This window comes from Melanostigma gelatinosum (genome assembly GCF_949748355.1).
Source record: "Melanostigma gelatinosum genome assembly, chromosome: 10".
Classification (NCBI taxonomy): Eukaryota; Metazoa; Chordata; class Actinopteri; order Perciformes; family Zoarcidae; genus Melanostigma; species Melanostigma gelatinosum.
Genome location: NC_136643.1, coordinates 23,627,744 through 23,895,243, shown reverse-complemented (window position 1 = coordinate 23,895,243; position 267,500 = coordinate 23,627,744). Strand labels below are relative to the sequence as shown.

Below are 267,500 nucleotides of genomic sequence, written 5' to 3'. Positions count from 1 at the left end.
TCTCCTCCATCTCTTCGCTCTCTCACAAACTGTCAGAGTTTTAGCGAGCTGCGCGTCGACGCAGCAGTTTCCTGTAACCTTGTGAGGGTTACATAAAATGCCCATTGAAGCCTAAACAATCCTCCCATTGCTCTGCTCATGCAGGCGTCTCAGCTGGCTGCTGAGATGCTCCTCCTGCCCAGCTCACGGTATTTAAATAGACTGCTCGAATACATTTATATCAATAAGTTGATCAGTGCCTCAGCCTTGGTATTGGAAACCTAAACTCGTCAATGAGTTCATCATCAGATTAAACTGAAAATGTTTTCACACAAACACAAACGGCCTCTGGTTTCCTGTTCTTGTTTGTTTATTTATTTTATGTCTATTAATAGAGTGCCGCGTCCTTTCTAATGGCAATAAAGAGCGGGTTGTTCTGGGAGCGTGTCAGGCTGATGCGGAACGGGAGGCTGTGATTGGTCTCTGTTGTGTGAACAGAAACAATAAAGACGTGTATTTAAAGCTTGAAGAGCCCTCGTCCTCTTTATATTACAGCATTCAGAGAACATGCACAGAGCTGTGACACAACTCTGTGTCCTGAAGTGTGCTGAATGGGAACAGATCGGCCCGTTCGTCCTCTGGTGACGCTATACGTGTGTGCTGTCGGTGATCTCCTCACGACTTCCACCACACGTAGATCCTGTACTTGATTTAAACATCGTATTTAAAGCTCACAACCCAAAGTCAATGAATAAATGGCTGATGTAAGCGTAGAAAGGATCATTTTATAGTTAAAATGAAAAACGAAAGTGGCGAATAAACTATTATTATATCGTACCAAATCAACCATAGTCAAACGGTAAAACTAAAAAGGATACTGAAAATTAGAATTAGATGCTGAAATGACAAATGGATATTGTGAAATGACAATTTTAAATGAAAATGTAAAAACTAAAAGCTGAAACGTTGAAGCTTAAAGGAATGGACAATGGACATAAAAATATTAAAGAAAATCAGAAAATGAAATGAACGATTAACATATAAAGTTAATGTTGATACATTTAAATTTATATTTTTGACCTAAATTACTCACCACGAAAAATCTTATTTAAAAAAAAACCATGAAGCCACAAACAACTACATTAAATGATCAGATAAGAGTGCTTATGATGTTTGATGAATGAAGCCAAATGGCTGTCATCAGTATCTATAACCTGCATGGTCTCCACACACGAATGTAAAAGGCAGACCACCTGACCAGCCGGTCTGTGGGCGGCGGGAACTTACCGCTCCCCCTGTCTCCCTCCACTCTTGGGATTGACCAGGACCAGGAGCGGGTGAGTCCCTGGGAGAGGGCTGATCTGGAGACAGGAAGGAAAAACAGCCTCAGGCATCTGCTATCCAGCTTTTTGCGTGGTCACCTCAACAACGGGCAGGATGGACGGCCGCTGGACATACCTGCAGTGGTTGTCCGTCTCCAGGGGAGAATTTGAAAGTCTGATTGATGTCATCAGGGCTGGTGCTGGGTGGCGACTCGCCCTCCCCACGCTTCACCACAGAATGACGGTCCTGAGGAAGGAGGAAGGCTGTTATCGGTACGAAGATGTGCACTCAAACATATTTCGATTTATGAAACTTCCTGCATGAGCTTTACAAATCAGATGACAATTCAAATATTCTGCAGGTGCATGGGCCTTGTATTAATGTAGGAAACGCCCACTACGAATATGGATAACATGCATGTAAATCGGCTTGTCAATGAGGTATTTGTGGGGAAAATTGAGACGTCAGACCACAGAACCGTAAATAGAATCATCACTGAGTGTGAAATTGAGGCAGGTGTTTGGTAAAACAAATGGGTATGACATGACTTGATGGAGGAAATCTGTTGAATTGAGACTATTTACAGCAACTTTCCACTTGTCAACATGTTTTAACGTTGCTCAGAACGTGGCAAACATTTTTTAATCGCCGTTGTTATTCTGTGTACAGTCCGGATCGTACCGAGCTCTCAGAAGAATAGCTGAAAAGTGGATGGAACCCATGTGGAGAGCAGAGGGGAAAAAAGCAACCTCACCAAGACCACGGGGCAGATGTACGAGGGCAACAGCGTGTGGTCCCTCAAGGCTCCTCCATCGCACTCCGGCTTCACATTAGATGCACACTTATTATGGAGCTACGGAGGAGAGCAGAGGCAGAAACATAAGAACTGTGGGCGTGAATCCATCTGTGAGACTCAGTACATCAGAACACGAACAGTGTGAAACGCTTCACTTCTGGAGGATGTTGATTCTCAAAGGTGCACACCGATTATTGGACAGTGGCAGTCGAAAAAAGTTAGTATTTCTATGCAGAATCATTTTCATGCTGAAATGACAACTCCAAGTCAGCGGTGACATCTAGTGGATTTAAAGAGCAATGCGGAGTAACAGGTATCGAGGTGTGTCGAGTCATAAGAGGTGTTCACACACTACATCACGGGGACAAAAGGCTGATCCATACAAAGTAAAACAATAGAGTTCAGGGGCAACATGTGGGCTTTGGTTTATTTTAAGGTAAAACTAGAGGGAATTAATATACACTCAGATGCCACTTTATTCGGTACACCTGGCTGTAATATGTGCTCCGTCATGTTCCGTTTCTATTGAAACTGTTTCAAAGGTGTTGATTAAACGGTCTGATCATTTTGGAGGCTGTAGTTTGTTTTTAGAGGTGTTTCTGTTGGACATAATAATAGAAACACGTGTCACTAACACCTCAACCATAACAGCTGTAAAAAAAAACAACCAACGTTTTAAAATGTTTGTATTAGACTGCAGTCGTAAACACGAGACTTTATGACGGCCATAACTCACTGTGTTAACTTTCATAAACACTTGTAAAACACGAAGCACTTAAAGTAGGATGAACCATAAGAAATACTCCAATAACTCACAGACGACGGCTCCTACAATGTTTTTCTGTGGTTAATACTGAATATGTCCGCTGCAGATTAAAGTGTAACCTGGTCAGATTCATCTGTGTCTACATAAGATGCAGCAACTCACAGTGGTCTGACACCAGACGCAGTGCAGGCCGGTCAGGCCCTGGTAACACTTGATGCTTCTGTGACAGCGGTCGCACTTGGTGGGAGAGTTGCCCTCCATCCAAACATGCTGCATAGCCTGAAAAGGAGTCAAATAAAACAATCTGTGTTCAAAGTTCTTTAGCATTTATGATAAATACAAATATGTATGAACAGAACATAAAGCATGTGCATTCAGTTCAATAGAAACGAAGTCAATTAGCCCAATCAATAGAGGAATAAATCACTAAATCGAAACAAAATCAGGTCAAAGCTACAACACAGAGGATAGTGACTTGATTAGAAGCCCGTGATCCTCGGCGCCCAATTAAACAGGCCCGTGAGCCGGTGGGAGTCTGCTCAACAGATGGGTCAGTGTTGGCGTCTCGGTACCCCGCAGCATCACTTCCTGTTATCACCGCCGCGGCGTTTCATGCAGCAGAATGAACCCTTTCACGCCTCCGTACTCACGTTGGTGTGTCTTCGTGACTTGGCGTAGGTGCTGATGCAGGCAGCGATGTCTTTGGACACACAGCGTTCGTGCACGGTGTACTTGCATACTGTGGGAAGACAACAGTTTGTGAACCACAGTCTGTATTAAACGTTATATTAAACGCCTTACACGTATTGGTCCTGTGTCATCTCAACTACGAAACAAGGCTTGCAGGGGATTCAATAAAACAATGTTTACCACATTAGAGATAATTTCAATACGCGATGTTCGACTGTGCGTTCTACTGTGACAACAACACCAGCCTTCCAGAACTGCTCCCCTGCAGAATTCAATCACGAGCGAAATGACACGCGGCGACATTGTTAATGTTCTTTTAATGACTGTGAGGACTTTTAAACCAACGTTGACTCAGAGGCACTCGGGCACAACACATTTGAGTCAGACGCAGGTGGGAGTAAAGGGGGAGAAAGAAAGAACAGCAGGCGATGGAGGAGGAACAGACAAAGAGATGACGGCAGAGTTAGAGAAGGACAGGAAGTCAGACAAGAAGAGATGCGAGCAGCCAGAGGGACTCACATGAGCAGCAGAGGCCCTGCTTGCGAACCCCCAGCAGCATGGTGTGGCAGTAGTTACAGTAGGCGGGTTTGTTGAAGTGCTTCAGACGCCACACATGCTGCCCGTCTTCCTGTACATTCTAGGAGGAGACAACAAGGGACGGATGAAGAAGTCAAAACTGTCCTTTCCGTGGCTCGTCGATGGCGGACTCTCAAATGAACAATAACCCGACCCGGCATGCACTTTATCCGTGCACTATAAACACTTATTAACAGTTAACGACAGTGTGGTACGTACCGTTTCCATGCCCAGCAGCACCAGTAGAGGGATGGTGGTGAGGCCTCCTCTGATCCACTCCTCCAGCGTGACTGTCCCGTCTCTGTCGTAATCGATCTCTTCCATCATTTCCTTCAGTATCTAAAGTGACAGAGGCAGATATCGTCCTTAAAACCAAAGACTGGAGATACAAAGTCAGTTACCGGCCTACGACTCACTACGGATGAAAATAGGACTCTTAAGATGATCAAAAATGGTTTTCAACAACATTCCATGAGGCTTTTTATTAGGTAAAAACAAACAGACTCGATACAAGGAGACAGATAGAAATTATCTTCAGGTTTTATCCGGTGCAATAATAATAATAATAACTTCTTGGTTGCTGCGGCAGCTCGATTGCATTTTCACAAGAAGAGTTTCATGAATTCTTTAAAAAGTGGATGAACAGGATCTGGCATTTTGTTTTAACCTGCGTTTTACATACATCCTGGTTATTGTACTCAGCTCAGGGTCCGCTATGAGAGTATAACATTCTTTATTTATGAAATGTGTAAAAAGTTCAGTTTCACCATTTTTGTTATGAATTTTGTTGCCAAATGCCAATAATAGACTTTTGAACGTAGTGATCGTTTTTCAAGAGAGAGCTGTCCTCTCACAGGCCGGTTGTTTTTTCTACCTTTGTGGAACTCAGATCCACTCGCTGGATGCCACTCCAGGTTTCAGTTGGCATTAGGTTCGAGTACATGATGATGAAACCGTCACAGAGGGGCCTGTTCACGCTTTTGCCTCAGACTTTATAGAACTGGAGAGTGTGTTTGCTCACCGGTCGCAGTTCTGTTGAATCCCACTCCAGATACTCTGCCACGTGCACCATCTGATTGATGATGCGATCCAGCTCCTATGAAACGAGAGATGCACAAAGAGAACATATAGCATTACTTCCTGCTAAAAATAATCAACTCTCATACATTTCAAACATAGATGGCAGGCAAAAGAAATGCTATGAGTCAACATTAAAGCCAGCGTTCGGTAAAGTAACGTCTGAGACTTTGGATCAGGCAGCAACCACCGGGTCTGAAAAGTGGACCTGCATTCTCTCTAGTGTCCACCAGGGGGCGACTCCTCTGGTTGTATAGAAGTCTATGAGAAGATGACTCTACTTCTCTCTTGATTTATTACCTCAGTAAACATTGTAAACATGAGTTTATGTCTCAATCTCTAGTTTCAAGTCTTCTTCAATACAGCATGATGTTCATTTAGTACATTATGGTCCATTTAGAGTCAAACAGACCATAAAGCAGGGGATGCTTTAGGGCGGGGCTACACGGTGATTGACAGGTCACTACCATGGCGTTGTCCGGTCTGGGACTTGTCCGTGTTTTCATCTTACAAATTTAACAGTGCATTTTCCCTTCATATAAGTTAATTGTAACATTGTGGTCATCTATAAATGTCTTATTTAGCATTCGGTTGTATTTAGCTCCCTCTCGAGTCACTTCTGGTTGCAAAAGAAACAGAAGGAAATGTCCAAACGTCGAAATAAAGGCTTCAAACGTAAGGATGTAAGACGTCATGGTGACTACGTCCACTTCTTATAGTCTATGCTAAAAACTAATAATACACATTAATGAGCGCCCCTGTTGCTGTCTGACATACAGCCTGTGCTCTGGATGCACTCAAAGAGAGGTGTACCAATTAGGAAGAGACTCAGAATGACCACAAAGAAACACAGAACGACTACGAAAAGAAAAAAGAGACTACAAAGAGATCAAAACAATCACAAAGCGACTACAAAGAGACACAAAACAACGACAAAAAACTCAAAATGACTCAAAAAAGACATGAAACAACTACAAAGAGATGCAAAAACACAATAGAAAGAGACTAAACAGCTATAAGGTCTGGGGGGCCCATTGTCTCATCATACGCCCATGTCCATGCAGTTCCCTACACTGCACAACATATTCACAGAAGAAAATGTCGGCTCATGTGAGCACTTCAGCACGTGGCTGAATACTAAACTGAACAGCCAGTTACAAATGATCTCATGTAAACACGACTGCTGTCACCCAGTGCTCAGGAGAGAGAGACAAGACACCGAGAGAAAGATGAAGAGAGGAGGGGGGGGGGGAGAGAGAGAGAGAGAGACACAGAAAAATACAGAAGCGAGAGGAGACACTCACCGAGCTGTCCAGAACCCCGTTGCCGTCTGTGTCGTACAGCCGGAACATGACTAGAGGGAATCGAGAGAACAGAGATCCTGTGACGACTCAGACACCGTCGGGTAACTGGTGACTGTAACATTTTGTTCTTGGACTCTCTCCAAATGGCCACAGGGTTAAAGAAGTGGAGCGTGCTACTTCTGTAGTGACGCAGGGGTACCAGTGAACAGAGATCAGCCTCGTCACTGTGCACCAATATAGCATTACAGTGAAGAAGTCAAGTGGGCACGGCATAACAAGCATGCCACTGCCCTGTGTGGGTACCTCAGGACCCGGGGAAGGAGGGAACAGCCTCGTTACTCTTGCTGATAACCTGAGCTGACATGAAACCAGCGGTATAAGTGCCAGGGCACATACACACAGACATCCCCCCCCCCCAGAGGAGCTGACCCTCCATCTGCGTCCCCCGTCCCCATCCACGTCACTCACACTCCAGCTTGTCCTCCGGCGTCCCCCTCTCCAGCAGGGAAAGGTAGCAGACGATGTCCTTGAGAAAAACCACCTGGGGCGACGGCAGGGGGGGGCCTTTCTGGGGCGACGGGCTCCTCCGCAGTGACAAATGCTTCTCCGAGTGGCTCCTGTCTGTTGATGCACAACACAAAGTGTTCAACGCTATACTCACGCCGCTCCTTCTGCTCCGTTCTATGGTGGAAATGAATGGATGACGAATGAAGCAGAAGCGCCAGTAGATTACACATGAAAGTATGAGTTAGAGAACTCTGATCCCAGTGCAGCAGGAGAACAGCTCGACAAAAGCAGGATTCACAGAGCAGACAGAGACGCCACATGTACTGCTGAGCAAAATAACACGGCGTCATGTGACGGTATAAACAATCGGACAAGTCATGACAGGATTAGCAGCAATAGACAACTGTTAAAGTCGAATAAACACCGTTTTAATACTTTTTGCATGCTGTTATCTTTACTTGTGCTGCTTTTAAAAAGGGATCAAACATGAGGAGATACTTTATGCATAGATGTCCTCACTTGACCGTGCAAACATGGACCTTTTTTTTTAAATTTTTAAATATATTTTTTTAAATCTGATATATTTCACTAATCATTGGCAGAAAGCCCAATAAGTAAATGTTTCCTGGGGACAGCAAGAGTCCACATGATACGTTTCTTCATTTAAGACTCTCATAGGTTTGAATGTAACAATATTTTGTGGCACATCATACAAAAATATGACAACATACATCACAGAGTTAAAAAATTCACGTCAACATTCACTATATTCTCGAATAAAATATTCATTTACTTGCAGTCAACCTCACCTGGGGAAAGTTTGGGGGACACTGGCGACCTGGCGGGACCAGCGTTGGGGGTCAGGGCATTGCTGCTCCCCTCTGAGGTTTTGACCTGGGTGCAGGGTGATCGGTGGGGCCCCCCAGGCGTATGGGCCCCCGTCCCTGAACGCTGCGAGGAGGAGCGAGAGGAGCAAGGGGAGGTGGCGGCCGCCGAGCCCGCCGTGCCGGAGAGCTCCGGTGTGTGCCGGCCCATTGCAGACAGGATGCTTTTCCCATTCATCCCTGGGGGACAACATAGAAGAGGCAGAGAGAGACAAAGACAAGGACAGATGAGGATGCTACATGCACAGAGAGTGGAGGCGGAAGTAGCGACATTAAGAAATACGATACACTGTAAAACATGACGACAATGGAAAACAGACTCGGGATGCAGACAGGGAGCAGATAAAATGACGACACCGCGTTAAAACCTTCCACAAACAGCATTCACAAGCCTTCCACTGACCCACAGGCAAAATACCATGAACTCACATGGACACAGCCAGAGCACAACAACAACAACAACAACAACAAAAGGAGGGGAGCAGGAGGTGATGGCCAGCAGGGCCCTTGTCCCATTGAGATGACATCACCCCGATGACCCGGGCTGCTCGGCCGGCTCCAGTACCTGTAATGGGGGCACAGGCCACTTCGGTCTGAATAGAGATGCCTGCGTCAATGGAGCGGGCTTCTGCGGGCCAGTCATTGTTTTGAGGGGGAGGAACAGAAAGACAGCAGCAGACGCAGCAAGAATGAGTGCAGAAAGAAAAACGCAAAATACCACCAAGTATATTTGTCTTAAATATCTCATAACACCGAATATAAGACACAACCACCCAACAAGTAACATTTCTATGATGTGTAGGGACTCGTTTTTAGACAATGCATCTTAAATATCTCGTTGAATGAAATGAAATACAACTTTTGAGCATTCGACTCTTCATGACACTGGAGCACAGTTTACATCTTTGGAAAATAAGATCAAAAAACTAAAGTGACAGTTAAAGAGAGGTTTAAATTGACTCTTTTTCATTTTAAGCTGGTATTAAAGTTTGGTAAAACATGGTGCAACCCATCCATAGTATCTGAGAGCAGACAATGGCTGCAGACAATGGCTCTATTTTGGATCTTTTGTCAAGAGCAGAAAGCGAATGTCTCAATGCACCATCAGTGGACAGAATAGATGCATCTATATTAGGGAGCAGGACACAGAAAGCATCACATTACATATATGCATTGAGGCAGCATAACTGGTGTCAATATTGTTCATTTTATCTCCTTCATCTGACTTCAGGCCCACTGGGGGGGAAAAAATAAGTCTTCATCGCAACGGTCATTAAAAACAGTCATCTGAAGATACTGAAGGATTCCATCAGTCCAGAATCCAGCTCCATCCAGACCGACTCATGGCGTGCTATCAACGATTGGCCACCAGGTGGCAGTGCAGGCTGTGCGAGTACTGCAGCAGCAGCAGAATCCACACCAAAGTCCTTCACTCAGTTTTGTCCTTGTCAGATATGATGATGATACACAGCATGTCACAGCTCATGAAATACTTGCTTTTTATCATTACTTATGCACTTAGGAAATCCACTGGGAGCACAGCTGAGCAGAGCAAGCCCCGTCTGCCATAAGAATATCCAGATGTATGATCATATGATTAGTTCTTCAGATTTTAGGCACAATTTATAGGTAACATAAAGGAACACTTCACCCAGAACAATGACCATTTGCATATCAGTGACTCACCCAGTGTGACAGGTCTCAACGGTGAACACAGAATCCAGAAGCTAAACGGGGGAAAGGACATTGAAACATGCTCACACTACTTCAGTAGAATTCAAGTCCAAATGTATTGGATTGTGCTGCATGTTTTAGCCATTTTATGATTCTCTTCCCACAGTGGAGTTTGGCGAGAAAAACAAAGTTTTCTTCAAGACATCAAGGTGAGTAATAGATATAGAAATGGTCATTTTAAGGGTGAAATATTCCCTTGACGTGGACACAACTGCTAATTAAACTACCACGGTAGTAAGTAATCGTCGCTGTAATGAAAATAATAACAGCTGTAGCACTAAAACTGACTGTGAAAGTAGCTTTTCTTTGCTTTCAAGGAACCACCACAGGGCACCATTCAGTTTTGAAGACGCCCTGAAGAATTGCAGGATGAGGCAGCAGCAAAGGAAAGATGCATTTACTGCCATTTCTGCAATTATTAGATAAACCTTACTGAAGACAGAGACGAATGGCACAGAGAGTGGAAGCTGGGACGTCACAAACTGAGCTCTGCGAGGTCTCTGAACATTTAGCCGCTCTACACTTGCTTTCACGAGCATTTTACCACAGAAATAGATTTCTAATTCAACAGTCCATCTGTCTCCTCGGCTGCTCGGCAGTGAGGAGCAGCCCGACGGGCCGACTCCGGCCCACGCTGCTCTCACACGGACGGACGCGGTTTACACCTGGAGCACACGATGGGAAGGTTTCCGTCTTCTGCTGCGGTCAGTGAAGTCCGTGAATACTTCGGCCTGTGCGTTTCTGTTCCTCTGTATGTTTGTTTTACATTTGTGCTGCAAAGAAATGCATGAAATGTCCACTCACTTGGAAAGAGACGAGGTGGCATGATTAAAGTCCATGTGATCATCTCTTGTGTTAAGAAGTAAATACAAAGAAAACCTAAAAAAACCCACATATGATGAAGGCTCAACTGCTCAAATGCTTTCATCCTGAGCTCCACATGGATATCCTGGGCGAGGCATGCTTTTAAGATGTCCTACATTGAGCTGCTGTCTTTGTGGAGATTTGGATTATTTGAAATCATTTTCAGGAAAGAACAGCCTGACGTTTTCAGTTCAGAACAGACCGTCCAATGAGTCTGTGAACGATGTGATCAGCGGTGTAAAAGCCTTACCCAGTAAGCTTGTTCCTGCACGGGACGGATCGGGAGAGCATCCTCCCGTCTTGCTCTTGAAGGAGGTGAAGAGGTGCTGACACAGCTCCTCCGGGATGTCATTCTCCAGGTAAGTGGCCATGAAGAGCTGGAAGCCCTGATAATCAATGGGCTGCACGGGGGGGGGGGGGGGGGGGGGGATGGAGAGAACATAGAGGTTAAACACAAGTACTGAGGTACGCTTATGAGTGAAGTTTACACCATCCACGGACAGACGGATTCAACTGTTACGACGACGACAAATGTGATGGACTTCGATTCAAGTTGCCCTGAAATGAAGGTCTGCAGCCTTGATTGACAGCCAACTCGAAAAGACATACTGACGAGTCAAACAACGATAACTTGGCCTTGACGTTGACCTTAAAACTGAAAAGGTCAGACCAGTCGACTGACCACCACAGAAAGCATCACTGTAAGGGTTAACAAGGGACGACTGGAGGTGCTGGAAGCTGCATCCAGATAAAACCTCTGGCGGTCTGATGGCTTAAAAAAGAAAAGAGTGAAGAGAAGGGTAGCGGCAGGGCAACAGACCATCTGCAGCGGGTGATGCGGGGTGATGTCGTGTTAGTGGACACAGTGTGCATGCAGTCTGCCGACACAGACACCACACAGCATGCAGAGCCCGCGCGGCTGAGGCTTACTTGGTTGAGAACATCTTGCTTCTGTTTTTTACGGTTGGGACGAGGGAGGAGGAGAGGGAGGAAGGAAATGAGGAAAGAGTGAGGGTAGAAGAAGAGCAGGGGTTAGCTACAATGCGTCTCTGGTGGTGGGTCGGGTTGCGGGCCGGACTGACCGCTCCTCACTCCTGCAGGGACTGTTCGGGTCTCACTGTGCTGCAGTCACTCAGACAAAGCCTGCAGCTATCCGGTTGTACAAATCAACCACTTAAAAGGTCTTCCGAGGCGATCTTGACCACACGATGAAGTCAAATTAAAGGTGATTAATGAAACAAGCATGAGTGCAATCATGGGATTATTATGAGACGCTGGGCACAGACATGCAAGAGGCCCATCCTACAGGAGCAAGACACGCAGACTTCATGGTCGTTTAGCCTCTTTCTGTTGTTGTTTTGTGTCCGTTTGTAGTTTTGCATGTTTTCGAAGTTGTTCTGTGTTTCATTTTGGTCATTTATCCTCTTTTCATAGCCGCCGTGTGTCTCTTTGTGGTTGTTTTGTGTCTCTTTGCAGCTGTTTTGAATCTCGTTGTGGTTGTTTTGTATCTCTTTGTGGTTGTTTTGTGTCTCTTTGTGGTTGTTTTGTGTCTCTTTGTGGTTGTTTTGTGTCTCTTTGTGGTTGTTTTGAATCTCATTGCGGTTGTTTTGTATCTCTTTGTGGTTGTTTTGTATCTCTTTGTGGTTGTTTTGTATCTCTTTGTGGTTGTTTTGTGTCTCTTTGCAGCTGTTTTGAATCTCGTTGTGGTTGTTTTGTATCTCTTTGTGGTTGTTTTGTATCTCTTTGCAGCTGTTTTGAATCTCGTTGTGGTTGTTTTGTATCTCTTTGTGGTTGTTTTGTGTCTCTTTGTGGTTGTTTTGTATCTCTTTGCAGCTGTTTTGAATCTCGTTGTGGTTGTTTTGTATCTCTTTGTGGTTGTTTTGTGTCTCTTTGTGGTTGTTTTGTGTCTCTTTGCAGCTGTTTTGAATCTCGTTGTGGTTGTTTTGTATCTCTTTTTGGTTGTTTTGTGTCTCTTTGTGGTTGTTTTGTGTCTCTTTGTGGTTGTTTTGTATCTCTTTGTGGTTGTTTTGTATCTCTTTGTGGTTGTTTTGTATCTCTTTGTGGTTGTTTTGTATCTCTTTGTGGTTGTTTTGTGTCTCTTTGTGGTTGTTTTGTATCTCTTTGTGGTTGTTTTGTGTCTCTTTGTGGTTGTTTTGTGTGTCTCTTTGTGGTTGTTTTGTATCTCTTTGTGGTTGTTTTGTATCTCTTTGTGGTTGTTTTGTGTGTCTCTTTGTGGTTGTTTTGTGTCTCTTTGTGGTTGTTTTGTATCTCTTTGTGGTTGTTTTGTGTCTCTTTGTATTCTTTTTGTGTTACTTTGTGGTCATTTTGAGTCTCTCCCTCATTGGCACATGTCTCTTTGAATACAATTTTGTGGGTAAAGGTCAGGGGGGGGGGCCTGTGCCCAAAACAATGTAATTCAAATCATCAATCACAGAGTATCCGCCTGCTTTGTCAAATGCAACTAATGACATTAATGTTGGCTGGATTTAATTTAGGTCCAGATCCAGATCCTGGTATTGTGCGTGTCGGCTCACTGACGTCACTTATTCATTGTCGAAGCTCAACAGCAGCACGTCGGACAGAAGATCGCAATCAGCAGGCGCTCTGTTGCACTTTCGCTAGACAATAAAAACAAAAGTGAAGTAAATGCAGCCTGCCGCTTGCTTATCATGGTGGACGGAGAAACACACAGAACAGTACAGTAACAATATTGTTTCATCCTTTCTCTTCATTGTATTAAAACAAATCGCTCATTTTCTGTACATCGAGAAGCACGGCAGCGTAAGAGAAATACTACACTACACATTATGTACTATAATGAAATGATGCATTTGTGGAATTCTCGTCCCTCTGGGAAACCCACGATAATTTTCCCCGTCAACGCTGCCAATCTGTAAATACCTCCCAGGGCAGCTATGACACATTTACATGGTTCATTTATTAATCTTTCTTTTGGCAGGGCTGTCAGAGAGGCGGTAAAAAGGTAGGATCCTGTCTAGATCCCAGATCACTGATTTTCACATATCCATGTTTGTTTTTAGGTTTATCTGTGTTTAATATTATTTATATATTATGTGTTTGAATGGCATGTTTCTCCCCTCATGATAAACGTTTCCGGCTCTTATATCACACAGTAAAACACAAAGCAACCGTGTAAACATGCTTTTAAACTGCCTTATATTGACAGCTTTTTTATGTGACAATAACTTAAGATGTTTTTTTATGTGACATCATAAATTATGCAGCAAAAACAAAGTGCAGCTAAATGGGCAGAGATAATTCATCACGTCTGAAGGAGTCTAACTGCTGTGGAGGGAAACCCTGTGGGTGTAACGCACAGCCGCTGTCCCTCATCAGTCATGATGCTGCTGCCGTTTGTTGGCTGGTCTGTTCAATAAAGAAAAACCCAACACCGACAGCTAAAAGTGTCAATCATTGTTTTTTTGTTTGTTTCTTTTTTAAATCATTCAGAAAAGGCAGAGCCACACATTGGCTTAAAAAAAAGGAGCTAAATGAAGCATGAAATAGAGTTCATACTCTTCTTCTGTCTCGAGTAGATTCCACTACAGCTGGCACCAGGGGACTGATGAGTCACTGGAGCTACGCACACGCACACACACACACACACACACACACACACACACAGTGGTCATCGTGGCGCCAGGTGATAGTCTCGGTAAGACCACATGAACATTAAGTCTGGTTCATGTGGCGCCCGAAGTCCCGGCGGGCAATTAGTCATGTCATCACAAACAGGTGGTGAAGAAGAATGAAGAGGAAGAGAGGGGGAAATGTAATACATAGATGAAAAGGAGGCCGAGATGCCAGGAGAAGGAAGAAATGAATCATGGGATATGATAAGGGTCATTGTTATAAAATGCATATGCATGTAGGTGCCAATACTGTGCGGGAGGAGTCGGATGTGAAAGCAGAGATGTCTGAACACCGTCATCAATCTGACACATGAAATTAGCCCATATGAATACATCCTCAGAACACTGTTCTTGTCCGACGGTCATGTCGTTACTTGCTCGAGAGTTATTGGAAATCAACAAACCTGCAACACATCTTGCTCTGTAATCAGATGAAACACGTTATTTCAGAAAAATAAGAGAAATGCCAGCCTGCAGGCTGAAACTACGGCATGTCAACGGGTTTGATGGAGATTCTGTATATACAGTTAGAATGATTGTAGACGGAACATGAGGATTTAATAGAATCTAATTAATTAACAAAGAAACACGATAAACCGATAAACGGAAGTGACCATATTTGGAATGCAGCGGAGTGCCGGCAGCAACCTGTCAATCACAATAAGCCCCGCCCTAAAGCATCCCCTGCTTTATGGTCTGGTTGACTCTAAATGGACCATAATGTACTAAATGAACATCATGCTGTATTGAAGAAGACTTGAAACTAGAGATTGAGACATAAACTCATGTTTACAATGTTTACTGAGGTAATAAATCAAGAGAGAAGTAGAGTCATCTTCTCATAGACTTCTATACAATCAGAGGAGTCGCCCCCTGCTGGTCAGTAGAGAGAATGCAGATTTTAAGAAACTTCCGCATTGGCTTCACTCGGCAGAACCGGAGGTTGCCGCCTGGTAATAACAAGTACAACAAGCGGTAAGTCCACTAAGGGCTATTAGCTACCCTGTCACACTTGTTACGTATCGTTGTACACGTTTTTGTATTGCAAAAAGTAGTGCAAGGACGGCTACATGCACATAATTGTTTTTTATGTGTCAAAAACAAATGTGTTTAATCAAAGTCCAAGTAAGTCTACGTGAGGAGGCGAAGGAAACAAGATATTTTACTAAACCTAACCAAGTAGTTTTGCTGCATAAATACTGAAAGTAATTGAGAATGCAGCAACAGCAAAAGCACAACAAGCCGTTAAAACATTACAACGTTGATATACATGTTTGAAGAAATGTTGAAACGCGCTTTTGGTTCAGAATCGTCAAATTCAACATATCCGTAGTTTGCAGAAATGTACTTAAAACCAACAAGAGAAAATATACAATACATGTAACTGAATGTCAAGCTCAAAGTCTCAAAATTACTGCCAATCAAAATCCAAAACGATGGTAAAAATGGTCTTTGAATGTAAATAGTATTTTCATCAAGTATCAAAACTTGCCCACAGGCTGCTGCCAAAGGGTCAAACTGCTCGTGGCTCGCTGGCTGACAAAAACACCTTTACAAAAAAAAACAAAAGTGAGTCAGCAAAGTTGATTGATCTGCTCTCAACACATCCCTTGAATATTTCACGCAGGATCAGGTCGTGCACAGAAGAAAAACAGAAAATGGGTCAACTGGCAGTTAATCATTTCGTCTGCAAGCGCTCGGCATGAGCGGAGGGTAATGTGTTGGAGACGGGGAACGAGGAGAGAGTTCAGAGTGAAAACTGAAAAAAATGAATTAGGGACACACCGTCTAAAGTCCAGATGACGGCATTCAAAATAAAGAGTCACTACAGTCTAACAGCACAGCTGGGAGCTGATCTGCTGACGTCAGGCGCCAAAGTTGATGCTGAGGGTGTGTCTCCAGCACAGCTTTCCTCCAGGGGGGGAAGATGACTCAGCGTATCTGGTGATTGATATCACACTGAATCAGAGGAACCTAACCAACCATCCGATAACGTCACACCGTGTGTGTGTGTGTGTGTGCAGAGAGACAAAATATCAAAGCGACAGAAAAGACAAAAGCATGTGAAGGATAATGGAGAGGAGTGGTGCAGACACACCTGCTCTGGATTGTACTTGGAAAGGACTCCTTCACCGTGGAACTCCTCCAGCACATCCTTCAGCTTCTTTGTGGAGTCTGAGTGAGGAGAGAAAAAACGTGTCACCACATTTACTGCAATGCATTTTGCTTTGATCCACTCCTGGCGAACCTCACAGCAGAGCATTGTGAAGCACAGAGTGCACGCCGTCTTTATAATCACAGTGGAAATGTTCCTCTGGATAACAAAACAAACATGCTGCATCTCATTAACGGATGTCCTGATAAATACTCATCTGTACCAGGAAGTGCTGCATCACTGGAGATGCGCCTGTGAGTCACCCTGTTAGCGAAAAGTAAAACGGGGACATGGTGTCTTTCTCACTTGCTAATCCCATATCCATGTACATGCACACACACAGAACACACACTGCACCGTCCTCCTACGAGCATCTGTCAAACAACTACAGGGGACAAAGTGTGCACGGAGAAGATCTCAACGCACACTTAAGCAGGCGAACGCTCAAGACCTGATTTCACCAAACACCAAGCTCTCATAATCAACTCGGGGACGAGACTGCACTTCATTATTTGTAGTGCTCGGCAGCTTTGCGAGCCTGTAATGCTTTCCTATTTATGTCCTGCATCAGATGTCCACAGTGACGGACAGAGAGAGAGAGAGACAAAGAGAGAGAGCGAGAGAGCGAGAGAGCGAGCGAGAGAGCGAGAGCGAGAGCGAGAGCGAGAGCGAGAGAGAGAGACTACTGTTTTACAAAACAGAGCCCCAATATTTGACCATTTATTTTGTCCCATCAACAGTCCAAAGCACAAAAGTATGAAGTTTACTGTCATCTCTCACACAGAAAACCATCACATCCTGACATTTGAGGAGAAAAAAAGATCTTGAAATGATAAATGAATTACAGAAATGGTTGTGATCGATTGATGAACGAATTGTTTCAGTTCTATTTGATTATATGGCTTATTAATGACACCAGGCCTTTAGCTCGATCCTATTGCTCCCTCGTATATTTCTGTCTCCAGAGACCAACACAGCCAGTGTCCTTTAAGTCCCTGATTGATTGGCTGGTGATACACGGACCTTCCCGTCTTTCCACTCCTCACCATCAATACAAACGAGACCTTCCCGGCCTGCAGGGGCCTTCCCAGTGTGCACATTTATCATGTTTCCATTATAGTCTCCACTGCAACCTGGCTCATAAACCAGAAACCCTGCTCCACCACGGCGACAGCAACATGAATGAGGAGAGGATCTGGGACCAGAATATTTCCGTGTCCTCTCCTGGAGAAGCCTCCCCTCGTCGCTGTGAGCGTCTCAATGCTCGCAACGTGGCGAGCAGCAGAAGCTCAGTGACGAAAAACTAAGCTACCGGTACGTATTGTTTCCAGTTAGTCTTGTTTGTCTGCATGATCACAGAAACACGACTGAACCGGGTTTTCATAAAACTTGCTGACAGGGTGAAGCATGGGTCAACAATTGTTGCTGTCATTCGGATCTTTAATAGCTCGAGCCTTCTTTCCCAAACAATATGAATTCATGCACGAGGTAACAACATCATTTGCAGAATGCAACATCCTGCACGCTTAAAATGACCCCACATAGAGTGTAGATCTATACACACTCATAAAGATGTACGAAGACGAAGTCAGGATTCATCATTTTGGTAACTTACTCTATTTATGTTACAATCCCGTGTGACCTGTTGTGGTTTCACCTCATCCGGGTCTGAATGACTTCACGTGATCGTGTAATGCCTCAACTGAACAGCTCGCGTGAGAGAGTACTACTCTACTGTTCAACAGCACAGACACTCCTTTGACTAACAAATGTGGTTGTGAGAGGGCAGAGGCTCATCCGGCAGGCTAATTAATGCCAAAAAAATAAAACACGAAAGAACGACATGATGCCAAATGTCCCGCCTGAAATCCTGCTGCTGTTGTTTTACAATGCTATCATATATGCATGTAGAACATGGGAAATGATACGCTTATAATGTAGAGGACTAAAGACACATCTGGAACAAGACATTTCAAAAATGAGGAAGTAAAAAAAAAAAAAAGCCTGTCAAAGAAAAATGGCAAAGCTAAATATTCACAATTTGAATTATCAATGTATGTGTTCAGTAGTACTTCATAAGTGCTATTAGTGCCATTTGCATGCACACACACACACACACACTCACAGAAGCACACACCACCCCCCAGATTCAGACACGTGGGTACTCACACTCGCTGTATTGCTGCAGCTGGGTGAACTCAGCTGGGCTCAGACAAACCCAGCTCCCGTCTCCCATGATGCCTGGAGGGGGGGGGGGGGGGGGGGGGGGGCTCTGTCTCTGGGAGTGCGTCGGTCTTATGAGTGCCACTCGGGGGGGATTGATGGTTATCCTTGGGTCAGGTTGCGTAACAAGGCTGAGGCGAAGAGGTTTTGGGGAGTCATCTCTGCCTCTGTAGAGTTGAACCGACTGAGGCCGCTTGAGAAGAGGAGGAGGCAGAACAAATGCTGATGATGTTCAATCGAGCAGGATTTTTCAAGTGTTTAGGTCGAGGTGCTCCGAGTTTTGAATTTGTCACTGTGATCGCCAAATATACAAAAAGAAAAAAGAAAAGAGGATGCGTTGCGATTGTGTGGCACAGTCAAGAACTACTCCTCGTCTCTCAGCAGGTCTGCAACAAAAGACGCCTTCTCTGACCTGCAGAGAGAGAGAGAGAGACGCAGAACAGGGGACAGAAAACAGATTATTTTCTGGACTGAATATAAAATATGAAATGTATTAAAAGCAACAGTCATAACGTAAAAAAAATCTCACATCTCCAAGTAATTTTAAAGACGGAGACAGAGGTCGGAGAAGGTGGACGTGCTAGAAGATGGAGGATGGAAAGAAGCGGCGAGGATGACGGCAAACAGAGATTTACAGCAGAACGCGAGGAGGAGAGAGATGAAGCGCGGGAGCTCCGAGGAGCAGCTTGGACTCTCCTGGACAGAATTCATAGCTTTCACTCCAGAGCACGATATTTGTATCGTAACGTCAAAACACATTTCATTTCTGCAACTGAAACAACACACAAAGTGGAAAACACAGGGATTTATTATCAGCACAGAGGGCATCCTCCCGCTCTCTCTTTTTTTCAAACATATTTGCCTTCTTCTATTCCAGAAAATGTAAATGGAACGTAGATTTTGTTGACAATCATTTGTTCAATGAGCCTGTTAAATCTTTGTTTTATATGCACACAGCACCGCACACAGTGAGATCTGGCCTCTGCATTTAACTCGTCTTAGCATTAGGAGCAGTGAGCAGCCACCCGGGGAGCAGTTTGGGGGTTCGGTGCCTTGCTCAAGAGCACCTCGGTAGAGACCAGGAGGGAAACTGACACCTCTCCAGCTACTAGTCCACGCTCCGGGTGACGAACTCAAATTCACCAAGGGAATAAAAAAATGGCTCTTTTTCAGTTTTCAGTTTGGTTCTTTCTGCAGTAAATAAAAAAGAAAATGCTTCTTTTAGCTGATAGCGACTGCTCAGGAAACATTAAAACGCTGATAATAAAGTTTACTTACAATATTCAAAATAATTAAAAGCCCAAAAACAAACAAAGAACAAACCTAACCTAACCATCAGCTACATATGTTTGCATTGGAGAGACACAGAAAGGATGATACGGTAGACATGCACACCACAACACCACAACAGGGATGAACTGGCGTCACAAAACAGATCTCGATGGAATAAAAACATCTTCAAACAAGGTTTTTTATTGTTTTACTCCGTTTCTTATCGTAAAGAAATCAACAGCAAACAACAGTGTGTTCAAGCTCTCTGTCGATACTTCCTGACTTCCAGGCTCGTCTGTGGTTTCAGTTGAACCTGCGGTTGCATAGCAACCGGCTGGCACGGTTCCAGAACAGTTTAACTGACAGTCGGGCTTTTCCATCCGAATGTGGTGCAGATGTGATGCCTTCGCCTGCCGGCAATTTTTATTCTTTTCGTCTTTTCAGCCGTTGTTTATGGTCACGAGCTTCATTTGCATCATGATATGAACATATATTTTAGATATTTTCAGCATTTTCACAACTTATAACAAGATGTAAAGATTTGAATCATCTGGTTCATTGATAGTTTGATAGATGATATTGTGGGTACATTTTATTCCCCAACATAAAATGGTAAATGCTGTTTCAACGCCTCACGGAGTAAATAATCAAATAATCATTTAATTATTTAATTATCAATTTGTTTATTTATTTAGTGGCCTAAAAGTAGTCAAATTTAAATATTTAGCATTTGAAGAAAAAAGTTACATGGTTACAAGGTTTTTATTTGTCATTGTAGGACAGGGTTGCACAACGAAATCTAGTTTGTAGTCCCAATTTAATACATAGAATAGAAAACAAACACAGAATGTCAGCCAGGTTTCTGAAAGGTGCTCCATACGATATTCAAGCATCAATATAGCAGCAAACAACCATTTGTAATGGAAAGTGGAGTAATGTCGTCAGAATGAAGTCGCTCGCCTTGCTTCTCAGTGCTTTGCTTACAAACGGCCGAGTTTGCCATTTAGTGCATGTTATGTTAGCACTGTTAGCTTCTAGGAGAAAACTACTTGGTTAGCTTTGGGAGAAGATCGTGGTTAAGTAGGCTCCTTTACGGAAGCTACGTATTAACTTCACGTGCATAAAATTGTGAAAATGAAAGTGGCATCCATCTTTGCAACTAATTCTTCCCCTAGAAAGTGAATTAACATTTTTGCCAAAATAGCAAAGTACTTATTTAAAGACCCAGTGTGTAAGATTTAGAGGCATCTAATGTCATCAGATTGCCACCAACTAAATACCCCTCGGCTCACCCCTCCCTTTCCAAGCGTGTTGGAGAACCAAGGCAACCCTCAGGTGGTCCTCCTGTGCTCCGTCCTCCTGGCTGCTTTGGCTCAGCCACCAGAGAAGTTCTCCAAAAAAAATCTATGTGTCTATGTGTCTATGTGTGCTTGTGTCTATGTGTGTTTGTGTCAATGTGTCTATGTGTGTTTGTGTCAATGTGTCTGTGTGTCCATGTGTGTTTGTGTCAATGTGTCCATGTGTGTTTGTGTCAATGTGTCTATGTGTGTTTGTGTCAATGTGTCTATGTGTGTTTGTGTCAATGTGTCTGTGTGTCCATGTGTGTTTGTGTCAATGTGTCCATGTGTGTTTGTGTCAATGTGTCTATGTGTGTTTGTGTCAATGTGTCTGTGTGTCCATGTGTGTTTGTGTCAATATGTCTATGTGTGTTTGTGTCCATGTGTGTTTGTGTCAATGTGTCCATGTGTGTTTGTGTCAATGTGTCTATGTGTGTTTGTGTCAATGTGTGTTTGTGTCAATGTGTCCATGTGTGTTTGTGTCAATATGTCTATGTGTGTTTGTGTCAATGTGTGTTTGTGTCAATGTGTCTATGTGTGTTTGTGTCAATGTGTCTATGTGTGTTTGTGTCAATGTGTGTTTGTGTCAATGTGTCTATGTGTGTTTGTGTCAATGTGTCTATGTGTGTTTGTGTCAATGTGTCTATGTGTGTTTGTGTCTGTGTGTCAATGTGTGCTTGTGTCTATATGTGCTTGTGTCTATGTGTGCTTGTGTCTATGTGTGTTTGTGTCTATGTGTGTGTGTCTATGTGTGTGTGTTTGTGTCAACGTGTGCTTGTGTCCATGTGTGTTTGTGTCTATGTGTGTGTGTCAATGTGTGTGTTTGTGTCTGTATGTGCGTGTTTATGTCTATGTGTGCATGCCTGTGTGTGTGTTGTGTGTGTGTTTGTGTCTATGTGTGCATGTCTGTGTGTGTGTGTGTGTTTGTGTCTGTGTGCATGTCTGTGTGTGTGTTTGTGTCTATGTGTGCATGTCTATGTGTGTGTGTGTTTGTGTCTATGTGTGCATGTCTATGTGTGTGTGTGTGTGACGTGCAACGTTGACGCTTTAGTGTAAAAAACTTGACGCAAAATGCCAAACAGGATGCTTCTAAAAGACATTCCCCCGAGTAGCGTGTCGAGCAGGATGCTGTGGGCTAGGCAGGCCCCTCGCTACAGGAAGAGAGTGTCGGAGTCCTGATAGCAGCAGCGAAGCTCTCGACACAGACTCACTTCTCTCACTCAGCGAGGCCACGTCTGCTGCAGGAAGCCATAGGACTGTGTGACCATATGATTAGATGAACACCAGCAGCAGCTGTTCTGCGTCAAAGAAATCTGTCATTTTCAGCAACGAGATGATCGCCATGATCCGTGCACTTGCTAAATTTAGACCCGCCGCTATCGCTGGGCCGGGAGCTTACCCAGCAACTCTCGAAACCCAAGATTCAACCTCCAATTTGCACCTGCATCATGTGGCGGCCCCAACTCCAAATTCTACAAAGAAAATGTCTTTTATGAAAGACTGAAACAGTCAAATTATTATACCTCTAAGAGCTCAGATGCACACTACACTTCATGAGGCCCTTGTGCTTTAATTGTGCCTCAAAGTAAGAGTAATCGTGTCTCAGATGTGAAAGTTTCAAATGGGGAAGTGTACCCGATTCACACCCATAACAGAAAGCGCTACCATTTCACAGACTTTCGATACCGCCTGGTGAAAGACGACAAGTTGAAGGTTGCGCCAACTGAAATGTGGTGAAGTCAGAAAATGAACGGGAATCTCACACAGGACTGGAGTACACTAATTGTCTCATGGGAAGCCCAGACTACTTTTGCAAAGGTGCACCCATAGACTGTGTATAAGAAGTGGGCGTAGTCATCGTGGACTGATATTTCGAAGCTTCGAGTTCGGCGTCGCCATCTTGGATTACGGCCGTCATGTTTTTTTTGCAGCCAATGAACGGAAGTTACCATATTTGGAATGCGGAGGAGTGACGTATACGGCGTTTACGTCTCTGGTTGCGGCAGCGATCTGTCAATCACAGTAGCCCCGCCCTAAAGCATACCCTGCTTTATGGTCTATTTGACTCAAAATGGACCATAATGTACTAAATGAACATCATGCTGTATTGAAGAAGACTTGAAACTAGAGATTGAGACATAAACTCATGTTTACAATGTTTACTGAGGTAATAAATCAAGAGAGAAGTAGAGTCATTTTCTCATAGACTTCTATACGACCAGAGGAGTCGCCCCCTGCTGGACACTAGAGAGAATGCACATTTTAAGACAATTCCGCACCGGCTTCACATGGTAGAACCGGAGGTTGCCGCCTGGGTACACCCTATTTTTCTACCAAGCCAATCAGACCAGAATGGGCTTTTTTGGGAGCGGGGCTGAAAGAGACAGGTGCTAAAACTGAGCATTTCAGACAGACTGAACACTGGTATATTCAGACAGACAGTGTGAGTAAAATAATGTGTTTTATGAACATTAAAAGCATGTAAACATGTTCAAGCAGAAACCCAAACTACAAACTGAAAATGAGCACAACACAGCATGTTCCCTTTAAGTGTCTGTGCATGCAGTATGTGGCGTTGCACACCAGTAGCTCGTTTCTGCTTTGCATTTTCCTGTGACCTAAATGTGTGTGTGTGTCTGTGTGTGTGTGTGTGTGTGTGTGTGTGTGTGTGCCTGAAATCTTCACATTCAGAGCTTTCTGTAGAATGAGAAAATTAAACGGCTCAAGTGCCTCAGAGCCCAGAGGTTTTAAGTCTTCCACGCTTTGAGACCAAAAGAGCGCCAGTTCTTCAGTATTCTACTCGCCAGAGCACTTCAATCACCTGCATCCTACGGCAGGTTTCCTCTGCTTTGTTCAGACCAATTAGCGCCTGTAACGGCTCATTAGGTTCTCTGTAGCGTTCGAGGGTGCTTGAGAAAATAAAGAAAGGCCATTAAGAGTTGTGATATGATGAATAACGTTAAACCATTTTCAATGGCAAGTAAACGTGAGACAAAATGTGTTCACGTTTCTTTTTGTACCACTCTATGATCGGCATAAACTGTGGGTTACTTGGCTGAGTTGGCTCGGTCTGCAAGAGTTGCAGATTGAAGGAGAGTGTGACTAAAAGGGGTCAGTAATTCAACCAGAGAGTCCCTCGAACACTGATTTCCCAGTGGGAGAGCCCTGAGCTCTCATAGACTTAGTGGATCAAAGTCTGTGCGTGGAACTGGGTCCATCTTAAATAACTCCTGCATCCAAAGCAACCGCTGCACTGCTCCCTTTACAACTTCCATTATATTAGAAGAAGTACAGCGTTCGGAGCCCAAATTGGCTCTTCATCAAGTATTAATTACTGTGCAGCTTTTTTTAAGCCTCAGCAGCTGAACAAAAACAAATGTGAGTATGTTTTGCACACTGGGGGATTAGGAGACGGTCCTCCCAGGATCAGTCATTACAACAAGTGCCCCGAAATGACATGTGTTTATGTGACAAAGCCCCTCGAGTTATGATGATGGGAGGAAGGAAAAAACAAAAAGGAAAGTCAGCTGATGCCGTTATAAATCTGGCCAGAAGCCTCATTCAGTGGAAAACATTTCTCAAAGTGGAGTACTGTTTGAGGTTTTGCTTTCCTTCTGTGTGAGGTTTTCGGTGGGGGGCATCAAAGAGGCCAAAGATATGGCTCAAGACTCATTTAGTGGCTGATATTGTTGAAGAGAATGAACTGCACGGGGGCACGGTTAACCTTTGGGGCTTCAGATGAGCTTCATCTTTACCCATAAAAGGAGTGCTCCTGATGCCTTGTCAAGTCTTGACAGGACACACGTACTGTACAGACAATCGCACACAATCTTCACCTCTCTCCCCCGTTATCGCAGCTCACCGTTTCCACTTGGTGATTTGTTTTATTAAAATGTGATTTTCTCTGCCACAATCTTTCCACTTCAAGACAATGAATCATGTCAGTTTTCACCTCAGCTGGCAGCAGAGGCCGGTACGTCAGATGTTCCTCAGCGTCGTTAGTCACCTATTGAAGTTCTACCACTCAGTTGTTTGCCAACAGCAGGCGCACATTGTCAAAGTAACGAGTAGCTGTAGCTAACACCTACAGTGCGCTGAGAGCACACATTCAAACCGTCTGAGAAGGTTGTGGATCGATCTTCGCGATTAGCTCTGCTGGCTCACGTCGGGCCGCGGCTTTCTGTGCTCTCACCTAGACCAGGAGTATTTATGGAAGGCCTGGGTGGCATGGCAACGAGGGGATTGTGTCTAAAACGCAGAGGGGAATGGAAAGGCCGAGGTGTACACAACAGCTGATTGCACTGTGTTTAAAGGGGAATGACAACCAATTTAATACAGTAGATTTATACGCTCTATTAAACATGAATGTGTGCGGATTACAAGCAACTCCTTCCCGAAGTCTGAATCCAAGGAACCAAAGCATCTTCCCTCTGCAATAGTACAATACAGCAGAATACATTGATACCTTGAATGATTTCAGATCCCCTCCAGACATGTTTTAAGACAAATGGAACCACTCTGCGTCTGATTAAAAGTTAAATTAGTAACATGTTTACATGCTTTAAGGATCAAGAACACTTTATTTTCCCCATGTCTGTCTGAATATACCTGTCCTGTATGTATTCACCCTCTGTCCGAAACGCTGCGTGTCAAAGGTCAGCACCCACTGGAAGTGTGTCTGGCTTTGTGTCGGGTAGACGGACACAACTCTCTCACAGTTCTCTCACCGTGCTCTGCTCAGCCTTGGCCTCAGTATGCTTTAAATAAGAGGCGTGTTACATTGTCAAACAGCATCTAAGGCTCACTCTCCAATGGTGGAATCCGACCATTTTTTCCGAAACAGACGACCAAAGAATCGCGCCCACTCCGTGCATGGTTGCAGAGGTCTTGAAGTAAAGTTGATCCTCGAACATTATATGTTGCTGTTTCACAACTGAATCTCATCACTGGTCAGCGACTGGAGGACATTCATTGGGAAACAGCAGCCTCATGTCGCTGTTGTCACCCATAACAGTGGCTGACTAACTTAGTGCATTAAAGAATGGATAATATTAGATGTGAAGATTTTATACAGATCTCTTGTAAAGATCACGTGGTTTTGGGACCTAAACTTCCTTGAAAGCCATCACAAATACGCCGACCCAGACTTTACATTCCAGTGAAGGCATGTAATGCCACTGCAGGTCTGTGAGTATGGGACAGACAGGAGCACTGCAGTAGGTCTGGTGTGCAGACTGTATTGGATTAGGAAGGTTAGACCTGTGGCTGCCCAATGGCCTTTTTTTTCAGATACCATATTGGCCCAAATTGATCCCGTTACTTAAAGATAGTGTTGTATTACGAGTTGGTTTTTGACTCAAAACTTGTGAATTTATATCCGTCTAGTTAGTATATCAGCCTCAAATATTCCCAGTAAGACCAGTTAAACCTCCTGACTAGTTCTCTGTTGGCTTTTAGTCGCTGGGTTTTCCTGCCGCAGAAAAAACAAGTAAAGTATCTCTTCAAGCCTTCACTGCCAACACTGACGAGACAGGGTCAATTAGAAATACTGCCATGTTGTCATGAAATGGAACAAAAATGAAAATAGATCTTCTTCATGTGGTCCTAAAACTGACTTGAGCTTGCCAGGAGAGTGTGAGAGCATGTCAGAAACGGAATGAAGGAGCTGCTACCGATTCCGTTTAACGGCGTAAACATGTAAAATAGAGACTGGTAGGCAAACGGATCAATGACTTCATTTGAATGCACTTTTTTTATTGGCTATCAAGTCGATGATTAAAATGCTTTTGTACCAGTGTTCAAAGATTTATGTCACTTTGTTGGTTTTTCCTTTTATTAAAAGCAGCTGCATATTGCGATGTGAACGGGTCGCCCGTGATTAATCCACAGAGAACCCGAAGCTTCCTTCAGCGTGTCCCAGAGTGTCACGTACAATCGGAGCTTGCCCGATATCGGACAGAATTGTCAACTCAGTTTCCATCGTCCGTCTGACATTTCCTCCTCTAACCGATTCCTGTTGGGGGGGTAATTTACCTGATCGATCCGTAGAGACCAACGTATCCGGCTGAATCAAAGGGCACTTTAAGTCTGACAGCTTGATTGGCTCGATTGCTTTTTAACCATCAAAAACGCCGTTTTATTTCACAATGACAGACCAATTAGTAGGTAGAGTGCGTGGATTCAACAGTGAGGTCGCAGGTCGATGAACACATGCGACTAGAGCAGAGTCATTTGTCGCGGTAACGATTGCCAACGGTAACCTTTCTCGCTGAACACAACAGTCAGACGTTCGTGGCTTTTTGTCCAGTGCGACAGCGGCATTCATGGCAGCGGTGATCAGAAAAAGCTTTGTGAGAAACCCACTGCACACGACCTGCTCGGTACCAAACAGCAGACGGACACATAGCTGGTGAACATAGCAGAGCATTTAGCAGCTAAAGAGATATTGGACTTATATTTACATTCAGCACAAAACTCGGCCTGTTTATAAGGCCAACGGCTCAGCAACACATCATTGTTTGTGTGCAGCCTTTCTGTGGGTTTTTTTGCTGATAATAATGACTCAGAACACCCAGAACGTTAAAGATGAATGTACGAAACAGCTCTATTATTTAGTTTACAGTGATTTATGGGTTTTTTTTGATTTAAAGGTTTTAAATATGCCTTTCCTCGATCAGTGTTTCTTACCTAACAAGCTTAAAGTTGCAAAAGAGGGGCTGGTGTCTCATAATCAGGGTTATCTTCTATTTGGGTCAGTGCGGAAATGATGAAAGGAATCAATGTAAGTGGGCCTGTGCATGCTCTCGTCCTAATCGCACAGATCTCAGACAGGCGATTGTTCACCTCTTAACCCATGTGACGAAGGACTGTCCGATGGCACACGGATCATCTCCCCACAGACCTCCGCTGACCCACCAGCTGGCCTCAGAGAGAGACACACGGTCACACACTGTACGCACAAGTGCTGATATTCTTTGACGGGACTCGGGACGTGAGCTGCATGTCACAGCGCCGCTGCACGATCCTCTTCCCATCACCCCGCTATCCATCCTCTGTCTTTTCTCCTCCCTGTTCAGCGTCTGCCTCTCTCTCTCTCTCTCTCTCTGCTGAGCCTCTCCTCCCGACTCTCTCAGCTCTGCCCTCGTTGTTCTCGCAGCCGAGACTCGGGGCAGAGATTCCCCTAATGTTTTATCAGCGACCGAGTGGATGCTGTCAAGGCATAAATAACCATTGCGTTCGGTGATTGCTTGATGAGATGTAATTAGGCGCACAGCCCTGCAGATTAATCAGGAGAAGTCTGGAGCTAAAGCACCGCTCTCAAGGAGGCATTAAGACGAGCAACATACTCAAAAACCCAATACTGTGTAATTATAGACTCAACAATGAAGTGAAAGCGATAGAATTATACTTCACAGTAGAATAGATCAGCCTTTCAGTACGTCACACACAAGATTAAAAACAATAACCTGAAATATAGATGCAAATCATTGGTCAATTACTTAAAATATGCTGGTTGAAAATTTGTAATAAACACCTGATTATGAGAGAAGTTTTACATAAAGAGTTATGCCCTTCTCCAAAGGTGGAAACATGTTACAGTATATTGTCAGCCTTACAAAAACAAAGACTTTTGATTGATTGTTTTTATTCCCAGGAAAGAGTGACCCTGAGCCTGACAGGTGATGTTTGAAGCCAAACTGATCGGACTACAGTACAGATGTGACATTGAATTGCTCCGTTGAGGTAGAATGAGTCCCAGACGTCTTGCCACCCAAACACACGTCTCATCCAGCGCCGCTCTAACCCCCTCAACCAACTTACATGACGCCCACAGAAACCTCCGCTCAAAACATGTCTGGTTCAGACACGGTCGATAAGAAATAAATGAAAAAAAGTTGGAGTGAGAAAAACACACACATGGACACACAAAGCAAAAAAACACAGAGAAAAGAAAAGGGAATTCTGCAGTCAAGAGAGAAAAGACAGATCATCGTCATGGGACCAAGAGAAGGAGACAGAAATGGCACAACAGGAGGAGTAAGCAGAGAGAAGTCTTCCCTACCTCTGGCCATTGCTGCTCCCACTAGTCCACGGAACGTCCCTCTCTGGTCGTTTGCTGAACACCCAGCCGGTCAGTCAGTGGGCTCCGGGATGCGAGTGTCTGGTTCCCAGTGAGCAGTCAGCGGCAGCCGAGTCGTCCTCTCTGCTCCACACAAACACTCGGCTTACATGCAGCACGACAGCAGAGGCACTGGAGCCTCGGCAGGGACAGCAGCAACATCCCTCCCATCCACCCTGAATTAATGAAGCCTTTTTCCTCCCTCTGATGCCCTCCCTCTCTCCTCTCTCTCTCTCTCTCTCTGCCTCTCTCTCTCTCTCTCTCTCTGCCTCTCTCTGCCTCTCTCTCTCTCTGCCTCTCTCTCTCTCTGCCTCGCTCTCTCTCTCTGCCTCTCTCTCTCTCTGCCTCTCTCTCTCTCTGCCTCGCTCTCTCTCTCTGCCTCTCTCTCTCTCTCTCTCTGCCTCTCTCTCTCTCTCTCTCTCTCTCTCTCTGCCTCTCTCTGCCTCTCTCTCTCTGCCTCTCTCTCTCTGCCTCTCTCTCTGTGTTCAGTTTCCTCTAGCTCTCTTCCCTCTCTCTCTCTCTCTCTCTGATCAACAGCTATGAGTGGCTGGTTTTTTCCTCCATTCATCCTTCTGCAGGATTAAATCCGTCTTTCCTCTCTTTGTTTTTCTTTGTCTACAGTGAATAACAAATCAGTGAACAGGAAAATTCATCTTTATATAACTGTGTGTACATACATTTATATATGTTTCAGTAGTACATCTCAGTTTACCCTAGAGTAACTGTTTTTTTATTTTGCAATTACAAAAATATATATATATAAATAGTATAATATTAATGAATTAATACTATATTAATTTCCAACGGCTGCTTCTCTGTAGTGACTGTTATGACAATAAAGACCTGGAAACTTGAACAATCATGACTGAAGCGCTAAATGATTTTTCTTCTTACATTTTTAACCAAAATTTTAAATAAAACATCATTCTCTCTAATGTGCCAAACATTGTCCATCTCTTCGAGAGTTTGTTGCATCTCACACGTGCTCCATACAAACGTGAACTTATTGACGGAATCGTATTTAATGTAGCCATCTTGGAACGCATCAGAGACGTCAGAAACCTCCCGTGGAAAGTTCCCCATGATTATCCTTCACCAACTAGCGATGGTGGGAGCCTTACAGCAGTCCTATGAGAGGAATATATATTTTGTTATGTGCACGCTAAGACCAAGGAGAGGACATTTCGGCTTTTGCTTAAAAAAATGTGACTGGTCTGACTATTGTGGGCATGCCTTTAATTAATTCATTCATTCATTCATTCATTCATTCATTCATTCATTCATTAATTAATTAGAGTAAGCCCAATGCATGTCAGCTAATAATTCAGAATGTAACAGGAAAAGAAGACCAAAATCAAACTGAAATAGGAAGAATTTCAGACTGTCAGAACAATATCAAATTCAACATTTATTTGGGGGGAAACTGACATTGCCATGGAAGCAGGAAACTACGTCAGAGCAGGTCAAAGAAAAACTGAACCGAGCTCCCTCAAACTCCGCCTCCACTTTCAGATTTTTCATTTTTCATCTCTTCTCTTCTGCAGTAGTTGTCTCACCATTACCATGACAGTATCTCTCTCTCTTCCCCTCTCACACACACACACACACACACATCCTGCACACGATGTCACACAGACTCTAAATGTGTCACTGCAATGAGTCGGCCTGTTGTTGTGCTGCTGGCTATTTCTGCAGTGAAGTCATTGATGAGCAAAGCCTGCAGCCATCTATTTACCTCCCATTCTCACAACACACACACACATTTTATCTTTTCATGTCTAGGTGTTGTGTTGCTTCATTTCACAGAATCCTGCGTTGCTTCCTGCTGCTGGAGCTAAAAGAGGCTGATCCCCAGAGAGACGAGAGGAGCGTGCCTTTCTCTTTTCTTTCGTTCTCACATTTCCATCTTTCTGTCGTCTGGATGTCACACAGCGTCGTTGTCAGTTTCAGTCCATAAAATGTCTGTGTTGCTTTTCAGTCACGCGTGAAGCAGCAAAGAGAGGTGGGGTTGTCAAAAACAGAAGCAAAGAACTGAGGCTTTACTGTAAAGCCACAATCCAAAGATGGGGAGAATCGTAACGACAGGAACTCTGTGGCAGGACGAGCGAAAAGAAAAGAAGAAACCTACGGGACACGAGCTAATCTTAATTGGCGATCCTGCTGCCTTGGTTGTCCAAAGTAGCCCGGAGGAATGTGATCGTGTCGGAGGAGAAAAACACAAAATCGCTCCAAGTTTCTACCACTTTCCAAAGAATGTCAAACATTCACTGATAACCTGCAAGCGGCGGGCCGTTGCTGAGATTCTGAGACAATCAGAGGGGGGGGGGGGGGGGGGGGGGGGGGGGGGGTTGCGCCTGTTGAATGTCAGAGATGATGATGTAACTCAGGGGTGTAAATGTAGACAGCGGAGGCTGAACGAGCAACTAAGAGCGATTCACTGGTTCCATCGACAAAAGGCCGATGGGATCGTTCCATTGGCTTCATCAGCTCTGTGGCAAACAAAAATCTACGACACACGTTTTGTTCAGCGAGACAATCGTCACAAATGAACACACTTCTCTGGTTTTAGAATCGTGAATGTAATCGTTAGAAAGCTAGTTGGGCTGCAAACAAACTCACGGTCGCATGAGCGCGAGTATGAAGCGAGGCTGCAAAGGTGGACTAGATTTCAGCAACCGCCTTGTTAAGACAAGAAAAAGCGTCAACATTGACTCACAGGGTGGGGTGTTTATAGACGTATTTTATTTTACGTTAGTATCTCTTAAACTTGTGTTAACCACAGCCCTTAATTCAAGCATCTCAACCGGAAACCTTCCCGTTACGCACCAGCTCGGATCAGGAACTCAGTTACAAGTCTCCTTAAAAATATCTCGTGAAGGATTTTTCTTCATGCTAACCCTGTACTAAGTACTAATTGTTTCAAATCGGGAATATTCGAATAATCGCACCGAACAGGTTTTCCAGTTTAGGAAGAGCTGCATTTTCAAACCACTCGCAATGTGGAACGTGTGACGTGTGAACCACAAACACTCAAACTGACCTGAAAGATCTACATTCCCATAAAAACGAAGGATTCTTCTCCAGTCACCTCTTTTATTGCCTTGTACGCACACATGTATGAATAAGATAACCATGAGAAATGTCTTGATCAATTAATCAAAAAGGCACCGCAGACGTTCTTTGTTTTTCTATAAGCAATCACAGTAATTATGTTCAATGAATCAGACAATCCACAGAAAATGTAGTTGTATCCCTGTGTTTATGGTCTTGATCGGTCGTGATATAAAAGAAATATTCCTCTTTGTCCGATTGTGAGACCAGACCAAGTAAAAACTCGATTCCAAGAAGAGAAGGAGACCTTTTAAAAGCTGGTCTTGAGACCAAGACCGATCTCGAGTACAAACCTCTACAGTTCCCGTTTGACAGTTGTTTCCTTCCACCCATCAAACCTGAAGTGTGTGGGCGTGCCGCGTGGGCTCGGACACAGGTGCCGTAAAAACCGTCCGAGTGGTGCGACGTTGGTTTCATCATAGGAAGAAACGGCAGTTGCAACGTCAAAAAACGCGTCACACAGAGCAAACGCGGTGACACTCGGAGTGGTTTGTGAGTCGATCTTTAAATGCGCCGCTCGGGCTGAAGTCAGCAGGTCACAAGTTAGTCCGTTTCACGTGACACCTGCTACGAGAGAGAGGAAAGAAATCTATCGACAGAAACGCTGCTTCTTTGTGCTCTGGAGGTCCTCTGTGACCTTCGTGGTTGGGTTCGGGGCTCCTCTGTTGTTTCACTTCCTGTAAACTTCACGTTTCCTCTTCGTTATCACAGAACAGCGTTGTTGATACGTCACCACCACACGTTTCACCATCAGCATTTTAGTTTGTTTACAGTTTGTTTCCATGTGCACAATGAATCAAACGGTCCACCCACGCAGACACACGCACACACGAACAGGAAGTGGGAAGTAGTAATAAATGGACCGACGCAGCTGCAGCGAACAGGGACAACAACAAGACCCCCCTTCTTTCCATTCAGCCGTTTTCTTCTCCCAGTAACATGACTCATCTCTTTATCCTCAATCTCAATTTTTTTTGTACGGCGGCCTTGACATCGGGCCTTCATTCCTCCATCAGCTGGCAGTCATTTCTGAGAAACGCGCGGAGGACAACTCAACGGGCCTCACACAAGGTGAGCTCAGCAAAGCATCCAGCTTTCTGTATATTTTGCAGAAGAGGCAACCTTTGAGTTGAGAGTTAAACACTCTACTGAAAATAAGACTGTGGTTTTGTGGCGACAAAAGAACAGCCAAGAATAACAACAAGACTGCATATTAAAGTCGTAATTCGTTAGATTTTAGTGCAGTTTAACTCTACAGGACAACTGTTGCATCTGCCGAACAGACTGGCATTATTTTAATAAAGGAGTCAGTTAATAAGACTTACTCCTGCAACAGCATGAGAAGTTACGTTTGATAAAAGGCAAAAAAAGGCTCTTGTAGACCTCTAAAAATGGGCTTTGATGTCATGAAAAGCTTAAGGATTATAAAGGAATAGAAACCATGGACAACATTTAAGAGGACATGAGAAGAACTGCTGTAATGTCTGCAGCCAATCCAGATACATCACAGCAGCCAATGATGGGATTTATATTTGGCACATTGAGCAGCCTGCACTTCCTCTGGGGAGAGGAGGCATACCGGTGATTAACGCTGAGCTCACTCTGAGCTCCCGCTGTGTCCACGCTACCAACTTTGATACACGGAGAAGAAAAGAATCTATTGGATTGATGAAAAGCCAGTGTGATTGCATTCTATATTCTGAAGAGGATTGCCAATATTGCTCAGCCTCTCGAAGTAAAGTCACAGAAATTCTGATTTAAAATCCACTCTGGGACACGGTTTCTTTTTTCCTTTTGATCTCATGGGAAGGCTTATAAATAGCACGACATTTTAAGGATATTCCATGTGCCACGATAACGCATGTTAAGGTTTTTGCATTTTACGCCACTTTACCGTGAAATGGCTCTAGTTTTAGGCAACAAAAACACTTGTTGGGGCTTCAACAAGTACTTAAACGAGGTTACAATTTAAAGACCAATTATATAAAGACGTATTACATCCTGCCGTCGGGGTGTGACTGCATACAGGAGTACGATGTAAATTTAGCTTCAGCTGACGGATAGTACGGAGGTCACGATGCAGAATAATAGCTCGTGCTGGGCTTCTTTTAAATAGGTTTCCGAGATCTCACCAATTAACTTGATGAACACAATGTCATCAGCACGAATAGGAACGACACAGATACAATCCCTGTTTTTATAAAGCAGAATAAGACAAAATATTGTCTCTAAAGATATTTGATACTGTTTATCACTTTGGTTGATGTTTTGTGTGTTCGCTACTGCCGAGTTGCCATCGCAGTATTTGTGCAGACGTCACTGGTTGACCAACGTTTTTACTTTGGTGCAAGCCGGCTGTATTGATCTCTAGTTAACCAAATCAAGAGAACAACACATCAGCACTGGTTACGCATAATCCGTTTTAAAATGTCACTTTTTAAACAGGCAGGATCAATATCTAAAGCAGCAACATGATTATCCATCCGTCACTTTTACAGCCTTCTGCAGCCCCGAAAGGCCTTCATGTCATCCTCGAGTCCTTCCCTTGAGGGGAGGATGGCGATAGCGGCATCGTAAAGGTCAGCTTCTGGGCCGAAGGCTACGCTGGTGAAAGCACCCGACATACAAATATCAGGCATTCAAAATCACCCTGAAACCTTTGCTGATGGTCACATCCTGCACTCTCCATCTCAAGACCGTCGTCACAAGAAAACAAGACATTTTAAGGCAAATAAAGATGTTACAATTATCTTTCATGATGTGAATACACACCGTGAAAGGGTTCGAGTTAACTTCGCACTACAGCTGTTCACATTGGCCTCATCCTGCTGACCTCAGCTTCTCAAGCAGCCTTTCAATTATTTAAAGATTCACTTCAATTATTCAATCTTTAATTCTAAAGAAAATGCATGAATTGGATTTAAAATATTCAAATGCATTAGTCCACCAGAGATCTTGATGCTCAAATATGCAATTCATACATTAATAACAGCAAGGTCTGAACTAAAGGAAGGTGACGCGGAAGTCGTAGCGAGTCTGGTTTAATAAGAGTTTTTACTTCGTAGTTGTAGCAATACCACAGTGTAGTTCGAGCCTCTGGCGGTACATTGCTTCAATAATTGCAGATGTTGTTCTGCTACGTGGTCTATTATTTCTCTCCAAGTCTTTTTTTATTTAACTTGGTGGCATTTAAAAGGCACACTCACACACACTCATATTCCCTGCAGACCTTTCATAAGATGTTCGACATTTTTGAGTTGCACCCGAGCTAATTGTAATTCAGACAGAATTGTTGGTCACTCCCGAGAAAGGCAGAGTAATATAAAAGGTGGGAGATTCAACCGTTTCATCAAACTGTAGAGCTGAGAGAAGTTGATGTTCCTCGCCTACAAAATACACCTTTCTTCACCTCCCCCCTCTCAGAGGGTGTGAAGACAGGCGCTGCATGTTCCCTCCAATGTGAAAATGAAGTGAGATGAGCATGCCAGCAGAGGTTTGAGCTTTTATCTGCGACATCAGCAGACCGTGAACATCTGGGCAGACGGCGCCGCCGGCAGCAGGGTGGCAGAGAGACCGCTGCTCCGAAATGGAAATGTCACAAAGACCTTTGTGTTCGCAACAATTTGACGTTCAAATCAGTCAATGTGACTTTTTTTACGATCCACATTACAGTACAGTCACCCACATCCACGCAGGGAATGCTTGGAAGGAGTCCTGCTCAGCCTCTGTAGGACCCCGTTTGGAGTCATTGTTGTATTACTGAACATCTTCTGCTATACCCAACCGATGGAGGGTTCATGACCTAGCAACGTCCCCTTTCTCTGCAAATATCTTTTGGTTAATCTAGAATAATTACTTTCTCCAGACATAAGAATGAGATTGATGCCAACCCAAACATTAGTCCTCGCATCAGAGGAGCACAAGCTGCGTCGTGAGAGGAAGAAAAGAAGGCCGGATGGGCATTTAGTGAATTACTGAATCCCCAGCTGAATGGTCACGTGATCATGTGATCATCCTGGATCATATTCTTTCATTTCCGCTGCCGATCGTGGACGTATTCCAGCTGCTGGGAGTAAACACGCCGATGTGCTGTTCTCCACTCGCTGTGCTCCGAATGTGATTAGCATGCTTTCCTGTGCAAGCCCCACTGTGGAAGTCTAGATAACCAATTAGAGAAGGGAAGGCAACTCGAACGGAAATATCCCCAAAAAAGCTGAAGGGCTGAAAAAAGAAGAAATAAACAGCACTGTGGATCAGTGGTGAAAGAGGACAAACAGAGCTAATCCAGTGTTTGTTTTACACCGGCGCTGCTACTTTGGTTTCTTTCCTCTCTTCAGTGGCTGCGCTGCTGACTTTCATTAAAAAACGCCTCTCTGTGAAGAGCCACATGCGGTTCAATCAGAGCGATTTAGAGTCGAGCTGAAACCGTTTCCTGAGGAACTCGAGTAATTCAAGTAAAATAAATGTTCAAATTATTTTCAGGGAAGCTTCAGTTGATCGTGAGTTTATTTTAGAGCAGATGAGTTCATGGAACATTTTTCATCGTCTCCAAAAGAGCCGGCGCTCAGGCTCAGGCTGTCCGCCTCAGAAAACAAGAGCGCTATAAGAGCCAAGCCTCTGCACAGCTCACGCGTGATATTGAATTGTCAGTTACAGAGATTGCAGTCACTGGCCCCGTAGAAGTCTCAGCTACAGTACGAGGGGTTTGCATTTTGTTCATGATATAAAACTGTTGCCACGTCACAGACTCAGAGTTCAACACCAGCCGGAGACTCCCTTTAGTTCGTTTGTAGTGTAACGACTTGAAAAGTGACTGAAATAAACTCGCAAGGACAGCAGACAACGGGGGAGAACTTGGGATCCCTGTCATTGGGTTCCCGTTATTGCTTTTCCACAACTGAATTTGGCGCGCCATAGCGTGCTGCCTACACACCATAGGAATGGGAAGACTTGACTGCTGCAAAGTGGTCCCACAGGATCGCTGTGTCTCAGCAGTTTTTAATTAAAACCCTCCATTTGTGCCACCTGTCAGCTGCCTGGGAGAGGAAATACAACGGCAAACTTACTGTATCCGTCCCTGCCGGCTAAGCGCTACTGTTTCACAACACTGAACACTCAAATAGCCCTTTTTTAAAATCAGGTACTGAAAGTTGTAAAATGGTGGCTAGGAAGCGAGGTTATAGGAAACGCTACTGCGTTTGCTCTGTAGCCCCATGGAAGCAGAAAGATCACCGGATGATCCAGATCATTGGAATACTCGACAGTCAAGTCTTTTTTTTTGTGTGTCGTGCGTAATTGTCATAGGAGTGAACGAGGCGCCGCCTCAAACATCCATGACTGTGATGCTTCGAGCTCATACTAAAAGTATGCCAACGATGACAATGCCGAAATGCAAATGTTTAGCCAGGACAATGTTTACCACGCTCACCATTTGAATTTAGCGTAGTAGTATTTAAATAATATGCTAATTAGCACTAACACAATGTGAGGATAGGAACGCTATTAGTTTAGCATACCCACATTCGACCAGGACAGGTCACAGTGTTAAACTAAATAATTAAATTGTACATAACTGACAATCATGACTTTGCATTTTGATCCAATTTAAGCTCCAAGCTTCATTCTGTCCACCATGTTTGCCTCTCAGAATGTTGTGCCACACTTTATTACAGGCCTGCTGAGAGACATTTGTCAGTGTACTCATCCCTGCAGGAGTGGCGCCGTTTCTCTGGTCGTTTACCGACGACCGGTCCTGCACACGGCACCGCGTGGCCTTGTTATCTTCCCTGCAGGCAAACAGCAGCGCTACACGGGAGCCGTGTTCTCCTCTTGTTCATTCTCAGGCTCCTCACCGGCTCAGTCATGGTAGAGTGATGCTACACTGTACACGATCTGATTATTTAATGCCTTTATCCAATTTGCAAAAGAACTCAACCGTTACGGATTCATCATCATTCATTTGAAGTAAAAACTACATAGAACTGTGTAAAAAGTACATCTTTTTAAAATGATTCAAACACATCCTTCATTGAGGCAGCGCGATGCAGCAGAGCAACCATCTGTCACTCAAAGCGTCCTCGCCCTCATGGATGCATAACGTCACGCCTTAATAACACAGACCGTATAAAAGAAGTGGATCGTCATCGTGACGTCACCCATTAGTTAGTGGACGGCCGTTTTGAAGCCTCGAGTTCAGCGATTTCACCGTCGCCATCTTGGAACACGGCAGTCATTTTCTCATAGACTTCTATACAGTCGGACTTCCGTTTGTGCCGGCGGAGTCGTCGAAGTCGTTCGTCGTGCAGTTTCAGAATGATTGGAGGCAAAAGGGCCTCTTCTAAAAAGAAGGCAGGTCAGTCTTGATATCGCCAGCCTCGAGCGGTTTGTACTAAACTCAGCTTTTAAAAAAAAAGGAGGACGACCTGAACCGCCGGAAGGAAACTACAAAAACGGATATTATCCTGCATTACGAGAGGCACATCTGCTGAGACATTAAAGCCAGGAGGGATCCGACCATCGAAAGACTTTTTCTCACAAGACGGAAAATCTCCAGCATGCGTCAAAGACATTCTGCTTCTCTTCAAGTCCGACTGCAGGCCCAGGGGTCTGCCATCTATCTGCCTCTCCTGGTGCCTCCTCAGCTCAAAACACAGCACACTTTGACTGGGATCTCAATTAATGTGACGCAACCGGGCTCTCTAAACAAACCCCACTGTGCTGCTTAAGAGCAACATTCAGTTTATATTTCCAAGAATAGATGCGGCGGCTGCCGTGTAATAAAAAGCTGGTGACGTTTAAGCAAAGCTCAGATGCAGTTACGTAAAAACAAGAGGGAACTGGAGGAGCTCAGACGAACGGTTCAGGGAAAATACAGCAGTTCATCCGATATGTCCGTTTTCCGCTCCGCCAGGGCTATCAATAGACCTCGCTTTGGGAACCTCTGATTCCATCATGGGCTTGTTATGATGTTTTGTCAATTTCCCTTCAAAGAGAATGCTACAGAAAGCTTATTTCCAAAAACATACACAGATTGAACTGGAAGGACTGACGGGGCAGCCAAGGTCTCCTGGTTCAAACCTCATTTCCTGGGGATTGTCCCTCGTCTCTGTCCCAGGGTCTTCCATTTGGACAACAGTCAGGATTTTAAAAACAGACGTCAGGAGTCAAATCCCCCCCAAACTTCCACCATCCAAATTTATTTTGAAGAACCACCAAAAAGCTTGATGATTATAAATATTTGGATTATTATTTTTTTGGTACATTATTTATTAAACTTACTAAACTTGTTCTCACTGTGTGTAAATACAGTTTCAAAGGCTCATCTCCACTTTCCCGCTTGCAATTAAAGTCTAAATTAAACGAACTCATTTTTTTGGCCACTTTGGGGCAGCGCAGCAAGCTGTTGACTCAACAATGACAACTCACTCGCTTAGCTACACACCCAGCGACCAGCACCAACATTAGCATTCATGTAACGTCATCTTTAAGCCCAATATTCACTTTATTTTTGCTCTGTTTTTGGTCTCCACCATGAGCTCCTGGGTTGAGCTTTAGTTGCTGAATTTCTCTTTCTCTTTGGTGCTGAGCAGGTAGTGTAGAGTGCATTTATCTGAGCTCGTTTCTTCTCTCTGAAAACAGCAGCGTGTTGCAACAGGAAACGTGCTTAATGAGAGAAGGTCATGCAAAACATTCTCAGTCCCGACTAAAGAAACATTGCTCGGTCAGCGGCATGACTTAGTGCAGCCTAAAAGAAGCCGAAATGATACCGAGAGCACGGCCCGTGTTGTATTACACAGAGCATGCCCTTGTCCAGGCAGCGATGATGATGATGTTGCCTCCCTGTCACTGTGGCGTTCTCATTTCTCTGTACCAAATGTTGAAGGGTGAGAGGAGGGAGGAGGGCGTTACGCAATGCAAGACGTGACAGGCTGAGATGCAGAGTCTGTTGTGGCAACCCAGAGATGAAACAGTGGCAGGCCTCATCGGTAGTTCCGCAGCATACGTCTTGACTGCCATCGTTCCCATCCACCGCCGGTGCAGACCGAGTTCACTGCCTGGTCAGGTCAAAAACGTGCGACAGCCTCCCCCTCGTGTACATTTGAAATTTGGTTTCACACAGGAGTTCATCTTCGTCTGTGCTGCTGCGTGAAATAAACTGGACAAATAAAAATAAGAAGGTGAAAACAGTCACTGTGATGCCCAAGCTATTTGTTTGAGTGGGGTTTTTTTTCCTTCATGGGCTGAAGCGAACAGAAGGTGTTTTACTGCTGTTCGCTCGTCTCTTCATTAGAATGCAGCACCAGGCTGCAGCTGCACGCAGCGCGGAGAGAGAGGAATGATGAAACCGGTGCTAAAAATAGCTGCCTCCCAGGATCCCCCCTCATACGCACTGTAAACACTCAGAAAGCCAGCGACAGGCAGCACCAGGCAAGGTCTGCCTGCCTCTGTGCCTCTCTCTGTGTGTGTGTGTGTGTGGGGGGGGGGGGGGGGGGGGGGACACGTCGCAGTCCTCACACCCCCCCCCCCCCCCCAGTCATAAACCAGTGTTTGGTTTGGCAGGCATGCATCATCGAGCTGCTGTACAATTAAAGCCATCTGTGGGTTTCTGTGTGACATGTTTTCACAAAAACATGTCAGGGGGGACTTTGCCGCCTCACAGCGATCACCTTGATGAATCAGCTCCAAATGGCCGTCTGGTATAAATCTGCATTATGCAAGCGTGACAACAGGACAGTCGCCTTCGTCACAATGTCAGTTATTACACGACAGGGTGCCCCACTTTTTACACACTGGAAGCAAACACTGTCAAATTCTGTGCACACATACAGCCAAGGTCCTGCTAATCTGAGAGTCAACGAGGCTGCATCATGAAATAAACTGGAGACTCTCTTACGTCATCCACTTTATAGCCAACTAGCGTTAAAAAGGTGCAACGAATCGGTGCACACGTGATCTATCCTGCGGTTGCAGCTAACATTACGCGAATCAAATGGCCTCGACTGTCCTCAGACTCCAGGCTGGTTGGGGCGTCGCCATTCGATGCAAATTAAATCAGGGCGACGACGTCAGCAATGCAAACAACCTCAAAGCCCCACACAACAACGACAGCAGCAGCAGCATCTACACTGCTCGTGACTGCGGACGACAACACGTGCACCGAAGCCTGGAGACGACAGAGGAACCCCTGGAGATATAAACTGTATGTTTGAGCCAGATGAGCTTTTAACAGTCTGAACCAAAACAACTAAATACCGCAGAGCAGCTCTTTCAACCAAACGATCGATGCTGGTTTGTTTGCGATCATGATTTCGAGCAGTGAGGCCACTGCTCAATGAGAGCAGTACACCTGACCTATGGAAAGGGCCGTCAACACAACAACCGTCATGTCTTTCAGGTGGGAAGAAACTCTTTGTAACGTAGGTCAACATGTCACAGGACTACCGACCGGTTGGCCTTGCTCCCTGCAGATGTCCGGCCTTCGAAGCAGCCGTTACTGCTGTAGGCGGTAAGCTGGTTAGTCATGCTAACGTGTGCAGCTTACAGTAGCGCTGACAACACTCCTTGCACATTTGCTCTTGCGTTTTCTGGTTTTCACCCCTCTCCGCCATCTTGAATCTCCTTAATCTCTATTCACACACTTTAGCATGTGGAGAAGCTTGACAGGCAGAAAATGGCCAATTTAATAATAAAAACACTCACCTGCACCAAACACAGCATCCCTCCCAGTTCCATTCATACTTAATGCAACTTGTATTTGTCCTTCTCACTTGCTAACGGCACTAATAATCATCCAATCGTCAGTGGGCTGGGTTGGATTGGAGGCTTGTTGTAGTTATTGACATGCATGAGTAGATGGTAAGATCACCAACCTTGCACACGGCTGGTGCAGCCACACCTCTGGTGCAGCCACACCTCTGGTGCAGCCACACCTCTGGTGCAGCCACACAGGTGATTCCACTCAACCTGCCTGATGAGACTTCTTCTCGGGGCCGTGTGGGCGTGTTTCACTGTCATCTCTCCAATCTGCAAGAACTCATGCGGCGATGTGCAGGCCATCTATTCGGGGTTTTTCTGTACCTTTTAAAGCTAAATTTCATTGATGGAGCTAAATATCTTTTCACCACCAACTAGTCCAATTAACTGGAAAAACCCCAAAACATGTTTGGGTCTACCTTGAAGTTCATGTTCATGAGTCTATAAATGGGACTCGTCCGGAGTTAAACTTTAAACTGGCAATAAAAAGCTGAGTTATGGGGCCGTCCGTCATTGAAGATAAACACAAAGTCAGCTGCCGTCCAAAAAGATTTCAACATCCCTCCCATCCAGTCGTCCCGTTCCACGTTCATGTAACCTAAGAGGATTGTCTCTTGCCTCTCTTGTGTGCAGGGCCGCGTGTCTGTGCAGTAATACTGCCTTCATGTTCTCAGATCAGAGATCATGGGGAAACTGAGCGAGACGGGTTTCCATGGCAATACTGTTTATTTTTCTCCCCAGCTCTGACGTCACATCGGGCTCCCTGGTAAACCTTTAGCAACCGCTTCAACAGAATAATCACCTTGAAGTTGCTTATGTGCGATGGAATTTATTCAAACGAAACACAAAAAGATATGTTTTTACGTCAATTTCTTTTCTTTTTTTTTACATTATGAGATTAAAACCAAACCAGGTAGGAAACAGACTAACGGCTGCTCTTAAATGACTCTGTTCCTTCAGTGGTGCACTTCAATCAGCTTGCAGAGGTTATTTGGGTGCATAAACTAAGCCGTACCCTAGTTTGAGACTCTGTGTACAATCCTGCCATCTTGTGGCTTCCAGTCAAACTTGTCGGTTGTTTGTGAATCGAACAGACGGACGATAAGAACAACACATCAAACACACGGCAGAAAATGAACCGCACTCAAAAGCCTTGTTGTTGTGACATTGAGTCAAGTTATTAAAATGATCTACTTCATGGGTTCGTTTGTTTCTCATCTGGGTCTTTGGAGCTTTACCTTTATTCTGAAAACAGCTAATTATTAGGAATCATTATTGTTAGTATATTATCATATCTGACATTATACATATATTACTTACTTTAAAATTATAATATATTACCAGAAATATTTAAAATGAAACACATGGATGAAATGAATGTGTACAGGTTGACGTAAAGTGTATTATTGTAATTATTTGAATTATATTGTAATTGTTTGGATATGCATGCTTTCTCCATTTTAAAGTCAATTTGTAAATTGTTTACATGTGAATTGTGCAAATATGTGAGTTTTTAAATCTTTTTCTTCTCTTGCCATTGTGCTTCTGTTTTGGTGCTGTGCCATCGCACCCTGACACCCGGGTGTTACAGCAGCACAAGAGACGGACCGAAGGGGTATGAAGAGACGTATTAGCATCGTAAAAATAATGTACGATATTTAATGACTGCCAATCCTGCCATACACTATCCTTCTATTGATAGCTAGCAATGAGAATAAGAAATGACAGATGATATGGAGGGAACAGATGCACAGAAGGAAAGAACTCGTCATAACATCGTTTTTTGGTTCCACCACGACAGGGTGCTTTCATCCTCAGGTCCAAATTAACCTCCCAGCAGGTCCGTGTGTGTGTGTGTGCGTGTGTGTGTGTGTGTGTGTGTGCGTGTGTGTGTGTGTGTGTGTGTGTGTGTGTGTCTGGTGTGTGGAGGAGGCAGTGAGAGTATTTGCCAAATGAGGGTGTGGGCAGGGAGCCACATCACAGGAACACGACCCCTCTGCAGTGGGTCTCCTCGGAGGACGAGAGGGTGACAAGAGGCCGAAAGCAGATTCCTCTCAGTCGTTATCTCTCTCTGGATGAGAGGCTCAACCTCCTGGATCTGATGAGGCTGGTTCAGCTGCATGCACTCCAGATTTTAGTACTTTTGTGTAATTTTGTAAAGGAATGGTATGTACCGGTAAACGTCATGTCTTGGAGTAAAGAGCCAAACCAAACAGTCAACAACTATTCTTATAACTGACTTTCTCGGATTGATGATCAAAGTTCTATTTGTGAGAAAGAGACTTTATGAAACACCGGCTACAGTCTCAGATGAGCCTCTGACCACAAACAATATTGTTACATTGATCATAGTGTTTTAGTGCCGATCAAAGAGCTTGTACGTGACGCTGGAGTGGAACTCGTGGCTCTTTTCATCCCAAATCAGCTCCAGGTGAAACTGTGTGCTTCCAACAGGCCTTTCATCAGCTGTCTGCACTGCATCATCGTCGTATTAGAATAACAACAATAAACATAGATATCAATGTGTTCAATTGATAACTGTCACTTTATTGAACAATCCATTTTGCCGGGAGACATTTCTAGGAAATGTGTGGATATTACTCCGATAAAAAGCTGTTATAAAGGACAATGCTGCAGACAAAGATGTATCTGCTTTCTCTCTGCTATTTTTATCCCTGCCGTAGATTTTGTAGAATGTATTTGACCCTCTGTCTTATGTCCCTATCTCTCCTCCCCACGCGCTCTCTCTTACTGCATTAGAGTAAGTCAGTCTCTCTTCTCCCATCTCCCCCTTCTTGCCATACAAGGTAACTCTTGCAGCCAGAAACAGCATTCTTGTCCCGGGATTAACTTAGTTCCTTTTTAGCTGCTGAGACGAAGTTATAAATAACTAAACTGGAGGGAACGGGACACGCTTTGAGGACTCTGTAACATGTTACCGGAGGATTTTGTTCATGCAACTTAAAAAAGAATCGGAAAACATCTGCATGATAGAGATGACACTATGTATTGGAAGACGAAACATGAGCTAAATCCTGCAGCCATAAATCGATAAATCTGTTTTTTTTGGACTGTTTTGGAAAGTATGGAAGGTTTCTCTGAGCTCACCTTAAATCTCTGTTTACCACTCGACCTGTTTGAAATATTACAACTAGTTTGGAAGCCGATTGTGATCCAGTACGCAACATTCAAAAGTAAATCAAACAGCCGCGGACCAAAAGTACACAGAACTATCTGGTCTGCACCTCCAAACATCCTCCACTAGAGGGTGCACACTGGCTCCCTGTGATGTGTGTGCCCCCTCTGAATCTGCCTCACTTTGTTTCCTCCCCATCGCCCACTAAAAGCATCACGGGTTGCAGTAAACAAAGAGGCTTTAGGGGTGAATAACTGCAGCTGGGGGGGGGGGGCATGCTGGCTGGACTCCCTTTGTGCCGTCGGGGGTCACGGCGTTGTTCCAGTGAGCCGAGCGTCAGCACTAACAGCAGCTGGCGAGCTCCAGGCTCTTACTGGCAAATCTCACTGAGTCATCAGCAAACGGCACCTCTTTGTCCGCAGGTTTAGCTGAGCTCTGTGACCTCCCTCCTGCATCAGCTGAGAGTCACAGGACCGTCTGGACCGAGGCTCGGGCCACACCACAGCAGCATAAAGACTACGCGCACCTGCATTCGTGACAGCTTTTATTGTGGAAATCTTGGCGTTTACCTGTATTCATCATATTTATGGAACGGTCAAATATCCAAACACTACTCGCCAACAAAGAGCCCCTTTTTCTGCCTACATGTATGCTCTTTGTTTGAGTTTAATACAACTAAACATCTTGTTAATGGGTCTCAGCTAAAATGATATTTAAGCATGTGAATGTATCTCATCCATGTTGATCATATTTTAAATTGTTTCTGCACAGCTCCTGACGACACAGTCTGTGTAAAAGTTAAATTAACTGGAGGAATTTCAGGCACAACTTGAGTGTGATCTTCTAAATGCCCGATTCCAGAAAACGATTCGTTGATCTAATTAAATTGTCTCTTCTGCAGCTGATACTGAGGATGGTGCAGCAGAGTCGTCCCTCCACCACGGCTCATTATTCTGTATTTATATCAGCCATCAAAAAGCATGAGTCAGCACTAAAAATGGACGATTGGTTCATCCACAAAAAAAATGAATCAACAACTATGTTGAGAAATACATTTTTTCAAGCACATTATGACATTTGATATCCAGCTTCTGAAACGTGAGGATTTGCTGCATTTTCTTGTCTGACGTCATCGTATTCTCTGGGTTTTGGACTGTTGGTCAAAAGAAGCAAAGACGTAACTTAGCACAAGGATCTTCTGATGTTTTATAGGACAAACGAATAATTGGCAGATTTGTCAATAATGCAAAAGAATCATTTGCTGCAGCCCTAGAAACAAGTATACGTCTCCCCATTGCTCTTGCTGTGGCAGGAATCCTTTAGCTTTTTGAAGATTTGTTACACTTATAATTGTAATAATATACCACAACCAGTACTGCCTTTGTGTATTGATGTGTTGTAGGTGAGATATAATTGTGTTCAATTCATTACAACATAATTTTCTCCCTGGAAGGACAGTTGTTCAGATCACACTAAAGCATAACAGACCTGGTGTTTCTACTTAAAGTTAGTTATATCATTTGAGACCAGAAATGTTGCAGCCGTTTAACTTCAATATTGATATAAATTAAGGGGTTAACTAAATATTTGAAACACCTCTCTGTGTAACAAACTACATTCTCCAAAATGGCCATAAAGCCGACTCAACACCCCATTTAAACACGACATGTACACAATAAACTGATCTGCATATAAATATGTTTTATTATTTTATATTTAGTCATATGAGACTGCATTACTTTAGCTTAGTTGTACCGAATAATCTGCTAGATTTAAATTCCCCTCATTGATAATTACGTGTTTTATCATAATTTCTTTTTAAATTAGATTTCTATGGATAAGAGAAGATTTGAAGATAACTTTGCACAAACACCAACAAAGATAAGGGTCAAACACATTTATTGCAATGCATGACATCACATTACAAGATACTTTAACTGGTTTCATTTACAGCTCCAGGATTATTCTGATGGAGCCCACAGTGGATTTCAGAGCTCCCCACTGAGCGTGGTGTCGGTACTCCCCTTTTTCCAGCAGGTACTGGCGACCGCAGAAGTTGGGATGTTCGAAGAAGATCCAGGAGCCCTCCAGGACCTTGCAGGACTGGACTTCCTGTCCGAGCCATTTCTCCTGGATGTACTTTGTGTTTTCTGTCAACTCCAAAGACTGACCGACAAAGTTTGGCCGGTCGAACAGCCTCAGCTTGTACGCCTCTTTGGCCTGAAACCAAAAACAGCCAAAGAAATGATTCACGAGGAAGAAAGTGTGTTTAGAGGTTCTTGTTTTTTGGTTTGTATTGGCACTTACGTTCCTGATGATCCTGCAGGATCTGACACAGTCATTGAAGCCCATCCAGCGGCGGTAGTCATTGTACTCCCCGGGACCGATGACATACTGGTAGCCGGTGTAGTTGTTGCGCTCGTACAGAACCCACCAGCCCGCTTCTACCTTGACCGAGTTGCATCGGTGGACGAAGCCCTGCAGGTCAGCCGAGTCCCCTTTGCAGTCGTAGGACTTTCCCCGGAAGTCCCGGTCCTCGTAAAACACAATCTGGAAAGAACAGACCGGATTATGGACCGCATCTGGGTTTAAACGTGTTTCTCATTGACTGTGTTACTTGCACCAAACTCAGAAAATGATTAGCTCCTGCAGCTAAAACCACACATTTACATTGCTGTCCTTACATTCGCCATCTGTAGCTCTTAAAAACACCAGCTGCTGTAAACGCAGTACTCTTTATACATGGCAGAGACAATACTACCAAATGCTTGGTTAGCAGTGCATGTACTGGTTATTACAATCCAAATATTCATCTAGAGTCTGCCCATTGTTCTGACACACTGAATTGCCTTTCCACACACAACGCTTGTTTGGCAGTGCCAAGTATCTAAACCTCGGTCTCTGCTCGATCCAAACTGATCCGGACCGCTGCAATAAATGTTTTTTTCCAATTTCATGTAAAGCTTTAATGTAAGCTGTGAACTTTGAGGCGCTATACATATAAAGTGTATCATTATTATCCTTTTTTTTATATAATTATCCGGTCAAAATATGCAATATTATTACTCAGAAGTCATAGAATTATGAGGAAAAATCCACAGTTCATTAACATAATGATATTAAACTGCAGTGGTGAAACCTGCAGACGCTGGTAACATAAACGAATTATGTTTTATTTAACGTATTGGAACAAAAATAAATGTTTTCTTGAAGAATTAAACAAAAGAACCCAAAACAACACAGTAGACATATGTGTTTTGTGTAGTGTAGCATGTGCTTGTGACAGAACTTGTGTTTTGTACTATTTTATTTAAAAATGTATTTGGCAAGACTGCATGATGATGATTGATTCAGTGCACAAAATGTACATCTCAAACTATATATTTCTGCTGTTGATGTACTTTAGTAGATGAGCATTTACATAAACGCAATAAACACTATCTAGGGTTAAAAATATTTAAGTTTTAAAATCGCTGGGATAAATTCATAAATTGATTTATCCTTGAATATTTGCACTGTAATAAATGCAAAACCACTTGTTTGGGCGACCAAAAATATGCCAACAATATGTTATAGTATTCCTTAAGAATAGTTAAATTACATATAATGAGCAAGTAAACAATTATCAGATTATTGAGTAAAGGTCATTTTTATTATATTATATGTTAAATTTGCAACAATGTGTTTAACTAATACAGATATAAGACATAATACACGTTTCTGTTGTGGATGAATAATAACTTAAACCATATTTTTGACCTGAATTATGACCTTGTGAAGTACTCTCTGAATCAGGATCTGTGCAGAACTGTTTGTGGCTCACAGGCAACATGTTGATGTGAAAATGTCTTTAACTATCAACGTCTAATGTTTTGTAAAGTTTTTGCAAAATATTCATATTGCACAACACGTGTCCCTGCCGATGTTATGATCTCACACCAATCTGTCTTGGGATGTAGACTGTGTTGAACAATACTGGTGGACACGAGAATACGACACTCAAGGCTGTTCAGGTGTCATGTAACGTAACACGAAAGAACACAGACGTCACCGTTTTGGGTAATAAATACTTTTATTAATTTGAGTGCAACACTCAGGGTTCTGGGGAGGAGCACAGATGTTCAAATGGGAGATGCAGGTGGGAGACTGAAGAGTTCTCGAATCTTCTGGAACTCTAAATTTCATGAGGGTTCTGGAAATAACTCTGGAAGTATTTGGGATTTTGGTTTGGGGCTTTGGAATCTTGTGAGGGTCCTAGAACTCAATGTTCTGGAGCTAGATTTCTCTGAAGGACTCTCGAACTTTGGTGTCTTTAGCAATCACAAAACTCTCTTAGGGGCATGGTCACCGCTGTTCTAGAACTCTGTGATCCTGCGGAAGGATCCCACAGCAGGGGAGGTGGCGCCCCAGTCTGTGTAGTTGTGGTACTCGCCACGTTCCAGGAAGTACTGGTGTCCGTGGTAGTTGGGCTGCTCGTAGAGGACCCACGCGCCATCCGTGACCACAGAGGAGTGGACTTCCTGGAACTTGAAGGCCTCGTAAACCGACGCGCAATCCTCAGCGCACTGACCTGCGAAATCCTTCTTTTCGTAGAACCTGATCTTCCAGGACTTTCCATATACCTTGAAAGAGTCAGTGAAGTAGAGTTGGGGAAATCACGTTAGTGTTTGGTATCTCAATCATTTGAACTATCTCTGTGTCCTCTTTCACTTGGCTCACACCTACAAACAGGTTTCTTGGCTGTTTTCCTAGTTTCCTCAAATAATTGAAGTGGAAAGCACCCTGCTGCCAAATCATGAGCCTTTTATCTCTCCTTTTTCTCTGTTGGCCTTTGACTGATTACTGCTTGGTTGGTGCACCCTGTGGTATTTGACTGCAGCTGGGCACTCTCCTGCAAAACATTAACCCACAAATGTTGTCAAATCAAGTTGTGTCCTTGGTTTTACGTAAACTACTACCCATTTCGACTTGTGTTTTACTCAATCTACTGCTGTATGTGGTAAATGTATCCCTGCTCAATACAACTGATGCATAAACAATATGATCACCTGAATAGGACAATCGCTACTAAATGATGACTTTCAAAGCTGTGACCTGTTTGTTATCTACTTGTTGAGCTTACATTTTTGATCGAGCGACATGACTTGATGCTGTCATTGAATCCCATCCACTGTTGGGGATCACGGTACTCCCCGGGGCTCAGGATGTACTGGTTGCCAGTGTAGTTGGGACGCTCGTACAGCACCCAGCAGCCACTCTCCACCTTAATGGAGTTGCAACGGCCGAAGTAGGAGCGCAGGTCGGGACAGTCGGTGCTGCACTCATGGCGTCGGCCTTCGAACTTCTTATCCTCAAAGAATGCAATCTGGATGGAAGGAAACGGACCGATCCTGGTAAACTATCATCCCAGCATTGTAAGAAATACAACAACGGCATATTGTTGTGCCTGGCTGCCATTTAAATGACAACAAACTTGACAGAAATCAGCTTACGTGCAATTACTGCCCGAAATGCAGAATGTGCAGACGAGGGGGAACTATTGTGATCTAAATGAGCTTGATTTGCATATCAGCAAAACGGTTTGGTCAAGTTTGATTTCCCTTTGTCCACATGTGATGGCCTCATATCAAAGTACTGATTAAGGCCAACAGCCATCCTAATGATGCCGGTGTGTATCGTTTCCGTTGCGTTCATTGTTATTTGGTCAACATCAGAAGACTTTTTTTTATGGGATGGGAAATTATTTGGTAGATTGTTGTCATTTTGCCTTCTTGCAGGATGAGATTATATCATCATGATGGTGAATGCAGTCTTTCATTCTTGGACGACGGTTGCCGGTAATAAACCGTGAAACCGTCTTACCTTCTTATTCCATGATTACACACTTAAGCGTCTTGTGACCAGTTGGTTAAATAAGTAGTTGATTGTCAGTTAAGCATTGCATGCGGAATTCTAGATTCTTAAAACAGATTTCATTAAACCCAACACCTTGCTCCACCCCAACAGTGACTTTTTTTAAAGGACACGAGTTTAATCCCACCTGAAGCTGCAGTGTCGTCTGCTCAAGGGTTAACTCGCAGCAGCGAAAGCTCAGGTGTAACTAACAACATTAACGATGACCTCGTTCGGCGGATTGCAGCCATGTATTGATATGATAAATGACACCTGTGTTGGAAATGTCCAAACGTCTGCAGTGAGAAGGTTTTATTTAAGAGCTGAATGAAGCCGATGTTTTATTTGTTTTTACTGCCGCAGCAGAAGACAACAGGATGCAGAGTAAGAGAAGAAGTCCTGATTTGAACCTGGGATGTTGTGGTTTAATGAACCATGACCTCATTAAGCCTTTTGTTGTTGCATTATACAGTAATGGCGCCATTTAAAAAAAAGAAATAACTTAAGGCTTCACAGGATTAGCTGGATATTATGATCTGAAGAAATATCTAAATAAGCAGTTTGTAAGCAGTTTTTGGTTAGTAATGAAAAGAAAACATTGAATTGCATTTAGGTACAATGCATGTCGGCTCACCGTCACACTGTCACGGCTTACTGGGACACCTGATCAGAATAGAACCATCGTTCACGTTTATTCGTCACACCTGTGGTTTTCCTGCTTTAACAAGTCAAAATGTGATAAAAGTGATTTAAAGTAATTTACTCATACCAACCTTTGTAAGCTGTTCTATGTACTGAGTCTTTCTAAATACATCATTTGTAGCCCAGTAGAGCTAGATGTATTCAATCACTATGGTTTTCATGCCCCACTGGTATTAAAATAAACAAACACAGATATCACTGAGATGAAAAAATTACTTTTCTTGGCATCCAGGTAAGAGTTAATATTAAGGGACCTTAAAATAAACTCATAGCCATTTGAAATGAGTCGTCCCTATTCTTAAGACAACCGCGGTCTGAACGAGTGCCACATTCAAACGAAGCATGCCAAATCCATTCAGACAGACAGACTCCTGCCTTGTGTCTTCCACCCATTTCCCTCTCCCTTTGTTCTGGATCAGGATGGCACAAATGAAATTGACAGCGATCGCAGAGCTGCTTATTCATCAGCTTCCAGATCATTTGAATGACAAAACCCTGTTACGGCGCGTATAAAGTATAAAAGCCGCCTGGTATAAAAGCCACAGGTTGTTGGACAGATTCCCACGAACACAGATCATCAAACATGGGCAAGGTTTGTAGGGAGTAGAGCAGAAAACAAGCACTTTTCAGTTCAGGAGGAATGTAAACAAGTGGGGAAAGATAATAGAGAAGGACATGAAAGAATCTAAGCTTACTGAAGTAAAAGGAAAAGTCAAAAGAGACAAATTCAGGCCCATTCCAAATCAGTTCGTTCTGTTTTTCTTTTCCACAGATCACCTTCTACGAGGAGAAGAACTTCCAGGGTCGCTCCTATGAGTGCATGAGCGACTGCTCCGACATGACCTCCTACCTGAGCAAGTGCCAGTCCTGCAGGGTGGAGAGCGGCTGCTTCGTGATCTACGACCGCACCAACTACACGGGGAGCCAGTACTTCCTCAGGAGGGGCGAGTACGCCGACCACATGACTTTTGGCATGAGTGACTCCATCCGATCCTGCCGTTTGATTCCTCAGGTATCGAAGGATTTTGAGAAAGATAAACTAGTAATCTTTAATGTCTAAGTAACATTATATTGATTCAAAATAGTCAAATAAGTTGCTATTGGTATTTATTTCCTCTTTGTGCTCATCCACAGCACAGAGGCTCTTACAGGATGAAGATCTACGAGAGGGAGAGCTTCCAGGGTCAGAGTCACGAGCTGATGGAGGACTGTGACAACATCCAGGACCGCTACCGCATGAACGAGTGCCAGTCCTGCAACGTGATGGACGGCCACTGGCTGATGTACGAGCAGCCCCAGTACAGAGGCAAGATGATGTACATGAGGCCCGGAGAGTACAGGAGCTTCAGGGACATGGGATTCAGCGGCATGAGGCTCAGCTCCGTCAGGCGTATAATGGATGCCTGTTGAAGCAGAGAAAAATAAATGTGTTGAATAAAATGAAAGAGGAATCAAACGTCATCGTGTTGTCTTGTGTGAAATAGAAGGTGTGTGTTTGAGGGTGAAATCTGCATAAGCTAGCGCATCATATTCATCCAGCTTAGTCACACATTCTATGACAGTATTAAATATACTCCAAATTACACACCTGCTAAATAGCATGCCATATATATGTAAATACAGGAAATATAAAGATGCATATTGTTTTATGAGGTTTTGTACAAAGCAAATCGTTTATTTGACAACAAAAATCTTCTTCCTGATGATGATAAATCTTTTCATGTTGTATTTTCATACACTAAAAAACTCAAGTCACATGTCCGCTACTAGAAATCCATGTTGTTACTTCGTTAATTATTCTTCATTATGTACACAATATTTGCTCATAATGCATTTAGCATTCTGAAAAGTCACGTTATAGAATCCACAATGTGTAATATTTTAACTCTAGTCGTCCAAACAGAAGAGCAGGAGTCTTAAAAACATCGGACCTCAGATTTTAGTTTAGTTACTGATAAAAGCTAATCATCAGTTCTTGTACTTATGTACTTCAGTCTCTTCTTTTCTTTCTGCCTGTGATGATGTCACCCATAATATTACATTTTATCAATAATATGTAATGACCGTCACTCTTTACAACAAACAACACACACATTCAGACTGCATCATGTCCAATACTTTAAGTATAGATTTAAAAATCATAGTGGAAACATATTACTTGCTGATTCCTTCAAAATATTATCTTCAATGTTGTCGGATAAAATGTGACATCCTACAGAGAGGGTATGTGTTAACACTTGTATATTATTACTGAATTAATATTAATATTTTACTGGTGTATTATTTAAAATAACCGTTAAATAATAGAAAGCATACAGTGTAAAGACACAATAAAAGTCCTGCATTGTAAATGCAAAAGTATGTAAGTATGATGAGGAAATTGTATTACTTTTATTTTTATAAAACCGGAGTTACAAGGTGCTTTACAGCTGCTGAGAAAATACAGAACCATAAAACAGTTGATTGTTAAACAATCATACATTATATCATTGAATCATGATAACTGATGTGTTCATGTGTAGCATTGTACTGTTGTATCTGGTTGATGTGGAGCTCGTAAACAAATGTATACACTTATTGTTGTTTCATTAATAAAAATGTGTCTTTATGGGAAAAAATACAACATTTCCCTCTGAAATATAATGGAGCAGAAGTCTAAATTAGCAAAAAATTGAAATACACAAGTTTGTACTTTACACTACTGTCCTCACAGACCCAAGAACACACAAAGAGTCCGAGCAGATACGTGTGCTGCTGTCACTCGACAGTTGGCACTGCACCAGATGCATACAGTCTAGAATAATATCCATTTACAGACTCATTTAACAAACATCATAGCCCCCTGTATGCTACGCTGCTGAGTAAGATATTCAAAACAATGGCTCCATAGATCATTTCGCTATCATGACGGGTATAAAAGTGACACCGCGTTTGGCTGAGCAAAGTACCCGTGCAATCAGGGATAGGACCGAACACCAAAATGGGCAAAGTAAGAGTTCATTTTTACATAACATGGGTTGACAAATATTTGAACATAGCATTTAAAATAGTTTTAAAATGTGCCGTTTGTCTTTCAGATCATCTTCTACGAGGACAAGAACTTCCAGGGTCGCTCCTATGAGACCAGCAGCGACTGCGCTGAGCTGACTTCTTATCTGAGCCGCTGCAACTCCTGCAGGGTGGAGAGCGGCTGCTTCATGGTCTACGAACGTCCAAACTACACGGGCCACCAGATGCTGGCGAGGAGGGGCGAGTACCCCGACAACCAGCGCCTGATGGGAATGACCATGAGCGACTGCATCCGTTCCAGCCGCATGATCCCCACGGTATGAAGCTCTGTGTTGAACAATGAGGTTGAAGATGGAAATCAACTTTCCAAAATAGCACAAAGTGATCTTTTGTATCTCTCTCTCATGTGTCATTTTACAGCACAGAGGTCCATTCAGGATGAGGATCTACGAGAGGGAGAACTTCAGAGGCCAGATGAATGAGGTGATGGACGACTGCGACTCCATCCTGGATCGCCTCCGCATGTCCGACTGCCAGTCTGCCAACGTGATGGACGGCCACTGGCTGATGTACGAGCAGCCCCAGTACAGAGGCAGGATGCTCTACCTGAGGCCCGGCGAGTACAGGAGCATGAGAGACATGGGAACGGGTCCCATGGACATGAGGATCGGATCCATGCGGCGTATCATGGACTCCTGTTAAAGAACAGAACGGGCTCGAGACGTGAAATTGCAATCAACTAAGTATTAACACAGATTTACTATTATTATTGCGTTAAGGGAGGAAATTTGGGCACAAAATTTGATAAAAAAATTGCATGAATTATCATCAATTGTTCTGGTACGTCACAGGACAGTTTGGGCTGTAGTGAATGCTGCTGTTCTAATAACTGTATCCCACAGCCAGGTCTTCAGAGACTTCTTCTTCTACCTATGAAATGTGTTATGTCATATATGATGCACCTGACATTAAAAATGAATTTCAAAGGATGAAAGTGGAAGCTGTTTGACTGTGCATGATGTTCTACACGTTTCCTGAAATCACTGCAATAGATACATAACAAAATATGGTTTATTTCAAAATTAAAGAACAAAAAGAAGTACGGCAAGTAGTGTTCGACCAGCATATCACTATTTAGTCTTAAAGAGTTGAAATCACATGATCACTTGTAGTATAAACTAGAAAACTCCGCAGGAAATTTTGACAGTGTGGCTGCTACTGCCCGAAGAAGTCGCAATATATATATATATATATATACACGCCGATATTACCGGTAGTAACTAAGCATGTATTTTCAAGGTACACCACATGCTCTGTGTGTTTCACTGTGAGAGAGATGTAGAGAATACAATGGTTGTATTGCCTTGTTTAATTGCCATTGCAACAGGAAATGAATCAATGAATGACTGAAAGAATGGTTTTTGGAATGTATTGTCAATGTATCATACATAACTACACCCAACCCACTTACAAGTAACCACAAATTCATACAAGGCAGGACCTGAGTGCAGTGTACACATTTTAACAGAAAGAAAATACAAAAACAACTGAGCTAATTCTGAGCTTAATGTTAAGATACAGTTACTCCAAGGGGCTTTTATTTTGAAAGGGTGGGACTGGTTGGGCGAGAGGAGACATAATCGTAATGGACCTGGTGTTAGAGGCAGACTGATTAAGAAACGTTACAGTAAACAGTGATTTTGAACAAAACTCCTGCCTCCTTTTAACAAAAAGCAAGAGTCTGAGTGCCAAAGTATGGGTACCATGAGAAAGATAAGACTCTGCCGAACGCGGTGATGTGGTTTTTATGTTTGTGGTGTTAAAAATGCGAGCTCTAGAGCGATATACAAAACTGGTACCGTCTGCTTTCTTTGAGAGATGAGTGGTCAGGTTTAACATGGAGTCTAATGGAGCAGTTGGTTGGCGTTCATGTCGCTCTGCGGCTCTTTGAGCCAAATGTGTAAGTCTGTTGGATTCCAATGACATCTGCGTGCGACCGACACAACATTTCCAAGCTTTTTGGCCAAAAATGGTGAATAAAGAGTAAAAATTGTGGGACCTGGAGCAATTTCTTTGGAAAAATCACAGAATATTTTCCTGCTCCGCTCCACTCTGACAGTTATGTCATCACTCTAGCGCTGAACATTCCGTGTAATACACACCCATTATAAAATCTGAAACAGACCCAGAATGTTCCTGAAACTTAATCTGTGACATCATGAAAACTGTGCTAGCCATCAAAATGTCCATTTGGCTCAATAAAGTGCAGCGTTTTGTCTACGTTTTAAACTTTGAATCATGTTTCTACCTTGAAGTATGGCTCGTCAATATGGGCCCAAAGTTAAGTTTTTTTTTTTGCTTTCTTCACGCCGAAAGGGCAACGGTCATGTTAGGTAACGATGTTAATTTGTGGCATTGCGAGTGTACATATGGTCTTTTTTATTTCATATACTTTCAATTACGGTTTTATTTTTTTTACTTTTTTCTATTCATCTGTACTTATTTCTGTCTATATGTTGCTGCGATACTCACATTTACCTCTCTGGGAACCAATAAATGATTATATCTTGTTTTTACTGACATCATGTTGTCTCATTTGCTGCTGTAACACTGCACACTTCCCACTGTGAGGCTAATAAAGGATTATCTTATCTTAACGGCTTATCTTATTGTCATATTTCCTTTGCTGTTCCACAGCTAAACAGCCCACAGCAAATAATCCTAACCCACCAGTCCATATTTGATTTATGATCGCAAGTGTCAACTATTGACATCAAACACATGTTCTACTACAGTGGTTCTCAACCTTTTTTCAGTGATGTACCCCTGTGAAATATGTTTTCAGCCAAGTACCCCCTAACCAGTGTCAGATTTATTAAACTGTCAACACTGGAGATTGCATTGTTTAGGATAATGAAATTGAATAGCCTACTGAATATACGATTCAGTTTATGAATTTACACTTATTTTTCAAGGATTTTTGAATGGATGCTAATTTTAAATATATTTTAAAAACATCTCACATACCCCCAGGAGTGCCTTCACGTACCCCCATGGCCAAACGTACCCCCGATTGAGAACCACTGTTCTACTATGTGTCAGACTAACATAAGTTGCCAATAGCTGGTTCAAAGTTGGTAAAATATCTAGATTTAGCTCTAAAGTTCTAAATGACAAAAAGGCATGATTTTCAAAATGACCCATCGTATAAATGTTTCATAATCGTTTTATAATATATAACATATTAAATATAACGAAATATATCCACTGTATGTCACCATATATGCTCTTATTCAGAATGTTGAAGTCAAATCATCATAAACCGAATAATTATATAACATTCAACTCGCATTTATTATTTGATATATTTAATACAATTTATATTGAATTGTATTTGTGAGAAAATACTTCCAATCATTTGGTAAGTAAAATACGTTGAGTACACTGAAATATAGAGCTGGGTGTCATAATACAGTTGGAAGCTTCTCTTTATATGTCAGACAACAATACTGCACGTGTACAGTACACGCATTTCCACCAGAGTGGCACAGTAGTGGATAATAACCCTTTAGCATCCTGCTGCTCAGTAGGCTTCTATGGCATGCTGCTGGCTCAGGGGTTTGCACAATAGAAGCCCGACATACTTTTTTCACATTGAGCAAGTATAAAAGTAACGGTTAGCACCGACAGGAGAACACAGCAGCCACAGCTCAGTCCTGAGGACCAACCCAAAATTAATCATGACCATGGGCAAGGTAGGTATTTAGGAAAGATCCACCCATTACAAAAAAATCCCTTCAATCTCTATTCACTCATTATTGCAGAGTCATTAAAAAAAAGCCTCTCGGAGCTCCCTGAAAATGGTGCTAATGAAGCATCGGTGTGCTTTCAGATCATCTTCTACGAGGACAGGAACTTCCAGGGTCGCCAGTATGAGACCAGCAGCGATTGCCCTGAGCTGACCTCCTTCCTGAGCAGGTGTCACTCCTGCAGGGTGGAGAGCGGCTGCTTCATGGTCTACGACCGCCCCAACTACATGGGGAGCCAGTACTTCATGAGGAGGGGCGAGTACGCCGACTACATGAGCATGATGGGCATGAGGGACTGCATCAGGTCTTGCCGTACCATCCCCATGGTACAGTAGGGTTTTCATTCTCTAGATTGTAAAACCTCCAGATATCTTTGAATGTTTTTTTGCTGATCTTTTTTTTTTTTTACCCTTAAATGTTTTCTCTACAGCACAGAGGATCCTACAAGATGAAGATCTACGAGAGGGAGAACTTCGGTGGTCAGAGTCACGAGCTGATGGAGGACTGCGACAACATCCAGGACCGCTACCGCATGAACGAGTGCCAGTCCTGCAACGTGATGGACGGCCACTGGCTGATGTACGAGCAGCCCCACTACAGAGGCAAGCAGATGTACATGAGGCCCGGAGAGTACAAGAGCTTCAGGGACATGGGCATGAGCGGCATGAGGTTCATGAGCATGAAGCGCATCACTGATTCCTGCAACTAAATTTTCACTGAATTCCATGAAATAAAATCTTTCTACTCTGCTATCTAGACTTGTTTCACTGATTGTTTTGAGAACCGGGCAGTAACAGAGGGGATGTCAACGGGAAGGGATGGGCATCAATGGGTGTCAATGATCATGAGGCACATCCCTATATGTGGCAAACTTTCATGCATGTAAGACCTGCATAACAATGGAAAATAAAGATTATATTTCTACAATTTCTTTCACGAGTCTTGTTATTAAATATTGCACATTTGCAATTTGATGGTATTCAATTCAAATGTATTTCGTTTTGCTTCAAATTCCCTCACAGATAATGTTTGCATTCAGATGACAAATAATCCTACAGTGAATAGCGTCTTCCAGAAAATGTAGAGACAAGTGCTTAGTCCGTTCGAGCAGGTTAATAGGATCACATCATATCCCATGTCAACCTTTATATTGGCTATAACTGCTTTAAATTTGTTCTTCTTGACGCTTAAACTTTTTCTGATGAGAAAATGGTTTAGCAGAAGCTGCGATCTACTAACGTCATAATACATTGTCAGTTTACTCGGTATTGGCAGGAATACAGTTATATATTATCTGCTGTGGAGTTATCGCCGTTTGGACTCCAAAGACAGACCAGACATTCATAACAAAAAGCCATGTAAACCATTGACTTGCATTATAGGAATAGCAGGATGTTTTTTGAGGTTGAGCAACACTTGGGCCAAAAGGTCAGGATACAGTAACTCAGCCTCGGCTGCAACAAGGGGGGCACTTCACCCTTTGCGGGTGCAGTTCCTTTTTGTCCTATTTGTGCGGCCGCAAAATCCGCACAATCATTTTGTGAATCCTTGCCAGACAGATTAAGAAGAGAGTAAAGCTAATTTCCTGGGCTTTAGAGGAACTAGAATCAGAGTGTAGAGGTGGAGGCTGGGGTGAAGGTGGGGTTGATTAAATGATGCTTTCTGTGAGTAGTTAGTTGCAAAGATCTCTGATACTTATTTTAGTTTACAAATCTGACTGATGCATGGTTGAGTGTTGTTAGTTCATTAAAAACTGGCTGTGGTTGAGCTGATGTTCAGCTTCTTTTTTTATACTTAAATATTTTATTAAGGTTTTTTTTTGTTGCAAAGAAAAACAAATCCCAAACAAGTAAGAAATAATACTAGCAATTCATGCACCTGGCAAAAAGGCCAGGAGGAAATACATTTGAACAAATAGTTCAATTAAACAAAAACAAAAACAAAATACATCAAAACAACCATGCAGCATGCCAGCTGATGTTCAGTTTCATTGTTCTGGGCAGCAGTTTGTTACCTTTGAAGTATATGAAGCTAAAGTATTTTTAAACGACAACTCCTCACACAATAAATTATGCCTTTACTGACATGTTTGTAGTTTGACTCCCTGAAAATGAACAGTAATAACTTGAGAAATGGTTCTGCTCAACTTAGCAAAAGCTGAAAAGAAGCCAACAAGTAATGAGACAGAAAATGAATCATAGACACGAGCTACAAGATGAAAACTAATCCAAAAATGAAGCTGCTTTTTGTGGCTAGCTGTTCATATAAATGACCCTACCTATAGTACATCAGTCATGCCTGGTCAAAAAAACTCTATGTGTGGAAATGTTATGTTTGAATCGTGCTAGTATGAGTCAGAGGTCCAATATTTGTGAAAGTTGAACAGAAGTCGCTGTCTTATATGTGTTCATGGTGTGGAGGGGTGAAGTGTTGCCCATCATGTGGTCACATCAACACTGAGAGTTCAGTTCTATCATTTCAATTACTTCTTTCTGTTGTGGAAAGAAACGTTCAAAGAATTATCAATTGGCGAATTTTCGCCTCCCGTTTACTTCCATTCTACGCGAGCGTATGGGCGAATACAACATTCAACTTTACAGCCTCAATCTCTAGCAAACACGTGTGTGTGCTTAAATCCCGCTTGGCACAAAAAAAAGTCGCGTCAGCAGGAGATGGTCCTAATGGCCCCGATGAAATGATAGGAAGATCTCCAGGATTTCAGCTTTGAACAGACCACCGTAATAATAATAAAAAGGGTGCATTGGATATGCATGCAGAATAATGAGCATGTCGAGTGAGTGTAGCAGCACGTTTTCAGCTGTCTGCCTAAACTGGTTACATGTCAGTGTCAACGCCGGTGCCTCAGAAATGTCAATTACTTTCCCAATAAAAATTGTATTATCTAATGGTTCCGTATTTAATTCATTGTATTCTCTAATAAATAAATAAATACACATGTGTGTATTAAGATATTGAGAATTTTAGGTATTTCGGATTCGTTTTTCAAGTTCTTTATTCACTATGCAAATAAACCCAGTGATAATAATCCCATAACCACAATCATGTCACTCTAAATTGTTTTTTTTCTCAAATCATTTTACTTTGCCATCACCAGTTGAAGGGCAGCGTGTGATATTAGATCATAGTTTATATTACCAGCCTTCAGGGTCGACTATCATGACTTCAGAAGACGATAAAAAAGATCCGGTCAGGATTTAGTTTTAGGACCCGTTTTGTCTGCTGAATGTTCAGCTGATGTAAAATGTAAACTTGTTGGCTTCTAATGTTTTAGGGGAATTAAAAAGTGAGATCAAGCCACAATTGAAGTAATTTTGTCTTTTGACTGGCCTATTAATAGAATTCCAGCAACACATTTTAAACTGTACATTTGCAAACGCCTAAACCATTTTTGAAAGAAAGATGCTCTGTTCTTGCAAAAGGAAAATTCTGTTTAGAGGTTGTGACCATGTTGGTATATTGGTAAGCAAGTGAAAACTATAGGCATCTATAGTAGGTTGCTGGGTCAGGACTTTGAACAATGGAGAGGCACACTGTCTTTGTTTCTGGCCAGGTATAAATGTAACTTGTTCAGACAGGCAGAGTATCAGTTCAAACGCCGTTCTCTGGGAGACCTGGAAAACCACCAAAATCAACATGGGCAAGGTAAGAAAATAAATAGAATTAAATAATAATAAAAAATATTAAATGAATGTTAGTTTGCCTACAAATATGTAAATTAAGATCATCATGTCATTATGTATTTATAACTTTTGTCTATAAAACCCTTTAATATGTTTTCAGATCACCTTCTACGAGGAGAAGAACTTCCAGGGTCGCTCCTATGAGTGCATGAGCGACTGCTCCGACATGACCTCCTACCTGAACAGGTGTCACTCCTGCAGGGTGGAGAGCGGCTGCTTCATGGTCTACGACCGCCCCAACTACATGGGGAGCCAGTACTTCATGAGGAGGGGCGAGTACGCCGACCACATGAGCATGATGGGCATGAGGGACTGCATCAGGTCTTGCCGTATGATCCCCATGGTAGGTTTAAAACAGACCTTAAAAGTTGATCCTTGAGTGATACCTTTTTATCTCTGAAATAATCAATATTTTTCTCTTGTTTCTTCAAAACAGCACAGAGGTCAGTTCAGGATGAAGATCTACGAGAGGGAGAACTTCGGTGGTCAGAGTCACGAGCTGATGGACGACTGTGACCACATCATGGACCGTTACCGCATGAACGAGTGCCAGTCCTGCAACGTGATGGACGGCCACTGGCTGATGTACGAGCAGCCCCAGTACAGAGGCAAGCAGATGTACATGAGGCCCGGAGAGTACAGGAGCTTCAGGGACATGGGCATGAGCGGCATGAGGTTCATGAGCATGAGGCGCATCATGGATTCCTACTACTAAATGTTCACGAAATGTTTCCAAATGCAAATTAAATGAATCATTTCTGCACTTCTTTTTGTCAAGCTTATTGCCCAACTGTCACAACACTGCACTACAGATAATCACAGGTTTGACAATGAAATCAAAATAAACAAGTGAGGCATCTAAATTGTCAAATTGTAGATGACAAGTTAACTAATGGTAGCCACTTAAGAAAGCTAATGTTGGCTAAGGTTTGTTGTTGATGCCTCTTAGCATAAAATTACTTCTCTATTCATGCATTGTTTTTTTAAATATCAGTAGTCAGTTTAAACAGCTACGACTCCAAACGACCTCTTTGGTCAGAAAACGTCTAACCACTGAGCCTACAATTTGTTTTCGGGCACTGCTAGCAGCAAGTACAAGCCTAAGATTACCATGAAGTGACCTAAAACAGTTAACAGTTGAAGTCAGTTCATTCAAATTAAGGTTAAATGTTCGACTAATTCCGCGATTATGGTGCAGTGTTTTGTTCTGCAATGATGAAGCATTGAGATTCGCTGTGTCGTCAGCTCTGATGTCCGACCTCGACTGGCTCCTTCTCCGTACGAATGTTGGCTGAGGCACATGTGGGTATTAAAGTATTTAGATTCATATCTGCTGTACTAAACTGATGGAAAATACAAGCTTCCCATTTGGAATAATTATAATAGATGGCCATAACAACACCTTTAGTATTATTAAAATATTCAGGACACGAGTGTTTCTCCAGTATTTTGAAGGAACACTGCGGATATTACCAACAACAGCTTTTGCTGCTTTGTATGTCAAAGCACATTGTAAACTCTGTTTTTAAAGGTGCCATATAAATAAAGTCATTCAGTGTGGCTTTGTAGCACAAAGGCAGTAAAATGCCTGTGCCAAAGCACACTGTATATAATCCATCGGGCTTAATAATAATAATCTTCAACCGCCAGAAAGTTTGCCGCGCTTCTCCTCACACAGCGTTGCCAACACCTGCGCAAAAAATACATCAAAACATGCGGCCTGATCGGAAATAGTGTGCTATGTATTTTCTAGACAGATTAGCCCAGTGGTTTTCCCGAAAATGGCGTGAAGAGAGCTAAAAATAACACTTAACTTTGGGCTATTGACTGGCGATATATTAACGTAGAACAATGATTTGAAGTTTAAAACGTTGACAAAACGCTGGACTTTATTGAGCCAAATGGGCATTTTGATAGCTAGCACAGTTTTCATGATGTCACAGATTAAGTTTCAGAAACATTTTGGGTCCATTTCAGATTTTATAATGGGTGTGTATTACACGGAATGTTCAGCGCTAGTGTAAGAAATTTGAGTAAAAAACTGTAGTTAGTAGATATAATAAAAGTGTTTAATAATTCATAATTAATAATTCATAGTTAGTCATAATCATAAGGGTTTTGAGCATGCATAATTAAGATAAACATAAACATAAACATGCAGAAGCATGAAACTTCTGCCAAGTTGCAGAAGTATAACTTTCATTTTGAAGGATTATTATAGAAGGGTTTAAAACGTAACTGAAAGTCATTGAATGTGATGATGAACTCAGAGCCAGACAAGTGAATACGCTCCTGGAGGATAGCCAATAGGAATCGGGATAAACGGAGGAGGAGGTGTTTCGAACAGATGTGGGAGGTTTAATTTAAAAGACTTTTTCCCTCGCTCTCTCTCTGTGCCATGGCCCTCGGACGACAGACGTGTTTTCACCGGAGGAGCCGAGCGAGGTTTTTGCAAATGGGGTTTTATTGATTTAATATGTCATTAGGAGTATGTACTCCAATGTATTACTGTAAATGTACTTACATCAGTGGAATTAAATTCCTTATAATTGTAAATCAGTTTCGGTAGCGTTATTATTGCAGTGTGTCGACGGCACAAGGAAGCCGGCCACATGGCTCCGGCCTCCTCTTTGTTATGAGGTAAAAATACTACCTTAACAAATTTGGCAACCACGAAGGGACAGTCTTACCGGCCTCGCTGTGTGTGCTGAAAGCGGCGTTGGTCAAGCAAACATCCCGGGCCCACAATATCGGTAGGCAGAGCCGTTTCATGAAATCTGTGAGGTAGTTTCTAGGAATCTTAGGGGAATCTCTGCTTGGCTAAGCGCTGCTAACGGCTAACGCTCCGTTGCCGGTGGGTACGTTCCAGGAGGAGGCCACGTTCCACTGAGGTAAGTACGATTTGCTGGCTGAAGTATGATGAACTTAAGGGATTAGTCAAGAGTATAAGGATCCTAAGAATTAATTAAAGGCAGACAGCGCTGTGTAAGTAAATCACCACATTGGAATCAAACAAGCTGTGGAACGGGCGAACTGCTTTGCTCATGCTGGGAGCCTCCTTCGGCCCAACATAAGTATTGTTAGGCCTGCAGATAGCTAGTTCAAAAAGCAGTTATGTAGCGAGGCGAACTGAGATATTGTGGCTTTGAGGGGCTTAGGGGTGCAATCCTTTGTGGGCTTAGTCCACGAGTGTCGGGTCTCGTCGCATAAGCTGCTTAGAGAGCTAGGCTAGCGGGAGTTAGCTTCTGAGGCCGCAGGCTCCAGGAAAGACACTCTTGCTCGCTTTGGCCGTGGATAATTAGTGGGTCATGTGGATGATTCGGAAGACGTAGAATAAAGGCTTTTGGTGAAACTAGACAGACTGAGCAGAGTGGTTGTGGCGCTGGCAGTGAATAACTCGCGTTTCATATACGTAACGATGAACTCAGGTCTGGATGAGCCATTAACCTGTTAACCGGAGGTTTAAGGTATAATAAAACCGGACAATAAGTCCAATAATACGTGTGACTAGTCTGTGTTTTAGCAGCGTGGAAATACGTTTAAAATGATGAATAACATTGCATGAACTGAAACCGCGCTGGAGGAGCTAACGCTAGCTACGTGTAGCTCCGGTGTTGCGGTACTCTGTATGTAAAATAAGTGCTTATAAAATAAAATAACGGCTGGAGTGAGAGAGGAGACAGAAGGCGTATGAGTGGAATTAAAGTGTGGGATTTTGGTGATACTTGTGTGTGCGTATGCTTTATTAGAAGCTCCGGTTTTGTCGTTAGCATAGCGGTTAGCATATCCGTAACCACAGGACAACTTCCGGTTCGGTTTCAGGGTAACTTCCGGTTCGGCGAAGTGTTTAGAATCTGTACATTTTTCAGAGATTCATTGTCTAAGAGCTGTGAGCTTATATCCTGACCTTAGTTTTAATTAAGCATTATAACTTTAGTCATTGACTTTGGTTTTAATTCAGCATTTTAACAAAGATTAATGGTTTCAGTTGTTCTTCAATTCTTGAACTTAATTGTGACTCATTATTGTGCAGACCAGAGTGTAAGTGCAGTTCAACAGTTTGACTTGCATTGGTATTTCTGATTGAATATCTTTGAACACAGTTATTGATTTTAAAGTTGAATTTAATATTTAATTGATTAATTATTCATTGTTTTTTAATTTCATTTTACTTCCAATTTTAAACCTTTCGAATTCTGATTTGGAACTGGATTGTGATTGTGATTCTGATTTAGATGTTGAGTTTGATTTCGGAATTCTAGCTTCAATTTTGGATTCGAGATTCCTTCACATATCCAGTATTGACTAATTTTGGTACACTTACTATTTTACATAGTTCCTAAGAATCAATTTTGACACGGACGGCGCAACATATTTGAGAGATCGTTGACCTCTCTTACACTACAGACGTATGCTAACATTTACTGCTGAACTTTTGGCAGTTCTGTGTTTGTTTTAGTCAAGGTGCGTGGTTGAGTGGGTCCAGATCTGGGAAGTGGAGCAGCGGATCCCAGTTTTGGAGTCAGCGGCCACACGCCATACAGCACAGAGGGTGAGTTGACTTTGATTCATGTGATGACAAGCGTGCACATTTAATACACACATTTGAATACTCCTAGGCTGCATACTGTTTACATTAAAGAAGCAGAGTAAGGAAGTAGGAGAACTGGTAAGAAGACTAAAATGTGAAGTAACAGAAGTAGAACGCATCAGAAAAGATTTGCAACAGCAGATAGAGGAAAGACGAGCAGAAAGTAAAGAAGACGAGGATATAAAGAGAATGCAGCTGCGACTGCTGAAACTGCAAGTAGCAGAGGTCGACAGAGAAATCAGTAGAAAACATCTGGCCAAGAAACAGATGGCCGTAGCCAAGGCTCAGGCCTCACAACAGCCCCAATATCCAGCTGCACCCCCGACCTCATACCAACCAAATCCAGCAGTACCAGCCCACACAGTGGTGTACTACCAACCTCCACCACATTATAGAGGCAGAGGACGTGCACGAGCATCTAACAGAGGGAGAGGTAACTACAGAGGAGGTTATGAAAGACCTGTAGGTAGAGGGAAGTGCTACGTATGTGGGAGAGAGGGTCATTGGGTGAGAGATTGCCCACATAAAAGGAGAGGAAGACAGATCAGTGCAGCACCACAACATGCTCCGTTCCCACCACAACATCAGCAGTACCTACGACCAGGTCCATCTGGACCTCCTCCCGTGAGACATCAACAGATGCCCATGCTGTCACCAGGACCATGGGGGGGTTCAGTGTATAGCCAAGATACATAGATGATTGCCATGTGATCCCTTACAGCAGAGATATCGAGGTGAAGGGGGGATATGGTAAGGTGTCAAACATTTTTTGTAGATCCACATTTAGAATAGTTTTCAGTAAAGGTGCTACTCACAATTTTTGAGATTTAATAACGTCATGATAAACCACAACTAGACTTGCTAACTCTAGAAATTGAGAAATATACGGGAGCTCTAACTAACATGAGCCGAGTGTTGTTTTCTCAGGTGACAAACGCAGAAGCAGCAGCTGACGAAAGGAAGCAGGCTGACGTGTCACCAGGCAGTCTGGTGTGGATAAGAGTCCATGAGCGCAGGTGAAGTGAACCAAGGTGGACCGGTCCATGGGAGGTAGTATTGGCAACCTCACATGCAGTAAAGGTGAAAGGTAAAACTGGAGCAACTTGGCACCACCTCACTCACTGTGCAGCAGCGAAGGTAACGAGTAAGACACTCGCAGAGACAGGATTGAACATCAGACCGGAAAATTTGAAGCCAAAGACACCTCAAAAGAGGGGTTAGACAGTACTGAAGATGACGTTTTTCCCCACAGTTTAAGCGAGGGCGTCCAGTAGGAGACTCTAGGTTCAGTGGGTTATGGAAGTCTGTAATTATTTTATTCCTGAGTTCAGTAGTTTACCTCTTAGTATGTGGAATTAACCACAGACAGGAACCAGATCACATGCATGACTACATCAGGATTCGACATTTAGCCTCAGTAGCTAATCAAACCGATCTCAGACCACGTAGAGAGGCTTCTCTGACGACACTCACCTATGAAAATGTAACTCTCACTCTTATGTTCAAAGAAGGTACAACATCAACGGTCCAGTTCGACTTCTGTGAAGTAGTTTCCTGTCCCAGGTATGAACACGCCTGCGGGTGGATGACCAAAACCGTGTGCATCATAACTGACGAGTGTGGGCCTGCCACACATAAGTATGGGAAGCTGTTATCATATTATGCCTGTGATGTGTACAAAGGGGGTGGGTAGATGTAATCCTTTAAGACTTACCTAAATTGACTGACTGAGGACTTTACGTAATACAGGGAAAGGCTACTGATAGTCCTGCCCCACAAGGGCTCATTAGGATTATTGTTAAGCCTGTAAAAAGACCAGGTTCGACATACGACTGACGCAGAGAATGAGGTAAGGGGTGGAAACTGGAATGGCAGATGGGAATTTATGGTGGGTACAATAGACGGCTTCAAGTCAGTAGTACAGATTGTATTGTGTGTTCAGGACCTAGCAACCCCTAGCAACACCAGTTCCTTCAAGATTCAGACTCATAAGTCCTGAATTTAGTTGTATTTTAACTCTGTTTACTGATGACACGTTACCCCTCCATCACACTTGTCAGAGGCTACACTGAGATTACCCACCTGTATAATATAATACCCCACCTCTGTTCAAGGTTACAGAGGGTCCATTTGATTGTATAGTCTCAGATACAGCTATGGGGCCCAATGTGGGTAGTAGTATTGCAAATTATTGCAAATTGTAGCAACAGTCACAACGCTAGCGACTATCTATATAACAGTGTGTTAAGACAGACAGCACCTAGAGCTGATTTATGGTGATGGTGTGGAGGAAGAACCATACATCCAATCCTGCCTAAAGATTGGACAGGTGCGTTGGTGCAACTTGTATTGTCATTCTATATCCTGCCTGTCACTGATGCAACTTATAGAGAACTCATCTCTCCACGCCCACATGCTAACAGAAGATCCAAAAGAGATGCCGGTGGCCCGAAGGGAGCCTTTGATGACCAAGTGTACATAAGCTGTCATAAGACTGCCAAGGGGGGTGTCTAATGACTTTCAAGCCAGAAATCAAATAGCAGCAGATTTAGAATCTGTTTTCTCTCAGAGGGTGATGATTAATAAAAATGTCGATTGGATCAACTACATTTACCATAACCAACAGCGTTTAGTAAACTTCACCAGTGACGCCATATCAGGACTGCATGCACAGCTGGCGAAGACTAGTTTAATGACCTTGCAGAACAGAATGGCATTAGATATGATTTAGCAGAGAAAAGTGGCGTGTGCCAGATGTTTGGGTCTGCGTGCTGTACTTTCATTCCAAATAACACAGCTCCTGATGGATCGGTGACCAGGGCTCTGGAGGGACTGACAGCACTCAGCCAAGAGCTAGCAGACAACTCTGGTGTCACGAATCCATTCACCGACTGGTTGGGAAGTATGCTTGGCCAGTGAAAACATACATTTTTGGCAATCGTAATTATTCTGTGTGCTGTCGTCATAGGCCTCCGAGTTGTCTGTGGATGGGGGTTCCCCTGCATCCGTGGACCTCTACAGGGGTTTATTGCTCCACCGATGAGCCAGACACCAGTCCAGGCAACCAGTTATGTGACGAGGATGAGGACGAATTGGAGCTTCTGATGGCCACAGTCTAGATGAGGCCACCAGCGGTGCCATAGCGGAACTTCACAAGCGGTTCCTGACCATCCTCTCGGAGATCCTGAAGGACCTGATAAAGGCCCAGATGGACTTCTAAAACATCCAGTGAGATGTTGGAAATTTGGGAAATAGACGGATTGTTTCGGATGAGTATTTGGAGATTAAATTTTTGTTTAATTGGGTTATAAAGGGATTTTAAGGTGTAAAGATTAAGAAATGTAATTTTGTCGTGTAAAAGAACAGTCAAGGCTTCTCAGTATGTGTTCTCTAGCCTACAGGCTGTATCCTGATCCTGCCAGCCCCAAGACATGGAAGGCAGTGACTTTCAACGCACTCTATCTTGAAACGAACTGAACAGAAATACTTGAAATGATATCTGTGTGCATGGATTGTTTGCCTCTGTTTAGATAGATAGGAAGCCTCTCCCTGGATTGAGTAGGGGGGAGGTCTCCAGGGACATTGAGTAAATAACTACATTTGAATAACCAAATACATTTGAATAACAAACTACATTTGAGTAGCTAACTCACAGTGAACTGTGAGTTAGGGGGGAATTGTAAGAAATTTGAGTAAAAAACTGTAGTTAGTAGATATAATAAAAGTGTTTAATAATTCATAATTAATAATTCATAGTTAGTCATAATCATAAGGGTTTTGAGCATGCATAATTAAGATAAACATAAACATAAACATGCAGAAGCATGAAACTTCTGCCAAGTTGCAGAAGTATAACTTTCATTTTGAAGGATTATTATAGAAGGGTTTAAAACGTAACTGAAAGTCATTGAATGTGATGATGAACTCAGAGCCAGACAAGTGAATACGCTCCTGGAGGATAGCCAATAGGAATCGGGATAAACGGAGGAGGAGGTGTTTCGAACAGATGTGGGAGGTTTAATTTAAAAGACTTTTTCCCTCGCTCTCTCTCTGTGCCATGGCCCTCGGACGACAGACGTGTTTTCACCGGAGGAGCCGAGCGAGGTTTTTGCAAATGGGGTTTTATTGATTTAATATGTCATTAGGAGTATGTACTCCAATGTATTACTGTAAATGTACTTACATCAGTGGAATTAAATTCCTTATAATTGTAAATCAGTTTCGGTAGCGTTATTATTGCAGTGTGTCGACGGCACAAGGAAGCCGGCCACATGGCTCCGGCCTCCTCTTTGTTATGAGGTAAAAATACTACCTTAACACTAGAGTGATGACATAACTGTCAGAGTGGAGCAGAGCAGGAAAAGTATTCTGTGATTTTTACGAACAAGTTGCTCCAGCTCCCACAATGTTTACTCTTTATTCACAATTTTTGGCCAAAAAGCTTGGAAATGTTGTGCTGGTCGCACGCAGATGTCATTGGAATCCAACAGACTTACACATTTGGCTCAAAGAGCCGCAGAGTGACATGAACTCCAACAAACTGCTCCATTATACTCCATGTTAAACCTGACCACTCATTTCTCAAAGAAAGCAGACGGTACCAGTTTTGTATATCGCTGTAGAGCTCACATTTTTAACACCACAAACATAAAAACCACATCAACCGCATTCGGCAGAGTCTTATCTCTCTCATGCTACCAATATTTTGTCACTCAGACTCTTGCTTTTTGTTAAAAGGAGGCAGGAGTTTTGTTCAAAATCAGTTTACTTTAACGTTTTTTAATCAGTCTGCCTGTCCAACCAGGTGCGTCCTCACCATGGCAACCAGTTACACACATACACGCACGCTCTCTCTCTCCGTCTGTCTACACACTGACACACAAACACACACATACACGCACACGCATGACTTGGAGATATTCAGTCAAAGGCATTGTTAGACCTCTGTTATTTAAAAACCTCTGTGTGTCAAACATTATGATTATGTCACCTCTCCCCCTCTCTCGCCCACCCAGTCCAACCCTTTCAAAATAAAAGCCCCACAGAGTAACTGTATCTTATTCCTTAATGACAAGCCGCGACCCAAAGAGAGTATCATAGGATTTTACTTTCACAACTTGAACATTGAATGTACTGCTCTGCAATGTCTTTCCTCCTCTTAGCACTCTCTGTCATTGTGCAGCTCACTTGGTCAGAATGCATTTTTATTGGCTGAACTGCATCACGTGATGTGATTCACTACCCATCAGCCTCTGCTGGCTGTTAAGTTTCATTTCACGATAGCCCACTGACCAATCACAGCACACTGCACCTAGCGGGAAAGCTACAGATGAACACTGAGCGGCATGTAATGCTGACGTCATTATAGGCCGGCTAGCAGGCGCTGACACGTCAAAGAATACAACCAACATGTCAAACTAAAGATCTGATTGGTTGAACACGATGACCATCAACAATATCGTCCCCATTTACTTTAATCTGCACTGGCTGCAGGTGCGAGTCTGCAGGCCTCTGCCTCTGTTCTTACCTAGAGACACAGAGGTGAGATCTGATTGGATAAAAGCTCTACTTAAAACAGGCTGCACTAGAAGCAGAGCAACTGAGGAAGACAGTAGCTGTGCAATGAGAAAATAAGATAATGGGAAAAATATTTTTATAAATTACAATACATGTTGTGTATTTAAGAAAAATTATTAAATTATGAAATAGATTTTTGATTTAATTTTTTATATATATAGCTTTGTGATTCTGTTTAGGCCAGCAGAGAAGGCCTTGCCACTGTGATTATGTCACCTCTCCCCCTCTCCCGCCTCTCCCCCTCTCCCGCCCACCCAGTCCCACCCTTTCAAAATAAAAGCCCCACAGAGTAACTGTATCTTAACATTAAGCTCAGAATGAGGTTCATGTCAACAAATGTGAAGTTCAAGTCTTTCCATCACAAATACAGAAATGTAATTTTCAAAGGTATGTATCTCAAACAAAGATGTATATCTCCAGTACAGAAATGACGGGAGCCATTTGTGGACTGTCCATCACGAACACAAGATTCAATCCAAGAGTATAAATCTAAAATGCAGAAAAGAGAGAAGCGATATCTCAATTAAACCTCAACGATACAACCGGCAATATTGGTGTGTATATATATTGCGACGTCTCCGGGCAGTAGCAGCTGAATTTTCTAATTATTATTATTATTATAAAACAAGACAATGTAACATATGATATTCATTTAAATTTATTTAAATTTGTGAATACTAAACAGTGCCTCATGGGATAGTTGACGTCTCCAATAATATCAGAATCATGCAAACATAATGTTTAAACTAAAATTCACACTTTTAGCTGATTCTCAATAACAAAACACGTATCCAAGCATATTCATACTTAAATTCACACTTACTGTATTTATTAAATCTTTGAATAAGTTTGATTACTTAGCATATTTTCCTTACTGTTTATTACTGACTTACTTATTTGTAATACTTGTTTTTATACATTGTTTTTCACTGTCTCTTGTTTGGGCGATCCACTATGCTGCTGTAATCCTGTAAATTTCCCAACTGTGGGACTAATAAAGGGAAAGATGTGTTTGGGACTGACTTCCGAGAACAAGAATGTTAACAAACAATGGCTTCAGAAGCGTTGTGTTTGATAATCTTGAGATTGTAAAAGCTATAAAAAATGAAAGACAACATAACTGACCTATTTTTCAAAGTTCCACTGAGCAACACCAACATCATCCCTCTTTACCGTGTTATCAGTTCTGTGCTCCTATTGGTCAACGTGGCAACACGTGGAATCTTTTTGTCAGGACCTCGTGAAGCATCACAGATGCAGTGTCAGTTGTCATGGACTACAAGGCACCCAGCCCCTGAAAAATGCACAAAACCTCTGTATTCTGTTGGCTTCCATAGTAAGTTGCTGAGTAATGGGGTTCTGAGGGGGAGGGGTCACTGATTCTTTACCATGGTCAGGTATAAAAGGAAAGGGTTAAACCAGATAGGCAAGCAGGTCAGCAACAGCACATCTACAGCAACCATGAGCAACACCGACATGAACATGAGGGGCAAGGTAATGTTTTAAAATGTTTTTGTAATAAGCAAAAATGACTGTCACCATATTCACCTCACTGCTTTATTTCTAAACATTACAATTCACTTGTTTTCAGATCACCTTCTACGAGGAGAAGAACTTCCAGGGTCGCTCCTATGAGTGCATGAACGACTGCTCCGACATGTCCTCCTACCTGAACAGGTGTCACTCCTGCAGGGTGGAGAGCGGCTGCTTCATGGTCTACGACCGCCCCAACTACATGGGGAGCCAGTACTTCATGAGGAGGGGCGAGTACGCCGACCACATGAGCATGATGGGCATGAGGGACTGCATCAGGTCTTGCCGTATGATCCCCATGGTAGGTTTAAAACAGACCTTAAAAGTTGATCCTTGAGTGATACCTTTTTATCTCTGAAATAATCAATATTTTTCTCTTGTTTCTACAAAACAGCACAGAGGTCAGTTCAGGATGAAGATCTACGAGAGGGAGAACTTCGGTGGTCAGAGTCACGAGCTGATGGACGACTGTGACCACATCATGGACCGTTACCGCATGAACGAGTGCCAGTCCTGCAACGTGATGGACGGCCACTGGCTGATGTACGAGCAGCCCCAGTACAGAGGCAAGCAGATGTACATGAGGCCCGGAGAGTACAGGAGCTTCAGGGACATGGGCATGAGCGGCATGAGGTTCATGAGCATGAGGCGCATCATGGATTCCTACTACTAAATGTTCACGAAATGTTTCCAAATGCAAATTAAATGAATCATTTCTGCACTTCTTTTTGTCAAGCTTATTGCCCAACTGTCACAACACTGCACTACAGATAATCACAGGTTTGACAATGAAATCAAAATAAACAAGTGAGGCATCTAAATTGTCATATTGTAGATGAGAAGTTAACTAATGGTAGCCACTTAAGAAAGCTAATGTTGGCTAAGGTTTGTTGTTTATGCCTCTTAGCATAAAATTACTTCTCTATTCATGCCTTGTTTTTTTAAATATCAATGGTCAGTTTAAACAGCTACGACTCCAAACGACCTCTTTGGTAAGAAAACGTCCAACCACTGAGCCTAAAATTTGTTTTCGGGCACTGCTAGCGGCAAGTACAAGCCTAATGCTGCGTTCACACCGGTCGCGTTGATTTTTTGACACACTGCAAAAAAGCGTCCAACGCACTGCACAATCGCGTCCAACGCGCCGCCGGTCGTGTTCACATCAAACGCCGCAAAATCTCGTAGCGCCGGAGAGGGGGCGTGGTTTATCGTCCTGGAAGCCGTTCACCTGGCCGCCATTTATTTCCGCTGTCAACCGTGAAAGGAATAAGGACAATTGCTGCTTTGTACGTGTTGTGGAAGTCCCTCAAACATCGGAATGCCAAACGCCGTCATGTCTGGTTCATAATATTGTTCAGAGGAGCTCCGTGGATTGTATCGAGCTGTATTCACTGTGTCTAGCAAGCCACCGGTCGCTGTTTACTACAGCTGTAGGAACACAAAATAAACTGATTTGGCTGTGATTCAACGGCAATAAACCGACAAAAAGGGACTCCGAAATAACTACGTAATGATGCCGATTTGTACTTGTCTTCTCCGACAAAAAGGGACTCCGAAATAACGACGTAATGATGCCGATTTGTAGGTTACTGGTCTTCTCAATGTAGCTCTGATGGATCGGTGCTAGGCTATGCTAACATCGTAGCAGCTCCACCAGCACTCAATAACGTCACGTAGACGTAAATACGGCAGCGTCTATTCATTGTTTGTACCGTATGGTTTACACACACACACACACACATGCATACACATAGTTTGGTCCGGTCTCTGTTGATATGAGGTATCGTAGAGCTCTGGGTGAACACAGACGGCTACAGGATTTATTTCCTGATTCAACAACGGCAGGAAGCCAGTGATGACAGGGGGAGCAACTCAACGCTGATAGGCTATCGCGCCACAGCGGCACGCGATTATGTCGCTGAAGTTGAAAAATTTCAACTCGCGCATTGGCGATTTTGCGGCGTCCAACGCGTCCACCGCACTGCAACACGTCCAACGCGCCGCGCCATCGCAAAATCGCGGCGCGCCAGTCTCATCGCGTCTGTGCATAGACTTTGTATGTAATCTCGACGCGCGTCAAAAAATCAACGCGACCCGTGTGAACACGGCATAAGATTACCATGAAGTGACCTAAAACAGTTAACAGTTGAAGTCAGTTCATTCAAATTAAGGTTAAATGTTCGACTAATTCCGCTATTATGGTGCAGTGTTTTGTTCTGCAATGATGAAGCATTGAGATTTGCTTTGTCGTCAGCACAACACCTTTAGTATTATTAAAATATTCAGGACACTAGTGTTTCTACAGTATTTTGAAGGAACACTGCGGATATTATCAACAACAGCTTTGCGTGTTTGCGTGTATGGTGACCAATGCAGTAAAACTGCCTGTGCCAAAGCACACTGTATATAATCCATCGGGCTTAATAATAATCATCTTCAACCGCCAGAAAGTTTGCCGCGCTTCTCCTCACACAGCGTTGCCAACACCTGCGCAAAAAATACATCAAAACGTGCGGCTGATCGGAAATTGTGTGCTATGTATTATCTAGACAGATTAGCCCAGCGGTTTTCCCGAAAATCGCGAAAAACTGAGCAAAATTTCTCCATTCACTTGAATGGGGTTTTGCCGTGAAGAGAGTTAAAAATAACACTTAACTTTGGGCTATTGACTCGCGATATATTAACGTAGAACAATGATTTGAAGTTTAAAACGTTGACAAAACGCTGGACTTTATTGAGCCAAATGGGCATTTTGATAGCTAGCACAGTTTTCATGATGTCACAGATTAAGTTTCAGAAACATTTTGGGTCCATTTCACATTTTATAATGGGTGTGTATTACACGGAATGTTCAGCGCTAGAGTGATGACATAACTGACCAAAGAGGTCGTTTGGAGTCGTAGCTGTTTAAACTGACGATTGATATTTAAAAAAACAATGCATGAATAGAGAAGTAATTTTATGCTAGGAGGCATAAACAACAAACCTTAGCCAACATTAGCTTTCTTAAGTGGCTACCATTAGTTAACTTGTCATCTACAATATGACAATTTAGATGCCTCACTTGTTTATTTTGATTTCATTGTCAAACCTGTGATTATCTGTAGTGCAGTGTTGTGACAGTTGGGCAATAAGCTTGACAAAAAGAAGTGCAGAAATGATTCATTTAATTTGCATTCGGAAACATTTCGTGAACATTTAGTAGTAGGAATCCATGATGCGCCTCATGCTCATGAACCTCATGCCGCTCATGCCCATGTCCCTGAAGCTCCTGTACTCTCCGGGCCTCATGTACATCTGCTTGCCTCTGTACTGGGGCTGCTCATACATCAGCCAGTGGCCGTCCATCACGTTGCAGGACTGGCACTCGTTCATGCGGTAACGGTCCATGATGTGGTCACAGTCGTCCATCAGCTCGTGACTCTGACCACCGAAGTTCTCCCTCTCGTAGATCTTCATCCTGAACTGACCTCTGTGCTGTTTTGAAGAAACAAGAGAAAAATATTGATTATTTCAGAGATAAAAAGGTATCACTCAGGGATCAACTTTTAAGGTCTGTTTTAAACCTACCATGGGGATCATACGGCAAGACCTGATGCAGTCCCTCATGCCCATCATGCTCATGTGGTCGGCGTACTCGCCCCTCCTCATGAAGTACTGGCTCCCCATGTAGTTGGGGCGGTCGTAGACCATGAAGCAGCCGCTCTCCACCCTGCAGGAGTGACACCTGTTCAGGTAGGAGGACATGTCGGAGCAGTCGTTCATGCACTCATAGGAGCGACCCTGGAAGTTCTTCTCCTCGTAGAAGGTGATCTGAAAACAAGTGAATTGTAATGTTTAGAAATAAAGCAGTGAGGTGAATATGGTGACAGTCATTTTTGCTGATTACAAAAACATTTTTAAACATTACCTTGCCCCTCATGTTCATGTCGGTGTTGCTCATGGTTGCTGTAGATGTGCTGTTGCTGACCTGCTTGCCTATCTGGTTTAACCCTTTCCTTTTATACCTGACCAAGGTAAAGAATCAGTGACCCCTCCCCCTCAGAACCCCATTACTCAGCAACTTACTATGGAAGCCAACAGAATACAGAGGTTTTGTGCATTTTTCAGGGGCTGGGTGCCTTGTAGTCCATGACAACTGACACTGCATCTGTGATGCGTCACGAGGTCCTGACAAAAAGATTCCACGTGTTGCCACGTTGACCAATAGGAGCACAGAACTGATAACACGGTAAAGAGGGATGATGTTGGTGTTGCTCAGTGGAACTTTGAAAAATAGGTCAGTTATGTTGTCTTTCATTTTTTATAGCTTTTACAATCTCAAGATTATCAAACAACGCTTCTGACGCCATTGTTTGTTCACATTCTTGTTCTCGGAAGTCAGTCCCAAACACATCTTTCCCTTTATTAGTCCCACAGTTGGGAAATTTACAGGATTACAGCAGCATAGTGGATCGCCCAAACAAGAGACAGTAAAAAACAATGTATCAAAACAAGTATTACAAATAAGTAAATCAGTAATAAACAGTAAGGAAAATATACTAAGTAATCAAACTTATTCAAAGATTTAATAAATACAGTAAGTGTGAATTTAAGTATGAATGTGCTTGGATACGTGTTTTGATTTTGAGAATCAGCTAAAAGTGTGAATTTTAGTTTAAACATTATGTTTGCATGATTCTGATATTATTGGAGACGTCAACTATCCCATGAGGCACTGTTTAGTGTTCACAAATTTAAACAAATTTAAATGAATATCATATGTTACATTGTCTTGTTTTATAATAATAATAATAATTAGAAAATTCAGCTGCTACTGCCCGGAGACGTCGCAATATATATACACACCAATATTGCCGGTTGTATCGTTGAGGTTTAATTGAGATATTGCTTCTCTCTTTTCTGCATTTTAGATTTATACTCTTGGATTGAATCTTGTGTTCGTGATGGACAGTCCACAAATGGCTCCCGTCATTTCTGTACTGGAGATATACATCTTTGTTTGAGATACATACCTTTGAAAATTACATTTCTGTATTTGTGATGGAAAGACTTGAACTTAACATTTGTTAACATGAACCTCATTCTGAGCTTAATGTTAAGATACAGTTACTCTGTGGGGCTTTTATTTTGAAGCTAAAATAAAACTAAAATTCACACTTTTAGCTGATTCTCAAAAACAAAACACGTATCCAAGCATATTCATACTTAAATTCACACTTACTGTATTTATTAAATCTTTGAATAAGTTTGATTACTTAGCATATTTTCCTTACTGTTTATTACTGACTTACTTATTTGTAATACTTGTTTTTATACATTGTTTTTCACTGTCTCTTGTTTGGGCGATCCACTATGCTGCTGTAATCCTGTAAATTTCCCAACTGTGGGACTAATAAAGGGAAAGATGTGTTTGGGACTGACTTCCGAGAACAAGAATGTGAACAAACAATGGCGTCAGAAGCGTTGTGTTTGATAATCTTGAGATTGTAAAAGCTATAAAAAATGAAAGACAACATAACTGACCTATTTTTCAAAGTTCCACTGAGCAACACCAACATCATCCCTCTTTACCGTGTTATCAGTTCTGTGCTCCTATTGGTCAACGTGGCAACACGTGGAATCTTTTTGTCAGGACCTCGTGAAGCATCACAGATGCAGTGTCAGTTGTCATGGACTACAAGGCACCCAGCCCCTGAAAAATGCACAAAACCTCTGTATTCTGTTGGCTTCCATAGTAAGTTGCTGAGTAATGGGGTTCTGAGGGGGAGGGGTCACTGATTCTTTACCATGGTCAGGTATAAAAGGAAAGGGTTAAACCAGATAGGCAAGCAGGTCAGCAACAGCACATCTACAGCAACCATGAGCAACACCGACATGAACATGAGGGGCAAGGTAATGTTTTAAAATGTTTTTGTAATAAGCAAAAATGACTGTCACCATATTCACCTCACTGCTTTATTTCTAAACATTACAATTCACTTGTTTTCAGATCACCTTCTACGAGGAGAAGAACTTCCAGGGTCGCTCCTATGAGTGCATGAGCGACTGCTCCGACATGTCCTCCTACCTGAACAGGTGTCACTCCTGCAGGGTGGAGAGCGGCTGCTTCATGGTCTACGACCGCCCCAACTACATGGGGAGCCAGTACTTCATGAGGAGGGGCGAGTACGCCGACCACATGAGCATGATGGGCATGAGGGACTGCATCAGGTCTTGCCGTATGATCCCCATGGTAGGTTTAAAACAGACCTTAAAAGTTGATCCTTGAGTGATACCTTTTTATCTCTGAAATAATCAATATTTTTCTCTTGTTTCTACAAAACAGCACAGAGGTCAGTTCAGGATGAAGATCTACGAGAGGGAGAACTTCGGTGGTCAGAGTCACGAGCTGATGGACGACTGTGACCACATCATGGACCGTTACCGCATGAACGAGTGCCAGTCCTGCAACGTGATGGACGGCCACTGGCTGATGTACGAGCAGCCCCAGTACAGAGGCAAGCAGATGTACATGAGGCCCGGAGAGTACAGGAGCTTCAGGGACATGGGCATGAGCGGCATGAGGTTCATGAGCATGAGGCGCATCATGGATTCCTACTACTAAATGTTCACGAAATGTTTCCAAATGCAAATTAAATGAATCATTTCTGCACTTCTTTTTGTCAAGCTTATTGCCCAACTGTCACAACACTGCACTACAGATAATCACAGGTTTGACAATGAAATCAAAATAAACAAGTGAGGCATCTAAATTGTCATATTGTAGATGAGAAGTTAACTAATGGTAGCCACTTAAGAAAGCTAATGTTGGCTAAGGTTTGTTGTTTATGCCTCTTAGCATAAAATTACTTCTCTATTCATGCCTTGTTTTTTTAAATATCAATGGTCAGTTTAAACAGCTACGACTCCAAACGACCTCTTTGGTAAGAAAACGTCCAACCACTGAGCCTAAAATTTGTTTTCGGGCACTGCTAGCGGCAAGTACAAGCCTAATGCTGCGTTCACACCGGTCGCGTTGATTTTTTGACACACTGCAAAAAAGCGTCCAACGCACTGCACAATCGCGTCCAACGCGCCGCCGGTCGTGTTCACATCAAACGCCGCAAAATCTCGTAGCGCCGGAGAGGGGGCGTGGTTTATCGTCCTGGAAGCCGTTCACCTGGCCGCCATTTATTTCCGCTGTCAACCGTGAAAGGAATAAGGACAATTGCTGCTTTGTACGTGTTGTGGAAGTCCCTCAAACATCGGAATGCCAAACGCCGTCATGTCTGGTTCATAATATTGTTCAGAGGAGCTCCGTGGATTGTATCGAGCTGTATTCACTGTGTCTAGCAAGCCACCGGTCGCTGTTTACTACAGCTGTAGGAACACAAAATAAACTGATTTGGCTGTGATTCAACGGCAATAAACCGACAAAAAGGGACTCCGAAATAACTACGTAATGATGCCGATTTGTACTTGTCTTCTCCGACAAAAAGGGACTCCGAAATAACGACGTAATGATGCCGATTTGTAGGTTACTGGTCTTCTCAATGTAGCTCTGATGGATCGGTGCTAGGCTATGCTAACATCGTAGCAGCTCCACCAGCACTCAATAACGTCACGTAGACGTAAATACGGCAGCGTCTATTCATTGTTTGTACCGTATGGTTTACACACACACACACACACATGCATACACATAGTTTGGTCCGGTCTCTGTTGATATGAGGTATCGTAGAGCTCTGGGTGAACACAGACGGCTACAGGATTTATTTCCTGATTCAACAACGGCAGGAAGCCAGTGATGACAGGGGGAGCAACTCAACGCTGATAGGCTATCGCGCCACAGCGGCACGCGATTATGTCGCTGAAGTTGAAAAATTTCAACTCGCGCATTGGCGATTTTGCGGCGTCCAACGCGTCCACCGCACTGCAACACGTCCAACGCGCCGCGCCATCGCAAAATCGCGGCGCGCCAGTCTCATCGCGTCTGTGCATAGACTTTGTATGTAATCTCGACGCGCGTCAAAAAATCAACGCGACCCGTGTGAACACGGCATAAGATTACCATGAAGTGACCTAAAACAGTTAACAGTTGAAGTCAGTTCATTCAAATTAAGGTTAAATGTTCGACTAATTCCGCTATTATGGTGCAGTGTTTTGTTCTGCAATGATGAAGCATTGAGATTTGCTTTGTCGTCAGCACAACACCTTTAGTATTATTAAAATATTCAGGACACTAGTGTTTCTACAGTATTTTGAAGGAACACTGCGGATATTATCAACAACAGCTTTGCGTGTTTGCGTGTATGGTGACCAATGCAGTAAAACTGCCTGTGCCAAAGCACACTGTATATAATCCATCGGGCTTAATAATAATCATCTTCAACCGCCAGAAAGTTTGCCGCGCTTCTCCTCACACAGCGTTGCCAACACCTGCGCAAAAAATACATCAAAACGTGCGGCTGATCGGAAATTGTGTGCTATGTATTATCTAGACAGATTAGCCCAGCGGTTTTCCCGAAAATCGCGAAAAACTGAGCAAAATTTCTCCATTCACTTGAATGGGGTTTTGCCGTGAAGAGAGTTAAAAATAACACTTAACTTTGGGCTATTGACTCGCGATATATTAACGTAGAACAATGATTTGAAGTTTAAAACGTTGACAAAACGCTGGACTTTATTGAGCCAAATGGGCATTTTGATAGCTAGCACAGTTTTCATGATGTCACAGATTAAGTTTCAGAAACATTTTGGGTCCATTTCACATTTTATAATGGGTGTGTATTACACGGAATGTTCAGCGCTAGAGTGATGACATAACTGACCAAAGAGGTCGTTTGGAGTCGTAGCTGTTTAAACTGACGATTGATATTTAAAAAAACAATGCATGAATAGAGAAGTAATTTTATGCTAGGAGGCATAAACAACAAACCTTAGCCAACATTAGCTTTCTTAAGTGGCTACCATTAGTTAACTTGTCATCTACAATATGACAATTTAGATGCCTCACTTGTTTATTTTGATTTCATTGTCAAACCTGTGATTATCTGTAGTGCAGTGTTGTGACAGTTGGGCAATAAGCTTGACAAAAAGAAGTGCAGAAATGATTCATTTAATTTGCATTCGGAAACATTTCGTGAACATTTAGTAGTAGGAATCCATGATGCGCCTCATGCTCATGAACCTCATGCCGCTCATGCCCATGTCCCTGAAGCTCCTGTACTCTCCGGGCCTCATGTACATCTGCTTGCCTCTGTACTGGGGCTGCTCATACATCAGCCAGTGGCCGTCCATCACGTTGCAGGACTGGCACTCGTTCATGCGGTAACGGTCCATGATGTGGTCACAGTCGTCCATCAGCTCGTGACTCTGACCACCGAAGTTCTCCCTCTCGTAGATCTTCATCCTGAACTGACCTCTGTGCTGTTTTGAAGAAACAAGAGAAAAATATTGATTATTTCAGAGATAAAAAGGTATCACTCAGGGATCAACTTTTAAGGTCTGTTTTAAACCTACCATGGGGATCATACGGCAAGACCTGATGCAGTCCCTCATGCCCATCATGCTCATGTGGTCGGCGTACTCGCCCCTCCTCATGAAGTACTGGCTCCCCATGTAGTTGGGGCGGTCGTAGACCATGAAGCAGCCGCTCTCCACCCTGCAGGAGTGACACCTGTTCAGGTAGGAGGACATGTCGGAGCAGTCGTTCATGCACTCATAGGAGCGACCCTGGAAGTTCTTCTCCTCGTAGAAGGTGATCTGAAAACAAGTGAATTGTAATGTTTAGAAATAAAGCAGTGAGGTGAATATGGTGACAGTCATTTTTGCTGATTACAAAAACATTTTTAAACATTACCTTGCCCCTCATGTTCATGTCGGTGTTGCTCATGGTTGCTGTAGATGTGCTGTTGCTGACCTGCTTGCCTATCTGGTTTAACCCTTTCCTTTTATACCTGACCAAGGTAAAGAATCAGTGACCCCTCCCCCTCAGAACCCCATTACTCAGCAACTTACTATGGAAGCCAACAGAATACAGAGGTTTTGTGCATTTTTCAGGGGCTGGGTGCCTTGTAGTCCATGACAACTGACACTGCATCTGTGATGCGTCACGAGGTCCTGACAAAAAGATTCCACGTGTTGCCACGTTGACCAATAGGAGCACAGAACTGATAACACGGTAAAGAGGGATGATGTTGGTGTTGCTCAGTGGAACTTTGAAAAATAGGTCAGTTATGTTGTCTTTCATTTTTTATAGCTTTTACAATCTCAAGATTATCAAACAACGCTTCTGACGCCATTGTTTGTTCACATTCTTGTTCTCGGAAGTCAGTCCCAAACACATCTTTCCCTTTATTAGTCCCACAGTTGGGAAATTTACAGGATTACAGCAGCATAGTGGATCGCCCAAACAAGAGACAGTAAAAAACAATGTATCAAAACAAGTATTACAAATAAGTAAATCAGTAATAAACAGTAAGGAAAATATACTAAGTAATCAAACTTATTCAAAGATTTAATAAATACAGTAAGTGTGAATTTAAGTATGAATGTGCTTGGATACGTGTTTTGATTTTGAGAATCAGCTAAAAGTGTGAATTTTAGTTTAAACATTATGTTTGCATGATTCTGATATTATTGGAGACGTCAACTATCCCATGAGGCACTGTTTAGTGTTCACAAATTTAAACAAATTTAAATGAATATCATATGTTACATTGTCTTGTTTTATAATAATAATAATAATTAGAAAATTCAGCTGCTACTGCCCGGAGACGTCGCAATATATATACACACCAATATTGCCGGTTGTATCGTTGAGGTTTAATTGAGATATTGCTTCTCTCTTTTCTGCATTTTAGATTTATACTCTTGGATTGAATCTTGTGTTCGTGATGGACAGTCCACAAATGGCTCCCGTCATTTCTGTACTGGAGATATACATCTTTGTTTGAGATACATACCTTTGAAAATTACATTTCTGTATTTGTGATGGAAAGACTTGAACTTAACATTTGTTAACATGAACCTCATTCTGAGCTTAATGTTAAGATACAGTTACTCTGTGGGGCTTTTATTTTGAAGCTAAAATAAAACTAAAATTCACACTTTTAGCTGATTCTCAAAAACAAAACACGTATCCAAGCATATTCATACTTAAATTCACACTTACTGTATTTATTAAATCTTTGAATAAGTTTGATTACTTAGCATATTTTCCTTACTGTTTATTACTGACTTACTTATTTGTAATACTTGTTTTTATACATTGTTTTTCACTGTCTCTTGTTTGGGCGATCCACTATGCTGCTGTAATCCTGTAAATTTCCCAACTGTGGGACTAATAAAGGGAAAGATGTGTTTGGGACTGACTTCCGAGAACAAGAATGTGAACAAACAATGGCGTCAGAAGCGTTGTGTTTGATAATCTTGAGATTGTAAAAGCTATAAAAAATGAAAGACAACATAACTGACCTATTTTTCAAAGTTCCACTGAGCAACACCAACATCATCCCTCTTTACCGTGTTATCAGTTCTGTGCTCCTATTGGTCAACGTGGCAACACGTGGAATCTTTTTGTCAGGACCTCGTGAAGCATCACAGATGCAGTGTCAGTTGTCATGGACTACAAGGCACCCAGCCCCTGAAAAATGCACAAAACCTCTGTATTCTGTTGGCTTCCATAGTAAGTTGCTGAGTAATGGGGTTCTGAGGGGGAGGGGTCACTGATTCTTTACCATGGTCAGGTATAAAAGGAAAGGGTTAAACCAGATAGGCAAGCAGGTCAGCAACAGCACATCTACAGCAACCATGAGCAACACCGACATGAACATGAGGGGCAAGGTAATGTTTTAAAATGTTTTTGTAATAAGCAAAAATGACTGTCACCATATTCACCTCACTGCTTTATTTCTAAACATTACAATTCACTTGTTTTCAGATCACCTTCTACGAGGAGAAGAACTTCCAGGGTCGCTCCTATGAGTGCATGAACGACTGCTCCGACATGTCCTCCTACCTGAACAGGTGTCACTCCTGCAGGGTGGAGAGCGGCTGCTTCATGGTCTACGACCGCCCCAACTACATGGGGAGCCAGTACTTCATGAGGAGGGGCGAGTACGCCGACCACATGAGCATGATGGGCATGAGGGACTGCATCAGGTCTTGCCGTATGATCCCCATGGTAGGTTTAAAACAGACCTTAAAAGTTGATCCTTGAGTGATACCTTTTTATCTCTGAAATAATCAATATTTTTCTCTTGTTTCTACAAAACAGCACAGAGGTCAGTTCAGGATGAAGATCTACGAGAGGGAGAACTTCGGTGGTCAGAGTCACGAGCTGATGGACGACTGTGACCACATCATGGACCGTTACCGCATGAACGAGTGCCAGTCCTGCAACGTGATGGACGGCCACTGGCTGATGTACGAGCAGCCCCAGTACAGAGGCAAGCAGATGTACATGAGGCCCGGAGAGTACAGGAGCTTCAGGGACATGGGCATGAGCGGCATGAGGTTCATGAGCATGAGGCGCATCATGGATTCCTACTACTAAATGTTCACGAAATGTTTCCAAATGCAAATTAAATGAATCATTTCTGCACTTCTTTTTGTCAAGCTTATTGCCCAACTGTCACAACACTGCACTACAGATAATCACAGGTTTGACAATGAAATCAAAATAAACAAGTGAGGCATCTAAATTGTCAAATTGTAGATGACAAGTTAACTAATGGTAGCCACTTAAGAAAGCTAATGTTGGCTAAGGTTTGTTGTTTATGCCCCCTAGCATAAAATTACTTCTCTATTCATGCATTGTTTTTTTAAATATCAGTAGTCAGTTTAAACAGCTACGACTCCAAACGACCTCTTTGGTCAGAAAACGTCCAACCACTGAGCCTACAATTTGTTTTCGGGCACTGCTAGCAGCAAGTACAAGCCTAAGATTACCATGAAGTGACCTAAAACATTTCCGCGATTATGGTGCAGTGTTTTGTTCTGCAATGATGAAGCATTGAGATTCGCTGTGTCGTCAGCTCTGATGTCCGACCTCGACTGGCTCCTTCTCCGTACGAATGTTGGCTGAGGCACATGTGGGTATTAAAGTATTTAGATTCATATCTGCTGTACTAAACTGATGGAAAATACAAGCTTCCCATTTGGAATAATTATAATAGATGGCCATAACAACACCTTTAGTATTATTAAAATATTCAGGACACTAGTGTTTCTCCAGTATTTTGAAGGAACACTGCGGATATTATCAACAACAGCTTTTGCTGCTTTGTCTGTCAAAGCACATTGTAAACTCTGTTTTTAAAGGTGCCATATAAATAAAGTCATTCAGTGTGGCTTTGTAGCACAAAGGCAGTAAACTGCCTGTGCCAAAGCACACTGTATATAATCCATTGGGCTTAATAATAATAATCTTCAACCGGCAGAAAGTTTGCCGCGCTTCTCCTCACACAGCGTTGCCAACACCTGCGCAAAAAATACATCAAAACATGCGGCCTGATCGGAAATAGTGTGCTATGTATTTTCTAGACAGATTAGCCCAGTGGTTTTCCCGAAAATGGCGTGAAGAGAGCTAAAAATAACACTTAACTTTGGGCTATTGACTGGTGATATATTAACGTAGAACAATGATTTGAAGTTTAAAACGTTGACAAAACGCTGGACTTTATTGAGCCAAATGGGCATTTTGATAGCTAGCACAGTTTTCATGATGTCACAGATTAAGTTTCAGAAACATTTTGGGTCCATTTCAGATTTTATAATGGGTGTGTATTACACGGAATGTTCAGCGCTAGAGTGATGACATAACTGTCAGAGTGGAGCAGAGCAGGAAAAGTATTCTGTGATTTTTACGAACAAGTTGCTCCAGCTCCCACAATGTTTACTCTTTATTCACAATTTTTGGCCAAAAAGCTTGGAAATGTTGTGCTGGTCGCATGCAGATGTCATTGGAATCCAACAGACTTACACATTTGGCTCAAAGAGCCGCAGAGCGACATGAACTCCAACAAACTGCTCCATTAGACTCCATGTTAAACCTGACCACTCATCTCTCAAAGAAAGCAGACGGTACCAGTTTTGTATATCGCTGTAGAGCTCACATTTTTAACACCACAAACATAAAAACCACATCACCGCATTCGGCAGAGTCTTATCTCTCTCATGCTACCAATATTTTGTCACTCAGACTCTTGCTTTTTGTTAAAAGGAGGCAGGAGTTTTGTTCAAAATCAGTTTACTTTAACGTTTTTTAATCAGTCTGCCTGTCCAACCAGGTGCGTCCTCACCATGGCAACCAGTTACACACATACACGCACGCTCTCTCTCTCCGTCTGTCTACACACTGACACACAAACACACACGCACACGCATGACTTGGAGATATTCAGTCAAAGGCATTGTTAGACCTCTGTTAATTAAAAACCTCTGTGTGTCAAACATTATGATTATGTCACCTCTCCCCCTCTCTCGCCCACCAAGTCCAACGCTTTCAAAATAAAAGCCCCAGAGAGTAACTATCTTATTCCTTAATGACAAGCCGCAACCCAAAGAGAGTATCATAGGATTTTACTTTCACAAGTTGAACATTGAATGTACTGCTCTGCAATGTCTTTCCTCCTCTTAGCACTCTCTGTCATGGTGCAGCTCACTTGGTCAGAATGCATTTTTATTGGCTGAACTGCATCACGTGATGTGATTCACTACCCATCAGCCTCTGCTGGCTGTTAAGTTTCATTTCACGATAGCCCACTGACCAATCACAGCACACTGCACCTAGCGGGAAAGCTACAGATGAACACTGAGCGGCATGTAAAGCTGACGTCATTATAGGCCGGCTAGCAGGCGCTGACACGTCAAAGAATACGCCCAACATGTCAAACTAAAGATCTGATTGGTTGAACACTATGACAATCAACAATATCGTCCCCATTTACTTTAATCTGCACTGGCTGCAGGTGAGAGTCTGCAGGCCTCTGGCTCTGTTCTTACCTAGAGACAGAGAGGTGAGATCTGATTGGATAGAAGCTCTACTTAAAACAAGCTGCACTGGAAGCAGAGCAACTGAGGAAGACAGTAGCTGTGCAATGAGAAAATAAGATAATGGGAAAAATATTTTTATAAATTACAATACATGTTGTGTATTTAAGAAAAATTATTAAATTATGAAATAGATTTTTGATTTAATTTTTTATATATATAGCTTTGTGATTCTGTTTAGGCCAGCAGAGAAGGCCTTTCAGGCCCTGACGGCCCGCCACTGTGATTATGTTGTGATTAAGTTTGATTACTTAGCATATTTTCCTTACTGTTTATTACTGACTTACTTATTTGTAATACTTGTTTTTATACATTGTTTTTCACTGTCTCTTGTTTGGGCGATCCACTATGCTGCTGTAATCCTGTAAATTTCCAAACTGTGGGACTAATAAAGGGAAAGATGTGTTTGGGACTGACTTCCGAGAACAAGAATGTTAACAAACAATGGCTTCAGAAGCGTTGTGTTTGATAATCTTGAGATTGTAAAAGCTATAAAAAATGAAAGACAACATAACTGACCTATTTTTCAAAGTTCCACTGAGCAACACCAACATCATCCCTCTTTACCGTGTTATCAGTTCTGTGCTCCTATTGGTCAACGTGGCAACACGTGGAATCTTTTTGTCAGGACCTCGTGAAGCATCACAGATGCAGTGTCAGTTGTCATGGACTACAAGGCACCCAGCCCCTGAAAAATGCACAAAACCTCTGTATTCTGTTGGCTTCCATAGTAAGTTGCTGAGTAATGGGGTTCTGAGGGGGAGGGGTCACTGATTCTTTACCTTGGTCAGGTATAAAAGGAAAGGGTTAAACCAGATAGGCAAGCAGGTCAGCAACAGCACATCTACAGCAACCATGAGCAACACCGACATGAACATGAGGGGCAAGGTAATGTTTAAAAATGTTTTTGTAATCAGCAAAAATGACTGTCACCATATTCACCTCACTGCTTTATTTCTAAACATTACAATTCACTTGTTTTCAGATCATCTTCTACGAGGAGAAGAACTTCCAGGGTCGCTCCTATGAGTGCATGAACGACTGCTCCGACATGTCCTCCTACCTGAACAGGTGTCACTCCTGCAGGGTGGAGAGCGGCTGCTTCATGGTCTACGACCGCACCAACTACATGGGGAGCCAGTACTTCATGAGGAGGGGCGAGTACGCCGACCACATGAGCATGATGGGCATGAGGGACTGCATCAGGTCTTGCCGTATGATCCCCATGGTAGGTTTAAAACAGACTTTAAAAGTTGATCCTTGAGTGATACCTTTTTAGCTCTGAAATAATCAATATTTTTCTCTTGTTTCTTCAAAACAGCACAGAGGTCAGTTCAGGATGAAGATCTACGAGAGGGAGAACTTCGGTGGTCAGAGTCACGAGCTGATGGACGACTGCGACAACATGATGGACCGTTACCGCATGAACGAGTGCCAGTCCTGCAACGTGATGGACGGCCACTGGCTGATGTACGAGCAGCCCCAGTACAGAGGCAAGCAGATGTACATGAGGCCCGGAGAGTACAGGAGCTTCAGGGACATGGGCATGAGCGGCATGAGGTTCATGAGCATGAGGCGCATCATGGATTCCTACTACTAAATGTTCACGAAATCAAATGCCATTGAATAAATAATGTCTGGACTCTAACAACTGCCTAACTGCTTCATTGAATTATTACAACAAAAAATATATACGGTGTCATTAAATCTGATATATTTTAACATTTTAGACACCAAGTAGATTTTCACCTGATGTTTTTAATATGATGAGAAATTTAGCTTTTCATTTCATTGTTAAATGGAACAATGAAATCAATATTAGGCTTATACATTTTCAAAGCATTTTCCAACAGTTGTACATTATATGCATTACATAAACACTTTACAGGAATTTTACCATTGAAAAGTAAGGAAAATGTAAAAGTTCTAGTAATGCTGAAGTTCAAAACCAAACTTGAGCTAGAGACCATCTTGTGACGGCATCACACCACAATGCACCTGCCCCGTATCAGCAGATGATTAGAAAGACAAACTTAAAAAAATCACAATCAAAAATACTGGAGGAAATTTGCTTTGTAAGTGAGCATGAGATATTTTATTACGCCTAACAAATATGGGAAATGTCACCCCTTTAGCAGGGACTAGTTGCTGGAGAAGCTGGAGAAGCTTCTATCAACCAGCCTCCCCTCCGTCCTTTTATCAACCAGCCTCTCCTCCGGCCTTTTATCAACCAGCCTCCCCTCCGTCCTTCTCGCAACCAGCCTCCTCTCCGTCCTTCTAGCAACCAGCCTCCCCTCCATCCTTCTTGCAACTAGCCTCCCCTCCGGCCTTCTATCAACCAGCCTCCCCTCCGTCCTTCTAGCAACCAGCCTCCCCTCCATCGTTCTTGCAACCAGCCTCCCCTCCGGCCTTCTATCAACCAGCCTCCCCTCCGGCCTTCTATCAACCAGCATCCCCTCCGTCCTTCTATCAACCAGCCTCCCCTCCGGCCTTCTTGCAACCAGCCTCCCCTCCGTCCTTCTATCAACCAGCCTCCCCTCCGTCCTTCTAGCAACCAGCCTCCCCTCCGTCCTTCTATCAACCAGCCTCCCCTCCGTCCTTCTATCAACCAGCCTCCCCTCCGTCCTTCTAGCAACCAGCCTCCCCTCCGTCCTTCTATCAACCAGCCTCCCCTCCGTCCTTCTCGCAACCAGCCTCCCCTCCGTCCTTCTAGCAACCAGCCTCCCCTCCGTCCTTCTATCAACCAGCCTCCCCTCCGGCCTTCTTGCAACCAGCCTCCCCTCGGTCCTTCTCGCAACCAGCCACCCCTCCGGCCTTCTAGCAACCAGCCTCCCCTCCGTCCTTCTATCAACCAGCCTCCCCTCCGGCCTTCTATCAACCAGCCTACCCTCCGGCCTTCTAGCAACCAGCCTCCCCTCCGTCCTTCTATCAACCAGCCTCTCCTCCGGCCTTCTAGCAACGAGCCACCCCTCCGGCCTTCTATCAACCAGCCTCCCCTCCGTCCTTCTATCAACCAGACTCCCCTCCGTCCTTCTAGCAACCAGCCTCCCCTCCATCCTTCTCGCAACCAGCGTCCCCTCCGTCCTTCTAGCAACCAGCCTCCCCTCCGGCCTTCTAGCAACCAGCCTTCATTGCCAACATCCAGAGCGGTCCTTCCCCTACTACCTGCACTCCCAGCTGTTACAAGCACATTCATTAATTAGCTAAATAACCTGCTAATGGGTGTTGCTGATGAATAAAACATCCGAGTGGCAATTGCGGTCAACCACTGACGTAGCTAATGGTAGCCACTTGAGCTAGCTAATGTTTGTTGTTAATGTCACATAGTAACAATTTTATGTCATGAAATAACACTTAACGTTGTTATGCTTGTTGGTTTTACTCACGACTCCCAAGAACCACTTTGGTAAAACACATCCAATCACTGAGCTAAAAATTCTGTTTCGTACACCGTTAACAGCAAGATTACATTACCTTTATCTACAATTTAGGTCAGTCCACTTCAATTTTGGTTAATTGTTAGATGGATTCAGCAATTATGATGCAGTGTTCTGTCGCTCTGCGCTTCTGTTGGTCAACGACACGGAATGCGTTGTAGAACTGGTCGAACTCCCAGAGACAGTGCAAAGTAATTCTGACATGGCCGTCTTTTTTGTCGGAACATTATAAGTTTGCATCGGTTGTTGTTAACTATTATACACTTCACGGGGTAAAAATATCAGCTGTTGTGTCGAACGCTGATTTCTGTGTAACCCGGTCAAAAGGGTGACATTTCTAAAGTCTTCGAGGGGCCAGTCATGTGATTATGCAACACAGTAACACAGGCCTGTACGCTGCTCTATACCATGTTGCTGGGTCAGGGGTTTAAACAATAGGGGGCCACTGAATCTGTAGGGTTTGGTCGGCTATAAAAGCAAGGGTTAAACCAAACAGGACAGCAGTGCAGCAGTAGCAACAGCAGCAGCTCATCTACAACTATGACCACCACTGACATGAGCATGGGCAAGGTAAGCACCTGGATCATTTCAGACATTAATCACAAATATTGCACTTTAAACAGAAGACTTATGTCCAATTATGTCCATGCATTTACTGACAACCCAAATTATAAACTAATCCCTTGTTTTCAGATCACCTTCTACGAGGAGAAGAACTTCCAGGGTCGCTCCTATGAGTGCATGAGCGACTGCTCCGACATGACCTCCTACCTGAACAGGTGTCACTCCTGCAGGGTGGAGAGCGGCTGCTTCATGGTCTACGACCGCACCAACTACATGGGGAGCCAGTACTTCATGAGGAGGGGCGAGTACGCCGACTACATGAGCATGATGGGCATGAGTGGTGGCATCAAGTCTTGCCGTATGATCCCCATGGTAGGTTTAAAACAGCATCCGTCATGATTCTACTTCGGGTTACAACCCCCACAAAACTTGATGTTAATATATATATATTTTTAAATCTCTCCAAAACAGCACAGAGGTCAGTTCAGGATGAAGATCTACGAGAGGGAGAACTTCGGTGGTCAGAGTCACGAGCTGATGGACGACTGCGACAACATGATGGACCGTTACCGCATGAACGAGTGCCAGTCCTGCAACGTGATGGACGGCCACTGGCTGATGTACGAGCAGCCCCAGTACAGAGGCAAGCAGATGTACATGAGGCCCGGAGAGTACAGGAGCTTCAGGGACATGGGCATGAGCGGCATGAGGTTCATGAGCATGAAGCGCATCACTGACATGTGCTAGACATTTTCATTTTGAAATAAAATATGAAAGATAAAACAAAAAATTGAGCTTGTTTTTCTTCCTGTTTTACTAATGAGAATCCAAATATAAAGAGGTATTCAAACCAAGCATGTTCACAACTTAACAGAAAATAACGTATCACTCTAACAGACATGAAAAGAAATTTAAATACAAAAATAAATGTTGATTTCACAGACACAACACATTGTAAAACCATACTTCATCAGATAAACATTGAAGAATAAAGAAATATATATTTCATTCTGCATACATATATTCTGCGACAGAAACAACAAACATTTGTTTAGAAAATCACAATTAAGCAAATCAGAATAAGATTTCAGAAGCATCTGAAATATTTTTAGTCTGAGTAACATGTTATGAAGCTGTACAAACGGTGTATTATGTATATTCTTTCTATATATGAGATACAACATTTGTGAGATTCTGGGAGATCCTATCCACTTTGTTTTGTAGGTATTCATGAAGTTTTCAGCCCTGGAACAGTTTGAGTGAGGCTCTTATTCAATATTCCCTATATTTATTATTCATCATCATTATTGTATTATTTTATTTTCATTCATTTAACCTGGTCAAAGTCTCATTGTGAGTGAAATCTCTTTTGAAGACAGACTCGGCCAAGACGACACCATAAAATACAATAAAAACAACAGTTTACATGATATAAAGAGTATGAACAACAGCCAGTTAAGAGTCTCTCACGATAATCAAGTACAAACAATACATTTCAATGTACAGTATAGTTCACTATTTACTCTGTGTCTGTCTTGGTAGTGATGTATAAATATGACAACACATATTGCACTCAAATTACGCCACCATGTAATATACAAAGTACATTGTATGTAAATGATGCATGCATTGCACAAAGGTCAACTACTGTAATTATGTAAGCAGCTGACAACAACAAGCATTAGTTAGTTGTGTACAAATAATTCCAATTATAAAACGAGCAGATAACATGATTATAAAACAAATAATGATGGTAAATCAGTGATTACCTGCATCCTTCATAGAGATCATGCACACATTTCAAAATAGCTTCAGCACCTTTTGTGTGAGCACTTGAGATCATCGACGTTTCAGGTTACATTACTGTTTGAAAAAGTGTTTTGTGTCAGTCCAGCATAAACAATTGTAGAAACAGAATAAATCCACACTATACCTTAAAGATGATTCAGACTTTCAACCCCCCCGGGTATGTTACTTGTAAATAAAATAAAAGAAGAGTTCAATCATTCTAATCGTCAAAGTAATCACACATTTAACCGACAGATACAGAAGCCGTTTGATCTAGATTGATAAAGCCTGTGAGAGGATGCATAATAACCCGTTCCCATCAGCATTCACGAACAGAGGGTCCAACATCGCATGCTGCTGACTCATGACTTCTACACAATGGTGCCATTGAGTGTTTGGATGCCACGTTAGGTATAAAAAAGGCTTCAATCCGGGATAGGATTGCTATAGCATCACTCAATGTAACAGCCACCATGCACGACAGGGTGAGTGTTTCGTGGATATTCTACTACAACTATTGCTCTTGTAAAGTTTTTGCTTTGCTGTATTTATATGTTGTACATTACTGTGCAAAGAAAGGCATCCTTCTTTTGGCGCTGCTACCTCACTAAGATAATTATTCCATAACGATAGCTGTTTACATCAGGCTTGATATCGGTGCCCGTCTGTCCCAATGTGTGATACTCAACTTGGGGTGGCTGCTCTGTTGGATTCTAGATCATCTTCTACGAGGACAAGAACTTCCAGGGTCGCTCCTATGAGACCAGCAGCGACTGCGCTGACATGGCCTCCCACCTGAGCAGGTGTCACTCCTGCAAGGTGGAGAGCGGCTGCTTCATGGTCTACGACCGCACCAACTACATGGGTCAGCAGTACTTCCTGAAGAGGGGCGAGTACTCCGACTACCAGCGCATGATGGGTTTCGGTGACTGCATCAGGTCCTGTCGTAACATCCCCATGGTACGACGATCAGGGAATTCTGCATCCCTCAAATTACTTCTAATTGGAAGTTTCCTTCAAAATGACTCATCGCTATGTATTTACTTTTAACAGCACAAAGGGTCCTACAAAGTGAGGATTTACGAGAGGGAGAACTTCGGCGGTCAGATGAATGAGCTGAACGACGACTGCGACAACATCCAGGACCGTTACCGCATGTCCGACTGCCAGTCCTGCAACGTGATGGACGGCCACTGGCTGATGTACGAGCAGCCCCAGTACAGAGGCAAGCAGATGTACATGAGGCCCGGAGAGTACAAGAGCTTCAAGGAGATGGGATACGATGGAATGAGATTCAGCTCCATTCGACGCATCACTGACTCCTGTTAACTTTACAAATTGATGTGTTAAACAAAACTCAAAAATTAAAGAATGTCCATACATAACGCGGTTTATGTCATCTTCATTGTTGGTACTTTATAAATTAGATTTTTGTGTGTGTTGCATCATTTGAATGCAACGGTTGAAAATAAAAAGATATCTATAGTTCATTGATTGCCTCTGATATCCTCCATATCCATCATTTACAACCTCATATCACCAAAAGAAGTTCTTGCACATTCATAATTATCATTCACAATGTATAATGGTTTATCAGAAGACATAAAGGAAAATGCATCTATTCCTATTCTGTACATTGAAGTTATTGTATAGGTACCAAGAAATGCATTTAAAAAAAATAATGATTCAGTAAAAAAAAAAGATTCGTTTGCAGTAGTACTAGTAAAAAAAAGTTATTTCTGATTCTGTAGTTCAAGATTTAAGAATAAATTAAAAATATTTTAAATAGTAGCTTTGAGTATAATAGGTAAGTTTAGAGAAGTTAGGTCATTTTTCACATAAAAAATCAAATACTGTGTGCTGATACTAATATTAATAGTATTTGGTTGATTCAGATGTTAAAGGCACAATCTATGTGCAGCACATATTCTCCAGAAAAGTACGTCGCTATAAACGTGGTTAACTTTGTGAATTTAAACAAAACCACCGTATGGAGAACACGTCACATCACTAACGTCACTTCAAGATAGCTCAAACAACACTTTGGGACACGAACACCTGTCTCCTGAGTGAAAGTCCTGTGTTTGTTTGACCCACGTGCCCTGGGTGGTGTTTCACTTTTTTGGTCTTTGTACTATGTCATCACGCAGCAGTTTCTGAAAGCATCAAATACTGACGCGGGTGGGTTTACATGGTAGTTGCTTGAAAGCCTGCCGTGTCTCATACAGACGCTAAAAAAGATGTCTTGTGCGTCGGTATCAGACGCTGAGGGTCTTGTGTTCGATGCCCTAGGATTGAGACTGGGTCCTCAGTCTGTTTCTCTCTCTCTCACAATCATCGTCTGCTCTTCTGGTTTTGCCCTCACTGCATTGCATTGCACCCACTGCTGATTTACAGACTACAGATTGTGTTGTTATTGTCTCAATTCCAAATAGTAAGTGACTATAAATCGTGTGGGCTCTCCTTCTTTGTTCAGCTCTCTGAGCCTGGGCTGTGATGATAACAATGAGTCACAAATGCTACTTTGTTGCATTCACACCTGTGTTTTTTAAAATATCAGATATCTAATATGTCCAAGATGCATAAAGTGTGTGAGTGAAACTCAGCCTGTATTACTCCAGACTCATCAGGTTATGATATGTATGTATTCTTTTTATTTTAATAACAGAGAGACAATAGGGATGTGTGTTTTTTGCATATTGCTACATAAGTGAGAGGACATCTTGCACCTGTGACCAACAGGTACATGTGGTTACCAACATTTGTCAATGCAAGACTGTTGTGTGTTCTCAATTATCAATTGGTTTTACAAACTTCATCTATTTCATTTGAAGTAAAGCAGACTCAAGTGGTTATTTAAACAAACTTTAGAGTTGTTTTTTTGTAAAGGGATGAACCCCCAAATTCATTTGTATGCATCATTTGAAGTTGTGATAAAATTATTAGTTTTATTATTATTACTATTATAACAAAAGAATGTGATCAATTGTATGCCATGTTTGAAAAGACAACGGCATGTTTGTTTTAATGTATTAAATTTCCACTATTTATGAGAATGAAACATATACATACACCTGTACATTATTTGAAGTTTGTGTTTAAAAATAAATAAAAGACTGTTAGAAAAAGGTCAGCTGGTTTTGTTCGCTCCAGTATTCAAAAAATGGCATTCATTATCATCCATCACTCATGGGATTCAAATAGAATACATCATGAGGTACTATTATTCTAATCATGAAGTGGTAGATTGGGTAGAACAAATAAAATGAACAGTAAACATATTCCAAAATAAACTAATTCTAAATAAACTAAATAAATAGTACATGTTTGATAAGCGGTGGACATAAGATTCTCCCACTTTCTATAACTTAAATATTGTACGTAAACACGTAAATGATCATCCTAATATAAAAAACAAAACATCAACAGCTATTCACGACAAGATACTTTCATTTTGAAATATTATGAAAACAACAACATATTTCCTGGTGGATCATAGTGACTGTTATAAGGTTTCATCTCAGAAATCAAATAAATATGTCATGTGGCTCTCATGTTCTGTTTTTTCGATATAAAAGCCAACATTCATAAGTATTAATTCATTCAGCATGTCTGTTTGTTTTTTACAGTTTATTCTGCTCCAGGAACTTGTGCATTTGTTCACTGCTAACAATACAGTTTTTTGGGGGAGGAAAAGAATCCTCTGGTGTATTTTATATTACCCATGAAAAACATTAGACCAGAGGCGACATATTTAATGAGCCCTTCAAAGAAAAGTACAGCATGTTTTTTGGAAAACACGTCCTCTGTTCAGCAACGCAGACAATGCAATGCGGGGGGGCCTCCTCTCACAAATGCAACCACCGCAAATCACGATCAAGGGCACTTTGAATTGAACTGTACACGGGGGCCTCTGCACCGTGTTGCTCTGTCAGGAATTTGAACAATGGGGTCATGTATCGTTTGGCCGCGAGGTCAGGTATAAAAGCAACGGGGGACATCGAGAAAAGTGTGCAGTACCTTAGAGCCAAAACAGTAGTAACTGTAGCCATGACCATGGGCAAGGTGTGTACAGCTTTTAGTCTGATTAAGGTTGACGATGTATTAAAAAGAAAGTACTTTATACAATCTGTACACTGTCATCATTGTGGTTTCTTGTTTGTTCTAGATCATCTTCTACGAGGACAGGAACTTCCAGGGTCGTTCCTATGAGACCAGCAGCGACTGCGCTGACATGTCCTCCTACCTGAACAGGTGTCACTCCTGCAAGGTGGAGAGCGGCTGCTTCATGGTCTACGACCGCACCAACTACATGGGGAACCAGTACTTTGTCAGGAGGGGAGAGTACTCCGACTACCAGCGCATGGGCATGAGTGACTGTATCAGGTCTTGCCGCATGATCCCCATGGTACTGTAACTCATTTCCTGTTTATTTGATATTACACATGAGATTACATTGAACCGAATTACGTCTTTTGAAGGAGGATTTCAGTGACTCATTTTCACTTCAATTTACAGCACAGAGGTCAGTTCAGGATGAAGATCTACGAGAGGGAGAACTTCGGTGGTCAGAGTCACGAGCTGATGGACGACTGTGACAACATGATGGACCGTTACCGCATGAACGAGTGCCAGTCCTGCAACGTGATGGACGGCCACTGGCTGATGTACGAGCAGCCCCAGTACAGAGGCAAGCAGATGTACATGAGGCCCGGAGAGTACAAGAGCTTCAGGGACATGGGCATGAGCGGCATGAAGTTCATGAGCATGAAGCGCATCATGGATTCCTGTTATTAGAGCACTAATGTACAGAAGCAAGATTTTAAATAAAATCCAGTGATTCTCTTTTAAATGAATTCCCTCCGTTACTTTTTATTGAGTGATAAAGTGATAAAGTACAACCTAAACTCATGGTAAAGAAAAAAAACGATACACCAAAAGAATATATATTTTAGTTTTTAGGTTTTATGGACTCTACATTGACCACCATCAGATGGCAACACGTATGAGTTGGTTCCTCTTGAACACTGCCCCTATTTTTAGGCCTCTGCTCGAAAATTGCATACCCATACTAAAGAGAGTGTATTTCTGCAACTACAAGGTCTATTTTAATATTTTTTTGATTGTATAATACAGGTAACACTTGTGAGATGTGCTGATATCTGTAAAATTGTGTGTATGTTACTGGTTAATAACAAATACACATGGGCAAAGCTCAAATTTAAAAAGTTTCAGGTTCGCCTGAAAAAAAGCACTTGTGTCTAAAATATTACTTGAAATAAAGCCTAAAAATTTCAATGACATAGCCACAGTCATAGCACAACCGGTTTTACAGTCTCTAAAACTGATTTGACTTCGATTGAGTGAAGCAGGCCAGCATAAACCAAGCAAAGGCATGCTAAATTATCATTTTTGGAAGCATTTGGTTGCATTGCTGTATTCAAATTTTATGCAGTATATAACTAAATATTAACTATATATTCACTTGTCTTATCACTAAGAGTGTTCAATAATCCCAATAAAGCAGTTTGACACCATTTGGAATAATTTTGAGCAGTTATGAATGTCATATCTGTCAATCATAAAAATATATGAATCATAATTTGTGTCTGTATGACTGTAAAATGGGCTCTGCCTGCTCGATTTTCACAAGAAAACACATTTTTCGATGCGGGATAGTCCAACGGGAGCCACGCTGGTGTGTTTGACAATCTCCTTGTCTTTTTACTGACTAAAAATCGGAAAATGCTGGGCGAACCCCCTTCCCAACATGGATTGGTCCAGCTCACAGTTTCGCCTGCCATTTCCTCATTCAGTCAGCCAGCGCGTTGATACCAGACACAGACACGGACCACAAGATGGGGCACACAGCTGCACCAAAATCCGCTGGAATAGATCAGTTTTTCGTCCATAAAATCATCAAAACGTAAGTTTTTTTACCCAATATTTTTTGTCGTGACCTATGGCTGATATTGGCACGTATCCCCATAACTTTTGAACGGTTTGAAAGAGTCATTTCGAAAACGATGCGCGAAGTATGTATTGTATACATACCTTTTGCAAAAGTGAATAAAAGTAAATGAACCTGTTTTCCTACATTTGATTCTCAAAGCATATCATTTTCTTGCCAATAACATTTTGTTCACCTATCACACTATTTATTATCTTATAAGATTGATCGCACACATTACTGTACTTATAATACGGTATAACTGTGAAGTAGTCGTAGTTAAGTCGTACGGAAAACATTTCAGCTTTAAGTTGCTTTTTTTCACAAAGAAATAATGAACTGGTTATGAGGCCGGTCACACTGTTGACAAGTAAAGACATATACATCTTTTGTCGTTTTTAATCTGTTCCAGCTTTTCAAAAAGGCTGACGTTCAAAACAATTGATTCACATTACTGTTTGTGTTGAGAAAGTACAAGAGCGACGCTCGCCCATTACAGACACATTGTGACACACAATGGGGAAAGTTACGCCATTTTTGTTTTGCCAGTAGTCTTTTTGTCATTCGCCAGAGTTTAATTTATAGAACAATAACCATTTTGTGGGAGTCACAAGAGTTTAGTTAACAAATAGCCCCTTTTGTAGTGGTTTTATAACAGATAATAAACTAAACTAACACGATATGTAAATGTAGAAGAGTCCAGCAGTAACTGGATGACCTTTGAGTGCAGCAAATGTATAAATATTTTAATTACTAGTAAAACATCATAGAGGTTATAAACATACTATTATATAAGATGTTTGTACCACAGTCTTTCCCAATCGTTTTCTTTTACCATACTCAAACAGACTGCACCATTGTTTCTATTTATGACAGAATATACATAATACATCTATTTATTACTTGTTTTAACACTTCATCCATCCTGAGCTGTATGTCATGATAGCTTATATCAACCCAGCTGCCAGGAAAAAAATGTCATTGTGCGTTTCTTCAAACCACGGATACGTTGAATGACAGCAAGCAATGTAGAATGTCCGGTGACAGTTATCGAAAGTTACGTGGTATGACGACTGATAAGTGAGAAAATCTATGCGCTGAATGGATCCAACAAACACAGGGCTTTCACCCAGGAGACCTCTGTTCGTGTCCTTTGTGAAACAAAGTCAAACCTAACTTGCTTATTGGGTAATGTAGTTAAGATTGTTACATATTGCCACGTAAGAACATCTGTTAAACGCAGTTATTTATACATGCCAGTTATGTTTATACGTTACGTTGTTACATTTTTACATTGCTATTTAAACACTAACTTCTTTGATCTTTTTTTGTAACCTAACTTAGTAGTTTGGTTGCATAAACCTAACCAGTCATTTTACACGGATACAAAGCAGATATGAAATGTTTTTGGTTCAGAAATGTCAACATCCAATGCCATTTTCGTGTTGCTTATATATGGACGCTATCATTAATATGAAATAAACCAACTTGCTGTAAACCAATAAAACTCATGTTTCGGGGTAGATTTGTATGTGGAACTCGTACTTTATGTCACACTTTGATAGACATCTGTTGGCTGACAATAGCTAACATGGCTGATGATCCAGTGAAAAACAGCAGCTAGTAGCAGTAACACTGAGCCACACTACACAAAGTTACCTCTACAGGTAGTGAGAAGTGAGCTGTGTATATTCCAAACTGTCGATTAGCAGCGTGGGTTAAAAGCACAGCAGCTCACTCACAACGTTAGCACGAATGAAATTCTTGTTGTTTGTCAGCTACACTCATTCTTAATTATTCACAAAGTCAGCATCAAAATCGTACTGTTTCCTCAAAATATACCTGTTCCTAAATATGCTGAAGCAAATACAGAATGTATCAGTTATTAACCATATAAAGTAAACAGCTAATAACACGCAGCGGTGCTTCGGCACCTCTTGCTAGATGCTAAGAGCTGATTTTCTTGTCTGAGCTAACAGAGGTTTCTTTTCTGAGATGAGAACATTACAAAATATGGATGGACAGAAATGCTGGAGTGGGTGATGTATTTTCGAAACCAAGTGTGGTTTTTTTTGTTGAAATTATTTCCATCCCGACAACAATCAACAAATGAAATCCTCTCTTCTGCTTGAAAAAGGCTTAGCATCACTGGGCTGGGTTTCTACGTACTCTTAGTTTCTCCAGTGTTACCGACCCGAGCTTTAATGTCTGTAACTCACGACTTTGAGCAGCAGATATAAAAAGGTAGCCATGCTAGTGACATACAAAGTTGTGTATTTAGCCAAAATGTTAGTGAAGTGTTGATATCTTTGAACAAAAAATGAATTCCTCTAATTCTTTACGCCCATTATTGTATTTCATTTTAGATTTCTTTTATTGTATTTATGTTTTTAAATGTTTTGTTTCCTCTTAAGTTTGATATTGTCTTGTAAATATTTTACTATTTTATTAGACTTTTTGAAGAGAAAATATATTTTTTTATGCAAGCAATCTTGTTACTATCAATGCTCTGTGTAGAATTGTGGTGATGGGATTGGATAAGTTATTTCAACAGCTCAGGACAAACCACAAAAAGGAAGTACGCTTGCTTGACAACACAGCTACATTATGAATTACACATTTTATTTACTGAAGTCAAATACAGAAGTCTAGCACATGTCAGTGATGCGCTTCATGCTCATGAACCTCATGCCGCTCATGCCCATGTCCCTGAAGCTCCTGTACTCTCCGGGCCTCATGTACATCTGCTTGCCTCTGTACTGGGGCTGCTCGTACATCAGCCAGTGGCCGTCCATCACGTTGCAGGACTGGCACTCGTTCATGCGGTAACGGTCCATGATGTGGTCACAGTCCTCCATCAGCTCGTGACTCTGGCCACCGAAGTTCTCCCTCTCGTAGATCTTCATCCTGAACTGGCCTCTGTGCTGTAATACAATACAGTAAAGATGTAAGTATGGCCACACATTTTAGTACTAAAAACGAAGTTTAAATGTATCAAATATGAAAGGGATGTATAGATGAGGTCTCGTACGTTGGGGATCATCCTGCAGGATCTGATGGAGTCGAACATCATTCCCATGCTCATCATGCGCTGCATATCTTGGTACTCGCCCCTCCTCATGAAGAACTGGCTCCCCATGTAGTTGGGACGCTCGTAGACCATGAAGCAGCCGCTCTCCACCCTGCAGGACTGGCACCTGCTCAGGTAGGAGGACATGTCGGAGCAGTCGCTCAGGCAGTCATAGGAGCGACCCTGGAAGTTCTTCTCCTCGTAGAAGGTGATCTGAAATGGAGAACAGAGGGAAGATTGTGTGTGAGATAGTGTTCGTATCAGCGTGTGGCTTAAATTTGTATGTATATTCCTGTGTAAACACAGGTTTTTTCGTGTCAAAACACAAGCAAACATCCCATTACCTTGCCCATGATGGTGGTTTAGGTTGTTCCTGGTGGATGGTTCAACTTGCTCTGCCAGCTCCATGACTCCAGGGCCTTTTTATACTAAACCCCAGGGGACATGATGTGTTGTTATTCAAATGTGCAAAGCTGATGAATTAGCACTATGACTTTTGCTGAACGGGGTCTATAAATGTGTAACAATGGTTCTCCATCCATACATTTCTGGCAGCCGTCATCTCCATTGTCCACTGTAAGCATGAGCTTTGTGTGGGTTCCATTCTCAGTCAGAAGGTTCTCCTCATATGGTCAGATCACCACTGATGGAAAGAATGGACAGTGGGCCACATCTGTGACAAACCTACGAGAAACCCAGAACCTGTACACATATTCAGAATAAAGAATTTAACATACTGACATTGTAACTTTGCACAAAGTTGACTGATAACAAATCCTGTGTGGTAAATTAACAGAATGCTGCTTCTTACTTAAATTGATTTTATTTAAAAGGCAATTAAGCAACATGAGATCTGCATGTATTGTGGTATGTACAAACTGCACTTATCCAAACGAATGCACATTACTTAGAAAAATAGATAAAAACAGCACTGAATGAAAATAATACTCATCACAGTATACTATTGTTTGAGAGTAGCATTGAATTCTTATTGCTAATTGTTAAAAAGGCAAGAAGATACATTTATGTGAATACCTTAAATAGATGTGAATGTACAGAATATTGTCTTCTTTCATGCACATTTTTCAATTTGTGCATAAAATGCCTGAAATTAACATTTAAAATAAAGTTTAAATATTGCAGAAAAGTTTTCACTGTTTGGCTGAAGTGGAGAAGTTGGTGAATCAATAAAAACAACCTGGAAACACACTAAATCATGACATGTGTGACATGTGTGACATAAACTGAAGAAACAGAAACATCAGCTGATATGAAGTGATGAGGCAACGTTTTTGTGAGTGGCAAGCCAGTGAGGGATCACGCACCAACATCTTTAGTTCGGAGAAAAAACATAAACCAGCAGGTGGATTGAAGTGGATGGCAACAACGTTTTCTGCAAGACTGCAGTGTGCAGGGAATTGGTCATTTCAAATAGGGAATGATTTGTAGGCCAACCTGGAAGTTAGCATCGGACTGGTTCCCTCCACAGAAACGTAAATGGGATTGTTCCATTGTATTTTGGATTATTGCAGAAGATAAGTGCCGTTGCAAACAAACGTTTCTTCCACTGACATGTTTTGCTCAGCAAGATAATCTTCACAAATGAAAACCTCTTTTAGGATTTTTGAATCGTGAATGCAATCGCTAGAGGTACAATGCTAACGCTAGGCTATAAACAAACTCCAGCAGCACTAAGCTGAAGGAGGACTAGTGTTCTCGTGAAGACGTTTAGCCGTCTCATTTACACGCTTGTTAGAAAACGTCTGTTTTAAGCAACATCAGCTTCAAAATTCATTACTGACGTAATTTATGAAGTAGACCAAAACTTCAAATTCCCTTAAACTTGTGTTTACCACAGATCTTATGTCAGGCATCTAACCAGAAACCTATTGACTTACAAGACAAATGATTTACAATTATCAATAGTTTTTGATTCCCAATAAAGTATGAGGTACTGCAATGTATGCTAATTACGTAAGGATTTAGAATAGCATATAATATTATGATACGATTTATAATTAATATTCTACGGAGTACAGCAGTGAACATAAGTGAGTTTTTAAAAATGTCTCAGAAAAAAAGATTGAACAGGTGTTGTCCACTTTGACAGGTAGTTTATTTGCTTTGGACCGGCTGCAGTACAGTTATGACAGCTCACTCCTCTTGCTGTAGTTGAGGAGTAAACACAATTAAAAAAGAGTGCCCACAGTAATCACAGAGTACGTACAGCATCTGCAAACTACACAGTTAAAAGTGTCGGCAGCCCTCTTATCGTCTTCATGAAGCTCTGTTACACTTTGACAAATCAATGACAACACATTCACAAGGGAGATTAAAAATGCAACATCTTTAATCAACAAAGTGTTTGATATTTACAGCAAGGTTTCGCTCAATGGCTAAAATTCGTTGACCCTCCTGAAGGAGCCGAGGATGGCGCAGGTGGCGCACCAGTCGCGGTACCTCCTGTACTCCCCAGGTCTCAGGAAGTACTGTCTGCCTCGGTAGTTGGGGTACTCGTAGAAGATCCAGAAGCCGTTCATAACATTACTGGAGTAGACATGGCGGTGATGGAAACGGTCGGACACACAGGGACAGTCGTCCATGAACTCCATCATGTGACCGCTGAAGTCGGGCTTCTCGTAGATGCGCAATCTGTAGGAGCCTCGATACTGTGGGACCAAAGCAAAGTCTTATGACAAATCGAGCTCAACAAGTGTGAACACAAAGGTTCAGACGGCAAGAACTCTTTGTCAAGCTAACCTGACTTTTTAAATGATCCCAGACTTTAAAGCACAAAAAAGCAATGCTTCTTACCTGTGGAATCATCCTGCACGAGCGGATACAGCTACTGAAGCCCATCCACCTCTGGTAGTCGGGGTACTCTCCCCTCCTCATGAAGTACTGGTGGCCCATGAAGTTGGGTCGCTCGTAGATCATGAAGCAGCCGCTCTCCACCCTGATGGAGTTGCAGCGGTTGAAGTAGGAGTGAAGGTCCGTGCAGTCGTTGCCGCACTCATAGCTCCGACCCTGGAAGTTCTTGTCCTCGTAAAAGATAATCTGTGGGAGGATTTTTTTTTTTAAAAGCTCCAGTGGGAATGACATGCTCCGGCTAAAAGATGATGTGAATTCGGCCCAACGTGAAACAGACTGAGAGTCAATAGAAAACCTTCGTGGTGACTTACACTGAATGTGAGCAGAGAGGAAAAACAGAACGTACCTTGCCCATGGTCTCCGTTGGAGAGATTCCCCATGTTTTCAGGGCTTTTTATACTACCTCTTGACAAACAAAGTATTGTTATTCAAATTCTCTCCGAGTTATAAATGAAGGCTACTGGCACATGTTTACCTTTTTGTTGGAGCACAACATTGGGTCAGAAATATGGATTTGTATTTGAAAAAACAAGGATAAATAATTAACGGGTTTGGTGTTTTTGACATGCCTGGACAAAGGAAAAGACTAGTACGATATCCACACGTCCAGAGGACAATGGCTGCAGAACAATATGGAACAGCCCTTTGCATTAAATATGTTGCATAACAGAGCAGGAAGGTATTCACTCTCCCTAACGCTCTACCTGAGCAGCCCCACTGTATGCTAATAAGTACGTGTACACGTGTTGTTGGTCGGGATGCAGCTGTAAGTGGACGTAAATATTTTCTTAGTTTGTTCATTGTTATAATGTACTATAAACTTGTCTTTTACCTCGTGTACAAATACCACATTTACCCCCAGATTCAGGCGTAGCACAGCATGTTTCTTCTATTAGCTGACAGTTTTGACTTAATGGACTACAATTCCCTTCATGTATCACAGCTTTTGTTGTTTGGCTTTTTTGAAGACACCCCCTTTAATATTAAAATATAACGCTGTAAAATGAGTACGTGGTCTTCATTTTTGTTCCAGATTTAGCAATTATTGACTTTTATTTTATTTCATGACATTTGTGTTCTCCATAGGTTGTTTGTTTAACTCTGTAAAATGATTTATATACATCTATCATGGAAGATTTTTGGGATACAGATGAACAACTACACGGAATATATTTATATATTTATTACATCACAATTTGGTATCTGAGGATTATCCGTGTCAAAAGAATAACTTTTAATGAACTCTATAACTATAGTATAGACTTTCTGTTTCAACTTTCACCCTGTATATAAACATACACCTGTAGTGTAGTATTAGTTATGAAAATCTTAAAATGTGTGTTTAAATGTTATCAAGTTTGTCACTGATGTTTGATATCATTGTTGAATATTATTTAGTTGTAAAAAGTGAGAGATACTCTGGTGTGCAGAAAGTACATTTCTGGGAATCAATGTTTTTCAAAGACGCTACATTTCTGTTCCTATTTCTTAACATTGAGACAATCGTAAAGTGAAAATGTATGAATCTCATAATTTATTGGTGTATTCATAAAAGCCATATTAAAGATCTAGTCGTTACATGTTATTTTACATTCATCCTATGAGTCCATTTAATTTTATTTCGCATTGGGTAAAACTATATGAGTGTTTTTTTATTATTTTCATGCTGCGCATTCACAAATGTGCGCTTCTACTATTTGTTGTATAACTTTGAAACAGCGCCTGTTTCCTGCTGTACCAGATCCAACCTGATCTTTTACTGTTCATCTCATTGCATTCGTGACATTCAGCTCACATGTTCGTGTTGGTTTCCTGTCTCACTCTGTCCTGCTAGTCTTTCTATGCTGTTTTGTGTCGAACACTAATCATATGGATGAATGCTGCCAGCCTAGAGACCAGCTAATCACAGAGTGGGAGAGCGCAACTCGTGCATTGTTTGGTATTTTAGCCTCAGCATAGAGGAGATTCAACTGCAGTGTAGAAGCTAACTAGGAGCTATGTTGGATAAATAGTTACATGACAAAATGTTGATAAAGCTTTGTAGAAATGAATCCTTATTTAGACTTTTAAGATGATGAGAACTGGCAGATACACAGACAACAAACGTGAATGTTGAATGAAGCAGTTTATTGTGCAAACAGACAGTTAAACTCAGGGAAAGATGCATTGAATTGAAGCCGGACTTCAGTTCAAGTCAGTGATTCTTCTGAGGGAGCCGACCCTCGGGCTGACGCCTCCCCAGTCGCTGTATCTCCTGTACTCTCCGGGCCTCAGGTAGTACGCCTTGCCCTTGTAGTTGGGCTGGTCGTACAGCAGCCAGTGGCCGTCCATCACGTTGCAGGAGTTGAAGTCGGACATGCTGAGGCGGTCCTGGACATTCGGGCAGTCGTCCACCACCTCGTGCATCTGGCCGGACATGTCGGAGCGCTCGTAGAGCCTCATCCTGTAGGAGCCTCGGTGCTAACAGAAAGAAACGTTGTTACTGTGTGCAGCACAATAATATCTCTCACTGGTTTATTTTAGGAACTTTCAAGTGTCTCACTACTCAGATACTTCCCTACCGACTGAAAACCAGCACTTAACAGCAAAATAATGAAAATAAAATTGGTCCATAAGGGTTATTTTTCGCAACATCTTTCAACAAAATCTCAAGCAAAGTCCTTCTGGCCTACCTGGGGGATCATACGGCAGGATCTGACACAGTCGTTCATGCCAATCATGCGCTGGTTGTCGGAGTACTCTCCTCTCCTCAGGTAGTACTGGTTGCCCATGTAGTTGGGCCTCTCATAGATCATGAAGCAGCCGCTCTCCACCCTGATGGAGTTGCATCTGTTGAAGTAGGAGTGGAGGTCGGCGCTGTCGCTGCTGCACTCGTGAGAGCGCCCCTGGAAGTTTCTGTCCTCGTAAAATATGATCTGCAAAAGCAATCATTGCATAGACGCGTAAACATTCAACACAGAGCTGCGGATGTCTCGTCGAGCAGAGGCTCGAATAAAATACAGGTGTGTAGGAAAGTCATTTTCTTTACCTTTCCCATGTTGGCATCAGACTGTATTAGCGGTCAATGCTGTACCTGAGCCAAGCCACTGCGCTTTATAAAAAAAAAATAAAGAAAGAAAGAAAGGGCGGCTGTGTGATTGCACAGCACAAAGTATTGTCATTCAAATGTTTCCCTCACAGTGATGATGGATCAGAGGGGGAGGGGCTGATGGGAACAATCTGTTTATGTATAGATGACTCTTGGTGTGTGATGAGTAATTGTTCTTTCCTCTATGTTCATCACAATCCCCCCCCCCCCACCCAGAAAAGCCACTGTACAATAGACTGAGAGACTGCACGGCATCAGCAAGATTTCATTTGAATTTATTGGGGCCGACAAATGATAATCTGTACAATATATCAACAAATTGTGTATTTTTGTTTCATCTGGAGCAGACATGCGTTACAACGTAATATCTGAGGTGGAATAAATGCTTCTGAATGTGAAGGATTTACAAACATCTCTTAATCAGCATTCACAACTCGCGCTGTGTTTTGTAAATGTCTGAGGTCCTGCTCACAACTGAATGGACTATGAAGACTCCATTTTGCAATAGTTTTATTATTTATATATTTGTATTCCATTTTGTTGTTGCTGTTTGTGCTCTTGACGCGTGGTGAGTGCTTTGCCGTAAGTCCATCCTAATATCAGGGAGTCAACCATTCTAATTCTGATTGATAATTCAAAAGCTTTTCAGTGTTTTGTACTTTCTATATAGTCTTGTAGGTCATTGTCTGAGCATGAAGCCTTTCCAAAAACCTCCATGCAGCTCTGGGATCCTCCAAAAACAGATCAACAGTCCAGGATGCGTCTGATGGAGCCGACCCTGGCGCTCCTGCCGCCCCACTCGCTGAACCTCTTGTAATCTCCAGGCTTTATCAGGTGCATCCTGCCCCGGTAGTCCGGGTGCTCATAGAAGAGCCAGTAGCCGTCGGTCACGTTGCAGGAGAAGATGTCGTTCACGTGGAAGCGGTCCTTGACGCTGGGACAGTCGTCCGCCAGGTCCATCATCTGACCTCCGAACTCAATCCGCGTGTACAGGCGCATGTTGAACGACGGCTCCTGGTTTTACACGAGAGAGAGGAATTGTTGAGTAAAGCGCTCAGAGACAATATACTTTGGGCTTATTTACAATGTAATATATGGCTGGTTGATCCGCCACTTTGGTCCAGACGGAAGTAGGTGAACAACCATTAATCGTGTTCATGGTCCCCGGAGGATTGATTTCCTTTTCCTTTATCTAACTAAAAGTAAAAGTCATCCCTGCAGCACTCTATGACGAAACAACATCAGATCTGTGTACAGTCATTACAAGACTGTTACCTTATACTCTATTTGATAATACAAACATAAATGCCATTTATTTTCCCACCATTCGAGGTTTGACCATAGACCGTATAAAAAGAAGTGGACGTAGCCTTGAGTTCGGCATTTAGACCTGGTAGAGACCTGTCAATCACTGTGTAGCCCCGCCCTAAAGCATCCCCTGCTTTATGGTCTGTGTGACTCTAAATAGACCATAATGTACGAAATCAACATCATGCTGTGTTGAAGAAGACTTGAAACTAGAGACTGAGACATAAACTCATGTTTACAATGTTTACTGAGGTAATAAATCAAGAGAGAAGTAGAGTCATTTTCTCATAGACTTCTATACAACCAGAGGAGTCGCCCCCTGGTGGACACTAGAGAGAATGCAGCTTTAACACATGAAGCATCGGCTTCACTCTTCAGAACTAGAAGTACAATAATAGTAGTGGATGGAAACATGCATACATTTACGTTTTCTGTATATACGTATACAAGTTCCCAGAAACAGGAGCTCACCATGTGGATGAGGCGACAGGAGCAGACAGAGTCGTTGGCACCCATCCAGTGATGACAGTCGGGGTACTCTCCTCTCCTCAGGCAGTACTGGTTCCCATCATAGTTGGATTTTTCATAGATCATGAAGCAGCCGCTCTCCACCCTGATGGAGTTGCAGCGTTTGAGGAGGCACGCCAGGTCCGCAGAGTCATTGCTGCACTCAATAAAACGCCCAGAGAAGTTCTTGTCCTCATAGAAGATAATCTAGACACGGAAATTATAATGGCTTTTGTTTAGAAATTGATTTTAAAAATATTGTTTCATTGATCACGCTGCAAAGACAAAGAAATATACTGTACATTTGAATGAGTAATTAACATTTTTTCTGGGTATATTCATGTTTTGAATCTACTTTCTTCTATTTTAATTTAAAAAACAAACTCAAGAATTCAAAAAAGCCTGTTGGCCTTTGTTTCCTTCACAATAAAAGCATTTCCCGTCACCACATCAGCATGAACGGTGTTCTGTCGTCCCCTTCCCTGCCCTCCTGGGAGCTGTGATGTTTACCTTCCCCATGTAGGCCCGTTGGCCCGCCATGAATGTGCCTTGTCCTGTGTGCTCCATCCAGCTCTCTGAAGACTCCCACCTGTCCCATATATAGTGCACGTGAAATGCAGACTCTGCAGGTGCCATTCATATTGTAATAGACCGGAATCTTTGGCGTTTGTGCCGCAGTGTCACCCTGCTATTTCACCTCTTTAGCTTTAAGTAGAGACCTTCGTTTCCAGATAAGCTTTTTTTTAAATTTTTTACAACTTTATTATCAGAAATATTTCAAAAGTTTAGATTTACCTCACAGTATTAAATGTCACATTACACAAGTTTGTTATCTTTTGTTTGTTTTAGTTTTTAGAGTAATGTGTTGCGAAATATAATATTCTCAGATAACAATATCATTCAAAGCTCCTATATAGTTGTTGATGAAGTCTTAAACAGCAAACATACCTATTGCATTTCATTTGTAAGATGTTTTTGAAGATGATGGTGTTGCTGAGTGTAATTCTCACGTTAGTTTCATTCGAGAATTTGTGTCTCTTTTATTTCAACAGCGTGTGAGTTCGATCTTGTGTCATCTATCATTTCAACTCTCTACCACTGCCCTCTGGTGGACAGGTCCGTGTCGGTCCGGATACATACACACACACATAAACTAACCCTGAAGGCAGAGAGAACAGTCTCACCACGAGGTGCATTTAGGAGATACTCTGGAGCTTTCGATCACGTCACATGGTCGTCATCAGCAGGTGGAAGTTTCCCAGTTGTTAGAGGAAAATAGAGGTTAAAATGTATGTACCTTGTGGTGGGATTGCCTAGGACAGGTTTCAGTATTATAATTTATTTTATTCTTTTATTACGTGTCAATGAAAAGTGGCAGACAGACTTCCCTTCAGCTCTACAATAGATAACGCTCGACTCTGTGTTATAAGTGTCAGCACTTGCAGGATTTTATTCAGGCCTCTGATGAGAGTCAGGACGTCACATCCTCATGAGAAAACATGCCCTCCCAACGCAGAGAGCAAGAACAAAACTGAATACAAGTGAGCACTGACGCCATTTTATTCAGCGTGTGAAACAAGGCAAAGAGGAGACACTTCACCAGGACCGTTCTGCTGTCTTTTAGCGATCCACGAGCCGCCTGATGGAACCCATCCTGGAGCTGCTGCCGCTCCACTCGTTGAAGCTCTTGTACTGGCCGGGCCTCAGGTAGTAGTGACGTCCCTTGTAGTTCGCCTGCTCGTACATGAGCCAGTGGCCGTCCATCACGTTGCAGGAGTTGAAGTTGGACGTGCGGAAGCGGTCCACGAGGTTGGGGCAGTTGTCGGTCAGCTCCATCATCTCACCTCCCATGTCGAAATGCTCGTACAGCCTCATCTTGTAGCCGCTGCTGTGCTGCAGAGGGTCAACAAAAATCAAGTGTTCCTGCTTTACAAACAGGTCTCAGAAGACATTTATGCTGGTCACCATGACACACTTCAGAAAACAGTCAATAACATGTGCTAATCAAAAGATATAATGTGTCAATTACTAAGAAACTGATGGGAGTGCTGGTAAAACAGTAGCTATATGTTCTATATAATACCACTTTTTTCCCAAAAGTTGAATGAGCAGTCCTTGCTACATAGATATGTTGTGTGTTTCTGCATCGTTTTACAGAAGGCCTCACCATGGGGATCATACGGCACGACCTGACGCAGTCATTCATGCCCGCCGTGCCCATGTAGTCGGAGTACTCGCCCCTCTTCATGAAGTACTGGGTTCCCATGAAGCCGGGGCGGTCGTAGATCACGAACATGCCGCTCTCCACCCGGATGGAGCGGCAGCGGTCGAACATGGAGTGCAGGTCAGTGCAGTCGCTCATGCACTCATAGTGTTGGCCTCCGAAGTGCCTGTCCTGGTAGAAGATAATCTGATGGAGCAGATTACATCACTTGTTCAACCTCAACGACTCACAGAGGCCGAGGTGCACTCGTTGGACATTTGTATGGTAAACACAAACCTTTCCCATGATGGCTGCTGCTGTTGCTCAAACTGCTTCCTGTTTGTTTTTTTGACCACCAAAGGTAGAGCCCATCTTTATAAGTGTGCCCCGTGAGAGCGTGTGTGTGTGTGTGTGTTGTTATTCAAATGGTGGCCTGGTGTCAGCAGAGACCCTACAGGAGTCTTCCCTACTCCTGTTTGTCATGTCCTCTGTTAGGGTTAACAGACATTGTGCAGCTTCTAACAAGAGCCACAGCGTGGACAGGCGCTGGAACAGTCAATGCCGAGCTCTTTCACCCAGCTGCTGTTTGTTTTAAACGCGATGGATTCGGTGTATTCATGTAGTTTATAAGAAACTTTAGAAACATAAACATGGGGGGATAGATATTAGAGTAAAGAACCATCGACAGTGTTTTATAAATATGTTCTGTACTGTAGCCTGTAACGGATGAATGGAGGGAATAGTAGCCCCATTATCGCTGTAGATGCTTTCTGTCATTCAGGCCGTAGGAATGTGACTGGCAGAGCGAAATACAAGAAAATACATAAATTATTTGAACGTCCCACGATGTGAATCTTACAATCGAGCAACGCTCATTTTAAAAAACAAATATAATCCAAAAATAGATCGAAAATTCTGGATTCTAAAGTAGGGGTGCACCGATCTGACTTCTTTCAGGCCTGATAACGATACCTGAGCTTTGGGTGTCGGCCGATACAGAGTTCCGATCTGATATCAGTGTGTCATCGATAATCACATGCCTCACAGTGGGGAAGTGACTGGGAACACTGGCTGCATCAGGCTGGACTTAAACATTGGTTTCCTAACTTTGTAAACAAAATATAAACCCGCAGGTATCAATTTACTGAGGTGTTAATTCATTTTATAAATAATTATGTAAATAGTAAATCCTGCAAGCGTGAAATTCCTCCAAAGAGGTGACATGTTCAGCTGTGCGGCCTACCAGCGTGACACACGACGTACTACTCACATGTGATCAGACGGAAACACAGAATTGAATGAGATCGTCGCCATTGTCACCGATAACCAGCTATTTGAGTCGGCATCGGATCGGTGCATCTCTCCTCGAATGCTTTTTGTTATTTTACATGAAGTGTGATGACGTGGCGCTTGTGTTCACATAGTTCAGCGTGGGAAACAGACTAGTAACAAAATAATAAGTTATACTACTGCTCTCACCGAAGATGTTTGTGCGTGTTTGATTTGTCTGCACCAGATGGCTTTTTCATGAGTTAAATCAGTCAATACCAAAATATGTATTCACAAGCACAGAGAAAATAGATTCAATAGATTCATTTATTACGGTTTTTTAATAATGATTTCCTGTTGACACGCCGGGTCAATCTCTTTCCCACTCCATTATTGTACCACATGTTTTATTAACTTTAGCATAAATAAATGTGTCTTAGAGGATTGAAAATTGAAATGCAAATAAAATCAACAGCATCGAGTGAGATTCCAGATTAAAACTCTGTGATTCTTCGGAAGGACCCGGTGGTGGCGCAGGTGGCCCCCCAGTCACTGAACTTGCGGAACTCTCCGGGCCTCATGAAGTACTGCCGGCCGCGGTAGTTGGGGTGCTCGTAGAAGGTCCAGTAGCCCTCCATGACGTTGCAGGAGTAGATGTCACGGCTGCGGAAATGATCCTGCACCGACTCGCAGTCCTCGCTGAACTCCATCATCTGACCCTGGAAGTTGGGGCGCTCGTAGATGCGCATGCGGTAGGGGCCCTCGCTGGTCTGGAGGAACACAGTGAAGTACAGCGTTAGAACAGGAAGCGCGTCAGTGCATCAGGAGCCCTCCACGTGCGTCTGAGACGTCGTAGTTTGTCCTGGATGTAGTAATGATCATCCTTCATTCTTTTGCCTGAGATTAACAATTACATTTGGAATTTAACACCTGATCATGAATCATATTTTTCTCAATTTCTTCTCCAAATTGATTTTATTTTATTCTGCAAATGAAATGGAGACAAATCATTTATCTCCAGTTAATTCCATCTAGTTTAGTATCTTGTTGAAGTTGATGGTTGTTGGGAGGATCAAATATGATTTGGACGTATTGGTCTTTACCTCATGCAGACACAAAATAAAAGAAAACAGAGTTAGGGACTTAAAAACAAACAAACATTGAAAACAAGTTGCTTCTCAGACACAAAACAGTTTTTCATGTATCCTAATAAAACATATCTAAATCATATTTCTTGAATTAACTTTAACATAGTTACTGTTTGGAGAGCTCTTACAAAACATCAGGTCTTCACACTTCACAAAAACTAAACATGTGACACAGAATGTTTGCTCACATAGGAGAAAGTACGGCAGGAGCGGACGGTGTCATTGTAGCCCATCCAGCGCTGGTAGTCCGGGTACTCTCCTCTGGTCAGGACGTACTGGTAGCCGGTGTAGTCGGGCTTCTCGTACAGAACCCAGCAGCCGCTCTCCACCTTGATGGAGTTGCAGCGGCTGAAGTGGGGGTGCACGTCAGGGCAGTCGGTGTCGCACTCATGGGAGCGACCCTGGAAGTTTCTGTCCTCATAAAATGTGATCTGAGTCCAGGAGAGAAAACAGAGGCAGTGCACAATAACAATCCTCAAACACGGGTATGACATCTTATATTTACATTGTAACCTTTGCACAGCCGGCAAGGTTTGTGCTTATTATGCCGATAAGGAACATTTTATTCTAAATATGTGTCCCTGCTGTATGAACAGGAAATTATCTAACTTAACATATTTTTTCCTGCATGCAGATTTTCTTCAACATAAAGCCAGTAAAAGAAGTCAAATACACTTTGAAGTGTGGGTGAGTTAATATCAAGTCTTACATTTTAACCATTTCATGGCAAAACAGAGATTTGCAATTACAAGTCTGACCAACATTTGCCAGCAGGTTAATGAGTATCATTGCGGACACTTACCTTACTACTCATCCTGCAAAGAGTGCTGGAGCCGGTCACCTACGGGAAATGTTGGTCTCACAAAGCAGCCCCAGAGCCCCGCTATATAAACCTCAATCAAAGGGATAGCAGATCCCACTTGAGCTGGTTTTTCAATGAGCGGGGATTTAACGCGCTGGCATCGCTGCCAACGGTCTTGATCCTGGGCACAGAGCAGAAATCCCTGAATCATCAATGCAAAAGTCCTACCAGGCAAATTACTGGCCCACTGTGCCCTCTTTGTTGATATGCACATCAGCATGGCAACGTTTAATCCGCTAATCCAGCAGCAGGTGGATTCATCTTTCCACGCAGAATGTCAGAGGTCATCACAAAACAACACGGCCTTTGTTGGAATTTGAAAGTGCGGGAGCTGAAAATCGTAATACTTGATAGAAAATGTGAATGTGTGTGTGTGTTAGAAACAGGGAAACAGTCGAGCTGTAATGTTATTCATTATTAATCATGTGGATTGGGTTGCAGCAGCTATTTATACATTTAAACACAGAGATCTTCTTAACATCTTAGTAACTACTAACTACTTTCAAACTAGCGCTTTACTAAATGAGGATGCGGCCCCAAAACTTCAAAATGTCTGTACTATGTTTGTATAAAGTTGCAGAAAATGAAAATACTTATGTAGAGTATGTGTTAGTTGTTAGTGTAGGCAAATGTTATTCGCATAACATTTTGGAATTTGAGATATTTTGGGTTGTTTTTGTAAAAATTATCAAACAGCATTCATCAGGTTTCATGTCAGATGGGTCGTCTTTTACTCTAAATGGGTATCATCATCATGTATTAGTTTACACTGAACAACAGATTATCAGCCACAACCACCAACACTTTAACCTCATTATCACAAACAACGTCTTTATCGACTGCCTCAGAACACTGAAAGTTTTAATCGATCTGCAAAGACTGACGTTTACAGACCGTCAGTGTGACAGTATCAAGTGAACACCTAAAGAGACAGCAGACGTGAGAAACTATTGTACTCAAACACTTTTTTCCTCAAGAAAGTCCATCGAGCACGAAATCTAACTGCAGGAAGGAGAGTTCAGTCGTGCAGAGACTCCAGTGAACCTTCATCGTGCTCAGCTCTCTTCTCATGACGATCACTGTTGTCCTAACAGAGAGAGAGAGACAGAGTTAGATAATCATATCTGTTTACGTCCACAGGGGGGCAGTAGAGGTCTTTCAAACGTGTTTCAAACAAACACATGAAACAAGATTCAGTCTAGATCATGCTCAGATTTCCTTTCCCTGATAAAAGACAGACATGCAGAATAAATGACTCACACTGAGGAAGGAGTGAGACGAGGAGGAAGACGACGAAGAGTTCACCGACACTCGTCCAGGCGGGGCGCTCGCCTTCATCCTCTCAGACAGCCATCGCTTCAACTTTTCACCTTTGAGAGATTTTTGACAAAACTATTGACTTCAGCTGTTTTGTGTGTGTGTTGTGTGTGTAACAGTGACTTTCCTTACTTATCATTTGATTAACTTTTATTGTCGCACACAATCTCTGCTGAGATAATTGATTTAATGTCTTAATGTCACACACACACACACACACACACAGAGAGACAAAATAAACACGTGTAGGAGTCGGCATTGTTTGGCTGTAACTTGTCACAAACACACTCACTGTGCTTCTTTGAGTGGTAAACAGCCTTGTAAGAGCCGAGCATTGCAAACGGATGGTAGGACAGGGTGAAGGGATACACGATTGTGCCCTATGATGAAAACATGTCACATTTATACACCACCGAAATTATGAAACACAAACGTGTACAATATAATGATATGTATACTGTGTCTGTTTCGTCCAAACATGAGTGTGAGACATTAGTCGGGATACTGGCACCTTGGATTGCTGGTATGAAGCAGCTGGTCTACATCTGTACAGAGCCAAGATTTCCTCCACTGGGAGGCTACTCTGAAGCAGGAAAATGCTGCAACGGTTAGCAACTGGCAAATTGGACTTTTTTTTTTGTTCGTAGGTATGTAACCTGTCTGGGACATCAGGAATTAAAGGGCCAGTGTGAAGCATTTGGGGGATCTATTAAGAGAAATGGAATATGATATTCATAACTAGGTTTTCACAAGATTAAAAATCACCTAAAACTAAGAATGGTACGTTTGCTCAGAATGAGCCTCAATATCTAGGGAGCGGGTCCTCTTTACAGAGTCCACCATGTTTCTACAGTGGCCCAGAATGGACAAACCAAACACTGGCTCGACAGAGAGCCTTTCACATGTTTAGGTCACCGTAGTTCTCCCACGGTTTTGCACTCACGTTACCACCATCTTGGACGAGTAGGAGTGAGCGGTGGGGTATTCAGTTGTCACCAAATCCTACACACTGTCCCTTTAACAAAAGCTGCATTTGTGTATTAGTGACACTGTCTCGTACCATAATTATCCCGGCAAAGGATGACAGGATCATGGCCTCCCGTTCTAAGCGATTAGGATACCGAGCACCTCCTGAGCGGCTCGTTGCTCCACTGTGGTAGAGAGGAAAGCTTCATTTAGCAACCAGTCAAGTATTTATATCTAGGGGCCCCCAGGAGATGGAGGGGCCCTTGTCCCCTTGTTCACTTTTGCCACAGACCGGCCATGAGCCCCGTGTCTAAATATAGCAACATAAGCCCGTCTGGTGCTGCTGAACATCATACATTTTTAATTTCCACTCGTCTCCCACACAGTACGACAAATCTGCTGGTTCCAACACACCTGATATTCAGAGGAATACACTCGGGTATTACTACTTTTACTCGAAAGATCAGAGTACTTCTTCCGCCTCTACGTTGGTGTAACTTGAGTCTATAAAAACAGGAGCAGCTTACATGATGTCTCCGTCAAGCACATCACGTCCCTCGTCTTTGTCCAACCACCAAAGGGCGACACCGATAGCCAGGTCATAGTGAGCCTGGAACAAATGAAGTACACAGCAACTCAATCCTCACGGAATGGTTGCAGTGGTTAGTATACAGTATAAATAATGTTTGTACAGCTCTGCCTCTGAATTCTGTGTCTTCCATCAACTGATGTTAGCAGTTAACTCGGAGTCACAGCTGTGGCGACGTGTTTTAATGCGTGTCTTTACCAGGTCATCCAGCATTGTGGAGGTCCCCTTCCCCTTTGGATCAAAAGATTTCTCTCTGAGTTTCTGCCCAATGTAATTGCCTCTGTTGCGATTAGAAATAAAAAGAATCAGTCGGCATTGTAAAATGTGCTTTTTCCAACGACCTGAGCTTTTAACATCCACTCACATGAGCGCCTCAATGTCTCTCTTCAGCTGCCTCGCCTCCATTTTGTGAATGAAATCCTTTCATGTAGCTACTACTCCTGTCAAAAACATCTAAATATTGAATTACTTCTTAAAAAGACAATATACTCTCCATTACCACGATGATGACTGGAATGAGTGACGTGGAAAAACAAGTGATGCGCAACATTAAAGTAAAAATAAGGAGTTAATTAAATGCTGCGTGGTCAGGACGTGAACCTGACACCTCGTTGGGCACACACACACACACACACACACACACACACACACACACACACACACACACACACACACACACACACACACACACACACACACACACACACACACACACACACACACACACACACACACACACACACACACACAGAGCGAGAGAGAGACCAATAAATGCAACTACACAACTGGTCAGTAAGTCCAGTCCACCTTAAGAAATACAATCTCTGTAACTAGTGGTAAAACAGCCGTGTGCAACAAATCCAAAACTGAAGAAAAGGAAAATATTTACATTTTTTAATGGGCAGACAACAATAATCAGTGGCATGTTTAAAACTAATTCCACACACACAAGCATCTGTACTCACCACACATCTGGTGGACCGTAAACGAGCCGGCATGACGCTACAGAACCTTTACGCGCGGTGAGCTGCAGTCATGCTGCTCTGAACATGGAAAGCTCTCTGAACACAAGCCGTCAACGGTGACGTGGAAGAGACTTCAGATGAACCGCCTGGAGTGAATAATGCATGACCACCAACGATCTCTGAGACCTTCACCAGCCAGACATGACTGGGAACGAGTGGTTTTAAAAACACAGACTAGTTTACATCTACAAAATATATGTAGATAAATATATATAGAAAACTATTTAAAATAAAACCAGGTTAAAATAATAAAAATAATAATAATCAGTCAGTTGAGAAGTCCACCAGAATGGATCTCTCCAACTTAGGATTGATCTTCTTCTTATTAATCTGCTTCTTCTTCTTCTTCTTCCCGTCCTTGAACACGGGAGAACTCAGAAACTCGCAGTTGGTGAATTTATCTCCACGCCTCATTTTGCTGTTTCAAAAAAAGTTAAATCAAAGAAATGGAGTTGATTAGTCGCTGCTGTTTCCTGGTGTACCGTGCATCCGGAAAGCATTCACAGCGCTTCACTTTTCCCACATTTGGTTGTTACAGCCTTTTCCAAAAAAAAAAATCATTGTCATTGTGGGATATTGTGTGTAGAATTTTGAAGGGAAAAATAGAATTGAATCCATTTTGGAATAAGGCTGTAACATAACCAAATGTGGAAAAAGTGCAGCGCTGTGAATACTTACCGGATGCACGGCACATGGATGCTGTAATAATGCTGTAATAACAGATCACAGACGAGCTGTCCTCACCTGTTGAGGGTCGGCTCTTTATAACTGACGACAGCTTTTCCTCTCCTGGTCCTCCCTCCGTTCTCACGGCCGGGCGTTCGAATGGTGTTGGTGTCGGTGAGTGTTAAGACTCTTCCTGCTGCAACACAATTAATCAGAATGAAGTCGTCTTTTAAGGCTCATTCAACAAAAGGAACTGTTTTTATATTACTGAGAGGCAAGAGAGGAAGAAATTCTGCTGATCCACTTTTTTAAAGGCAGTTCTGTGACGGCCCCAGGGCCTCTGCCGGGACTTGTGTGTGTTGTTGCGTCTGTCTTTCAGTGTCCCTGGTTCCTGGTTGGTTGGAGCGTGAGGCCATCAAGCAGATTGGAGGCAGCTGACCACTGCCTTCAGCCTATAAGACCCGCCCCATCCTGGGGGAGAGGACTTCTTCCTCCCCGACACACCTGGTGCCACGCTGGATGTTTTGGTCTCGAGATTAGTCGAACTGCCAGCATTTTCATTGCTGTTACATTTGGTAAATGATCCGAACCTTTATTAAATAAAAGTCTCTGTTTCGTTAATTTCTTGCCTGATCAGCATCGTTTGCTTTGGTTTTAGAGCCAGACCATAACGGTTCTAAATGGTTCTCTCTGCTTATGACTGAACAGGTGAAAGGGGCTTTGGCAGGATAACCTAAGTTCCTCAAATCTTTTTATTTTTTTTTATCTGTGAAACAGGTGAGAGAAAAAGACTGTTTTAGCACGATTATGTTTCCATAAAACCGGTGAAACAAAGTTTAGTGAGGATGAAGTGTTTGTTGTAATACTGATTCCAGCCACACAAGGAGGCTGCAGTGTACCGCTCCCTCGTGTTCTAGAGCCAATTAAAATACATTTGTAGCCAAAGGAAAGACATGACGGTAACGTGACATAACTCACCAACACATAATACATATAGGCCTACTTGTGTTCAGACTGCACGGTGAACTTAGTACGACAAAAACAAACACACAGCCAAGAACTTCATTCACTCATTAATTAATGACCGTTTTTGCCCTCAAGATAACTGCCGTCTAATGTCGCTGTGACTGCAGATCAACAACGAAATGAATTTCACACCAGAAGACAAACCGTCTCCGCTTCTTATCAAGGTAGACCTATAAAATAAAATAAAGACATAACGATGAATAGCACACCTGGAGAGGCTTTGGTTGTGACATCAGCAGCCTCCTCGATCACTGCCGCTCTGCCCGACGTCTCCCTCCTGGGACTAGCCAGCAGAGAGCCGGCCTCCGTGTCGGCCATGTCCAGCCACGGCGGCATCTCGTCCGTCAGCAGGTCCACTGTGCGTCTGCGTGACGCATTAGATGTCCGCGTGTCGGCTTGTGGAACATTGGTGTGTACAGGCGGGAAACTCAAGACAAACGTTTCCCTCGGGTTTCTGCTCTCTTTGGTCGTGTGCAGCGTAGATATCTTGCTATATCGTTTCAGATTCTGAGTCATCCGTGACTTTGACCCGTTGGGATGTGAATCGTAGAAATGTTGAAAGATGTCACCATTTTCACTGTCAGAATGTGAGTCAACCACTTGGAAATCATCGAACTGCTCTTTGTTTCTTTCAGGCCCATCAACGCCACGGAGAGGTGAGGCATCGCGGCGAGGACATGCTTCATCCCCGGCTTTAAATCTGATGTTGCTTCGCCTACTTTTCTTCTTCCTGTCATTTGAATGATCGACGCGCTCCTCCCTCTGAGCGGCTTTCTTCTTATAGGTTCTCTTGGTTTTTTTAGGCGTCTGAAACGCTGCTTCCGGAGTGCAGTCTTGATCCAGCGGAGCTGCGTCGCGGTTATTGCCGCAACGCAAATCCTCTTGAGGGCCTCCTGAATCCAGAGTGGCCAGCCAAGGACGCTTACAGGGGCTCGGTGTTTCCCTGACAGGGGCTCTCAAACTCTGCCTGTGTGGGTTTGATTCTGAACCGTTCAGAACGAAACCTGCATCCATGACCGTTGGACGTTGGACGGAGGATCCCGCAGAAGGCATTAAGTCCTGCGACGCACTAGTTGATGCGGTGCTATCCCTGACCACTGAGACCACAAACGTCCCCCTGCAGCTTGATTTCTGACCTCCCTCAGGGTTAGCCTTCTTCATGCCCGCATGTTCCGACTCCGGGTGCGTGACCTCATCTGCACAGAACGGGAACTCGTCGGACGGTTCTTGGGCTTTTCGTCCTTCAACTGCTCCCTCCACTTCACCGTGGACCACGTCACATTTGAACCCCCTTGACTCACTTTCATAAAAGAGCGGAGGGAAAGCGACGAACGTTTTCCGGGTGACCGAAGATGCCCTCCTGACTTTGGTCCGGGACCTCCTGCATGTGACTTTGGAACTGACTTCTTCTACTGAATCTCTCCCTGGTGGTAATTTTACACCTTTGCTGGATTTTGGAAATTTAAGTTCAGGATCCATGAAATAATCGTCCAGGTCTGGTGTGTCTTGGGACCCTGTTTTTGACTCGACATGGTCACGAGACTTTAATTGGTCCTTCGGCATTTTCTGACGCTTGACAGCTACGGACTTCATCAGTTTGGGAATGAGAGAGGGAGCAACACTCCTACTCTTTGTTTTGGTAGGCTGAAGCTCAGCCTCTGGGTCTCTAATATCATCTAATACATCCCCATCTGTCGGTAACAAAGTGCCGGTGGGAGCGGTGTTTTTGGCCTTGGTTTCCACGGTGACTATCTCAGCGGTATTGCTGAGCGTCATCTCCATCGTGGTATTCAGAAGCACAGTCTTCTCTTGTTTCTTACCGTGTTCTGGTTCGGTTTCCTTGTCTGAGCTACTTGGAAGGGGGGCGTCACCAGAAAGAGATGGCTTGGGTATTTCACACGGGCTCACAGCTGAGGAGGTTTGGCCGTTCTGAAGACAGTGGACCGACTTCATATCGATCCCGGATTGAGAGAAGATCATTGACAGCCTCGCTACGTCCTCCCTCAGGCTGCTGGACGGACGGGACGTTCCTGTCTGGGGAGCTTGTACAAACGGGCTCGACTGTGTTCTCTCAATATCTGTGAAAAATAAGTTGTGGACAATAAACAAATTACATATTGCCAAGGATCTCAGGGAAGTTAAATTAAATTCTAAAGCTCCCTACCATTGGAAAGATCAGTGGACAATCTGGGTCGGTTCTGGACACTGAAGACATTTGCAGAGATGATTTTTTCAGGCAAGTCCGCTGGTACGTCCGGTTCTGGTAACAAATGTTGTGCTATTTCTAACTGAGGAGGTAACTGATCAGTGAGACTAAAAATGGGAGTTAAGCTGGGGGAGAGGGAACAGGAAGAAAGAAATGGCAGATGTTATTCACAGCTTTCTAAAAAAACATTTCAGTATTACTCTGAATACAGTATTTGCTCACCTTCCCACTGCAAGACATTCTTTGTCGACGTCCCCAGACGAGAACTTGTCCTCAGATATTTTAGGAAGATCCTGTTGGCCATAAATAGTCACAATCACAAATTGTGTCCGGTACAGTTTGACATCAACGGTCATCGTTCAATCTTATGAATGTGTGTGAATTTAATCAGATAGCAGTGGGACCTTTAAACCCCATGTGGACCCATTGACAAGGGAATTAAAGATATAAATGTGTTCCTTGTATCAGAATCGAGATCTTGAGAGTGTCACCTCCAGTCTGTGTTTGACTATGAAGATACTCTGCTCTACCTTAAAACAAGACAAAACAAGACAAGCACTTGAGGTGCCTGTGATTTTTTCAGGTGCTGTTTGTTGTGCGTTTCACGATTTATCCTGCTGTCCTCGAGACTTCTATTGTAAAAGAGATCTTGTAACAATCCGGTTGAAAAACGTTTACATAGACCAATACTATACTTGTGTCATGGTTCACAGTTCTCGTGTCTCATCAAGATAATGCTGTACTAGTATTGTGTGTAACTTTGTTCAAACCTCCATCACAAACTCGCCACACTACAAGAGTGATTCTTAATACTTCTTCAGAGTAATCCTTACACTGTCGGGGAAAAGGTCATCCGCCATGTCGAAGCACTCCAGAGTGTTGCTACGAAGAGATTTAAAGATGAAGAGCTGGGACAGAAAGAACAACAAGATGAACAAACGTAAAATCCAACAGCACACGTTTGACACAGTCTGTGCATCGTCATCAAGGCTTTGGTTTTCACTGATGTAAGAAAACAGCAAACCAACCAGTTTCCTCTGCTTGTAATTCTTGGCGGCCAGATCGAAGCACAGAGCCTTCACTTGTTTCTGAAGGTACACGACCTCCATCTCCAGCTGCCTGCTCCTCTCCTTCTGGGCCTGCAGACCAAGAGCCAAGGCCTTGTTGTTGGTCTTCAGAGAGACCTTGAAGAAGGAGGAGGTGTCTGGTGTGGTCATGAAAGAAGAAATAAAAATCACTATCAATTCGACATGCTCTCCTCCCTCAGAAAAGCTTATTCGACAATAGTACAATTTACAGAAATATACGTTTGTGAATGACAGACTCACTGAGGATCTTGCATTTGATCTTGGATGCTGTAACGTTCGCTGAAGTCTGCTTGGAGGCCTTTAAAGTGGCCATAGACCTCCGAGGTAACATCGCTAGATGAACGTGTAGTTTGCCTAAGTGACGAAATCGATAACCTGAAAGAAAACAAACGTTAGCTTTTGTACACCACTGATTTAGAGCACACACAGCAGCATGTCACGGTAATAACGTCGGTTTTGATGGGTGGTGTGTGGCCTGCATGGGCCTAGTAGTCAAACACATTAACGTTTCTAGCAATCTCAACGTTAACTTTACTATGTTTTGGTACCAGAGCAACACTTATCCCAGTTGTAAACATAACATGTCTAACAAAGAGCGGCCGTTAGTGATTCACTTTGCTGACAACCTCGAAAAAAGTTGTGTTAACGTGTTGTCGTCCACACGTTAACTACAGACTAACTAGCACGTTACTCTCAACATTTGGACACAAAACGTACCGTTATTGAACGTTAGCCAGCGGTAGATGTTGCCTTGAGAACAAATGACATTTTTGGCGAATGTATTGGTTAAAGTAAGCTCATCATGACATTAAAACCCTAAATTCATCGCTTGAGACGCTGCTGTCTGATTCCATTTTGAACCTAAACAAAAAGTCCGCCACATTACCGCGCATGCGCTTGGGGGCGTATCGTAGAAGCTGAGCGCCAATCATGGACGTGTAAAGAGAAGCGAAAGGCCAATCAGAAACGATATGCCTCAAAAAACGTCTTCTTCTTCTTCTTCTTCTTCTTCTTCTTTTTCTTTTTCTTCTTCTTTTTTTAAGGTTTATTGGCGGTTGGCAAACAATGAATTGGTGCATTACTGCCTCCAGCTGGTACGGAGTGTGGATCAGGACGTCTAGTACTTATAGCATAAGAAATAAAATTAAAAATAAAGTGTGCTGAAGAGTAAAAATATTCACAAATAAAGCTATCAAAAATCAAGTATAAGTAAAAGTACATAGGTGTTGAAACATAATTCAAGTAAAGTACAAATTATGCATAGATGCATTAATGTTCTTATCACTTAAGTATTGTAGCCAGTAAAGGTGGGCCTATTTTATTTACTTTATATACTGCTGGGTGGCTTAATTCATAATAATGTATTATAATGTACCTGTTGATTTATATTTATTATATGTATCAACAATCTGAATCTACAAAATAACATGGTTTAAATAAATGTAAGAAATACACAAAAATGATTCTGTCTGTATATATAATATTTTTAAATATATTTTAGTTATTGTGGATTTTTACTTAGTTAGTATTCCTTACTGTTTGTTACTTATTTACTTATTTATAATACTTGTTTTGATCTCACTGCAGAACTAATAAGGGATTATCTTATTTTATAGTGTATTAATTGAGTAAAAAGTACAATATTTACCTCCAAAATATAGTGGAGTCGTATTATGAAGTAGGATACAATGGAAATACGCAACTATAAGAAGAATAGTGTCGTAGTCCATTTATGTGGTCAGATCATCATTTAAGACAATTCATATTTTGGATTAATGATTTTTACTTGCAACAGAGTCTTTTTACAGTATAGTTTTGCTACTTTTACTTCAGTAAAATATGATTCTATCACGAGAACAAAATGTTCCAATCGATTGTTCTGAGTGTGACCTCTTTTGCCTTTCTCTCAATCACAACAGTTGCTTTCAGATCATGTCTCGACTCGTCAGGTCTGCTCGTGTACCCGGGAGTCGGCTTTTTTCCCCCTTCAACTGTTTTACAGATGTTCTTCGAGCGCGGACGGCTTCATACATTGATGTCAAATTCATACAGTGAACGGGTAATTCGCATGTTTCGCTGCCACAGCAGTTTAATCACATTTCATGCGTCAACTGTTCCAAGAAAGAGGTGTTGTTGCTGCCTACCCGGCTAGTTAGCATACGAGGCTAACATTAGCTGGCTTGGCTAAATACAGATGTAACGTTTACTACTGTACATTTCAAGCTAGTCGGCTGACGTCAGCTTACACTATATTAGTTTTGTTTAGGTTTTTGGCAGTTTTTGCTAAATGCTGTAAATGTCGCAACTTCTAAACACGACGACACGTTAGCTGATTTATATATAAAGTGCAATTAAATTAGCCAGCTGATCTTACAGTTGGTAGCTAGCTTATAAACTAGTTGCTGGTTAAGTTTGACATCCGGGGGAAATATTGAAACTCTGCGTGGTCGTAATCTGTCTGCAGACTAGAAGTGATAGTGTACATCATCGTGTGTACTTTGCGATAAGGTGGAGGGCTTGGCCCTAAGCTGTCAAATGACCAGGAAACAGTCATGCTACTGCCTGTTATGGTCACATGATGAGGAGGAGAACGTGATGCTGCTACTTCTGCTTTCATATCATCTAAAATGTCATGCGTTGCAAACTCAAAGTCTGTTGCTTTCTTCAAAGGGTAAGTCTGGAGGAGATTTGAAGGGTTGTTACCGTTCTATACACAGTTAAGCTAACACGATATGTAGATTAGAGTAACGGCTCTAACTAATCGATCAGCCGGTCATACCCTGAGTTCATCTGTCGGACAGTCCAGCAATGGTGGAGGAAGAATTCGGATCCTTTACTTTAGCCTCAGTAGTGATTATTTTCTTGAGTAATTGATTTCGATTGATTCACAGTGTTTGAAGTTTTGCCCAACCAAAGAACAAATAAGTACAAGAAACATTCTCTCATTTGTGACCAACTATGAATTTGTTTTTGTATAAAAAATAGCTGATTTAAATTTTCTGTTAATCCACAAATCAGTTAATCACCTAATATTTCAGCTCTACTTGTATATAAATATACTCGTAGGTACGGTAGTAGTTTAATTTATTATATAACATATTTTAAAAGCTCTTCATATGTTCTGTGTGAAATAATCTAAATTTATAAAGTAATTAAAGTGGAGTAAAAAGAACAAATGTAGTGGAGTAGAAGTAGAAAGTAGCGTGGAAAGATAATGCTCACGTAAAGTACAAATCTATACTTAAGTACAGTACTTTAGTAAATGTACATCACATACACTGCAATACAGGGATTCAATATTCGGTAGTTCAGATTTAAATTGTAGCAGCAGAGTGGATTAAAAAAAACATGTCAAGCTAACAAAATTCATGTTGAGGGAAAAATCTGACAATGATCTAATGTTCAAAGGGTTAGAGCTCATCGTCTCTGTTACAATTTGATTAAGAAAGTCGATCCGTTACACATGCTCAAGATATCTGTTGTCACATCTCCAGCAGGACTAGCAGTGTCATGGCTGCTGATGACAAGTCCGCGTCCTCATCCTCAACGGACTGGAGCGTGGAGCCTCCGGTCTCCTCGCCCAGCAGCCCCTCCCACCTGACCCACTTCAAACCACTGACTCCGGAGCAGGATGATCCCCCCCTGCGCTCCGCGTACAGCTCCTTTGTCAACCTGTTTCGCTTCAACAACAAAGGTCAGGCCCACAATAATCTAGAGGAAGTTATGATGAAGCCCCGTTATATATCTCCAATGTTGTGTTTTGCTAAAGTGATGTACTTTTGTGATGTGTAGACAATGCATGATATAGTTCAGGGATCTTCAAAGTCTGACACGGTGATAAAACTGGATTTAGTCACTCCTGTTGTTATTCTTGGCCTTACTTCCAGTTGGGTCATAACTATACAGTCACTACAATATGGGAGATTAATTAATTAGCTGTTGGAGCTTCTTTAAGCTTATATTTGTTTACATCTTTATGTAATGTACCAATGGGTGATCAGGCCTTGAGATGACTTTGACAATGCAGAAATCTATGATTATCAAGTTCTGGAGTCGTAAGGAATCTTTTCTCTAGATTTCAAAGCATATTTCTGGACATTTATTCGCTAAAATCCTGATTTCACACTGAGTCTACAAACACGTGTCTCACGTCTGTGGAAAGATTAGTTTCACTCTGAGAAGTGGAAGCCAGATTTTAAAGTTCAGCCTAAGCTGCCTTCATATGAGCTTCAGCTGAACTTCAGAATGTATCTTTGCAAAGAAAAAGAATTGTAGCTATTTGCTCCACCTCACTTTCAAATTGCTTCATGTTTGACTTAATTTGGTAAATATAAATCTCACGTACAAAAAGACCTCTGACCTTAATGTCTAATGCTTGGAAGTGGAAAAGTAACAATGAACAATGACATTTAAACCGAATCATGTTACTAAGGGTCAAGTCAAAGGGCAGCGCTGCATTTGCTAATCTCGTTCAGGAACAGCTCAGTGACTCACAAACAGTTTGTCATCTTTATTTGGTTTTGTATCGATTCCTTTTACTTACTTCAGGATACAACTCGTAACAAACACAAATCCTTCGTTACAGTATGTTAAAACCTATCCTGAGCAATATTCTACAGCAAATTACAGAAGTCAGCAACTAACCAGAGTCTTGTGAGGTCATGTGACTGAAATTGCCTTCCAGGAAGCAGTGAAACACATGATTAGTGTGTTTGTAGTCCCACCTCTGAAGTCCTGTAACTGAACAACACTCCTCCTCTTCCTCCAGGCAGCTCACTGACATTTATGACAGAGGAGATTACAAGGAGTGCTGCTTTCTCTTTCAGTATCAAAAAGGTTTTGAAAAGATTAAAACAAAAACATTTCCATCACATTTTAAATAGCTTATTTTGTCAAAAACAATTTAATTGTTTAATATATAATTTGTAAGGAAGAAAGCTGCAGGATATTCTCCTCATTTGAGAATCCAGAACAAGCGAACGTTTTCTATTCTCTTAACTTCAGCGTTGTTGAAGAGATGCTCGATGTGGAAAAGTCTCTCAGAATTCAACAATTGGAGTTCAATGTAAAATAGGAAAAGTGGACTGCTTATAAAAACCCACCACAGAGACAAAAACCTTTGTATAACGACTGATACTTGAAGTTGTATCATGATGTATATACTGAACCTCGCTGCAGTGTTTATTTTTCTATTCAGAGATAGTTGAGCGGTGAATTCCTGTTTGGTTAGAGCAAATAAACGTAACGCTTGTGTCGGTAACATCGAAGAAACCAGCGAGCGAGCTTTTAGCAAGCAGCGCTAGCTCCAAAGGTCGCTAAATCTATCAAGAAACTCGCTGAGTCAGCAACACTGACAGCTCATCCATTCAGGACCCCCCCCCCCCCCCTCCAAAGCCACGCCCCCAAAATTATCATTATGAACCTAAACAACCAACATGGTTATTGTTTGTACTCACAGCTGTCTGCCAGATGTTCTTCTTTTTTTCTTTTGTCAAAGCATTTCATTTATTTATCTGGAGAAAAAGACAAATATAACAAAACCTGTTTCTAAAATACTTGACCCACCCAAGCTTTAAAACATATTTATCTAAGAAGTATTGAGTGAGTGAAAATTATATTAATTAAATTACAGTGAACGCATACCACATTAACTTTGTTGTTTTCTGTCTGGACTACATTTTCTTCTTCATTTCCTCTTGTGTGTGTGTGTGTGTGTGTGTGTGTGTGTGTGTGTGTGTGTGTGTAGAGGATGGACGTCCTCCTTCAACGGTTTCAGAGAAGCCAGATGTGCCGTCCCCTTCTACTCAATCAGAGAGGAGGAGCTGGTCCTCAAGTCCAACCCAGTCCCTCTACATCTCCAGGTCGCACCGAAAACAGCACCCAGACCTCCTCCGACGTACCTCGACTGCCTCCGGTAAAACACACACACACACACACGCACAAAATAGTAATTAGTCAATCTTCCAAAACAATAGCCATGACTACATTTCATACACTTAAAGTCCAGTGTAAACTATTGTGTGCCATTTTCTTCCACTGGCAAATTCACGCAGTCGTACAGATTCATATTCTGTGATTAGATCGGAGGATTCATTCAACAGGACATTTATTTTTATTCATTCTGGTTTTCTCAACGCTGTTCTGAAACATAACTTTGAGAAACCTGGACCTTTCCTCTGTCTTGCGTCACACTTTGGTTGATTATCTGTCTTCTGAAACTCTTTGTTAGTTCATTCAGAGTAATGTGTAAACTAATCAGGGGCCACTGATAACACCGTGGACCGTGTCCTCTTGTAGAGCTGCACGGTAGGACCGAAGTGAAGAGTTTTATTCATGCACTTTATCCTAAAGTTCAGTCCTCAACCACTTTAACTACACCGAACAAACAAGGTGACCGATGGAGGTGTGCGCCACCTTATTTAGTCTAAACAACACAAGCATGTGTCAAGAAACGGCGACACAACGCCTGATAACCTTCTGATCAAACAGCTCAGGACATCTAGCTGACAAAGGAAAGGAAAGAACAGCGGCACTTAACCAACACACCACATTTTATATTTTGTATCTATTTTGTATCTTTACCGCAGTATTTTATTGATGAGCCTGCAGAGGAAAAGAGCAGACTTGTGAGACAAAACAAACCAGATACGATGAGAATGATGAATGAATGTACAGGTTGTAACGTCCGCTCTCATGTCTTTTCTGATTGCAGTGGATTGGCCAGGTGAGGGCTCCTCTGCACCGTGTGGTTTCACTAAAGACACTTTTATTTTGACGTCAACACAAGACACAAACTGTTGTGTGTGTGTGTGTGTGTCTGAGTGCATGCCAGTGTGTTTTGATATTTGCATTTTTAATGAAGCGCTTCCTGTCAGTCTTTGGTTTGCTCTAATGTTTCACACTCGCGTACTAATCAAGATGAGTGGAATAATGTTTCTAATGAATGAACTGCTTTCTTCAACATGCTTTTGTTCTTTTTATTGACGTGTTGTTTTATACACATTTGCATAAGGTGTTGAAGTGCATTGTCAAATGTTTGTCACGTATGTTTAAATGCACTGTGAGGAAGAGGAATTGAATTATTATCACCTTACATGAAATGTTTTTTTTAAACAGGCATATTTGACAATGCAGCAGCGTGGATTGTACAGAATTCATTAACTTCATTTCAGTTCTGGTGCTTATTTGGAGTTCTGTGTGTTTCTGTCTACATGCGTTGTTTTAGAAGGCAGCAGGAAGTCAGATACTCCTCTCAGTAATCATGACCCTCGCACAGCTGTGCAACTCCGCACTGCACTGAAGAGGCTGAAGGAAATAATGGAGGGAAAGAGCCAGGTATTCACACACAATCCACACCTTCACACCGTCTTTGCTTCATCTCGTCGTGTCTTAAATGGATTATGTGTCGACCTGAGAACATTTTAAATGTATATATATTATATATGATGTATATAAATGTATATATGCCACGAGCTGCACCCATGCCGTTTTCTCCCTGTGGGTTAATGCCATGTGCTGTGGTTGTTGTCCGCCTGCAGGACAGCGATCTGAAGCAGTACTGGATGCCGGACAGCCAGTGTAAAGAGTGTTACGACTGCAACGAGAAGTTCACAACCTTCCGCCGCCGCCACCACTGCCGTCTGTGCGGCCAGATCTTCTGCAGCCGCTGCTGCAACCAGGAAATCCCCGGAAAGTTCATGGGCTACACGGGTAGGTGTCATAATTGCCATATTTTCAAAATAAAAGCCAAATAACACAGGCAGCTTAGATAAACTCCAGGTGCTTGTTATAATGGGCATGCCAACCAAGCATAATGTTCATTTCCATCGCTTTAATTATATCATTTCAACAGTATAATCTAAAGGGTTATTGTCCTATTTCAGTCACTGTGGGTGAATGTGTGTTATAAGGAAAATGAACCACCTTTTTATGTGGATGTCCAATCAGTGTAGATGGTAAATGTAGTCTATTGAAACAATTAACTCTTCGGGGCTGCTATATTAACCAAGAAAACAGAGTTATCCTGTGCACAGAGCTGTGCAGACGGTGCCTACATGTACCAGGATGCATTGCACGCCAGCTTCTGATGCTCAGGGTCCCCACAGGCCACATCCTCTTGCACAGCTAATGCAGCTGCAGCCCTGCTCAGTTAGCTAGTAGGCAGTACAAGCAAAGAAAACAAGGCTGTTCTGTTCTTATCGAATTCATAATAAAGGTCTGTCTCTAATGTTAGCCTGGCTCAAATAACAGCCTGCTAACCTAATGAGAATGTACAGTAGTTTTGAGAGTATCGTAACACAGTCTGATTAACTTCATCATGCAGTAAAAAACAGTAAATACACTCGTCCTTCTTTGGTCTTTCTGTGTCGTCTCTCGTACTTTGTCTCTGTGAACCCAGGAGATCTGCGGGCCTGTACGTACTGCCGGAAGATAGCACTGAGCTACGCTCACTCGGCCGACTCGTGCTCCATAGGAGAGGACCTGAGCGCCCTGTCCGACTCCACCTGCTCTGTGTGTGTGTTGGAGCCCAGCGAGCCTCGGACACCTGTGGGTGGACGTAAGTCCAGCAGGAATATCTTCCTCGAGGAAGACCTGACCTGGCAGAGGTGATCTCACACGCACGCACACACACACACACAGACACACACACACGCTGGTGCCCAAATACAATCAGAGAGAAGGCTGCACGATGCCCTCAGTGTCCGCTCTGATTTCATGCCTCATTCAGCCGCACCTGGACTGCACCTCCAGTCCCATCCCTGCCGTGTACCTACCCGTTTGTAGTGAAGACCAACCACGTTGGAGCGGGCTTTGGTTGCATGCAGGGAAACAGTCCGAAAGCCTACAACCCAAATCCTGACTGTGTATTTCACATCTTGTTTTCTGTTGCTCAGATTGGTTTCTTTGCCGTGTTGTGATTTTGCTCATGAAACGCACTGCCCTCGTTTTCCAGCCTCCTCCATCTCTGCTTGCTCATTTTCGGTCTTGATTTTCTTTTGTTTAAGACATCCGTGTGTGTGTGTGCGTGCTTTGTACATACTGTACCCTGTGCATGGTCAAGACTCATGAAACGGAATCATGTTAGGTTTGCTGTATCTGTATCAGTTAGCCCTGACTGAGAGGAATTAACAGCACAGTGAGCTGTAAAGATGCTTTGCAGCATGTGACCTGACGGACCAATCAACTGTTTGTAAGTGGTGAAGAACATCAAAGAAGTTTGAGGAAGCTTCAGTAAAGCACGAGGAGCGGTCTAATCCTCCTCTTCAAGTTACTTTTGCTTTTGCTTTTGTTAAGTGAATGTTTAAAGACCTCTTTGTTTCGAGGATAGTCGAAGAATGCATGCGTTTTATAACCTCGTGCTTGTTTGGCTTCGTTATGCAGCGCTTTTGCCTTTGTCAGTCCCGACAGCGATGCCTGAGCTTTGGGGTATCGGCCGATACCGAGTACCGATCAGATACCTGAGTTTAATAAGCTGTGTGTTTGAAGAGAGACTGGGGACATCGGGCGTAAACATTGCTTTACTAACTTTGCAAAGCACAATGTGACAAATAAACACGTGAATATACATTTACTGAATTGTTAAATTAACAGAAATCACAATTCAAGTGTAAACCCTTTTATTGCAGCAACATATTGGTCAAAACTTAAACAGGAATTCAAATTACAGTATATAAACATAGAATTGGACTGAATAGATAGGCCCCACTGTCGCAGATATCCGATCCAGCTGTTTTGAGTATCGGCCTGATATCTGATGTTGGTGCATGTCTGGTTTTGCTGCTGTGTTTTCTTTATAATCGGTGTGCTTCGTGCTTATTTTCTCTTATCAACCTGCCTCAAAGAAAATCAGTTTCCTCTCTCTCTCTCCCGGCGTAGAAAAACTCCTATTGGGATGAGAAAGAAGTGAGTCTTGCTGTTTGTTTCATTACTTTTTCACATCTGTCCGAGCTTTAGCCGTCTGTAAGTAAAAGCTTTCCAGCTCTGTAATCGAAATAGCCTTCTTGTTCAAATGCAGTGATCATAAACTAGACAGAGGAAGTGTAAAGAGAAAGTGAACGATGATGAATCTAAGTCTGTGTGTGTTCATCAGTATGATTCACCAGGAGCAGCAGAACAGTGGCCTGACCTCCAGACTGACGACGCTACAAGAAGACGTCGGCAAATCCCCCGCGAGGAAGAGGTTTGGTTCCCTCGTGAAGAACAATGTCTCCCGGCTCGATTCGGCGCACTCGAGTGAAGCCAAGCAGTGTGAACCGGTGTCTGCGTGTCTCCTCCACAGATCTGCCAGTGTGACCAACCTGTCTCTGGACCGCCCCGGGTCCTCCATGGTGCCGTCCTACGACAGCTCAGTCAGCCCGCCGACCAGCCAAGCCATGTCGGGCACCAAGAGCGGCTCCAAGCTGGACCACAGCGAGGAGGAGAGGAAGATCCTACTGGTGGCTGCTTTTAATCTTTCATTTTCAATGATTTGCATCGCCTTGTTTAACTCGTCGATGAATATTCCTTTACCACGACAACCCTAATCGCAGGTTTGATTCCTCTTTTATCCAATCCTAGAAGAGGAACAACCCGAAACGTTGGCGTTATTAAACATTACTCGTGATGACATACTGACACGCCTCATCCTGCAGGACTCCTCGCAGCTGAAGGACTTGTGGAAGAAGATCTGCCACAACAGCACAGGGATGGAGTTCCAGGACCACCGATATTGGCTGAGGACCTACCCCAACTGCATTGTGGGAAAAGAGCTTGTCAACTGGCTGCTGAGGAGCGGCACCATCTCCACCAGGTAGCATCCCACCGGACCAACGTGTTATTTTTCTGTACTGCGTCGTGTTAGGGGCCTTCGGAAGGAAGATTGATATCACTTTCATATCCGTCCATGAAATATAAAGCTGATGAGCTAACTGTTTCAAGTCTTTGTGCTAAGCTATGCTAATTGTTAGCAGTCCGTAGATTCATATTAAGAGAACAAATATTTGATTGGTGTTGGCCAAAGTGTTGCTTTCCTTTTCAGAGAATGACATCACATCCTGTCCATTATGTCTTTCTTTTTAACCAACTTAATTTTGTAAAAGGAAGTGTGTCAACCATTGTGCAACTAAAACAGGAAGAAGATCACGCTTTAGTGTCAATGTAAGTTCTTCGCAGTTACTATCCCCAGTAGTTGGTGGACAGTGGAACATGTCAGATGACACCCTACGCTCATTTGCATATTGGTGTCGCCATCAGTCATTTGCATAAAGCTTAATGCAGGTTATGCAATATGCAAATATATTTCTTGCTTTTTCCCCGATGGTCTGAATAAGTCTCTAAATTTGTCGTTATTCGGAAATAAAGTTGCTCGGAAGCTCTAAAAAGGCTTCAATCTGGCAAGAAAGTTGCCGAGTTGTTTGGTTCTGAGGAAGCGTTCCAGTTGTCTTCGTGACAGCGGCAGCAACAGTAAAGGGGTCGTTGAAAAGTTGTCTGTTGAGACTTTAAAGAACAATTGGGTTGGGGATCTTTCTTTGACTCGGCCTCTTATACATGGATAAGGAAGCTATCTCTTCTATGTCTCTCCAACATGCTTTGTCTTATTCCTCCTTTCCTGCTCCTTTTTCTTCCATGTCCATCGTGCATCACTCCGTTCTTTCCTGTGATAGATTCTTGGTTATTGAATATAAATGTGCTGTCTCTTGTGCTGTGTTTACAGATGAACTTGACCTAAATGCTCGTACATTGTGCAAACATGAGTGTCAAACTGCAGCTAGAGATTCAATGTGAAGATAACTGTTGTTTTCTATGTCTCATGCACTCCTGCTGCCATAAGCACTTCCTGTTTAAGCTGCTCTTGATCTTGTGTTTCACTGTTCAGCCCTCCGTCGATATCCTGATGCTCCTGTGTTGCAGGGCCCAGGCCATCGCCATCGGCCAGGCGTTAGTGGACGGTCGCTGGCTGGACTGTGTCACTCACCACGACCAGCTGTTCAGGGACGAGTATGCTCTCTACCGCCCCCTCCAGGTAACAGCCCGTCTGTGCACACTGTGATTTCAAATCACAGATCGTTCCAAATGTGTTTCACATTTGCCGCAACATATTTTCACAGCTCATGTGTTGGTATTGATTGATTCTACGGGGTCTTCTGATAACACCAGAGGACATATCACTTGTAGCTTCAGCGATTGTGCTGACGGCGTCTCTCTCTCTGGTCTCCAGAGTACAGAGTTCTCCGAGACGCCGTCTCCAGACAGCGACAGCGTGAACTCCGTGGAGGGACATTCAGAGCCGTCCTGGTTCAAGGACATCAAGTTTGATGACAGCGACACAGAGCAGCTCGCAGATGAGACCGAGTACGCCATGCCGAGTACGTATCGCACGTCGAACGCTTTAACAAAACCCTTTTGTTGGCTTAGAGATCAGTGCTCTTTGCACAGGTGGCTTTGGTTTGGTTTCCAGTGGTGGAAATACTCTCCTTAAGTACTGTCCTTACTAAAGTACTGTACTTACTTAAGTACTGTACTTAAGTATTTAACTGTCCTTAAGTACTGTACTTACTTAAGTACTGTCCTTAAGTACTGTACTTACTTACTTATACTTTGAGTATTATCTTTTCATGCCACTTTATAGTAACAATTCAGAGGTAAATATTGTTCTTTTTACTTCACTACATTTATCTGACAGCTTTACTTACTTTACAAATGAAGATTGATTTTTGTATATAAACATGCAAATATGTCTTGTTGTGAATTAAAGTACCCGACAGTTTGTACAAGTACAGCAGAAATAATTACTTGGTTCATCGATTCGTCGATAGACAGAAAATGAAATGGCAGCTGTTTTAATAATCTTCATTTTCAATACAAAGATGCCAAACGTTTCGTCGTTCCAGCTTCTCAGATGTGGAGATTTGCTGCTTTTCCTTTTTTATAATGTTGAGGTTTACTGTTGGTTGGACAAAACAAACATTGTGACTTTTTCAGAATATTTACAAACAAGCAGTCGCTTAATGGAGAAAATAATCAATACTTAATAGTTCAAAACCTCAGCCAACTACGCTGTCAAATCCTGCAGCTCACTCCCGTGTCTGTCTGTCCAGACTCTGCCAGCCCCAGCAAGAGAACATCTGTCAGCAGTTCCCAGTCGACGGTGGACAGCGACTCAGCGGCCTCCATCAACCTCAACATGGAGCAAAACAACGTCAACTTCCACATCAAGAAACAGTCCAAGCATCCGCATGTGCCCTCTGCAGCTGAGCAGAAAGGTACATGTTACTGAAAACACAATATCTAATGTAAATATGTCACACTTCTTCTTGTGGTTGCTGCTCATTTCCTCCTTCTCCCTCCTGTAGCTGAATTCCTTCTGTCTGAGGATGGAGGACAGAATATTGTCATCAGTGATGCCTTCATCAAAGGTAGGAACTCTGCACTTCCTTATTGACTTCATCAGACAATCATTAAATTGCCTAAATAGTTGAGCTCAACCTGCTCCTGACTTGACGTCCCTGCAGAGTCTCTGTTCAACCGGCGCGTGGAGGAGAAGGCTAGAGAGATGCTGTTTACTCCGCTGGGTTGGCACCACAGCTCTCTGGATCAGCTCCGAGAGGAGAACGGAGAGAAGAAGGCCATGGAGAGGCTGCTGTGAGTGGACGTGATGCCTCTGTTTGTGTCCAGTGGGATTATACATCGTGGTAGAAGTCCACTGACTGATGTTTGCAGAGACGAGATGTGTTCTAGTTGATTCTTGTCGTGTTGAGTGCTCTGCTCTTTGAACAGCATGTGGTTTCCACAGAGCAACTTTTTGCTAATCATAACGAAGATATTTTCCCCTCTTGTCTCACCATCTGCCTCCCTTTTGTTCAGCTCTGCCAACCACAGCCACATGATGGCGCTGCTGCAGCAGCTGCTCTACAGCGAGTCCCTGTCTCTGTCCTGGCGGGACATCATCGTGCCCGTGGTCCGGCAGGTGGTCCAGACGGTGCGGCCCGACGTTCGCAACTGTGATGACGACATGGACATCCGCCAGCTGGTCCACATCAAGAAGGTCAGACACCGTCTCGTCGACTCAGTCAAACCGTAGTCACGTGTCACTCTTTAAGAGGTTAGACGCGTTCATTTAATTGTGCATGAGGCATGAAATCAGCCGGTTAGACTGTCTGCTTCAGGTGGTTCAACTGAATCTTCATTTCAGATCTCTGGAGGCAGGAAGTTTGACTCGAAGGTGGTAAACGGCTTCGTATGCACCAAGAACGTCGCCCACAAGAAGGTAGGATCAAGTTCCCCTGTTTCACGTTCATTGTCTCTTTGAAATCAACAGTGATGTCCAGAAATTCAGGAGTATATTGGCAGTTCAAATAATACTTGTCTGACCTGTAATCAGATGAACTCCTACATCAAGAACCCCAAAATCCTGCTGCTGAAGTGCTCCATAGAGTACCTGTACAGGGAGGAGTCTAAGTTTTCCTGCATCGACCCCATCGTGCTGCAGGTCAGTAGGTCACGCTCACCACCGTTCGTAGCCTGCTTTGCGTTTGCCTCCCGTTTGCTTGAAACTAAGACCAGATTTTTCTTCGTCTCTCGCTCAGGAACGAGAGTTTTTGAAGAACTATGTGCAGCGGATAGTCGACGTCCGTCCAACCCTGGTGCTAGTGGAGAGGACCGTGTCTCGTATTGCTCAGGACATGCTGCTGGAGCACGGCATCACCCTGGTCATCAACGTCAAACCGGTCGGTGAAGTATCAGTGCTTTATAACTGATGCTTTAGCCACTGTTTGTTTATAATCAGCACATAAAACAAATATTAAAATCACCAGAAGTTAGAACAACTTCTGTACGTAGCGGTCCTGGATCACTTTTCAGTTTTCTCCTTTTTCATTTGTAGCAAGTCCTGGACAGGGTGAGTCGTATGACCCAGGGAGACCTGGTGATGTCCATGGACCAGCTCCTCACCAAACCTCGTCTGGGAACCTGCCTCAAGTTCTACATGCAGCCCTTCACCCTGGCCAACGGTGAGAGACACACCTCCACTCTACTTCTCTCACTTTAAATTGCTGTGAGATAAAAAAAACAAAAAAAACCGCCCTGTTGAGTAAACCATGCTTCCTGTTTCTGTCTCCAGATGAAGTGAAGACTCTGATGTTCTTTGAGGGCTGCCCTCTTCATCTCGGATGCTCCATCAAGCTGCGAGGAGCCTCCGAGTACGAGCTGGCCCGGGTGAAGGAGATCATAATGCTGATGGTGTGCGTGGCCTACCACTCCCAGCTGGAGATCTCTTTCCTCATGGACGAGTTCGCCATGCCGCCCAGCTTGGCCCAGAGCACCTCGTTCCCCTGCCTGCTGGAGGGCACGTCCGTGGAGGAGGAGGAGGCGGATGGGGAGACAAATGGAAGGAGCCTGGAGGAAACGGTAGTGCCCGAAGACTCGGCACCGGGAGGACGAACTGAGGAGGAAGGGCTTCCCACTGAGACGTCACCCAAAAATGGAGATATAGACACTCTCCAAGACGAGCAGTATCTCAACTCGTCCTCCCCTCCCCAAGACAGGGCGGCTGTTAACATAGAGGCACTGACCTCCACGCCATTTCCCAGTTCCATTGCACTGCCTCTGTGTGTCCCGCCTCCGTTCCTCATGGAGGAAGACCTGGAGATGGACTCGGATACTCTCATCATGGCGTCTGAGGGAGAGACGGGGGACGAGGGAAGCCTAGTGAAGGGGGATTCACACGATACGGACGACGGGGAAGGTGCCGCCACTACTCGGTCGTTCCGAGACCCCCTGCAGGACGACACGGGGATGTTTGTGACCGAGCAGGTGGATTCAACCGACGACCGCCTGAAGTCCACCTCTGCCGTCTTCAAGCAGGAGCTCAAGGACATCATCCTGTGCATTTCCCCCTTCTTCACATTTAAAGAACCATTTCTCCTCATGCCTGCTGGCATGCACTGTCCCAGCAGGGATTACTTCCCAGAGAAGGTACCTAGCTTTGTTCTCTTCTGTTTAGCCTTCACATACTGAATAAGACCTGCGACTAACGATGATTTTCTTGATTAATCAATGAATTGTTTCGTCTATAAAATGTCAGAAAATCCCAATTCCTGCAAGACTGATGTCTTTAAATGTCTTCTTTTGTCTGACCAACAGTCCAAAAACCCCAAATATTCACTTTACAGTGATGTGAAACGAGAGAAGTAGTAGATTTAGGCTTTTTAACTTAAAAGATGACTTTAACAGCTGATTTATCAGCTAATCGCTCCAGACTGTGTTATTCGGCAGAGTTTCCTTTATTCCTTCCGACTTGTACCATGCTCATCTGTGTCCTCCCTGTCTTCCAGGTCTACCTCTCTCCCCTCCTCAACAAGGACTACAAGGAGCTGGACGGACGCAGAAAGCGGCTGCTCCTTAAAGACTCCGCCCCCTCCGCTCTGGTCAGTGGACAGACCAACGGCGGCCCTCAGCCGAAGCCCATCGACGTCCTGCCCTCCCACAGTCTTACCAGCACGCGCATCATAGAGCAGCTGAGCGGCAGCCAGGGACTGGCCAAGATGCTGGCCGACTACAGGGCAAAGGGAGGCCGTATCCGACAGAGGGAGGCCGCCGACCCCTTCAGCGCCGCGACTCCCGTCAGCCTGCAGAGCAAAGCGCTGGACGCTGCGGTGAAGCCACCGGCGAGGGCCGACAGCGAAGAGGAGAAGCCAAGCAAGCTGACCGAGATGAGCTGGGTCCCCAAGGTGAGCAGTGTGGAGACCAAGATTCATTAACTGCTTAGAAGTAAACACAAACTATCATCACATTCAGTGTAACTCACCACGAGGATCATTCCCCTCATCACAACACATTTGAAAAGATTTGTTTTTTTAAATTTTGGAGCATTTCAAAACCTGCATTGTTTACACCCACGCTGACTTCACAGCAGGCTTCTGCATTTCACTTCTTCTCCTCGGAAACGAATGTCAGCTCAGGCCAATCTCCACACATCCACGACAGACCGTGTTTACAGTAACCGTCACTCTTCTGTTTACTGTTAATACCAGTGACACAAAACCTCCTAACGAGTTCAAACGGCGCAGCGTCTTCAGTTAATTGCTGTTCCACGAAGCTACAGGAATAACTATTCCTACATAGATACATATATAATTGAGGAGTGTTTGTTTTGCACCTGTCGTTTCCTCAGAGCTCTGACTGGACTTGTGTTGATCATCACGAAGCTCTGGTTGCTCTGAGTAACTGGAGCTACTTCCACCTGAGAGAAAAGAGTGCACAGGTCTTTATCTTCTGTATTATCTCCCTGCACATGCATCTCCTGCTTTACAACAGAGCATGCAATTTATGACGTTTTTTTTTTTTTTAAACCGGTAGAATTAACTCAGGAAAGGTAGTTTCTGCTAACAATATGTCTTGTTTGTGAACGTAGTTTTGCAGCATTTAGCTGCACTTTCCTGCAGGGCTTTCCTCCCTTTTAAACGCGCTCCTCCTCCTCCCCCACGCTGTCCAGTTCTTCTCCGCTCACGCTCACTCCAAACACTAAAAAGACATTGTGTGGATGTGCATGCGCGTCATCACATGTGATGTCAGGCAGCGATCGTACCGTCAGGTTGAAGCTGGCGGTCTACAGTTCTGAGTGATTGTATCGTTTTTCGCTTTTCCTTTTAATTTTGCATTTTTAACTCTGGAATTCTCCCGATGTTCCCAATGGCCAGTCCGGCCTGCCGTCCCCCAGCCCTGATTGTTCATTCATGAGGGAAACTATGAGTACGGTGTGTTTATTAATGGCCGCCCGTGGCTCTTCTTTCATCTTACTTCACTCACGTCTGTGTTTGTTGTTGTTGTCCTCAGCTGGACTGTCTGAACCCCGTCAACCACCAGCGACTGTGTGTGCTCTTCAGCAGCTCCTCATCCGAGTCCAGCAACGCGCCCAACCCCTGCGTCAGCCCATGGTAAACCCTGTTCATGTGCAGAGCATTCAGAAAGAATCTGTCCTTGTTTTGGATGACTTTGTAGCCATTTTGTTTGTTGTCAGCAGGATTGTCACAATGGACTTCTACGGCAAGAATGACCTCTCCCTCGGTGTGTTCCTGGAGCGATACTGTTTCCGGTAAGATAAAACAACAGTGAACTAAATGTGTTGTTGTGAATGTAAACAGAGAAACTTATCATGTAGCTTGTAACAGTTCTCACAGTACGTAAGGCTCCCAGTGTGCTTCATGAAGCTGTGTGTGCGTGGATGTTTACTCCAGGCCGTCTTACCATTGCCCCAGCATGTTCTGTGAGACTCCCATGGTGCACCACATCCGGCGCTTTGTGCACGGCAGTGGCTGTGTGCAGATTGTGTTGAAGGAGCTGGACTCCCCCGTGCCCGGTTATCAGCACACGATCCTCAACTACTCCTGGTGCCGCATCTGCAAACAGGTCAGTCATACTAACAGAGAAGCGATGTGAAGCATTCGGTCTGATTATCAGGCTCGACTTCTCTCTCTTACGCTCAACACGCCGCCTCTGACTGTAAGGTGACACCAGTGGTGCCGCTGTCCAACGACTCGTGGTCCATGTCTTTCGCCAAATACCTGGAGCTTCGCTTCTACGGCCACCAGTACACCCGGAGGGCCAACGCGGAGCCCTGCGGACACTCCATCCACAAAGACTACCACCAGTACTTCTCCTACAACCAGATGGTGGCTTCCTTCAGGTCGGTCAGCTGTCACCGTGTCCTCTATCCTTCATTCATACACCGCCGAATAAGACTTATTACAGGTTTAATACATGAGGTTTTAAGCATTAATATAGCAGCAAAGAACTATTTATGTAAAGATACGCTGGCGTAATCTGGAGGGAATATTATTATAAGTGGAGCTAAAGTAATTACAATGAACTCTTTAAAGTGATGACGGCATTAATGCAGGATATTTTACATTATTTGACATTGATTTACACTATTTTTAGTTGAATAAAAGCTCCTGTTGTGTTCGTGGAATCCTTGAACGAGTCTTGACACCGTTTTCCCGTCTCGCTCCTTCTCAGCTACACTCCTGTGCGTCTGTTGGAGATTTGTCTTCCTCGTCCCAAGATCTTCATCAGGAACCTGGGACCATCGAAGACCAACCTGCAGCAGGACCTGAAGGACTTCTCTCTAAAGTAAAGACGGAGCTCATCAGTCTGCATTCATCTAGACACGTCAAGCCCCGAGGCTAATAGTCTGAACTAGAGATCATCACCTGAACACATGCACCAGTCCACCGTTTCCCTCCGCTCTCTCCTCAGAGTGGCTCAGGTGTACCTGGCCATAGACGACCGCCTCACCTCCCTCAAGACCGACACCTTCAGTAAGACGCGAGAGGAGAAGATGGAGGACCTCTTTGCTCAGAAAGACGTCGGTTGTTTTTTCCTTCCCCGTGTGTCGGTATGTCTCTGGTTTTAAGTGGTCGTCATGTAGACTCATAGTGGCGCTTCTGTGTGTGTGTGTGTGTGTGTGTGTGTGTGTGTAGATGGAAGAGGCAGAGCTGCGGAGCTGTATCGAAAAGCTACAGGGGCGACTTCAGGCCTGCTGTCTGGATTCTCCTCAGCAGGTGCAGGCGGTTCTGGAGTCGCTGGTGATGAAGAAACAGAGTCTGTGTGAGATGCTGCAGTCCTGGAACAGCAGGTCAGAGCCGCTGCTGACGTCCTGCAACATCTTGCACATGAGCAAAAAGGATATTCAGTGTCACGAGAGTCACATCGGTAGTTAGTGAAGACGCCGTTACCTGTAATCAACTCCTATATGTGTGTTTGTGTCCCCCCCAGGCTGCAGGAGTTGTTCCAGCAGGAGAAAGGCAGGAAGCGTCTGTCCGTCCCTCCCAGCCCGGGCAGACCCCGACAGACCGCCGCTGACGACAGCAAGGTCGGTAACATCGTTACATTTACGTGCACTGAAGCAACCGCGTCAGCGTTTTACCAGCAACCTGATTGCGACTGTGAGGTGAAAGCTGTGAGCGCTCTCAGTACTGAGCACGTCGGTCCAAATGCTCCAACACACAAAACGTCATGTTTCACCAATACACTTCTTTTTCTAATTATTATTGGTTATTTGTAGTCCCAAACAAGTTACTGACGTTGACGTAAACACAGCTCAACTCATTTAAGTTGAATTAATGTGTTAATTTATTTATTTATTGAACAGGGTACTCTGGACTCCTCCCCCCGCAACCCCTCACCTGTGGTACAGAATGGTGACAAAGGTGAGTTTTCTGTCTCAGACCTGAATCCGTCCTGTTTTATTGTGACTGAGTGAAGAGTGATGGTGAAGCTGACTGTAGTTTATATCATAATTCATATTTATTCCACCGACAGAGGACCGTCATCTGTGCATCCTGCCCTCCACCTCCTCCTCCTTGCTGCCGTCACCAGGAGAACCTGGAGCTGAACCTTTCACTCCTGGTCCCTCCTTCACTGAGCAGGACTCAGTCAGCATCCCAGAAGGTGTGTGAGCGCACACACACACACACACACACACACACATATACATATCTCCTGTAGCTTACTGTAGCCGTATCATCTGTATACATTCTTTGTCAGATGTGTTTGACGGACACTTGCTGGGCTCCACTGACAGCCAGGTGAAGGAGAAATCCACCATGAAAGCCATCCTCGCCACCTTCCTGCCCGGCAACAGCTACAACCCCATCCCGTTCCCGTTGTGAGTGATGCTCTGTGGTGCGAGGCCAGGTTTAGTGTCTCAGAGTGCTGAAAAACTGGGAGGAAACTGAGCTGTACTCAGGCTTGTCACAGGCTTCAGCTGTTTGCCTCTGACTGTCATGTGCTCTGTTGTTGACAGCGACCCGGACAAACACTACCTGATGTACGAACACGAGCGGGTTCCCATCGCCGTGTGTGAGCGAGAGCCCAGCTCCATCATCGCCTTCGCTCTCAGGTGACACCCGCCGGCTCTCTCCGGCTCAGCTCAGAGTGCAGCTTTAACAACGTCCGTTTTGATGTCAAACATGATGTCGTTTTGTTTTTCCTCCCAGCTGTAAGGAGTACAAAACGTCTCTGGACGATCTGTCCAAGACGTCCAACGCAGGCGGAGACGAGACTCCGCAGGTCATCAGGTACCAACACACAGTGACTGAAGTACTGCGCCTTTGTTGAGTACTTTATTTCACTTTTAACTGGTCAGCTGATCGTGTCAAATGATGAACAATGAGCATGTTAAATACACAGGATGAGCTGCCCTAACTTCTGTTGTCTGTTTCCCTCTTCAGTGCCGGGGAGAGTCGGGCTAAGAGCAGCCCGGCCCGGCCCAGTGAGTCGGCCTCGTCCCAGCAGAGCCGCGCCAGCACGGAGACGGACCCCCTCAGTAAGAGTTCAGGTCAAATATCGACTTCATTCACGGAGGATTTAAGACCTCTAGATGTGGAACGATTCACTTTTATCACTGTTTCGTGCAGAGGATGCAGACCTGGCAGATAAGCAGAAGAAGCAGAACCTGAATCCACACGTTGAGCTGCGTGAGTACAGTTCTTCACCTCAGAGATCAGTGGTGGAGCAAGTACGAATACCAGCCCTTTAAAACACTGTCAGTTAAGTAAAAGTATGTACAATCAGGACTTACCTGAGCGACGTGAACCTTCGTCTGTTGTGGTCATTTGTAGAATTCTCTGATGCCAACGCCAAGTTCTACTGTCGGATCTACTACGCCGAGGAGTTCCACAAGATGCGCGAGGAGATCATGGAGAGCACCGAGGAGGAGTTCATCCGCTCGCTGTCCCACTGCGTCAACTGGCAGGCTCGGGGGGGGAAGTCCGGAGCTGTGTTCTACGCAACGGAAGGTTGTATTTATACACCTCCGATAGATGTTACCAGTTAAATGTGATTGTATGCGATGGGGTGGGTAAGTCCTTTAAAGAAAGATCGCTTTAAATGTAAAAATGGCAAAAATCAAAACTTTAGAAGAAACCAACAGCGCTACAGACGAGCTGTCTTTAAACGTGTCGTATTTGTATTTTAGTGTATTTGCTGGAGACAGGTTTGTGTTTGTGACTCTTCGCGACCCAGAATCAGAATCAGGTTTATTGCCAGGTGAGTTTTTACAAACAGGGAATGTACCTTTAGTGTTTTGGGGGAACAAGAAATACAAATAAACAGGAAGGACTGTAAAAGTCAGGAATCATGAAAACAAAGGGATTTATCATGAAAAATATCTGTATTTCAAATAAAAACAGCTGTGCAATGTTTAAACCAAAGAGCAAACGTCCACACTGTAAAGAATATGTGCAATATGCAAAGACGATAATCCAGAAATGCGCGTTTAGATTTTTTATTCTCAAACGTTGTACAAAACATACGTCAGTTTCCTCAAACTTGTCACAGAAGTCCACCCCGGAGTCGAGCATGAACTGATTAGAATGCGTGACCTCACAAAACACGTGTTCCACATTGTGGACCGACATGGATGGAAACTGTCGCTCGACTGGTTGGCGGAGGCGTAAAACCAGCAGGCTTTCATTCTAGTTTCTCTTATTTTGTATTATTGGCAACAAATCATAACCAGCAATGTGTTGGTCCATCTCTTGGAAGCGTGTTGATAACAGGAACCGTCTGCTCCTGTCACAGATGACCGGTTCATTCTGAAGCAGATGCCCAGACTGGAGGTCCAGTCCTTCCTGGACTTTGCACCGCACTACTTCACCTACATCACGGGAGCGGTGCAGCAGAAGGTACGCTCCGTGAAGAGACGCTCTGTGTTTTGACTCCAGTAGCCGAGTTTAAATGAATAACAAAACCTGTTTCTGCACCGCAGCGACCCACCGCGCTGGCCAAGATTCTGGGTGTTTACAGGATCGGTTACAAGAACTCTCAGAACAACACGGAGAAGAAGCTGGACCTGCTGGTGATGGAGAACCTCTTCTACGGACGCAAGATGGCTCAGGTGTGTATATATATATATATACACACACACAGTTTGAAAGCAGCTCAGTCCCCGACATGCAGACTGTTCATGTTTGTTAAACGTGTCCTGATCCGTGACGTCTTCCTCTGCAGGTGTTTGACCTCAAAGGTTCCCTGAGGAACCGCAACGTGAAGACGGACTCGGGGAAGGAAAGCTGCGAGGTGGTTCTGCTGGACGAGAACCTTCTGAAGTTGATCCACGACAACCCGCTGTACATCCGCTCCCACTGCAAGGCCATCCTGCGGGCCGCCATACACAGCGACGCCTACTTCCTGTCCAGCCACCTCATCATCGACTACTCGCTGCTGGTGGGGCGCGACGACGCCACCGATCAGCTGGTGGTCGGGATCATAGGTGAGAGGAGACGTCTGTCAGCACCAGGTGTTGGTTTGGATGTATTTATCTGGTGATGTCTCCTGTCCTTCTACTCTTTGCTGCAGATTATATCCGGACATTTACGTGGGACAAGAGGCTGGAGATGGTCGTCAAGTCCACCGGAATCCTGGGAGGTCAAGGTGAGTGTTAAAGGGACAGTGTGGACTCTTTAAAGTGGGGTTGTGTGAGTCTGAACGTTGTTTCCCGTCTCTGATGTCGTGTTGTCTCGTTCAGGTAAGATGCCCACCGTGGTCTCTCCGGAGCTGTACCGATCTCGCTTCTGCGAGGCCATGGACAAATACTTCCTCATGGTACCGGACCACTGGACCGGCCTGGGCGTCAACTGCTGAGCAGTGCGTACATGTACAGGAATACCGAGACACACACACACACACACACACACACACAGGTACTCACGCTCCTCAGGATGCAAGTTCAACACAAGCACACTGGACGTTGTACACGTTTGTGCGGACTAAAGCCTGTGTGTAAACCAGTACACAGCACCATTCCACAGAGGCAGTGCCGCTCTGTAGCATCATTGAGACAATTCAGATCATTTTTTATCTTTTCAATATTATCAGATTATTATTTATCCTGACGTGTTTCATGGAGGGTTTGTTTTATTCGCGCCACGAGTCTGAACTGTTTCAAGGGGACCCACTGAAAGCATTCAGTGTTTAGATTAGTTTATAAATTAAACCGTGTAATTTAATGTTTGTAAATGTACAGCGATTATGTAACTATTAAAAGATTATTAACTGTTGTCTGTGTGGGGTTTTTCGGTGTTAATGAGGAAGAAATGAATGTCAGCGATGTGAATGGCTGATCTGTGGAGTCGTGTACTTCGAGCTTCCAGTCCTGCCTGAAGATGCCGTTCCTCAAGAACCTACAGGAGAACCTACAGGAGAACCTACAGGTGACCCACGTCCTCTGCTGCCTCCAGCAGCTGCAAACAGTCAGCACGGCTCAATGCACGGCTCGGTGACTGGATCCTTTCAGGTTCACCTCACTCAACTCAGTGCACTGAAGCATGTGGACGTGTTGAAGATGATCCGCTGAAGTTCAAACCAAGCATCAGAATGTGATCCATGTGACTTCTAACATGGCGTGGTTGTTGGTGATGGGCTTCGAGTGTTTCAGAAACTGATGGGTCAGTGTTTATCTTAAACAGTATGATGCAAAAAAATGTTATCGTATGCTATGAAATAATCTTTAAAAGTCAGTGTACCATGTCATGAACATGTATATCAGTCGTAGTATATAGCATGTTGATGTTTCACACTGAAGAATGAAACTAATCGCCTGAAAGAGAAAAATAAAATAATAACTTCAAACTTTTTTTTTTAATTTTTTTTTATAATTGTACAATTTTTATAAAATAACGGGTCGCTGACAAACAGCCCTCAGCATGTCGTCCTGCACCAGCAACTGGTACGAAAATCAGACACGTGACCGGATTGTCGGGACTGGTGAAGCTCATTTCCTGTTAGAAGAATAATAATACTGGCAGACAGAAACACACTGAGCTTCTTAACACGTGTGTGCTCATCGGCCGTCTCCATTTCAATCTGACTGCAGCTACAAAGGGTTCTCAATTTAAAATAAGCTCATTAATATGCACAACTTTTAGTCTGGAGCGATGACTCCGATACACACTTCAGAATGGAGACGTCCTCTGGAGATTCGTCTTCATACAAAGCTTTACGTGCTCAACATCGACATAACGTACAAAATCAATTTCATATCAGTACCTAACGCTAACACACAACTTAAAGAGCAAGTCTGGAGATATTCTATCGTCTTATCGTCTACAAAGCCCGTGAAAAGACCAAATATTATAAAAGCCTCAGATCGCATCCTCTAAAGCGCTAAAGAGCTTCACTGTTATTAAAAACAAATCAGTGAGACATGTTAATTCATTACCAGGAACAGACATTTACCTCCGAGTGACTTTTGCTAAAAACTACGGTTCCCAGCTGCTGAAGAAACTTATTTCAGTTATTTAACCCTTTTTAAAATCAAAGTAGGTCATTTGTATTGATAAACAGATTTGCACATTGATGGTTTTGGTCTTCGGGGGTTTGTTGACGAGAAGAATACAGAATATCAGCGGAGGTCACGGAGAGCGAACAGTGGAGTGAGACGTCATTTCAACAAACAAACACCAGCCTGCGTACCGGTCCCTCGTGCAGAGTTCCCGCTCAAACTGTCATTCAACGCAACATAACCGCCCACATTACGCTCGACTCATTAAAGAATCATTTCACCCAAAATTGCAAATAATAATCATTTGGCATCTCGTGGCAGATGGTCGTGCGAGTACTTTTGGTTTGTATTCGTCCACGTTTTGAGATTTCTGCCTCCGCGCTCAATGTTTGGCGCTCATGAGTATTAAAAATGAATCAAAACTCAAAACCGATCGTCTTTACACAACAACGATGTCCTGAATGCTCCACAGACCTGAGAACACTTTGCACTGGAGACACTACAAACACACAGGCCTGCAATTCATAATCATTTTCATTATTGATGAACATGTTATTTAATCTCTGCTTTAGAAAATTACATTTATTTGAAAATAGCAACAAAATGTAAAATATATTAGTGAACATATTCAAATTGATTGTTTTTTGACCAACAGTCCAAAACCCAAAGCTTTAGTTTAATGAAGGAAAAATATTAAACTTTAAATATTAATATATTTTTAAAAACAGTTGCCGATTTATTTTATGTTGATTGACAAATCGACGAATACTTTCAGCTGGAGTACAATAAATTCTTTAAAAAGTAACGTGTGCACAGTGCGCTCCGGCGATTTTTCTAAATAACCGACAAAACATCGTCACTTCACGGTCCATTGAGTGGCTCTTCTGGAGCTTTCAATCACATCACATGAACTTCTTCAGCAGAGGGAAGTTATCCCAACTGTTATGAAATTGAGGATGGTTTTTTTTTTTCTTGCACTTAAAGGACTTTCTGTCCACGTTAGAGTTCTTTACAGCGGTTCATTTAGTCGCTCTTCTGGAGCTTTTGATCACTGAATTTGGGAAATCTTTTCTGCAAATGTACTTTATCTTTGAAGGAGTCTGAGGTGCAACTCTATAACCCACAATGTACCCGTGTTGCATGTCATCCCTCCTCTCTTTCCCCACGTTTCCTGCCTCTCGACTGTTTGTCAATTGAAGGCAAATATCTGAAAACCCGGACAAACCCGCACGGCTCAACACCACCAGGGTTCAGTTATTCAGGTGAGCTGATTCTTTAAGAACATTAATGAAAGAAGTTGAATCAACATCAAGGCACTGGACACGTTTGAGACAATGGCACATAGCTGGTAGGGAGACAAACAGAGGGGAGGAGGGGGGAGAAAGTGGTCAAGGCCTTGTGTTATTTTACATTTTAAGTGCTGGCAGTATTTGTACCATCATGTAATAGATAATAAATACCACAACGAAGTGAGGTCTTTGTGGAGAGTCTGGGCTGAGCTGCCCAGGTGGGAATTGGTCTCAGGTGTGGGTTGGGGGGGATGCATACATCTCAGCCTTCTGCACAAACCCTGTGTTCAATCAGTGGGTACATCCCTATTCCCTTATTCGATGGTTCCTCGCTCCTCTGTCCTTGAGCTAACTGTTAGCCTTTTACAACTATATTTCAATTTGAGATATAACTCGTTGGAATGATTAAGTAGCCGAAATGTTTTGAGGAAAAATGGAGATTTTTAAATATAAGACATTCTCATTGTAACTCAACTTATTTAAGAATGAATGTACAGACACAATAGCAACAGAATGCTGCTCGTAGAAATGTCTCGCATCTTTTCCTGAATCTCTCTTCGTGCAAATGAGAGAAATGATGCAACTGAGGGAATCGAGATGTACCCAGTGTGTCGTATTCTAATTATTGTGATGAATATTTAAAACTACTAAACATCTTATTCACATTCCAGCAATAGTTCATCAAAACCTAAAAGCAACATCCAAATTTGTGCTTCAGTTGTTTTAAAATAAGCAAGCTCTATGTACCTGTTCATCATTATTTCTGTGTGGAAGTCAAATATTTGGTACAACAACAAGCCTAAGATCATAAAAAAAGGTTAGAATAACACTTAGCTGTCTTAATGGCCGATTACATTTTGTACAAAGTTAAAAATGGCTTCTTCTTTTTTTAAGACAAGTCTCAGAGGCGAGTTGCTTTGCCGTGCAGAGACTAAAGTACCGAGGTCCGTTTGGATTTAATCACCCGTGAGTAGGAAGAACAAACCGTGGTGCGAGTTAACACACGCATGCAGACCCGTACCAGAACTGGTCCAGATCGGATTCTTCTTCGTGGAGCAACTCACTCAGCTGCAGTAGTCAGTCCGGGGCAGTGCGGCTGCTCCGCTCATTGTTTTTGGAAATGCGGGCACAAAGAAACGGCGCTGTAGGGCTTCCAGCCTGGTGTCACACTGGAGGGCGATTCTGTACAAGATACAGATGCTGCAAAACATCGGAGCTGTGTCACAACCGAGTCTCTACCCGTCTCCCTCAAGAGTGCACTTTACAGTCTCAAACACTGCATCGGTCCTGGAGGGGAGGAAAGGTAACATGTTCAGGTGCACAGCTCGAGGTAGGCGGGTAGGGAGTCGGTTCGGTGGGGTCAGAAGGTTTCCGAGTCCTCCGAGTCGTTCTCGGTGGTTCCCTCGCTCGAGGGTCCGGAGGGGTTCCTTGGGCTGCGTGGCCCCCGAGGGCCGGTGCCCGGGACTTTACTCCCCTGGTGGGGCAGCTGCCTCAGCAGGGAGCCTGGGGAGGGAGCCCCGGAGCTGCAAGGGGAGCAGAAAGGCATCATGGTAGCCAGAATGAGAGCCAGACAGTCAGCCACCTCTCTGCTAGGAGCGCAAGCCAGAGCAGGCGTCAGACCTGAGAGAGAGACAGAGAGAAAAAAAGAGAGGAAGGGGAGGAAGAGGGGGGGGGGGGGCAGAAAGAAAATGGAGAAAGGAGGAGAGCAGAGCGAGACGTAGACGGGGAGGAAGCAAGGAAGGCGAAGCAGAAACGGGAGCAGAAGACAAAGGAGGGACGGAGCAGCATTCCATTAGTGTTCAGCCAGCTGACAAAGTACACAGAAATGAAGGAAAGTACACATACAAGAGGGAGGGTACACAGACGAGAGGGAGGGTACACAGTCAAGAGGGAGGGTACACAGTCGAGAGGGAGGGTACACAGACGAGAGGGAAGGTACACAGACGAGAGGGAGGGTACACAGTCAAGAGGGAGGGTACACAGTCGAGAGGGAAGGTACACAGTCGAGAGGGAGGGTACACAGACGAGAGGGAAGGTACACAGACGAGAGGGAGGGTACACAGTCAAGAGGGAGGGTACACAGACGAGAGGGAAGGTACACAGACGAGAGGGAGGGTACACAGTCAAGAGGGAGGGTACACAGACGAGAGGGAAGGTACACAGACGAGAGGGAGGGTACACAGACGAGAGGGAAGGTACACAGACGAGAGGGAGGGTACACAGTCAAGAGGGAGGGTACACAGACGAGAGGGAAGGTACACAGACAAGGAGGAGGGTACACAGTCAAGAGGGAGGGTACACAGACGAGAGGGAAGGTACACAGACGAGAGGGAGGGTACACAGTCAAGAGGGAGGGTACACAGTCGAGAGGGAAGGTACACAGTCGAGAGGGAGGGTACACAGACGAGAGGGAAGGTACACAGACGAGAGGGAGGGTACACAGTCAAGAGGGAGGGTACACAGACGAGAGGGAAGGTACACAGACGAGAGGGAGGGTACACAGTCAAGAGGGAGGGTACACAGACGAGAGGGAAGGTACACAGACGAGAGGGAGGGTACACAGACGAGAGGGAAGGTACACAGACGAGAGGGAGGGTACACAGACGAGAGGGAAGGTACACAGACGAGAGGGAAGGTACACAGACGAGAGGGAGGGTACACAGTCAAGAGGGAGGGTACACAGACGAGAGGGAGGGTACACAGACGAGAGGGAAGGTACACAGTCGAGAGGGAGGGTACACAGACGAGAGGGAAGGTACACAGACGAGAGGGAGGGTACACAGTCAAGAGGGAGGGTACACAGACGAGAGGGAAGGTACACAGACGAGAGGGAGGGTACACAGACGAGAGGGAAGGGTACACAGTCAAGAGGGAGGGTACACAGTCGAGAGGGAAGGTACACAGTCGAGAGGGAGGGTACACAGACGAGAGGGAAGGTACACAGACGAGAGGGAGGGTACACAGTCAAGAGGGAGGGTACACAGACGAGAGGGAAGGTACACAGACGAGAGGGAGGGTACACAGTCAAGAGGGAGGGTACACAGACGAGAGGGAAGGTACACAGACGAGAGGGAGGGTACACAGACGAGAGGGAAGGTACACAGACGAGAGGGAGGGTACACAGTCAAGAGGGAGGGTACACAGACGAGAGGGAAGGTACACAGACAAGGAGGAGGGTACACAGTCAAGAGGGAGGGTACACAGACGAGAGGGAAGGTACACAGACGAGAGGGAGGGTACACAGTCAAGAGGGAGGGTACACAGTCGAGAGGGAAGGTACACAGTCGAGAGGGAGGGTACACAGACGAGAGGGAAGGTACACAGACGAGAGGGAGGGTACACAGTCAAGAGGGAGGGTACACAGACGAGAGGGAAGGTACACAGACGAGAGGGAGGGTACACAGTCAAGAGGGAGGGTACACAGACGAGAGGGAAGGTACACAGACGAGAGGGAGGGTACACAGACGAGAGGGAAGGTACACAGACGAGAGGGAGGGTACACAGACGAGAGGGAAGGTACACAGACGAGAGGGAAGGTACACAGACGAGAGGGAGGGTACACAGTCAAGAGGGAGGGTACACAGACGAGAGGGAAGGTACACAGACAAGGAGGAGGGTACACAGTCAAGAGGGAGGGTACACAGACGAGAGGGAAGGTACACAGTCGAGAGGAAGGGTACACAGACACCACACGGGGACAACCAAAGCTGACGTGTATCACTAAACAACAAATGATACATCCAATAAATAGCAAAGCAGCATTGTATACAGTTTAAATCAGGGTTCCCACTGTCATCCAGGAAGTAAAACTCCAGAACGTCGTCATGCCTTTTACAAGTCAGATATTTTAAAGACTTCACACGTCCACTGAGAACACTTTAAACCCTTCAAGACACTGCTTGTACTATTTTACATGTTAAAGTTAGTGTCTCTCACCAAGTTAGTGTCACAAACTCCACGATCAGTGGGAACCCCCGTTTAAAGACAGATTCATTTGCAGCGCACATGGAAAAATCATATTAAAATCGTTCATTAGTCAAGTTCATGCTGGAACGCAGGAAAACATCCATGCTGACCAATGAGCACTGCATGCAGCTAGGGCCTATAAAGTGCCTGGGGGGGGGGGGGGGGGGGGGATCAGGTTCCAGACCAGATTCACGTCCTACCGTTCTCATCCACCGTCTGAACGTTGGCTCCTCTGGACAGCAGCTCCTGGACCGCCTTCTTCAGACCGCTACGAGCCGCCAGGTGGAGAGGACTAACAGAAGATTTGATCATTATCAACAGAAAATAGGAACATTTCTTTTGCGCCTCAAATCCCTCATTTTGTGCGGAGAGTTAACTGCATAAAGAGTGAAAAAGTGCTTCTTTTCGTCAGTGACAGAGGTTTCAGATACTCACGTTTGCAGCGCTGCATTTGTGGCATGTATAAGCGCCGTGTCAGACAGCTTCTCCAGGATCAACATCACACAGTCTTCCTTTCCCTAAAGCGAGGGCGTCAGATTAAACCGAGACGAAACATTCATTCGTACTTTCTAATATTTTAATTTATGTGAGTGGAATGACGTGTGTTATGTTACTAAATTGTCTTGTTCTGATGTTGAACTGCTTCACTAACTCACATTAGCTGTGTGATCGGTGATGATGCATGAGTGCAGGGGGGTTTGGAGACATGGGAGACACTCTTATCAAGAGAAACAATAACTAAGATAGAGGGTGGAGCCCCTTGTGGCCACTTACGTTACTGCAAGCTAGATGCAGGGAGGTGTTGCCGTCTTTGTCCGTCAGACTGAGGTTGGAGCTGGTCAACAGCACCTCTGAGACACAATCAGAGACAAACATTAAAAAAAGAAATCAACAACATAGGACACCGCAGTGTTGACGGCACGAGCAAAGGAAAACATCTCTGTACCGAGAGCTCCGGCTCTGCCCTTCTCAGCCGCCATCATCAGTGCATTGCGACCCGATTGGTCCGCAGAGTCCACAGGTGCATCGTGGGACAGCAGCAGCTGGACGCAGTCAACGTGACCCGAGAACGCTGCGGCGTGAAGAGGAGTCCTGCAAGAGACAAGGAGAGGAGAGGAAGATCAGTTACTGAAGTAAAAGTACTTATACCACGCTGTGAAAATCCTGCAACACGGACTTATTATTATCAGCAAAATATACTTTAAGAATGAAGAATAAAAGTACTCATAGTGCAGTAAAATGTTCCCTTTCGGGGTTTTACGATTATATCTGATGCTTCTGGATTCATTCTACTGCTGCATTAATGTGTACGTTACATGTTAACTCCTGTTTAAGTACAGTACTTGAGTAAATGCACTTAGTTGCATTGCACCACTGCACACACGGCTGACCTGTCCTTCGCGTCTCTGCAGCCAGCGATGTCCGACCCCATGGCCTCCAGCAGCAGCGACGCACAAGGCTCGTGATCGTTCACCCTGTGAGGTTCAACACAAACGGGATCAGCGGCTGATGGTCAGGATGTGAGAAGTTAAGGAACGTTCAATGTGCTTTAGCTGCTGCTGCAGATTCTTTATCGTTTGAACTTTCTGAGCTGGAATCATAACTCTTATTTAACCAGAGTGTGACGTACACAGCACAGTGCAGAGGAGTGAACGGGTTCCCATCAATACAGCGACAACCCTTCTGCTCCAGCAGAACCTCCACACACCCCTCATGACCTGCACACACACACACACACACACACACACACACACAGTTGGAAAAGACATGTAGAAATACTCCGGAGTACAAGTCCTGTATTCAGAATCTTACAAAAGTACAAGCATCAGAATATAAAGTACACATTATGCAGAATCACCTATTTTAGAATATCATATCTTATATTAATGGATTATAATTATTGATGCATGAATGTGTTCATCACTTAAATGTTGAAGCAGGTAAAGGTAGTGCTCATCTTAACTGCTTTATAGATAGAAGGGTAGCGTCATAATATATCATGATTTATAAGTAAAAAGTAAAAAAATACGATATTTCACACAAACTGTAAAATGTAGTAGAGTAGAGGCATAAAGTAATATAATGTTGAAATACTCAAGTAAAGTACATATACATCAGAACTGCACTGAAATGGAGTACTTGTACATAGTTAGCAAATTTAAAAAAAAAAAAAGCAGAAATCCGAACAAATCGTTCAACAACGAATCGTTGATACATCATTCAGATAAAGAATAATAAAGAAGTCTGAACTGTGAACTGACCGTAGTAGCAGGCCCAGTGCAGCGGCGTGTACCCGCTGTGGTCTCTCAGCGGGGGGAGGGACGGCGGCTCCGAGCAGGCGATGCTCAGCAGCTCGCACAGCCACGAGGCGTGACCTCGGGCGGCGGCCAGGTGGATGGCGGTTCGGCCTCGAGAGTCACCGAGCAAAATCGAGGCCTCCTGCTCCAACAGACACTGGATGCACTCCTCCTGACCACACAGCAGCTGGGCGAGGAGACAAAGGGGCTTCAAGTCAGAATCGAGCTGAAGAAGCATGCTGCTGGTTTCTATTACAACAAACATTTAAAATATTCCCAGATGTGCACATGTGCATTGAAAGACATCAATTGATTCTAATCAAACATACAGTCTATAATAGCTCAGGTGGAACACTCATGTCTGCACAAAGGAAAGGAAGGAGGAGAGAGTGCTCACCCCGAGGTGCAGTGCCGTGAGGCCGTGGTTACTCGCCAGGTTCACGTTGGCTTCTCGCTCCAGCAGCAGCGACACGGCGTCCACATGACCGCCTGCCACCGCCAGCATCAGAGGAGTCCTGCAGAGGAGGACGACACATTCAAAATAATATAAAAAAAAAAAACTGGAACAGATGAGGAAAAACTTGAATGGGCCGGGAAACAACTACTCACTGTCCCCGAGAGTCGGCAGCGTCCACCAGGTCTGCACCGTCCGATTCATCCAGCAGGAGGCGCACACACGTCGTATGACCGTTCATCACTGCAGGAAGCCGGAGAGAGAGTGACAGCGACGACAAACAGAGAGACAGAAATGTTTATTAATAGTCAGTTAGATGACCAATCGGATCAGATGGTGTCACCGCTGCAGAAAGTAGGAAATAATCCGAGTGTGAGTCGTGTGTTTAATAGAAACAAATACAACACATAACCTGCTCTTGTCCACATACTTTTGGAAGATGTTCGCGCGGCAGAGAATAAACAGGAAGGAAAGGTGAGACTGAGACCGAACCCACCTGCCAGGTGGACTGGGTTGCGTCCGTACTGGGTGTCGGTGGAGCGCGGCGACGCCCCCTGGCCGAGGAGGGTGTGAACGCACTCGGCGTGGCCCCGGAGGGCGGCCAGGGCCAGAGGGGTCCTCCCCGCCTCGTCCCCCTGGTCCACCTCCCGCTCTCCCTGCAGCAGCACCTCCAGGGCCTGAGCGTGGCCGTGGTACGCCTGCAGAGACACGGACGCTTTAAACGTGTCGCGTTGGGAAACCCCCAAAACGCTTGGCACCAAAACTCAGGTATTGTATCAGTACTATTAAGACTCTGCGTGTGTGTGTGTGTGTGTGTGTGTGTGTGTGTGTGTGTGTGTGTGTGTGTGTGTGTGTGTGTGTGTGTGTGTGTGTGTGTGTGTGTGTGTGTGTGTGTGTGTGTCTCACAGCGAGGTGCAGCGGGCTCCGAGCGTTCGGAGATTCAGGGTCGTCTTGGTGACTGTCGTCTCTGTCCAGCAGCTGCCGGTCACAACGACACACAACGTAAACCCACTGACGGTCCACTCATGCATAATATATACTTTATACCTTGAATAAAACTCAATTAATGGGATCATACTTTATGCATGAGACAAGAGCAACCAGAAAACTGGAATGTCGTTTCCGAGCGTGCAGAGAAAATATGATCAGCCAAGAGGTGGAGAAAACGCCTCGAGTCAACTTACAACCATTTCCTGTGTGTGTGTGTGTGTGTGTGTGTGTGTGTGTGTGTGTGTGTACTGACCAGCTCCAGACAGTGCCTGTGTCCGTACGCTGCGGCATAGTGGACGGGACTGTAGCCCTGTTTGTCCTTCAGAGAGGCCGTGGCGCCGCTCTGAAGCAGGAACTCCAAACATCTGGAACACAGAACATCTGTAGTTGTCTTTCAAGACACCAACACAGCAAACATGCAACTGAACAGGAACACACGGCTTCATATTTCTATTTCCTACAGCTGCGAGTAAAGCCTCCATTTTAAAAAAATGATCATAAAATGATTATGAATTATCATAAAAGGAGAGATGTTTGTTTCTCTTTGGAATATTTAAATATTATAGACAAATAGAAAGAATAATAAAAAAGTTTTTATTACGTATACAACTTTTTTTATCACTTTTTGTGCGTATTTTTACTAAAAGTTGCTGAACTTTATGTCAAAATGTATTTCTTGGTGTGGACTTACAGCGCTGCTTCTTTCTCCCTCTCCGCCTGGACGCCTTCACTCTCCGGCTCCAGAGCCACACGACGCCTGTAGAGGGGGAGACAACAGGAGGGAGGGAGGGAGGAGAGACGGGTGAGATAAAAGAGGATAAAGCCGTTAACGCCCTCAAACAACAGCCTCTTCTAACGTGCTGGTAACCTACTACTGCCAACAAGTAAGTGGACAACTAAACTGTGGTGCAGCCAATCCATGACCACCACCTCAGTGTCACCATGGCAACAGGAGCCTCAGGTTTCTATATGTAGTAACAGCAGACAGACACCCAGAGAAGTGGTGTGAAGAGGTTTCAGATTTTCCACCTCCTCTCCACATCTATAACGCTAAAAAAAGAAACGGTGAAGAGCAGCCGGCCTCACCTCCGGTCCAGGTCCGAGGCAGCGGCGTAGTGCAGGGCGGAGCGCCCCCACTGGTCCGTGGCGTTGACGGCGGTGCCACAAGCAACCAGAGTCTCCAGACACGGATAGTGACGGCTGGCGGCCGCGTAGTGCAGGGGGGTTCTGGGAAATAACAGGAGGAGAGGAAACAAAGATATGTATTCAGAGGCACCAATATAAGGATGCACTTTATACCCAGTCTAACAGCTGGAGTCAGGACATACAGACTTTACTCCCCATGTGGTGGTTGAAAGGATTTCCATAAGAAGTTGGAACCTGGATGCAGAGATTTGCTCCCATTTTCCCCATTTCTTTTTATCCACATTTAATAAGCCTTGTCGGAGGGCGCTTGAGACCCAAGATTTCAATTGGCAGTGAGTGTAATTGTTGTGCATTTGATGATAACTTAATCAGAACTAATGCTAAATGAAAGAGGACACACTCATTAAGCTATCTGAAGCTTGAGAGTACAGGGCCAGACACTCAGACCGTATCTAAAATGTATGTTTTTTAACTCATCGTCTAGATTTGCTTTCTACATGAACATTTACAACCTACAAAACACCAAAGACTAATCAAAGACCCTAAAAACTAAAAACTCTAAATGGTCCCGCAACATGTTTAACATATTAGTAGCAACTGCTGACTTCAGCTATTTGTGTGTGTGTGTGTATGTATGTATGTATGTATGTATGTATGTATGTATGTATGTATGTATGTATGTATGTATGTATATATATATATATATATATATATATATATATATATATATATATATATATATATATATATACATACATACATACATATACACACACACACACACACAGCGAGAGGAAGTATCGAGCGGAAACAGAAAAAGGAACTAAATATCACAAATTATAACAGTAGTAATTATGCAGCATTAACTGGAAGTGAAGAGCGAAAACAAAACTGAGGACAGAGTGTCCTTGAGCAAATACTAATTATATTGTTCTAAAAACTTTATATAACAACAGATACATGTTGGTAACTCCCCGTCTATTAGATAAGATACGAACAGGAAATGAATCCTACAAACCAACAGGTGTGTCGAGTCGACTCTTTCATAAAATGAAGCACTGAATAGCTGACTCAAACAATTAAGAAGACACACACACACACACACACACACCCTTAACCTCCACCGACCGACACCCATTCACACACACAAAAAAGGACAACACCCAAAACTACGCTTATTTTACAGATAAGGACGCAACAAACAATTCTAACTTCTATGATGACATATTTTACATGATTACAAATGTATTTAATTCATTATCTGCTGATATGCCAGCCTCCGCTTCTCATACCTGCGTTCACATATATTACAGTCGACTATAATCTTTGTACAGAATGTTTGCACACTGCCATACTGAGATATTGTTGTTAAAACCGCGTTGTGCTCTCTTACCTGCCGCACTTATCCCTCCTGTTGTGGTCTCCACCGCTGCTCAGGAGCAGCTTGACACACTCCACATTACTGCAGAGAGAGAGAGCAATTACTACAGGAAGACCGGTCACACCATACAAACATATGGAGATCAACATAGACTTCTTTGTTACTATGACTTGAAACGTTTTCCCCGTCTACATCCATCATCTATATTTATATGTAACAGTCTTTAAGCTTTAAAACAACTAAATGTGATCCTTGATAACCCAAAGGAAGGAATAAACGTCGTACTTAGATTCCTCAACTGACTTCATTAAGAAGAAGTCAGTTGAGGAAGTTTGGATGAGTTCAGGTTGAGGCCAAAACTAAGGTGAAAGGAAACTTCCGGCTTGCCGTAGTTGTGCATGCTCAGTTTTTCTGTGCAACTTCAGGGGAGCTTACTCAAATGAAGTGGTTCATATCAGTCATTTCCAAAGACTGCTTCCATTGCCTTTTACTTAACATTAACATCTGCAGTACACCTTTACACCACCTGATCATTCGTGTTGTTCTGATAACTGTAGCCTACTTACAACATTGAATCTAATGTGAAGAGGCCAGCGTACATTCGTACTGATGAGAGGAACAAAACAAGAGCCTTTCCATCTACGTGCATTTATTAAGTCTCATTTAGAAAGTATTTAACATGTTTATATGTTTTTAATAACGCATGCATGAAACAAAGCTGTGATTTATCAAACGCGTATCTCTTAGAAATGTCTGGTTTACCTTTTACATGTTAAAGGTGATGTGGAAATGTGAGTAAAGATGATCAGAAACTCATTTATGCACAAATTTGCTCTTTTTTCATCTGGTTGAGATGATCGGAATGAACTGTGTGCGTTGTCTGATCATCTCACTGCTTGTGCACGCTGCCGAGTTCACAGATGTTGATAATAAACCCGAATGATCCTTTAAGGCGTTCTTAAGCCTTTCGTGTGTGACAGACTGCGTGGCTCACCCTCCGGCGGCAGCGGCGTGCAGGCAGGTCCTCCCCATGCTGTCAGGAGTGTCTATCTGGAAGCCTGCAGACAGGACCGAGTCGTTACACATTATGCTAAACCTCCGGCCTGAAGAGGGCAGCGCGGGGAGACGGGCAGACACCACACAGCAGCAGACAGACACCACAGAGAGGGAGAGGGAGACAGGAAGAGGAGGAGGTGGAGAGAGAGACAGGTGTCAGTGCGACAGGCGGGTGGGAAGGTGGGGTCAGGTGAGAGCGCATGATGCTGGCCATGCGTACGGGAAAACACGGAAATATCTGTAAGCTATGTTACACACACACACACACACACACACACACACACACACACACACACACACACACACACACACACACACACACACACACACACACACACACACACACACACACACACACACACACACACACACACACAGCGAGAGCGCTAAAGAGGATGTGTCTCATATAAGAAGAAGGAAGGAATCAGAGAGCGAAAGCACAAAATGTTCAGTAGCACAACCCCTTTTTTTTCGAGGGAACCCTTCAACATTTTTAGGAATTCAGGAAGAAGAAATTTAATGTGCGACGGATTTCTCATCCCAACAGCAATGGCCTCAAAACGTCCTGGAACCTTCTTACTGACAACAATGTTGGAACTACAGCAGTGTTTATGTCTGTTACATTGTTTCAATGCGGTTTACGTGCTGAATCATGAGAACAACCAGACAACAGCCAGCAGAGCGTCCATACTTTGCAGACGGGCGCTTTGGCATGTCTGCACACAAAACATCCACTCAAACCCTCGACTTTCAGACTACAGCCCCACACCGCATGCTACGCTGATGTCTTTAAAGAATAAATACATCCAAGCATCCAGCATGCTACAGTTTCTGTCTCTTTGGATAAACGTATCAGCCACATGAATGTATTGAAACATTACAAAGAACAACACGATGACGCTGTGTCGTCGTCTTGTTGCCTCATCTTCACGGTGCTTCAGATGTAAAAAGGGACTTTCGGTTCCTGATTTAGCGGCAACAAGTGAGTGCAACAAATACAAAAGCTCAGCGCCGCTCCTGCTCACAACAGTCCTGAGCCGACGGCAGCAACACTGCTGCTGCACGTGGCTCAAGCACATGTAAACGACTCCTTTGTTGTTTCAATGCAGCGACTCAGCAGAGCCACACCAGGAGTCTCGTCCTCTGCTCCACGCCGCCGGACACGAGTGGCGAGCAGGATTGTCGTCTTTCTGCCTCTACTTCACATTCGTTTCGTGTTAATCTCATTCCCCTCAGTCAGAAACCGACAAATTATACGGGATGAGTGGAAAGACTAATTATTTCATTGCCAAAAAAACCGACGAGGAAACTTTTCAGATGCAAACAAGATATCAACGACTAAGCGGACTCAACAGAATACTCTCTTCACATCAGTGAGTAAGTGGACTCAGAGAGGCCGTGTCTTCTTTCTGCAGCATTGTGACTTGAATTTGGCCCGAGCTGAATATATGCGCTTCAGGAGGAATTCACCACTGGGAGCAAGAAAAACAACCAGGCCTCCCATGAAAAAACCTACACTCCAAGATAGAAGATGTCATTTAGCAGATATGCAAATGATGATTCAAGAGCTCTCAGAAATAACTGCTATCTTTAACTCATACCGTTTAAAAGGTTATTGTTTTAGAATCGAGTCAAAAGTTTACACTCTTTGAATTTGGAGCTTCATGAAGATTATTTGTAGCGTATTCTGCTGAAACACACAAGAACTGAACACCAATCAAAGTTGAGGCAGTCCAGGCCGGAATACTGGTTTTAGTAACGATGCAAGCTGAAGTTGCAGATTTGATGAACAAACTAAATCCACTTTCTACTAGTTCACCTGAGGACAGCAGCTTCCTGCAGCAGTCAGAGTGAGCGTTCAAGGCAGCCAGGTGGAGAGGGAACATGTCGTAGACTCCTCGCCTTTGGAGGGAGATGGAAACAATAGTCTCTTTTACCAGATACCTCGTCGTTGAAATCATAACAAACGCAAACGTCTCAACGGGAGAACAAAACAAACCTCGTGCAGTCCGCTCCGCTCGTGATGAGCGTGTTGATGAGGAGTTCATGGCCGTAGCGGGCAGCGATGTGGAGAGGGGTGTTGCCGTCCTTGTCCACGCTGTCGATCTCCCCGCCTGAAGTAAAATGTTAATTTATTCATCTTATCTACGGGGAGAACGTGCGGCTTTAAGAGACGAGCATGAGGAGGTCTCACCATTCTGGATGAGCGTCTGGGAGCGAGTGAAGCGTCCGTGAACCGCCGTCATGTGAAGAGGACTCTTCCCGTCACGACTCTGAAGAAGGCGGAGGAGAAATAAAACAACAGATCTCAGATTAGAATGTGAAACATTGATTTGTGTTTGAGAAACACAAGCAACAATACTGAAGCCCCTGTGGGTGATATTCATAATCTCAATTATGGTCCTACTTCTTACACATCAGCAATTTAACAAGCTGTTGTCATGTCCACGTGCTAACCCTTAGCATGTAATTGATTAGCCGGCGTACCTGTACGTTGACATCCGCCCCGTTGTTGACCAGGAACTCCAGACAGAGCGCACCGTGTGTGGAGGCGGCGGCAAAGTGCAGCGGGGTGAAGCCCTTGTTGTTGGCCTGGCTGACGTTGGCGCCGTAATCGATGAGCTCGCTGACGACGGCGTCCTGACCGTTAAAACAGGCCACGTGGAGGGCCGTGTTCCCAAATGCATTGCTCTCATCGATCTGTTGTCAGGGCAACAAAAAAAAAAACAAGAGCCGTTATTATGCCCGAGGAAAGGTGCGTGTGTGCGTCAGTGTTCTGCGTAAAGTGTGTACATGTGCGTTTGTGGATGTAATAAGTGCTCGTTTAAAATGGAGAATGAGTTGTAACTTGAGTGAAGACATTGGGAGTCAGGACATTTAGGGAATGCAAGTCAATGTAGGTCCTCACAAGTATAGAAAGACAACCGTGTGTGTGTGTGTGTGTGTGTGTGTGTGTGTGTGTGTGTGTCCTGACCTCCACCGTCAGGTTCAGCAGGTGTTTGACCACAGCGATCTTCCCGCTGGAGGCCGCCGTGTGGAGGGGAGTGTATCCCCGTTTGTCCTTACAGCTGACCTCAGCTCCCTGACTCACCAGCAGACACGCCACATCCAAATGGCCTGCAGGGGGCGCAGCAGAGCACAGAGGCAGCAAAAGAGAGGAATCAGCTGGTATAGAAGGTGTTTATGGACTAGAAGAAACACTAAAGCGATAAACACTTGCTTTTTGTAACAGAGAGACTTATATGTATACTTTCGCAACTGATTACGAACTGCAACTTTTTTTAATACATATTAATAAATTCACCGTTAACTCTATGCAGCGTCAAAACAGTTTGTTTTATTGTTTTACTCGTTTTCCAGAGCCCATGGTGGCGTCTTTGAGTCGCTTGTTATGTTTGACAAAAAGCCCAAAACACCAAATAATTGAATTGACAATAAAATAAAAACGGATAAGCTGCAAAAATATTACAAATCTGAGAAATCTGACATTTGTTGACAATCAACTGATCCATTAATTGACTCAAAATATTAAATTGGTCACCTTTCTTTCGGCAAAAAAAAAAAAATCGTAATCGTCTTAAATTTGTACCACAAATATATATATATTATTTTTATTAGGGCCCGAGCACCGACGAATACAAAATATAAAGCTTTGTCACACCAGTTCACACACTTTAATAACTTTAAAGAGCGTTATGTTGCGTCTTGTTTCCAGCTCTAATGAATAGCGCCTTTGACTGTTAGGTGACTCAGAATGAGCAGAGAACGATCTACTTCCAGAAAATAAAGGCACGGTGTGGGACACGTCATTAATAAAATCATTAATAAAGTCTCTTACCCATGAAAGCTGCCCAGTGCAGCGCGCGGCCATCTTTCTTATCGAAGGCGTTGATGTTGGCCCCTTTAGCCAGGAGGAGGTTTACCATCTGACAGAGGGAGGGGGGATTAGTGGGGAAGATAAGACAAATGGATTTTTCATGTTTGTGTGTGTGTGGGTGATGGTCTTTATATAACAGCAATGTAAATGCATCTCATCACTTGGCTCAGTTGTTGCATAAACACTCTGGAGAGACATAGAAGAAGCCGTTCATTCAGTTCGGCTTCCGAAATCTGCCGCCTCTCATTGTTAATTTTAGACTTCAGCATATTTGTGAATGTAAGAAAAGGAGCGTTTCAAAAATGAACAACCCACTTAATAACCCCGATGACACCGCTGCAGCCGCCCACCCGTTTCCTTTAACCAAACTATCCCACCGAAATAGCACAAAGGCCGGTTACATCACAGCCCGCTCGTGTTGGTGAAGTGCACCAACACGCTGGAGAAGGGAAGCGGCTTCAGCGCTGCAGAGGATTTACTTCATTTTACAGTCAGCCAGCTAGCGTCTGCAGTACCTCGCTGTGGCCGTTGAGGGCGGCGTGGTGCAGCGCGGTGCGTCCGCCGCGGTCCGACACGTTGACGCTACTCAGCAGCGGGACGATGACCTCGGCGCAGCGCAGCGCGTTGTTGGCCGCGGCGACGTGCAGCGGCGTCTGCCAGTTCTTGTCCCGCGCGTTCACGTCGGCCGAGTGGCGGATCAACACTCGCACCGACTCCTGACGAAGAAAGAGTGGGAAGAAAGTGTGATGATCATTTGTTCACACCTCCGACCAACACGGACAGTTGATGGATTTAAAGTCACAGCTACACAGGAGGTAGAACATCTTTAAATTCTGCAATGTTTCAGAGTGAAAACTGACAGAAATCTTGAGACAACTGGAACAACTGGAAGAAAACTAAGTGAAAATGTAAATATATATTATGAAAGACATTAAAACATCAGCGACATTAGGACAGCTGCAAATAAATCCATCACCGAGAGTGTATCAATTTGAAAAATGTGAATTAATTTCCTGTCATTGTTCTTTAATCTGCAGACGAAACTAACTTAATCAGCCGGCTCAACAAAAACAGAACATTTTGCTCTTTATGAACTATTATAAATGAATTGCCGGGTTGTTGTGATTGAGTTATGAGTAAAGATAAGGACAAAAAGAGATTAATGGGGAACCTAATCAACCGTGTTTAGTGAGGCAGAGCCAACGAATACAAGACAAAGTGTTTGTGTGTCCCACTAATTCTGAGGTAACAGGAAACCTGCTATTACACTGTCAAACACACAGACTTATTACTGCTCCTATGTTTTACTACATTAAATGTCACTTTAAGGTATTTTAAATGATACTGCAATATAACAAGTATTCAACGTTATGAAGAAAGCAACAGGCTGTAAATTACTTCGGTAACTCGTGTCATATATTAACCAAAGTGTAAAATATCCAACAACGGATTGAACATTGTTTCCTCCAGAGCATACACTGCAACTTTGCTAAAACATGTAAATGAATTAATGAAGAAAGTAATGACGTCAGACAGTCTTAAACTACTTTATGTGTCCTACAAAGCAAACAAACTCGTAAAAGGCCCTGGACGTGTAGGAAACCTCCTTCACACCTCTGAAAGTCCTCCTCCAGCCATTCCAGCCATGCTGAATTACTTGTTTGGGCGCTGGGAGCGATGGAGGCTGATTAACTGCTCCGGCCAACATTCCTGCCGCCTGCTAAGGCAAAGGCATCCCGACGTGGGCTGAGAATAGTGTGCGAGCTCTTGCTGGAGAGGCAGAGGAATGATGAGCGTGCATGACGGCCTGTTTTCAGGCAAATACCACGAGGTGCAGCTCGGCTCCTCGACACCTGTGGCACAGCGAGGATCGCTCTCTTGTTGTTGTTTTGGGAAGAGGAAAGGATTTGGACTCAGTAGGGGTGTGTGTGTGTGTGTGTGTGTGTGGTCACCTCGCTCCGAGAAGCCACGGCGCGATGGAGGGGGGTGAGCCACATGTTATCTTTGGCGTTGACCCGAGCCCCTGCAGAAGCACACGGGGGGGGGGGGGCAGAAAGAGAAGTTTAACAACCAAACACTCATCGCTACGTGCGTGTTAGCAGTCGGTGGGAAACACACCGTCCTGGAAGTTTCCTCTACGAACATTTAAGAGCTTTTTAATGTCAAATAGAGTGAGAGAAAAAGAAAAGAATGCAATAACATGACTGAAGGAGTCGTGAAACAGGAACTGCTGACACATTAGAAAGCCTGTATGACTGGTGTAGCGCTCCAAGGGTTGAAACACTTTGTACTTTATGAGACTTATGATGATAAATTTAAGATCAATTTCCCTTTATTGTCAATAAATCCCATGAAGAAAACAAAAGCAGCAACAGCTGCTATCTGTGTATCAAAGCCCGATATATCGTATTCCTTTGTGCCGCTAAGCGCCATTGTTGTCCCATAAAATATGTAAATACAATAAATACATTAACACATCAATGAGACACAGTTGGCGCTGGAGGTAAGAAGTAACACCAAAGTATGGCTGACATTTTGTGCTACCTTGTCCTTCACGAGTGTCTTCATCATTTCAAGTGTCGATGGTAAAAATAAACGTTACAATGAACCGCGGCTCTGTAGTGAATTTTGCCACAAACACTCAGTATTACATCAAGTGTGTATTAATCCGAACCACATTAAATGTCAGTACTTTATGTTCCGGAGCGGTTTTTAAATGTTCACTTCCTCTGTAGGAGCCAATGGCCTTGAGGTTAAGTGCTACAGGCGGAATGGGGAAGTCAGAGAGTGTTTTGATGCTTTGGTGGAAGACGTCTCTCTCATGTCCCGCCTTTATTCCTCTGTGGTTCAATCCCTGCCATTCCTAAAATATCATTCTGTCTTTCAGAGGTACTATTGTGCAACAAACCACCACCTCCATTACTCCCAGTGCGTCCCGGGAGATTCTACTGAGTGTCTAACCACCATCCTGTCCTATCTTCATGTGCACCTACGTCACTCTCTCTCTGTTGTTAACGTAAATATACGTCTTTATACACTTGTAACTGGTATTGTTGACGTTATTCTAATTCATCAAGGTCTAGAATTTAGGCAGATTTGCATGCATTCTTCTTTTGGACACAAGACGAGCTGACAGAGAGGTGGAAGCTCAGCGAGAGGAGGAAGTAGAGGCGGTATCTTACCGGAGAGGATGAGGAGCTCTGTGATCTCGGCGTCGCCCAGGAAGGCGGCTGCATGCAGCGGGGTGCGCTTCTCTGCATCCTGAAGGGAGGAAGAGGGTCAGTGGGTGCGTGTAAAATTGGGGTTTCAAGGTTCAAGGATAATTTATTGTCGTCCTGCAACGACGGGGTTGCACGGCGAAATGCAGTTGTAGCCTTGTTCATCGATGCGTCACAAGGCAAACATGACTAAACAGAAACAGTCGTGCATTCTGTGGTTTAAGAGTGGGGCTGTGCACGTCACCAAAGCAACACTTTTAGATTCCCCAATAAGAGCTGGAGCTCCCCTGCCCCTCAGACAAAGATTAAAAGGGCAGCAGCTCCATGAAGTGGAGCACAAGCATCAGAACGTTTTTCGAGCATGTTGGGCAGCCTACAGAGCACTTTATTACTTGATCTTGTACGTCGGGCCACAAACAAATACAAGTCCACCGAACAGAGAAAGCTGTGATATCAGTTCACAGATGATGAGCTGAGGGTCAGTCACAGAGACATCAGTGTGAACGCATCCATTGTCTCTCTCAGTCAGCTCAAGACCTGACGTGGGAGTCCTGCACCCAGCTCCAGACGCAGGCGGCCGAATACTAGCGGAGAGCCCCATCCTGTGCTGCCCGGGTACAGACATGTGCTAAAACGGAGCGTTTCAGACAGAAAGTGAATACATTTACATTCAAGCAGACAGTATGAGAAGAATAATGTGTTTTATCAACATTAAAGCATGTAAAACCAGTAATTCCAGCAGAAACCCAAAATACAAGAATGAACCTGAATGGGTCTGCTTTAAATATGATATTGGGGGAACTCTTGTCAAACAGACTTCTTTCAGGTGGGTTTTTAAAGTCGGCTCTTATTATATCCAACACCTCTGATGCGTGTTCGCGTCCTCACCAGAGCATTGATGTCTTCGGACTTGTATATGAGCATTCGGATCTCCTCAGGGTCTCCGCTGAAGATCGCCTGGATGAGAGGAGGCTGAGGGGAGAGAAGAGAGAACAATCAACAACGTGACCAGACGCCGCAAACATGTCAGACGTGCATAAATACACGTGATCGACTTCAACACTCGGGGAATCCATCAGAGTGAGGCGACGTGACGAAACGGCGTGTTCGGGAGAATGTTTCCTGGACGTTACACAAGAGGAGGCCGGGCACGATCCTTCCCACGGTATATATATCTGTGTGTGTGTGTGTGTGTGTGTGTGTGTGTGTGTGTGTGTGTGTGTGTGGAGGAGCAGCTGCTTGACTTTAAGCTGCAGTGTTTACAAAAGCTGGAGCTACTTCAAGACTGCAGCCTACTACAAACTGGATACGAAGATGTTCTTTAATTTCTTTACAGTTCCTCGCTGCTTATAATAAGATGGGACCAAGATGTGTGCAGAGAGTCTGTCGTTGTAGAAGACACTTTGTAGATGCAAATCATACAAATAAAATGTCTGCGCAGACAAAAGGCTATAATGAAGGGCACTGCGTGGAGGTCATGTCTTTGAAGCCCTTATTTTCTTTACCAGATCACAGATAGGTGGTAAATAGAGGCCCTGAACACACACACACACACACACACACACACACACACACACACACACACACACACACACACACACACACACACACACACACACACAGCAGCTATCAGTGTCAATCAGCGGTATACTGTCGGTTTTACAGGAACAGAAGAAAGCGTGGGTAAAATAATAACTTTCAGTGCAACATGAGGGAAGGCAACATGTCAGCAGCGATGGAATGCAAGTGCATTTACTGAAGTACTGCACTTAGCCTTCGCACAAATGTGAGGTATTTGTACTTGACGAACTTTTCTTTTCATGCCACTTCCTACTTCTACTCCACGACATCTCAGAGGGAAATACTGTCAAATAAAACTAAAATAAATGACGACTTCACTGTTCATGTAATGGGAGATCATTTTATTGATGCATTTTTCAAACTGTATCATTGTGTTTCGGTTTATATTATTAGAATATTGGGTATTTATACGGGGTTTGTTTTATAAAATGTTGAAAACTTTAAGATTTTTTTTGCAAAATCTTCTGATATAGAAGTAAAAAATAAATTAAAAACTAAAATAGAATAATATAAAAATACATGGGCAATTAAATACATAATAATAAGGCAAAAGTGACAGTGTTGTGATATGATCGACAGTCAGTACGTTTATAATCATATAATAAATGTATAATATGATTAATGATATGAATGAGTTACAATCCTTAGTGGTTGTCTGTATTAATATGGAACTCTGTATGCAATGCAATGCAATAAAACTGTATGAGACATTAACATAACATAGTAAAAGTTGTGCAGTATAGTACGGGACATAAAAAGGTGAAATGTAGTGTAATACAACAGAATATAAATCACTGTAAAGGGTGTAATTAGCTGCATGTGTTTGAGACCAACGTGAAGGCTGCAGGTTCGATGTGTCACTGATGAGTCAGATCTAAAAGATAAGCCTCACTTCACTTCCTGTGTGCCTCCTGCCTCACTTCCTGTTGCACAGCCTCTCCTTCTCAGAAACAAGAGAGAGGAACCACAGAGGAGCGTTTCACTTCTGCTTTCAAAAAAAAAAAAAAAAGTATGAACGACGTGACACCACTTCCTCGTCAGCTTTATTTTGTCACTCCTCCCTTTGCGTTGGATCACTCAGGTAAGCATGAGGGCAGACAGGAGATGTTTGGAAATGTAGTGAAGGAGTCGATCACTTTCATTGTTATCTTTTAAATGGACAAACATCACATTTGCAATTCATGGCTCAATTCATACGGGATCACAAAAGTATTATTCTTTCGCCATTGACTGCTGTATATATTTTTCCCAAATAGGGTTCCATAGCGGTCCACCGAAGGGGCGGGACTTCTCCGCTGTATCTGACTCTGAGACGTAGTAAAATATAAAGTAGCATAAAATGAAAGTACCTCAAACTAAATGTACTTCGTTTTCATTCCACCGCTGAGTAACTGTATGTATTCCATTTTAGATATACTTCAGTGTTCCTTTAGTGGTACTTTTATTGTTTATTTTCTATTCCAATTGAAATATTTGACCATCCGTTTATACCTTTTCTGTGCAACTACTACATTTCATTGTGCAATCCTGTTTCGTATCACGACAATAAAGAAATCGGACAAGTTAAAAGCCGTGAAGTAGTGATGGAGGTCGAATCGGTGTTTACTTGAGCAGAGTGATACGAGGCTGGAGGAAGGACACGTTCAGCGCAGAGAGAGCAGTGAAAGAGGCCCCAGCTAGAGAGCAGGCAAGTGGGGGCTGGGCCTTTAAATAAGCAGCCAATGCTTGGCAGCATATGGCCTCTTTAGCTATGCCTTTCTTTTTCGAAGCGCTCCACATGCACTCACAAACACACACTCGCGTCCGTACGCACTAAAACTCAGCTGGCAGCGGCCCCTTGTCACAGTGCTGAGTCTGTGATCACCAGGGCGACTCGGGGAGGCTGGTGCTGGCACAGGGAGGGAAGGAGATTTAGGGAACAGCGAGCATGAATGAGAGCATTTCCTCCAACACATACCAGCACCTAGACACCGACCAGCAGCGGGGGTTTCCCAAGGCCGACAAATATTTAAGAAGAATAAGAATCTGCTACATCAGCCAGTATTTGTTTTGGCGTTAACAGTTGGCAACGATCAACCGAAGACATAACAGAAATATGTGTGGGGGGCTGGTGTATTTAAGAGTTGAGCACTGAGCGTAATAATTCATAATACAACAGTGATTTCATAATGAAAGCTTGATTACTAGTCTTTAGGACAAAATCACAGAAAAAAAGTTATGAAGTACATTTGTACCAACATTACTTCCACAGCTAAAGGTTAGCATTTCATGAGCTAACTTCATTGAAGGGGTCTGGTAATGATGGACTGTTTGAAAATGACTGTTAAACACGTATGGGGCTGAATCGTATCATTCATTTTATAAAAATAACAAAAACAACACCCTCCCCGGCTTAACATTTTATTTCGGTTAAAAAAGTGGAATATTTTCCTCTGAAATGTAGTATTTAGTATAAAGGAGCACAAATACAAATACTCCTGTTAAAGCAACTACGAGGAACTTTAATTTTGTGTTGGTTTTGGCGGTCCCTGTGGACAAAAGCGGTAGTGCGTCCTAGCACCAGGGTCCCTTCAGGAAACCTCTCATTCTACTGCAGCAGGGTCTGGTTCTGGTACTGCCTTACCTCTCGATTCAAAACTGTGTATTTTAAACACAATTGTGTCAGCGACATGGTTATGAATAAATGTAAATATACATCAATTTAATATGACCGATTTTATGCAACCCGAGCTGATTACGACAATACAATATTTATGGTTGTTCGGCTATTGTTCTTTTGTATTTGGCAATTAAAGCTCGATATGATTGGTCGTGCGTGTGAATGTCTGGGAGTAGTGATCATTATTTTGGGGGTCTCTGGGTGACAACTGTGAGATCCTGTTCTTTAAGGAACTGAATCAGGACCTAGAAGACCAGAGAGATTTCCTATCGTCCATTCTCTTTCTTTTTTTATCCGACACAAACTTCCTCTGTCAGATCACCTCTGTTTTCATTACAAACACACACAGGCTCACCTGCAACACATAAATTATTCCCCTCAGCCTCCCTCTCAAACTGAATGGGTCACCTGTCGACACAGGAGACAATAAAGAAAAACCAAAGCCAGAACCAGGATGAAGGAGAAAAAAAACACAGGAAATCTGACACATCCACCACAGAGACACACTCGCGTGCAGAAAGTCAACAACTTCCTGTGCTTCCTGTGTGTTCTGTTTGGTGGAAAAATGATGTTTCTAAAAGTAGCATCAATACTACAGTGTGGAAATACTCGGTCCTGCATTCAAACTATTACAAAAACACAAACGTGTTAGCATCAAAATACACTTAAAGTACCAAAGTATCATTATAAGCAGAACCATTTGAGAGTATATATTCTATATGACTGTATTATAAGTACTGATGCATTCATGTGTTTGTCACTTTAATGCTGCAGCTGGAACTCATTTTTATTACTTTATATGCTACTAGGCAGCTTAATCTATTATATTATATTTACGACTGTATTTAATATTTTATTGAACATATTTTCTCTGTTGTTCATGCATTCATTTTCTTTCTTGTATATATATTGTACTTTGTGTGTCACGCACAGTACTAGAGGGAGCAACAAAGCATTTCACTGTACAACGTTATATTGAGAGAAAACTTGATTACATCATCATTTATTAGTTTTGTGCTGATAATCTAAATCTGCAACTATAGCTGTCAGAAAAATGTGTTGGAGTAAAAAGTACAATATTTGCCCCCAAAATGTTGTGGAGTAGAAGTTTAAAGTAGTAAAGTACTCAAGTAAAGTACAGTACGGCAGTAAATGTACTTAACAAACACACGTCAGCAGTTTGTGTTTATATATAAAGACTGAAGACATCAGAGCTGCACAAAGCCCATGTAGAGCTTTACATCTGTACCTCCCAGTAACAGTAACCAGTAAATACTCTTTAAAAAACAGCAGATTTTCATGTGACCATCTCTTCATCAGTACATGATGAAAAAATAATCATAAGCCACTGAGCTGTCTGCTGAGCTCATCGAGTTATCATCATCATCATCATCGCCATGTTGTCTGAAAACAGGAAGTCCCAAAGTTCTGAGTTACACAATGAAAAGACTGTTCTTCCCTTGAAGTCAACGACAGATCTGATACGACTGGAGCGACGATCTACCAGCACCTTTCATTTTACTCCTTTCTCTTCAGATGCTCAAGTACTGCACTTCAGTGCAATTATGAGGTACTTATACTTGACTACTTCCATTCCACCTAACTTTATACTTGTACTTCACTCCACCTCAGAGGCAAATATAGTACGTTTTACTGCACTACATTTGTCTGACAGCTTGAGTTGCTTTCCAGATTCCTGTCCAGTGAAAACCACGTATCTGCAGATGAGTTCGTGTTGAATATTCGTGATGAACTGAAGGATGAAGTGTTTCCTTTAAGTTCCTCCGACTTCTTAATATTAATAGTCTTTAAAAAGCCTCTTGGATCAGCTGGAAAAAGCCTCGTCGCAAAGCTGAAAACAGGTTGTTCTTTGTAGAGATACGAGGTTCTCACAGGACAGAGACGCTGCAAACATGATGTTCTTATAGAATATGATGCATTGATGTAGATTAAACTAGACAACAGGACATAAAGGAGTTAAAGAGCAACATACACATTAATGCAACAGTAATATTAACCCAGAAACCTCAGATATGATAGTAAAACACAGACAGGGAACACTTTACTGCACTATGAATACTTTACTTTTAGTACTTTAAGTACATTCTGCTGATACATACTTTGTAAGGTTTTAAATGCAGGACATTTACTTGTAGTGGAGTATTTTCACAGTGCGATACAAGTACTTTTACTTTAAAAAACGCATGAGTACTTCCTCCATTACTGTACATCAACAAAACTAAAAGTCATGGAATGACACAGCAAATTAAAGCTGCAACAATTGGTCAATTTCTCACTATTTTCTGATATTTTGTGAACTCAGCAATTCATTGATTCGAGCGAAAAATATAAATACGTATGAATTATTGCAGAATGGGAACAATCGTTAGTTGCGGCCCTGCACTAAATCTGATCTCAGATATGTGGTCTTGACAGTGTTGACCCTGGCTCAACAATCCTGGCGATGAGATGCATTTAGCAACGGTTCTGGAGCTTTCAACCGTGTCCCACCACCAGACAACAGAGATGTTTAAATCGAACAAAGGTTGTGCACACTTTGAAGACTTCCTGTTCATGTTAGTGTGACATATGTGATTCAAAACCAGCTGAGGAGCATCATGTGACCAAATCAAAAGCTCCAGAGCAGCTACTAAATAGACCTTGAGGCCAGATTGTTTCTCCAAAATGTCTCCTTGGATTCAAATCTTATCAGAACTAGTTTTCTTGTTGTGCATTTAGAGGTCTGGTGCACATTTTTGGCAGCACACGAATGTGCTTTTAGCTGCAGATGAATCTTCTTTATGGAGCATGTTTGCAGTTTGCAGCGCTGATGCTTTGCGGAAGGAGACAGAGCAGGAAGTGTGAGTGAAGTGGGCTGTCCTACTTTTAATGGAACACTCTACCGACAAAAGCCATAAAAAAAACAAATCTGGGTATTAAACGTTTGTGCAGCTTTATGAATTTATTCTGTGTTCAGTCTGCAGGAATAAAAAAGACGTTTATTTTCTCTCAGCTGACCCCAAAGTGGCGACACAAAGACATTAAAAACACATAAATATATATAATTCTTATCGCAAACAGCTGTGGGGTGAAGCGTCAAACGGTGATGCCTGTTTAAGATGCTAAGCTAACAGCTAGCAGGTCTACCTGGTCGGCCAGTTTGAGGACAGCCATCTCTGGGTCAGCTCCGGCTGGTTCATCCACTCCCTCCGACCCCGCGGCACCATGCGCGGTGCAGCTCGTAGCGGCTTCTTCTCGTAGCGGGTGATGTGGTAGACGAAGGCCGGCTCCCCTCACGCTATCTGCGGAGAACGCTGCCGAGCCGAGGCGACCGCTCGGAGGAGGAGGAGGAGGTGGAGGGGTGAAGCAGGAACGGTTTGACCCAAAACAATCCACATGTATGGCCGCCGCTGCTGCTGCTGGTGGTGCACGGGGCTCCCAGGCGTCTCTCCGAGGCCATACACCATCCACAGAAGGCTCCCCTCCTCAACCCGGTTCTGCAGAAGCCACACAAGCCTCCCGGAGACGCAGCCAGGCTGAACTCTGCTTGTAGCGGAGGATCTCTCTCTCGCGCGCGCACACACACACAGGAAGTTGGAGCTCGTCTCTCCTCCTCTCAGATGCAGAAGTGGAGGAGCAGCTTCCTCAGCATCAACAACAACCGGCACCTCCTCGCTGCTGCCTTCCAGTGGACACGGAGGGAACGACGCATTGTAAGCTGCAGCTGTCAAAAGTAATACAAACGTCAGCACACATCACTGCATGCAAACTATATCTGTTTTAAAGGGGAACATATATGTGTGCATGTTTTAGATATGTTTGCATGTTTTAGCCCCTGAAGGTGAGACACCACGGGTTTCATGCATGATTAGACATCGTATGCACTTAGGTGTACACACCTAGACATTTACATCTAATAACAAATTGATCAAGTATTATTAATTTCCTGAACAAATTCAGCTAAATGACACCAAATTATTTTGAAATCTTTAATTTTCTTTCACCATCAGAAAACCCACAACCTTCCTCTTCTTATGAAACGATTGTAAACTGGCAATGATCAGATTTTCAAGTCAGAAATTGATGGAAGCTAATGGCTGCTGAATGAATGTGCTATTAAACATGTAAAACACAAGTCATTTAAAGTGCACTTTATTTAATGTGATCACAATAATGGCCCTTTAAGAGTGAAGTAAATGAAAGCTTTTTATTAAAGTGTGTTGCTCTCCGTCTTCATCATCATCATCATCACCATCCTACACGCTCAGTTTATTATCCTACTACATCACTGTTCATGTCACTTCATGTACACAATGTTTCACTGCAGAAACATTTCTAATCACAGTCATCTCCCCCTCCGGGGGCGGGTTACCTCCCAGTGTTGACTCAACACACACACACACACACACACACACACACACACACACAACCATGCATTTTTTATGGTCTTCATGAAGATGCATTCCAAAGGTTATAAGGGAAGGAAACGGAAGAGGCTCCTTATTGTGTCTGGAAGATAAAAACATCAAAACTTTCCAGTTCAGGGTGTTTACCAGTTTGTCCAATACTTGTCCACAAATACCTGCACAACTAATGGCACTCCCTTTGTGTTTAGTGCTGATTAACAGTTAGCATGCTGAACATGGTTTGAACATGGTTTAAACATCAGCATATTAGCGCTGTAATTGTGAGCAACGTTAGCGTTTAGCACTGCCTGCACAGAGACACAATCATCACACGATAAATACAAGCATTCAACAAAGTAGCCCCAAAGCAAAACCACACGCAGCAGCAGGAACACATGACCGGGTCAGATGAACTGATGCTCAACTAACTGTGAGCCATAAATAAGTCCCAAATGTACACACACACACAACACATATTTGCCTCTTGTTTTCTAGGGATATCCCTCTGCTGCATCTCACTCACACACACACACACACACCTCAGATTAGCTGACCCAGATTCTGGGGGGGAATCTGGGTCAGAGCACATGAAGCTGGCAGTGCAGCAGTGGTGAGCGAATGGAAGGGCGGGAGGGAGAGTGGGGGAGGTTTTTTTCCATTGTGAGTCTATAAGCGTTCATGCATGCTGTTTTTTTTTTTTTTTTTAAGTCCAAGTGAGTTCCCAATTCATTCCTCAGCTATGTGATGGAGGGGTCAACACTGGATGTGGTGCAATGATGGTAATTAGTTGTGCATGTGCAGTGATGAATAAAATGTACGTTAATACTGAATGAGTATACTTTAATCTTAAATATTAATGCGGCCCCTGCCTGGCCTGCTCCAGAGAGCAGAGTTTATAGAAGGAGACTGTGGCATGTAGTGCGTTAGTGCTGCCTCCATTATGTCAGACCTAGTTAAATAAGATGTGAGCGATGAGGTCATCCTAAACCAGCCCCCCCCCCCTCCCTCCCTCTCCCTCATGCCCTTATGGCGTTATCTGCTTGTGTCTCAGCCGGACGATAAGCAGGAGACCACAACGTAATTGTGACGGCATTTCTCACAATGTTCAGAACTATCACAAACCAATCGATTGATGGAGATAAGATTAATACACAAATTAGTAAAAATATTCCCACATAGTTCAAGTTCTATGAATAAAATAAAAACTCATTGAGACAGGAATTGGATTTTTATACACAAACATTTTATTCGGTTAAATAAAGCAACAACCTAATAAGAACAGGGGTGTGGAACGAGGAGAGGTGTGTAAAGGGAGCAGCCAGTACAGAGGCCTCTAATTACACACTAACAAAAAAAATCATCCAAATATTTAAAACGTTGTGACGACTTGCTCTGCGTTCTTCAAATCAAGGCTCGTCTGACCGCGGCCATTCCTTACAGCGAACACTCAGAGTAAAAAAATAAAAGAAAATGACATACAGACTCTTACAATGTTCCTCTTGTTCCTCCTAACGTCATGCTCATTCTTTAATTCAGGGTCAATAAAGTGGCATCAAACAGAGGCCAGTGTTGGACTGTTGCACCCTGGGAAACATCACTGTTGCTAAATAGAAACGGACTCGGTCCTAGACAGAGACCAGGGACAACAATGGAGAGTGAAGCAGAGAGCGCGTGAATTCATATTTACAAGGCGTAATCCAGCTCGTAGCGGACGTACATGTTCTTGTCGTCGTTGTAGACTTGTGGGTAGTGAGCGATGAGGGCGTCCTGGGAGCCGATGTAGATGGAGTTGTAAATCTTCCAGTAGACGTCTCGCACCTTCCTGGCCGGATGGAACAAACCCTGGAGACGAGAAATACAATAATAAGAGGCGTATTCACTTTGACTTTGTTTTTTATGATTTGTTACAACCATCACTAATCCAGCACTTCAGATGGACCAGTTCACGGTCACATGTTGCTCCCCGACAGCCAAAAATGTTTTGCTTTTCCAACATATCGCCTTCCTCAGAGAAGCATTTTAGACAATTCATTGAGTAATTTCTCACATTTGCATTATTTCGAGGGTATAGGGTTGACGGATGGCTACGTAAGCGGAGTATGGCGGTTGTTAAATATTTCTCCGTGAGCATCCAGGTCGTTCTCACCTGTAAGCAGTACTGCAGCATGCGGCAGGGCCCGATGGCGACCCGCAGCCCCTCCAGGGCGCCCATGACGGCCTGGATCACATGCGGCGACGTCTCAAACACGTTGGGCCACACGTAGTTCAGCAAGTGGTTGAGGGAGTCCTCGCAGCCGAAGCCGTAGACGCCCAGAGACATGTGCTGGACTACCGCACTGGCCGTCTGTCTGTGGACCAGGTCTCTGCAGGAGGACACAAGAACAGGGTCAGCGGTTATTGGTGGAACTAAATCAAAACTTAGAAACCAGAAGCTAGACATCTATTTAAGTGATAACACAGAAACCCTCGTCTTCACTCACCTGTCCATGAGCGCGTCCTCCAGCAGCGGCGTGACGGCGTAGATGTAGTCCTTGCCCATCTCTCCGATGTACTCGAACAGGAAGGAGAGCGACTTGAGAACGCCGTTCTGCACGTTGAGCTCCGGCACGCGGTACTCGTTCATGAGCGCCGGCAGCACCGTGAACGGGGAACAGGTCTCGGCCACGATGGCGATGGCCACGGTGGTGCAGACTCGGTTCTGACGCTCCTGGACCTTCAGGTTGTTGAGCAGAGTGGCCAAGACATCGTGGGGGCTGAGAGGAGAGGAAGGAGGAGGACAAAGTGTCCGTTAGTTTACATTCGTAGAGACACGGGGAACCGTTTGATTTATTTAAATATAAACTCAGACCGTTACAGGGTTGCTGCAGTACTCACCCGATGGCTTTGGCGATGTAACCGAACGTGTTGACGGTAGCTCTGCGGATGGCTTTTTTGTGAGCTTTCAGCAGCTCCAGCAGCTCAAAACAAATCCTCATCCATTCCCTGGCCGACACATATTCAGCCCCCCTGAAATACACACAAGACGTTAGCACATGTATACTAATAATAATAATACACGACAATCAGAGCCATATCACTTCAATCTGAGGCTTTATGCTACCGACCTGTCAGCGATCCGGCCCACCAGGTCGATGCAGTTCTCCTGCACTTTCTCGTGTCTGTTCTTCAGGATGGGAGTCAAACGAGGAAGCAGGTCTTTGATGGGCGGAGTCATCTTGTGCATACCTGCAACGAGAAGAAAAAACATCCAATAGCTATTCACAGGTTTCCTTTTAAACCCTGCAATCTGAATTACGTGGTTTATAAGTGTAAATGCAGTCGATTGTTGATGTAGCGAGGAGACGTACCGATAACGTTGACGATAGCCTTCAGTGCTCCCAGGATGCTACCCAAAACCTCCGGGTACTCCTCTCCCAGGTACTCGTACAGCACCACACCCAAGTGACCCATCAGCTTCTCCTGCAGCCACGGACAAACAGAACATGCATTAGTTTCTATAAGAAGTGAAATGGATTTGTCTTTGTGTATGTGTGGTCACAGTTTACCTCCTGGCACGTCTTCATCACCACGGCGGTGCGGGAGATCAGGTCGGCGGCCTGCTGACGGACTTTGGCGGACTTGTTGTTGAGACGCCAGAGCACCGTACCGCAGATCTGAGGCAGGTAGGGCTTCACGCGCTTCCCGAGGGCGTTCACCACGGTGCCGAAACCGTTCAGCATGACGGAGTCCTGGAGGGAAACGAGACGGGACAGAAATGAATAAACCACTCCTGTGAAAGACTGGATTCTTCCTATACTTGAACCTGAAGTATCATCCGTCTCACCTCGGTTGTCTGCTCCTGGAAGGCATACAGGATACCGTCGATCAGCTGCTCCTCCAGCTTGTGGTCGATGTCGGCAGCACCCAGGTTGCCCATGATTTTCTCGATGGTCTCCATCACCATCTTTCTGTACTGCTCCGCCTCGTCTTTCAGGTCATCAACGATGCGAGAAATGATCTCTGCCGCTCCCACTTTGTTGGCCAACTCCACTGTGGTGTCCACCAACTGTTTGGGGGGGAAAGACCGTTTGAAAACATGCATGGGATGTGTGCAAAAAGAGAGACGATGGTACAGCAATACATCTCATTTCAACATGCATTTGGCTCAAGTAAAGTGGCAATTAAGTGTCAAAACTCAAGTACACGTCTGCTGACCCTGGTGCACTAGTATACATTTCTCTCAACAGTTAAGAGGAAAGAGAGTCGTTATAACAGTGACAATGATTCATTTCCATCAAACACACCATGAAAAACAGCGACACAGAAGCTTGTGTGTGGAACATGTGATTGTAACCAACGGGTGCAGGTTGAGAACAGACGAGACATGAACGTCGGGTCCGATAGCTCTCGTGTTGGTGTTAATCTAGCGAACGACTAGCCCTGATCTGAACCACGGACTGGTTGAACAGGCGAGAATAGTTCGCAGGAAGCAGTTTACATCACAATCATTTTATATGTGTAGTACAAATATGCTGTTTTTTTACTTCTTAACATCTTCTATTAGCTGTTTTCTTCAAAGCAAACAAGAGACCAAGATCCCATTTTCACTAATCTTGGATTCATGAGATCGACAAAAAGGGAAAACATCCACATCTCAGACTTGTTTTTAGTTGAACATGAACTCCCGTGTGCTTGCTCACCTGTCTGTAGTTGCGTCTGTCCAGAGCCATCCTGTGCTGCCAGAAGTGCTTGAAGAAGGGAGGCAGGATCTCAGTCTTGATGTAGTTGGCTTCCACACCATCAGTGCCACAGCACTGCTTCACCACCTACGAGACAGAAAACACAAGTTCAGGTCAGAGAAGGACCATCAACGAGTTCAGACTAAGAGTAGAGAAGCCAGATGTGACCAACGGGTGCAGGGTGAGAACAGAGTATGACAGTAACAGCTCTGCTAGTTCTCGTGCTGGTGTTTATATGGCGACGTACTAGCCCTGACGCAACCATGTAGTGGCTGAACAGGCGAGAATGAGTCACAGGGAAGTTAGCTGACATTTGTAGACGCATGGGGTTTTTTGCTCCAGAAGTTAAGACTAGTCATTCTTCGTCTCCCTTACCTTGAGTACAATCTTCTTCATCTCCTCATCGGGGGACTGGAACTCTCTGATGAGGATCAGCATCACCTCCCTGGTGTAGTAGTTGGCGTACTCGGCGTCCATCAGTGGGATCAGGTAACCGATGGCTTTGAGGAAAGCAGCCAGACCCTGGTGACAGAGAGGGAGAAATGCATTGTTAATACAAACTCGGCTCGTTGCTTGTAGACCTTAATAAATGTAAAACTGCAGCCCCGCCTTTGAGATTTTATTACAAGCAAATATTCACACTGTGGCTACACGCAGGCTCAGCGATGGGTGTGGATCTTGCAGTAAATACTTTGTTCCTTCCTCCAAAAGCATCTTACCTTTCCTCTGTGCTGTCTGATACCCTTCCAGAGCGGCTTGAGGACCGAGTCGAAGGACTCGATACCGTAGGGAGTAGCAGCTTCAGCGAGGGCGGCGATAGCCAGAGCGCTGATGGTCCTCACCTTCTGCTGCTCGTCCACCAGACCTGGAGTAACAGACAAACCCAACCGTCAGAGAGCGAACACATTTCAGTACGACAGAGTTTAGAAAACATCCAGTAACGGTTGTCATTTGATAACAATCAACCATTTAAATCTACAAGGCTCTGCAAACTCCTTCATTCGCGACCACGACTGACCGTGTTCGATAATCTCCACCAAGCTGCGGAGGTGGGGCAGAATGGCGCAGCCCATGAGGATGGCGATCTGCTGCACGATCTTGATGCCCGTGTGCCGGGCCTGCCAGGACTTCTTGCTTTTACACACAGCTTTGAGAAACGGCAGGAGAGAGGGAATGCCGAGAGCGGAGGCCACCACGGCGAAGGCTCGCGCCGTGGTGTTTCTCACGTACTCGTCCATGTTGTCGATATCGGGTCGCATTGTGGAGATCATGGTCGCCAAACCGGCAGCCTGGAGCGGACGGGAAGACGAGGAACGTCAAATATCTGAGTCGGATGTCTTTTACTGACAGAACGTGTACTTGATTTATTCGAAATACACTCTAGTCTGCCAAACCTGGTGCAGGTGCACCGGTATACATTTCTCAAACAGTCGACATTTTTATATGTGAAAACGAGTATCTGATTGTAACCAACGGGTGCAGGTTGAGAACAGAAGAGACAGGAACGTCAGGTCTGATAGCTCTCGTGTTGGTGTTAATCTAGCGAACGACTAGCCCTGATCTGAACCACGGACTGGTTGAACAGGCGAGAATAGTTCGCAGGAAGCAGGGCGTGTGTAAAAACATTACCTTTGCCAAGTTAGAGATGATTTCTCTGCCTTCTACTCTGGCATAGTAGTCCTCATCAATCAGCAGCGGCTCAATCACCACCAGGATCTGGACACAAAGAGGACAGTTGGTTCATTTCTTCACACACAATCCACGGAAAATAAGCGCAGATGGTTTTCACGCCGAGCCTACCTTGTGTACATATGGTCGAACCAAGTCATCCAGTTTGTAGAGGATGCGGTCGATGACTTTCACCAACAGGTGCCGCTCCTGGTCCTCCAGGGTGGGCGACATGAGTAACGGCAGGATCTGATTGAACAGCGGACCCGCTCCGAATTCACGAGCTTTATCTGTGATCTGACGCAGAGCGGCCTGGAGACGAGAGGGGGGGGGGGGGGGAGAGATAGAGATCGGTCAGTCAGACGGGCTTCAGTCTCAACAGATGTCGTGATTTCTGTCTGCTGCTCCCAGCAGAGCACGAGTGTCTACACCTTGATCGCCACTGAAAGCAGCAGCTCCTCAGTGAGGAGATTATCTAGCAAGCAAATATTCACACTGCAGCCACATACAGGCTCAGTGTGGCTCTTGCAATAGGTACCGTTGTTGTGCTTTATGCTACTTCAAGGCTCTTTGGGAGATTTATGACATGAACACAAGGAGTATGTAGGACATTGGGGACCGTTTTAAAATCATATGAGCACTTAAAGTAAGGGAAGAATGACAAACCTTCCTCATGGGCGGTGTTCCATTTTTAATCTTCAGCAGCAGCTTCATGATCTTCCTCTCTTTCTGCTCCTCAGGGCTCAGTGTGGACTCGTCCACCTCCACCTAAAAACACACGGAGCAAGCCATCAACACACACGTTGAACTTCAGACGGGACGAACACCCCAGCGGTTGCTTTTACGTATGTCGTGTGCACAAAATTGATGCTCACCAGGAGTTTGTCGAAGTACTGGATGTCATCGGGTTTGAGGAAGGGCAGGTTTCCTGAGGGCTGGTCATTCATCTGTTTGGTGGTGCGGTCCTCCACCTGCATGTGGAAGCCCGTCATGCCTCCGATGGGGGTCGGTGTGGCCGACAATTTACGTGCCGGAGTGCGGATCGGCACGTAGCCCGCTGGTGGAGGCAAAACCTGTGGAGAAGAACAATAAACTGTCAGTGATGGGACTACGTTTTTTAATTATATTTACTCATTGAACACGATAAAAAGGGGGCACGGACCTTGTATCCCTCTGGGAACATGGCGTCAAGCTCGTCGTCTGTGAGAGGCCGGTTCCTCTCATCGATCTCCCGCTCCCACCTCCACGCCTGCAGCTGCTCTGGAGTCATGCTCATCAGGTGACCTGAAGAAAACAGAAAAGCAAACCGATTTTAAAACACAGCAAAACCATCGAGGGGCTCGAGGACACTTGTGACTAATATGATTCTGCTCATATAGTTCCTTTGTTCTATAATACAAACAAAGACGACAAGACACTCGAAGCTTTGGTAATGTATAAGGAGAAAAAAAAGCTTTCTTACCTGGTGTTGGGGTGGCCATGTTCATAGCTGGCGTTCCTATGGGAGTTTTTCCTGGTGTCAGCAGTGGTGTTGAGGATCCCATCTGACTGGCCGGGGTTTCATCCCACCGAGACTTCCTCTTGCTGGCCCCTGGGGTTGGAGTCTCGCCCACCGAATCGTCTCCTCTGTCTGTGCGCGGTGTTTCAGCCCAGCCACTCCCGTGTCCCGGGGTCCCACGCTCCGTCTTAGGGGTTTCGTCCCAGCGGTTCTTGCGTACGCTTCCTGTGGCTCCACCGTGGCCAGGCGTGGCGTGGCCGGGCGTGTCCCCCCTGCCAGGGGTGGCAGCGCCAGCTGGTGTGTGACTGGGAGTGGGGTCCCACATGCGGGTACTGGGAGTGGCCCCTGGGGTCTCACTGCCCTTAGAACGCCCAGGGGTTTCATCCCATCGGGTGCTTGAGGGTGTGTGCGCGGGGGTGTGTCCTGGGGTGTGTCCTGGTGTCTACAAGGGGCAAGAAACAAAGACAATCTGAGATTTAAAACATGTTTGAGACAATAATACAACTTCTAAATAGTTGTCCCATATTACCAGATTCCCTCATATTACAAGTTACATTATACAGAGTACTTACAAGGAAGTAACCTGAATATTTGTACCCACTACAAGAAGCTTAAGTTATCCATAAAGCAGTAAGAGGCTGGTGAGTGGCTCACCTCAGCAGAGGAGTCAGCCTGGTCCCAGCTGGACATCTTTTTAGGTGTAGTATTAGTGGGGGTCTGGTCAGCAGTCTGGTCCCAGCGACGCTTACGTTTTGCAGCAGCAGCCTGGGAGGCAGCGGACCCGTTGACGACTTTCAGCTCCCCAGCTTTGGCCTTCTCTATCAGCTGCAGACGGATCTCCCTCTACACGCAACAAAAGAACAAACGTCAGGAAAAAAGAAACACAGGCTTCTACAAAGGACGACAACTTCATACGATTGACATGTGGAAATAGCTTGCAGTCAAAGTAAACAGTGGGTAGAAGTCGCTCACCTCCTCTTTGGACAGGTTTTGCTCCAACATGACGTCCACGTACGACCTGACCTGCAGCTTGGGGTCCGGCGTTTTGCCCCCTGCGCGAAAGAGCACCAACAAGAACATAGGACACTGATCAGTATTCGCTCTAGGGACCCAAGTTACTACAAACACAGCAAACACAGCCAGCTAACCCTGACTCTCTTTACCAACAGATTAACTTACGCTCCTGTTGTTATAAACAGCTGATTCACAAAACAGTCCTACTGAATTACATACAAATATACATTTGTCTTTTCTTACATACAGTCATAGCATTCTATTGAAAAACAAGCGGATACATAGAGAGAAGAGCTGTGGTTGTGGTGTTTTCTTTAAGTGGATTAAGACGGTATAGCCATCACTGATGCAGGGGTCCTGGGCTGTGCTCTTCAGAATACGTACACTTTCAGTGCCATGGTCCCTCTGCAGTCAGACTTCAACCGGCAGAAAAGAAGCCTAGAAAATGTCTCTTTACCATTAGTAACACTTTGGAAAAGGGTTTGAACTCACACACAACAGTATACCACCTGTGTTGCATTGATTTACGGCACTCAAAAAACAAAGTATCTTCTTGGGTCATAACCACTAAACTAGAAAAAGAAAAAAATCATAAGGAGATCATGTCGTCCAGATTCCCAATTCTTTATACTAGCATATAGAAATGTTGAGGCTACATCTAGGAATGACATTAACATTAAATATATGAGCATTCCAATTTAAAAATGAGGCAAAAAATAATGATCCTAACTATCAGAAGTATGGCGATAGGACATGCCAGAGCCCCATTGACACATCATAGCAGGCCTGTAGTTATCCAATAATCTCACATTCAGATCCGGACTTCCCTTTGAGGACAAAGCGGACTGATTCAATAAGGATGAGATATATAGTCAAATATTTGGGCAGTGATTTTCCATCATGAATGCAGGGGAAGTTTGATCCAAATTTGAAGGAAATTGATAAGCCAAATAAAAAAAAACTTTGGGGTTGAGGTTTGTTGTAGCCAGTGGACCCTGACCAAACTGATAAGTGCACAGTTCTCTGTGTTCCCCATAACCTACACAGGATGAGTTGCTGCACCCTTAACAGAGTGCAGTACAGGACTGGCAAAGCAGTACTGCTGTAGGAGAGAAATTAAGGACAGTTAGTATGGGCCTGTGGTATTGTGGTACACAATTTTTCTTGATAACATATTTCTATTTTACAGAGAGTAGTAAAATAAAAATATATTTACACAACAACTTTGTACAAAGAACTCTCTCTACATGCAGGCTTCAGTTGAGCCCTACCTAGACCAACCCTGAAGCACTCGGGCCATTTAAGCTCATGTTGTCAGTGGAAGTGAAGATGCAATAAAAATGGAGAAAGATAAATTAGCTGGCTCTTGTAAAAAGAGACAAACTAAACCCTAATAATGAGATCTGTAAGAAAAGCTGGCTGCACAACGTGTGCTGTGCCGAGGCCCACGGATCTTTTACATTTGACAAGCCAACAGAGGTGGTTACGTTACCACAGGATGTTAAAATTACAGCCCTGACAAAGTGAAACTGGGAAGACAAATTAGGCCTGATTATGACTTGTATGTATTATATAACCCAAAGGATCCTGAGCTGACCAAGCCTATTTCTCTCCACTGCCGGCCTTGTGATCTAAAGCTCTGTCAATACGTAAGCAGGAAGTTGTTGTCATCAGTTTCTGAGCTCAGCATGGCAAAGCAAAGTTCATTGGCAGGCGCATTACACCACAGCTAACCCTCAAACTTTCTCTGAATCCTCATAGGCTAATAATTTAAGCTGTTGCTCACATGGGAATATTAACCCTTCGACTCACACACAACCCATCTGCGACCCACGTTTGTTAGGTGAATAAGCCCTTTGAACCTAACCACCTCTCCCATTGAAAAGCATGGTATCCCTCCAGTGGGTTTCACTATATTTTATTGCACGAACAAGGATACAAATTTCATTTTGCACATAAATATCATGGAAATATTTTTCCAAACCGGAATACTGAAGATAAACTTTGAGCCCACACTGTCATTTGCTGTAAAGTTGGAAGTCGATACAAATGTAGATCATAAATATATCAGGAAGAAAACGCACAATGACACAAAATGTTATTGGACCACAGAGGATTGACCACAGGGAAGGAATCAAGTCTGGGAGGCAAGCTATTGCATTGTAGTCGAAGGGTTAAAACAGAAAAACTATGGGTGTAAAACCATTGGCAGTCATGGGGGTCACAAAAAAGTGAACCGTGAAAAGGGGGGAGGAAATGGGGAAGGTGTAATGAAGTCAAAAAACAGCTAAATTTACCGTCTGCAAAAGGGTCGAGACGCTCGGGTGAGATGATCATCTGTCGGCGCCGGGCTTTGTATTCATCTTCCCTCTCTGCGATCTTCTGCGGACGATGCTCTGCAAATGGGTCGTACTGCAAAACAAGGACGGGGTGTAAGTGTATTTAAAAACTGAAAAGTAAAAAGGCCTGTTTCAAAGAACACAGGGATGAAAATATGATATTCGAGACACAATGAATTAACACATACTTGCTCGTCTGACTGAGGAATAGCATTGAGTATTGCCACTGGTGCATGGTACCCTGGCTTCTTTTGTCCCAACAAGCTTGTTGATGAATCCTCTTCATCATCCTGAGGAAGGAAAGAGAAACAGGAGTCTAGTCAAATCTCACCAAAACGGCAAGACTCTCCTAGCTCATATACAAAGAGGAGCAGCCAAGCTCCCCAAAGAAAACTGTGGAATTACAATATAATTGAAGTAAAAATTAAAAAACGTATCAGTGACATTGTTGTACAATGTAAGTATTGTACTTTAGTGCTTACTGAGTAAAGGATCTGAATACTGGGTATGAAAATACTTACATCTTCCTGTTCATTGGCGGCGATGGAAGTGACATATCCAGCAAAGCGGCTGTCGCTGCCTCCATAGATCTCCTGGTCAAAAAAGCCGGTGGAATCGAGGCCCACTCCCTGATCTCCTTCCTCCAGCAAGGTGGCCTTCTTCGCCTGGATCTCCAGGATCTGGGCCTCGATATCTACAGAGACACGAAAGACAAACCGAGGATGAGAATAAACATAACTGGCAAAATATGATTATCTGTGTTTAAGACTCATTACTTGCACACAGTGGTGGAATGCAAGTACTCACGTAATGTACTCGAGTACACATTTGAGGTACTTGTGCTTTACTTGAGTCTTTTCATTCCACTTTCTAATTCTACTCCACATCTCAGCGGAAATGTACTTTTTCCTCCACCACATTTATCTGAACGCCTGAGATAATTTCCGGATTAAGATTTTTGTAAGTATATTGGTTGCAATCTGTATACAAAATGGTTGGAATCGAGCTTCACCTCAACCAACAAACATAACAGTAAAATACTGCGTTCACATTAATGCATGAGCAATACTATAATAAATATAACATACAATAGTGAAACAGTCACAATGACATTTTTCTACACTAAGCGGGCTACTTAAATGTTTTACTTAACCACTGTGTAACGTGTGGTCGAGCGGTGTTGTCAAAATGAAGCTACTGCTAACTGGGTTAGCCAAATAATACCCATATTATAATATCTAAATAAACACAGTGATCAACTGGAGGTAGAAATGCACTACAACGTATGCTTGAATGTTGATATGAGCACGTCGATAAGTCAGGTGGTGAAGTTACATATATATCCTTAATTAAAAGGGCTCATCTTTCACGGTGACGGTAGCTAACTAGCATGCTACAAAGCTAGCTAACCAGCGCCATTATCTAAGCCGTCCGCGTTGCGTCTTTATCACGGCCTACTGCGTCTCGCGCTTTCAAACAAACTAATACATCAGAACGTTCCCCAGATACTTCAACATGTATTACATAGTTTCTTGACAGATAATATGATGAAAAGTAATCCGAAAACAAAAGCTATTTAGTGGATTTTGTGCAAAAAAAATTACCTTCGTGCGTTTTGGCGATCTTCGCCATTTTGGTGGTGGTTGTTCGACTCTGAGACCGGAAGTGTGTTAAAGCCGGACTTCCGTCTCTTCTTCTCCTTCTTCTCTAATTTGATTGGCGGATCTCAACCAACTTGAATAGGTACATAGTTTCCACATTTCAACTCGTTAATTGTTTTGTAAAAAACGTAGAGCATTTGTTTTTTGGCACAAGAAAGTAAATAGTCTCTACAAGTAAAATTACTTTAAGTCTCAAAAGTAAACGTGTTTATTTTACAGTATGATCGTTCCAGTATTACATTCAGTTGCAGGAAGCTATACTTCAGCAAAAGTATCGGTACTAATACCTCACCGTATATACTCCTTTACAAGTAAAGGTCTGCATTGAATATGCAAGTAATTATAAAAGTAATAATAATAACATTTTACTGCAATGAGTACTTTTACTTTTGATCTTTTTGATACATTTTACTTGAGTAAGGATTTGAATGCAGAACTTTTACTTGTAAATTAAGTATTTTCACGGTGTGGTAGTATTTTTACTTCAGTACAGGATCTAAATACTGCTTCCACTACTGATCTAATCTAAAAATAAGATGATAAAATAGTCCGACAGTGGGCACATTTGCAGGGTTGCAGCAGCAAAGTGGACAGTGCAACAAGAGACATCAGTATAAAACAAAACAAGTACAATAATACAGTTCAGGTACATCACAAAAAACTACAAAAGCTAAAAATACAATATATTCAGATTGAGTGGTTGGATACACATTATTGGACACATGAGGTAGTATAAATTAAGTGTTTATATTGCACATACATACATTGATATTGCACATGAATGAATGAATGAATAAGTAATTTGCTGGGTTTTTATATGGTATGTGTGGTCTATTGGGAGCAGTGTTGGTTGTGCATCCTGACAGCAGCAGGAAGGAAGGACCTGCGGTATCTCTTCTTCACACACCGCGGGTGAAGCGGCCGATCACTGAAGGAGCTGCACAGCGCTGATAGAGGGTCCTGGGGTGGGGTTCTCCATCAGGGATGATAGCTGGGCCATTATTCTCCTCTCTCCCACCACTTCCACTGGATCCAGTGGGCATTCCAGGACACAGCTAGTCTGGACAGGAAGCGCAGTGTAGGTGCAGGGTGGAGGGGAGCTGAATGTTGTGGGAGTAGGGGTGGAGGTGGATCAAGTCACAGAGGGTGCAGGCAATGGGGGTTGCAGCAGCAGGAAGGACTGGACAGGGAGGAGGGGAGGATGGCTGATGAAATCTGTTGAAGAATGAGTTCAGATCATTCACCCAGTTTTGGTCCCCCACAGGCTGAGAGTTGGGTTCCTTGTAGCCAGACATTTTGAGGCCCCTCCAGACCTTGCTGATGTTTTTCTGCTGCAACTGATCCTCCATTTTTTATCCTATATCTATTTTCCCCAGCTCCTCCTTGTTACCTGACCTAAATGCCCTCTTCTTTTCATTAAGGGGGGTTCTTAATCTCAGGAGTAATCCAGGGTTTGCTGTTGGAAAACATTCCTTGTGGGTATGACATTCTCCACACAGAAGTAAATAAATGAACGAAATTGTAAAATTAGCCAAATTGACTCCAAAAGATAGCTGAAAAGAAGGACAATGTCTGTAACATTGTATGCTAATCACCCAACAGTGTGTGTGTATAACTTTAAAGTAGCCTACACTGAGCTTCAGTGTACAAGGTAAATATGAGCCAACACACTCGTGACATTCCAGCATGGGCGCGTTCGTGCACGCGCGAAGCACATACGTCAACAATGACGGTTGACGAACACACGGGACTGGCCAATGAAAACGCTCCGTGGAGTACGGGTCTTCCAATGGTTGGCCGAGAAGTCTGGAAGTAGCTAGACGTCATGGAGGAGGCGGGATAAATCGATGGGCGCCGCTTGCTTGTCAATTTTCTGGAGAAATCCGTCAAAGAAAAGAGACACAATGGCGAGAGGTACCCGGAGCCTGAGGAGAGTAGCCGAGTGCATCAAACAGTTACCTTCGACAGCCAGCCGAGAAATACGGACTAGGAACAGCGTGAGGTGAAGTATTTTTATTATCTTTAAAATCTCGAACTAAAGTAGAAAGTGAAAGGAGAAGACACACATCAAACATTCTGTCTGTAAAGTACTGTTAGAGTATGTTTCTCTGAAATGTTGTAAAGTAGCAGTTACTGGAAATACTATGTTACTATGGCTCAGATGTACTCTGTAACATTCCATGCTGCCTGCAGCCTCCCCTCTTGTGGGTACAGCTGCATGTCGGGATTGTATTTTAAACGTTAACGGCTGCTGCATCTGTGGGGTTTTGCAATATATCTGCACGTGCATTATGGTCTTGGGTTTAAAATGCTACACAGGAGAAGCTTTTGCATGCAGACTGACAGGTGTCATCTCTCTTATCAATGAGGAACACAACTGAACTCCATGGAAGCGTCTGGCACTCCTGGAAGGTGGCAAATTATAGTGGGCAAAAAATGCTCCTCCTGGTAGGCCGCACACTTCCGAAAAGTGTATCTTGCATCAAACTTGTGAGAGCTTTTTTTAAATATTCAGTATGCAAACTATCCCTTTGTCCTGCATTTGAGGCCCACTGTCCTCCTTTGTTCTGAAGTCTCAATTTCTCAACCGCAACACTCCATCTGTCTATCTGCACCCATACACTTGCATGGACTTGGCAGCTTTAAGTCAGTGGCACGTGTGCGCTGTATCATGTTTTAGGTAGTAGGTCATGAATGGGCGCTCTTTAAGTGACCAGCAGGCCGGTAATAGAACAGGAATCCAAAGCAGCACGTCATGAGATTCACAGAATAGGTTTCTTGTGTATGAGGTGATAATGTGACACGATGGCTGATTTAAATCTAAGAGCGGTGCCAGGGACATTGAGGAACAGGGTGTAACAGGTGCCGTGGGTGAAGGCGAAGAACAAATTAAACCTGGTGATTCGTCACAGTTCTTAGCACGTGATGAGGAATGGACAGCCATGGATTAACGGAGTCCTACCATTCATGGTGTCACAGAAGGCCTGACTCGGGGCATTAGCCATCATCTCACTGGTCCCTACTAACCAGTAAAGCACCGCTGTGGAAAAGGGGCAACAATACCTGCAACATATTCTTATTTTGCTGGTTGATTAATGGTTTAGTTCATTAACAGTGAAGAAAACATTGACAATTGCAAATCACAAGTTCCAAGTGCCCAAGGAAACTTTTCCAAATTAAATTCTTCCCGTTTTAAAATATTTGCATAATTGATTAAAGATTAGTGATCCACTGTCAATGTTTTGGAAAATTGACCAACAACATACTGTATCAAATACCCCGGCTGATGAGTTTTTTTGCTATTATGATGACTTAATCCCATTACTGTATCTTCACTCACTCAACAAACCGTAGTGCCAAAAATACTTAAAAATTACAAAACATGTCCCTTGACTTCCATTTTGGAGTCTAAACCTGAACAATTGGGCCCCCTGCAATTGGTGCGCTCTATAAATGCAATCTATTATTATGTAGATCTGAAATTTAAAAGTGAGAACCTATAGCACAGAGACTGACGCACCTAATTAATTTCAGCGACCTATGACTAATGGCCATTTAAAAACAGTGTTTTTCTTGGCAGGATATTGTCTTCAGTACTCAGTGTTTTGGAAAGTTAATAAGGGAGTTAGCTAACCTAATTCTTTACCTTATTTGTCATCTGTCCCCCCAGGACAAATATAAAGGAGGTATAGTTGACATGTAGGCCAGCGGTCACGAAACATGGTTGGACTGGCCAGGCAGGTTTAACTCTACTGTGTTTGAGGTCTCATACCTACCTTGACCGTGTTTATTTTAATGTACTGGCGTCTGTGGCCCATTTCATTTGAACGCCAGATGCTTGGCAGGTGTTGCAAGAAGGCTTTCCGTGTAAAGTATCCTGTTCCCCAGAAACAAAGGCTTGTGTGGCAGCTTCGGTCCGTGAGGACAAAAGCTTTAAGATTTGTCTGAGGCCGGAGAAAAACTAAACTGAACACAAATGAATTGTTGAATAATATTTGTAGAAGCATCGCGAGTGTGTTGGCCCTGCCCTGTTGTGTGGCTGAGACTGTTGATCCAGTTGTGACGTGAATACTGTTTGTTTGGCGCTCAGATACCTGTCGTCATGTGGGATCCTGATGACTCGCGCTCCTCCGCTGCTCGGTACAGTCATGCCCGGGCTCGGTATGTTATCCTCTCGGAGCTTCTTCAACCTGGCCGCCTCCTTCTCCAAGAGGAAGGAATACTCGGAGAGACGCATCATTGGGTGAGTCGCCGTTTACCTGGTGTACAAGGTGAAATAGATGCTCTATTATATCATCTTCTCTGTTTTATTTTTCCTTGACATACTCAGTCAAAATGTCCTTGTTAATGTTTTTTGTTCATTTAAAACATTTTCAAAACATTTGATAAGATAACTTTATTTTTGCAGAATAAAAACAAAGTATTAACAACAACATTTATCAATAAGGTGCAAAAATCAAATGTCCTCATCTAAACACTTCGCTCTGTCAAAACTAATGCTGCTGTTTGCGCTGTTAGCGCTGTAGCAACCATTAGCTGCGAGCGGCCATGTTGACAGCCTTTAAATCTTAGTGCAGGTAAAGTGCACGTTTTCAAAAATAAAGTTGTGTTCCCAGTCACAGCCCTCACAAGTTAATGTGAAAGTAATTGTTTTAATTCCGGTGCTCCACTTATGCGTTCCTGCATGAAGCACTAAATGTCCTCCCGTGTTCCATAGAGAGGTCATAATCATTAAATAATTGTATAAATAGACGCAGGCGGCTGCAGCAGCTATTTCCCCTCAGCTGGAGTGACGCGGTCGTATAAAACACTCTCAATCTGTGTCTCATTCACGATATTGTGACTTTATTTAATTTGTTTTTGCATTCTTTCTGTCTCTTCTCTGCCTCTCTCTGTTCCTCGTCGACCTACTTTAGACTCTGGGTCATGAGCTTTGTACTGTGCCCGCCTTGTTCAGTGGTCAATGTTATGTCACAGTAGCTGACCTTCTCATGTTTCCTGTCCTGCAGACGCGCTGGGAGCTTCTGGCTCTTTTCGTTCTCAATCCTTTTGTCTTTTTCAGGTATTCCATGCAGGAGATATACGATGTGGTGGCCGGAGTGGAGGACTACCGCCTCTTTGTTCCCTGGTGTAAGAAGTCCAACGTGGTGTTCAAGCGAGCGGGATTCTGCAAGGCCAAACTAGCTGTGGGCTTTCCACCTGTGATGGAGCACTACACCTCTCTCATCACTTTAATATGCCCCCACCTCGTCAAGGTAACCACCAGAGCAGCATAGTGTTCTAGTGCTAACATAATAAATATACAGGGTCGTTATTACACTTTGTTTTAGCTTTACTTTGAAGGTTAGGCTGGTAGAATAGAGCAAGTATTGTTCAGCTATACAGCCATCCAGTTGTATTGTCCCTTAAAGGAGTACTTCACCCACACAATGACTATTTGTATGTCAATTACTCACCACAAAGTTTTGTTTTATTGCATGCCTTTATTTGCTTTAAGTTGTTGGAATCATTTCATTCAGCACAGCATTCACACACAGTGTCATTTATACCTTGTATCACCTTTACCAGGTCTTCATTGAAGCTACGTGATCTTTACACTCTGTAAACGTCCATCAAACTTAACTATGCTACATGTCTTGTGCTTAATTGTATACACGTTTCCCCCAAATTCAGCGGTAGATATTTGGAATCTTACATATCATGTTGCTCGTCAGGCCTCCTGTTCGGATGGCAGCCTGTTCAACCACTTGGAGACGGTTTGGCGCTTCAGCCCGGGCCTCCCGGGATATCCTCGCACTTGCACTGTGGACTTCTCTGTAAGTAGACACCAATGTGCTAACTGTAGCAGTCAAAAAACAAACATGGAAAAGCTTGTGTGTAGCCAGTTTCAAGTGTATCTTTCATTGGATCAGGGTCAAACTCTGAGCCGTGCATGTATACAGTATGATATTCAGCTGCTGACTTTTCCCCTCCCTCCTCTCCTCAGATCTCCTTCGAGTTCCGCTCCCTCCTCCATTCCCAGCTGGCTCACGTCTTCTTCGACGAGGTGGTGAAGCAGATGGTTTCGGCGTTCATGCGTCGCGCCTCCAAGATTCACGGTGTCGAGACGGCCATCCCTCAGGAGCTGATGTTCCACGAAGTTCACCACACGTAGTGCCGCACGAAACCGTTCCTCAAACACAGATAGACAAACGAACCCAAAGCCCAATGCCAGAGAGAGAAATAGCGGTGGAGCGCAGTGCCTTTCTCACAGCAACGACCAACTTTAATCTCACCGGTTTCCTGTATCTTTTTTTATAAATATAAATATATATAACTGATCCACCAGCTCGTTTTCACCTTGGTGCTAAAAACAGATGCAGACCTGTTTCCATTTCAGTTGATTTCCATGATCAGAACGCACCTTTATTTAAACGAGCTGCTTTATGTAGACACTTTACAAGCACATGTCTTCCAAAAACAGATTTCAGGATGTGTAGTCGATGAACATTGTCCATCACCGGGGTCGGGATACAAACGCAACAGTGCTGTTTGAGGTTGTAGGAGAGATGGGAGCCTTTTTAAAGATGCTTGGGTGAAGCTACTGGATGTTGCGGTGTGGTGATGGAGATTGAAGACGAAATCATCCGTTTCGGTGACGTGAAATGTTCCTTTTCTCTTTAGAATATATATGTTTTCAAGCTCCATACAAGAGTGCATGCATGACATGTACGATTCTGTGCAGATTTCAGGATTGGAAATGTAATTTAGATGTAAGCTGTGTGGTCGGTGTGTCAGTTGTCAGGTTTGACAACTGACAAAGGGATCAACAAAAAGAAAGGCCTGCAGAGGAGTTTAGGGCTGTTATTAATAATCTTGTTAATCACTGATTAGTTTATGATACGTTTGAAAAAAAAAAAAGAGTTTGAAATAGTTTTATAATAGGGCTCGATAACCTCTTCAATTGTATTTTTCTAAAACCTGAAGTTATGTAATGAACTCACAAATAGTGATATTTGACAAGTTGGAAGCATGACTGAAACGAGTAATCGAGGACATCGGATCCACGAAACACTGGTTTATCAGCTTCTGTACCAGCTTAATGTTCCGCGTTACAGAAGTTAAGAGTGAGGGAAACAATTCTTTTGTTGGCTACAGATGATACAACAAAATAAACTCATTCTCCAAAGCAAAATGAAGTCGATGCCATGTGGTTCATGAACAGCAACATGTTAAACTTCCACGTGTCACCGCGTAACTGGATTATCAGAATATTTTCTTACAATAAAGGGCAGAGGCAGTGAGCATTGTGTACAAATGGCAGCAGATAAATGTCCTGAATGTGCTGTAAACTAACAGGAATATGCACCTGTTTATTCCTCCTTTTCATGTTACTCATACTCTGCTCTCATCATTATTAAGGGAACGATGCTGGACATAAGTGCTAAAGCTACATCATATGGCAAAGAGTGCACTATCAGTAGTATGCCGCAGTTATTTTTAAATGCAAAAGGCGAAGCAGTAAGCAGACATGTCGATACAAAGGGCCTGAACCGGCCGGGTCTCACACCGGCACCTGAAACCTTCATGATTCCAACTGTCCGACCCACACGGCTCAGAGAGCCTCCTGGCACCATATCTTTCTTTTGTTTTTCAAAATAGAATAATTTTATCATATTTATTACTTAGTTTAAGTGTAAATATTGGTTTGATGATCACATAGACGTATACACTGCTTTTAAAGAACGTGTGTGTTTCATGGGATGGGGAAAGTGTGTTTGTGTCGAAAGGCTTGGGAGAGTTGAACCGACTGCATGATCTATAAACTATTTTTTCAACAAAGAAAAACCCCTGACTGGTGTTTATTTTGTTACTGGAGGAGGAGCATGGGCCCAGTAGACTGCACAGGAGTCATGTGAGCGCTGGAAAGCAAGGCTGCGTCTGAAGAGTCAGGTGGTTTGGAAATGTCACTGCTGACCTGTGACCTACATTGTGGGAGCTCAGTATTCAGATCCTTCAGTGAAGTAAAAGTGCTGTCGTGTGAAAACAGTCCACAAAGAGCAAAAGCCCTGCGTTCAATACATTACCTGAGCAGAGAAGAATATATATATTTAAAGTATGAAAGGTAAAATGACTCATTGTGCAGTACGAGTAGTGGAGGTTTTTGAAAGGGACTCTGGTGCTCAGAAACACTTCCACTTCTGTCCACAGGGACCAGAATCTACTCCCAATGAAAGCTCCTTGTAGCTTTAAGTAGAAGTAGTAACAGAATGTGGAAGTACTCTTTCACAAGTTACAAGTCATTCATTAAACATCCTACACATACATGAGTATTGGAATAAAAAATGTACTTAAAAGTACTTATGGAGTGTCCAATTTACTGGATTCTAATTGATGCATGAACATCACTTTAATGTTGCAGCTGGTAAAGGCGGAGCTCCAGAACAGCTACTAAAGGGACTTTGTGGTGTGATGGTGATCTCAACAGCTGTTTCAAAGGTTTCATGCAGCAGCAAGTGACTTTAACAGCAACTGAAGTATTGTGTAAAAAACATCAGTATCCGACACATCTGAACAACTGAATTTATTAAATAAAAAAAAGAATCACCATAAATCATCGTCTACATCGTACATAACAAGTCAAATGATCGCTGCTAATTGCCATTTTGTGAAGGAATAACATCCTGTTTTATGTAAGTATCTATATACTGCAGTTCTTTTATCATTGAAGCGTATGAGGGGAGAAATGAAGATGTTACAGCACGACGACACCACAGATTTTCACATTTAGACTTTGTAGCCGAGACCATGAATGATCCAAACTGCTTTGTAACTTTGACCGCACCTCACACATCCAATCAGCCGTCATTATCGGGATATCAACAATCAGCCGACCCTATGACCAGATTATCGACAAAAAAAAACACCACAATGCTGCATGCATTAGAACGACTCCCAGACACGTCCGTAAACATGAGCTTAGATTTGACAGCTTTAAACACAGGCTCCCGGTGATGCTCTTCACCCAATCGGACACAAAAGTCACAGAAAATGCTCAAAGCTCTGAAGTAAATTAGTTTAATTAAATCAAATGACAGGATTTAATTCACAGAATTTAGCCGAGAGAAACAAAACACTACAGATATATTACATACATATAAAAAAACAAAACAAGAATTAACAAAATAAAAAAAGGACACAGACACAATCCTGGCTATTCTTTTCTCGGGCTCTCTTTGCAGTAATACAGAGCATCAACAATATGTGTACTATGAAATCTGTAGAAGTATTATTCTCTCTGTCGAGTGTTTCCGCCTTTAGAGTACAGGTGTAGTAAACTGGGCTTGATGAGCTCTCGTCCTCGGTATCAGGCTCCTCCTGGACGAAGAGGCAGAATCGTGTGAAGTGGTGGAAAGTGGGGGATGGCGGGGTCGTCCAACGTTTGCAGCTCCAACATCATGGCCGGTCAGTTTGGGGCAAAGTTTGGTGGAGGTGGGTGCAGTTTTCTTGGAGGATTTCTCCTCAGTCACCAGCACCACTCTGCCTGTATTAAGTCTGAACAGCAAGTCAGGAGGATCGGCTTAGAAACCCATGCCGCCCATGCCTCCCATGCCTCCCATTCCTCCCATGCCGCCTCCTGGCATCTCCTTCTCCTCCTTGGGGATCTCCGTGACCACAGCCTCTGCGGTGGCGAGCAGGGAGGCGACTCCTGCAGCGTCCATCAGGGCCGTCCTCACCACCTGTGGAGGGAGGAGGAGACGCGTTATTGCAGGGAACATTTGGCAAAAGATGCAGTCAAGTTTGGGTAAAACCAATTATTGTCCTCATAGATTAATTTCTTAGAATCCACGTTGAGGTCTTATAAAGTCCCGCTTTGTTGCGGCAACAGCCAAATTATATAAAACTGAGCAAGGCAGCAATTCCTCAAATCAAGTCAATTTAATTTAAAAGAGCCAAATACACATTTGAGGTCTTTACAGTCTGCACATCACACCCTCGTTCCCCAGAGCCTCGTGGCGACAGCATTGATCCGCTTTGGATCTCTGATCGAGCTCAACTCAGCCGCACGTTTAATAAGGGGACATTAGTAACTTCTTATTGCGTCTTTCTCCTAAACTTCCACCACGAGTGAGCGCTGTACCTTGGTGGGGTCGATGATGCCCTTCTCCACCATGTTGACGTACTCTCCCAGCATGGCGTCGTAGCCGATCTCAGCCGGTCCCTGCAGGATCTTCTCCACCACGAGCGCACCCTCCACGCCGGCATTCTTAGCGATGGTCATGGCGGGAATACGGAGCGCCCGCCTGATGATCTCCACACCTGTTTGGAAACAACAGAATGTTATAAAGATGAAAATCTGTTATTTTAAACATACAATCTGAAATGCTATTGAAATAAAGTACAGTAAATGTACTTTATCTCGAGTTTTTAGCAGAAATACTGCTCCTGCGCGCTAATAGTTTACAGTGTTGTACTTAAAGATCTTTAAAAGAAATATGACTACATACTTTTGTTTTATTACATTTGAGCCCTTGTTTGCGTGTTGTACTAACCGATCTTCTGGTCAGCGTTGATAGTTTTGATGGTATCAAGTGATGGGAGGCAGCGCAGCAGAGCGCAGCCTCCGCCTGGTACGATTCCCTCCTCCACAGCGGCCCGCGTGGCATTCAGGGCATCGGTCACGCGGTCCTTCTTCTCATTCACCTCCACATCACTTGTTCCTCCGATCTGAAATGGAGAGCAGCGCAACTTAAGTTTTTCTCGCTCTAAAGTAGAGCGTGAAGCGGTTGGGACCGTCTGCGATGTTCAGTTAGAGACGCACCTTGAGCACGGCCACTCCGTCAGACAGCTTGGCCAGCCTCTCGTTGAGTTTCTCCTTCTCGTAGTCGCTGGTGGTGCTCTCCAGCTGCTCCACGATCTCAGCCACGCGCCGCTCGATGTCGGCCGGGTTGCCGCCTCCCTTCAGCAGCAAGGTGTCGTCTTTGGTGATCTGCACCTCGCCGACCTTACCGAAGTCGTGAGCCTGGATGTCTTCAAGCGCCAGACCCACAGCCTCGTCTCCAAACACCTGGAGGGAGAGCAACATGTAAAATATGTCTGCAGGTCCTCCGACATTTAAACAAATTTAACTTGAGGATCAGTCAATTGCCATTTATTACATTTAAAGTAATACCACAATGTAGAAATACTCTGTTACTAGTAAAAGTCCTACATTCAGAATTGTATTCAAGTAAAAGAACCAAAGTATTACCAACAGTGAAAGTACTCATTGTGCAGAATGGCCCATTTCAGAATATTATTTGACAATAAATATTGATGCACGTGATCATCACTTTATTGTTACAGCCTGTAAAACTGGAGCTAACTCTAATTTATTTATAAACTTTAGTTAACCTGCTGAGAAGCTTTTGATATTCCTCCCAGGGACCAATAAAGTGCATTCCAATCTAGAATATTACATTAATAATACTTTCTTTGTTATACTTGGTTACTTTCCACCATTGTGCTTGAGATCAGATTTTCTCAGTGACTTGAGTGAAAGGTGGACTCACTGTTCCCCCGGTGGCGGCGGCCATGTCCCTCAGCTGATTCTTCCTGTTGTCTCCGAAGCCGGGAGCTTTAACAGCCACCACCTGAAGCCCCACCTTCAGCCTGCAAATAAAGTTGTTTACTATTTACTACTTTAATTCATTCGTTTATTCATTTTTTCAGTACAGACAAAAATATGAACAAAAAAACATCATGAATCCCTTAACTAAAGACAAATAAAATGTTTAAATGGAGGAATAAATCAAGAAAGAATTTGCATGAAAGAAAGGGATCACTTCCTGTTACGAAAACATAGATACAATACACTTTCCATACATTTGTCTCAGTTATCACTACTTATATAAAACATTTACTGACTTCAGTAAACAAGTCCCTTATGAGAAGAGCTCGATAATGTCTTGCACCACCTCGTTAACACCATCTACCCAGTTTCTTTCTTCACCGACTAACCGATGGATGAATATGTAGAATACCTTATTTGTAGTCACCGCTAGCTGCAGCTCTGCATACAGCCTCAGTAATGCACCCCCACTGCTTTCATCCTACATGTACCTGTTGAGCACCAAGGTGCTGAGCGCCTCTCCGTCCACATCCTCGGCCACAATAACCAGCGGTTTACGGTTCTGGTTGGCGAGCTCCAGCGCCGGCACGATGCTCTGGACGGTGGAGATCTTCTTCTCACTCAGCAGCAGGTAGGCATCCTGGAACTCACACTTCTGACCTGGAAACAGAGACCGTAGAGGTGAGCATTCTTATTTCTTCATAGGCTAACAGGAAGTGTTCAGACAGATGACGTTACAGCAGCCAGTAGGAGCACAGTTACCTTTGGCCGTGTTGATGAAGTACGGGGAGATGTAACCCCGGTCGAACTTCATACCCTCAATCACCTCCAGCTCATCGTGCAGAGTCTTCCCGTCCTGAGATGTGAAGCATGCATTGATTAAGTCTCTCCAGACTAACACAGCAATCATTAGAGCAGTAAACACCGGGCTGGGCACAAAGCTCTTTCAGGCACAAACATGCGCTGCTAGCTCCTTTATGAGCAGGACAGTGGTAGACACTGACTAGCTGAGCAGCGTGCATGAGAATGAATTACAACATGACAGACCTACGCGTCTGATGAAGTTGTTCTAAATGTTGCTATGCTGGTAGCTCCGTTATTTAGCCTAACAGCTGACGTTATGCAACGTTAGATTTCGTCTTCTGTTGTTCACAGTGTAGCATTACGCTGCGTGTGAAGTTATGATACCAACCTTGACAGTGATGACTCCATTGCGGCCAACTTTCTTCATGGCGTTGGAAATGATGGTGCCGATCGCCACGTCTCCGTTGGCTGAGATCGTAGCAACCTTGAAGACAAAAAGACAATATTTAAGACGAATTCAAGAAACTACTCCACTACACGTCAGTCCTGCATTAAAAACCTTACGTAATGTTCCCCGTCAGTGTTTCACGATTATATATGATGGATTAACGTGCATGTTGGATTGCACTCGAGTAGCCGCTCATGTTTACCTGTGCGATCTCCTCGGGGGTCGTGACCGGTCTGGAGAGATTTTTCAGCTCGTTGATGACGGTTTCCACGGCCATCATGACTCCGCGGCGGATCTCCATGGGGTTGGCTCCCTTGCTGATGGTGTCGAAGCCCTCCTTGGCGATGGCACGGGCCAGCACCGTGGCGGCGGTGGTGCCGTCGCCGGCCTCCTCGTTGGTGTTGTTGGCCACGTCCTGCACCAGCTTGGCGCCGATGTTCTGGTACCTGTCCTTCAGGTCGATGCTCTTGGCCACCGTCACGCCGTCCTTGGTGACTTTGGGGCTGCCCCAGCTCTGCTCGATGATGACGTTGCGACCCTGGAGTAGAGACAGGAAGTGGTGTGATGGAACGGGCCTCTAGCATCGGGGGTCAAGGTAACTCACATCAAGTACACGTCAGTAATAACCAAATCAAATGTTACCTTGGGGCCCATGGTGACAGCCACGGCGTCGGCCAGCAGGTCCACTCCCTGCAGCATGAGGGCACGAGCCTCGGCGCCGAACTTGATGTCCTTAGCGTAGCCTCGTGTGAGGTGAGGCGCCAGCGCCCTGCACACGGGCCTCACCTGCTTCATGACTGAGGGCAAACGAAACATCTCTACGGGAAGAAAAAGACAGAAGGGACAGTTATGAAACACTTCAGAGACTTATGATCACTGCGATGAAACACAGATTACATCTGCAAAGGTATTGTGCAGTCACAAGAATGTTATAAACGATGAAAGTAGATGTAGTGTGGAGCAAATAGAGATATATCTATATACATTATGAAAAACAGTTATTCTGCAAAAAAAAAAATAGTACTTTTACTTTTTGTACTTTAAGTATATTTTGATGCCAATGCTTCTGCACTATTAAATCAAATTTTAAAAGCATGTATTTAACTTACATCATTATTTATGCACTGTTGTACTGTAACTTGTATTTAAGAAGGAGATCCGAGTACTTCTTTCATCTACTGCCTTGAATAATTATTCTCCAAATCTCCCCCCCCCCCCCCATACAAGATGTCACAGGAGGAGAGATTAAGTGGTACAAAGGTTAACTGAGCCTCTAGTGGTCACTAGTGGTATCACGTCCCACCAGTGAACGAATGAATGAACCTCCACTTGTGTAAAATGGTCAAACATTTTCAAATCTCTCAGTCACCTTCTACAAAAAGGGCCAATTATTACCAAACCAAAACGTCACTGCAAAGCTTGTGTCTGCAGGGAAAAGAAAGACGGTTTTAATGAATGTTATGTTTCCCCCCCAATCCCAATAGGACTGTATTTAAATAAAAACATCTATTAATCTAGAAGGATTTTTTTAAATTTGAGCTTTGTCTAATATCAAAAAAATTGGTGACATGTAAATATTCTTTTGATTAGGATTTGCATGTCTCAATATTTAAAAGATAAACATCTTGTGGCTGTGACCCAATCCACCCTCCGCAAAAACTATCAACGTTGGCTTCAATCAGGGGTGGAAGATACTTAACGTTCAGTTAAGTAAAAGTACTAGTACCACAGTATAAAAATACTCTGTTACAAGTCCTGCATCAAAAACATGCTTAAGTAAAAGTATTATCAGCCACAATTACTGAAAGTATGAAAAATAACAGAAGCCATTGTGCAGTAAAATGTTCCCAGTCAGTGTTTTACGATTATATCTGATTAATGTGTATGTTGCATTTTAACTCCTGTATAACCCGTTGGTTCGTTTAATCTTCATCAAAGCATCATAATCTATGAGATCATGTTTGTAGCGTCTAACAACCATAAACAGCCTGTTTTCAGCTTTGTGACGATGCATTTTCCAGCTGATCCAAGAGACCTTTTAAAGAGTGTATTTATATTAACAAGCAGGAGGATTTTCTCAACACAAAGGAACACTTCAGCCTTTTAGTTTATCAAGAAACAATTCAAATCCATACATATAGAGACACGGAAGGGGATGAACACTAAATGTAGTGAGAGTAAAAAGTACATTCACATCCGAGATTTAAGTATAATGTTACATTAAAAGGAAGTATTCAAGTAAAGCACAAGTAATGTTACTTAAGTACAATAATTGAGTAACTACTGGCTTCAACGACTACCTATCAAATCACCTGTTTTCTACTTTACATTTTTAATTGATACATCGATAAAAGAAGAATCCTGTTAGTATGCATAAAGGCCTTGATCGTGGCTAGATTACGAAAGGTATCCCCCACAAACCAGTTCCTGGATAACCCCCCACGTGTACTCTTCAGGTCGTGCGTCACAAGGTCATATTGTAATAAAAAGAAGCATGTGCGGAACCATCGTCCCTCTCGGACTCACGCCTCACCATCGGAAACCGTATCTATTGCTCAACATTTGCATCAACTGTCGTAAAACACGTATATTAATAATCAGACACGTCCGGCATTTACCAGTCAAGTTGTGCACAATCATCATGGTGGAGTATGACTTTAAAAATGAAATGTTTCGTCATGCCAGACACGAGACATTCCTGATTCAATTACATTAAATAGCATGTACTGTTAGCTTTGTAAAGACTTAAGAGAAATGTCAACACTTACTTGCGAGGTGAAAAGCTTTGTAGCTGCAGTGAGGTGCACGTCTGTGAGACCAAGTGGTACAACGAGCGGAGGTAAAAAGGACAAGGCGTGTGGCGCAAATTAGCTCCTCAGACGGGAACTGCACATGGCCTATCACATCCGGGTCGTTTACTGGCGGGCCCCGGACCATGAATAACGACCCATAACGGCAAACGTTTTTCTTTCATTTAAAAAAAAATAAAATAAAACCTTTGTTGAAATTTGTTGTAAAAGTACGACCTCTTAGATGTCGTAGAGTAGAAGTAAAACAGTTCGGTAAAATGGAAATCTTCAACTAAAATACACGATTTTATAATTCGGAATGTGTTTTGTAATGCTCGTTCCGGGGCTGGTGCTTCTAGAATTTTCTCGCGTTGCCATTGGAGGAAACGAATAGAGGTCAAAGTTTACATTGTGCAACATTGCTCCGACTTGTAATGTATAAATTAAGAGATAAACACTGTAAATACAATACTAATGACAGTTATATTACATAGTTTAATCTCATAAAATAACATGTGTGAATGGAAACGTGTTTGTGCGGTTTAGGAGTTCTAGAATGTTCTATAACTGGGCATCCAAGTTTAGGGCATGTAGTGCGCATGCGCTGGTTATTTCACGTGGAGACGTTCCTCCTTCAGTGTGTTAGATTAAGAACCGGGTTGTAGTAGCTTCACGTCGACTCTCAGACTTCTCACACATCCAGAAATGGTAAGAAACTCTTTTATTTAATGTCGGTATTTATAATTAGAATAAAGTAATACATAAACAGGGTGACGCAGGTTGCGTATGGCTGCTAAGTTATCGTTAGCAGTTAACGTCGATGCACAAGGTCACGCCGCTAATAAACCGAGTGTGAAGGGACTACATGCGACACACAGCCATGTTTATCTTCATCACACGCTGCAGACACAGTCGGAGGAGAAGGCAGACGAGCTTTAACGTTAAACGTGTGCAGCTGCAGCTACATGCATGTGGATGAATGAAGCGTCTTGTTTGCGCAGACGGACACACATTCACACTAGTGTGGCGCTGTTATCTCTTTAAAACTGTATTATTATTACACGTAAGTCACATTTATGTCATATTTCACTATGCATGCCCTTTGGTCGGTGAAAAATCTGAATTGCATGGCCTGTTTAAACCATTTCCGGATTCTGTTACGTAGACAATGACCTCACGACCCATCTACGCATTCAACGTAATGCAGTCTTTATTATCCAACAAGCAGTGCAAATTCATTTAGAGAATAATATACGGACTGACATATAGAGTAAATAGACTGGAATAAACACGCTAAGACACGGTATGAACAGCAGAACACGTGCTGCAGTTATAGTAGGCCGTGCAGGTACAAGTAAAACACGGTGTAGGTGCTTAAGGAACGCTTATAGTACATTATATACCGAATATACAGCTGGATGTGTGTATGTGTCTATCAATCAGAGTTGAATCCTCTTAACATAACTGCAGAAATCGCCTTTTAAAGTAACTTATTTGTGCTATGACAAACTATTAGATTTGCTAAAATATCCTGATTTCCTTCCAGTGATTCTGTTGGGAAATTCTGACTCTTAATAGCTCTAAATAGAGCTATAAATATATAAAGTATGACTAGAATAGTATTATATGACAAGAGAATACCACCAATATTTTCTGTCTAGCTAAAACTGTCCTGTAATATATCCTACTCTTTAAAAATAACTGATTCAACCGCATGGCTGCAGTTTTTCGACAATCATTACTCTAAATGGGGCGGACACAATATCAAACATTCGGAAGATCAGCCAGAACACGTGAGGTTAATCATCACCATCTTGTGCAACGAGCCCCCCCACCACCTCATAGACTACTGCAGAGAACCTTCTGGAAAACTGGACACACCGGCCTTGAATGTTATCTCGTCGCGTTTAAAAAAAATAAAAACCCGGAGGACGTTTCACCACCAGTCGAGGCTTTTATCATCACTCACTGTTTGTTTGTGTTTGTTCCCCCAGAACTTAAATATGCCTTTTTAAAGTCCTCATCAAAGTGTTTAATCAGTAGTCCTGGTCCTCCCCTACCTCGGGTTACACTGTCACAATCAATAAGTAACTCTAGCTCCTTTTGGCTGTTTACCGATCAGTGAACAACCCAGGACCTGTCCTCCCCCCCACACACACACACACGTTCCCAAACAGGCTTCACCCCCAAGGTCACTCGTACATCTGCTGCTATCAGACATGTTGGCAGCTGCTCTTTTACATCTTCTCCCCCCTCCTGCAGCTTTGCCTGACATATTTGACATAATGAAGAAATGCTGACTTTCGTTAACTTACTCTTGAGTTTTGCAAATTGACTTTACAAAGGCTGCTCTGTGTAGAGGACCTGCTTACTTATTGTTTTGACAGTCTTTTATTGAGCTCTCTTTATCCTCACCCCCCACCGCCTCCTTTTGTAACACATACTCTGACTCAAGACCCCCCCCCCCCCCCCCCCCTTGTGGCCTTATTGGGTTCCTACAGCAAATACAGGCTTTACTCGTTGGTTGAACAAAAGTAAAATGTTATTTCATAATTCCCTCTCTTACAGGCCTTCAGGAAATTCCTCCCCATGTTCGACAGGGTGCTGGTGGAGCGCCTTATCGCGGAGACGGTAACAAAAGGGGGCATCATGCTGCCAGAGAAGGCTCAGGGCAAAGTGCTGCAGGCCACCGTGGTGGCAGTAGGACCTGGCTCTGTCAATCAGGTGAGATGAGCCATACGGAGCCTGACGCTAGAGCATGTTTTCTACTAGATACTGGCACATCTGCGATGAGGAGTGTGCGGTTTTATATTTGTGTGATGTTTTATTCTAGAAAGGGCACGTTCTGCCAGTCAGCGTGAAGGTTGGAGAGAAAGTACTCCTACCAGAGTACGGTGGAACTAAAGTCAGTCTGGACGACAAGGTGCAGTACACGTTCTACTGGCTCTGTTCAGATCTGTTTCCCCGTGTGCCTTCCTTGTTTTAATTTCTTGTTTTCTCCTTCTATCCTCCAGGACTATTTCCTGTTCCGTGATGGGGACATTCTCGGTAAATACGTCGAATGAGTCTTCATCTTTGTTGTTGCTGTAGATCATGTCGAGTTCCTGTCGTCGTCGTCGTCGTCGTCATGCCCCGGAGAGAAGAAATGAAGTGGCCACTTTCATGTCTGTTTTTCTTTTTTCTATGTTATTGCAATTGTAAATAATTCTAATTGCATTTTGTTACAATAATAAAGGTGAACTGCGGATTACTGTTTTGTTTTTTTCTCATGACTTTATATTGTTAATAAAAGAGAACTTAGCAGTGGATATTTAATTACAGGTTGTTGAATACTTTAAAGTCAAGGTTCACTGTAGCTTTTCACTGTCAATGAATGAACCAATACATCTCACCTAATCTTTCTAATGTAACACAAACTACAACTTTAGCCTTGCGTCCATTAAAGCTGAATTTATACTGTATAATAAAATGGAAATTTGATGACTATCTGATTTTCTGAAGAATATAATTGCTGCATTGCGTATTATATTCTAGTACTCTATTACAAGTAAGATAAGCTAAAACAGTATTTCTGTATATGAATGTAATTTGGCCCTCAACAAAACTTAGCCAAACCTCAGGTTTTCTAGTTTCATATGACACCAGTGCCTTTTACTCTATTTCTGAAACTGAGCCAGAAAGACCAGCGTTCTGTGTTGTAGCTATAAGATGGAGCTCATTTGAACTATTTACTAAACTACTGTCACGTCCAGATTAATCTGTTTTGAGCTTTTAAGGCAAAGACGTTTTATCCTATTTACATAACCGGTGGGCTCCTGCGATGTGTAATTAAAACGCCTCTGGGATCTCGGTTTATTCTGACAACTGTTAAAGGAGAACTGCCTTGTAAATATGCAATTAATTTAGCCTACAGCATACAGGAGAAACAATTTTCATAAGAAATAATAGTTTAAAAAAGAGACATAAAAACAAGTAAAAGATGGAGCAGTGTCATAGTCTGGTTTTTAATTGTATTAAGTTCAGTAAAGTGCAATTAATGAACTGTTGTCACATGCAAATATGTGCCTTATTTAATTTAAAAAAAAATATTTAGTAACATTTTACAGAAATCAAATGATACCTAATACAATAAAAAAATCCCACAAAATAAAATGTACTGCATTGAGTAGTCCTATTTTTTTTAAATTTCGATACCTAATATTTTCAATGCAGGACTTTTATTTGTAACAGAGTATTTTTACAGTGTAGTATTAGAGTACTTCCTTCACCACCGAGTACAACTACATCATATGTGTAAGAAAGTTGTTACTTTACACCACTAGTAATACTTAGTCAAAGTGAACTACTCCTATCCTAAAATTAAAATGTTTCTCCCTCGCGCTCAGGTTCACATCCTCGTCAGCTGCTACAATACAGCGGCTGATGAACATCCGGGTATTCTGTCAGCTGCTACAACGCAGCGGCTGACGAACATCCGGGTATTCTGTCGAGATGGTCATGGCGGAGGGTACTGCAGTTCTCAGGAGGAATCGGCCTGGAACCAAGGCAAAGGTGCGTTTTCACCCTGCAAAAACACTTCAACACGCCCGAAAATCACCCAGCACAACCCGGAGATGCTGACTCATTCGAGTCGTGTTAGTTTATCTTTAATTTAGGTCTCAGACAACATACAGGAAGGGCCTGACCTGGAAATAGCCAGCTAAGTTAGCTTAACTGGTAGCTTTTTTGGTCCCCGTCTAATTCCTGGAGTAACGTTAACTTAAATGGCGTTTGCGCTGTATTGCAGAGTTCCTTGTGATAATCATTGTTGGTTGAATATAACCACACAGCCAATTTGGTGTGAATGAAGTTCACACAATATCCTCTAAAAAATAAAATGCTCTCTAGCTGTTAGGATTGCAGGAAGCAGTCGCACCCCAGGCGACGTTATCTAACGAGCGTCAGGTTAGCTTCTTTGACGCTACATGCCATGTATCATACGTGTTATTACGATGTTAAGGTTAGTCAACGGCAGCGTTGTTTATGCTACAATGCCAGCTTTGTCTAAAATTACTCCTTCCATGTTTAGGATTTCTACAACTGGCAGGATGAATCATTTGAGGAGATGGACAGCACCCTGGCTGTCCAACAGGTGTGTTGACATGATGTGTGCATTTTCCCCAGAAATGCCTGGTGGTGCAAACTTATCATTTGATTGATCAATGATAAGTATGACTAAATGTCCTCTTACACAATCTAATCTGGGCTTTGTTTGATAGTATCTAAGTAAACAATCTGTAGTAATGTGAGTATGATTGCCAAGCTGGGAGGACATTTTTTCAGGTGTGTCGTCAACACAATATTCACAAGCCCTTATGTACACAGAGACACGTGATGGGATGTCTTCACAAACGACAATCGCTGTACAGTTGCTGTAATCATGATGTTTTGCTGTACTCAGTGTCTCAATGTTCATGTGTTTTTGTGAGAAATATGAAACTACCCTTAATGGTAATGGACCTTTCAAAGACTAGGGATCTCATTTATAACTTTTCACGCAAAAGTTGTGATGTATGAAAACAAACTTAACGGGAGAATGGGCAACTGAGTATCATCTGTAAGATAACGTCAACGTCTGTGATTCACCGTAAAGACCCATCGATCAGCAGCTTACTTCTATGCATCAACATTAATACGGTGCTTTCATTGACCGTTTATGGTTGAATCTGGGTGTGTAGAGGGCGGGTTGTGAGCTGAACCAGCTGCTCACATTTACAGGTGGACTTGGGATTTATAAAAGGAAATGGCTCACTGGCAGGCGTATCTGAGGTTTTAGAAATCAGAATGTTTTTATTTCCTCCTTTTGTACGTACACAAACATTCAGTGTGGATCCTACGCACCGTTTTATAAATGAGACTCCAGGAAATCACCTTCCGTCACCTTAGCCTTCATGGTATAATGTTTTAAATGTGAAACTTGAGCTTTATTTCAGTTTCCCACAAACAGCCTACAGTTACCACAGACATTGTGTTCTGCTTTTATAAAGGTGAAGATCATGTTGCTGTGGGTGAGTGACGGTCTCTATTGAAACGTGTTGTTTGATGGCTCTGTTTTCAGTACATTCAGCAGAACATTAGATCAGATTGCTCCAATATCGACAAAATCCTGGAGCCTCCGGAGGGTCAGGATGAAGGCGTGTGGAAGTATGAACACCTCAGGTATGTTCAAAAACACTTACTTTCATTTGTTCTTTGAGTCAACGCAGGCTGTGGAGTTATTTATTTTTGAACACTTTATTCATTTTGCACAATTCAACAAAACCACATGAACGATACAAAGAGAGGAAAAATATAATAAAAGTAGACAATTACAGACTCCTTATGTAGAGAGTAACATTCAGTCCTATACTTTAAATACAAGCCTGTCCTATTGCAGTGGAGCCTTTACTGTATATCATCAAGCACCCAAAATAATAAAAAAGATAAATGCTTGGTTCCCCACATATGACTATGAATGGGTTAGCTTATGAGCAGGAGAGTGGAGGCCAATACAGATGAAGCTGAAGTATGTATTTTTAATTTCTTCTCTCGTTCCGTCCTCTTTGTAGGCAGTTCTGCCTGGAGCTCAATGGACTAGCTGTAAAACTGCAGGTAAGTGATCGAACTCACCAGATGTGAGGATAATTGGATCGAAGGATTGTTGTCGCAACCATGTGTCAATACCAAACGCAAACATCTGAATGAGATGCAATTTAACGTTTTTAAAGGAACACAGGCTTTAAAGCTGTTTAGGGGAACACCTAAATGAGCTCTACATGCGTTAGGAGTTTCGTGGAAGAATCTGTGTACAAAGTCTTCACAGCTACTGGTGGAAATTAGTCAAATTGCCGTAGTCTAAGGAAGGTATCGTGTCCAACATCACACATTGATGAAAGCTATGAACGGACAGGTAGGTCCTTCTAACGAGAGGTTTAACGGTGTGTTCATTTTATTTCAGAGTGAGTGCCATCCAGACACCTGCACCCAGATGACGGCCACAGAGCAGTGGATCTTTCTATGTGCTGCCCACAAGACACCCAAAGAGGTGAGTCAGGCCTGCGCGTCACCCAAAGATCACTTGGTTGTCAACAGTTTTAAACAGTGTTTTTTTCTGTGTTGCATCCTCAGTGCCCTGCCATTGATTACACCAGGCACACGCTGGACGGAGCTGCCTGTCTTCTCAATAGCAACAAATACTTCCCCAGCAGGTCAGTCGCTCCCCAATTCTAATTCTGTGTTTTCAACGCTTTTCAGTGATCCAACAAGCACTTAATTTGATGTGTACTAACTCCTTTATTGAGTGGGTCTGTGCTGTCACCTCACATTCAGTAGACGTGAGTTCACACTGTCACCGTTTGTCTTCGTAGGGTGAGCATCAAGGAGTCATCAGTGGCCAAGCTGGGCTCCGTCTGTCGTCGCATCTATAGGATATTCTCTCATGCCTACTTCCATCACCGCCAGATATTTGACAAGTATGAGGTAGGTTTCTCTGGAAACATCTTATGAACCAACTGCACCTTTTTAAAAAAATATATAAAAAAATAAATAAATGCTTTTAGACGGGTGTCTTGTCAAAAAATTGTCATGCTAGTAAATAATAGCCCCTCGCATGACTTTCTAAACTAGATGTTTATGTATCAGGACGCAGGACTGAAGGTGTTGTGCCGCGTGTCTCTCTCTGTGTACAGAATGAAACGTTCCTGTGTCATCGGTTCACGCGCTTCGTTATGAAATACAACCTGATGTCCAAGGACAACCTGATCGTGCCCATTCTGGAGGAGGAAGTGCAGAACACCTCGTCAGCCGGAGAGAGCGAGGCCTGAAGACATGAGCTGCTGCTGCTGCCACAAAGGGAGACACATCCACACACCGTGCATATACAGTACACACACAAATCTATATATACACACTACAGTGTGACTCATGTCTAGTAACACTGTCCATGTCCCTCCCCCCCTCGTCACCTGTGTCTATCTCAAAGGAAGTGAGGGGTAGAGAGTAGCGCGACCGGAGCTCAGCCATGCCTGCAGGACAAGATGTTTTTCTTTCTATCCTATTTACTCTCTCTGTATATTCAGATGCACACTGTGTCTCTGGATGCAGCCCCTGCTCTCACACTACTCCTGTACGGGAGACCCGGTTTCCTTTTTTAAAAAAATCTTCTTTTAGCAGCTGGATTTGCAAAATGTAATCATGGTGACCTGTATTGTTGACAAAGGCACACACTGACAGCGTCTTCCCCCCCCCCCCCCTCTGTATATACCCTCCCTTAATTCACTTTCATGTTTTCTGACTGCTTCACTTTCTTTGTCTGCTTCTGTTCTCTCTATTCGCTTGTGTTGCCTACCAGCCTGTTTTTTTCAGGGGGGTTGTCCCATGAAATGGATCACTGAATTAGCCTGCTGACTTAATACTGCTATTAAAACACAAACGTAGGTGTGTGGCTTGTGTGGTGGTAGTGAACAAAGACAAAACGTAACCTCTAGCTGTGTAATGTGTACTCGCGGTCAGATCTTCTCGGTTAACTCCGATCCTGCTTTGTGGCATGCCCCGTTTTAATACCGTGTACAATGAGCTGATGTTGCCCTTTCCTTGACTTTATGGGACTGAGCTGCTGTAAGCCGGTTTTTACAAACATGAGTAAATACAAGGAAAGGAGGAAATGTCGGCTGCATTTACGTATCGGAGCACAACCTCCCTTCTTTCACCCTCTCTCATAAGTTATTTTGTGGGAGGAGTCTTGTCAATCCAAACCCACTTAATCTTTTTTTTTCTAAATAGACAACATTTTTGTTACTGTGGACATTTTCATGTCTGTTAATAAAAAAGACCTATTATTCAGTATGTGTGGACATTTTCATCTTTTAGTTTGTGTGAAACACGTCGGGATTAATGAGTCATAAAGAGCTACGAAGATGTTAATGCGACAATGGGAAGTAAGTGTTTAATAAAATAAAGGAAGCAAAATGTACAACATTAATACACCTGGATGGTAAGTTTGTAGAGGAAAATACATTTAAAATATGTATGAATCATGTTTTACATATCACTGGAATACCTACAATTATACATTTGATTTCCATCCCCCCCCCCCCTCCCCCAAAAAGCAAAATGCGTCCCAGTTAGTTGAAACCCAAATTTGCACAATGAATACGAACATCTAAGATATTTACAAAAAGCATTGCGTCCTCAGAAAAACAACCCTTTATTGTAACAAGACTCTACTGAATTAACGTCTCATAATGGACAGTTTTACAAAACAAGTATAAAAATCAACGCAGCAGAACCAGAGAGGTCTTTATTCCACGAAGGCTTTCTCAACCTGCTGCATACATTACCCACAATGCAACTCAAAAAAACAAAATGTAGTTGTTGCATTATAACCGTCTCTGAAGAACTTCATCCACTACAGAGAGAAGCAGGTGCGTTGCCAGTACCGTGTAAAGAAAGTAACTGCGGAATATTTAATACTTTAAAATGTTTGCATAAGACATCAGATTAAACATAAGGGGTTACAACACTGAAAAGCTTCCCAATAGCAACAGAACTCTAAAAATCCTCCAGAACCTCCTCTGAGAAATACTGTTATCTGTATCCATGTTCTATCGCAGGCAGTACTATTGTATTACTGTCTGTACCAAAGTACACGGGGAAACTCCCTGATAAATATTCACATCCTGCCTCAGTCTGAGAGGAGCTGTAACTGTTGACACGAGGAGGAGGCAAGTGTGATGTGAAGGTGTTGAGAAGAGACGACTGGACATTGAAAATGTGTTACGCTGTGTGAGCTGGTTTGACAAAGTGGAGCCCCTTTCCCTCATTTCCCCACCGGTGTTGTGCAGAAATCTGTGCTTGTGCTTTATAGTGTGATTTCCCATGAGCACCTGAACTGACCTAAAAAAACAAAAGATGGATTTAAATATGCTCTAAGTGTTTCCCTCCCCAACAAGTCGATGTAAAGTGTGGACAAAGATCTAAATAATACCTCATTCTCATTATGGCTTCGTTAAAAAGTGCTGAGTTCTTCTACATTAAAAGTCTGTTGAAAAGAAAAGGATCACAAACACGATGGTTTATGAACAGTCTGGACTTTCACCGCGTTCAGGTGATTTCTCCTTCAGTAATCCAACAACGTTTTAAAATCCTCAACTTTAGTCCGCGTCCAAAACCTGCTCACATGCAGGTGACTTCAGCTTTGCCCTCTTCCTGCTCGAAGCCGCCTTCCTCCAGGTGGGACAGGGCGCTGGGATACCCCCCGCTGGGATACCCTCCTCCGAACACCGGGAATCCCCCGATGCCCCCGGCGGTCGGAGACAGCTCCTCCTCCGGAGGGACGGGGGTGCTGACCGCTCGACTCGCGGAGCGACTGGACACGTCGCTGTGCAACGATAGAACCTGGACGGACACAGAGACAGGAGTTAGTACTTTTCTGCAAAAAAGTACGAGTAATATAAGGAGGGACACGCTTTGTGAAGTGCAACCTCCACGTTGTCCACCAGGGTCCAGTGTAGCCACATAAATAGCTTTTTCACAGCAGGATTCTCTCTGTCAGACTTCCTCCATTAGTAGATATTGACTGAAGAAATAATTGCCTTGTTTAGTGCCAAAATACCCCAAAAAAGAATTAGGTTTGGCGGCTTTACTCCTCTCCTCTCACCTGGTTCCTCGTTTGTCCTGACGACGCCTGACCTCTGACCGGCCGCTGGAGAAACACAACCTGCTTCGTGGCCAGATTCCCATCACTGCGCACACACACACACACACACACACACACACGGTTAGCTTATGGGGCGGTGTTGGTGCAGAGCGGGCTGAGTCGTGGTGTATCTACCTGTCGTGACGGATGATGGGAGTGGGCAGCACGCATGTGAGCAGCCACCCGAACTCAGCCAGAGTGTGAAGGAGAGGCCCGTAGTCCGTTTTCACATTGGTGCCCTGAGTGGAGACACAACATACACACACACACACACACACACACACACACAATATTAAAGACAAGTCAGCTGTTGAAGAAGGAAAACATGACAGTGTCCAGTTATAAATACAGACATTGAACTATCTTGGCTCGGTTTCATGTCTTTTGTAGAGCCAGTATTTAAAGGGGTAGTTCCCTCAGGAAAAAAAAGGTATTCAGCCCGATCAGCTGTGTGTACAAAGGCAGCTCTCATTCATTTGAATGCACACACACACACACACACACACACACACACACCTCGATGACGGTCCACTGCTCGACGACGATGGTGTCGTTGGCAGGAGGAGAGGTGCTTCTCTCCTCGTACACAAACAATCCCTCCAGCGATCTGGGCACCGGCTCACCTGAAACACACACAAAGTCACTTTAAAGTGTGTACAAGTGTTTATATTGTCATCTTTGATCATCATATATATAATAAACCACTTTCATAACACTGTTAGGAGGCAAGTGAACGATACACAGTAGGGGTGGGAATCGCCAGAGATCTCGCGATATTCTGAGTATTGTGATGACATATTTTGCGATTTATTACTTTTTTCAACTTCAAATTATGTCCCCAAAGGAAAACTGTCAACAACATGTTTTATCTGAGTTCTTTCTCTGACGTCTCCATCTTTGTTTCGACCAACTTCCTACCAATCACACACGCAGACCCGGCACCTCTGCTGACCTCACCAGAAAACACCTCAGCACCATCTGGTGGACTGAAAAAGCAATTGATTTGATTTTTGATTTTTATTTATTAAAAAAAAATAATAGTTTATATAATAAAGTATCGATACTTGGCGTCTGTGTATCGATATAATATCGCCACGTAAAATATCGCGATACTATGCTGTATCGATTTTTCCCCCCACCCCTAATACACAGCAAATCTTTTCAGCGCTGAAAGACCGCAGAGGAAACACAACAGTGAGAGAATGTAATGGGTTGATAATGACCCAGTTATTTAAAAAATAGGTTAGACTGTGTGTGTGAAAGTCAGAGTGTGTGTGTGTGTGCGCGTGTGTGTGTGTTTTATAGCCTATTTATTTCAGGCCTCAGAGGTTTACGGACATGTCTGCTACTCTGCAGAGGAACAGGAAGTCAGGTCGCCGGGGTTGGGAAGACGACTCCAAATATAGAGAGAAGAGGAGGGATCATAGCCAAAACAGGAAGTGACTGTGTGTGTGTGTGTGTGTGTGTCCGTGTGAATCAGTGCTGAGTTCATGAGAATCCAACATGTATTTGTTCGTGATTTAAAACACTTTGAAAGCATTCAGTACAGTGAGTACTTTTACTTTTGATACTAGTGTAGTACATTTAGCTGATAGTGCTTTTACTTAAATATTACTTGTAATGCAGTATTTTTAGACTGTGGTATTTCTACTTTTACCGAAGTACTTCAGACCAACCTTTGGGTGTGTCCCAGTAGACGAAGGAGTCCACCAACGACCAGCCTTTGCAGTAGTAGGCGGCAGTCAGCTCCAGCCAATCAGCTTCCAGGGAGCTGACCACCTGGCCCTTCCTGGACACGCGCATGGACAGCGCCCCCTGGTGGTACTGACAGGCCAGCGAGTCCAGAGGAGCACAGCCCGGAGCCCAGGAGTGGAAGAAGACCAGCAGCCTCAAGTCTGGAAGGAGGGAGGACGAGAGGAACTACTGAGATACTTGTACACTATATATTAGAGGCAGATATTGTACTTTTTACCCATTAGTTACGATACAGATTTAGTTTGTTAATATAAAATATAAGTCAATTAATATATTACATTCTATTATTATTGGTTCAGCTACCAAACAGTATATAAAGTATTTTAAATTAGCTCCACCTTTACCAACATTAGAGAGATGAACACATCAATGCATCAATAATTATAATCCAATAATATAATAAATATAATTCAGCATAACAAGCACTTTAATAAATCAGTTACTTTTATTTGAATATATTTTTATGCTCGTACTTTTGTACTTAAATAATAACTAAATTGTGGTATTGCTACTTTTAGTTAAGTGCAAGTACTGAGTGTGTCTGCCACCACTGATTAATGGTTTTTAGAATATTCATTATGAACACAGAATTCATCCACAGCGAGTGTCTCACCAGGACTGTAGGTGTTCTCCTCCAGCTCTCTGTCTCCGGGCGGAGTACGAGGGGGGGTGCGTGGAGGGGAGCGACAGCTCCTCTTAGGGCTGTGCACCCGGCCGTTGGTGATCCCGCTCACCTGCTGGAGGACCGAGCCGACGAATCGAACGCCCCCCCGAGCGCTGCTGTTCACCTGCCGGGCAGAGAAACCCAAAGTCGGGCAGAGAAACCCAAAGTCAGACGAACATCTGGCTCAGCGTCTCTAAATTCTCACAATGTGAAAGTATTCTTTCCCATATTTAAGGTGAAAATATCCAATATTTCAATGAAAGGATTACAGAGTCCTACAAAGGTGAAAGTATGAAGTATTCCACTTATTTTAAGCTCTTTTTAAGCATCTTAAGAGTCTTGAAAAGATTAATCTTTCAATATTTTGACAAACGTTTTTTTTAGATTCATGAAATGTGAAATTATCAAAATTGCACTTCCAAAGGATTTCATGGGCTTAAAAAAGGGAAATCATCCAGTAGGCTTTTAGAGGCCTAAAGGAATGAAAGTATACAGAATTATTTCTTTACTGCCTAAAACAATCTCCTGGTGACCCCTCTGATGACCCATGGGACCTCTTGGAGCTTTTTAGTTGCGGTAGAGCTCACTGACCCTGTCGATGAGCGCTCGGACCGTGTCCCCGGTCAGTGACTCTCCAGGTAACGGCCACTCCTCCACCTTCAACATCGGCACGCTGTAACACATGGACGCCATCTGCTTACTGAAAACACAGACAGACGGAAAAAACATCTATGAGACGGAACGTGAGACGAGTTCAGCGGTAACGTAGCCCGACGTTAAAGCTGTTCAGGTCAGTGGGGAGTTTCTGGATTCGAGTCCATCTGGAGGGTTCATAGTTCACTTGTAATTGTCACCGAGCTGCCGGCACCGACACATAAATCATTTATCGGCTCAGCGGGAGGCGGCTACCGCTGACTGTCTGAGCAATTAACAACAACTTAGGCAACTGAAGTGATGGAAGATCGTACACCACATGCTGCATTTTTTTATTAAATATGCAGCCGACTTCATCCATCATTCATCCATTTACTAGACAGTATGGAGGCGAACATGTGGCCACACAGTGGGGAGGCATGTGTGGCAGATGGAGTGGAGTCACATACAACATGTACAGTATACTGTACCTCTCAAACTCATTTGATACAGTCAAGTTTGGGTCAAGATATTCCATGTCTTTCTTACAGGGAGAACTCTTACCATCAGAAATGGGATTCCACAGGGCTCTATTATTGGACCATTGCCATTCAGTCTGCCTCTGATTCTAATGTAGCCAATGTTTAATATTTTCAATGGATTTTACTGCCTTTAAGAGGCGAAAAGTATCAAATATTTAACTCTAAGAATTTTAGAGGTTTGACGAGTTGAAAGGAAGCAATATTTTACTAATTCCAGCAATTTTATATATCCCAAAAAGGTGAAAATATTCAATATTTAATTTTTTAAAAGATTTTTCAGTTCTCTAATCAGTAATTCAATATCCATTTTTATGCAGATGATACAGATGTATTTGCCCCAGGCCCCACTCGAACCCAGACTCATGTTCCTCTTCAAGACTGACAATTAGAGAAAGTTATAAATTGGTAAATATGTGTGTGAACCTAAAATCATGAAAAGGAGCAAATCGTTCAACGTAAAGGTATTTCCAAAGGCCAAAGTATCGTGGCAAGTATTAAAATCAGAACATTAGGGTTGAAGCTTAAAAGAGGGTTCAGATTTATGTACCTGGATCTGGGACGGGCCAGGATGGCTCGGTAGAGCAGGCTGAAGGGGAGCGAGCGGGTTCGACCCACAGACAGGATGATGGGGTGCAAGGCGGTCAGGACGTAGCCTTGTGTGTAGTAGGGCTGCACGGCCTGGGGCAGCTCGGAGAGCGAAGCCACATATTGCACCGTGGGACGACTACCTGCACGAACAGAGACACAGTCAGTAGGAGACAATTCAGTCAAATGTAGCCAGCTGGCCAGGATTGTTTTTTTAAATGTCTCTACCACAGCTACTGTACCATGGATGAAAAAATATGCATTTTCAGATTTTCAGCAGCCAAAATCATGCACACTGTCTGGGAAGGTTTTATTTTCCTTCCTGTGTAATGACTTCAACATCATTTTTCCACTGTTGCTACCAGAGACAGGAAAGCACACAAGCGCACACATGCATGCACACACACGCACACGGGGTCTGTCAGATGATGTTGATGGAGCATAGCATTTATTTTAATTTCAGTTATTTACTGTATATTAGTTCAGCATCAGAGAGGCTGCTATTTTTAGTAAGTCGTCACACATGGAACCATTTATTAGACATCCTATGGCGTGTGAAACTGACATGTCAGCACCTTTACATCAAGGGTCCTGCAATATAAATACGACGATGTTACAGATCTGGAAGCTTCTGGTCTGAGAGTTTTAATATCCTGAGTCCAGCTGTGTCAGATCGCTTCAAAGACTGATGACGGCCATAAAAAACAACCACCACCAACCCCGGCATGTTGAGGGAAACACCAAACCACCCCGCTCTTACGTAGAGGATATATATATATACATACATACATACATACATACACACACAGTAAATATGAATACACACAACTGTATGCATATTTTTAGTGCTGCTCCTCAAGCGGTTATGTCTGGTGTGTTACTAAAAGTGTGGCTCCGAGACTGGAACAAGAAGAAATAGAGTACAATCTTCATGCTGCTGTGAGATTATTTGGCTCATTTTCTTTATCCGTTATGCTCTCAATTATTGTTTAGTCTCTAAAATGTCTAGCCTGGTTCAAGACTTCTGAATCACCTACGACTTTTAGATTGAAGTGAAACAAAACATCAATTTAGTCCAATTATTCGTCTATAAAATGTAAGAAAGTAGTGAAGAATGCCCGTCTGCTTTTGGATGTATTGCATTTGTACTTTTACTCTTTCATTCTCTACTCAGGTAGACATTACAACTCCAATATATAATGTGGATACTGATGCAGACCTACATGAATATTACTACTTTGTAAAAATGAATCGATACCCTTAAGGGGATTTTGCAGACTTGAGGGAAGTACAAACTCTCCCGAGGCTTCACAGGATCACAGGTTGTGTCGTGTAGTTTACTCGTTTCTCGTTGCGGTTCACATGTTACCCATTTCCTCGCCCCTTTCAGAGGTATAAAGCGTGCACGGTGGGTTGTGAGGAGCTGGTACTGTGTTGCTGTTGTCTTTTCCTTAAAAAAAAACTCTGGCTGGAAATCCCTGTGACCATCACCATACTTCCTGTGTCCACAAAGAGTGGCTGTTCGCAGAGGGGCTTGGCTGTGTGCCCCACGAACGAACACACACACACACACACACACACATACACACACACACAGACACACACAGTGTGTGAGAGCATTCCTCACTACAACCCCCCACATTCTCACAGACAAACACCCCAGAGATCCAGTCCACAGCTGAGAGATCACTGCAGCCTCTGAATGGTTTGTCTGGCCGGCTCCATTATGAGACTGAAGACCACCAGAACCTCAATGAAACCACTAAAGCAAACAGTTTACTCGCATTCCTGTGGGTGTAAATCCCACTCCAAAACACTTAAATATAGATTTAACACAGGGAGCAGCTGGTGGACAACATCAATGTTTCACTACAACTTTGAGGGCAACTTTCTTGGATGAAACAGAGCAACGTCTGGAGGCTCACGCTGAAAAAAGCAGGCGACCGCGCTGCAGATAATGGCTCCCAGGAGGACCATGATGTCATGCACACACACCTTCAAGCAAGGCTTTTGTTGCAGCCTTTTTGCCCGTCTCCTCCCTTGCTTTCAGTCTCTCTTCACCCCCCCCCCTCCTCTCCTCTCCCATCCTGCTGCCACTCGCCCCGTCATCCCACACACTGAGGCCTCTGTTTAGTGATGTGTGGGAGAAAAAATAAAGAAGAGGAGGAGGAGGAGAGGAAGAGCTGAGGACTAGCAAAGAGGGTAAAAAAAGGGTGGGGGGGGGAAGTAGAGGTGGGAGCTGGCAGGATGGGTGAGGGAGGGGGGGGGAGTTAAGGGGCTCAAGTGGAGTTGCGCAACAACTGAGGGCACAGAGAAGGGGTGACAGAGCTGAGCGAATGGGAGGCGAAGGAGGGAGGAAGGAGCCAGACAGCAGTTACGAGATGGATTTTATGAGCCCGTTTGTGAATGGGAGAGAAGGTGTGAAAAGGAGAAAGCAGCCTGGCAACAAGGAGCCACGAAAACAAGAGTAACACTAGACGGAAACAAGCACCTCTGTGAGAATGCTTTGATGCCAACAAGCTAACGTCAGCATGCTCACAATCAGAGGTGTTCCGGTTTCCCGACACGGATTCAGATACCTCAACTACCGATCCGATACATGGCTTTATAAACATGTCACTGTTTCACTGGAGGAATTTTCCAGTGTAAAATATTGCCAAATTACTGACATTTTGCAAGATTACACCATTACAACCTCCGCTAGCACCTCCCAGATCCGTACTGCACATGTGCAACTCTCAATCAGCGACACGAATCGGGTAGCGAAGTAGGACGACTACGTGCATGGACGGAGACAATGAAGTAAAATGCACTGCATCTGGTTTATAAAGGTCATGGACAAAGCTGAAAATGCTGTCATGTTCTAAAAGCTCCGAAATGCTAAAAACTTCATCCAAAACACCAGTTGATTGTTTCTTTATTTTAATAACAGACGGCTTGTGGATTCAGTTGAAAAGTGCAGATTAGTTGGTGTCACGATGCAGTTCATTGCACTCCTGCAGCAGACTGTTAACGCTCTGCACTATTTTGAGCACCTCCCATCTCCCCATCCTTCATCCCCACGGCCCAAAACACTCAGACACCGAGTGACAAAAGAAAAGTAGGAAAATGATATGAAGTTTTTCCTTCCCGATTCAGATACCTGAGTGAGTGACGCGTGTTCTTGTTGTTCCTGTGTAGCATCAATGAGCTGATAAATGATATGATAATTTGATGTTTGATCGGTGCATAGACTCGCGTACTCGCCGTTACCCGATCCAGCATTTTAGGCTGCATCGTAGGTATTTCTGATGCTGGTATCGGAATTCATGGGTGGTTTAGTGATGAACCAAAATATTAGATATTTGACATATTATCCCTTTTTCAAGTAGATATTACACATCCAGCAGTTAAGACATGAATATAATGTGTCCAACTGATAAAGTCCAATATTCACTCTTTTAGCTCCTGTTTTGGTCTCCACCAACTCCTGAGAGTCTCTTTAGCTGCTAAATGCTTCACTAACTTTACAAGCTAGTTTCTAACTGTGTCTGTCTGCTGTTTGCTGCTGAGCAGGAAGTGTTAAGTGGATTCATTAGAGCTTTCTCCTCTGAAAATGATGCTATGAGAACTGAGATTTAACCAGAGCAGTATATTTTGGGGGCCTGATACATAAAACATGAGCTGAAACTCAAACCGACAAGCGGAGTGCTGATTCGAGCTGATTTGAGAAGGCATTCAACCCTCCAATGTGGCCATCTCAGCTCAACATTAGCCGCATGATGCCAATCAACTGGAATCAAAGATAATTGATCATTGAGTGCAAGTTTCCAGGTTTGTGCTGCCCTTCACATCTCCTCTAAATGTAATGATGAAAGTACTGGCTTTAATCTGAAATAATCCAGCATGTGCCGTTAGATTCCCAGATTAGACAGAGATTACAGAAAATCGCACTCATCCCTGAAAATAATGACGAGTACTGGCCGACAGATACCCTTTTACGAACAACACAGTGAATCGATGCCTCGGTAGGTCAGACCACATCCAAACAAATCAGTCGCCATCTCTTGACGGATTAGAAGGTTTCATTTCATCCCACATTTTCCTCAACAGTCTTCGGCTGAGTTCATCCAACCAGTGATGAATACCCGTCGCCTCAGTTTAAGCCATCTCTCCACCCGCAAATCCCTTTGTGTTGTCCCCTTTATTCATCTAGTTCTGACCTGCCGTCGCTGTGCAACTTTTCCAATCATCCTCTGATCCTTGATTCCCTTCAGAGTCCACTTCAAGTCTTTGCATGACACCGCTCCATGTGCAGGGAAGTAGAAAGCCCGTCAGCCTCAGGCCCCAGGGTCGGAAATCACAGGATTGTTATCGTCTTAATAGGAAAAAGTTATTTCTTTAAATTTCACTTTAAAATAAGATACAACTGTATTTATTCCAGGGGAAACCGTTGCGCAGCAGTCGCGGTATTAAATAGAAAATATGAAACATCAATAAAATATATACATGTGAAATAAATGATCCGCTTGTTTCCATGAGAAGGCTGCAGCCATGCTAGCAGCTCTGTAAGGCTGAGGGACAGCGGTGCGTTCAAGATGTACGGTACGGTCTGCATGCTAACAAGCTGATGCTAACCATGATTAGCATCTGACTTCAGTAGCACGCTAACATTTGTGCTGATTACCTCTGAACACAAAGTACAGCTGAGGCTGACGGGAACGACATTAATTGTGCAGATCTTAATAAACCAAAGTCTTGAACAAGTAAAAAAGTTGACCCGATGCCGCTCGATGAAAAGTTAAAGGATTGAAGTTATAAATCAAACAATCCACTCAATTGTTGTTGAGATATTTTATTTCAACTCATAGCGGTGCAACAGGAAAAGTCAGACGATCACCAAAGTCAACAGGCTTCCTCCTCTGGGGACCATGAACGTCCACAATTTATTCGTAATCCATCCAATAGTTGTGGAGATATTTAGTCAGGATCAAAGTGGTGGACCGTCCGACCATAAAACCATTGAAAGACAGCAAAATCTCTTCAGCTTCATCCTTTTCTGGTCGGTAAACAACAACACCGGTAAAGACGGAGCCAGGATACTCTGTCTTGTGTTATTGCTCTCGAGAAGGATTCTTGTGACTTCTTCAACTCAACAAACCTGTTTACTGGACCGAGCTTCAACAGTACGGAACACACAGTGAGCAGTTTGCAATGAAAAGATCAATACCTATATAAAGACCTCTTCAGGGTCCACATGAGTTCTCGCTCTCACATGTGCAATGCAGCCATCAGTAATGAGCTCGGGGAAGTATGAGCCATTAGGTGCTTTGATGTGCTGCCTCTGGCTCCAGGCCTCCACGTCCAGTCTCCTCGCGGTCGGGAGTAAAAAACCAGGCCAAGCCGCCCCGCTACCGGGCACAGCAACGGGATGGTGTGTGTGTGTGTGTGTGCGATGAGGCCGATTAAAGCGAGAGTTGTGACAGTAGCTCTGTGTGTCCCAGAAACGCTTCATCGTTTCAAGGAGAAGCAAGGCCAGAGAAGGGCGGAGTGGTGTGGGGAGTGACTCTTATATCGGCATCTGTTTTCACGATACTGCGATATTCTGAGTATTGTGATAACACATATTGCGATTTACTACTTTTTTCAACTTCAAATGATGTCCCCAAAGGAAAACTGTGTCAACATGTTTTATCCAATAAGATAAAGTTTTCAGTCTGTTCATCTCACTTCAATCATTTTTATTGCAGCGTAACAGGATTGTCAAGCAGACAGACTGACCAACAATGTCATAAATGTTGCATGAACCTGACAAACTGAACTGTTTGTGTTACTACATAGTCCAACTTAACTAAATGCAAACGTGTGGACTCAGTATATGAACTATAACTTATACAAGTAGGATATGAGAGTTATATAACTCAGTATAACTTGCGATGCGTGGACGTGGAGGGCAGAGAGACAGTGATGCGCTGCACTCTCCCCATGAGCCGGCTGCTGTTGGCAGGTTTAACCCCGTTGTGAGGCCAGATGTCTTGTTTTGACCAACTTCCTACCAATCACGCTGACCCAGGACCTTTGCTGACCACACCAGAAAATAACTCCGTACCATCTAGTGGACTGAAAAAGTAATTGATTTTTCTAAAAAAAATCTTCTTTTTTTTTTTTTATTGTTTATAAAATAGAAAATCGATACTTTGCATCCATGTATCGATATAATATCGCCACGCAAAATATCGCGATACCATGTTGTATCGATTTTTTCGCCCACCCCTACTGTTTACTATAAACTGCAGTGTTCAGCGTTTTGGATTTTGAGTCTGCTTCTTTAAATAAATCTGCACTTGGTGCTGGAACTTGCCTGAACAAAAAAAAACATGACAGAAAAAAAGATATGCAACAAGAAGATATGCGAGGCATCTGTCGGCCAGCTGCTTGTCAGGAATGGCATGTGCCAACAGATGTGTTATTCTTTTCCAAAACATACAGGACTGCTAGTCTTTACACCTCCTTTAAGAAACTCATTCAGCCCATTAAAGCTGGAGAGTTAAGTCACACATCACACAACATGCTGCAGGGACAAAACCTGTGACTTCCATGCTCAAACTGAAAGCAAACACAGAACTTCCAATTGTTTTGTCCATTGACAATTCCCATAAAGTTTCTTCAAACCACATGGCTGCATCTTCAACATCTTTTTTGTGACTTTTATGTCTTTTATCACCAGGTGGCAACCCCCAGGTCTGAAAAGTGTTAAACCTGCATTCTCTCTAGTGACCACCAGGGGGCGACTCCTCTGGTTGTATAGAAGTCTATGAGAAGATGACTCTACTTCTCTCTTGATTTATTACCTCAGTAAACATTGTAAACACGAGTTTATGGTCTCAATCTCTAGTTTCAAGTCTTCTTCAACACAAAAATCCAAGATGGCGACGGCCAAATAGCCGAACTCGAGGCTTCAAAACCGCAGTTCACCAACCAATGGGTGACATCACGCAGACTACGTCCACTTTGTACATACAGCCCGTGTTTATAACGGACCTTTTAACAGCAGCCACGTTGGAAATTGGACCGTGCTGCTCAAACTGCAAGAAAACCAGCCAACAATCCAACCAGATCATTTATAGCTTATGTGATTAATCCATCGTGACCTCAAACTCACAACCGATCCGGCTGAAATTTGTCCAGATTTAAAAATTAGACCAATTCCATGGCAAAAATCAATGTCTGACTGAATGACTTGATACACAATTAACAGCTTTTGACCACAGTGCAAATGTCAAAAAACAAATGTAATATATTAATATTGCGTAGTTGAGCCCCTCTCTTGTTTGGTGCTCTTCAGTCACTGAGTGTTTTGACACCTCGAGTGAATCTGGGATCACATCACACGTCCTCTCTGTCACGGAGGGAAACGAAACCCTGCAGAGCCTCATTTGGAGTGAGAACAGAGTCTGGTTCAACGCCAGGAAAACACACATTTTGTCGGCTTTTCATCTTTCATTTGGCAAGCAGCACCTTCACCGACTAAACCAAGACGTAGATAACGGCGGCCAATTTTCTTCTTCAACCAAATCATAAAACGAGGCGATTAACAGCGTTCATACTCAAGTAGATGGTTTAGAGTCTCGCAAAAGATGGAAAGAAATGCCTGAGAGGATGCCAGCCATCACCAGACCGCACATGACTACCAGAGATTGGAATCACTCCGGTTTATCTTTAGCTGTGCCAATTACGGCGGCGTCACACTTTGAGCGAGAGGCACACTCACACATTTGGTCAGTGACGATCCAGCAGAGCCAGGAAGACGGGCTGAACAGTGAAACTGCATTTTGTGTGTTGGATTTCTCTTCTCTTTCCTTCATAGAAAAGCAACTCGGGTGAGGAAATCACATGCAGCTGTATTCTGATAATATATAATTCTTCAATGACTCGTGTGGAAGTATTCAAGGACGTTAAGTGACCAAATGTAGGCCGGTGAGCGCTGGTTTGATTAGTAGAGCATGTCTGGCTCAGGATACGGCTGCAAACATCAGATTTAAAGTTTATATCCCAACAACACCAACTTCTACAATTGGTTGCAAGGTCGGCAACCAGGCATCAACTTTTGGTTGCCGAAACTAAAAATATGGCATGTTAGTCACCTTATACTGGGCAACTTCTCACCGTCAACGTACGTCAACTAAAAGAGTTTGTTTCTGCCACTGAACGGCTCAGAATGTTGTTACAAGTGTCTGACAACATTATCGCATAACAACTATTGAGCTGGTTATGAATATGATTTGTGCACGACGACCAACTTGGACTGGGTCTGTTCCAAATCTGCACAAACGTCACACTGCATACAAACAGTCCAAACTGCTGGTTGGCGTCCATGTTTGTTTCCTCACTGGAGACCAACGGTCCGGCATGTGGTCTGGTGTGTTCACTCAGCAGTAAGGTTCACGCTCCTCCACAACAATCTGTGCAAACTGGTGGAAACGATCTCCATGTGCGGTTTGTCCGGTCTTGGGCTCTGGACGGTCGTGATGGCCATTTTTTGCGCTATTTTCGGACACTTTTCAGGCAAAAGATTATCCGTTAATAGAGAAAAAAACATGGTTAGTCTACATGATGGGGTCTAATGCAGACAGGACCGGATCCACGCCGAGTGCTCGGACAATCCTGAAGTCATTACGTACTTTACTTCCCTGACCCCACCCCCTAATTTTGGAAAGCAGCACTTTCCTCCATTAACGTGCCGGCCTGCTGTTTACATGCTCGGCTCCCATTCAGGACTTAATCACCATTTCCTTCCAAATAGGTCACAGTCACAACAGCCAGTCTGAGGACCAGATGACGGGATCATCCTCTCAGCCATCTGAGATTATCACACATGCTCATATTAGATTCCATATCACAGCAGGTGGGGGTCCTCTCTGCATTCTGCTGCATGCCCAGCACATGGAAAGGGGTGTGTGTGTGTGTGTGTGTGTGTGCGTGTGCCAAGGAAGAAGGCAGTGACCTATTTCTAGATACCCTGAACCAACAGCCCTGTTGCTCGAAGTTCACAGTTCGATGCTGTAACGCTGCACACATTTAGTTTGAAAGGGCTTTAAAGTTCCACAGTCATATTTTAAATAAAACATTAACAGGCGTTAGTAATAAAATAACACGATGTTCCAATAAAACGACCACAAACAAGCTGTCTGCTATTCAAGAGACTTGTTTTAAGGCCAAATTGTTGCAATTGTTCTATAAAATGTCAGAAAACATTCGACCATACAATCACAATGTCCAAGTTTACATTTTTAAATATCTTGTTTTGTCCAAACAAAAGCCCCAAAAGCCAAAGATGTTGAACTTATGACACAAAAATAGAAAAGAGCATCAAATCTTCACACTGGAGAAGCTGGAACCAGCAAATGTTTTGAGTTTTAGATTTTTTTTTGGTTTGAAATGTCACAGAAATTTGTATCTGACTCTTTCGTTCGATTAATCAACTAATCATTAAAGCACTTAAAACAGTCCAACACTTAAATATAATATACATTTTAAACTGAAAAGCAGCTTGAACGAGAATATTCTTTATGAATCTGTTCATTTTTTTTGTCCATTGACGAATCGTTTTAATTGATTAATTGAATTGTTCCAGATAAAACACTTCTTTCTGGTGAGCAGTAAGTTCTGTCTTGGTATGAATTTAAAAAGGTCTGTAAATATAAATATATTGATTGATTTTGGTCAAACCGTGGAGCGGCATCATCGATTATCTCCTCCTACCTTCCAGGCTGAAGTCGAGCAGCACGTACTCGTACACCGTCTCCGTTTTGGTCTCCACCTGAGGTCTCTTCAGGGTGGAGTAGATCTTCCCGGGGCTGCTGTCCTCCGGGTCTTCCAGTTTCCGCAAGCCGCAGCCCATGGCCTCCGAGGCGGGGTGGGAAGGAACGGACAGCCGCTCCCCGAGCACCGGAGGAGGAGGAGGAGCAGATAGATTCTCTTCTTTGCGCGCTTCAACTTTTTTAACGGGAGCGCTCCATCGCCTCCTCGGTGTTCCCCTTTAATCCCTCCGACTGTGCACAGGTAATCAGCGGAACCCCTGCCGGTTAACGGAGAGGAGAGTATTGGTTGTTTCTTGAGATAAGTGTCCCGCTGATGTGGCTGCAGGTCTGAAGCGTGGAGAGGAGGAGCCGCTCTCTCTCTCTGGGAGAAAAAAAAAGTTTTCTCCACAATCAAAACGGCAAGGATACTACAACTTCCTGTCGAAATTTCAAAATAAGACTCTGAAATAAAGTTTTTAGAGGAAGTAATCAGATCTTTTATTTAGGTAAAAGTACAAATACCACACGTTAAAGTAAAAGTATGTAAGTATAATAAGGAAAACCCGAAAGTCAAAGTAGGCCTACTCAACACTGTTAATTGTCCCCTGTGACTTTTCTTGACTTTTCTACTGTTATATGTAATATAATTTGATTAGTATTATAAAACAGATTTTCCAGTTGTAGTTAGTTGAGATGGAGCTAATTTCCCCCCAAATGTTGTACACCAAACAGTCCATTATTAAAATAAATTGTTTTCATTTAAATCTTCACATTTGAAGCTGTAAATGTTTGGCATCCTTGTATAGAAAATGAATTTTCTGTCAACCTGACTAAGTGATTAACTGACTCATCTTTTCAGCTTTACTTGTACAAACTGTCAATTTACAACAAAGCTTCAATTTGTGTAAATGTTTTGTGTGCAAAATGTCTAAATTAACTGGTAGCTGTCAAAAAATGTTTTTTAATTTGTTAGTTTATTTGTCAATTAACAATGACAAAGACAATGAAAAAAACAAATATTGTAACATAAAACATAAAATAACGGAGTTTAAATGCAACATACTCATTAATATGCAGTAATATTAACATATAAACGTCAGATATATGGTCTCATTGTTGAGGACTTTAAAGATAATTGTTCGTGAGCGGTTGGTTTCATTGTATCAGATAAAACAACACAGACCTTTAAACCTCCTGATTTAATATATAAGGTGAATTAATGTAGATAATGAAACTCATCAGAAGCGTTTGGTTAATAACAACGCTCATTATTATTCTTTGATTAATGTACGATTTCCTGTCTGACGGTTTCAGCCACTTAAACTTTTCTTTTGTCTGAATGAATGACAGGAAGTAGAGGAGGAGAGGAGGAGAGGAGGAGAGAAGGAGAGAAGGAGAGGAGGAGAGGACGCAGCTGGTGGATGAGACGCATTATCAGAGGAAAAGAGGACAGAAGTGGAAATCCTCAAAATATTGACTGTGTATAAACACTGCATATCTCTTTGTTGTGTACGTCCACCTGGCCGCTGTTCAGCACAAACACCTGCAGGTCTGTTTGATCCAATTCTTGACTTTAGGTCCCGCTAGCATTTATAACAAATAGTTCTATGATGTAGTTGTAAGCAGATGTTTGTAATAATGTATCTGTTAATAGTTTAAACTCCTCTTGTGGGCATCCAGAAGCAGAGGATGCTGTAAACACATGTACGAATGACAACATGATCAAATGTATTTGTAACTTATAACAATATAAAACATGTCTTCATATCGCAAATACGGTAGATTTATAATGACTTAAAATCTCCTAAAAGCAGCTTACAACTATATTATAATGTGTTATAAACCATTTATTATTTGTTTGTTTACTGCTTAGAAATCCTAATGGGGACGAACATAAAGTGTTACCCAATGTTGACAAATAACAAATATCTTACAGTGTGCAAACTGTCTGTATGGTGGAGAGTAACGACGCAAATCTACTTCATGTACTGTACTTTTCAAGGTACTTGTACTCTACTTGAGTATTTCCTTTTTAAAGTGATGAACACATTGAAGCATCACTAATCGTAAACCTATAATTAAACATACATTATTCTGAAATAAGGGCACAGATTTTAAGATGTCACCATGAGAGGTCTCCACTTTATTACTGACATCGAGACAATCATTTTTCTGTTACAAGTTTTCTGAAATGTTTGTTTCAATATGCAAATGAAGCATTCTCTTATTAAGTTTATGCTAATGTTCAAACATTTCAGAACAGAAATCTGAACTTTGGATAAAACCAGGTTCAACATTCTTGTTTGTTTTTTGAACTTTTTAGAGTCAGAGTTTTTACAGAGGGAATTTTGGATTTCTGTTTGTATCACTCATAAATTAGAAATATGCAGGCCACACACACACACACACACACACACACACACACACACACACACACACACACACACACACACACACACACACACACACACACGCACACACACACGCACACATAATAATTATGCTTGCAAGAATAACTCAAAAAACCGGGCCTCCAGCAGGAAACCACTATCATTCAGGAGCTCCACCCGTCCGAGACGCGCCGGGAAGGAAACCCTGGGCCCTCCTTCACTAAACACAGACATCAGTGAGGGAAGGAAGTGATCAGTTTAGAGCAGTACATTAAACACTAATGATGACCTCAGTGTCCTCCTCTCAGCTTTTATTCATAACGTCAAAGAGAAGATCAGAGAAGATGCTCAGGGAGCTGCTTAACATTTCATGTGTGACACCTTTTTATTATTCATTATCGAATACTTATAAAAATGTTATTACAGTTTATTAATATGCTGCATATATTTTGTGTACATATATATATATATATGTATACATATATATGTATACATATATATGTATATATATATATATGTATATATATACATACATATATATATATATACATATGTATATATATATATACATATGTATATGTATATATATATATATACATATATATATACATACATATATATGTATATATATATGTATGTATATATATACATACATATATATATATATACATATGTATATATATATATACATATGTATATGTATATATATATATATACATATATATGTATGTCCTTGTATACAAGTCTAAATGTCTGCAGTGAAAAACAGCTCCGATTATTACATAAATAAAGCATGATAAACGAACAGGGGATGACTGTGAGAGCTCACCAGTCTATGTTGATTAATGTGGGGGTAGCGCCACCTAGTGGTGACCAGTGTTATGGACGCGGAGGGAGGAGGAGGAGGGAGGAGGAAGGAAGTTTGTGTTTTTTCATTTCGTCATACTTTTCTTTCTGAATACTTAATACTTCTAATTCACCACCGTTTAGAAGGATTGTACTTTTTGTCGCACTGCATTTATCTGACAGCTAGTTTACCAACATTGAACCGCCACTTAATGCATCGTCATCAATAATCTAATACAACTTACCTATTCATATTAAGTGCTTGTATTTCTAGTACTACTCTTTAATGCAGTATTTCTATGAAGTAGTATTGCTACTGTTACTAAGTAAAGATTCAGAATTCTTCCTCCACTGAGACGCTTTTAAATCAAACTTCAAATAAACTTGACTTAAGTCTCTGTGAACACAGAGTTTTGTATTTTTCTCAGAGTCTGTCATCTTTTGTCATGTATATTGCTATGAATCCTCTTTCTTGATTCTATTGAATACACAAGTTCAAACGGGCATTTGGCGAACACAACATTTATTGATTACAATACAACTGAGCACCAGACTGCCCCAGGAACTGCAAAAAGAAATTGGGATGTAGAGTAATCAAAATAAATAAGTAAATAAATAAAGACAAACTGCTGCTACTACTACTAATAATACAATTCTAATAATAATCTGCATTTGTGTAAGGTGTTCAGTCTTTTTGTCCTTTTTCCTGCAAAAAAACAATGTCATGTATTACATGTTTAATGAGATCACAGCCTGTGTGCATCGATTCCGGGCAACATGTCAGCTATTTGAACATTCGTTCGTCTTTGGTGTCAACATGACCTTAAAATCAACGGAAGCGTGTGAAATATTGTCTAAAATAAGCCCCGGACAAAACAATGAAGGATTTGTGCTTCATCCTGTGTGCTGTTGAAAGACCGGTTCAGTGAACAGGGGAGCGCTGTGGAGGGATATACGACTATGGGATATGTATGAGACCGGTAACAACACCTGTTCTTCCCTTACATGCAAATATTCCCCACGGAGCATCCTGAACACTTTGACATGCAGATATTCCCCTTCACACCTGGCACACACACACACACACACACACACACACACACACACACACACACACACACACACACACACACACACACACACACACACACACACACACACACACACACACACACACAGGAACACTGTGTGCGTAAAGTGTGTGTGATGATCTGCCTGCAAACTTGAGAAAAATATCCCCATTTTGGGGAGAATTTAAGAGGAAGCTGATACAAGAATTTGCTCTTTAGAAGAAAACCGTGGACGTTGTTGACAATCCCTCGCCTGCTGATTTATGAACTCTGACACTGTAATGATTGCATGGCTTAACTGTCACTGAGCCGGTGTAATCGTGTGGAAAACAAAGGGATGAAAGGTTGATTAGCCACCCAGGTGGCGGATTACTGCGGCCTGCTTTACAAGCTAAATGTTTCATACAGCTGTCTGCATGAGTAACGGTGGAGTAAACGCAGGGAAAGTAGAGACAACTAATGCGCTTAATGTGGTCCAATAAAGACAGACAAGTAAACTGAGGCGTAGAGAGAGAGAGAGAGGGAGAGAGAGGAGAGAGAGAGAGAGAGAGAGAGAGAGAGCGAGGGAGAGAGAGGGAGAGGAGGGAGAGAGAGCGAGAGAGAGAGAGAGAGAGCGAGAGAGCGAGAGAGAGAGGGAGGGAGAGAGGAGAGAGGAGCGAGAGAGAGAGAGAGAGAGAGAGAGAGAGAGAGGGAGGGAGGGAGGGAGAGAGAGAGAGAGAGAGATAGAGAGATAGAGATAGAGATAGAGAGATAGAGAGCGAGAGAGAGAGGGAGGGAGAGAGGAGCGATGAGAGAGAGAGAGAGAGAGAGAGAGGAGAGAGAGAGAGAGAGAGAGAGAGAGAGAGAGAGAGAGAGGAGAGAGAGAGAGAGAGAGAGGAGAGAGAGGGAGAGAGGGAGGAGAGAGAGGAGAGAGAGAGAGAGGAGAGAGAGGAGAGAGAGAGAGAGAGGAGAGGAGAGAGAGAGAGAGAGGGGAGAGGGAGAGAGGAGAGGGAGAGAGGAGAGAGGAGAGAGGGAGAGAGGGAGAGAGAGGAGAGAGAGAGAGGGAAGAGAGAGAGAGGGAGAGAGAGAGGAGAGGAGAGAGAGAGAGAGAGGAGAGAGTGAGAGAGAGGAGAGAGGAGAGAGAGAGGAGGAGGAGAGAGAGAGAGAGAGGAGAGAGAGAGAAGAGAGAGAGAGAGGGGGAGATAATGTATATCTAAAGACAATGTTTACATGAGACGGAGTTTGTGGAATAAGACGTCCTCTTCTTTCGCTGTTTTTCTTCAAGGTCCTGAGGAGACTAGCAACAGACCCAGCAGAGAACAGCATGCACCTGACCACACCGAACATATTACACATTTCACACACACACACACACACACACACACACACACACACACACACACACACACACACACACACACACACACACACACACGCACACACACACACACACACATACACACACACACACACACACACACACACACACACACACACACACACCGCTGTTCCTGTGAAAGACTTTCTCACACCATGGTGGCAGCGTAGCATGAAGGCCCGAATTTCAGCAGCAGAGGACGTTTGAAGACGGAGTCACATTCCTCTTTCACCCTTTGCTGATTTTTCTCCAAGTCTTACTTAACTGTGTCCTCACCTCGAAAACCTTTTGTCATTTCGCAGCGAGGCCAAGAGAACTGGCATTTAAATGTCACAGACTCATTGTGAAGGAAATCAACAGAAGCTGAATGTATCTCCATTTTGAATAGAAGCAGCTTCATCATCTTCCTGAGGGAGATTTGGGTTTTTGCCGGCAGCAGTGGGACAAGAAGTATTTAGATATTTGACTCAAGTAAAAGTAGCAATACCACAGTATAGAAATACTCTGTCGCAAGCAAAAGTCCTACATTCTAAAGTGTGGTACTTTATTTGATGTATTAGCATCAAAATATACTTGAAGTATCAAAGGTAAAAGTACTGATTGTGCAGAAATGCTCATTTGAGGCTCTAGATTGTTGGATAATAACTGTTGTTGCATTGATCTGTTCATCACTTTAGATTGAAGCTGTGAAACATGAACTCCGCTGTCCTCGACCAGAGAAAGTCTGAGTCCACGAACCGGTTCATTGATTCATTCGACACACAAAGATTCACACAAAAGCGCAACTTTAAATCTTGTGTTTATCAGATGAGTATGTTCACAAATGTCTTGCAAATAAATCATTCAGCATTAAAAAATGACTAATTGAGTAAAATAAATCTTTTGTCGACTAACAGACTGTGAGGCTCTAAATCGAATAAAACATCCTAATTCTATAGTGCGCTAAAAAAATATATAAAGTAGCATAAAACAGAAATTCTCAAATAAAGTACAATGTCCTTTGTACTTTCCAGCACTTGATTTTAATCAGATCAGTGTTTTGTACAAGAAAATATTCGTCTAAGTACCTGAAATGTGTACTCAAGTACAGTACTTGAGTAAATGTACTTGCAATACACTAATACTTCTTCCAAGCTGATTTTCTTTGAATTAAATGCTCTAGAGATTAACATAGAAATCTCAAGTGAAGTACAAATACTGTACTGAAGTGCAGTACAAAACAGTACTTAGTTACTTTCCACTGCTGATGACAATTAACAACAAATGCAACAATATGAAGTATGTCATGTGAGCATGTTGAAGTATTATGATGTGAGGACTCAGGGAGATCAAACAGAATAATAAATATACTTGTATAAATGTATTTACTGTGTGTGTACTTTATGCAACAAGTGCAGCAGAATCTTCAAGTTCTATTCTTGGCTTCTCCATCGTGATGCGAAAATACAAACATGGAAAATTCTCTCTTTCCGTGAAATGAACTCTGGCTCCACGAACACTAGCAGAGAGGTGCGACTGGTGAGCTTCATGCACTAATAGCCCTCACCAGCTGACCACATTCCACAGCTGTGTGGCTCAAGGTCCCCACACACACACACACACACACACACACACACACACACACACACACACACACTCACACCGCCCTCATACCTGCTCAGTCGGGAACACCTTCAAAAAATAATTCAGGGGATTCAGAGAGTTTAAGTCTCAACTACCTTCAAAGTGTTTCCATGCAAATGAAAAAAGGCTCAGAGTTCATTTGGGATTGAGGACGTGTGTTTTCTTTCATCTCGGCCCCGCGGGATAAAAAGTCTGTTATTTCAAATCAGAGGAACATTTTGTTCTGAGGGACTTTTAAACTTCGACATGTTTTGCAGGATGGCGTTTTCAAGCAGTGGTGGAATGTAACTGAATACTAATTTAGTTTTGGGATTTTTTGTAAGTTCTACTCCACTACATCTCTGAAGCAAATATTGTACTTTGAATTTTTTCTGCTACACTGAAGGATGATTTGCTAAAACATACGTTTACTGAAGTAAGGTCGGTGACGTTTGTGACGTGTTTTCCTGTTACGTTTCCGTACATATTTGACTTCGTTTCTTTCCTTATTTAAAGCCCAACCGTAATGTTTTTTCAAAACCTAACTAAGTGGTTTAGCTACCTAAATAAATATTAATATTTACGATAAAAACGTGGCGTAAATTGACATAAAATGCAGAATAATGACACACGGAAATGTTGTAAATGTTGTGATATTCATCCGCCTTCCTATGAGATTGAGTGAGGTATTAGTACTTTCACTCAGCCATACACCCATTTTAATCCTTCTAAAGTCATGTATTTGGGTATATTTATACATTCTACCAATAGCTGAGCTTCTCCACCATCTTTCCAACCGTCCCCAGCGACTGTAGAAGCACGCCCACCTCCTCACTGGGAGTTGTATTAGAGATCCTCTGCGTTACTAAGACAGCTAGAACTTCAAGTGTCTGTCCGTGCAGCAGTTCGGCCTGCTGATGTGTCCCTGAGCAAGACACTAACATCCTGCCAGCCTCAGGGGGGGATCTGCTGCCTCCCTGACCCCGACCCCCGACCTCACTCTTTACCGGTCTGCCTGTCACTCCGAACCAACACCAACTGGACAATAAGAAGAGGTCAGAGGTCAGGCGTGCACCTCATGAACTTCATCAGTTCAGACTCCAGCGGGGCCAGTCCGCCCTGGACAGACTCAGTCCCTGCTTTGCTGCCACCTTCATCCTGAAGCCGGCAGCAGCGTCTCCTCCTCCGGACAGGAGCAGAGCTGCTCCTTGATGCTCCTCTGGTCCTCGCCGGGAGGCAACACCGACACCACGCTGCTGGAGACCCAGGACGCATTGCTGCGCCTGCTGGAGGGAAGGGAGGCACGGGAGAGACAGCACCAGGACTGAGTGGGGTAAACTGTTGAATTCAAATTTGAGGTTTTTTAAAGGGAGTCTGGTGCTCTTAAACACTACCACTTTCGTCCACAGGGACCGCCAAAATCCACACAAAAGGAAAGTCCCTTGTGGTAGCTTTAAACACTGCTTATCAGGCTGGAGTTACGTTACTCCTTAAAGATCTCATTGTTACAGTGTCACGTTTTAAAGATTACACTACAAGAGAAGAAGCCTCCTTCACCTCATAACATGGTTGTTGATGTGTGTGCTTTTCTTAGGTTTTCCAGTCTTATATAATGTATATGAAATACACCAGCAGTAGTGAGACAGTGTGACCTTTCATGGCTTTCTTTAGAAGATTTGACTTTTGCTGTTTTTGCTTCATATTATGTCTGCAACTTACCATTGTTTCCATTATTGATTCAACCGCAGATTACAATCGATAAAACATCAGAAAACATTTTCAGAGGGGACATTTTCAAGTCCAAGGTGACGACAGACAACAGTGTAAAGATTTTAAGTTTGTTATGATGTAAGACAATGAAAAGCAACAAGTCTTAACATTCGAGAAGCTTTAACCACCAACATGTTTGGCCTTTTTGCTGGAAGACAAACTTCACTGATTATAAAAACAGTTGCCGGTTGATTATCTGTCAACCGGCAACTCGACCGTTTGCATTCTTATATTTGTCTGTTTTTTAATGGTGTGCTGTACTTTGGGGGAAGCCGACGACAAACTTTAACTGAGGTGGACTATAAAGTATTTTCTCATCCTTTTTTAAGACAATAATTCTTAAAACAAAATCCGTTTACTGCTGATGTTCCCTGGGGTTTCTTCTGCAGCCCTCTCCAGTGCTCCCGGTGTCTGCTCCATTGTCTTTAAGAGTGATAAGGCGCCTCTCTCAGACCCTTTACACTGGGCACTCCACCAATCAGCGCCTCCGACTGCTTCCAAACGTCCCAGCAGAGGAGCGCATTGGCCACCCCGCGCGTCTGTCAAGATTTTGGGCGGCATGTGGGAGGAGCTGGGTTCGAAGGATGAAGGGAGGGGTGGCGGGTTTAGAGGCGGTGCGACTGTCAATTGTTGTCAAAAGTCGCCTGTTGTTGCTGTTTGAGTACAACCCAAGACGACCACAGGAGCCGCCTTCAGTCAGGGCAACGCGCTCCACGCTGACAGACGAACGGATCTTCTCTCCGCGTGACGCCAAACCGCAGCGCAAGTTCGCTCCTTTTTCTTGCACTTTGGCATCGATGTGTTTTGGGGGAGAAGAGGAGCAGGGTTTCGGGTATAGCCTTGTAGCCAACGCTGGATTGTTTTGAAACACTTCTGTTGTCCCCATCAGCAGCATTACCCGTTTCTCTTCACGCACTGAAGGTTCACGCGTCTTTTATGCACAAACTGTGGCTTCACCGCCTCGAGGACAGCAAGCAAGACGGGGCACGGTGAAGACTTGTTGCGCGCATCCGGGGAGCGCACAAGTCCAGTTTTTCATCCAAGTCGATCTACTGTAAACCTGCGCGTGATGCTCTGATTTCGGCGGCGAGTCATTGAGTGGAGCGGAGAATGGACCGTGAAGTCAGCACGGCTCGGTGCTCCGTGACTCTGAGAATCTGTTCATAATTAATGAAATTGGGGCGATTCGTTTCCTTCAGTCTGTCCGAGCTGCTGCTGAGCGGCGGACGCTTTAGAAAAAAACAAACCTTTCTGCTTTAAATGGCATCCGCGCGCAGCAGAGTCAAACTTTATTCGGGTCAGATCCGACGACTTGATTAATTTCCCTCTCCCGGTGTTTCTTACTCGAGTCCTCCGCTTCTCATCGGCATGTCTGAGCGTGATGGGAATGGAGACGGGTTGTGCGGCGACGGAGCGCCGGACTTCATCCCGCCGAGAGCGTCCCGCGGCCGGCGGAGCGGCGTCATCCTCCCCGGTGGCGGCCAGGACACCGATGCCATCCTCCTGGATTCGGTGAAGGCAGCACCTCGCCGGAGCAGCATCATTAAGGTAAGAACCCCCCCCCCCCCCCCCCCCCCCCCCCCCCCCAGCTGTCCCTCTTTACCCGTGAACCTTCCCCTTAAGGGGCATGAATGGAAACACAACTGGATCCCTTTGGTTCAAGATGGCCAAACAATGGTGCGAAATGACACCTCTCAGGAGACAACATATTCGTGTGCAACGTTGTAAAATGATTCAACAAGTGATGCATCTCTGAAATGACAGCAGTGGATCTTGTCACGTCTGCAGTTATCTCCCATGTGGCGTCCTTTTACGCGCGTCACATGTGCCCAATTTTCAAATTCCACAATCTCCTTCTTCGTCATGTGGCCGCAGGTTTGAAAGCAGCCACGCCACATTCTCCAGTGATCGCACAGCAAAGCAAGGTGACGCACACCTTTTGACTTCTGACCCTTTGTTCTTTCTGTGCGACACTACAATGCTTCTGCTGCTCAATGGAGCTGCTCCTTAAGGATTACCCCCCCCCCCCTTATTAGAATGAGCTTTAAGGATTAAATACAGTCTCAACAGGAACAATGGTGCTGTGGGAATATGCACAAATGCACCTCTCACTGTGAATGAACTTCACCAGGGTGCTATTTAAAATATAAATGAATCTAGCCTGGGAACCGGTGGTGGAAGAAGTCCTCAGATCCTGAGTAAAAGTCATTTAGAATATTCTAGTACTTGAATATACTTAGTTACTTTCCACCACTGCTGGAAAGACGCCTCACCTACCGACCGTGCCGACGTCGCGGTTGACGTCGTAGCTCTTCCACCCTCACCTGTGCTCGGGTTGCAGGTCACGGGTGAGGAAGTGAGGATCATGTTATGGCATCGTTACCTTTTTAACGTCTAAACGTATCCGGTCCACCTCGGGTTATGTGTCCCGCGGTCAGAAATCAGGCAGGAGGAGGATTTCTTCTCACATCTGATGCTAATATCGCGCTCCATATTTCATGTCAGCGGTGAAGTCACGGGGCAGGTGGTGATTTTTGCCAGCCCCCCCCCCCCTCGTCAGTACTGTATCGTTGGCCCGGCCAGCCCCATCTGGAAGACCCAGCTGAACAGAGAGTCCCTTTGACTGCTGCTTGGAAGTGGCTGAAAGGATGGACGGATGAGTGGAGTGATGTCAGTGACGGGCGCTATCAGCTGTGACAGCCGGCGCTGAGTATCAATACCGCTCACAATCCCCAGAAATATGTCAGATTATTAATAACTGGCAGGCACTGACGGTTAGATTCGTTGTCAGAGTTTTAGTTGCAGTAAGATCAGTCAAGTAATCTGCAACAGTTTTGAGGAATGAGTAATCGTTTCAGTCATTTTTAAGCATAAACAAACGCATTTTCTCTGGTTCCGGCAGTAAGGAACATGAGGATGTTCTTTATGTGATGTTAACTGAACATATTTGGGGCTCAGGCAGAGACAACGGTTTGACTTCTGTGATTTTGTATTCGTTACATTTTTCACAATTATGTGTCAAAATGTCTTTATTAATTGAGAAAATAATCCTCAGATTCGTCGATAATGAGAAAACTGAAATTAGAAATGTCCTCACTATTTGGGGACATATTAGATGTAGAACTATACGGATTGTTTTTTTTTTGTATCTTAGCTTCAGGATGTTTAGTGACACGCTGTCCACTGTGATCGTGCTACCAACTGGACCACGTCATCCTGTTGAGTCTACCAACGTTGCTACAAGACAATCTTCTCTTTTACACCAAGAACACAGACACAGCCTGTTGTCATATAACGTAGCTACCGGTATTTGGAAAGTATACTGTAATTACACTGTAGTACACAATAATTCATGGGTATCCTACAAAATCTATTTGTATGTAATCCGGGTAATTGCGTACCGGGAAATATAAAGAACACCAAAAACACAAAGTCACAGTTTGTAAGGAAGTACACAAATAAAAGGAAACCGCCAAACAAGTACATACTGATTTAATTTCACTTTAACATTTAATTGTGGATCCACAGTGAAAAGAGATGGTTCAGAGCTTGAGAAGAAGTAAGGAGTTCATTTTCATTCATTTTTTCCACACACACACTCACACACACACACACTTCTTACTTACCGTGAAACCAGCAGACCTCCAGACTTAAAGGGACTCAACTGGTGAGGTCACCAGTTGAAATGAAGGAAAAGGGCGAGGTTCACTCCGACACAGCTCACATTACTACAACACACACACACTCTCGCGTGTGTCTGAGACTCCCACACATGCCATGTTACCGTCTGCACACACACACACACACACCCCTGTTTGTTCAGCTCACCCCATCAAACACACAAACGCATCATCAGTGGCAGAATTCCACTCGGCTTAAAAGAGAAGTTTTGAACAATCGTTGGCTGCACAGCATTAGTTTATCGCATCGCTCCAGAAGTGTGTTGAACTCGTACAAATATATAGTTTTATTTGCACTGTTACATAGAATGAACAGTCTCAACATTGAGCGACGATACAACTGATCAATAACGCACAATCATCCGTACCTGCACACATATACAGTACAGTAGCACACAAAGTAGTCTGATGGAAAAGTGTTTTCTTTGTTATCTATGACAGTAAAACTGAATATTTTAAGGTTTTTGAGCGGTAAATAAACAAAGCAAGCAAACAGAAGACAAAGCAGTGGCATTTGAAATATTGTGGATGTCATTATTTCACTATTTTCTTTGACCTTTTAGAGATTTATTGAATGAAGAATCGGTAGATTAGTTGCAGCTCCAGCTCGTGATTTTGAATATGAGCTGAGAAAATACTCAGAAAAACCAATTGGATTCGCTGAAATCATGAGCCTAAAATAGTGGTGTTTTTTTGGTTCTCTTTGACACAGACAGGAAATGTGAGGAGAGAGAGATGGTGTGGCATGCAACAAAGGGCCAGTTTTTGGAGATGCATTACTGTCACAGAAACACTTTATTTTACGATGTTTGACTTATTAAAAAATTTTAATCTTTGAACCATATTTTTTCTGTGCTGTTCATTGTTTGTACTGATTATTCATCCGGGAGAGTTGCACGTTCGTCCAACCCTCGATAAAGCTCGGACGGCCGGTCACCTCTTGACCCTTGATGCCAGAAATAACTCCCTTCTTCTCCGGTTTCATGAAGAAGTAATTCCATGTGCGTGGCTGGCTGGACAGTCTGGTGGGACTCCTTTAGGATGTTGAGCTGGAGAAGAATAAAGCAAAACAGAATAGCAGGACGAGCTTATCACAACTGCAAATGATCATTTTCTCTCTAGCTATTACAAATGAAGTTGTGAAACCTGGAATATCTTTTTAAAAGAGAAGTGTGCTGTTTGAGAGCATTTCTACCATTTTAATGCAATAACATTTCACCCGTAAATATACCAAAACTGAATGAACAATCTGTTTTGACAGTTCCTCCTCCACCGCTCGGGCTCAGTTTCACTCATTCATGCATCGTTATTCATGGTGCAGCGGCCGCCGGAGCGCCGCTTCATCACGTGTGACGAGTGAGTTAAAGGGACGTTAATCTCCATCAAGTTAAACACGTTATGCTCGGGCTGTTTGTTCATGTTTTCCACCTGCAAAACCGTCAGCGATTAGCATTCAGCATTACCGCGCAACAGGCCAGGAGGCAAACGCACGGTAGACACGCCGGTCAGTCGGGCCTGGGAGGGCAGAACGCTGCAGGATTAACAATCGAATGAAAACACAAACACACACACACACACATGGATGGACACACGTTTCCCAGGATGAGGCTCAGGGGGAGGCATGGTTGGGTGTCTCTCTGACAGGCCGGTGTGCAGCCCGGCTGCTCGCTGTTCGAGCGTTGAAGGACACCATCTCGCTCTCTCATGCTGTTGTGTTTGGAGAGTCGATGTCTCACCGTTTGACCGTGTTCAGTATTACTGCAGGGTTTCCAGTGGTCGCTGAATTTCCTGAATGTTAAACATTTTATTGATATATTGATATTTGAATGAATGAACGATATAGTTCACACAGTGGTGCATCCTCTGGGGACCATAGATATCCATGCACAATGTCATTGCACGCCATCCAACAGTTGTTGAGATGTTTCAGTCTGAAGCAAAGTGGTGACAGCCCGACCAACAGGTTTTCAGCTGTACAGTAAAACAGGCCGGTTATCTCTCTATAAATCGTTGTGAGCTGAGTATCAGCCAAACAAGCCATGAAAGTTTTAACAAATTCAAAGTGCACAGCTGTGCCTCCACTCCGTTCAGGAAAGTCATGGCATTTCACATCAAGGCCACAGTGGGAGCCGTGTGTTTGTTCGATATGAGTTTGTTGTTGTCCCTTCTCAGTCAGACTGCCATGTGGGGTTTCTTATCCCACTGCCTTCCTTCTCCTCTCCCATCTGCAACCCCTTTGCGCTGAAACCCCGCATTGTCTTTTCTATTCCGTCTCTGGTCTTTCGTTCAGCAGCACTTTTGATGTTTTCGGTTGTTTCTCTGAGCCCTATTGTTCTCACTTTGTTGCGTTCGCTCTAATCGTCCGTCCCGCTGCTGCAGTGCCGAGACGCGAACAATGATTTGTTAGCAACGGACTCCTGGAAACCCGTCAAGAGGAATGACAATGCGATGTGTGTGTGTGTGTGTGTGTGTGTGAATGCAAAGCAATCAGAGCCCTCTGAGAGCCCTCTGTCTCCCAGTATCATTCTGCTACTGGTGCCACATCTCCCCGGGAACACACACCACCTCATCGCAGCTGCTGGTCAGGAGTTACATGTGTGTGTGACTGCAAAAGTGAACAAAGAACACGTAGTTCTGGCACAATATGACACGATTCATTGCGAAAAAACACAAAGTGCAGCCTCGAAAGGAATGGCACCCTTCTCCGACAACACAGGAAGCTTTACAAAGGCGGCGCGGGTTATGTGGGTTATGGGTTTCCTCTGCATCGTCTGTAAGGTTTTCCTGCTCCCCTTCAGTGCCACTGAGCATGTAATGTCATGATGAATATTTAGCAAATAAGAATGGAAGAAAACTATTGTGGCGTGCACTGCTGTCCACCATATTGTCTTTCTTGGTGCCATCATTGAGATGCTAGATCTAGATTGTGGCTGGACCTCAGATGAGTGTGTTAAAAGAACTTGTGTTGAACTTCGGAGCAGATTTGTCAGACCAACCTGCACACAGAAATTGGATTTGTGATGTTTAAAGCCAACAGCTCTCTGTTAGTGTTCGACTAAGTTTTTCTTTTGTGTGTGTGTGTGTAGAAAATTAGCGTGAGAGATACATGTGAGAGTGTTCATGTGCGTCATTAGAGTTAATGCGACTGATGTGGGATTTAAACAGTGACTCTGCAGGCGGCAAGGTCTCCAGTGCTGGAATTAAAACACCAGAGCATAAAGAGGATTTCAGATTTGAATAACTGAAAACACAAACTCGCTTCAAAGCAGAGTGGCTGCCAGGGTGAGGACGTTTATTATATCTACAGATCTCTTCCTGTTTGAACCGCTCTAGCTTTCGTGCCTTTCTGTCAGTTTTTCCCCTCAAACATGCGGGAAACAAAGGAGAGGGCGACGCTTCATCACTGGGAGCGGAGAGGGAGCATCTCCAGAGCACGCAGATGATGAGAAACGCTCAATGTGGTTCGACAGGTTGTAGAAAAGTGACGCGCAAAGGACTCGATGAGAGGGGAGATACTGAAAAGAGAGGAGAGGTGTGTGTGTGTGTGTGTGTGTGTGTGTGTGTGTGTGTGTGTGTGTGTGTGTGCTCAGCAGTGCGTGGTGTTAAACCTCAGGGTGGATAGATCGGGGGAAACTCGAGAGACTGCATGTCGAGTTGTTATGCTGTTTTGCGCTTCAGCCTAGAGGGCAACACACACACACACACACACACACACACACACACACACACACACACACAGAGATACCTGTGGTACGGGGAAAAAACAAGTACCGTCACATCTTCAGACTGTTGGTATTTTAGCCTTAAATGCAAGATCAACAACATCATTTGAGAACCTGGAACTGTCCGATTTTCTGCGTCTTTGACTGTAGCGATTAATCGATAATCAAAATAGTTGCAGATAAAAAAAACATTTCGATCACATTTTTTTTGGTCGCTAACGGGAAAAGAAGTAAACTTCTTTTATTCAAGAGATGTATTATCGTACCATCGATTCTTGTCTCATAGCTTTCAGCAAACCGTTGCTCTTTTGCAGGGTTTTATATTCCGAGGTTATTAAATGGAACGGGATGTTGCGACACACGATGCTATAATGCTACGCTAGCTTCCTCCATCTTGGACGCTCTTCAAAGGTCAACTTGCTTGTGGTCAGGTTCGGGTGTCAAAGTTTACGGACGTTGAGCTCGACACGAAAGAGTAACGTCACCTCCGCGAGCGAATCACTGAACACGCCGATTGTGTTGTGGCTTCAACTAACGATTATATCCATTTTCTGCCATCAATTATTGTTGGTCTATGTAAAGGGAGCCTGAGGTGACTTCATTAAATGTCTCGTTCTGTCTGACCAACAGTCCAAAAAACCCCAAATATACAATTTACTACAATGTCAGAGCAGCAAATTCATGTGTGAGGACCTGGAAACAATGGCTGCAGCTCTAGATTCAGTTGAAATGAGCTGCTGTCACTGTTGACATTTTGAATGTTGGTTTAACTCGGTCTTTATGTGAGAAGTGTTGACGGTAATGTGATCCCCATATGGGCCACGAAGAAGATCAAAAGAGCCTGAAGGAGTGTCCTCCATGATACTAGATAGAAAGATGTGTAGTGTCATGTTGAGGCATTTTATCTCCCATTTTATTTTGTCGCCAGTGCAGGAATGTCACTTATGATGTTATCACGATGTGAAGTCTTTCAGGCTGAAGTTTTCTTCGTGTCTTCGTAGCTCAGTTGAGGTGGACTGGTTTCAGTTTTTTATTTTTTTGAAGGAAAAAGTGTTAAAATAACCAAAAAACGATCAGTTTGAAAGCAAATGCATGCCTCTCCATGCTCCTACTGTCTGTGTCCTGCAGCAGCTGTGCTTCATTATTTCAGTTATGAGTGCGTCCAGCTGACGTGCTGCTTTTAATGCCAATAGGTGTGTCCTGATTTACCAGACAGTTGAGCCTAGTTATGTGTGTGTGTGTGTGTCTCATGTACATACAGAGTGTTTATTGTGATTGTGTGTGTGTGTGTGTGTGTTTGTAAGTCATTGTGTGTGTGTGTATGTATGTGTGTGTGTGTGTGTGTGTTTGTAAGTCATTGTGTGTGTTTGTAAGTCATTGAGTGTGTGTGAAGGGCATGTTTCAGCTCTTTTAGAGAGGAGGAATGCTGTGCGGCTGCCAGAGTCGGCTGCTGTGACTTCACCGGGACCAGCGAACATCCCTGGCACCGCACACGCCTGCTGCCATGGCTACCACACACAGGACCCATGACAAACTGCCCCTCTAATCCCAGCCCAGTTTCCTGCCCTCCACGCCCCAAAACTGTGTGCGTTTGTGTTTACGGTGTTAATCCAGGGGAGAACATCCTTTATTCAGGACTGTAATCATGGTTTGTGTGTGATATTTTTCACCACTCCTGGTTTCATAAACCAGCATTAACACATTTTGTGGCCACTTGGAGGCAGCAGAAACATCCATAAACACAACTTCAACAAATCATCACATTTTACGTTTTATTTTATTAGTTTATTACATTTGGTTGTCAGGGATTAAGTTTAAAACACATTTATCTCGTACAAGGAGAAACTATGTATTTTACCAGATAAGTATCTGCTGTAAGAGGAAGCAGACACTTATACTAATACGACTGCAATAAATATAAATACAAGTTAAAAATGCAACTAGAACAGTATGCTCTGTAGAGTGCAGGTGTCCAGTAGTATGCGTGATTAGCAATGTATATAAATAATCATTCCTTCGTGTTAATTGCCAAAAATTTCCAAATGGCAAGTTGTTATCTTTTCACAAACATCCAGCAGATATTTAGAGTCGTGTTTCTTGCTACCTGATGAATTTATTTCATCCTCCACCTGCTCCTGAGGGAAATGTCTCTCTGGAGCCGCTGAATGCTCCACTATACATATAATCACCTGCTGGTTTGTAACTGTCTGCCTGCTGTTTGCTGCTGGGCAGGCAGCACCTTTTGAAAAAGACCTGCCCGGCATCGTGATACCGTGATAATTAGGTTGTCGAGGTTGTGTATCATCAATAAAGGCACAGTGACTCGCTCGGTGTCAGGTGTATATTTACTCACGATTACACAGCTGTTTGACATACAATTATTTGAGTCAACATCCTTATTAGCCAGAGGCTTCATGGTTAACAATCGCTGGGTGTGTAGACCTGTTGAGCTTCTGTTCTTTGATCAGGTTGAGTGAACTGCTAAAATACGGTACAGGACAAGAGTACAACATAAACCTGTCTACAATTTAGTTTTTTTACTTTCTACCCTTAAAGTTAGACATATGTTCTTGGTTGTGGCCTCGTTTTTACGATTGATTCATTTGAAAACACCTTTGGAAGAAATCTCATCTGAAATTATTGCATTTGTTGCACACCAGTGCTCTCTCGTTCTCTCTCGCTCTCTCTCCTGTTTCATCCTGTTTATTCAGCCTTGCAGAACGAGAGAAAAGAGGGAATGATGATGACATGGAGAGGTGGTGGATTCTGAGAGGCACGAGAGGAGAAGGACAGTCGTGTGCTTTTGAAGGCACAAATCGATGGCGGTAGAGCAGAAAAGAGACAAACACAAGAAGCGATAGAGCACTCGTGCGTCCTCCCACAGCAATATATTGGCACGACTGTATATTGCTGTGTTCCAATATAAAATAGCATTCTGCTGCTGTTAAAGAGATGTTTTTACTCGAAATAATAACATGTTCTATCTCTCTCTTTTTTCCCCACCGTTGATCCCTCTTGTTTTTCTCCCACTCCTCATCCATGATGCAGTTTATAAACTCCTCATCCCGCTCGGTTGTTCTCGAGTCAAGCTGTAACCAAAGTCATTCCTTTTCTACCTCGTGTGCTAGATTTACTTTCAAATTCTCAGTGTCCTGAAAAAAACAAATGGCGAAAAGTAGAATCGCATGTTCAACTTTTTGCTAAAATTCTTCACGTCTGACACTGCACCTTTTGGAATATGTTTTCCCAGTTCAGAAAAGCACGAGTCACCCTCGATTATTATTCAACGGCGCAGTTGGGCTCTGGATATTATGGGAACCCATTTTTATTCGCGGTGTCTGCAGTCTACTCGATGGTTAGATTCACAGCTGTGATTTGTCAGTCCCAGGTTAAAAGCATATCAAGCCTTAAACGCGTATCGAGGGACTATATTACACCATCTGGAGCATGGTCGCAGTGAATAAATACAGACACAATGTTGTTCATGTTCGCTCACTGTCACAGTAACATGATGGCGCAGCACCTGGGCGTCAGGTTTAGTGAAAAGCGGCAGTTTCTTTTGAGAGTTTTGAAGACAAAGATGACGACTGCTGATGAGGAATTTGGTTTTGTGCCAATTATGAGTTCAAAGCAAAAGAGAGTTGGTGCCCACCTTTACAGCAGAAATAATATAAAGATATATATATATAAAGATAAATATAATATTTAACTCATCACTGCCAAGACGTCGATGGTCTGATTCAAACACTTTGAGATTCAGACGATGTCCGTATTTCATACCGTCTGTGATGAATGTAGACTGGAGAACTTTTATGGACTGCTGATCAACAAGCAATTTGAAGACGTCACCTTTGGCTGTGAGAAATTAGATTTTTTTTACTATTTTCTGGCTTTTTATTTAAAAAAAAAAAAAAAAAAAAAAAAAAAATATATATATATATATATATATATATATATATATATATATATTACATTTGTATTAATCCGCCTCTGAAAATAGTCCCCAACAAATGCATTTTCTACTCTTGTTTGTGTAAAGTGTGCTAAAAACTACTGCTTCAGGGAATGACTGAGCCTTTGTTTTTTTTTAATGAAGTTTGTGTTGTTAAAGATTTCCGTCTTTAGGAACACAAAGACTCGGGGTTGAGTGCCACAGACTAATACTTAGAGACGGACACATGAACGTTTGGTTTTGATCTTTTCATGGGATTTATCAGAAACGCACAGAACAACTCCAGTTTTATCCTTTAAGCCCAAAGTAAAGCTCCTTTGTCCTGAGATTGTAAGTGTGAGCAGCTTTTCGATGGCATAAACTCAATAAGGTCATTTGTTTTCCAGAAAACAACAAAACATTTTGGATCGGCGTGTTCTGTAGATTTGCTAGATCACGTGTCGTAAGCGTAACGAGCTGGACTTGAGCTCTGCCGTTCGCTGGCTCTGTAATCCACCACTCATGACATCCCGTACAAGAATCCACCATATACGCCAGCCGCTTATGTTGCATGATTTATAATTTCTATATGAAACCTCCACTAAATTCTTTATATGTATTTAAAACCTGTCACATGGTATGAAGTCGCGTGACATGTACAGTAGGTGGCAAGTTCACACACAACCAAAGCTCCTGTATCTCAAGTCAAATGCTCATTTCACACATTCTTTTTACCCAGAATGCCTCTGCTTTGTGGGGTCATGTGAACAGAAGCAATGTTTGACATTGTGGCAAAGCTTATGAAATTCCTGATTTTTATTTTTTTTAAGTTTAAAGAAAATCAGCAAGAGTAGCGGAGGGTCCTCTTAATTCAGTAGCATCTAAAAGAAGCAACGTTCTGGAAAGTTTCCTGTATTCTCGTTGCCTCAGGCAATAAGAAAGAGAGAGAGCGTAAACATCCATCCCACTGGAGGACGAGATGAATGAACATGTTAAGCTCACACCTGCTTCTTTTCAACAACAACAAACCCTGTTACCAAAAAAACAACAACAGAATTCTGCATAAATCGTCTGTTTGCTGCAGGAGCGTCGTGTTGGATAGCTGCCAGTAGAGAGAGCAGGTCAGAGGTCACAGTGGTATCCATCCAAGGCATATCTATTTATACTGCATCACATACACGCACATAAATTCCAGGCGGTTTCAGTTTCTTTGAAACAAACTGTTAAAAGAAGAAGTACGAGAAAACGTACAACTTCAGAGGCAATCCTGAAACCAGAATAAAGACATAAAAACAGAGGTCAGCAGAGAATAATAAGGCTCTGAGCCCGTCATGCAGATCATTTATTATTTCTCTAATGTTTTGAGATGTCACCGTCTCTTTCAAGAAAGAATGCCTCTGTAGCTCAGGACGATCCACACACCTCTCTGAAGACTTTTAATTGGGGCTGTTTTCCTGAGCAGAAACCGTTTTTAATGAGAGCGAGGTAACTACGGGATGCTGCCCGTGAAGGAGGACTTTGCTGTTGTTGTCATTTTTGGATGCTTTGAGCACAAAAAAAAGCAAAAGAATTGTAGTAACGAATAAATTAAACAAATCAAAAAGATGAATTGTAAATTGTCTTTTTTCCAGTTGAGCTGATCTGGATCTAAAACGGACTCTTTCGGCTGCTTTGCGTGAGCAGCGTGACTAGTTCAGCCCAGTGTTGCTCACTGCTTCACACATCGTTGTGTGGATTCGGGCGGTGAGGTCACTGTGCTCCCAGACGTGTTGGGGCGGAGTGGACACGTCTCACAGAAACCATAAAAACCTCAATGAGGCCATTCGGGCTCTCCCCGTTGTCTCCGCCACGCTCTCTCGTTTCACTCTGAGCTGAAACGGTCAAATCAAATCTCTCCGTCCGTCGGCTTCTCTGTCCTCCAGCGGCCGTTTCCTGCACGTCACCCGTGACCTCTGACCTCAAATGAGGACAACTTTGGTTGGTTTCCCTGGCTACAGAGAGAGGGGGGGGGGGGGGGGAGAAAATTACTCTCCATCTGGCTCTCTTTTTCATACACACACACACGTGTTTTCTTTAAATATTTTTTTTCTCCCAGCAGATTTTTGGAGTGTTTCAGCTGCAGTTCAAACTGTAGGAGGCTGAGGCTGCAATGTGTGCTTCTGTCCACCTGTTTTTCAGCACATTTTTAGTTTCTGCATAAAGTGGAGACGCTGGAAGAAAAACAAACTGTAATATCTTTTAAAAAAAGAACCAATGATGCATAAAGAGAGCATTTATAGTCCAGGATCATTTTCCACGCCCGTCCCTAGATGGACCATTAAGATCCACAAACCTCCACAATAAAATGTGTCCACAAACACAAACCATAACATTTGCATAAAACTCAATTCATGACGAGGCAACTGATCTTTAAACCGCTTTCAACATAAGCTTCAATGATTCCAATCATGATGCACGGTTCAATGGCACCAACCACCACCTGTTTATCTCTTACCTCTTTATGTGCTCAACTCCCAATGTTCATGTTTAAATTGCACATTCATTTAGATTTTCCATTGCTTTGGAATTTGGACTGTTAGCTCGTTTGTACAAGCTGACACTGATGATCCATAACCACGCAGAGCTGCTCACGGCTCCTCTTGCTCTTTGGATATCGTTCTCCCACTTTTATCAGATTTATTTTGCGGTGACGGACGGAGAAGCTGATAAGCAGGCGTGTTTGTTAGTGAGCAGGCAGGGAGACGGGGAACCCGGCTGGTGCACAAACAACCAGGCATAAAAACAAAAATTAAAAAAAAAAGATGTTTTGCAAAGCAGTTATTCCTCTGGAGGATAGTGTTACACACACACACACACACACACACACCCCACCTTTGTACTCCAGCTTTGGGCATCTATTCAGATTTAAACAAGGGCTAATTAAAACAATTACAGCTTGTCTAGCATGAAGAGATGTTCTCTCCCCTCTTTAACTCCTCTGCCGTTTTTCTGTTGTTGCTGCAGGAACGGGGCATCATTAGGAGTCGACTTAATCCCAGAAATACTCTCCTTCTTTCCGTATGAACACCTCTTCCTTCTTTCTTTCGCTCATCTGCCAGCTTTTCACGTCACCCATTGAGTCATAATAGCTTACATCGCTTCAATTAAATACAACTTTTTATTCTGTAACCTCACTGACGTCATCAGACCGCTCTGTACATTTCTGGTAGTGTAGAAATATCAGCAGTTACGGCTGCGATGCGACCTCCGGTTCTGTATGTTGAAGCCGATGCTGAAGCGTCTTAAACTTGCATTCTCTCTAACTGGGTGCAAAAAGAAGTCTGGTTGTATAGAAGTCTATGAGAAGATGACTCTACTTCTCTCTTGATTTATTACCTCAGTAAACATGAGTTTATGGTCTCAATCTCTAGTTTCAAGTCTTCTTCAATAGTCTTCTTCAATACAGCAAGCCAAAAAGATAAACCAGCAGACAGAACACCGATCATGCTGAAACATAACAAGACAGAAAAATAAATAATTGAGTGAATTAAATAAGTGAAGCTCATCTATAATACCAGCTTTACCAGTTTGTCTTACAGTGAACATGGCCTGGGACAATGAACGATGGTTTTACTTTCAACATCAAATCTTTATAAAGATGGCGGAAATGAACTCACAAACTCTGGGTGATTTATTCCAGGTTCAAGATTCAAGGATCCTGTCATACTTTGCGTCTTTGACTGACTGGGGACACAAGACACTAATTGGGATAAAATCAAACGTTGACGACACGCAGAGCTAAGGTCACTAATCGTAGATTAAACACATCTGCTGGAGACATAATGTCACCAATTACCGGTCGTGGTAATTAGCCGGCTCCTGTGCGACTGTTCCACCTTCACGCTTAAGGCCATCGCACTCATGCTGCATTTTATTGTGTCATTTGTCACCCATACGTCTACTTGTAGCAGGACGCAGATTCTCCACTTGAAATCAGACAGAAGCAGACAAAAGTAATAAGGAAACGGCGTTGCAGTGTAGTTAGTCCTAGTGTTGTATGTAGGCGATTGTAAGTTATGGAAGATTATTATATTGTTCTGACATGTCTAGATACTTATCCTCTACGTACTTTGTTTTCAAACAGTACTATTACACTTTCAGTATTTCAAGAGAACAAGATTTTAGGATGCGTACTCACTGATGTCTTTGTCAAACGTGACATTATGTCGAATATCATTGGCTGAGGCTGCTGCTGAGTGTCAATGTCCAAAACTAAGCTTTATGCAGATTAATGTGCAGTGACAATACAAATGATATGAATATATCTTTGTGACTTTTGGAGCTATTGCTGGCTACTTTGATTGGAACAATTTTGGTTGGGAAAGAAAACCGTTGGGTTCATGTAATCCCCCGAACGACTGTTCATTTAGTAAATGATGGTCCATTTAGACTCAAACAGACCATGAAGAGGAGTAGGATTTTGGGCGGTCCAAATTTGCTATTTTCAGCGCCGGCTGATTTATTTAGCGCTGCTGCTTGTCTGCCTGCGCACAAAGCTGTCCTCTCCGTCTCCGCCTGTCACACACACACAGTTGACTGCATCTTCACTTCAGCTCTTTTCCATTGTGTCCCACCTTCGTCTTTTCGCCTCAGTGCCTTATCTTATCAGGGGTTTAATTCCACCTCTCTCTTCTCGGCCCGTCATACTTTCCTCTCGGCTGTCAGGACTCCGAGTGACGAATGGTTCGGTCTCCACCATGTGTCTGATCTTCAATGTTCACACATGCTGGATTGTCTTTCTGTCAGTGACGTCGTGTGTCACTCTACCTGTGTCAAATTATGGCTTGCGTTTCATTCTGCTTGCTTATGCTTCCTCACGTGATCCTCAAATCTTTCCCCTTCTGCCATCACGGTGGAGCTTCCAATCCCTTAAATGCACCTCGAGAAGGCGACGAGCAAGAAAGCACAGGTACATCCTAGGCGGAGGACTTTTATCAAGTGCCGTGAAGTATAAATGCCGCACCTCCACATGTGTGGCACACAGTTTTAGCCGCTTTAGCCGCTATGGAACCAAGGATTTCTCATTTGGCAGCTTTGGTTCATCCGTCCTCTCGTCTCTTCCTCGCATCGCTCTCTCATGTCCTCGCTGGGAGGAGCCAAGGAGTGAGGAGACATGTTAGCATAAGGAAAAGCAAAAATGCATTAATCAGTGGTGGGAGGCTTTATTTCAAGGATCCAGGGTTCTTGAGGTGACAGTGCATTTTCTGCATGGACAGTGTTAGGTGGGCAGCAGTTGGAGCATTAAATGCACAATCTCCCTTGAATCATCAGTAGCTGTTCAAAGCATGAACAGTTCCTACTAACAGTAGCTAAGTTTCCAACCAAATATAGCCCAAATTTCTGCGGAAATTCCAGAGAATCTGCAGAAGGAAAATGCAAATGTGTGCGTGTTTTCGTCCAATGCAAATATTAGCAGTTGTATGGAGAGCCATTCGCTGTCGCAACTTTTAAAAGCCGTTGAAGTAATTTGAGTGAATTTTGTGACTTTGGATGTTTTTGAACGAGACATTTTTTTAAGTGAGAACCCTACTGCTAAATCACTTAAGTATTACAGCTGATGATGATTCTGTGGCCAGAAAAGCTTGAGTCAGAAGAAGAATACAATTTAAAAAAACAACCAGTTTCAAATTATTCGGTCATGACAAATAATTCTGCAATGCTTAAAATAAAGGGTGTTTTTTTGTGTTTTTCTCCTGCTTTATCGACTGTCTCTTCTCTCTCCTGTCTCAGTCTCCACGTCTACTGTTCGTCTTATTAAAGTCAATAACGAGCAACCAGGAGAATCAAGTTCACTTCATTCATTAATTGTCTTTATTTACTGTGACGGACTGTAACAGAGCTTGAGGTGCACTTTTCTTCTATTTGCTACTTGTTGCCGTGTGTGAATTTGTGGGTTTTCATGTATGCATGTGTTGATTTGTGGGTTTTCATGTATGCATGTGTTGATTTGTGGGTTTTCATGTATGCATGTGTTGATTTGTGAATGTATGTTTGACTTTTTTCTTTTGAGAGAAGTCGGGTCTTCTCTCTTGGTGCTGTGTCAGAGAGCCACTTTAGTCTTGAGCGTGTCGGTGAAGCATGAAACCCGGGGTGAATGCAAATACTCTTATTGCACATCAGAGCGCCGCATGAGGCACATAGAGTGTGCGTGTTTGTGCGCTCTGGTGTGTTCTCACCAGATGTAATTGAAATTCGGAAAGACATGACCCACAACACTGTGGAAGCAAACCATTAGCTGTGCAGCAGCGCGCGTCAGCCTCATATTCTCTCCATTGACTGCAGTTTGCCTCGGCCAAATAGAAACTCCAACTTTAAATGAACTGCAAAATGGATGTTGCTGTCAATTTATTTTTCCCCTCCATGTCTCCTCCTCTAAGTGAGCTCAACTTTGCCCTCACACCTTCACGGCTGTTGAGCTCATTCTCACAGGCGATTTTAAGGGTCGCGGTTCCAGTTGACAAGCCCTTCGAGCCGTCGTCTGCATGTGATCATGTGGATTTGTATTTTTGTGGTACGCCCCCTGTTGAGAACCACAGCATGAAACTACTTATTTCCAATGTGTTCTTCAGTGTCACATGGAGCCACAAAAAAACATACATACACTAAATGATTCATCATTTCATTTAGCACCATTTTTGTCCAGCAATATCGTGCTAAATGTCCCCTCAAAAGGTGTTGTATAGCACCTTTTTAAAGATGGGTGCTATACAGCACCAAAGCAGGTGTCCCTATTATTACAAGCCAGAGAAGCACTTTTGGGTTCTGATTGGCACCATTTTAGTTGAGAGTGCATATTGTGATGTAGCACGGATTCATTTAAGTTTGGTATTTTCTCGTGAACTTTTCTGAAAAATTGTGGTGTAATTAGACTTTATTTCTGGTGAACTTAGGCAAGGCAAGTTTATTTGTATAGCACATTTCAACAACAAGGTAATCCAAAGTGCTTCACATAAACTCATTAAAAGCATCAAAACACAAGGCAAAAGAACTTAGACTTTTTTCTGGTGAATTTAGACTTTTTTTGTGGTGAACTTAGGCTTTTTTCTGGTGAACTTAGGCTTTTTTGGAGATTGGAGACGACAGGCAGCAAAGGTCTGTCTGGACTTGAATGATGGAGATTGTGGTTCAGGTTCAGGCCTTTACCCTTTAGCCACCAGGGCATATTGTATAGCCTTTAGGGCTTGTATCCCACTCGGCCTGTATGTGTGTGAGCTGTGCTGTATGAGCTCATATATGTTCATTCATGCTACATGTCATTTTTACACACAGGACTTCAAGTATTTGTGTAGTTTTACTACCTCCTGCCTCCTGCAGACATCAGTGTGTGCTCTCATTACTGCCCTGTGTGTGCCCTATCCAGCTGTGAAATAAGAGGACCAGAGAGGGTGAGACAACAATGTTGGAGCTTGTTGGAGAAGAAAAAGATGCATGTGTATGGTGGTTAAAAAAGAAAAGAAAAGTGGAGCACAAGGGAATGAAAAAAGGCGGCGGAGAGGTGGAGATTGGAAGGCTGCTGTAGGGCCTCCCTTGAGACACAATCAACATGACAATGGAGACAGTGATGAAAGGACAGCAGAGACAGATTGATACTGAGAGATGAAGAAAAGCCGAATGACAGCTGGGCTATGATGCTATATGACGATGAAAGTGAGAAGGAGGATCAGTCTGGTTAAATCAATTCTTCTTCTTGAATGGTATCGAAATTAGCAGCTACGCATGACCGCACCGCGTGTTCTGCCTTTACACTTGTCGCGACACGGAAGGAGAAACCAGAATTATTATTATTGCACAAAAGTCTTCTGTTCTCGGTGCTCCACCTGTTGAACGCTGCTCTGATTCGGGGATGGAGGCGTATGTGATTAAGTCACTTGTTCACGTCTGCACACATGATCTGTTGATGCTGCATTGACGAGGGCTGAAGAAGGCGTCTTTGTTTCAGTGTGCAATATTATTCCGTATGTCAGTGTTGGGGTCTGACCATATGGCTTCAACATGTGCTGTGGACAAAGAGAGTCAGGTCGTCCCTTTTGCAAGCAAAGGTTTCATCCTGATTCTGGTTTGATGAGAGCAAACCTCCTCTGAAGGAATTTCACATTAGGGTGTGAATTCCCCCCCCCCCCAAAAAAAACTATGGTTCCTGAAGTCACCTGAATGCACCGCTGCAATCTCATTGGCCGAGAGCCAAGACACCCCAGGACCCCTGTAGTTCAGCCACCGTTCTACAAAACTACCTGCAGCTCACACCTCAATGCTTTTTCCCCTTCGCCCTCCGTCGAGCTAGGGAGCACACAAACGCTTTTTCCAACAATCCCTCCGGGGTAGCAGGAGGCACATCAACGTTGTTCCTCCTTTTAACCAAAATGCTAGGTTAACAGTTTATATTCGCTGGCCGAATTCACCACGATTGAATCGTACCGTAAGGCAACAGAGCCGGCTGAGACAAAGAGTCGCTGTTCTCTCCCCGGGCTGAGAGAGCAACCTTCAGTACTCCTGCGCGGCGCAGAGGATCGTAATCGCTTGTTTTATTTCATTTGTTTTGTTCCTTTCCCTTTTACTAACTCACACACACACATATAGCTTTGAGCTAATTTAGCTACGTGCGGAACAGCTACCAGCACATGTAGACACCGGGTCTCCTGTTGGCTATCCGCCATTTTGGGTCTCACGCATGAGAGACGTCGCCACGTCCCAACTACGTCACACGTCACTGAGCATGTCATCTTTCAAACATCCAATCAGAACTTTAGAACCAGATGTGAGTGGATGGGCCTCCATGCTCTCTGTTTCATGAGCAAACACTGAAAGGCTCTGTGCTCTCGGGCATGTTTTAAAAATCATCAAAACATTTTCCTTCAAATATGCAGACTAAAAATCTCTGGAGTCTACAATAATATGAAAACTGTCAGAGACTCATGTGGTCTCCATGGAGATAGTATGTGAACACACACATTGTACACTGAAGGATGCCTGCTGTTAGATAATGACACCTGACAGTGATGCTGGGCTACGCTCCTGACATTAAGGCAGCTTATCAGGGAGGCTGCCTTTCTATAAATGTGTGTGTGTGTGTGTGTGTGTGTATGTGTGTGTATGCCAACACGTTTTTGTTATATGACAACTATAAATTCAACACATGGAAGAGAAGAGCTGTCGAGGCCCATATAGTATTCTTGTGAGACCATGCTGTGTTCAAGGAGATGGAACATTAAGGTCTATATATAGCTGTGTGTGTGTGTGTGTGTGTTAGAGCAGAATGTCAGTAAACAAAGTACGTGTTGCATATGGATGGAAGCGAATGTGTACGAGACAAAATATGTGCTACGTGCTGCTAATGAGCTTGAGGCTGATGGGAGGTCATTGCAGTGACAAATAGCACTGATGTGGGAATGGCTTATATGTACACCATGAGAAGCAGTCTGCTTCTTAGAATAATGTTGTTTACAAGGGCCTGTGTGTGTGTGTGTGTGTGTGTGTATTCGGTTGCACATGTTTATGTTGTGTTTGCGAACCTTTAGCAGCTGTAACAGCACCCTGGATTGTAAGAATAGGAAAGTTGTTTAAATGATTTGATCAGAAGATGTGTGGAGTTTGTTTTTGCGTGGAAGTTGATTTATAGAGTTACTTTTGTGTCTGTATTATCAAGTGAAACAAAAATGTCCACACTGGAATAAAAAAAGAAAGAAATTGATTCGATTTTGGTCAAAAATATCGTATTGACCAGGCGGCAACGTTCGGTTCTGACAAGTAAAGCCGACGCGGAAGTGTCTTAAAACTTGCATTCTGTCTATTGGCCAGCAGGGGGCGACTCCTCTGGTTGCCTCAGTCCGAAAAGCCAAGATGGCGACGGCAAAATTGCAGAACTCTCGACAGGAGGAGAGCTAGTTAATGGTTCGTACAGTCCTTTTCGGTTAAATAAAGACGCTAACAGATAACGTAAGTTATGATTGAGGTAAGCTCATAAAATGACGGAGGGTAAATACAGAGCGCTGTACAGTAAATAGAAAGTGTTTCAGAAATAGTTAGAGCCACACAAATATGACATTTAGGCTCCATTAGTATTCTTAGACATGTTTGGCTTCTGCTTCCACTTCCCTGGGCCTTTCGGTGGGATATATCCAGCGCTCTCTTCCACACCGCCGATAGGACGTCCCACAGGAGGCTCATGGAGTCGAGGGGACGCTTGGAGAGGGGGCAGGTCTTTGGTTCTGTGTGCAGTGTTCTCTAAATATGACTCTTTGGATGAGTGTTCTTCAATCTTTCAACACAGAAATCGTTTGCAAATTGATGTCTCACCTTCTTGATTTGTGAAATAATCTTTGAAAGCTGCTTGCGAGAACGCTCAAGTCAAAAGATTTGCACAAAACAATGATTTCAGTTATGAATTAGTTGCTTGATTCGTTTGATGTTCGTCCCGAAATAGTTATTTTAAGGCATTAATTGCCTCCCATAGTTTGTGTGTTTACAATGTTCCCATGTTGCTCTCCAAAGCACACAAACACACAGACATCCGGTGGGCTGACGCTGAACTAATGGGGTCACAACACTGTGTGTAAGCTTTTTGTTGCTTTCAAGGACACCAAATAAACCGTGGTGTTTCTTCGTGTGTGTGTTAGTGAATGTGTGTGTTTGTTAGCATAGCATTGACTCCCCGGCATCCACCTACAAACCCTGTGTTTGTTGTTGTTGTGCCGTTGCTTCCGTATCCCTGCTGGGAGCAGCGTGAGGCGCTCACAGCTGAACTCTACTTCTGTATTTCTAATTCTTACTTTCATCTATTTTAATCACACAATTGCACACACGCCCCTAAATCCTGGTGTCAACATGCACACACTTCCTCTTTTCAGTCATATTTGCATCTCTGCTTACTGGAAACATCTTTGAACCGCTTACACTAAATACAAATAGCTTGTGTGTGTACTTCCAAATTCCAAAAACTGATGACTTACAATCATTCTTTAAAGGTGCTGCATTCAGAGCATTGATGTGGCCTCAAACAGGTACTGTCTATGTAAAGATAAGGTGGAGTAATGTCCACCTGAGCAGAGAACGAAGTCACTCCGTCTCTGTGTTCTCTGAGCTTATCTGTGCTTTGTTTAAGTAGCCGGTCCGACCGTGTATGCATGCGAGTCTCGGTAAGATAAGTCAGAAGGTAAATATATTGATATAATAAGTATAAGAGCTGCAACTTGCAGTGACCGTCTCTCCTTAGCACAGCCCTGCTTATATCTGAGCTAACGTTAACCGAGGTTCCATTGAGGAACATTATGGTGCGTTCAAGCTCCACACAGTAAAAATGAGTGTTTGGCGGAGCTAAATTATAACTCTATCGTGATGTGTTGAAATGTAATCTTGGTAAATCCAAGTTTTTGGCGAGAAACTTGAATATATCCAGTTGTATTGTAAATGCAGCATTTAATTGGAATGCGTGCCTTCATGGTGCCGACCGTAGACAACACAACATGCCGCAGCATCTTGTCCCCACAGTCTGGATACACTTCTGAACTCACCGCTCGACTAACCTCCAGCCCTCCTCCGCTCTGCTCAGCCACTCTATTTCTTCCTCCGTCTCGCCCCCCTCCTGCTGTCCTAAATTCTACTCGGGCAGTAATAGAATGACATTTATCATACTCACTTTTGGGCTCAGGGTTTCGCTCCCTCCCGCGCTCTTGTCTCGGTTTTGCCACCCATCTATTCTCAGCCGTCTCCTTGTCTCCTCGCTCCTCTCTGCCCTCTTTCTCATCCGTCCATCTGTTCATCCCCTCATCAATCCATGCGTCAGTGTGACTCTTCGCCGTGGAGGTTTTGAGGTGCCGATCCCTGCGACTTCTATCTGGGGAGATGAACTGAAAAGATGATTATCTCAAATATACTTGATCAGCAACTGTGAAATCCAGTCGAGCACAAATTGCACTCTCGTGCTTCAAGTCCTGAGAAGGAGAGGAGAGGAAAGGAAAGGAAAGGAAAGGCCTATATGAACAGGAGCGTTGAATAACCGTAAAGATAAAGTAAATACACAGATTTCTCCTGATGTTCACATGTTGGAAGCTGATAAACGTCTTGAATAAATACAAATTTGAGCAACAGTCCAGGCTGTAATTTGTCTAGAGTTCTCTTTGGCTTTCCAAGCTTGAAGAAATTGATATCAACCGTGGACTTTTTTTACCCATAAACCCTTTTTACTGTTTCTACCGAAGGGTCATGTGCTGTTGTTGGTTGGTTCCGATAACAATCTCTCTTTCATTTCTGTGTTTCTGTGCGGTTGATTGGGAAACACCTGGAATTGGTCTCACCTCTGCAACGTGGACTGAATTAAAAAAAACGGCAACAAAAAACATTGATTTCTGAGTTCAAGTAAACTTCTGCAAACATGGTTCCAGTGAGTTCTTACACATCAACAGAAAAGGTTCAAAATCCAAACTTTTAATCCCTTGAAAATGAAATAGAAAATCGAACGGTGAAGTTTTAATAGTTTTGTTGTAAAATGTCCGTCAATAAAGCAATAAAGCACCATACTCCCTGTACGATGGAATATTTTAAATGCCTAAATTAAAACAAATCAAACAAAGAAATAAAGTTAAATACAATATTATATGTATTTCCTTTTTATGTATTTCCCCCTGCCACATTAAAAACACAGAACAAAGTGAAGAGGTGTAAATCAATGTTCTTCATTTTTATTGTGTGCATATGTGGTTTTGTAACAGTGCGTGTCACTGTATTGTTCTAGAAACTGGAATTCTTTAGGAACTAATGATATATTCTTTCTAGTCTAGTGTAGGAGTGTGAACGTTGGTAGGAGTGTGATGCTTCAGATCCAGAGTTTCTGTATAAGATGGTAGATTTGACCTCATGAATCTATGTGAATGTACAATAAAGTGTCGTCGACAAACGGCAGATGTTCTTCAAGACCAATAGAATATATTGAAGGTGGTCATTGGTCATTTTGTGGGTGAGGAATTCATTCAATCTTTAAACTAAAATGATCTGTTGCTTTCAGCAATTTCAAGTCAACTCAAACTTCAGCGCTTCAATTTCAACTCGCACACGTTTCACTTTTGACGACGTCCTGTTTACAGCGTTTGCACCTGCAGTTGTCGGTGTAATCGAGCACGAGTGCCAAAAAACGTCTCTAGAAATTCTGTTCTCGGCTCGTCTGTTGCTGAACAAAGGCGAACGCATATTGGTTCGATGTTGCTTTGTTTCCCTCCTGAGTCTCACTCGAACTGTTACTCTGGTTTATCAGTCCAGCTGCTCCCAAGGCCGTGAAGTGTTTCTCTCTCTCACGATCTCAGTCATAGTTCATCCTCCCTCCATCCCTCGCATGCCTTTTCTCACTCTGCTTTTTCTGGTCATAGTTTCGCTTGTTTATTCTCTTTCTTTGTCTTCACTGTCTTTTCTTAACAGCTGGTTTGATATATGTCTGTACATCAGACAGTGTTTGTACAACACATTTCTGATGGCTCCTAATGTCTCAGATGTTATGAAATCCTGTCATTTAATGTTAGCTTTACTGACTTTCGACATAATTTCTCTTTTTTCTCTCCAGCGGTCTCACTTGGCTCTCGTTCTCTCACTCTTCATTTTCAACCCAGAGGTGTTACACTTATTTTAGTTCATGAGCCACATGCGGCACGGTTTGATCTCAAGTGGGCCGGAGCAGTAAACCGCTTCATAATAACCTGTAAATAAAAAACACCTCCAATTGTTTCCCTTTCTTTTCGTGCCAAGATGTAAAAGAACATTCTGAAAACGTTCGTAATTAATGAGAAATTTATTTACACAACAGATGATGATGATGATGATGATGATGATGATGATGAATTCTCTCTGAAACCGGCTGCTGTTTCCTCAAACCAACAATTCATTTGTCGTCTCTGTTCTTGTATTTTCCACCGTGATGAATCTGATAAATATAATTTTTTGTCTTTTTTTATTTCCTCCTTTAGTGCCACTTTTATAAACTATTGGATTGCCCGTTCTGTTGTTTTATCTTCTTCTAATTTGAATATATGTCGATACATTTTTAGACTTTCTCGCTGGAGGATCAAACCACTGATTGGTTTTTTTTGCACAACTTTGTGGAATTCAAATACACGTGTTTGTTAGTGGAAATCCTCTCAGGCACACGCACACACACACACACACACACACACACACACACACACACACACACACACACACACACACACACAGGAAATGGGTGGGACGCTGGGTTGTACAACAGACACACACACGCATACACATTCCTAGT

At 43.3% G+C, this 267,500-nt stretch overlaps 27 protein-coding genes across 41 annotated transcripts in view; 13 read left to right on the top strand and 14 right to left on the bottom strand.

Moving 5' to 3' along the window:
* Nucleotides 1–18,544, bottom strand: part of dgkg (diacylglycerol kinase, gamma) — a gene marked incomplete at its 5' end in the record, with an annotated part of 56,851 nt that extends 38,307 nt beyond the window's left edge. Inside the window, 16 exons of the mRNA XM_079276837.1 lie at nucleotides 1,267–1,340; nucleotides 1,438–1,548; nucleotides 2,057–2,155; nucleotides 3,027–3,143; nucleotides 3,515–3,603; nucleotides 4,074–4,191; nucleotides 4,350–4,469; nucleotides 5,152–5,226; nucleotides 6,512–6,561; nucleotides 6,980–7,132; nucleotides 7,828–8,082; nucleotides 8,468–8,530; nucleotides 10,751–10,901; nucleotides 11,431–11,451; nucleotides 16,252–16,328; nucleotides 18,478–18,544. Coding sequence (XP_079132963.1) covers nucleotides 1,267–1,340; nucleotides 1,438–1,548; nucleotides 2,057–2,155; nucleotides 3,027–3,143; nucleotides 3,515–3,603; nucleotides 4,074–4,191; nucleotides 4,350–4,469; nucleotides 5,152–5,226; nucleotides 6,512–6,561; nucleotides 6,980–7,132; nucleotides 7,828–8,082; nucleotides 8,468–8,530; nucleotides 10,751–10,901; nucleotides 11,431–11,451; nucleotides 16,252–16,328; nucleotides 18,478–18,544 — 1,640 coding nt within the window. The remainder of the gene's footprint in view (nucleotides 1–1,266; nucleotides 1,341–1,437; nucleotides 1,549–2,056; nucleotides 2,156–3,026; nucleotides 3,144–3,514; nucleotides 3,604–4,073; nucleotides 4,192–4,349; nucleotides 4,470–5,151; nucleotides 5,227–6,511; nucleotides 6,562–6,979; nucleotides 7,133–7,827; nucleotides 8,083–8,467; nucleotides 8,531–10,750; nucleotides 10,902–11,430; nucleotides 11,452–16,251; nucleotides 16,329–18,477) is intronic.
* Nucleotides 18,545–47,206: 28,662 nt separating this feature from the next.
* Nucleotides 47,207–47,952, bottom strand: LOC306783543 (gamma-crystallin S-1-like; the record flags this gene model as incomplete). Its single annotated transcript, XM_079277251.1, has 3 exons — nucleotides 47,207–47,479; nucleotides 47,567–47,809; nucleotides 47,944–47,952. 3 exons carry the CDS (start codon nucleotides 47,950–47,952, stop codon nucleotides 47,207–47,209), a joined length of 525 nt encoding a protein of 174 aa, XP_079133377.1.
* A 1,662-nt stretch (nucleotides 47,953–49,614) lies between these two features.
* On the bottom strand, nucleotides 49,615–50,914 carry LOC306783542 (gamma-crystallin M2-like; the record flags this gene model as incomplete). Its single annotated transcript, XM_079277250.1, has 3 exons — nucleotides 49,615–49,881; nucleotides 50,382–50,624; nucleotides 50,909–50,914. 3 exons carry the CDS (start codon nucleotides 50,912–50,914, stop codon nucleotides 49,615–49,617), a joined length of 516 nt encoding a protein of 171 aa, XP_079133376.1.
* A 1,701-nt stretch (nucleotides 50,915–52,615) lies between these two features.
* On the top strand, nucleotides 52,616–53,263 carry LOC306783386 (gamma-crystallin M3-like; the record flags this gene model as incomplete). The annotated part of the gene is made up of 2 exons (XM_079277009.1): nucleotides 52,616–52,865; nucleotides 52,988–53,263. Exons 1-2 carry the CDS (start codon nucleotides 52,674–52,676, stop codon nucleotides 53,261–53,263), a joined length of 468 nt encoding a protein of 155 aa, XP_079133135.1. The 5' UTR covers nucleotides 52,616–52,673.
* Nucleotides 53,264–54,833: 1,570 nt separating this feature from the next.
* LOC306783541 (gamma-crystallin M3-like) lies at nucleotides 54,834–55,564 on the top strand (the record flags this gene model as incomplete). The annotated part of the gene is made up of 3 exons (XM_079277249.1): nucleotides 54,834–54,842; nucleotides 54,931–55,179; nucleotides 55,283–55,564. The coding sequence occupies 3 exons, from the start codon at nucleotides 54,834–54,836 to the stop codon at nucleotides 55,562–55,564; spliced, it is 540 nt and encodes a 179-aa protein (XP_079133375.1).
* Nucleotides 54,937–63,087, top strand: LOC306783387 (gamma-crystallin M2-like; the record flags this gene model as incomplete). 2 transcript variants are annotated; one of them, XM_079277011.1, is made up of 3 exons in its annotated part: nucleotides 54,937–54,960; nucleotides 62,503–62,715; nucleotides 62,809–63,087. In XM_079277011.1, exons 2-3 carry the CDS (start codon nucleotides 62,521–62,523, stop codon nucleotides 63,085–63,087), a joined length of 474 nt encoding a protein of 157 aa, XP_079133137.1. In that variant the 5' UTR covers nucleotides 54,937–54,960; nucleotides 62,503–62,520. The 2 variants fall into 2 exon arrangements, with proteins under 2 accessions (XP_079133137.1, XP_079133136.1); XM_079277010.1 differs by lacking the exon at nucleotides 54,937–54,960 and having other exon boundaries at nucleotides 62,473–62,715.
* Nucleotides 58,603–59,380, top strand: LOC306783384 (gamma-crystallin M3-like; the record flags this gene model as incomplete). The annotated part of the gene is made up of 3 exons (XM_079277007.1): nucleotides 58,603–58,617; nucleotides 58,755–58,997; nucleotides 59,102–59,380. The coding sequence occupies 3 exons, from the start codon at nucleotides 58,603–58,605 to the stop codon at nucleotides 59,378–59,380; spliced, it is 537 nt and encodes a 178-aa protein (XP_079133133.1).
* Nucleotides 63,088–74,001: 10,914 nt separating the features above from the next.
* Nucleotides 74,002–74,746, top strand: LOC306783380 (gamma-crystallin M2-like; the record flags this gene model as incomplete). The annotated part of the gene is made up of 3 exons (XM_079277002.1): nucleotides 74,002–74,034; nucleotides 74,132–74,374; nucleotides 74,468–74,746. 3 exons carry the CDS (start codon nucleotides 74,002–74,004, stop codon nucleotides 74,744–74,746), a joined length of 555 nt encoding a protein of 184 aa, XP_079133128.1.
* A 2,525-nt stretch (nucleotides 74,747–77,271) lies between these two features.
* On the bottom strand, nucleotides 77,272–78,016 carry LOC306783382 (gamma-crystallin M2-like; the record flags this gene model as incomplete). Its single annotated transcript, XM_079277004.1, has 3 exons — nucleotides 77,272–77,550; nucleotides 77,644–77,886; nucleotides 77,984–78,016. 3 exons carry the CDS (start codon nucleotides 78,014–78,016, stop codon nucleotides 77,272–77,274), a joined length of 555 nt encoding a protein of 184 aa, XP_079133130.1.
* A 1,919-nt stretch (nucleotides 78,017–79,935) lies between these two features.
* On the top strand, nucleotides 79,936–80,680 carry LOC306783379 (gamma-crystallin M2-like; the record flags this gene model as incomplete). The annotated part of the gene is made up of 3 exons (XM_079277001.1): nucleotides 79,936–79,968; nucleotides 80,066–80,308; nucleotides 80,402–80,680. The coding sequence occupies 3 exons, from the start codon at nucleotides 79,936–79,938 to the stop codon at nucleotides 80,678–80,680; spliced, it is 555 nt and encodes a 184-aa protein (XP_079133127.1).
* A 2,525-nt stretch (nucleotides 80,681–83,205) lies between these two features.
* Nucleotides 83,206–106,858, bottom strand: LOC306783378 (gamma-crystallin M2-like; the record flags this gene model as incomplete). 2 transcript variants are annotated; one of them, XM_079276999.1, is made up of 3 exons in its annotated part: nucleotides 83,206–83,484; nucleotides 83,578–83,820; nucleotides 106,736–106,858. In XM_079276999.1, the coding sequence occupies 3 exons, from the start codon at nucleotides 106,856–106,858 to the stop codon at nucleotides 83,206–83,208; spliced, it is 645 nt and encodes a 214-aa protein (XP_079133125.1). The 2 variants fall into 2 exon arrangements, with proteins under 2 accessions (XP_079133125.1, XP_079133126.1); XM_079277000.1 differs by lacking the exon at nucleotides 106,736–106,858 and adding an exon at nucleotides 83,918–83,950.
* LOC306783381 (gamma-crystallin M2-like) lies at nucleotides 85,870–86,614 on the top strand (the record flags this gene model as incomplete). The annotated part of the gene is made up of 3 exons (XM_079277003.1): nucleotides 85,870–85,902; nucleotides 86,000–86,242; nucleotides 86,336–86,614. The coding sequence occupies 3 exons, from the start codon at nucleotides 85,870–85,872 to the stop codon at nucleotides 86,612–86,614; spliced, it is 555 nt and encodes a 184-aa protein (XP_079133129.1).
* LOC306783043 (uncharacterized protein) lies at nucleotides 89,968–96,230 on the top strand (the record flags this gene model as incomplete). Its single annotated transcript, XM_079276576.1, has 6 exons — nucleotides 89,968–90,000; nucleotides 93,243–93,485; nucleotides 93,585–93,853; nucleotides 95,225–95,282; nucleotides 95,619–95,861; nucleotides 95,955–96,230. 6 exons carry the CDS (start codon nucleotides 89,968–89,970, stop codon nucleotides 96,228–96,230), a joined length of 1,122 nt encoding a protein of 373 aa, XP_079132702.1.
* Nucleotides 98,952–99,698, top strand: LOC306783385 (gamma-crystallin M3-like; the record flags this gene model as incomplete). Its single annotated transcript, XM_079277008.1, has 3 exons — nucleotides 98,952–98,966; nucleotides 99,070–99,309; nucleotides 99,420–99,698. The coding sequence occupies 3 exons, from the start codon at nucleotides 98,952–98,954 to the stop codon at nucleotides 99,696–99,698; spliced, it is 534 nt and encodes a 177-aa protein (XP_079133134.1).
* LOC306783042 (gamma-crystallin M1-like) lies at nucleotides 103,500–104,329 on the bottom strand (the record flags this gene model as incomplete). Its single annotated transcript, XM_079276575.1, has 2 exons — nucleotides 103,500–103,775; nucleotides 103,883–104,329. 2 exons carry the CDS (start codon nucleotides 104,327–104,329, stop codon nucleotides 103,500–103,502), a joined length of 723 nt encoding a protein of 240 aa, XP_079132701.1.
* A 2,118-nt stretch (nucleotides 106,859–108,976) lies between the features above and the next one.
* LOC306783539 (gamma-crystallin M2-like) lies at nucleotides 108,977–109,829 on the bottom strand (the record flags this gene model as incomplete). Its single annotated transcript, XM_079277247.1, has 3 exons — nucleotides 108,977–109,252; nucleotides 109,465–109,707; nucleotides 109,821–109,829. The coding sequence occupies 3 exons, from the start codon at nucleotides 109,827–109,829 to the stop codon at nucleotides 108,977–108,979; spliced, it is 528 nt and encodes a 175-aa protein (XP_079133373.1).
* Nucleotides 109,830–110,624: 795 nt separating this feature from the next.
* On the bottom strand, nucleotides 110,625–117,129 carry LOC306783538 (uncharacterized protein; the record flags this gene model as incomplete). The annotated part of the gene is made up of 7 exons (XM_079277246.1): nucleotides 110,625–110,894; nucleotides 111,660–111,902; nucleotides 113,863–114,105; nucleotides 115,142–115,160; nucleotides 115,690–115,937; nucleotides 116,504–116,746; nucleotides 117,118–117,129. The coding sequence occupies 7 exons, from the start codon at nucleotides 117,127–117,129 to the stop codon at nucleotides 110,625–110,627; spliced, it is 1,278 nt and encodes a 425-aa protein (XP_079133372.1).
* A 1,066-nt stretch (nucleotides 117,130–118,195) lies between these two features.
* On the bottom strand, nucleotides 118,196–120,454 carry c9h2orf80 (chromosome 9 C2orf80 homolog; the record flags this gene model as incomplete). The annotated part of the gene is made up of 8 exons (XM_079277245.1): nucleotides 118,196–118,264; nucleotides 118,438–118,547; nucleotides 118,787–118,874; nucleotides 119,006–119,077; nucleotides 119,555–119,645; nucleotides 119,988–120,070; nucleotides 120,248–120,329; nucleotides 120,414–120,454. 8 exons carry the CDS (start codon nucleotides 120,452–120,454, stop codon nucleotides 118,196–118,198), a joined length of 636 nt encoding a protein of 211 aa, XP_079133371.1.
* Nucleotides 120,455–120,929: 475 nt separating this feature from the next.
* sgo2 (shugoshin 2) lies at nucleotides 120,930–126,914 on the bottom strand. 2 transcript variants are annotated; one of them, XM_079276460.1, is made up of 9 exons: nucleotides 126,778–126,914; nucleotides 126,301–126,435; nucleotides 126,001–126,176; nucleotides 125,806–125,880; nucleotides 125,195–125,265; nucleotides 124,931–125,097; nucleotides 122,976–124,844; nucleotides 121,819–121,936; nucleotides 120,930–121,492 (listed from the first exon to the last, which is right to left on the bottom strand). In XM_079276460.1, exons 2-9 carry the CDS (start codon nucleotides 126,389–126,391, stop codon nucleotides 121,339–121,341), a joined length of 2,721 nt encoding a protein of 906 aa, XP_079132586.1. In that variant the 5' UTR covers nucleotides 126,392–126,435; nucleotides 126,778–126,914; the 3' UTR covers nucleotides 120,930–121,338. The 2 variants fall into 2 exon arrangements, with proteins under 2 accessions (XP_079132586.1, XP_079132587.1); XM_079276461.1 differs by having other exon boundaries at nucleotides 121,819–121,933.
* A 1,095-nt stretch (nucleotides 126,915–128,009) lies between these two features.
* On the top strand, nucleotides 128,010–150,070 carry pikfyve (phosphoinositide kinase, FYVE finger containing). Of its 5 annotated transcripts, none has more exons than XM_079277550.1 (44): nucleotides 128,010–128,119; nucleotides 129,555–129,754; nucleotides 131,807–131,974; nucleotides 133,289–133,395; nucleotides 133,599–133,770; nucleotides 134,459–134,666; nucleotides 135,937–135,963; nucleotides 136,151–136,240; nucleotides 136,340–136,496; nucleotides 136,692–136,849; nucleotides 137,950–138,061; nucleotides 138,257–138,404; nucleotides 139,137–139,301; nucleotides 139,392–139,454; nucleotides 139,551–139,680; nucleotides 139,903–140,083; nucleotides 140,231–140,305; nucleotides 140,420–140,527; nucleotides 140,625–140,765; nucleotides 140,921–141,047; nucleotides 141,158–142,011; nucleotides 142,371–142,766; nucleotides 143,210–143,299; nucleotides 143,872–143,972; nucleotides 144,059–144,130; nucleotides 144,273–144,444; nucleotides 144,543–144,721; nucleotides 145,054–145,167; nucleotides 145,294–145,402; nucleotides 145,518–145,672; nucleotides 145,813–145,909; nucleotides 146,189–146,246; nucleotides 146,359–146,487; nucleotides 146,584–146,704; nucleotides 146,843–146,938; nucleotides 147,036–147,116; nucleotides 147,270–147,364; nucleotides 147,456–147,515; nucleotides 147,660–147,836; nucleotides 148,621–148,724; nucleotides 148,808–148,936; nucleotides 149,050–149,311; nucleotides 149,398–149,472; nucleotides 149,567–150,070. In XM_079277550.1, the coding sequence occupies exons 2-44, from the start codon at nucleotides 129,571–129,573 to the stop codon at nucleotides 149,680–149,682; spliced, it is 6,363 nt and encodes a 2,120-aa protein (XP_079133676.1). In that variant the 5' UTR covers nucleotides 128,010–128,119; nucleotides 129,555–129,570; the 3' UTR covers nucleotides 149,683–150,070. The 5 variants fall into 5 exon arrangements, with proteins under 5 accessions (XP_079133676.1, XP_079133675.1, XP_079133677.1 ...); XM_079277549.1 differs by having other exon boundaries at nucleotides 133,286–133,395; XM_079277551.1 differs by lacking the exon at nucleotides 135,937–135,963 and having other exon boundaries at nucleotides 133,286–133,395.
* A 2,582-nt stretch (nucleotides 150,071–152,652) lies between these two features.
* Nucleotides 152,653–178,765, bottom strand: ankrd44 (ankyrin repeat domain 44). 3 transcript variants are annotated; one of them, XM_079277450.1, is made up of 28 exons: nucleotides 178,383–178,765; nucleotides 171,884–171,967; nucleotides 170,960–171,038; nucleotides 169,730–169,800; nucleotides 168,293–168,493; nucleotides 167,739–167,826; nucleotides 166,875–167,017; nucleotides 166,388–166,600; nucleotides 166,095–166,173; nucleotides 165,900–166,014; nucleotides 165,720–165,802; nucleotides 163,839–163,902; nucleotides 162,857–162,925; nucleotides 161,404–161,544; nucleotides 161,009–161,074; nucleotides 160,571–160,682; nucleotides 160,234–160,305; nucleotides 159,824–160,025; nucleotides 159,483–159,570; nucleotides 159,271–159,388; nucleotides 158,838–159,060; nucleotides 158,207–158,294; nucleotides 157,968–158,051; nucleotides 157,523–157,668; nucleotides 157,351–157,427; nucleotides 157,012–157,094; nucleotides 156,777–156,868; nucleotides 152,653–154,230 (listed from the first exon to the last, which is right to left on the bottom strand). In XM_079277450.1, exons 1-28 carry the CDS (start codon nucleotides 178,407–178,409, stop codon nucleotides 153,971–153,973), a joined length of 3,168 nt encoding a protein of 1,055 aa, XP_079133576.1. In that variant the 5' UTR covers nucleotides 178,410–178,765; the 3' UTR covers nucleotides 152,653–153,970. The 3 variants fall into 3 exon arrangements, 2 of the variants coding, with proteins under 2 accessions (XP_079133576.1, XP_079133577.1); XM_079277451.1 differs by having other exon boundaries at nucleotides 153,964–154,133; XR_013772310.1 differs by lacking the exons at nucleotides 152,653–154,230; nucleotides 156,777–156,868; nucleotides 157,012–157,094; ... (10 more) ...; nucleotides 161,009–161,074; nucleotides 165,720–165,802 and having other exon boundaries at nucleotides 161,532–161,544.
* A 2,097-nt stretch (nucleotides 178,766–180,862) lies between these two features.
* On the bottom strand, nucleotides 180,863–192,529 carry sf3b1 (splicing factor 3b, subunit 1). 4 transcript variants are annotated; one of them, XM_079276767.1, is made up of 24 exons: nucleotides 192,483–192,529; nucleotides 191,400–191,572; nucleotides 191,067–191,168; nucleotides 190,837–190,951; nucleotides 188,498–188,577; nucleotides 188,180–188,368; nucleotides 187,490–187,967; nucleotides 187,190–187,311; nucleotides 186,903–187,100; nucleotides 186,694–186,795; nucleotides 186,160–186,339; nucleotides 185,989–186,075; nucleotides 185,378–185,648; nucleotides 185,079–185,224; nucleotides 184,735–184,881; nucleotides 184,321–184,446; nucleotides 183,465–183,686; nucleotides 183,187–183,369; nucleotides 182,989–183,100; nucleotides 182,746–182,866; nucleotides 182,516–182,647; nucleotides 182,122–182,394; nucleotides 181,788–182,004; nucleotides 180,863–181,483 (listed from the first exon to the last, which is right to left on the bottom strand). In XM_079276767.1, the coding sequence occupies exons 1-24, from the start codon at nucleotides 192,508–192,510 to the stop codon at nucleotides 181,325–181,327; spliced, it is 3,963 nt and encodes a 1,320-aa protein (XP_079132893.1). In that variant the 5' UTR covers nucleotides 192,511–192,529; the 3' UTR covers nucleotides 180,863–181,324. The 4 variants fall into 4 exon arrangements, 3 of the variants coding, with proteins under 3 accessions (XP_079132893.1, XP_079132894.1, XP_079132895.1); XM_079276768.1 differs by lacking the exons at nucleotides 190,837–190,951; nucleotides 191,067–191,168; nucleotides 191,400–191,572; nucleotides 192,483–192,529 and adding an exon at nucleotides 188,924–190,820; XR_013772289.1 differs by lacking the exons at nucleotides 180,863–181,483; nucleotides 181,788–182,004; nucleotides 182,122–182,394; ... (13 more) ...; nucleotides 187,190–187,311; nucleotides 187,490–187,967 and adding an exon at nucleotides 188,924–188,977 and having other exon boundaries at nucleotides 188,311–188,368.
* Nucleotides 192,530–194,394: 1,865 nt separating this feature from the next.
* Nucleotides 194,395–200,366, top strand: coq10b (coenzyme Q10B). The gene is made up of 5 exons (XM_079277661.1): nucleotides 194,395–194,541; nucleotides 196,630–196,782; nucleotides 197,602–197,794; nucleotides 198,254–198,355; nucleotides 198,526–200,366. Exons 1-5 carry the CDS (start codon nucleotides 194,444–194,446, stop codon nucleotides 198,691–198,693), a joined length of 714 nt encoding a protein of 237 aa, XP_079133787.1. The 5' UTR covers nucleotides 194,395–194,443; the 3' UTR covers nucleotides 198,694–200,366.
* Nucleotides 200,367–201,087: 721 nt separating this feature from the next.
* On the bottom strand, nucleotides 201,088–208,269 carry hspd1 (heat shock 60 protein 1). Its single transcript, XM_079277612.1, has 11 exons — nucleotides 208,150–208,269; nucleotides 206,024–206,199; nucleotides 205,584–205,919; nucleotides 205,322–205,417; nucleotides 204,892–204,985; nucleotides 204,621–204,789; nucleotides 204,071–204,170; nucleotides 203,341–203,586; nucleotides 203,072–203,246; nucleotides 202,660–202,838; nucleotides 201,088–202,258 (listed from the first exon to the last, which is right to left on the bottom strand). Exons 2-11 carry the CDS (start codon nucleotides 206,195–206,197, stop codon nucleotides 202,100–202,102), a joined length of 1,728 nt encoding a protein of 575 aa, XP_079133738.1. The 5' UTR covers nucleotides 206,198–206,199; nucleotides 208,150–208,269; the 3' UTR covers nucleotides 201,088–202,099.
* Nucleotides 208,270–208,760: 491 nt separating this feature from the next.
* LOC306783032 (MOB-like protein phocein) lies at nucleotides 208,761–217,029 on the top strand. 3 transcript variants are annotated; one of them, XM_079276564.1, is made up of 9 exons: nucleotides 208,761–208,878; nucleotides 210,739–210,894; nucleotides 213,239–213,301; nucleotides 214,268–214,368; nucleotides 214,758–214,800; nucleotides 215,147–215,233; nucleotides 215,317–215,396; nucleotides 215,556–215,667; nucleotides 215,877–217,029. In XM_079276564.1, the coding sequence occupies exons 1-9, from the start codon at nucleotides 208,876–208,878 to the stop codon at nucleotides 216,009–216,011; spliced, it is 780 nt and encodes a 259-aa protein (XP_079132690.1). In that variant the 5' UTR covers nucleotides 208,761–208,875; the 3' UTR covers nucleotides 216,012–217,029. The 3 variants fall into 3 exon arrangements, with proteins under 3 accessions (XP_079132690.1, XP_079132689.1, XP_079132688.1); XM_079276562.1 differs by lacking the exons at nucleotides 208,761–208,878; nucleotides 210,739–210,894 and adding an exon at nucleotides 212,619–212,721; XM_079276563.1 differs by lacking the exons at nucleotides 213,239–213,301; nucleotides 214,268–214,368; nucleotides 214,758–214,800; ... (2 more) ...; nucleotides 215,556–215,667; nucleotides 215,877–217,029 and adding exons at nucleotides 211,004–211,093; nucleotides 211,185–211,420.
* A 279-nt stretch (nucleotides 217,030–217,308) lies between these two features.
* Nucleotides 217,309–233,168, bottom strand: rftn2 (raftlin family member 2). The gene is made up of 9 exons (XM_079276522.1): nucleotides 232,805–233,168; nucleotides 223,026–223,206; nucleotides 221,895–222,003; nucleotides 221,253–221,427; nucleotides 220,561–220,779; nucleotides 219,401–219,507; nucleotides 219,020–219,123; nucleotides 218,846–218,930; nucleotides 217,309–218,583 (listed from the first exon to the last, which is right to left on the bottom strand). Exons 1-9 carry the CDS (start codon nucleotides 232,941–232,943, stop codon nucleotides 218,362–218,364), a joined length of 1,341 nt encoding a protein of 446 aa, XP_079132648.1. The 5' UTR covers nucleotides 232,944–233,168; the 3' UTR covers nucleotides 217,309–218,361.
* A 9,367-nt stretch (nucleotides 233,169–242,535) lies between these two features.
* plcl1 (phospholipase C like 1) overlaps nucleotides 242,536–267,500 on the top strand; it is a 50,708-nt gene continuing 25,743 nt past the window's right edge. Inside the window, exon 1 of the mRNA XM_079277032.1 lies at nucleotides 242,536–243,425. Coding sequence (XP_079133158.1) covers nucleotides 243,246–243,425 — 180 coding nt within the window. The 5' untranslated portion in view covers nucleotides 242,536–243,245. The remainder of the gene's footprint in view (nucleotides 243,426–267,500) is intronic.

What these genes read in the sequence shown, in the direction of transcription:
- ankrd44 (XM_079277450.1), bottom strand. Translation starts at nt 178,409, where the DNA reads ATGGCTGTCCTCAAACTGGCCGACCAG. An exon ending in CAGGAAGCTGCTGTCCTCAG is followed by an intron (nt 163,903 to 165,719) that starts GTGAACTAGTAG and finishes TCCTGTCTGCAG; the next exon opens with GCTTCCAGATAGACACTCCT. An exon ending in ACAAATGCAGCGCTGCAAAC is followed by an intron (nt 156,869 to 157,011) that starts GTGAGTATCTGA and finishes ATCTTCTGTTAG; the next exon opens with TCCTCTCCACCTGGCGGCTC.
- pikfyve (XM_079277549.1), top strand. Translation starts at nt 129,571, where the DNA reads ATGGCTGCTGATGACAAGTCCGCGTCCTCATCCTCAACGGACTGGAGC. An exon ending in AGGAGAGGAAGATCCTACTG is followed by an intron (nt 136,497 to 136,691) that starts GTGGCTGCTTTT and finishes CTCATCCTGCAG; the next exon opens with GACTCCTCGCAGCTGAAGGA. An exon ending in AGCTGGTCCACATCAAGAAG is followed by an intron (nt 140,084 to 140,230) that starts GTCAGACACCGT and finishes TCTTCATTTCAG; the next exon opens with ATCTCTGGAGGCAGGAAGTT.
- coq10b (XM_079277661.1), top strand. Translation starts at nt 194,444, where the DNA reads ATGGCGAGAGGTACCCGGAGCCTGAGGAGAGTAGCCGAGTGCATCAAA. An exon ending in TCGGAGAGACGCATCATTGG is followed by an intron (nt 196,783 to 197,601) that starts GTGAGTCGCCGT and finishes TGTCTTTTTCAG; the next exon opens with GTATTCCATGCAGGAGATAT. An exon ending in TATGCCCCCACCTCGTCAAG is followed by an intron (nt 197,795 to 198,253) that starts GTAACCACCAGA and finishes GTTGCTCGTCAG; the next exon opens with GCCTCCTGTTCGGATGGCAG.
- sgo2 (XM_079276460.1), bottom strand. Translation starts at nt 126,391, where the DNA reads ATGTTACCTCGGAGGTCTATGGCCACTTTAAAGGCCTCCAAGCAGACT. An exon ending in ATTACAAGCAGAGGAAACTG is followed by an intron (nt 125,881 to 126,000) that starts GTTGGTTTGCTG and finishes TTTCTGTCCCAG; the next exon opens with CTCTTCATCTTTAAATCTCT. An exon ending in CACAACCAAAGCCTCTCCAG is followed by an intron (nt 121,937 to 122,975) that starts GTGTGCTATTCA and finishes ATTGTGTTGCAG; the next exon opens with CAGGAAGAGTCTTAACACTC.
- hspd1 (XM_079277612.1), bottom strand. Translation starts at nt 206,197, where the DNA reads ATGTTTCGTTTGCCCTCAGTCATGAAGCAGGTGAGGCCCGTGTGCAGG. An exon ending in CCGCCGCCACCGGGGGAACA is followed by an intron (nt 203,587 to 204,070) that starts GTGAGTCCACCT and finishes CTCTCCCTCCAG; the next exon opens with GTGTTTGGAGACGAGGCTGT. An exon ending in GCATCATCGACCCCACCAAG is followed by an intron (nt 202,259 to 202,659) that starts GTACAGCGCTCA and finishes CTCCCTCCACAG; the next exon opens with GTGGTGAGGACGGCCCTGAT.
- LOC306783032 (XM_079276564.1), top strand. An exon ending in GCACCCTGGCTGTCCAACAG is followed by an intron (nt 213,302 to 214,267) that starts GTGTGTTGACAT and finishes CTCTGTTTTCAG; the next exon opens with TACATTCAGCAGAACATTAG. An exon ending in CCCACAAGACACCCAAAGAG is followed by an intron (nt 215,234 to 215,316) that starts GTGAGTCAGGCC and finishes TTGCATCCTCAG; the next exon opens with TGCCCTGCCATTGATTACAC.
- rftn2 (XM_079276522.1), bottom strand. Translation starts at nt 232,943, where the DNA reads ATGGGCTGCGGCTTGCGGAAACTGGAAGACCCGGAGGACAGCAGCCCC. An exon ending in TCCGAGCGCTCATCGACAGG is followed by an intron (nt 221,428 to 221,894) that starts GTCAGTGAGCTC and finishes TCTGCCCGGCAG; the next exon opens with GTGAACAGCAGCGCTCGGGG. An exon ending in CAGGACAAACGAGGAACCAG is followed by an intron (nt 218,584 to 218,845) that starts GTGAGAGGAGAG and finishes GTGTCCGTCCAG; the next exon opens with GTTCTATCGTTGCACAGCGA.
- sf3b1 (XM_079276767.1), bottom strand. Translation starts at nt 192,510, where the DNA reads ATGGCGAAGATCGCCAAAACGCACGAAG. An exon ending in GATCGCCAAAACGCACGAAG is followed by an intron (nt 191,573 to 192,482) that starts GTAATTTTTTTT and finishes GTGTCTCTGTAG; the next exon opens with ATATCGAGGCCCAGATCCTG. An exon ending in AGGCTGACTCCTCTGCTGAG is followed by an intron (nt 187,968 to 188,179) that starts GTGAGCCACTCA and finishes TGCCCCTTGTAG; the next exon opens with ACACCAGGACACACCCCAGG.